This window comes from Strix aluco, chromosome 9, assembly GCF_031877795.1.
Source record: "Strix aluco isolate bStrAlu1 chromosome 9, bStrAlu1.hap1, whole genome shotgun sequence".
In the NCBI taxonomy this organism is placed as follows: Eukaryota; Metazoa; Chordata; class Aves; order Strigiformes; family Strigidae; genus Strix; species Strix aluco.
The window spans coordinates 17,789,197-18,077,554 of record NC_133939.1 but is presented as its reverse complement, the minus strand read 5'-3'; the positions used below and the strand labels follow the sequence as shown (position 1 = coordinate 18,077,554).

At 44.4% G+C, this 288,358-nt stretch overlaps 1 protein-coding gene across 4 annotated transcripts; it reads right to left on the bottom strand.

The window, feature by feature from the left end:
• Positions 1–55,385: 55,385 nt before the first annotated feature.
• Positions 55,386–287,369, bottom strand: FGF12 (fibroblast growth factor 12). 4 transcript variants are annotated; one of them, XM_074833957.1, is made up of 6 exons: positions 287,255–287,369; positions 286,975–287,129; positions 136,564–136,674; positions 127,849–127,952; positions 64,606–64,804; positions 55,386–56,155 (listed from the first exon to the last, which is right to left on the bottom strand). In XM_074833957.1, the coding sequence occupies exons 2-6, from the start codon at positions 286,985–286,987 to the stop codon at positions 56,037–56,039; spliced, it is 546 nt and encodes a 181-aa protein (XP_074690058.1). In that variant the 5' UTR covers positions 286,988–287,129; positions 287,255–287,369; the 3' UTR covers positions 55,386–56,036. The 4 variants fall into 4 exon arrangements, with proteins under 4 accessions (XP_074690058.1, XP_074690057.1, XP_074690059.1 ...); XM_074833956.1 differs by lacking the exons at positions 286,975–287,129; positions 287,255–287,369 and adding an exon at positions 201,504–201,751; XM_074833958.1 differs by lacking the exons at positions 286,975–287,129; positions 287,255–287,369 and adding an exon at positions 159,601–159,815.
• Between the last annotated feature and the right edge of the window lie 989 nt (positions 287,370–288,358).

Sequence of the window (288,358 nt, the reverse complement as noted above, 5' to 3'; positions counted from 1 at the left end):
AGGTTACACCTGAGCTGTCAAAGAGGTATTCTGCAGGGATAAGGTACTGGCTTTCTGTCAATCCAAATCAGGTACCTGGCCAGGTCTGTGTAGTACTGACTGTAGGCTCTGGTTCCCTTCCATAAAACACCACATCTGACACAGGGAACAATGTGTGCTTGCCATAAGGTGGAATATAACGAAGCAGAAAGCAGTCCTGTGTCCCAAATTTTAGGTGTGTTTGTTGGGTCTCAGCAGGCTATGTGGTATGAGCTTCCTCAGGAATCTGCCAAGCGGAGCAGCCAAAGAGCCCCAACAACTAAAAGAATACCTAAACTTTTGTCAGTGTCTGCTCACTAAATCAGAAATTTGTGAAAATTGCCTTTTGGAAGAAAAATTTTTTAAAAATATTGTTTTTAAAGAGGTTTTTGCTTCATTTGAAAACCTAAGATGTTCTTGAAGAAAATGGGGGGCTGCTTATTCAAATAAATTCTGTGACTAATGTCAACAAAAAAACCCTAGAAAATACATCTCTATCTCATTCAAATATGAACTTTGCTATAATATGAGAGTTAAAAGTAAATAAATAATAACAATAATACTGATTCCTCCACCAGCTCTGGCATGAATTAGATATTCAGCCTAGATGGCTAGAGTAACAAGAAATACAGCCACGGATGCCTTTGTTTCTAATATTAGTTAGTTTGTTTATTTTGACTTGTCTGATTATCCATAGCTATTCATATGTGTCACGTGGCTTGAAATTGCCTTGCAAGCCTCAGTTTTCATCAAAGAGCTCCAAAGACAGCAGCACAAAGGATATCTCTTTGTGTTTTAGTCTTCTGCCAAACCTTGATTCCAAAGTACCAGGGTACTTGAGCAATTCCTGATGGAGTTTCTGTTTGTAGCTGGGTTGTTTGGCTGATACACAGCTGTAAATGAGGCTATGAGAAATACTTCAAGATGGCTTGGTTCAAAGCCATCTTCTCAATAGAGGATGATTGTTATACTTGGGCCCAGTGCCCAGAGGAAACAATCTTACATAAGTAAATAAATTTTGTATCTGCTTTTTATCAGGGCAGAATGGACATTGGATGCAAAACTTTCATGAGGACTTAATTTATTTAGAGCATGAGTAAAACTTGGGAGTTAGGAATGTCCTGGGTCATTTGGAGGCTTTGTATTAATGTCCTGCAAAATGGTAAGAAATTGGCTCTCCCTAAACCTCTGAAATCCAGAGGCACTGGTAACAGTGCTCACCAAGGTGAAACTCTTTGGTTCCTCTTTCTCCCCGGAGAGAGGAGAGAAAGACTTGAGGGCCTTGTCTTTGATGGATTTACAGATGGAAGAGTCTGAATTTCTCGCTTTCAGTGTCTTGGTTTAGAAGGACATTCCCTTGTCATTTCCTTGACATCTAGAGAAAGCTTCACACTTGTGTGCAGTGTTAGGTAACCAGAAGGGCAGGATTTTATGCATAACATTAGCACAGGTGAAAATGTCAAACAAGGTTTGATGTGGTGGTAAATCCAGGCCTTTGTGTCCTCAGGTGTCCTTGATCTGTAGCAGTACCTGTTCTGGATGTGCTTGGAGGCAGTGGTAGATAGCATATGCTTGCTGGATGCTGCTGTCTTTGCAGCCTTTAATACCACTGAGCACAAAGTCCTACCAGGCCCCTGGTGTGCGCTGGCTCACACTGAGCATTGGGAGCACGGGCAGGTTCTCCCCTCTATTGCCGAGGCTTTTGCAGCAGGGCTGCAGGTGTGTGATCTGCAGCCTCCCATCCAGCTCTGAGATGGGCAGAGCCACAGGTGAGGCAGAGGTCACATCCTCTGAGATGCCTCTAACACATTAATGATGCATGACTTCTCTAGCATTTTATCCCAACCACGGATATCATTGTTATCAAAGAAATCAAAGGTCAGACTAGGTGGTTAAAATGGTTCCTCTCATTGATATCAAAGAAAGGAACAACCATTTTTACCATGTAATCTGATGTGTAAAACAGAGGCAGGAGAAACCTTATAATTGTTTCTACCTTCCTTGAGCTCATAACTTCTTTTTCAACCAAACTTTTGTTTGAACTAGCTTGTGTTTTTTATAAAGCTATGCAGTTCCCACTCCCAGGCTCCTCAGATGCTCTATTCCCATAGTTATTTACCTGAACTCTTAAACATCTGCATCTCATTTCAGCCTGAATTTTTCTTTCTTCAATGACAGCAACTGGATCTTATTATTTCTTTGACTTCTGCTCATGCAGTTGGGTGTCTCACCCCAAATCTAGCTTACCTGACTATTCAGCAAAATTAAATAGCCCATGGTCACATGTTCCTACTTGCTAATACATATGCTGTATAGGTGACTCTTTTATGAGATACTCCTTAGTAAGTGATCCTGATGAGCACCTTCTCCTTCGTAGAACATTCACAGCTGAGACATTGATCAGTGGTCCTCTAATCTCAGCATAAAAGTAGCCACCTGTAGAAATATTAAGAAACACTGTAGAGTAAAGGGGGGTAAAATCTAAAGTGTAGGCTTGTTTTGCAGTAGAAGGATGCTGGCACTGCAGTTTTTAATGTCATCAGTCCTCATTGTAGCTCTTATCCCCCCCGGTTACTACTGCCCTTTTCCTCTGCCTTCAGATCAAGGAGTGAGTACCTTGGTGTTTTTTAGCCAAATAAACCCATGTGCCTCTGTGATTTAAAGAGAGTATCTTAATTTACTTCCCTTTTAAAACAGATAGATGGGGATTACCCTCTCAACATCTGAACTATTTCCTTTGATTGCTTTTTGCATCAAAACCCTCCTTAGTCATAATCTGGGAAGAAATCATTCTTCCAGAGATGCCTTTGAGAGGAAGAGAGGCAGGGATGCTTGCTGGTGCCTCATGATGGGAGTCCCAGCCGGGTGTTTGCTGTTAGTGTGGCTGCTGATGAGTTGCTGGGACCAGGAGAGTGTCTGTACCTCTGCTCTGCCTTCCCGAGGCTGTCAGCTATATCAGCTTGTTATAGGGACTGTCTGCCACAAAGGGTCTGCCCCGTTTCTGGTTCCTCTGTATTGCAACAAACATTAAAAAATAACTGCAGGCAATTATTTGACCAGTGTTTGCTGCGGTAAAAACTTTAAGAGGAGACTTGCAGAAAAGCCTTTTTGGGCTCTTGAGAATCCAAACTGCAATCCTAGCTCTAAGGATTACTTTAATTTATTGAAAGACAAGAAATAGCTGCTCCAACTGTTGTTTTCTGTTCAAAGGTCAGATTTCAAATACCAAGTCCTTGCTACAGACTTCTCACTAACAAGCTTCAAGGCTGTCATTATTCTTAAAAATAAGTCCACAAATAATTTCGTATAGCATGTCTGAGAGGACAGTATTATGTACACAGGCACTTTCTTAACTGGAAAAGGGTACGTTTTGCCGTCCAAATTATTTCTGATTTATTCAGTTGCCTCTATGTGTAATAAATAATCCCATAAATAGAATGATTCTAAAGGAAGTAGTAGCATTAAAACTGTTTTGAGTAACATTTGTAATCAAAAAGAAAAATCCTCACTGTGTAGGAGCAACCAGAAGAGGCACTAGCAAATGAACCACATAAATTGCTCGGAAAATACTAATTGCAGCCTGCTGAAGTTTGCTGCATCTCACTGATGTTTCTGTGGTATGATGACAAGCCACCTACTCGATTTAGAGCAGCTCACTTGGAGAAAGCAATTGACTGTCAGAGAAGGATCATTATTTAAATGAGTTCATTTTTAAAGCTTAAGTCAAGACAGGAAATTGCTAGAAAGTGTGCATGAAAAGCAGAGAAGTTCAGGTAATCTGCATCACCAGACAGACATGGTGATCTGCATCTCTTAAGTGCTTATCTCCCCATGGTGTGGACTGTGATGGACCAGAACTGCTCAGGAGCAGATGCAACAAGAACACAAGACCTTCCACAAACACAAAAAAGAAAGCAAGCCCATTAAACATATGATGGCTAATCAGAGGAATGATCTCCTGGTTTAAGAAGTATCTTTACAAAACTATCCTATTCACTGGTTGTATCTCATTCTGCACTGTTTCGGAAGTGCTCTGTTCATATATGTGATTATCTATTCTACTATGGTATTTGGCTCCTTTTGAGGTATGGTCTTAAACCACGATTAAAGCAATGCTCTGGATTAAATTATTAAACCTTCTAAGAAAACTGGACTAAATTATTTCTTCTGTAAGTCATAAACTGACCTTTAATTCTTGTTGTTTGGGAAAGATTTAAGCTCCAGCTATTCACACACTTACAATACGGAATTCCTTTTTTTTTTTTTTTTTTTTAAAAAAAAGCTAATAATTTGATTTCCTTAGCTAATATAAAAAAAAGTAGCCCAACAACTTCTGTTGTTCTTCTAAGCACTGCCATGTAAGCTTCTTTAAGTGTAACCCATCTGAGTCACATCAAATGAGAATAATTTAGAGATAATGTCAGTGAAAACACACTCTTGTCAAAGGGTAATGGTCTCCTGCTGCTACATTAATAGAGAGTATTTATCAGAAATAAGTATCAAAGGGAAGGAGCTACATAATGCAGGGATATTGAAAAAAGGATCAGTGCTCTTGTGCAATTGCTGCCTTGTGTTTGCAAGGGGGCACACAAGAGCAACGCGAGATGCTCTGGTGTCTGTGGTGTTTGTGAGCATGAAGGAACTGTGCATCTAATTGCATATCCAACAAAATGACCGTATTTCATAGTGAATGTTCCCAGCTGTTGATGGTAGGAGAGCAGATATGGGTCTCTTGCATGATAATGTGGTGCCAGTGTGGAATGTCACCAACCACATTATTCATATTTTTAAATTATCTTAGGACAAATAAAGACAAGTGGAACTCCTGCTAGAATGTGGGCACAAGGAGGAATAAGATACAGCTTCAGCCAATGGACTCTTTGTTGAATTGGTCTTTCTTGTCACTGATAGTCTTTTACAGAGGTGCACCGTATCTGTTAAGTGGACCAGCAAGGATCCCAAGCAGAAGGATGTTGTTACTTGCCCCTTTATCAGACAGTCAGCAACAGAGTAGTTGCTAACACTGATGGGACCAGGGATCAGTGCTTTGGGGGGTTTATTGACACAGCTCAGCATGGCACATCTAGCTTTGAACATGTCCACTCAGGAGAGAAATAAAGGAGCCTGGGTTTCCTCCAGTGACTCCAGGCAGAGTAGCTGACCCTGCACTAGTGCAGAAGCATTAGCTACCGTTGTTGTTTTGGAAGCTGCATTTCATATTTCTTGCCAAACACCTGTCATTTTTTGAGCGTTAATAACTGTAATAACAAGCAGAAATGAAACTGAGAGGTCCTAGATTGGCAGACTTTTAAAGATAATTCAATACTATATAGAGATTTTTAAAATTAATTTATAAATATTTAAAGCTATGAATATTTCAGTCCTTTCAATTCATTTTGTTAATTATTTAGCTATAAAGCACATATCACACTCTTTCTCCTGTTCAAATTATACTTTTATTGCATTTTGAAAGCCTCATTCTGCAGACTGCAGCTGTAGCAGCTCAAGATCAAAAGCTGTGTTTTGCGGGTGGCTCCTTGGGCCTGCCTTTCCAGGGAAGAAGCGGGGACTGTTAGAAGCATTGATTTTGCATGCTGAGTTTCTTGCATCTGCAACCTGGGTACCGATTCCAGTCACACAGGCACTTGCTGCCCTCATGTGCTTCTGCAAACCAAGGCTCGACATAGGTACATCTAGTGGCTTAAAAAAATGCATATTCAGGAAAAAAAAATTTCAGCCTTCTTGCTAGAGACCACACCTTATACTCATGGTCAGAAACAGTGACAGCCCTCCTTTGTAAATAGCCAGATCATCAAAGATTTAACAAAATTTAATTAACATCTTTGTGATAAATGGACAGTATGACAGACCACTCCTTCTGTGATTATCTTCATCAGTCTTTTATTAGGAGGATAAGCAGGTCCTTCATAATTATTAATCTGTTGGAGCACAGACTGGCATTTGACTGTAGGCTTGAGCAGTATCAAAAGCAAAGGTATACAAGTGCACCACAATAATAACGGGGACTGCTGCATTGCAGCCAGTCCATTTAGAAGCACTGTTGACTCTGTAAGAACAACAAGGTAGCATTGAGCTAAAGGAAGTGGAACCACAAAATCTGTTGGAAATATGCTCATTATTACATTTGAGGAAACACATGCCACACCCAGGAAGAAGATACAGGGAGAGAGAATACCTAGGGTAGTTATTGCACAGGCATGTGGACACAAGTTCCTTTATTTCTCTTCAGAGACTACAGAGGAAGGTTAGAAAAAATAAAGGCCTAATTTAGCTTCTCCTAGGTGCCTGAGGTTGGATAGGATGAGGATAAATCACATCCTCCTCTTCTGTATTCCAATGTTTCATGTTCATGTCTTTTAACAGAATTCTCTGGGAGCTGCTTTCAGGGCATAAATATATCAGGCACCCTAGAAACCCACAAGGCTCACACATCTCACACTGGGCATCCAAAATCACTCTGTAGTGTAGACTGCATCTTTAGTGCTTTCTGATATCACAGAGCTGCTGGCAGAGTTAATTCATTCATTTTTATGAAGCATCCAAATCCTTGTGTTGGGAGAGTCCTGCAGGAAAACTAATGAGAAAATTTAAGATGGCTTTGGGGCCAAGCTGATGGTTGGGGAAACAAAACCTTTGGTCACAGACCAATTCTCTCTTAAAAGGAGAAGATAAAGATTATGTTAAATAATTACTTTCTTGCTCATGAAAATTGCCCTTGTGTACCTGAAGCAAACACTGCTGTCAGGATTCTCCTTCTGCAACTTGCTTTGCTGTAGACTCTCTGGTGAAAATCGCCTCCTGTGCCTTGGATCCCTGCTCTACAGAAAGGGGATCACCTTTCGTGCTGGCTGGAATTGCCCTGCACTGTGCTTCCAACCAGAAAATGCTGCTGTCTTGAAATCAGACATTTTCCAGGAATCTTGTAATTACAGCGACCTTTCATCAAAAGCAGTCAAGTCTTGGCACTCCTTGTACAGCAGATCCTCTGCAGGGCAGATGACCTGAGAGCTAGTTGCTTTGCTTATAATGTGAAATAATTAAAAGCAATTGTAGCATTAATGATAAAATCTTCAGCTGCTTCCACCCCCCAGTGTATACTTGGGTACTTGTGTGGATGGACAGGGGCCTTGCAGTCAGTTCAGTGCAATCGGAGCTGGGGACTTGAAGTGTCACAGCGCTTCAGTGAGGAGAGAGAGGAGGAGGGTTTACATGGCTGTGGCACATTCCTCCCTCTTGTACTGCTGCTCTCTAACAGAGGTCTGCATGGGCATCATCCATGTGCTTCTGCCAGCCCAACGTGGTGCTTTGTGCAGCATTTCAAGTCTCAGCAGCAGGGAAATTCTTGCTCTGCTTAAAAGTGACCTTGGGAACTCAACCCAGAGCCAGATGCTGCTATTCGTGCCTCTGCAGGGATTCCCTTCTCCCACGAGAAATGCTGGTAGCTGCAGGGCACTGTATTCTGCAGAGTGATGGAAATTTTGCTCATTCATGTTGCACTCACTTGTGGTATCAAGATGATTATGTTTTATTTTAAGTGTTTGCAGAATTTTTATGATCTTTCCATTTGCTCTTAGTTCTTTCCAAATGCGTTTCTCTGTCAGATGTCTTAATACTGCAATTATCTATGCTCCGATTTGTCTGACTACTCTGAGATGATGCGTGTCTTTTCTCAGCTATCTCTTAAATTGCTCACCCTGTCCTCCCAGGTTCACTTGTCACTGTTTCAGAAGCCCCACTGTCCAGCAGACTTACCCAACTGGATTTGACATATGCTGATCCCATTTTCCTTTTTACCAAACAAGTTTTGCTTGGCTTGACCAGCTCTGTTTCACTTCTTATTTTAATTGAGCTCTGAAGTTTCTGGGAGATTTTCACACCACCAGCTGTGGTGACTTCCCTGAGACCAAACGAAAACCTGAACGAGTAATGGGCACTTCCCAAATCCAATCCCTACTTTATCCCTATAACTGAGCTGGAGGACAGCAAACCAGGCAATCCTCCTTAGGTCTACAGGTGGTGACTCCTGGGAATACAGCTCACAGACTTCCAGCTGAGATGAAGTTAATGTAGCAGGAGGTAAAACAACAAATGTGAGAAGAAAGAGCTTTTGAGGGAGGAAGAAGGATGTATTTGTCCTTCCATCAGGATGATCCTTAGTTCATGGACACAGTCTTCAAAGTTGAGGCTGTATTTCATCCCAAATCCTTTAAAGGCCCTACATGCTTCCAAGCTGCCTTTAGCAGAGATTGAGACAGCCAAAGTCCCCTTTTCTCTTTCCCTTTATTTTATTTTAATAGTTTTGTGGTCTTTCCTATGTCATCTGAGTGCATGTCTCATTGCTGAAGCACTCTGTGAAGAACTTGTCCTGGTAAGTCAGGTATTCAGCAAGGGAAAGCAATGATCATGAAGAAAAATAAGAGTAAGCAAGTTTGCCACCTCCCTGCTGATGTTTCACCTGACTCAGCACTGTATGAAGGGTTTCTGACAGGAGTAAGTCCTTAGCACCAAGGTTATAGAGGCCTTGGAGATATGTGATGCAGCTGTCCATGAAGCCTGTGAAGTCTCTGGATTTTAAGTGAGTGCCTCAAACCAACTACTTTTCAAGTCTTTCTTTTGGGATGTAAATCTTAACCCCAGGGGCCATGAATTGCACACAAGTCAGATGGCTGAGCAAAGGAAAAAAGACATCAAAGGCTTGTTGTCCTTCTTCAGGGGAATCCAAGCTTCTTGTGCTGCTCCCTTTCCAGATCTCAGCAATTTTAACTGGCTGCTTGAACTTCACTTTCTAATCTCAAATCCCACATGAACTAGGGCAGAGTATAACACTTCAGAGTAAATAAAAACAGCTATCTGCCACAGGCAAAAGAAGGATATTGTATTTTGAACCGTGTTATGGACATCACAGTGCAACTCTTCGTGTGGCAAGCACCTTCCAGAAAGGAGGAAAAGGGGAGCAAAAACTACGTGGCTGGTAGGATCTTCCTTCCCCAACAACACACCCAGCTGCATGGAGGTGGCGGTGTGAAATCACTGCCACCTCCCTGTGCTTGAGGACTGGTGATGGGAGGCACAGCAGAGCCGGGTCCCTTCCCTGTGGTCGCAATGATCCTGCACAGCACAGCTCTGCAGCATCTGCTCGAAGGCAGCTGTGGGAGTGGAGGGTAACCCAGGCAGCTGACCACTTTGCTTTCCTTGGACCACGCATGCATGCCTGCACAGAGCCAGAGTTTCTTCTGTTTTGCCAAGGGGTGCTTGATGACACCACGACCCTCGCGAGGTTCTTCCCTACCCATGGAAGCAGGTTTTTCTCCATCAACTTTCCCCATCGGTGCTCATTCCTCCCTTAGCCTGCACACCCCAAACTTCATATGCTCAGCAGAGTTATTTGCTGTTTGTAAGCCTGTGTGTTGTGATGTTGAAAGGACTGAATCTCCAACACCAGACAGTGCACACCTATTGCTTAGGGAAGATGAGAAAACAGGCAAGAGAAAACTGGGAGAGCTGAGAGGCTGACAATTACAGACTCTCAGCTTTATTTGAAATGGTCTCTTTAGCAACTTCTGCTCAAGGGGCTGGCACTGGGACCACTGAAATACCTGCTTTGTCCCAGCCATGAGAGCATTACTGAATGTAATGGGAACAAAGAAGGATAAGGTCTGATTCACACACACCTTGCTAGTTTTTAAGGGTGACTGCTGTCCTGAGGAGAAAAAGAGAAAGTCTGGCACAGCTAAACTTTTTTCCCCAGTTTTGTTCCACTGCTTTCTATTCACTACCCAGGCTGCTGGAAGATGATAATAAAAAAATACCTTCTGTTCCAGCTACTTGTTTTTTATCAATTGCCTGTGGTATTGAATGTCTCACCCACACTTTTGGGCATCAGGCAGGTTGTGATACCTAGCTGCATATGCATATTCCGTTGGCACCATTGCAAGTTTGTTTAATGCCAGAAGTATTCCTAAATATAACACAGGAAATCATGTTTGTGTTTTCAATAAGCAGTTATTTTTTTCTTGGTAACATAACAGGATCAGGTTTTAAATAAAAGAAAACTGATTATTTGTGGACAAAGACGATGTTCTTCAGAACTGTTTGTCCACTGGGTGTTTGTTATCATAATTAAATTTATTGTTCCAGTTAAACAAAAGCAGGCTTTTCCCCCAAATTAATTAGTCTTCATAATTAGAAATTGTTTTTCAAGAATACATTTAATTTATCTGCTAGAAATTACCTAGATTATGTTTTGCTGACAGCTATCAGAGTTGGCCATGCATACCTAATGTTTAGAGATATATTAATTACCTTGCTTAACTAGCATGCTGAAATACATTAATAACTCCTTGCTTTGGAGAACTACTGCTTGCTGAAAGCTTTTTATTGAGGTGCAGTTTCTCATGATGTGAAGTTCCTGCTCAGATGATGTTCATGCATAGACAGAGTTACTGAAAACAATCTGAAGGAAAACTAATAAAGTTGGAAGCCCTTTCACCTAAACCTGGTATAGATGGAGAACTGGAGACTAGTGGAAAGCAATGACTTTCTAAGATTAAGCTGAAGTACACTAGAAACAAATGTTCCTTCTTAAAAATGCGCAGGAAAATGCCATGTCTTGTCATTTTTCCAGTTTTCCCCTACTCCTGGCAGCTCTTGCCCTCCACTTGTTTTTTCTCCTTTCGATCAGATAAAGTAACTGCAGCTTTTCTTATTCTCTACCTTTCTTTGGGATGGCTGGAGCCCGACTCCAGCTCCAGTATGGACCCATATTCCAAGCAGAAGGGCTTGTCCAGGGGAGGCTGTGGCAACCCCGGCTCCAGCACCTGTGGACAGACCTGCTCCAGCAGCTGCTCACTCTGTAGGTGTGGGCAGGCAACCTGGGGGAAAATTCGTGTTTAAAACTCAGCACGTCTGTTCCCAGTGCTGCCTCTTTGCTTTCATCAGCTACATGGTGAAATAAACTTAATTCCCCCATAATGTACATCATCATCACTGTATGGAAAGGCAGCCATGGGACAGTAGGATTACACTGAAGAACAGAGAAAAAGGTCACATGAAACATACAAAAAAACCTGGGGGACAGACTGGTGGTTTGACCCCTTGCACTGAAAATCAATGGCTGAGCTCAAGTCTTACTTGGGCTCTCCTGAGTCCGAGTACGGTGCTTTAGCCTCATTTTTCTAGATTGGAAAAATATGCTGGGTCTTAGACATGAAAGTATTATTCAGATCTTGAAGAAGTTCTTCTGCAAAGATTCTACTATTCCTAATGTAAACAAGAAAGGAAGGGCTTCTATCTGCTTTCAAGCCATGAGAGACACTGTGCGCCTGATTTCCTGTTCCAAGATTTTTTTCTCTTGCTGCTATATTTTTTTCTGGATCCCTTCTTCATGCTGATATCTGCTTTCATATCTAGGCTTATGTCTCATCAGAAGAATTTCTCTTTATGCAAGGTATATTCGACAACGTTTCTCCTTTAGTTTTAGTCCTAGTTTAGGAAGAAAACAGCAGATTTGGTGAGCCAAAAATCTTCAGTTAAGCTTGTTCATCCCTATTCAGTTAAGTACTTAGACTGCAATTTTCAACAGAGAGGTTAAATTCCCCAAATCTCACTGAAAGTCATTCAGCCCTGTGAATAGTCTAACCTTAAATACCTGGTTTACTGGGTCAAAATAAACTTAAGCATGGGCTTATATACCTGGAGAGCTGGTACGGCAATTCTATCTGGCTGTAAAAGAAAAGAGACCACTAAAGATTCATTGACAGTGTACTGGCACACGCTGTGTTTTTTAAAAACAATCTTTCTACCTTAAAAAAAAAAAGTACATTTTAGTTGACTCAATAACCATGGTATTCAGCTGTATATAACTCTGAGTCAAGGCACTATGAATATACATGCGGTATGTACTGAAGCCAAGGTAGACACAGCTGAGTGTTGAATTCCCTGATGAAGCAACTTGTTCTTAAAGTCCTTATTCCTACCCATTTATTTTAATTGATCCCAGTCTGTGTTAAGTTATTTTAATGGTCTCATTATTCTGAACTTCTAATGACTGACTTTTAAAAGGAACATATTTCACAAAGACAACTTCAATAAATAAGATCAAAGCTATTCTGGGCTGACTGGTTTGGGTTTTGTCCTCTGCAAACAGAGACATATGCGTGATGCATTTTTCAAGAGTGGGGATTAAGGGAAGTCAGTATTAACATTAAAGGTAGGGAAGGCAGGGCCATTCAGTAGTTTGCTTTGCAGATGTCAAAAATACTGCTCATCTTCATTTGGGGGGCAGAGGTTTATCAAAAGCACAGATGGAGTCTTAGGTGTTTAATTCCCATTCTGAAGACCTCAGACTATAGTACAGTGTCCCCTTTGCCTGCTTTGAAAGTCTCACCTTTATTAGGAATACAGCAATTTGAAAATGCCAGGCAGTGATAATGTTGGCTCCCAGAGCTATTTTGGTAGCACCTGTGAAGAGTAAGGAATGCCACAGAGGCTGGAGGGAATGGCCTCTGCAGTCAGCAGCGTGCAGTAGTGACAGCTGGAAGGACAAGGCGAAGGAGAAATTACCTCGTTATTTTTTTAGGTAATACAAACAGCACTTGTATTGGTGTGTGGGAGCTCCCAGGAGCACAACACAGCTTTGCAATCAGGCGTTGGAGAGGAACACTTACAAACAGCCTTGCAGTGCTGCCAGTGTTCTGATAGCCTACAAGGGAGAACTCATTTTTCGTTTTTCTGCATAGAACGAGTCACTGGGCAGTCAAGGGAGGTTAGGCTTTGCCAGGATGCTTGTTTTTAATCTATTCTCAAAATAGGCTTGCTACTTACAAACATGATACTGATAGGGAGGTTTCTGGAGGAAGGGATTGTCTCACATGGTTTGCTGTGAAGTTCTGGGACTGAAACAAAAATTACAAAAAAGGTGAACTTTAAATAACACCCAGATACTGCATTGCTTGTATTTTTTATTCCTATTGGGAAGCTGACTGAATTGCTGTGACATCTGATACTAATAAGCAGGGGTCAACGGGACATCAGAAATGAGATTTGGGTTATGGTACGAGGTGAAACCTCAACAATTCACAATTCCTCCTTTGTTCCTAATATAGAGAAATGGTATCAAATTTGTAAAAAGGGCATATATCCATATTCCTTTGGAAGAGAACAGAATTTAACGTAGTTTGTGACCAATATGTTAATTGTAGCCCAGTGTTTATGTTTCAGGTGCACTTTTCTTTTTATTCTTACAGTGTTCAGCCAGATCTGTGGGTACACAGCCAGTGCTGGGAATGAGTTCATGAGGTATTAAAATTTCCCCTTCTGTAAGACAAAAGTAATGTTAGTTATGCGGACTACCCACCACGGAAACTGGAGGAGATCTGCTGGTTAATTTTTGTAAATAGCTCCAAGGCTATAAAGCACCCTGTAAGTGATAAATACTAGTATTTTTAACATGGCATTTCGATGGCCCAGGCAGTTTCTCCACCGAGAGGTCCAGCAATGTCAGCCATCAATTTAACAACATGAATCTATCAGGACAGTAATACATTAGCTTCTAGCGATGCTATGTCCTCCCGTTGCAGTTACCTTGACAAATCACTCAGTTCAGAGGCACTGCATCAAACATTATTTCTCTGACAGGTAAACCAGGATGCTTCATAAATGTTGTGTATGGAGGTGGAAAGCTCAGTTCAAGGAAAGACAAGGCACCCCAGGGTGATATGGAGAGGGACTGTCCCCTAAAGTGACCGAATGGTGGTCGAAAACATTGCCCCTTCTGTCTTCAGAGGGACATATGCCAGAGGATATGCTAAGTCCAAGTCAAGAGTGGGCTTTGTGATGCTGGGAGCTGAAGGAGGTGAGAAGGACCCCGAAGCTGCTTGTTTACTTCAGTAGGTTAGAAGGGAAGGATGCAATTTTTGGTTTAGGGAAACTTGGGTTTTTAGAGTTTGAGGGGGACAGGCTTTGTTGGCCTGGGGCTGGGAGGTGGCTGTTCTGTGCTCCCACATGGAGGGCATAATCTGTTTGCTAAACCTGTGCTGTATTTCCCTACTCTGGTGGGCCATTCATTGCCATGGGATGCATGGTCACACTGAATGATGGGCCACTCTAACTGTTCATGGCATAAGCAGAGGAAGGTCAGGTAGGAAGTAATCCTCTGAGACTTAAAATAGAGAAAGACTCAAATCCTGTGTCCTCATATTTCCAAGCTTCATGTACAGCCATGCTGCAAAATCTGAACTGAGAATGCCTTCATTTGTGGAGAAAGTCTGGGTGGGAATTAGCTTTGCGGCACAGCTAATCTGCCATCTTGGCTAACTCTTGCAGTCTGTTGCAGCTGAAATAGTTCAGCCAGCGTGGGACCCAAACACTTGTAGCAGCTTGACCAACATCAGCCAAAAAGCCTGTCAGCAAATCTCTTTCAGTAATCTATGTCACATACTGAGGTTTGCTGTGTCACAGCCTCAGTTTTGATGTGGCGATGGCAGGTTAACAAGTAGTTTAGATGGTGGCTCAGCAGGTGGTCAAGGACCACAAATAAATTTTCCTCTAAGCATATGCTCAGTCCAAAAATCTAAGAGAACCTGTTTTTCTGCACAAATCCCAATACAGTTCAGACAGGATTTTTTCTGGAAGAAAGGTGTAAATATATATGGCAGCTGTGAACTCCTGTGCTCCTTCTTTCCTTCTCTCATGAAAAGATGTTTCGGATAGGATGAAATAGAGCTATGTGTGTGCATATGCATTTGTGATTTATAGTTACCTGCTTTAAAAAAAGAGAACCATGGTCTAGGTTATGTCCATGAAATGCTAGACCATGTCAGTCAACTTAGTGTTGTGGGCTAAAAAGCCAGTTCCACCTCCAGTGCTAGAAAAAGTAATTAGGGTTGGTTTGATTTGCAAGTAGTTCTCTTCGTGTTCAAGATAATATTTCAGTGTTCACTTTCCAAATAATTTTTCTCTTTCCTAAATGTTGTCTCTCATGTCTTCACATCAGAGCTTGATACCCATCCTTTTGGTCCAGGTTCCCATCCTAGGAGACTGCAAAACTTGAGTTATGTGTGAAGATTTAAGTCCTTGCTGCTTGTGTTTTGACCAGCATGATGGTAGTAAAAGTTTCTCCTTCAGCCTGGAGAAGCTTTACCTTTTCTGCACATGAAGGACTGACTTAAAAATAGACCTCTTAAGTTATGAATTTAAACTGTGCAGCAGTATAACTTCCTTTCCACAACTCACATTAGTGTGGACATTTACACCATAAATACTGCAACAGTGTTTTTCCTGGCAAAGGTATATTCCTGTTGAAAGGGAAATAAACTGTGGTGAAAAATATTTTATGCTAGATTAAAACACACATATGGGATTTGTTCCTGGTTTGGTGATAGGTTTCCTGACTTGGACAATGTGTGTCAGACAATGGAGAAACAAGCCGTTCCTCCAAGATGGGTTGTGACTATCCCCTGCTTTTATAGTTTCCTCTGTAAATACCACTGGACTTGACAAAAGCGCAGGAGCACTACCTGGCGCAGCAGACAGCACTGACAACCTCTGTCTGCTCTTTGCTGGCACACAGGAGTTTACTCTGTCAGCCTGGAGCTGACCAGAGCTGTGGGGATGTGTTTACCAGTGTCAAGTCTGAGTCAGTGCACACTCACAGCTCCTCTGGTGCAGGCAGAGCCAATTCAGGTCAATCAACAAGCTGCATGGGCTTACAGGGGAGAAAAAGACTGTTGCACACCCAGCCAGTATGGGATTTGTGTTCCCAATGCAGAGAAGGAATGAGGCTGTTTCACCTCCCCTCCAGCCCTGTCAGCATCACAGCTGTGTCTGTCATCTCTCCAGAAATACAGAACAAAACACAGGCACTAAAAATCCCCAGAGAATTGGAGCCCATGTTAGGGTTGCTAACAGGGCAAAACCTGGGCTGCTCTTCTTGAGTGACTGCTGTTACCTGGGTTGGCCAAACTGAGTTGCTGCAGATGCTCTAACACATCCTACCAGCCCACCTACACCACTGGACCAAATACAGGTTGTCTTCTGGAAGTGGGGGGAGAAGGGAGGACAGCAGGCTGGGCAGTTTACATTCAGGAGCTTGTTTGTGGCCATATATTGCCTTGATGACAGAGTCGAGATTTGAATCCAAGCCCTTTGATCCAGTCCCACAATAAGCAGTGGCACTGCAAACCCTCCTGAGCTGCTTGATAGCCTAACAATAATAATTTTATTGGTAAGGCAGCCTCTGCCAGAATGCTAGCAACACTGCACCAGTTTTGTAAGCAATAGAAAACAGCACAAGTAATAAAAGTGCAGTGCAGCATTACACTGATTTAGTGGCTCCCAGAGACAAACCATGGCCCTGATCCTGCAAAACTTGAAAACTTGTTTAACTTGAGCCTCCCAAATAGTCTCCCTGACTTGGGCAGGACTGTTCCCTTGTACGAAGCTGCAGAGGGTGCATTAACGCTTGCAGAGATGAGCCATTAATGCTAAAGTCCAGCAAAGCTGTATCCAGCTGAATCTGTACAAGATCCTGGTCAGTAAGGGTATGCAATTTTGTGTATGATACTCTTTCGCCTTTGTTTAATTACCAAACCCAGTTCTTACAGGGAGAAAACCTCTTGAGAACAAGAACAAAGTTTATTTTGCAGCCATTGTCAGTTAAATATATTGGTCAAAATTAGATGTGTGCTACATTCAAGTTGCGCACAGAAGCATTTTTTGGGGAAAAACCCAATACGGATTTTTCTTCCAGTTTTCCTTAATCTCTCAGAGTAACAGAGAGATTAACATTCTGAGTGATAAAAACCCCGAGTTAAAATTATAATAATTAACTCCGACACTGAATGTAATATCAAGAGAAAACTTTCTTATTATGTATGTTGTCTTTAATTATAATTTAAAGGTTTGAAAAGGAGAAATTAATTATAGTTTTTACCCTGAGATTGGCAAAACTCAAAACATAAAGCTGATAGAGGATGCTCTGGAGAACATCCTACCCACCATTCAATTTAAACGTCATTTAAGAACCCAGCCTCCTGATGAGTTGCTTAGATTTCCAAATCATGATATTCCCTTGTCATTAAAAGCACAGCGTGAGACCAATTTCCAGACCTCGTGCAAATTATAATATCCTTCAGTAACCTGAAATGGAAATGCTCAGGTCATCATACCTGGCATTTTGGAGTAACTGTCTTCTGAGGGCCTACAAACATTAATTTATCTCTCCAGGATGTAGGTGTTATGGTGGTACAGGTCTGAAAATAGCACTTTTGGACATGATCTTAAGCTAATTTGTCATCTGTGCTTGTATGAGCAGCCCATAATCTTTGCAGAAACACTGTGTTTACCCTTAATGCCATGCTGTAGACCTTTCAAAGCACTACAGCAGAATAGAAGAGAGCAAAAATGACAATACTCATTCTAAACAGAGACTAGCAGATCTAACACTGTGTTTATAATGTATCTGCTACCACTCCTTTAGTAATCAGAAGCCACTTTTAGTAATTATTCCTTATCAATAAGCTTAGATATGTTTTACAAGTCATAATATCCATCACATGCCTAATTAAATGAATTGGGTTTTTTTTGTTGCTGTTGCCAATTACAAGTGATCTTCAGAACATTCCTGAAGTCGCTAATTATAACTTATCTCGGTCTATTTGTATAATGGCTAAGTGTTGTGGCACTGAAGAGCAAACTAATATAATCAAATAAAGATGGTATAATCACATATCCTTTAGCACTGTGGAATTAATAAGGGTTGTACACATCCAGGTTTACAATTAAATGAATCCTGGAGAAGATTTCTTGAGCCCAGGAGAATTTTGTTTCAGATTTGAAGAAAACAGTATTTATCTTGTGGGTCTCCCTTTATAAAATATATGTTTTTAAAATAGAAAATAAATGTTCTGTGTTCTGCAGCAGTGTAAGGTGAAAGACAGGGATAGCACCATTGGAGAAGTGATCTGTAGATCTTGGAGAGATGAATATTTATTCTCAATTTAAGGGAGGATTATAACGCTATACCATTTCAAGTGTTATAATTTAACACAGGTAATTAGTTATTTTAAGTGAACTTCAGAGATTAATTTGCGGGTCTGCATGAGATTTTCTCAGTCTTAGCATGATTTCTAGGAGAGAAGCAGACGTATCACAAGAGCTCACCTTGCCACTGGCAGCCCTTTGTGATACTGAGCAGGTTTATGTGGCCCTTCAATGTATGATGGGTGCCTCTGGAACTCCATTTCACAAGTATGTCTTTACCAGGGTGCATGTGTCTTGCTGTAATCACAGGCATCCCAATATTTGTCCAAGAAGGCGGGGATTTTGTTAATATATTGGGAAAAAAAAGAAAAAAAATAAGAGGTATGCAGCATCTCCAGCCTTTAAAAAACAAGAGGGTCGGCAAAGTTGTTCTGAAGAAGTGGTGGTCTGAGCTCCAAGTATCGTGTCAAATTTCAGCTGCATTTAATGGCTTTTGGGGATTCTTTCAGCAATGGTATTATGTGTAGCTTTATGCATTTCTTCTATCTAAATGGACAGGCTTTTTGATAGAGAGAAATGCCTGTCACCTTCTGCGATGCACTCTATCGTCTGAACATACATCTTTCAAGCCTGTGCTTCCTTCCTTTGATTATTATTTTTCGGGTTATAGTTCAGGTTCAAAAAGTTAACATTAGTATCAAGTGGCACCACTGTATCATCTACTGTGGCTGAGCTGCCTCACAGCCAGGACCAGTTTTTTCCTAATAACCAAAGCAAAAACATTTTAGCCTGGTTTCTATTAGTTGTTTGACAGAATCTGTTTGTGCTGTCACCAGATAATTTTGTTTCTATTATATTTAAATCCATAAATTGAACCTTAAGGGGTTCATTCTAAACTCCAGATGCAATAGACTGAGTTGAGCATCACCTGTTGGTGTTGAAGCACGAGCATATGTCCAGTGTGGAGGTGAGATTATGCCTCTGGCACCAACTGTATCCAGAGCAATCCTTTCACAGGGGATAAAAGCCAGACCTTGTTCCAAGAGGTGCAATGTTAAGTATGTTGCCAAAATCAGCTCTCAGACTGTCAGCCCCGGCTGTTGTCAAGCTGCAGATCAACTATTAGCAGGGTCAGTTTAATGTTTACCCGTGCCAGGCAGACAGCGTAACTCCAGGGGAAGGGCTCAGTGGGATGCACACGTCCACAGGTTGCCAGGGACCAGCTGCCTCTGCCTGATAATGGTGAGGGCAAGAGCAGTCTGCCTGAAGAGGGGGCAGGAGATGGGCAGGGGTTAGCTCAGGACACTCTTTGCAAAGAAAACCATGTAACCAGCCCCAAGTAACATTTCCCATCGGTTTGGCCATAGCATTTCCATGAAGGGCATCCTTTCCTGATGGGGGACATGACTCCAGACTTGGGCAATGCCGCCACCTCTGCTCTCACATGGTTCACGCAGACCCTGAAGCACCTGATAAAGAAGCTTTCCCTGAGTGCAGACGATAAAGGATACCTCTAGCATTAAAGCCTCTGGAGAGTACAGACTTCCAGTATTTCACCCCAGGTAGTGTGTTGTCAGCACAAGTTAATCTCTTTCAACACAGCCAGCACTAAACACTTCGCAGCCCTGAGCAGGAGCATCAGGAAATGATACAGCCATCTAGTGCTGCCAGATCTCCTCTGCTTTCTAGCCCCTGAACTGCAATGCAATTGGCTTAAGGGGAAATGTAGATTTTGTGGTTCGATCCTTAGCATTATTATACACGGCAATTTGTAATAAAACAAGGAAATGGTTCAGTGAATATTGTAAGCCCTGGGAAAAACTGTTCAGTATGTACTTGATTCAAACAATTAGTCTCCAGTGAGCTTGAGGAACACCTTGCTTTCCCCCCCCCCCCCATCTATGTTGGATGTTTATATTCTGTGAGTGGGTGGGTTTGTTCCTAGAAGATATATTATTTCTGATTAAGGATGGAAAAGCTAGCTTGGACCAAGTTCTTCCTGTATCCAAGCAGTGGTAGTGCTAGGCTACATCAGTGTGCATTATCATGCTAGTGCACAGTCACCATCCTACTGCATCTGCTGCAGAACTGCTCCCATGTTGCATGACAAAAAAGTTGTTATCCATGGAAAAATCTGTTTTCATTAACTTTTCTGATATGTAAGCATTTGGGAGTACCACCCATTGCCTGTTGTATGTGTTGTGTTTCCTGCAGCCCTATCCACATGCTTTTTATAGGCAGCTTTTCAAAATGAGAAAGAGCAGGATGTGCTCCGTCATCACTTGTGCCAGCCACTGCAGGTCAGGCAGAGGGGAAGAGCAGGTCCCAGGGCTGCTGAGATGTGCTCCAAAAAAGGCAGCGTAACAACAGCAGGTCTCGGGCTTTTCACAAGTTGGAAGTAAAGGGACTATATCAGATTATTTTGATTTCACCTATGGTGAGATTTGAAAACAATTCTGTTAAAATAATAGAAATATAATTTGAAGAGTTGCTCTTCTAGAAGTAAATATTGGTCCTTTTTCTTTTTTCCTAAATCTATCTCTACAAATGCTATGAGAAAATAAGTAAGAGTGAATCATGAAATACAGAAAAAGCTCTTGGATGGGCTGGCCAACATGAACATGGACACCTCAGATCAGCAACTTACACCAGTGAAAGGGAACAAGAGAGTGGAGAATCATCCCTTCCCTATATCTAGCAATCAGACAAATACAAAGTCTGACATTGCACAAAGCTGGAAAATATTGTAAAAAGCAGAGGAGCCTGTAAAGGTTTTGCAGAGACCTGTGAGAGGAGATGTGACTCTAGAGTGGTGCTCATTAAACTTTGGTCCACAGGTCCTAGGGATCCCTCAAGTGACTGATTAGTCCTAGGGGATGCACAAAGGGGACTATTTTTCCTGCTGTCAGTCTTGTGTTTCCCATCATATTCCTCACCTCCACTGGGGAATGACTGGAGATCAGCAGATCTCAGAAGCTGAAGATCACTGGCAAATATTCAGGAGCTGGCAAGGCATGTATTACTTTTTTTTCCCCCCTATGACCTTGTTCAGCCCAGAAGCAGTCAAGAAGAGCCTACATGAAAAGGCAGTGAGAAGAGAAAAACAAAAGGCATCTGGCTTGGCTGCTGGCCAATGAGCATGTGTGCCCTGGACCACCAGGACTGATGATCCTCGCTATATGTATCTTATCCCCCTTGGGGCAGTGGCTGCTTTCCCTGTTTGCTTCATCCTGTTGGAGCTGAACTCTTGACTTGTTAAGTATTTTGTCAAGCCCTCATAGGCAGAAAAGCCCACAGAGGAGGGATGGAGCCTGGAATGCCACTCCAAGCCTCCTCATAGGATAAAGAAAGCTGAGCTTAAACAGCTGGGCTACACTGAAATTCAGCGCCAGTGTATAACATATATACAGCTTGTTTTCCACTCTCTCAGTAACACCACATCTGTAGGAAAGCACAACGACCAAACTCCATTAATTCCCTTGTAATGCAGCTCCTGATTTACAATCCAGGAGCCTGATTCTCACTTGCCAGGACTGTGCAGGCACTTGTCCTGTTTTCTGATGGAAATGACTAGGCAAACTGCCTCTGCTATCCTTGTTATTAATTTTTCCCACCGCATCCAGCTCCCTCCCTGTTGCTTAGCCACGGTCCCTGGTTGGTGCTTCATTCAAGCTGAGAGGAGCAGCTTGTACAGGTTTAAGCATATACATGTACGTGTATAAAACATCACTACTGATGACACCAGCCAGGTTACTTGTTAGTAAAGGAGGCCAACTGTGTCTTGAGCTAGGAAACGGCTGACTCATATGCCAGCTTGAATGGAGCCAAGTTCAATAGCTCCCTCAGAAAAGAGCAACTAAACATTAGGAGACAGTGCAAGAGACTCAGATAAATCCTTTGAGGACTTTTCTTGTGAGGTAAGGGGGTTTTGTTCGTTTTCTTAAAACACTGGGTGAGATTTATTGGTATAAGAGTCAGTGGCTTATTTAAACTAAGAACCAAATCATTACTGGGAAGTTTGTCATTTGAATGGTCATTTAATATTTATGAACAAGAATTGCCTGTAAATTAAGAGCTTAATCATCCAAGAAACATCAGCAGCAAATTTCTCCCCAATACAAATAAAGGAGATTCCTGAGCTATTACCCCAGCATTGGCTTTTGCCCATCTTGTTATAAAAAGAATATTTGCAGACTTTCTCATAAAGTGATAAATTACAAATTAATTACAAAACACCCAAAAAGAACAGAGATGAAAACCCAAAGGAAATGCCTAGACAGAAAATGGTAGGACTGGCTACCTTCCAGAACACTAAAAGATCCCAGGACTCAGGGTCACACCGCAGCAGTCCGCTCTCAGACAAACCTCAAAAATCCTCAAAAAGACATCAAAATCTGCAGAAATGTTGCTGTGAAATAGATTCAGTAAAATGTGCAGTATGCAAACTTTAATGTACTTTGGTGTGGACAGCAAGAACAGGGAATTCTGCAATAAATATTACATGACTGTTATGTAAAGAGGAATATATATATGTATGTTGACCTATTTTTTTCCCATAATTTTATCCAGAATTATAGATTTATGAATATAAGGGTGTGGATATTTTTCAAGACTTCCTGTATGATTGTTTTATCTCCTCCCAGGCCTCCTCACTTCATTTGCCTGATCCGAAGCAAGGAGCATGCTCATAGTGATGTGTGGAACCAGCTCCCTGGTTTAAAGCTCCTCAGTTGAGGGTAGCTGTTTGCATAGCTCCTTTTTCTGTGGGTCTTGGATCAAGCTGCCTTGATCCCAGACAGGCAATCTAGGCTATTAACCAGTGCTTGGCTGGAGGTCAGAAACTGTATCTGTGGTCTTCAAGCAAGCCAAAGGCTAGAACCAAGCCAGGCACGTTGGGATGCCAGGGGTCTTCTAGCAGATCCAGGAGTTGCAGTCAAGTCACAGCTACCAACTGTTGGCCAAGGCAGTTTGAGCTCTGGTTTGCTGGATTTATCCTTCTCTTGGAGCACAGTTGGGGTTGCGTTGACGTGGTAGGGCAGCAGGTTCCTTATTAACCTACACAAGCTCATACATCAGCTAAACAAATAACAAGGTAATATTGAGTGCCTTGAAGTTGCCTCAATCACTTGGAGAATCTCTGATGATCTTCTATGTCATCGCAAGAGCAGGATACATTTCAAGTGTCCTCTTCAGGTCCTCTGACTATCCAAGGGGATGATGCTCAGGTGCTTATAATTGGGATAGTTGAGATAAGTAATTACTGCAACTACACTTACACCTATATGTTGCAATGCTAATGAACCATATTGTATATACTGTAACTGAGAAACCCACTGGACATAAAGGCCAACTACAAATAGGAGCTCACAGGGCTGCTCCTTGAGCTGGTGTAGTCTATTCCTCTAGTTTGAATATTCAGGTAAATTTTCCTTCTGGCAGCCCCATCTGACAATCGGTGTATTACCCTGCTGCTTTCTCTTTCTAAGCTGTGGATTAGCAGAGTCTTGCAGGCACAGGTGAGGGGAAGTTCCCTGATCTTTCACGCCCCTTGACAGGACCAGGCACATGAGCATGCAGCTTCACTTCTTAGAGTGAAAGTCCAAATTTGCATTCTGCAAAGGAAAGGATTAAAATGTCATCAAAGGTGAAAGAAGAAATTTTCAGGGTGAAAACTCCAATTTCAGTGAAATTATAGCAGTAGCCCTAGATAAATGTGAGGGTGGGTTGGCAGCAAGTTTGGAGGCAGCCCATTTACTGATTAAATTTGATTTTATACGTATAGCCATGCTAAACCCCAATTATCATTATTCAAGAAAAGCACCTGGATTAATCAGACCTGCCACATCCATCTTTTTCTAATGCTTATTCCACATTTATCTGACTGGCTGAGACTCCTACAGAGGAAAATTTCACCAACTGATTTAAAACACTGATTAGTTTTACAGCTCTTATATTTCTAAGCTGCAGGTAGGAAGAGTCAAAATCAGACCTCCCCACTTTCTTCCCTTCCCTCCCAAACAGGGCTGGAAGAGCGAGCTGTGTGGCACCAGAGGGACTTGGGGAACGTGCCTTGCAGCAGAGCTCCTGGGAGCACAAGGCCAGCTCTGGTGGCATGCCCGAGGTGCAGATCAGTGCTGGAGTTTCTCCCTTGTTCCATAAGTAATGTCACAAAAAGTGAGATGCCCCAATATCACCAATCTTTATGTGGGTGACAAAGTCTAATTGCAGGGGACCACAGTGGGATCCAGTGTGGGGATGACGGCAGGAGTCTGTCTTGAGATGTAGGAGTATTCAGAACACCAAGTGCAACAAGTGACAGGCAAGAGACTGAGTGTTGCAGACAGACACAGGTGGCACTGGAGCTCCTCTGGTCAAGGGGTGCCCCTCACTGGGGAAGTTATTGGACTTCCCCACGGACGGCAGGTAAGATGCGATGAGAGGAGAAGGTGTTTGGCACAAGGCTGTGTCTGATCTGGCTGGCTGTATGTTATAGGCAGTGGTGCAGCAGCTGGAGACTGGCTTATTTGACTGATCTGGACTTTATTAGTGCTCCCATGCCCTCCATATCGCTAGGTCTGGCATGTCATCTCTCTCACATCCAGTGATAACCTTGTGTCAGGGGAAGAGAGGGTGCTTTTTAATAACGTATCTCGGAGAGAGGCAATTCTCGCTCTTAACGCCAGCGATAGCCAGGCTGTCTGAGCAAGGCAGGTTAAAGAAACACCCAGCCGAGCTCTCTAATTGTTTCTGGCCACTGATTGAATATAACAACCCGTAGATTCTCAGGCTATTCCCTGCTGGCTGAAATGCCTGCGGAAGGACAGACTTTGTCACTACTCAGATGTCTCTCTTGAGCCAAAGGAAATCTCTCCTTTATAGTTTCCTTCAGCAAGTGAGATGACATCATCTCTGTGGGTGGACAAACGTATTGAAAACCTGTCAAAATTCACAGTATTTTCAGAGATACAGAGATGTTCAAGCTAGAAATGCTGTTATAATCAGCTAGTCTCAACTCTTTCCTATTGCAAAAGTTGGAGAATCTCACCCAGGCACTTCTACAATTTCCAAGTGTTGTGGTTTAACCCCAACTAGCAACTAAGCACCATACAGATGCTCGCTCACTCCCTCCTGCCCAGTGGGACGGGGAGGAGAATCGGAAAGAAAAAAAGTAAAACTCATGGAGTGAGATAAGAGCAGTTTAATAATTGAAATAAAATATAATAATAATAGAAATGAAAAGGAAGATAACAAAAAGAGTAATAAAACCCAAGAAAGACAAATGATGCACAGTGCAATTGCTCACTACCTGCTGAGCAATGCCCAGCCAGTCCCTGAGCAGTGATCAGCCTCCCCCACCCAACCCCACCAGCTTATATACTGACCATGATGTCCTATGGTATGGAATGTCCCTTTGGCTAGTTCAGGTCAGCTGTTCTGGTCTTGCTTCCTCCCAGCTTCTTGTGCACCTGCTTGCTGGCAGAGCACAGGAAACTGAAAAACCCTTAACTTAGAAAAAGTGCTACTTAGCAACAACTAAAACATCAGTGTGTTATCAACATTATCATCATACTAAATCCAAAATGCAGTACTGTATCAGCTACTAGGAAGGAAATTAACTCTGTCTCAGCCAGAAACAGGACACAAAGCTAGAAAAATTGAATCCAAAGGCAGAGTTCAAATGTTCAGCAAGAAGGGAATTAATACTGGAACAGACAGACAAGAGACAGAGTAGATTCTCCATTGCTTATTATTTTTTTCTTACAACTGGATGACTTTCCTTATGCTAAACTGGAACTAATCAGAATTATTTTACTGATCTAAAATGTGCCAACTGGTATCCTTTGGTCTGTATTGCGCAGGGAATGTGACTGCTTTGTTCTACCTTTGGCATCCACAAATCTTTGAAACCTGGGATGGCTGGGAGATAGGTGTGGGCTGCATTTTGTGATGTGTGATAAATGTGCTCACCAAGAACCTAGCAACATACTGAGAAAAGTCTGGATGCTTGTATGCGTTTGTTTGGCTGCAGATTAAATATTGGCTGTGAAACAACATGTCCTGAGACCATGCATGAATGGGTCTCACAATAGCCAGTCTGCAGTATGAAGAATGATTCAGAGGAGGCCACAAGTTGGTTTCTTCTTCCTTTTTGATCTTTGGCTTCACTGTATCTTCCTTCCATGAGTAAAGAACACAAGGCTGTATGCTTGCCTTATCAAACAATTCCAACTTTATTTTCTTCATATGCAGAATGATTATAGCCCTCCTGCCCTCTTCTGTTTCCCAGAACATTTTCTTCCTTCAGTTCCAATGGACTGGTTTCCAGCATTTAGACTCTATGCTCTGAAGCGTCCCTCGAATTTAACAGTCATGCAGTAAGATTTTGAAAGTTAATAACACATTTTTATGGAGAGGAAAAGCACTTGAAGAAAAGCATGGGGAATTACACACAGATCAGAATTTCTGAAAGATTTTGCAAGTTCATAAAGCCTTATAAATACAAAATGGGCTTCTCAGAGGGACAGCCTGAACACTTCCTGAAGCCAGGAAAATCACCATGTAAATAGTCTGAGCACAGTGCAATGCTTTCTGCATACTTCCTGGCAATGCAAATGCTAGCATCCCTCTTCTATAGAGGTCCTATCTTTATAAGCAACCACCAGCACAGCTTGTATCTTTGCTGGATTTCCCAATCTGTTTTTGAAGAGCTGCCTGACTTCTATTCTGTGCACAGTTTTGCAGTTCCCTGAGTGTCAAATCTGGGATGGGATTTCCACCCCCACCTTTACTTCATCACTGCCAGCTCCACATGGTTTCTGATCTCTCCCCAAGCCAGCCTTGCTCACTCCACAACTTTTTCCCTTGCAGTTCGATCTGGATTCCCAGTGCAATCTCAGTCTATTATTTCCTAGAGGGCAGAGAGCCCAGCAAGGAGAAATATTTTAGGACTTATTCCTCCTTGTTCCCTTCCTTTACTTCAATCTGTTATCAAAACCTCTTTTCAAAGCATCCCTCCTGCTATTGGCAAATATTCAGAATAAGTTGAATCTCCCCCTCTAACGATTTTTTTGTTTCTCTCTGTCAGTCAAGCATAGGCAAAGATCTAACATTATACCTGCTGAACAGCTCTTGACTTCTATGATGACTCTGCAAAGGAATCAGAGAAAATATAGCCATAGGACTAAGGACTTTGTGATGGTGGTGAGTTTGGCCAGAATTTTGGTGCTATGTGCCATTATGTCATGTGTATATACAGAGATGTGACTTCATGGCTGAATAATACATAGTCTGTGACAAAAGTACATGGTCAAGAGATGAGACAATCTTGACTTATTGAGGACACAGGTAGCCAAAGGTCCTTGTGAGCTAATGGGAATGTGATGCAAAATATCCAGGGCCAGAAGAAAAGATGAGGGTCTGGATCCTCCTGGTGAACAGCCTGTGAATGCTAATGCTGCTAATTAGTTAAGGGAGATGCTGTTATAAATAGAAGAGCCGACTCAATCTTTTTGTGGCAGATAAGCTGTACAATGAATTTAGTCATTTCCTGTTTAAGAGCACAGTGATATTTATAAAGCTATTTTTAATTGTTCATTACTGATAATTACTTGGTGTAAAAAAAAGGAGACAGCATTATGGAAGAATTGAACTATATGTTTGTCAGGAATTAACATCAACCAAAATGCCCCCTTCAAGTTGGCTACCAGGAAAGATTGCCTAAGTAGCAGACACATGGACTTTTAACCAGTGCAGCAGTGATTTTCTGGATGACATGAATTTTGAGCACTCATATTTCTCCTCTCATCATGTTTTTTTTACTGTAAAATAACCTTCTTCCCCTCTGTCCATGGGACAGAGGACAGTAGGACTTTGCCTTAGACAGGGAAAAGAGATTCTCTGCAAAGTCCAGATTTTGTTTGAATTGCTGTTCTCACCAGAAGAGTGACCCATGATACATGAAATAAATTCCTATGTCAGAAAATCTCCCGATCTTTAACACGTGGGGAATTGCAGCAGGCTAACAGCTGGTGCTTCATCTCTTGTGTCCAAATGTTGTTGCTCACATGCTTGACAGTGAATTAGCTGCTAATAATGGATAGCCAGACTCCTCTGGAGTGAAACATTTACAAGAACCGATGTGCTGCCAAGTTTAAAGCCTGGGAACACAAGGCAATTTCAAACCTGTCATTTCCTCACAGAAAGGGGATTATTGCTTTGTTATCAGCGAAGATACTATGCTATGTAGCTTTCCTGCCCTTGAATTAACTAGGTCATATGGGATGGCTGTGGGTTATATTGAAAACTACATCTTTTGGGTCCATGTGTTTATGTAATGTCTATGTAAACCTCTAGCATGGAATTCAGTGGTTATGTGTATACGCAGTGCCATTGCACAAACCACGTGCATATAAGCATCAGTACTTAAGAACTTGCCAATTGCCTTAGCCTCTGTAACAAAGATTTATTGTTAGCTCAGCTCCCGCTGTTTTCAGCATTCAAGGTGCTTCCTGTGATAGGTATAAGGAATTAGTGCAGCACCTGAGGCACTGATTGAAAGTAAATTTGGCAGATACCCTTGCTTTATTCTTTGTGCCATAAGCCTTTGGCTTGTATAGTTGAACTTCACTGCTTTATCCAGTGAAAGGTGTTCTGAGAGCCATCTCTTGATCAAACATTTCTATAGCTGTGCTTGTTTCTGTTCATCAATACATAAAGGATCTGGTAGATGATAAAGTTGTCAGTTCACATGGAGTGTAGCTAGTGCTGTTGCATCAAGAAAGAAGTTGATCCCACTTTTACTGTGGGCAAGGCATCTCGTGCTGGTTGCTGCGTTTTGCAAGGCATTTCTGTGGTTCCTGATGCTCAGAACGTACGTGCTGAAAAATAATGCATTCGTATGCCCATACTGCAGAAAAGTGAGAGATGCAGCTGGGTTGGACCGAGCTTTTGGAAACACTTGGAATTCTAAATCAGAAAAGGTGTCGTCTCACCATGCTCTGGCTTTTCAGTAAAGCCATGCTTCTGCTGCTGAGTGTCCTTTTTACTAGTTAAAGAGCAAGAACCACAGTGGGCAAATTCACAGTAAGCCACTGGTTTGTAGAAGAAACCTGCAGTCATAAGACTTGTTTCATTTTTGATACAGCATTGAAGCATACACTGATAATAAAATACACTAATATTTTGTTTCTATCTGGTAATTAACAATATAAATATTCTCAGGGTTCTCTCCAGTCTTTCCTTTTGCACATTTATTTCTTCTGCTTTACATTCTTTAGTTATGCTGGCCTGAAAAATCACATTATTCAGAATATGCATATTTTTGAGGAACAGTTTTAACTTGAATATAAGTTGCTCTCTTGCAGCTCCTCAAAAAGCTGAGAATGTATTCTTAAAAAGCTGAGTATCCAAGGCTAATATTCTGTAGTTTCCAACAGAAGTTGCCATCATGATCTACAGAAAACAGCATCCAGCCTTACATGAGATAGAGCAATGATTCCATCATATCGTGTAGTGAAATAAATATATATGTCATACATCTACACATCTATAGTATATGCCTATATACATACATGTTTTTCACACCTCGCTTATATAAGATATGTCAGTTAAAACAATGTGTTTGAATAGTTAGACTATAAACAAGACATTGGGAGGTTATGAACTTCGAATAAATTCTTATAGTTAATATGTATATGCATTTACCTTTGCAGGGCAGTACCTGCTTAATAAAATGGTGGTGTACTGCAGAATTGCCTTTGATTTACAGCAGCAACAATGTGCTGATTGACTCAAAGAAATTGAGACAGAAGGTCTAGCTCTGTCATGAGATTTAACGTATTTCTTTTAACTGTTTCTTTCTAAGTGCAAGGCAGCTGCATCAGTCAGTAGGCATTGGCATGTTTTAAAAGGCCATTTGCCTCACAAAAGCAGGTATAAATCATGGAAATTTTAAATTTCTTGCTGCATGAAAACCAGAGGGTGAAGAGAAGCTGTTTGGAGCGCTCATTGTTTAAGAATTTCTTTTAGGAAGTATTTCATCAGTAAATCTGTAGACTTCAGTGCTTCTTATTCTAAGACAAATAGGAAAAAATAAATTTTTTCCTGTCAACACCTTGGATTAAAAATGATGAAGCAAGCATTTGTGGCAGGTTAATTGTTCCTTGGGTATTTGCAACCCCTGCACAGAGTGAGTGTGAATATTAACTCCAGCAAGTAGCAGGCTTACCACATGGGGAGGCCGTATTAGCCAGATGTATGCAGGCCCCACTAGGCTCCCGGCTCAGACAGTGTGTGCACAGCAAGGTCAGCTCGACCTTCCTTAACTGTCAGCTGAATCAGTAAATATGGCATTACAGAGCTCACAAAGCAGCAACGCAGCCTGCAATGGAGGGAGGGAAGGAAGATGGGTTTGAAGTAAAATTATTATACTTTAAGAAGCCCATGGCTGTAAAACCATGATGCAAAAATGTTTAGTAGGTGTTTCCATCTCCCATGTAAATATCTAACTCACTTGTCTATCACACAGGCACGCAAACACCACTTCTCTTTCTCCCAAAGACCTATGGTCATGTTAAAGCAAGTAGCTGGTGTGTTAACATTTGGATTCACCAAAGATTAGCTGGAGTAGCATGTTTTTACATGTGGAAATTGTCAGAAAATTATACCATCAAAGCAAGAACTGTAATTTTATGACTGTATCTAAATATGGGCTTTGTTTTCTCTTGATATTTCATTCTGCTCAGATCTCCAGCTCACAGAGTATGTGCACACCTGGAAATGTGGGAAAGCGCTGTAAGTGAAGTGACAGCAGAACCAAAGAGTGGCCAGAGCTGGTCTTTCAACTCGGGTCCTGAGAAGAGTATTCAGGGGGGGCTGAATCGTCTGCCTCTGTGCTGGAGCTCTTTGACTCTACAGAGGCTGTCAGCATGAGCAGCACTTTATCAAAGTCAGGTTACTCAGTCTGATCTAGGAGGTAAAGTTAGAAATCAAATGTGCAGTAATCTTTCATATTCATCCAATCTCTCATTACTCATGTGCCTAATACAACTGTTAATGCATTTATTCTTGCAGTGCTGTCTTGGGGAAAAGTGGTTCTATAATCCTGATTTTGCAGAGAGGAAGCTGAACTGCAGAGTCACCTGCTGAAGGTCAGCCAGGAAAGCCAGAGGCAGAAAAGAGGCCATGACAGCTTTCTTAAACCCTTGGAGACATTCCTGCCCATCAGACTGATCCTGTGGGGATGGGGATTGAACAGAGCAGTCACATAGATGTGGAGCTGTGACTCACTTTTACACTTTCAGTGCCTGACGCTAACGGATGTCTCCGTGTCAGCCAGAGGTAACAGCAGTACCAGCTGCATTCCTGGGATACGTACAGGTGGTACTTGCTTTTGAGTTTGGGCACCCAGGATGAGGACAAAGCCAAAGCATCCCCTCATGTTTCATTTCAAAGCTGCTTCTGAGGGAAGGGATGGTGGTGAGAAATGACAGCAGGGAGGGCAGGAGGGAGAGTGTGTAAAGAGGACGTTCTTGAAGGAAAGCACAAGGTTTTGGAAAGAGACATCCAGCCTCACTCGGTGCTGGGAGGAGAGGCTCCCAGGGGTGAAAATGCTTTTCCTCTTTGGCACTGAACTTGCTTTGGGTTTATGCTGGTATGTGCTGGGGAGCAGAAGTGAGACCCTCTTCTGTTCTTCATCTCTCTCTGGAGTCAAAGGAAAGAGTCACCTTGGGTCTTCCTCCCAGCCCACTCTTTGGCTGCTGCCCCACGTTGCCTGCCCTGAGGCTGCTGTGCTCCCACCCATTGTGACCCCAGTGGCAGGTGCTGACAGGTCTGGATGATGACACCTCTTCTCTTGGGACACACTTTCATCAGAGAATGCCAAGACATTTTGGGCATCACCAACAGCCATTACCCCTGTCTCTCATTAGCAGCCTGGCTGATTTCAGCACTCCTCTTTGGGAAGGGACTAGGGAGACAAACCCAAGATGTGTCTAATCAGCTGTGATTTTTGAAGTGATGTGTTATCATTGCTTTGCTCCCTGTGTCATATGGTTCATTCTTACACATAAATTCCTGCTTTGCTTTGCTTTCTTTGCTGTCCCCAGGGATTAGTGAAGCTTGTTGTGAATCCAGCTAGACATGGGGCAGAGCTGGGAGGTCATGTCCCAAGATTAAGTGTTGATCATGGTCTCATTCATAGCTTTAATTTTGTGACCAGGATGGAAATCAAATATAAATACATGGACTTTGAGTCTGTCTTAACTTTCTGAGACTTCTTTTATTTTTTTAACTTTCTGAGATGCTCCTGCTTGACACTGCTATGTGAATAATTCTGCACCTATTAGTTGTGTATGTGGATTTAACTTTTACTTTTAGCTGGATTTAGCTCCAGTGGCCCAGACTCCATCTTCTTCTGTGGATGAGGGGAGATTCAGGAGTCTCAAAAAGTAGCTTGAAGACCCTATTTTCTTAAGTCTTTTTTGTGGTGACTGTTCAAATACTTGATGCAAATAACTAAGTGCAGTGACCCAGCATCAGTCCCCAAGTTTGTTATCTCATTTGGTCCGCCAGAAGAGCATGGGGGCTCAGCAGAGTGGGCTACAGCCAGGGCTGTTCCCTGGGACACGGTCTGCCCTGCAGTTAATTTCAGGGTGCTCTCCCCTGCAAGGCTGGCAGAGCAGATGTGTGAGTGTGATAGCACCTCCTGAAAGATATCACTTGTGTTCCTTTGCAGGTGTTCTCTTCTTCCTTTTCCTCCTGTGCTATTTTTACTCTAGTTTGAACCAGTATTTAATTTGCCTCTTTTCACTTCTTGCCTCTAATAACAACTCTCTCTCATCTCACTGCTTTGCCTGATCATTTTTCCTCCTTCTTTGTTAGCTGTCTGGTTTCTCATGTTCCCCTTTCTTCTCCCCCTGTGTATTCAGTCTTGCACACTCCTCCTCACATACATTTTCATGTATTGTTTATCTGCACAGCTTCCCATGTATGCTTGGTGGGTGTCTTACAAGGTAGGGGAGAAGGTCCCGATCCTGCCAGCTGCTTGGACATGCACACACACAGCCATTTCCATGAGTGAGGAAGATCAAGAGACTAATCTCTGCTAAAGAAAGCCAGCTTAGATAGGCCAGTAATGCTGAGCAGGCAGTGAATGGGGACTGCTGCCTCTGAGGCAAAATGTGCCCCTGTCTGGTTTCAGCTGAGATAGAGTTAATTTTCTTTTAGTAGCTGGTACAGTGTGACTTGGATGCTGTTAACACACTGATGTTTTAGTTGTTGCTAAGTAGTGCTTATCCCAAGTTAAGGATTTTTCAGTTTCCTGTGCTCTGCTATCGAGCAGGTGCACAAGCTGGGAGGGAGCGTGGCCAGGACAGCTGACCTGAACTAGCCAAAGGGATATTCCATACCATAGAACTTCATGCTCAGTATATAAACTGGTGGATTTGGCTGGGAGGGGCCAATCACTGCTCAGGCATTGGTCAGCAGGTGGTGAGCAATTGCATTGTGCATTACTTGTCTTTCCTTGGGTTTTCTTTCTCTCTCTTTTTGTTATCTTTCTTTTCATTACAATATTAATGTTACTATTATATTTTAGTTTAGTTTTTAAACTGTTCTTATCTCAACCCACAAGTTTTACTTCTTCTCTGATTCTCTTCCTCACCCCAGTGAGAGGCAGGAGGAGTGAGTGAGCAGCTGCATGGTGCTTAGTTGCTGGGTAGGCTTAAACAACAGCCCCTTTAACCACTACCTTGTCCCCCTGTCTCCCCTGTTGTTTTTTCTCCATTGCAGCAGCTTTTTGATAGCATCTCCTAAGAGGAGTCTCTTGTGCAAGGCACTGTGAGAGCAGGTAGCAAACTGCATGCCTGTCAGTTAAGAGCTAATGATCTGAACTTGTAGACTGGAGAAGGAGGGTCTGGATCTGGGTCACTGGACCACTGCTTTCCTTTTGATCAAGCTGTTGTGATGGTCCCATGCCTTATTCTTGAGCTTCAGCCTACCTTCTCACCCACTGAACCTGCTCTCTTGCTGGGGTGTCTCAGTCCTATTGTAAAGTGTAACACGTTAGGAGTCCCTGCATGAGAGTTGGAATTAATGAAGTCTAGTTTCCCATGGGCTTGTTTGCCATGGCTGGCTGAGGTCTCTAAGGAAAAAAAGATCCAACTCTGTCTTTTTGATTGTTGGCTCTCCCAGTGTCCCATTTCTGACACTTCTGTGGTCTGTTCACTGTTTGAAGGGATTTTGTGGTCTCTTGTACCCAGACACTTATTTTCAGAAAAACAATAGGAACTCTCTTATCCTCCCTATACTCTACCACTCCAGCAGACTCAGTTGAAGCAAGGCACTGGCTTCAGCACAAGGGTACAAGATTGCAACAGAATGCCAAAGCCGCGTTTTCCTCAGAATGAGGGCAGCTAGGCTTGCCACAAAACTGTTTTTCTGTCCCTCTGCCTTTAAGCCATCCAGCAACAAGCAGCTGAGCAAATTCTCCCCACCCATTTTCAATTTAATACTCAGGGGACCTTCAGCTACATGTTTGTCTTCATCTGCAACACCTCCCAGGCTTAGCTTCTGAAACCTGATGACAGCAGGTTCCTTCAGACAAGTGTGTGGCTGTGAGTCTGCAGGACCATCCCCAGTCAGTTCCCTGACCAAGGGCTCCCCCTTTTCTCTGGGGCTCTTATTGACCTGCTGCAAGGCTCCAAATTAACAGAATTAGATAGAGGGAAGAAGAAAGGGTACAAATAAGGATATTGCTGAGTGACTCTAGTGACATCTGTGATTTAAGCTCCCATCTAGCCAGCTCACTCATACCCATGTGTATTTTGGGTTTTCAAAGAGTGGGAGCAGTCTGGTCAAATTTTCCATTTGCATTTCCAATTTCCTTCTCTTCACCCCCACCAAATGTCTCTCTCTAGCAGAAAAAGGAGAGTAGTGTGCCTGGCAAAGACCTGACAGATAAGTGACCCCCTGCAGATTTAAAAAAAAAAGTCCTGTTTAGTTATTCTTGTATTGTTCAAAAGTGATGAGAGTCTGTCCCAGAATCAGCTATTTAAATGCTCACCCAACCCCAAATCCTTCCTGACCCACCCTGAAGGAACTTTCCATGCTATTCCTGGTGGTGTTGGGTCAACCTTCAGTGACATTGTGTCCTGTGGTGCAGGCAAGTCACATGGCACCACAGCCATGTGGGAACTGGACCTCCCACTGAAGATCCCATCACCTGCAGGATGGAGCTGGCTCCTGCCCTCACCACTGAGGAGGCTTGGGTTTGATTCCCAACAGTCATGAGCTGGAGCAGACACAGTATTTGTCCAGATGGTTAAGTGGGAATGTTTTTCCCATTTCCGTGGGAGTTTTGAAGAATTTGTAAATTATTTTCTTGCTTGCTGTTTTGGAACAGAAATTAAAATCTCAAATGGTTGATGGCAGATTTGTAAAAGAAACAAGAAGTCAGGACAACCTCAATATTTCATCTTTGATTTTGACTTTTTAACATTTTGTTTACTTCTTCAGAATCCAAGAAATCAGTTAACATGCAGAATAAAAGTGTTTCTTATGAACAGAAAGGAAGAAAATTTTCTTCCATCTTCTCATTTCCCACCAAAGGCTTAAACTTACAGCAAAGAAACATTTAGAAAAAAAGAAACAAACTGACAGGTTAGAGGAATGACTGATGACTGATGGGGTATTGGGAATGTGCTGTTTGTGTATCTACTGTATCATGAGCCAGAGCTAAGAGTCAAACTGAAAGACATCCAATTAATTAACAACCTTTGCATTTAAGTACATTTTAAAAAGCCAAATAATAGCAGGAAGAAGCTGAGCTCGCTGCCACCTCTAGAATCATAGAAGCGTTTGGGTTGGAAGAGACCTTTAAGATCATCCAGTCCAACCATTAACCTAGCACTGCCAAGTCCAGCACTAAACCATGTCCCTAAGCGCCACATCTACACATCTTTTAAATACCTCCAGGGATGGTGACTCAGCCACTTCCCTCAGCAGCCTGTTCCAACACTTGACAACCCTTTCAGTGAAGAAATTTTTCCTAATATCCAATCTAAACCTCCCCTGGTGCAACTTGAGGACATTTCCTCTCGTCCTGTCTCTTGTTACTTGGGAGAAGAGACCGACACTCACCTTGCTACAGCCTCCTTTCAGGTAGTTGTAGAGAGCAATAAGGTGTCCTCTCAGCCTCCTTTTCTCCAGGCTAAACAACCCCAGTTCCCTCAATCACTCTTCATAGGACTTGTCCTTTAGACCCTTCATCAGATTCCTTGCTCTTTGGACACACTCGAGCACCTCAATGTCTTTCTTGTAGTGAGAGGCCCAAAACTGAACATGGTATTTGAGGTGTGGCCTCACCAGTGCCAAGTACAGGGGTACAATCACTTCCCTGTCCCTGCTGGCCACACTATTTCTGATACAAACCAGGATGCTATTGGCCTTGGCCACCTGGGCACATTGCCAGATCATAGTCAGCGGCCTGTCGACCAACACCCCCAGGTCCTTTTCTGCTGGGCTGCTTTCCAGCCACTCTTCCCCAAGTCTGTAGCGTTGCCTGGGGTTGTTGTGACCCAAGTGCAGGACACTCTGCTCCAGAATATCATTGTTCATTCTCATAGCCTGGCCAGAGGCCAGCCGCTTTCAGGCTTTTAGCCACAGGGTGCATTTAAAAACCATTCTGTTCTCCTGTTTTCTTGTCAATACGAGTGAAATAATTGTAAATAATTATTTTCAAGTGCGCCCATGTCCAAACAGAGTGTGTTGTTGGGTTCTCTGGCATTGGCAGGAGCAGGGAGCAAAGAGGATAAGTAGCTCCAGAGCAGACTACTCAAGGCTCTCCAGGGTCTTCTCCTGCAAACATCTGCTCAAGCCTGAGGGTGGTTTTCCTGCCAGGATCAGGTTCTTCAGGAAATATGGCGGGCTTGTTTGAGGTCTGCACATACACTGATTGGCATCTGGTCAGGGTAATCCCCTGATGGTGTCAGTTCACCACAACTTTCTATGAGTTGGATGAAACCCCAAGGAAAAGACAAAGCCAGTGCACAGAGCTGTGGAAATACCTAAGTGAGGAAGGCAAATCTTCAAGGAAATCTTCTACCTGAGAGTGTTTGGCCATTGTTTTTCCTGTAGACCTAGGGATGGCTTTTGTGAGCACCCCAGCTGACCTGACTGCTGTACGACAACATATGCCCAGTTAAGTCCTTTTTTATTTATTTTAAAATAGCTCTGCAAGAAAATGAATTTAAAAAAAAAAACCAAACACTTTTTTTTCTATTTCAATCATACAGAGGGAGCGGAGCAGGGAATAGGGTTTTTTTAAAAACATATATTTTGTATAGACATGGACATTTTCCTTTGAAAATAAGAAAGCAAGCAAGCAATAGAAAGCCAGCTATGATTAAATTCCAAGCCTCTCAGCTGTTGCATTCATTTTCTTTGCCTTGTTTGCCTTCCCTACTGTCTGAAAAAGCTTCTCCACTGTGCAGGACCCTTTTGCTGGGGGGGTGGGATGGAAGTAGTGGTGGTGATTGCTAAATCATTGCGATTATTGAAGCTGCTGCACTGCTCCACTCTAGTGCTTGCTCCTACTTGCCATCATTTCTGTGGCACCTCTGGGGAGCTGGCACTGCCAGATCCACTGGTGTATTTGATCAGTGAGGAAAAGAGATACCAGATCCCTTTTCTGTGCTTGTGACACTTTTTCTGAGCTAGGGACTGAGGACCACTCACAAAGTCTATGAGATGCAGTCAGAACGACCCTATTTCATTCCCTGCAAGGCTTGTGCTCCTGTAAAGTCTGCGTGCTCAACACCTGATTTCACCTGTAGGCAGAGGACCTGCTCCCCAGAAGAGCAGAAGCACCTCTAGGCTTATTTCTATCCTCTCATACGTGAGCTACGGGCTGGTTTGATCATGTCTCTGTACTCATATATATATATCACACACACACATTTATAGCATGTCTCAATCTCTGCCTATGAGTGTGTGTGCTCATACACATGCACTCACACAAACTGTAGGTGGCACTTGGAGAATTAGCAAAGATGCTGCTGTGGCCTGTGTCAGGGCATGGCTCTATGCACACTAAGCCAGGGGGAAGGAGGAATGAAAAAATGAATCAGTTGCTAGTGAGCAAGGCAGAGAGAGAGAAAAGAAGCTCTCTGGAAAAAATAGCCCCTCTCCTTCCTCACATTCACAGGGACTGTGGCACTCAGCTGCTGACAGCCCCTTTGGGAGAAGACATGCCAATACCCTGTACTTTTCTTTACAGTATGTTTTATTTATCTGCCTCAGAGGAGGAGGTCTGCTGTACTTACCACCCCAGGAGTTCAGCTGGATATAAATGTTAACCAACTGGAGGAGAAACAGTTTTCTCCAAAGGTTTTATCATTGTTTAGTACGTAGTGAGCGAGTGCCAGGTGCAGATTATGCATTTACAGAGCTCCTGGACCTCGCCTGCCTGAACTGTCAGGAGAGAAGTTCAAACCACACTGTGATCAATTTGCTGCCTGTCAGCAACTGAGAACTGAAAGGCAACCCTGGATCGATCAATTCTTGGAGCACTGTCCTCGTTTCAGAGATTACCTCCTTTCTGCTCTACTGTATTAACACTTCAGGTACTGGGTGTTAGAGAGCTCTACGTGTATCTAAAGGTATCCCCTTTGCATGATGTCTTAGAGAGGGGTATATGAATTTTCCACCAAACTTGCTCTGTATATGTTTAATTCTGCTCTGTATGAGATGGAGATTAGCCTCGTTAGTTGTGTGCCATAACTCTACAACACACAGGGGGTCTCTTCTTTTATTCTCGGCACCATAAGCCTAGATTTTGGGAGATTGTTCCATGCTTGGCATGAAGCTCTGAATGCCCCTGAAATGTACATCCCTGGGTGCAATACTAGAGGATGATAATGGAGAAGAGTTTGCTGTGGTTCACATAAATTGAGAAGCCAAGAAATGCTTGTCAGCCTGCTGAAATGGCATCACTTGAAAACTTGTAAAGTTTCTGGCCTTTCCAGCATCTGGAAGAGGATCTGGGAATGTCACCATTAATTTTTTTAAAAGGACTAAATAGCTTAGAAGTCTATAAGAGTGGCACCATGATGTGAAGAGTTTTGATAATTTGTGTTTTGAAATTTGTTGCTCTCTTACTCCTTGGAGATGGCCTTAGGGTCCCCATGGTGCCAGCCTTTTAGAGTGTCTCACTTAGAGAGCTTCTCTCAGCTGGTGTGAAGTGGATCCTAATAGCACCTGAAAAAACAACCCTGGGAGAGGAGTGCCATTTCATGGGCATGTGGGGTATTCTCAGTTTTTTGCAAGGAGACTTGACAGCCAAAAAGGCAGAAGTGGACTGGGAACACACAACTGTTGACCCACTGGGAGAGGCTCTCAGGGGTATGCCCAGTTAGATCAGCAGAGCCAGGGCAAGTCCCAGCACAGTGAACATCTTCAGCTGCTTCTCCTGTTTAACCGGTGCTTATTCTCACCATTTGGTCACTGGATTAAGGATCCAGTATCAGGCTGCTACCTACCAACCGCTGGACAAATTATTTCCATTCCTCTTTCCCACGGGGAATACCTTTGTGCACTGACTGCTGCAAGCTTGGGGCAGAGCAGGGTGAGCAGATTGACTTTTTTTTTGCCTAAAGCTGTAGCCCTTATTTATCATCCACCCTGGTGGTGATGAGTCTGAAGTTCTTCCCTTACTGAAATGAGCTGCAAGTATGTATAGTGCGGGATTTACTTTAGTCTTTTCTTTCCTTTTAATTTTGTTTCAGATTGTCCCTGTGTTAATCATGGTGTTTAAAGTGGAAAGCTGCATCTTGCCTGTATCAGCATAAGTGAATGAATTTGCAGGGTTATCCAGGACCTCGTATGAGCACAGTCCCATGTAAATTTGCATTCATAATCCGAGGTATTCCTGGGGATATTTGTCTAAGAAGGCTGCATTTCAAAAAAATATTAATGCTGATACACCCCCAGAATCACAGCTTAGTCCCGTCCTATCAATACTTCTCTGAAGTTTTCTGATGATAGTAAAAAATCCAGCTGTGTTAAATCCACAGCTTTATTTCTTCTTTCTTCCCTCCCTTTCCCCTGCTGAACTCCCTCAAGTATGACATCAACTTAAGCACTGTTCATTTGGGATCTTCAGCTTTCAGTGCCAGATGACAATGGAGCCAGCAAAGCGCGCTTTGTTAGCTTTGATTATGTTCAGTGTAGTGTAGCACAACAGCTGGAATAATTGAGATAATCTCTCAGCTCATGCATGTGTGGGGGAAAATGATGCTGAAGTGGGGGAAAAAGTGACAAGGAAGGAGAATTGGCAGCACAGGAGCGAGAGTGCTGTAGTACAGGGGCGTTTCGGCAGTCAGCAGCTTTCAGCAGCTCTTTGGAGTACTTGTAGCAGGTGGATCTGGTCCAGTTGTTACTGAAGTGCAGTGGAAGGTGCATTGTTACAGGCTGTGTGTGTCTGAGACTCATTTCCCCATACATAAGATGGGACCAATATTTTTGGCTGTTTGTGAAGCCCAATTCACTGCAGTGCAAATGCGCTGATGACTTTCACACTGAAGATTCAAGAGGTGCTTTGAACAAATTCTGTCCCAAGTCTTGATCATAAAGTCAATGGATGGTCACAGTGGTGACAGCTCTGAGCCACCTCTTCTTGAAGCTGGCACTTCTCTGTGAGACCTGCCCATGTACACAGGGACCTGCTACCCCAGGAGCAGTCTGCAGGAGCAGCCTTTCTTAAGTGTTAGTACTGCTTTATCTTAATCAGAAACATTTATCTGAGTTTGGAGGAGGTTGAAGCCTTACTCCGCTTTGGATGCAAAGGCTGTTTGTGAAGCCAGCCAAGAAACAGTGGATCCTTCTCTTAGCTTAGGCTTGTAGTGCATGCAGTTGTCACTCCATCCTTCCAAAACCAAACATCTGTGAGACTATTTTGAGATTTACAGAGGAGAAAGCGGTAATTTATAACCTCATAACCATAGTGGTTGCAGGGTCCTGGAAATTAGTAGAGATGCATATACTTAGGGCCTCTCAGCAAAGTGTTGTTCCAGCATTCAGTTCCATCTAACCAGGCAGTTAGGTTCTTCTGAATGGTAACTAGCCTACTTGCCTTCTGTTTCCAGCATTTGTCACCAGCCCCTTAAGCAAATATAGAATTTGCCTTTTTGATCTTTAAAGGTGTCTTCCAATCCAAACCATTCTGTGATTCTGCTTTTCCTTTCCATAACTCTTCTGTCTTTCCTTTCTCTACCAAAAGTGATACATGTATTTCTGCAGATGTCTACAGCTCCAAACCAGTCTTTGGGTCTCAGGTAACTCTTGAGAGACAGTCACATATGTGACATGAAATAACAGTCTGAAAAGTAAGCTAGGGAGCCTGTTTTGGATGCTACATGTATATAACTATGTATTACAAAAACCCTAACATGCCATGGTAAACTTTACTTAACAGACTGCTTAATCTCTACAAATGTTAACCTCCAGGTTTTTATTTACTGAGATGGTATTTTATGATGCTATTGTCTAATTGAAATGTGTTCATTCCTTCTCCAAGTGCCACTGCTAAGCATTTTACTGATATATAGCAAGAGAACTGGATGGAATTTACTTTCTTTCAGAGTAAACTTGGGAGACAGATGGTGTTCAGACAGTACAGATGTGACAGCTTCTATTTCCTTCTTTATGAAGTGTTTCTTGCCAGCTAAGCACTTTTGTTTTCAAATGACAAAATTGTAGTTTTCACAGACACCATACAAGAACAGGCAGGAGTGCAGGGGGAAGGGGATTTAGATTTATGCATCTTCAGCAATGAGGGTGTTTGCTTCCAAAGCCAGAGCTGGAGGTAGCTGGAGCCCAGTTCTCGTCGTTTCTTGAGCTCAGGCCATTGCATATAGAGCAGCAGTTCGGATAGCCCCGATCCTTCAGTCTCTCTACTGTTGCATTGCTTACATGGAGCTTTCAAAAAAGATACCAATGGCTCACTCTTTTGTTACAGATGGGAAGTTTGAGGCTCAGAGAAGGGATCTGAGCTGCACAGCATCGAGAAGCAGAGGGAGGTCTGGGAATAGAGCCCAGCTTGCCTTGGTCTGGAGCCAACGCAGCAGGCACTAGACCCAATCACTCCACTAAGGGTGGGTGGGGAGCAGAGGATGAGGACAGCCAGACCTGGCGCTACTGGTAGAAGCAGAGTCCCAGAGCCAGGTGGCATTTATTCCAGTATTCAAATCCTTGAAGGTTGGGGAGATTCAAAACAACAGATTTGTTAGGAACTTTTTTTTTCCTTGTACAGCTCAGGTGCTTGAAACAACAGAAGAACTGCTATTTCATTTGATGTCATTAATATGCTGCTATTTACCATGGGGAGAGACGGCAATGCTATTTTGCATGGAGGATAACTAGTTCTTTGAAACTCACTATGTTGGATTATCATAAAGGTGAAGAGCTCAGTAGAAGAGGTATGGGTCAACTACTTCCCTATAAAGCACCTTATGGGTAGTCTTACTGTGATGTTGTTGTGTACCTCAACCAGGGCTGTCCTAGGGGATAGGTTGGAGCTTTTGCCTCAAATGGTCCTTGGGACTCTGCTGTTACTGTGGATGCTTTTCACCACTAGCTAGCTGCCTGCCACTAGCACTAAAACCCCTGGGAAACAGTGATAAGGAAGGCCAGGTCTGGCTCTAGACCATTTCTTAGAAGCTGTTCACCTTTCATAAGCCAGTGCTTTCGGCAGTGTAAGTTAGAGAATGAAATCAGAGCTGCCCTGAAACCCATGGGACTTGTGCCAGCAGGGCTGGAGTTTCACTCTGGAACAAAGACTACAGCTCTCTGAAATATTGCAAAATGGGAAATTTTGGCCACAAGTCTCTCTCGCTTTTGGGTAAAGAGATGTATGTATTTATTTATTTATTTTTGCAAGGGGCTCTAGAAGCCAATTTTCTTCCCTGGAAAGGCAGCTGAGTCTGTGCTGCCTGCATTGGATACTCAGGGCCATTCTCCAAACCCAACTTGCTCCCTGCTCTGACACCCAACTGACAGGATGGGCATGGTTGGAACAGGATCCCTGGTGCACCCAGAAGAGAGCTGAGCACAGCTGGCAGCTTGGCACAATGCTGCTACAAAGTTTAGGCAGTTTATTCACTGCCGTGAAGACCAGGAAGGCTGTCAGCAGGCTGCTGTCATGCATTTCTCTGTTCAGACTACCTGTGGACAAATGGTTGGGGCATCTTGGGGTCTGCCATGATCCCGGCTGTCTTTGGTAGGGTTAGTTAACAGCAGTGCTAGAAATACTCAGAGAAGCCATATGTGGTGAGATGACCCTGTCTCTGCGTATTCATAGCAGCTGCATAATTTTAATGGGCTTGTGTTCATGGGTTGTTGTTAATTTTCATTTCTGATACCAGTCAACAGAGAAAGGAAAGTCCCTGGTTCAGAACAAAAGCCAGCCTAGGACTGTGAGTCTCTTGTTAACCTGACGGTGGTTAGAAATCTTCCACAGTCTCCTGACCTTACTGTTCAGATGCAGTGAGGACAGCAGGCACTGTGGACATGGCTTGACACTATGCATAAGGTCACGGAAGGGCTGTCTGCTCCCCACAGTGGCAGACCGCTGCCTGCTGTTGTCTTCATGTTTGCCACATGGTCCCACCCTGTCCCTTGTGCCAGTGCTGGCTCTTGGCTGCCCCTGGGATGAATCCATTCAGGGGTTAAACCAGCAAATCATTTCCTTTTGGTCCAGTGCTTTGGACTAGCTCTGAGCTGGGGTCAGATGAGAGACAGCATGGGCATCAGGATCAGCTCCAGCCCTGTTTTGGCAACAGCTAATTGCCACACCATTTTAGCTGAATCTAAGACATGGAGACAAACTGTTTTCTGGTTTTGGACCAAACCTGACTTCAAACCCATGGGTGTCTGATGCAAAGATATGGCATGAATATGCTCTTTAGTTTCAAAGGGTATTTTGCTTATGACTCTTCCTGACAGTACAGTCTCTCTTGCAAATCGTTCTGCTGTTAGGTGGCTATGGTTTCAATTCATCCAGCTTCTAACGTATTTTACTGTTTATCAGTTTAATTGCAAGGCACCTATTGCCATGCTATCTGACTACAGAGTGTCTACGTCCCTGACAGTGCAGTGCCCGTAGTCCCAGGCCCAAATCCTTCTGCCTCATGCAGGCATACTGTGTCAAACTAGATAAATGGGTAAATGCTAAAAATTTAGCAATTTAGCACATGTGCAAAGCTGCCAATTGGCAATAATCCTCAGAGCAGTAAGATGAAACATTCTGAGTTACAGAACAAAATGTCTGTGCTGGGCTACTGAAATACATGTATTTCATGTACTGTTACTGAGGTCTAGTGGCAAACCAAAATGAAAGCTATTTAAACAAATCCTCACTTCATGTAATGTTGCTGTAGTCCAAGTTGTTGCTCAGCATATCATGAAAGACATTATCCAGCTTTTGTTCAATACCAATTACTTTTCTGCTTCAAATAATAAGGGGCATTTTTCAAAAACATGGGTTTTGCTTAGACATTAGGGGAAATAAAGTTAACAGACATCAGAACTTTGTCTTGGGAAATTCACTGTGAGGCAGGCACAAGTATAACAAAAGTAATTATAAGTGAATGCTGATAATTTATTTACTGGGATAGTAGCATTGTTAGAGATGTCAAAATCCCATTTTATCTGCATCTGCACAAGCAGGCTTTTTGAATGAGTTTCCATGTTTCCAGTAGCAAGACTCTTAAGTTTCTAATGAGGCTCTAAGAAGCACAAGGACTTCTCCATTGCAGTGGGAAAGAAGGCTTACACTGGGGTTTGGAGATGAGTGGTCCCCATTTGAGGAGTTCAGCCAGAAGGTCCATGTCGGACTGGGCTCCTGTGTGAACATCAATCCACTGTCTGGGTTGCATCACGCATGGATGGCTGTGAGAAGCTGTGTTCATTAAATGACTTTTGTAGAGAAAATAACTCTTGTAGAGGAGACAAGGCAAGGTGTAACAGAGCTGATGTTCAGTCTGTCTTCCTTTGACAGGTTAATGAGGAAGGTGGGAGAAATGCTTCAAAGAGACTGGCTTCATCGCAGGCCTTGAGCCTGCAGGGAACAACCTGCAGCAAGAAGCCTATGACTGGACACCAACTAATGCTTCAGTTTGACGAAGGGTGAGTGCAAAATGTGACTTCTCGGCAGCTGGTGGGGCCCACATGCTGTACGAATGTCAGGGAGGGAGAGAACAAAGCAATCTACTGGGACGTTGCATCTGGTGAACGCATTTAGAGCACGTGATGCTGTGCTGCTGCATTCACTGTGTCAGGCAGCCAGGGCACCAAGGGCCATATGCTTTAGTCACAGCCTGTCACCTCATCAGGTGCCCTGAGATGCTGTGTGTGAGCTGTAGGGCCAATTCTCTCACTCCCACACCTTTCACAAAGGGTGTGTGGAGCTGTTCCTCAAAGACAAGCCATACCAACCCAGCTATGACTGGGTCTGCTCCAAAGCCTAGGGAAGCTGAAGGACAGGTCCCTTGCTGAGGGTATTGTCATGGAGCTCACTATGGAGTTCCTGCTACTTACAAAATCTTATTCTAGCAGGGAGTTGCATTGCATCCCAAAGCAACAAAGTATATATGCACTTAACAAACTCAAGCTCAGCTCCTTTCACAAACCAAAATAAATTGTTTCCATGCCTGCCCGGATTCTAAATTAGCAGAACAAACAGTCATTTAAAATGTATGATTTCAAGTCAGAAGAATACAAATCAGAGACTGTATTTCTTGTCATTGGAAGAATACTGTTACACCAAAATATACTACCTAGATTTTCAATCTTCTATAGCCTGGGCAAGGATCTTCATTATAAAGTGGTCAACAGACAACATGACCAGTTCTGACTCCACATCTGACATGTCCAAACATTGACAGGTCATTCTCTTTAGTGCTTTTACACATAGCAAGGGTTGCCAGCTCCGTGGCTCACATCTTTATTTGGCCTGTATGGAGCTGGACCCAGAAAGTTTTTACCCCAGAATTCACCAATACAAGCTGTTTCTCTGATCTGCTGTGCACTGCAGGGACCCCAGCAGCTGCAGCAAAAGAAAGCATTTAGGCATTGCCAGAGGGGAATGGGGTGCATGAGAAAGGGAGGAAGAAGTTCCTGTGGTGTCCTGTCTTGAAGGGAAAACAGAAGAGAGGGACCAGGCAACATTAGCTGAAACTTCACACAAAGCTATTTGGAGATCTTTCTACAGCTCTGCCTCAGCTGCTCCCAACTTTCTTGAGCTGCAACTCCATCTTTTCTGCCATCCTCGCCAGCTATACTTTCCTTCACCTAGGCCAAGAAACCATTTTTGCATGGAAGGAGATTGGTAGATGATCCTGGTTCATAGCTCTTCTGAGGAAGTGTCAATCCAGGCAGGACAGCTATTTTGAACAGGTTACAAGAGGTTACCCTCAGGCAGGTATAGATGTGTGATGAACACATTACTCTAAAGGGAGCTCATAATTTGATACAGACCTTTGGAAGCATTGCTACCAAAGTGCAAATTAAAACTCTGAATGCTTCAGGTCTGATTCAGACTGCGGCAAAGTCAACAGCAGTCTCTCACTGCCTCCAGTGGTTTTTTTTTATGTGATTCTTATTGAATAAATAATGAAGGAGTAAACCTATATAGAATCTGATTACCTGGTCTCCAGCCTCTGGGTGAACTCTCTGCTGCATCATGGAAATACAACATTGGCACATGAAATTCCAGCAAACTGGAGCAGCATTTCCATTGCCCAGCCAGGTACCCCTGGTCAAGCTCATCTATGACTTCTGGTCCTAACTCACTAGTCTCTGTTACACAAAGGGTAAGACTCTGATTTATAACTGTCCTTTCTGCTTTTAATAGTCTGCGATGAGATCTTTTTCACATGAACTCTAAGCAGTTGCAAGTGCTTGCACCAGCTGGCAAATCTGCCCCACAACCACTCACCCTTTCCACAAGTCACCATGGCTCCAAGACTGCCAAGATGCTGCCCTGAGATGATCCAAAGGATCTCTTTTATTTTTAACAGCACAGCTGTTTGTTATTCTGTCCAGGAGCAGTAAAGCTATCAATTGAGCAGAAGGAGAACACTTAAAAGCACACTAAACATCAAATAAGCCTCTGCTCAGGATATTAAAATATCACAAACCATGAATTTCCCAGTATTATTACTACTTTGTAGCTGGCATCTGTGTGTTTCAGCACCCCAGTCTATAGACTGAGGAGGTGACAAGCTCATACTAAGCCTAGGGTAAAAGGGGATGCACTGGTAGCCTTGTGCACTCTACTTCCAGGCAGGAAGTGCTTTTGCAGACCCTTTCTCGCCAATATATTGACTTAAAGTTACTGCCATGTTTGAATGACATGTCTTCTTCACCATAATGAGTCTGGATGTATTGGGTGGACCCTTGGCCATCATGTCTGACACAAACCACCTTGTGATGGAGAGGGTGTCTGCAGCCAATCCTTGCTGCATTTTTTGACTCATCTAATTTTTTGGTCCTTGGAATAATTGCCCTAATTGCATGCTCACACCAGGTCTTTACCCTCAACTACTCAAAAGCAGCTTTTAGGGTGCTGACCAATTCAAGATGCTCTGTTGCCATCAGAGGTGCCCGCAGGGTCAGATGCATCCATCACATGTATTGGTATAAGGGGTATTACTGAGGAGGTAAGAAGGGAACAATGCTATAGGCATAGACAGACAGACAGAAATGCTCTCCCTCCAAAAAGAAAAAGTTGTGCTTGCCGTTTGTCCTTCTCAGTCCTTCAACCAGCAGAAAAATTCTGGTCACACTGTCAGATAAAATCCTACAGATGTGGAAAAGAGGAACTTCCCTTAAGCTAAGACAGAGGATGAGTGGTGTCATCTAGCATTAAGGGAGAGATTTTGGAGACAAAGGAGGACAAAGTCCTGCACTGCCCTGTGGAAAGATATTGTATATGGCTTTGGGGGACACAGGAAAAGTGGCACATAGCAAATATGAGATCTGGATTTTAACACCAAGAGTCTTTATGTTATTTGCTGTGATCCTCTGACACTGTGCAATCATTTTCTAGTCCTGAAAATGATGGTCAAGGTTTGATAAAAGGTACAACTCATCAGTATGTGCAGAAGCATCTGAAAAATCCAGATGGGAAAATGACCTTGGCTCCTGCAGTTAAAGAGAAAATGAGTCTTGGGCCAGATTAATTCCCAGGGTTGCATGTTGATTTCACTGGAGTTGCCCTGAGGGTGAGTTTGATTCTCATCAAACAAAGTTTCTAGAACAAAGCAAAATCCAGGTGGGCGGCAGTATGGAACTGATGGGGCTTTTTTGTTTGTTTTTTTCCCAGTTGTTTTAGTACAAGCTATCGTGACTTAAAATTTATTTCTGCAGATCTGTAGGAACAGGCAGCTGTTTTACAAAGAAAAGGTAAAGCCTTTACCTGGAACCAGCTCATGCTGCTTTTGGAAAGATTTCACTTCATTGATGAGGTTGTCTTTCTATTTAAAGTACCCCCAGCTTTGGCTCTCAGGAGTCCATCCATTCAGTCTCTCCGAAGCCACCACCTGCTAATGTATTTGCAGAAGCTTCTCCCAAGGTACGTATCTCTGAACAGAAAAATGGTTTTACTGAATTAATAATAGATGGGCTCAAGCTGAAACAGTCAAAGTTAAATTTCTGCATGGATATGGACTCCAAGGTTTGGGCATGTCTAGAGCTAGGTTATTGTGCTCCTTGGAAATCAGATACATCCAATACTTAACTTTTTTCTTGTTGTAAATGCTATCACTTTATAAAAGGCCTAGTCAATCCTATAGACAGAATAAAATTCTGAAATAGTGCTGTGTTTGTATTCGCCTCTCAAGAAAAGAGAGACAAGCATAGAATTTAGAAGTTGGCTTTGGTTTTATAGGGAAAATTATGGGAGTGGAATCCAAAGATGGTGAATTTGAACTAGACCCTCTTCTATGGCAAATGTAGGTCTCTGAGTCCGCATGGGGAACCTTCCCTGGGAAGCTGTGGTTCTACACACTGCACAGTTTGAATTCAGATTTAGGTCCTACATTGCAGCCCACAGGCCCTGTTAGGAGAATCACTTGAACTTGCTGGTGAAGGGCAAGACTTGCAGTACCCTAAATGTGATCTTGTGAGAGTTCATTACATACTCAGGTGAAAACTACCTGCCCAGAGGAACTTTTGTGGATATATGACTGAGATGGGAATCACCATTTGTGAGATATGTGTATCCATTTGTGAGATAATGTTTCCTGCTTCCACACCAGAAGTCAATGTTTTCCCAGTGTGTTGGTCCTTATTAGTTCTGCTTTCCATTCTGTTGATAGCAGGAAGCGCAGAACATAGTGGAAATTAAAAATGAAGATAATGCAAAGTTAAACACGCCTCTTTTTGATCTTCAAATTGAGTTAATGTCAAGCAAAGCTTTTGCTCTGTGCACATGCTTGCCTCTTTGTTTAGCAGTAAATTGAGTGAAACTATTTCACTTGCCAGCTTGTGCAGTTAGTTGGAAAATAAAATTAATAAGAGGCAGTGTTACAGTCACAGCGTGTAAGTGACCCCTCCAAGGCACAGTTGAATCAGAAGCTCTTTGCCTTTGCAGGGTCCCGTTATCATATGATCAGACCACTTCATAAGCCGAAATGTTGTGATCCTCATAACACCCCCGCAGCAGGGCTGCTTGCTGGCAGGTGGAGACTTGTGGCACTAGGAACAGCATAACAGGAGGGCTGACATCTCTGTGTCTCAGATTTTGAGGTTCTCACTATGAGATCTGCACAAACCAGGGTCCTTGGAAGCAGAATTGCCTAGGACATTGAGCCTTGTTTTCTCGTCTTTCCTGGCGTGTCTGGAATAGGTGCGTGGTGCTGTGGGGAGGGCTCTGTGAGGAGCCCCTCTGGCTCGGGCCACCAGCTGAAAGCCTGAGCAGGGTACTTGGTTTGGGATCCCACTGCTGCCCAAGCAGGAACTGCTCTGCCTTGTTTGGTCCGGAATGCCCTGAGGACTCAGCAAGTATGATTTCCCAGAGAAATTCAGACCCCTGAGAAAGTAAAGCATCACCGCATGTAGGAGACAAGCCAGGAGCTGCATATAGAGACTTAAATGTCACTGAAGTTCTAGTTTAGGGACTGGGACTAAGATGGAGCCACTGATTGCTTTTCTCCCTGCTATTTTTCTCAGAGCTCAAGGAATTAAAATTCACCAAAGCCTTAATGTCTTTCAGAAATTAAGTCTGATGTGCTTTGACCTTCACAATGTCATTTAGCTTGACTGTCTGACCAACATTTTCTTCCTCCCCTGTACTGTCCCTTCATTTTTGTATCAAGCAATGAGAAAGAAGGGTAATAACCAGCTACCTAAAATGCAGATTACACATAAGGTTAGCACAGCAGAAGCATACTGCTTTCTTCTACCAGCTTTGCTCAGTATTTAAACTGAGATATTTAGTTCCCATGAGGAAAATTGTACTAGAATAGAAAAAGGCACAGCATGCAGCTATTATTGGGGCAGTGATTGTAATGAGCATGGAAAATGGAACAATATATAACCCATTCTTAATAGACTCTAGGGAGGGTGATCGTCTGCTTCTCCTCAGATCCCATACCCAGACACTTTTTAAAAAATAACTGGTAATGCCTTTTTTGGGGGGGGGGGGCAGGGGGGGGAGACAGGGCACAGCAGATCCATTTGTATTGCTTAGTAAACCTTAATGGCATTTCCCAAAGATAAATTATCCCCATGCCTACACCAGAGTGTGGTTTGAGTGAAACGCCCCCCCTTCTCTCTTTTCAAGCAGTTTGACCAGAGATCCTGTCCTTTCCAGAAGGCCATCAAAGGTCCAATCTTTCTGTACTGATCCTACAGTTGCCTCAGGTTGGGGATGCTCTGGAGCCTGTGCGAGCTCCTTGCACACTCACAGTGATCCCTAGTGTTTGCACTGGTGAGATGAGCTCTGGAGCCATGCTGACCTAGACCTCCTTTGCCAAAGAGAAGGTGCCTGAAGTCCAACAAGGAGGCAGGCTGGGAAGATGTCCAACTTTCTGTGCATGCAGCATTTCGTTATGCAAGTATCATGAAAAGAAATGCTCTGTCCTGAAATGGTAGTTACTTAGCTTTAACTTTGTGGCCACAAATGTTTGAGCAGTTTTGAGATGTTGGGATGCTTAAATGTGATGCTAAAAATGTATCAATCAGCCTGGCTATGGGATTTTTTATGGTCCTTAATCAAGGTGTCTAAGAAGAACATGGGGAAATCGGTTGATGCCATGATTGTTGCTCAGCAGCTGAAGCAGAGCAGTCAAGGTTTACTCCGTGCTGGTGAGGAGGATGTAATCCTTGCTGCCTTTTACTCCATGGAAACAGCTTTCAATCACCCTGAAGACTGAAGCATTGGCAGTGGGAGAGAGAAGACATGAATGCCATGGAAACCCCTCTGCTTTACCAAGGAAGTGCAGTGGTGTTTCTCTTGATCTTACTACTAGGTGTGTGCAGTGGGTCATCCCTTAGCAGCGACTAAAAATTTTGTTCCAGTTCTGGGAGGGGAATCTGTCCCTCAAGACACTCACTGTTTTTTTTCTTGTTGTTGGGTGGGGTTTTTTTTCCCTCTTGATGCAAAATGACAGACAAACTGAGCTCTGCCATCTAGGACCAGGGCTAAGCTATGCCACATTTAATAGAGGTCTAGTGTTGGACATGTTTTGGGGCCAACATCCCCTGCATGTTAAAAGTAGTGTTTTTTAGTGTAAGCCCATTAGCAAAGGTTGGTTTTGTTTGCTGTAACTAGTGAGAATTCTGCGCGTTCTTTTTTTAGGAACTGTAGTCCTCAAAAAGACAGTTTTTTCGTGTCTACCATACGTATATGCTGCAGCTTTGCTGGCATGAAACCCGGAAACTTTGTTTCCTGCTATCTCTAATCAGCCTGGGGAGCTTACACCACCTCTTGCTTCAGCTTTGCTCAGAGAGTGTGATGTCTTTTGGGGGCAGTAACCCCCATGGTGCACAACCAGTGCAGTTTAAGATGTAAAGGTGTAACGTGAGGCCCATGACAGTTTGAAGGATTGCGTGGAGCTCTATCAGCCAGACCCTATCTGAGCGCAAACAAAAAAAATGTTGTTGACAGACAACTTTCATAAATTGCTTTCTTGAGTGTCAACTTCACTTTATAGCACATTGTCACATGCCAGTGCTGACACTTGTGGCATAACTTGCTGGTGCAGTATGGCATGCTTGTCATGCTGCTTTTTCTGTATTGTTTTTCCTAGTAGATTCCTGATGGTCCAAACTGGAGCTGTGTTATCAGGTTTTGCCCTTGATGCATAGATGAGAGGAGCTGTGTTGCATAGCATGTACTGCCAGAACAGTGCTGACATAACAATTAAAAAACAAAGGTGAAACAAAATGAATGCTTTAAATGTATCCGTATTCCTGTGAAGTGTTTTCTGCTGCTGAACTTCTTAACATCCAAGTTCTTCTATAGCAGCATCTGTTATTCAGAGGGCAAAGGTTTGCTGCAGATTTAGCTGAGTTAACAATTACCATAGGCCAGGTGAGATGAAAACATCCTTTTTCATTGTTTACTTTTCTTGGCCTTTTTCTGTGCTAGATGTTTGCCCAATGCCATGTCAACATAGCTGGGAAGGAAATTTGTCCTGCTGGTATCACATGTAGGCTAGACAAGGATTGTAGTCACTATAATGTTAAACTGAGTCACAAAACTCCCTAAAGAAGCACACAGTATTTCCTAAGATGTGTGTGGGAGGGTTTTATCACGGTTTATGCCACCATATGTGGCTCATGGTTTGCCAGGGCTAAGCAGGCAGCAAGGAAAACCAGCACTTACACCACATGGCAGAAGGCCTGCTCTGAGGTAGCGCAGACCTTGGGTGTGAGCAGGATTAATTAGCTCTCATTATGGGCCAGCTCAGTCATGTGCCACATGAAGGTGATTAGCTCAAACACAATGGACTAAAGGAGGAGATTGACATTTAGGCCTGAATGTGGCATTTCTAGGGACTCTTGCAATGATTTGGCTGAAGAAAATTATCAAGGCAAAAGCCCAGTGTGGGAAGTGATCAGTGACACACAGTGGAAAAATAAGTACATGGCAGGACTGAATCTGCTGTTGCCCATGACCTTATGGGGCCTTAGGCAAGGGGTGTCCTGCACACAAGGTCACAGCAATTTTTGGTCTCTCATGCTGGATCTGCTCTAGACATCAGTGACCCTGGCAAGTTGCCCATGACTGGGGCCAGAAGAGGCTTGTGGTACCAAGGTGTGCCATGGATACTCTCTTCTCCAGTAGGTGTTGGGCTTTCCCTCCAGGAGGGCAGCTGAGAAAGGCTGTGACTCAGTACTTAAACCATGGCCTGGGTGTTTGGCGGCTTGGTTAGTTCAGAGACCTGCTAGCTCAACATGTTGGCCTTGAGGCTCTATTTCTTTGAATGTACATCTCTCCCACCCCTTAATTTGGGGTGCTCTCTAGTTTGTGAGGGAGCTGAAATGAAGGCAAGGGGTTGTATCAGATGGGGCTGGGGGTGTGCTCCCAAGCTGAACATGTATTAGTGACCTTGCCGCAGTGTTGTGGGACTGGGGGCTCCGAGGAGGGTAGGAGTAAGTCACCCTGACATGAATGGCAGCCCCAGATAAACCTCGTTGGTGCTTGCTGTTGGCATGAAGGCACTGGTGCCCTCTTTGTCCCTATAGCACGGCAGGGCTGCCCGTAGGTGCAGCATTAGGCAGCAGAGCCATGGTAAGAGGCTCTTTTATTTCAAGGTTTCAGCTTTTCAAAACACAAAAGGACATGCTTGAAATTCATTCCTTCATGCTGATCCTGGGAGTCTTCCATAACCTTGAAATTTGGCTCTCTCCTTAGCTTTCCCCGCTTGCTCTGCACCTGTACGGAGCTGCTCACAGAGCCCTGCCGCGCACCGGCGCTGGCACGTGCTGCGGGGCTGGAGGTGCCCAGGTCAGCAGTCGCTTTGCAGGGAGCATCACGCCAGGCCAGACACTCCCTGTCTCCTGCAGCCACAGCAGTTTCGCAGCGTGTAGCCGCCGGCCAGCTAAGCCATTGGCTGTGATAGCAACGAAGCCCCAAGAATTAAGGTGGTATTTGGTATTTCACGTATGCCCATTAATTTATGAATGACAGAAAATTTATGAATAGCTCACCTGGCTCATAACAGCTTTAGGCTGTTTCCCCTCATATAAAGAGCTGTTTTGACCTGTTTCCCCTCTCCAGGCCCTTGGGATTTGCTTATTCATTTTGCTCTTCATCTCTCACAGGTGCTGTAACCACAGCCTGAGCAGCAAAAACTTCCCAGGCACCTCAGCCAGGGCAGTGCCTGCTTTTGGAACAGCAACTATATCACTCCTGCATGCAGGCCCTGGTTGCCTAAAGAGGTCAGAGGCCAAAGTAAACGTGTGTGAGCAGAGAAAGGGCATCTGCCTGTACTGTCCTGTTTCACTACCACCCACAGGAGCAAGGGTGTGTGGTTCACCACTGACCTCCAAACTACAAGGAAAGAACCAGACAGGAAGACTTGTATCCCCACGAATGCCCTAGTTGCTGAAGGTGGGCTCAGTGCTGAGCATCCCTCACCCTCATCCTTGCCTTTCCCCATCTGTGAACTCATTACCTCTGAAGTGCTTCTCCAACATCTGCAGCCCCAGCACTCATGAGACATGTACCCTCAGCCATACCCAGGTTGCTGCAGCATCTCAGGGATTCTTATCCCGTAACAGGTTTGGTGGTGGCTTTGGATTAGAGGGGTTTGTGGTCTTGGCTTTGAATGTGTGTAAAACAGTATGTGTGTGGCGCTTTAACATTTAGGGAGAGCCCAGCTGCTAGAAGGAAATGGCAGCATCTCCTCACCCTGGCACAGCTGGACATGCACAACCACCCACACTCCCCTGTAGCTGCCCCCTCCTGTGCACACCCCACCTACTCCCTCCCCACACCCCTCTTCCTGTTGCTGAAATCCCTGCCACCCCCTCACATAGCACATGCCTCGTTTCCATCTGACAGCAAGGATTTCAGTAGCATTTCTTGCTCTGTTTTGTATTTTAAAGCAAGCAGCCATCCCTCCTTCCCTTTATCTTCTAACTTTCCCCTAATAAATATGATCACTTCATCCTGCGAGACCTGAAAACCCATTTCCAAAATTCCCCTGCCAACTAATACAGTAAAACAAGCCTATAAATATAAATAATTATGATAAAAAGGCAAAAAATGCCAGACTTGGGTCAAACATACTCACACAGTGACACCAGCAACAAATAACTACACAGTGTTTGAATGTAGATGGAAAAAGCTGAATACAGAGTAGCTAGTTTGTTGCCCGTAACTGTCAAGACTCCTAATTCGGACAGGCCATATTTTATTGATAGCAGAGCAAACACAGTCATAATCCATCCCTACCTTTCCTGCTTTGTGAAAAAATCCCATCCATCCCCGGGGAAGCAGGGATGGAAAAAACAGTGGTGTGAACGTGAGGTGAAAGTATAAGACAGAAAGCACGGTCCCAGGCTGCATTTCCCTTGTGTTTCTCGCACATCATATGCTAAGTTCAATTTTCCAAAAGCTTTGTTTTATTTTTAAAGGTAACATCTTTATTATTATTATTATTATATTTATTAGTTGTTATTATTATTATTATGCAGAGATGAGATTTTTTTTTTCCCCCTTTGATCACAGAGCAAACAGTTTGCTTTTGAAAATGTTAATGGAGTCCTGATTTAAAACATTTTTTCTTCACTTTTTTTTGTTGTTTTTGTTTTTTAAAACGTTGCAATAGGCAGGATCTGGGATTCGATTTCCTCGTCCTACACAAAGAAAGATTCTGGAGTTCAGACTCCTAGCCACTACCGGTAGGTCCTGCCTTGCTCAGTTGTTGTCGTCTCAGTGTGGTTTCTCCAGGTGGGGTGGGTAGGTGGGTGGGAGGGGAGGAGTTGGAAGAAGGGAGGGTATTTGTCAGCTATGTCGAGTCTTGGTTAACAACTTTGCCTCCATTCATGGTTGGTGTCCCTGAACTTTTTCTTGAGCGTCCTTGTTTTTCTCCAATTTCATGCAGCGATGGCTCTCTGTACATGCACACTGCAAACAGAAAAGACACCCATTAAGTAACAGACATTAGTGACCATAATTAATTATTTCTTTGTATATGAGGCTGAAATCCCAGCCCCAATACAAACACACAGAGAAACCTCAGTGACCCAGCAGCAGATCCTGTTACCAAGTATGATGTTACCGGCCCTCGCTGCCAGTCAGATCCTCCTTCTGTCTCTGGATTCTTCCAAAGACACAGATAGAAACAGGGGATTTCTCACAGATAAATCTTTCTAGGTTTTATGTGCTTTACTGTTTTTTCATATATATGAAATATATAAATATATAAAATAAACATTCTAGTTCACAGCACCATGTATTGTCTCAAGATGCTGATTATCATGTAATAATAGGTCCAAGAATTACCCGGTCTCCAGCCCTTAACCTCCAACAAGAAGTCCTTGAGAGTCTTGAGTCAAAACTACACTTGTACCTGAGCCACCCAAGCCTTTTCGGTGTTATGCTCTGGATCTGGAAGTGGTGACTCAAGCCCATTTGGCTCCTTTGGCCAAGAGCTGAGGTATGCTCTCAGCACTTCTTATTTTTTCCCCTGTAAATCAAGACAGCCAGCCAAGGCCAAAGCTGTGTGCAGACACACTGGGGATGAGTTCAGTGTCAGCAAGCCAGGAGCCATCCCAGCTCTGCATGGTCACCTGGCAGCACCTGATGACAGGGTGGATGGAGGGCACCTTCTCTCCAGACCCTGGCTAAGCAATGTGTTCCTATAAAAATCTACTTGCTGGAGCCTAGACAGCCTGAGAAGGCAATGTCTGCCCAAGGCATGGCACATTCTCATGTCCTGTGCAGCATAAAGCATTTATCCAACTCACCATGTGGACTAAGTCCTCATGGCTGTCCTCGTGCTGTGTGAGGTGTGCCAGAGCAGGGGCACATGCTCAGCGTCTCACACCACAAGGAGCATCTCTGATGAGCTCATTGCAAATGTGGTGGGGTGCAGATGTGATTGAAATAGTGAGGCGTCGCAAGGGCAGGCACACCAGAGTTGAGAAATTAGGGTAGGTCCAGACTGCAAATGTCATGCCTGGATATTTGCAAAAATTAGGATAGAAAGAAATGGTTGTGTACTGCTTCATTTTGTAAAGCTGTCACATCACAAACAACGGCACAGAGCTCAAACACAGGGGAGAGAGCCCATCAGGTTTTGGTTCCGGGTAATCAACAAGAACAAAATTTCAAAAATTATCGGAAGAAATGAAAAAAATAGCCCATGTATAAAAAGGCGATGTAAGCGCTTATATTTATAGCCTCCCCTGATTTGCAAATAAATCCTGGCAATTAGAGGCAGGCTGCAAATGACATGACTGCTCTGCATTTTACTCCTAGCTAGATAAACAGTTGTAGCAGTGTGCAACAATACAGGACAGAGATAAAATGCAGCCAACTGTGTTTTAATAGGAGGGATATTGCGTTGAATATATGAACAGTGAAAAAAGAATACTTTTCCCATAGAGCATTTTTCATGCAAGGTTTTCAAAGCAGTTTAAACGCACACACTAGCTGGGCCTCCCAGCATGGCAGATACTGCTCTGCAAACTGTTATTGCTACTGGAGCCATTTTCTTATGAAAATGAGAAAAAAGAGAAAATGAATGACTTGTCCCATGGGTCTGGGTTGGCAGGATGAGCAATGCCAGGAGTGCCCGTCATCTGCCCAGGCTATCGATGCTGTCTGCACACTGCAAGAAAAGTGTGTAGCACAGCAGCAACAGAAGGAAAAGGGCTCTCACAGCCCCTTTCAGGTGCTGAGCTGCCCCTCATACCTTGGTGTCACTCAACAACCCGGTCATGGTGAATTTGCCCGTTGTGGCAAAGTACCTAATAAAATCTTAAAGAACAGTATGAAAAGGTTAACGACTGAGGAAAACCTGTGCATTTGTGGTTTCTTAGCCTGAGTTGCATACACCTTTTGCTGATGCTGAGGATGCACATCACTTCTGTGACCGACCTTCTCTGACATGATGTTTGCCCAGCAGGGTTGGGTATTTGTGCCAGCGTTGCCCCAGTGCCGCTGACATTCCATACACAAAGTTCTGCCTCAAGTGAAGTGTTGTCTTCACCCTGACCTCTCTGGTCCCAAGCTGGAGGGACCTCCATGAGCTCCTCCCCCAGGCAGCTGCATGTACTAAGCTCATCTCACCCTACTAAGCTCATCTCACCCATATCTGTCCTCAATACCCCTTCAGGCTGGGCCAGATGCTTAACCACAAGGGCCAAGCCTCAGCAAAGCCTGCAGCAGCAGCACCACAGAATGTTGCCTTTCCTCAGCTCCCTGCCTCTCACCACAGCCTTTGGGCAAAAATGTTGAGCTGCTAACAAGACCCACAGAGTAATGAATATAAATCAGGCCACAGACATTTGCAACTAAATAAACAACATTTGCAGCTAAAAATTAAGGAAACCCTGTACATATAGCAAGCAAATAGGGCAGGAATTGTAAGTTTATCTTCCAGTGTAGTGCACGATACAAGTGCTGACATGGGGCATGGCTGGAGGCTCCTCACATTGCGCTTTTCAGACAGAGCTGTCAAAGCCTCTGTACCAGACAGGCTGTACCAACAGACCATGTCAGAAATTCTGGCAGCACAGGATGAGCATATTTTTGGTATTTAGATATACCTACAGTATCAGTGCATGTGGTATTTATAGGGCATCATGCACAAGCTAGTGCCTGGATACTTTCCTACACAAGAGGCTGGTGCATGTCTGCTGAGCTATGGCCATCACTCAGCAGCGGCTGCAAACCCGTGTGCACACAGACACACGGGTGTGTATGCACACAGCTGCACATGCGTGGGATTTTAAGGACAATGTGACATGTTGTGCAACACAGGCTCTTGGATTGCTGTTTGTTACTCCTTGTACTGAGGAAGCTTGAGTGTGACTCACGCAGAGATGTTAGTCAGGGCCCGGGGAGGGGGGTTGTTTGCAAATGGATTGTTGTGAGTGCCCAGATCTACTGAGCTTTAAAGTACGTCTTTGTGGTTGAGGACTAGTGGCACTCACTGACAGGTCTGTCTGGGGTCCCTGTGCATGTGTGTGAGAAGACACGCTGCCCCTGTCACCTGCATCAAGGTAAACTAGCAGCAGCGTGACAGTCTGCATAGCCAGATGCTTGGGAGGTCTGCTGGTGCACCCAGCACAAGGCAGCTTTGGAAGGATGAGCAATTTGGCTCAAACAAGAGTCCCCTCCCTGCTTTGCCTTGCTTCTCCCACCCACCCACACCCACACACCAAGCCAAATACAGCCCTTAATGTCTGGAAATCAAGCTAATGCTTTGGAGCTTCAATCAGACAATCAGCTCCCATGTCCCACATTCTAATCAACACATCCATATTCACACTTTAATTGGAAAGTGCCCTTAGCCTGATCTGCTGAAGAGCCACAGGCGTAAATGGAAGGGGGTGAGCGGCAGTGGAGCTGTGCCTGTGTCTGGTTCTTGTGGCTTTTGACTCCTTTCTTCCCTGCTAACCAGCAGTGCCTGCCATTCACATGCACAAGGAAACAATTTTGCACAAAAAACCAACTCGCAAATTAGGCAGGAAGGAGACTGGGGATACAAGCAAGGGGGAAGGGGGCGGCAGGGAGCATCCTTCCTGAAGGCAACTGCATGGAGGAGGCTGCCTGTCACCCAGGAACAGCTCAATCTCTCGTCTATGTGCTGGCACAGGATCCCAGTCTCATTTCTGCTTCCCAGGCATGGCACTGGTACACCACCCACACAGTGAAACCGAAATTACCCTGTGCTGCTTCCCTGGGCGTCAGGGACTGCCTGAGTTTGGAAAGCACGCACCATTTTGTGTCCTGATCCTACTATTTCTCACTTGGCATTGCTGGAAGTTGAGGAGGTTCAGGGGATGCGACAAATTCCATTTCCTTTCTCTGGAATACGGGGAAAAGCTTATTAAAGGACCTTCAATGTATCCCATCCACCCAGCTTCACTCCTGGCTTTCCCTGCCCCAGACCCTAGCGAGTTAGGAGGAACCAAATTTTTTCAAGTTGCTGTTCAGCAGGTAGGCAGGTCGTTAGCCCTGCGGGATCGCCACATGTCCTGACGGCAGCTGGGACCAGTGTCTGGGCAGGGCTGGGCACACATCCTCTTGCAGGTAGCCCAGGAGATGGGCTCTTTCGCATGATGGATGCCACAGCTCTGGGTGTCAGTATCTGCAGTAGCGGCTGCATTAGCTAATGCTTCAGTGGAGAGAATTAATTGTCTAAGCAGCAGCTAGGAGAAGGAAGGAGCAAGTGATTATGCACCCTTGTTTTCTGCCTCTAATTACTGTGTTCTAAACCCAGTCCCAGCTGATGCATTTCGGAGGCATTTGAGCTTGCTGTCTATCTGGCGGGTAAATGTGCAGGATGCTGCCAGATGGAATCAGTTTGTTCAGGTAAGAAACACAGCACAGGATGACAAAAAGCCAAACAAAAGCATGGTTAAAATACATTGTATTTGCCATCTACTAAGATGATTAGGAGTCTGATAGATGAACAAGTGAGTTAGTGTGGAATAGAAAACATACCAAAGCCTGCCCACTTGAAAGACATACCCAAAAGAGGAGCTGTGTTAACAAAGACTGATAAAGAGTGTGGGGTTTTGTTGGGTTTTTTTAAAGAACAATTTTTAGGCCATTTTATGAATTAGGGTTCACAAAACATGCTTTGGTTCACAAAAAATGCTTTGAAGCATTTTCACTAGGCCTACCACATACATCTTGCTATATACAACAGTGTCTTGTACTTCTTTGCAACATCTGAGGACTCTGCTTTAACAAAACTGAGATGTTGCATCCCTGGAAAAACACACTGGGAAAGATCTGTCTGCTGTTTCTTGCACATGGATATTCATCAGTGGTAATAAATGGATCAGACTAGTCATTAACAGGTCACCTTCATATCTGAGATGGGTTCACGTCATGAGGGCTGAAGCACCATGAGTTTGGAGTTAGGCTCCATCTGCTGACTCAGATGAAGAAAGAATTGTCTTCTGCTTTCTGTGGCCAGATTTGCCACCCCAAATGCATTCTTGTTTGGGCCAGGTGAGAGATAAAATGTAGCTCTTTTGGGAGAGCAATCTGGAAATGATGTCTTCACAGAGAGGAAACATAAATAACAGCACATCCACAATAAGCGTCTGATAAAATTCTCACTTAAGTGACTGGAAAAGTCTCCCATTGTTTGGGATGGGTTTGGATATTTAAAAGAAGAGGCACTGCAGAGAGTAGTGTTTGTCCAGTATTAATCACTACAGACACTTAAAGAGACTGAAATTGCTTTAAAAGATTGCTTGGTGTCCAAGTAACAATTATATGCAAGATAATTTCTTGTGCAGTGTGGTTCAATCTATATGTCTGCACTTTAAGAGCTCATTTAACTCAAATGATCAGTGATCAGAAATAAAAATACCAAAAGAAATGTGTTGTGTATGTATGCTTTTAACCAAAACTGGCACCACATAGTACATTAACTGCTGCCTGCCAGGCTGTTTGCCTTGGCTTTGCCTGTGTACAGATGGGAGAGGAACTTAACGTTTCCCCTGTTATTACTTAATAAGTTTTTTGTGCTTTCATATTGATTAAGCTTAATGTTACTTCCAAAAACAAACAAGTCCTACCTACACTAAACCAAAAAACCCCTCCTACCAACCAAACCCCAAACCGTTTCCAGTTGGTATCTAGTGACTTTTGCACAGAACACCTCCAGCATCCTGACAATCTACAGCAGTCAAAACACTTTGTGGGATTAGCACAGCACAAAGCTGTAGCTGCTAAAAGCCATAGATAACACACATACATACACAGATACCGCTGTGTATGTGTATATATATATGTATATATGCACATGTACACATATGTAGTCCTTAGAAACTGTCTGGGAGGGTATTTCATATTTATTTATTAGTTTACTGCTCATTTGCAACTTCAAGGAGAGGATATCTGAATTGAGAAAGCAGTATGAAGCAACAGGAATGAAATGAGCTCTGGGAGCAATCTGAGGTTTTTTGTATTTCCTTTCCATGCAAACACTTTCTTCTCTTAAGATGCTGCATAATTTTTCTGCACATGGCAAACAACTGGGAAGTTTCATGTCAGAGATAATTGCCACTGAAGTGGTGGGTGAAGTGATTCCTAGCAATGTATGTAACACCTCTCCTTGCCAGGGGACCAGATTTCTCCTTGCATACATTACTGTGTCAGCCATTGTGGCAGGGCTAATGCGGGTGGTGGTACCTGAGCAAAAGGGAAACTGGGTGCGTTACTGCAGACAGAAGCTGCAAAGTACTGGCTGGAATAAGCAGCAAAGCCCACGCTGGTGCATGCCACAGCATTTAACAGAAGGGACATGCAAATATAGCAGGGGAGCGCTCTGAATACTTCCTTAGAGTCAAAGAGAAAGAGCTGTTAAAACAGGGTAGGAATTGCCCCTTTTCTGTAACATCTCTGCTTGTAAGCTCTGCTTGTGGAGGCTTTGATGGATGCAGCACAGAGAAGTCACGTGGAGCTGAGCGCGTTTTACTCCAACCCTCCCCACAAGCCTCTGCTACCTACAATGAATCTTAGGCTTGGGAACAGAGTCCTCCGTCTGGAGTCACAGTCCCAGACAGCTGAATGCTTTGGGAAGCTGACACGTGCCTCGGCTTGGGAGACTGCCAGCTCTTTGATGCAGCAGCGCTCACAGAGGCTGACTGCAAAGCATGTGGAGGAGGGAAGGGGTGGAGGAGCCCTTAATTTGGCTGCCAACTTCCAAAGCGCTCACTCGTTCGGGAGGTTATGTGACAGCTGTGATTGAAGCAAGCGTGGGAGGATGCATCTGCAGGAAAGGGAAGCTCTCGGGCTGGGCTGGGTTTTTCAAAATGAAAGTCAGAGCGGCATTTGCTTGCAAGGAGAACTCGTGGGTCAGGCACTTCTATTAAGACAAGGTTTTCCACAAGAAGAGCCACAGGAATGGCCTAGTTTAAAGCATGCAGAATACAACTATTGAGCCATTCAGCAGATGCCATACATGTTACGTCAGAAAAGAAGCCTGGATTCAAAGGAACCCACTGATCAGTGCTAACACTCAGCCAGGCAGCAAAGAAATACCAGAAGGAGCTGGAAACCCAGCTGTGAAAGCTAGCACTTGCAAGACTCTCCTCCCAAGGCAGGGGAGGAGGAGACAGAAGAGAAGCTGGTGACCAACCCCATGCCTGAAGCAGGCCCTGTTCCTTAGCAAAACTCAATGAGGGCTTAGGGCACCAATCCTACTAATGCTTCAGATAAACAAGAAAAGTCTCCTGGTTGCAGAAAAGCTGTTGAAAACAAGCACGGGATGAGAGGCTCCAGGCGGTTCTCTGCTCTTCCAACATCTCCATCTCCTATGCAAAGGCCACAGATACTCTGGGAATGCTGAGTTAAATCTCTCTCATTGTGCTTTGCTTCAGTGGTCCAACAGATGATTTCAGCCTGCCTTCCTGAACTGGCCTTTCATTCACACATGCACACTCATTGCTCCTGCACCTCAGCTGGGAAGCTGTTAAAACAGCTACTAGTGCATTGACTTAGCTGTGGCTGCTCCAAGATGTGGTCAGAAAGGCGTACCTAGGTTTGGAGATCAAAAAGTAGCACCTTCTCCAAGCAACAGAAAAAAAGAGAGGTCTCCTTATTTCCAGAATCAAGTCAGTCCCTTTTAAGTACTAGGCTCATCACTACATCTCTCCATTTACCAGGGGCCAGCCCATTAAAAGCAAAATGCCTTGGCATGAGCCTGTGGCACACTTCAGTAGTGTACAGTCAGCAGCAGAAGGGCAAGACTTTCACTGAAGCCTCACACTCTGATGAAGACATATGGCGTGACAGCATCTCATCTAACTTTGGATATTTATAAGGTTTCTCTACCCCCCAGTGACTAACTAGGATGGCTTTACATATGAGAAAAAACAGATTTAAGTTATCTTAGGGTAGACATATACAGTAGGTCCACAGCTGTGCCATTTCTCTTCTGTTACTATAAACAGAGTGTCAAAGTCTGAAATCAGGTGACATAAATTCTATCTCTACTGATGATACATGGGACTGGAAACCCACTGAATGATGCTGGAAAAATCCTCACAGAGAACCCAATGTTATGGTCACTGCTGGATCAGATTCATTTTGAACTGCTGGCTGCTCGAGGGCTGCTTTCCTTTCCCAGTAACCTTTCATGTTGCTGGGCTTTTAAATTCATCCTTTAGCACCCAAAAGCTGAGAAACACCTTCGGGACAATGTGCAAAGTTTACTACATGGGAAGGAAAGCAGAAGAAATGCTGACAGTGCAGTCCAGCACCTTTCTGAAATGTTACATATATTGTCCTTGCAGTCCAACACCCCCATCCAGGAAGCCCCAAATCTGTAGCTGCAAACCCCTGCCCATACCCCACTGATGGAGAGCTGGCAGATTCCATACCTTCAATGGGTTTGGGTACAAAATGTGATGAGGGTTTGGTTTTTTTCACTCGGTTTCCCTTCATAATTTGACCTTCTTTATTGAGTCCCAGGAACCACGCTCGTCCGGATTCTTGCTGCCGGTACAGCGTGGAAGAATAAATAACGTAGTAGTTTTCAAAGACAGATTCCTTAAATTTGCACTCTGGTGTGAAAACATCCTGCAGTGAGAAAGAGAGAGAGCAGAAAAAGCAATGGAAGGAATTAATCACTGATCTCCTAAATTAGGCATCACTGAGTGATACATGACGGTCACGCATTGCAGTTAGTTTAACAATAGAAAACAACAAGCATCAGCAATACCAGCTCCCAGCAATAACACACATCTAGAAAACCCCCCACTGAAAGGGAAGGCTCTCCTTCCCCCGCAGAGCTGCGGTTTGTAAAACAGCCTACAGTGAACAGGCATGAAAAATGTGCAGGAAAAGTCAGGAATTTGCCAGGATTTAGACTGAAATACTAAGCAAAATAAAAAAAAGAGAGCCGAGAAGCAGAGACACAGCCTTGCTGCTCATCTGCTGCTCCCAGTGCCTTCCTGGCTTTGGTCTTACACCTTCCCTGTGATAGGCAAGAAATGTGCAACGGTTGTTGCCTAAAATATTGAGGATTCTTCAAATTCTTATAGGCAAGGGCAGTTTATCAGGGGCATTTAAGTAGATTTGGAGAAACAGGAGTGCAAAGGTAAGTAAACTATTTTCAGAAGTGATGGGAGGAAATGCTGGCACAAAGCCTAGAAATCTTTCAATAAAGAGAAAGAAGTAATTTTAAAGATTTCTGTCACCAGCGTTTCTTCAAATACTGAGATCTGGTCCTACACCTGCCGAGGAACAGAGGACACACGGGTCTGTCCAAAACAACCCCCTAGCCTGTGCCAGCTGTGTCTTTGATGCTTGGAGTGGCTTTGCATAAAGTCTCAAGGAGGAAACTGCATTCAGCTATGGACTTGTGATGCCACAGTAACTTTTCAAGATTTTAACAACAGGAAAATATTAAACCTCATTTAAAAAAGCTGGCTGGCTGGTCAGGGGACTCTGTGGCAGTGGGCTCCCAAACCTTCACTGAATCTGATGTAGTTCTCCCACTGGGCTCCTTAAAACTGTAACATTCTTTCACAAAAAGCTCAAGCCACAACGAATATGCATTTTCTGAAGAAAAACTGTTTTAACAACAAAATCCCTTCTTGTAGGGCCCAGACGAGGTAACTCAGAGCCCTCGACTGAAGGCAGGTGCTGCTACGGGTGAGCAATGCTCTTTCCCAAGCCCTTGCCACTCAGAAGTCTTTGGGAGCTACTCCAACCCTGCTAATGGAAAACCCATGACCAACATCTGAGCAAAGCATCTGGAGTAATGCCACATACTTACTGCAGACCTCATTTAAGAGTAAACTTTTTGAACATTCAGCAACACTCAGGTACGTGTTCCCAAGTGCTTTGGGGGTTATATAAAGTGTTGCTGGTCTGACAATAAATCCAGCATGCAAGAGACCTACGGAGCCAGGCAGGCTTGAAGCCACAGAAGATAAAGCAGAGCAGAAAGCGTGGAGCTGTGTTGCACATGTGAAGTTTGCATCAATCGTTAGTGCCACACAGATAAAAAAAAGGTCAGTCCAACAGGTCATTCTGCCCTGAGGGAGACTTCCTTGTTGGAGAAATAAATATTTTAAGAAGAGAGTGAAACAAGTTAAGAGAGATCTAGATGACTTAGAGCACTGTAAAACAGTGTTTGAAGTAGCTTCCCAAAAGATCAGTGCTTAAGCGCTCCTTAAATCTGCTCTTTAGCTCCAGGCTTTGTCTTGCCTGGGAAGATGCAGCTCACCCAGGAGCCGGGCACTTTGCAGTGGCTGCCTCCAACCGGCTGGCTTGGGGGCTCTCCTTGGCATCAGGCCCAGCCAGGCAGCAAGCCCCACAATGGAGAGCATCTCTAAAACCAAATTGGACAACTCAATCCCCTTCCCCATGCCTTTGTTACCCCATCAATAAAAACTAATCAAGAAAATTCCCTTTAGGGGGACTGAAAAGTTGGTAGGCTGTGAAGGATAGCTACTAACTTGACCAAAACATGGAATTTATTGTGCATGCAGTATTTGGATTTTCAACATCTGTTTTAGTTTCAGCACGGAACAAAGACTCTTTTTTATTTTCAATGAAGAAGAAATATAAAAGCTAATGCATTTGAAAGTGGTGTTTCAGAAAGAAAAAAATTACTGACTTTATTTAAAAGTTACCGAAAATCAAGTTTTCAGATAAATACCTATTTTAAAATTACCGCAGTATAGTATTTTACAACATGCAGCAGTAGTTCACAGAAGCAGATGCCATATTGTATATCCACTTACACCAATAACGCAGCAGAATTATATTATCTTAAAGCAAATATATTTAAAGACATCAACCTAATGAAGATTTAAGAAAAATAAAGAAAAAATAGTGATTTCCTTTAAATGTTTAAGCTCCCCCACAAGCAAAGAAAGCTGTCCCATTGTTTTTGTGAGTTGGCTGGTTGATTCCTCATCCCCCACAATTCAGTTGAAATAGCACTTCAGGACACTAACCATGGCAACACCACCAAGAAACATCCCAGCTCTGTCCATTCGGCAGTTTAGAAAACCCACAGATTTGACAGCTAAGTTCTAGTTAAATAATGCCATTTTTATTCATCATTATTATCCTTCTTATGTATATCACCTCATCAGCAACAGCTAGTGTCCCACTGTGACATGTAGGGACAAGCACACTCCGAGATGCAATTCATCCTACCACCAAACTGATATGCCACAGGGTCTCCACAGGTTTGAGCACCAGAAATCTTTGGTGTGGGCACTACCACCTGCAGACATGACACAATGAGCAAGAGAATGCAGAAGGAAAAAACAGCTGACCAGAAGGGAGATGGGACAGATGAGCAGGACACAGGCCACTCTTCCAAGCACCCCCTGGGGATATTTAGTGTCTTCTAAATCTATTTAACATGCAAACCCTAATGTTTTTCTTCATTGATATCTTCTTGGTGGCTAACATCAAGCCTTCTGCTACATTGTGTCCCTTAATTTCTGTACGTGCCTTTTACTGATGGCTTTGGGGCAACCAATAACAAAAGGCTACTGGGATATTAATGGCAGAACCTCTCTACAAGCTTTACTGTCAAAATTATTTGTGGCAATTGTGACGAATCAGGTGGGAACTGCTGTTTCAGTTGTCTTGGGCTGAGAAGAGCTGGGAAGAAAGAGGAAAGTGCAGGTGAGCATAATATGCTTCAGACTAATAAAGCAGTTTGTAGTAGCCACTGCTGCACAGGCTGAAATCTGAGATAACTGAAGGCATTTTTGGAAAATCACTGAACTATTGGCCAGACCTCTGGGGCATGCAAGCTTTTTTTGTTTGTTTTTTAAGATTAATTCAGTGCTGATGAAATGTGCTAGATGGGCAGATCTGGAGTCCAATACTTTATCTTCATCCCACAGATACAGAGTGGGAAAAACCAGCAAAGAGATCCTCAGGCTGTGTCCCCCATATGCTTCTGACAGGACGTAAGGACATCCTCCTCCAGAGGTAATGGTATGGTAAGCCCTGGGGTCAAGGAGCACCCACTTCACTCTCTCACTTGGTGCAGGGACCTTTTGAAATAGGCTTATAACAAACCCCACCCAATTATTTTTCTAACTCTCTCCTTGATAGAAATAGCATGACCGGGTACAAGACAGTGAGAGGACAGATGGCTTCATCTTTTAATCACCGCTCTTTTTTCAGTCTTTAAACAAAGAAATAAATCGTGACTCTATTTTCTGCACAAACTCCACAGAGCTCTTGGTCCCCTGTCAGCACTGTCATGAACTTGGTTCACTCAGAAAACCCACCACTTGTCCTCATTAACGAGTATGCTTGTGATTTGGAGAAAAAAAAGGAAATTTGTCTGGTTTTATCTTCACATGAAATATGTGTCTTTGACTAAATTATTTTTGAATACAAAGTAAATAAATACATTTATTTGTTTACTATTTGAAGATTTAGAGCCTGAGGTATTTTGTTAAATGTCTATAGATATTACTGAAAGCAGTTTGAAAAAGCAGATATTCTTTTAATTGTTAAACTAAAAACCTGCATGAAATATTTGTAAAAGAAATGTTAGTAATTTACATGCAAAATGATGAGCATCTGCCTGCAACTTGTTTTCTGTATTTCAATCCAATTCCTTGAACAAAAGGCAATTCCAGTACGAAAAGTAATTAGATTTGCTTTGAAAAACAAACATAGGTCTGGTTTGTGCTAACTCTAGTTTTCCTGGAAATTGCACAGTCTAGAAAAAAATAAAATAGTAGCTATCACACAGAAAATTAGGGAGACCACATTCAATGACACTTGGAATCAAAGGGAGATAACGGATGCAATGGCCATATAGGAAGGATTCATTGTGTTAGATCTGCTCAGGGCGGGTATAAGGTACCATGGATTACCCCAAAAGTATTTCTGGTTTACAAAAAAAAGATGTTTCATTTATTCTTGATCCCAGTAGTGCCTCCTGCCATCTATAGATGCAAATGTGGATGGGACTTCCAGGCACAAAGCAAACTCCGTATCACTTGGGTCAGTCTGGTCCTTCAGGGAGGTGTTGGCAATGTCTGGCCCCATCTGCCCCCCACCATAGCACAGGCTGGGGGCAACTTGTAAGAGGACAGATTTTCTTTTCTGATCTACCTCGGCTTTCACCTGCCCTGGTCAGGTAAATCTAACCCAGCCTCTTGGCCTTGAACATTGATTGGACTCTCTTTTGCACTTCTGTAAAGCTGGACAAGCTACTCAGATGCTAGTGGACAAGCACTGCTGTCAAACCTGTGGATGTGAGGCTGCAGGGTATTCCAGGAATGCACTGCCACCCTTGGAGGTTTGGCTCCTTCAAAAAAATGCTGATCCAATGGTGTCATCCCCGGTGCAGTCATAGCACTGCCAGGGCAGTGGACAGCCCTGGTGCTGCTCTGAGCAAGGAAGAGCAGTGCCAGCCCCTGCCTGTACCAGGCTGGAAGCACCACTGCCACCAGCACCCTGAGCATCCTCAGCCGGGAGGTGCAAAGAAGGGGTCCCCAGTAAGCAACAGCATGGTGCTCCTGGATTCTGATCACAAAAGCGAGCAATTCGCTCCCTTGTTTGTTTAGTCCAAGCTCTAACTGGCACAGAAGTCCCTGATGTCTCCAGACCATGTCAGAAATGGTGACAGTTTTCCATGTGCAATGCTCAGGGACAGCCAGGAAGCCAGGAGAAGACTGTCACTACTCAGCTGCTCACTCAGTCTCCTCCCGGACTGGGCGACTTGTTTGCATTGCTTGCCATTTCCCTACAAACATTCTCAAAATTGCCAGATAAATAAAGACTTTTTTTTTCCTCAAGATCTCATTTTATTATAACCCAAAGGAGAATAGCAAATATACACATCCACATACAAACCTAATGACTTAATAAATTTAGTCACTGAAACTAGCAGCAATAAAAGAAAAAGCCCATTCTGCAAGTAGTTTGTGCCACAGTTTAGGAAAGGGATGTTAATTATGAGTGTTGAAATATCTAACTAACACACTCCCAGAGTAACAGTTTTCCTTTGTTTACAGCACTTACGGGTTTCTCTTTTATGCTCTGCACAATTACTGAGCCAGATCTTCAGATGGGATAAAAGCACTAAACTGCACGAAAGTCTATGGCATGGCAAGGCTTCTCTCCCAGAGAATCTGGCTCAGGATATTTACTGATGTTAGTGTTAATACTTAGAGCTCATCAAGTCATTTAAAACATATTAAGTAGGAATCATAAATATCAGCACAGCTATCAGCAGTGGCATTTCACTGTGGTTGCAGAAGCAGACCATGGAACGACTGGATCATGTTCACTATGTCTCTATAAGCACTGCTCCATCCCAAGGGAGAGGATGGCATTGCAGAAGAGCATCTGCTTTAGGGTGCTCTTTACCCAGTAAAGCCCATTCTACAATCCTCACTGACCTCAGCCAGAGCAGGGTTTAATCAACACCCCTCTTATGACAACAGCACCGAGAAGTTCAGCATTGATATCAATGCACATAGACCTGTGTGGATAAACAAAGGATTCTCGAAGACATTTGGGCTCCCAGATGAAATGCAAATGCCCAACTCCCATTTAAACCTGTGAAAGTTCAGAGACTAAACACGTCTTTGAGTATCTGAGAACCTGTGACCACAAGTCTCATACCCTAGCACTTGATCCTGGCATACTCTTATTCCCAGGACAGGTCTTTAACCATGTAGGTCCCATTCACAGAATAAGCCCTATACAGACCACGGCAGCACTCCCACAGGCAATGATGCCTTGCATACAGCCTGATGGGAGTTTAGTGTCCTCCTGCCACAGTGTAGCTTCCCCCATGACCTAGGGTTGCATCTATCTGGAAACGGTTTAAAATAATTGTAGCTGAGCTCTCTCTTGGCGTATGATCAAGAAGCGCAAATGTACATCCAAAGTTTACATCTCATCACATCTTTGTCCAGATGGCAGGTGATATTCTACTGTTCACACTCCACTTTTCCTCCCCCTTCTAGCTCCATAAGAGATTGGTGACAAGTCTTCTTGGTGGCCTTTTATAAGTAGGAGAGAGCATATATGTTTTAAAATAACAAGCTGCTACATGGGAGTGTACAGCCCTGCTGCAGAGCAGAGATTCAGTTGATGAGACAATATGGTATCTGCAAGTATTCTGACTCTGCCTGGACCATCTGTGGGCTGGAGGGAGCACATTTTCAAATAAATCACCATCCAAACAGGTCTGGTCCCCAGCTCTGGGAGCTGAGAAGCAGCATTAGCAAGCAATCTAACTTACTGTTTCTGAAAAATCTAACTGGAGGGCTATCTGCCCTCACTTTTGTGGGAACTACTTGTGCTCGAGGTACGTATTTGTTCAGTTGGCTTCACTTTAAAACACCCAAGCAAGAGGTGGAATGCAGGTCTGCTAAGTCTTGCAAGCTGACCCAATATTCCTAGACGAGCAAAAAAATCAAGTGCTGGATGTGCCTCTGTAATTAAGCTGCAGATCTTTATATGTGGACACAAGCTTTACTAAAGCACCTTTTTGTGTTCAAGGACTGATTAAATAATCCATATCATCACAGAGAAAGTTTGTCAATGCTGAAGACAAAGGTGTTATTGCTGTGTGGACGTGCCCAACGTAACCCTGCAGCAGCAAGGACATCTGCCCGGGCATGCAGCAGAGTACTGCCAAAACTCGTGGCAGGTTCTGCAAGACACGCTGAGCTCCATTCTGTCTCGGCTAACTGGTCACCTAGATCAAAGTGAGCTTGTATAGATCCACAGAAGCTACAGTCTCATATTTGGGTACAAAGCAGATGAACCTAATGAGTTTTGGGGAATCCAAATTCAGACCAGCCCATCCCACCACACCTCAGTATTGTGTTCTTCTGCTTCCAGCTCTTGGCCTGTCCACCGTGCAGGCACATTTTTACCAAATACTTCATAAAGATAAAAATGCCCAAATTCACTGCATTGGCCCTGGGTGAGCTGGTCTGCAGTCCTGATGGGAACACAGCTTTCAACTTAATGAGTGCTGACAAGAACGTAACTTGGGATGACTCTTCAAGCCAGGCTGCTCGCTTCCCACAGCTCCCTGGAGAGCACGGGTGAGAGAACAGGCTCTGGGAGTAACATCTGGGTACCGATGACTGCACAGCTCTGTGTACAGTGTTATCCAGGGAAGCTTGCACGTCCAGCAACTCAACCAACGGGGCACACAGAACAAGTGATGCATTTTGTCCTTTGCTTCACTTTTTCTTAATGATGAACCCCAAATTCAAATTCATGGTTGGATGGAATAAATTTTTATCCTTTTTTAAAATATATTTGGATTTTAGTTGATTGATTTGTTTTTTTAATTTCGGATCTTATTTCAAGCTGGAATTTTAAAGCCTTTTAAAGTTTGGAGCTGATATGAACTGGAGTAGTGATCACAGCATAGCTCATTCTCATGGCACTTGGCCCATCCAGTTCAGCATAACTCCTCTAGGAAAGCAACTGCTTCCTACGAAGGGGTGTGGGGGGGTTCTGACAGCATTGTCTCTGGTACCGCATTCCTTGGCAGCCTGGGGATCTGGAGAAACCCCAGAATAATTTCTAACCTGGGAATCCCAGCTCATCCATTGTTTTCTCCACATTCTGTTTTTCTGACAAAGTGTCTGAAATTGGTAACAATGTTATCAACTCTGCTTACTCCAAAACAGTATCCAGAAATACATCTTTGGATTCAGAGGTAATGATCATGAGACAAGATGGGACAAGATGAAGATATGTTAGTTGCATACAAGAAAAACAGATTTCCTAAATTAGCATCGTACTGCCTCATCTGCTAAAGCCTGAAATAACTATGAAGAAAAATAATAATGTAAGAGCCCTAGAAACACAGACAGATGGGATGCCTCAAACCTGTGAGCTCTCTATGGGGTCAGAGAGAGTTTCTTGGCATCAATTTGAGTCTGAGCACAGGGCAAAATAAATTGATTTGTGGCATTTGGTTACTTTTGCGATATTGTTATTTTTATTATGCATTTATAAATATGACACTATTTTCTTCTGATAGTCAGAAAAAACCTCTTAGTGGAAAATTAGCAGTCAATATTAGATTTATCATGCTATTATTTGTATTAAAACTATCCTCAAAGGCTCAAACTGGGGCACGAGTGCTTTGGGCACAAAAATGCCCTCACCATGACAGGAGTACAGGGCAGACCTCTTATTTCTACATTTTTGTGCTGAGATCCTGAGCACTGGAAGATCAACCAGTTTGCTGGGTGCTCTGTAAAACAAGAGGTGTGAGAGCTTGTAGAGAAACTTATTTCCCCCAGGTTCCAGTTCAGTGTTTTAGGCAAATGCCTTCTCTTTCTGACATAAATGAAATAATGCAGTTATAACGATGTCAGGGAGAAGGGGACTGTGAGTAAGTCCTCATAAGTCAGAGTTTCCAGCAGACAGTGCTTTAGCACACAGACAAAACTGTGCTTGTTCTTATCCGAGGGTACAGCCCTGCATGGAGTGCAGCTCCGAAGAAAGAAAATGGCCTTAGCCTAATTTTCTGTGTAGTTCATTTTTTGAAGTAACACATCACGTGGGCAGAAAATAAGAGCACTTGCCAAGGAGCTCACAAGGCCTATTACAACCATAAGCTGCTGATGTACTGAGATAGCTCTTTGCTTTGACTCTTAAATTCAAACCGCGAGACTCGGTGGAAACACACCATCTCTGACACTCTCCCTATCTTTCCTAATGCTAGGAAGATCTCTCCTGCATTAAACCAATTTCAAAGCTGTCATGACCAGTGCTGGAAATTCAATTTCTTTGCTGTTAAAACTTCCATCCTGAAAATGAGCGGTGCTAGACTATTAATATTTTGACAGCTTACTGACAGGTTGGCTACAACTGGCCAATTAACAACAAGCCCTGTAGTCTAAAGCACCAACTGAGGCCGGGGTGAGCTGGTGTTGGACAAGCAGGATCTTACAACCAATATGAAATGTTATGAAGCCTGACAATTTATGTGGCTTTTCCCTCCCCCTTGCACCACCTGCTGCGGCGCCTACACAGAGAAAAGGAAAGGTTCGTGGCATATTCTTGGGTAGAGGATGGCTCTGCTGCCCACGGGGAGAGCCAAAGGAAACCCACCAAGATCCGTGACTCAAAGCCTGGGTCCCAGCAACGTTTCTGCTGACAAAGCCAGCAAAAAAGGTCAATGGTAGTTCCTTAAAATCTGCCAGGGTGACCCTGAGGTGTTTGCCCAATCTCTGCTGGGGGCTGCTTTACTGCAGCCAAGCAAACCACATGCCCAGCACTTCAAACCCCTCTGCTTATCATCTCAACCACCAGTGAAGGTGGTTACATGCTATAAAGGAAGACTGTGAAGAGGGGTTGCAGGCACATTTCTGTTGATCCTGAGCATCATTTACTGCCAGTGAAGGCAGCTTGTTGGTGAACACCTGCCACATAACTAAGGCACTGGATTTTAATTCCTGAGAGCAGGCTCCTCTGCTGGTCCTGACTCCTCCAGGCTCCGTGTCCTTAAGCCAGACACTTTGGGCTACTGTCCCATCTAATACTTTTTAAATTGCTCTTTGTGTTTGAAGAGCCTGTGTTTGGTTGTATACAATAGAAGGATATTCAGCCTGAGGAATGAATGCGCCTCCAGCTCCTCAGAACATATGTAGGAGAGAAGACAGAAGGAAGAAAGTCTTTGGCATGAAGTGCAGACAGTCCTTTGTTCATTTATTTTCTGGAAATTCAGAACATCAGCCAACTCTGCTGTGACAGAAGTCCCATCCACATATTGACCACAGTCTCTCTGCATAGCTGGAAAAGAGCTGACAAATCTCACAGGCCAAAACAACTTCACAGAGAAGACTGGGCTTATTTATACCTTGAATGGATTTCCATGATGTGCTGACAGCCTGACTTGTTCTTTTTCTGATAGTTTCCTTTGGATGTGAAATAACCCGTGGACAGCGCACAAACATTTTGAATGGACCCGCATTATGCCACAGCTTAGATCTGATTGTTCCAGCTTATGCAGCCAAGTGACCCATCGTAGCTGATGCTGTGCTTCCCAGGAATCAGACAGATGGAAGTATATCACCAGGGATTTTGCAGTAGTGGCTATAGTGAAATTTTTCACTCTGTTGCACACTTTGCTAGAGAACTCAGATTAGCTTTGGCATCTGATCCTGTTCAGAAGCCAACTAATGACTGCAACTTCCAATCTAAGATAATATAGTCACTCTAGAGAGAGTAATATAATATACTAACTCTATTTGGCACAATGCACAGTAAAGCAGGAGACCATTTTATTGTGTTACTAGTATACAGAAGACTGTGCAACTGTCTTTAAATTATATGACCCAAAATATATCAACAAAGCAACTCAGAGTTAAAAATTGCTATTTCCTATTTGTAGCTACTTTTGCAGCATGCAGTCTCAGTGAGATCCAGGGTTTACAATCAGATCCACAGACATATGATTTTGTTTTACAGAGGCTGTGTCTACAATGCAGGACTGAATGAGTGAAACTGTTGGTGGCAAGGGCTGGACACTCGCACTGTACAAATTTCAGGATGGGTTCAGTCTGGTCTAGCTGCCACCTGGTCCCATGGTCTGAATATCTGTCACTTTAGGGGCACTCCTGGAGGGCACACTTCAGTTTAGCTTTATCCAAAAGGAATCTAGTTTGCGCAACCTAAGACCACCCTGTGGTGCAAACTGAAGAGCTGTATGTGAGGGTGACTAGATGGATTGCTCCAAAAGTGCAGTCCTGGTCTGAACTAAAACACTAATCCCAGAGACGGCTGAGATAGTTGGCTTACTGCAGTGGGGTATAATAAAGGAGGCATATGATGGATGTGAAATGTCAGTGACCTACTGCACATTGGTGATCCTTAAAAGGAGCCAAGGGCCCTGTGTGCACTCCAATTTAAACACACACTGGAAAACAGGGATGTGAGCAGCATGCTGTAACCAGGGTGGTGGCTTCTCTTCTCCTGCCATGTGGAGTTTGCACTTCAAATTGTTCCTTTATGATCTGAAATGCCTCACAGCCACACTGGATATAGGAACAAGAAGCCTTCCAAAAAGCACCTACCACCAACATCCACAAAAAGAAACAGCTACATTAGCAATAATAACAAAAAGGTCAGTTGTTAAGCCTGCCTATTTGAATCTCACTACCTTGCCTGCAGAAAGCCTGTAGTTTACTATGTGTCACAGCGGGATCCTTCAGAGGTCTGAAAATTTTTCTCTTAGCATGATAAATTTTGAAGAAATCTTGTTCATCTGTTCTAGCAAACACATTGAGAGAGGGAAGGAAACCTCAGAGCTGTCCTAACTATATCACTGAAGAAGGAACGTGTCATTACTGCTTTCTTCTGTACTACTCCTGAACAGGGGGAGTTAAAAAAAAAAAAAAGAGAAACAAAAAACCCCACAAAAGAGAAACCATTTGCTCATGGGCATAACAATCCTTTCTTATTATCCACAATATTTCATAGTTTTCATATGTTTTCATCAGTGCTAAGTCCTGAATCATTAGTGCAGCAACAAGAGCAGAATTGGATCCTCTAAGAATCACTAAAGCTGGACTACACATTCTGCTCAAGGAATAAACACTGATTCATGAATGTTTCAATTAAAATGGATATGATCACTTTTATAACAAGGGAAACAAAGGAGAAGATTAGAAGTCCTGTGGGAACATCACTTCTGGTGCTAGGAGAACAAGACACAAAGATAACCTGTCCCAAAGTGCCTGATGTGACTCAACCAAAGGCAAGGACTTCATGCAAGCAGAATTATTTAGCAAATGATGATGTATTCATACTAAAGGACCGGAACAGTCACTTCTGCCCCTATAGTCTATGGTGTTGGGGTCAGCAATAGGCACACAGTGTCCCACACTGTCCAAATCTGTCAGGGCAATGAACAGTGCAGTCATGAACAACTGTCAGTGTATTTCACAACATAAAAACATTTGGAAGGTGAAAACCTGTGAAGCAGAAATTCAATCAGGCAAGCGGCAGAATGCTTATAAAATCATTGGACTTTATTTACTAGTTTTATACTACTGCATCGCTACTGGCCTGGACAAAGCATATTAGCAAACTGCTAATACACACAGAAATACATGCAACAAGCCTGTGCCCAGAAAGTAAGAGCACCATAGGCATCATTTTACTTAGAACAGGGCAGTAAAAAGACATGAGGCATGTGAGGTACAAAAGAAAAATAATGAGAACTGTGAGATTTTGCTTTTTAAGCTGGTCATAAAAAAAATAAAGTTTTCAAGTGACAAGGATACTTTAAAAAGTCTGCTTTCTAAATTTAACTTTGATATTGAAAAGTCTTGGGGTTTGTTTTGGTTTTTTTGTTAGTGTAAATTTGATAAAAAATGAGGTGTGATAATCCTGGCACTACATATTTTCAAAAGCCATTTTGTAGCTCTAGCCTCTTCAGAGGGTGCAGATAACATTTGCATGGATACAAAGGCCTTGCAGAAAGAATGTTCCTTAAGGGTGGAACTGGCTGTAGGCTTTAATACAGTAGGAACCAAGATTCAAAATCAGCAGCATTCACATTAATAGCCATTAAATTATTTATTCATATCAGACTCTGGAGGCCTGTAGAAAGACTAGGTTGTTCTGAAGGGCTCAACTCTCATAAACTGTTGCATGATTTACTTTCAGTTACTGTTCTGAGGGATGTACATTCATTTTTACAAGCCTTGACATACACTGTCCATATCCAGGAAGCAGCTGCTGTGCTGCAGCTCAGCCCATGCCCCAACGCAGAACAGTACGTGTGCAGTGTGGAAGAGGCTCCCTGAGTTATTTGATCCAGTCCTTGCTACGGCACACCACCAGTTCTCAACAAAGCTCCATTTATAACCCTCTGATTTCTTTCCCCCACAGCTCATACTACAATGCTCTTCTGGAAACCAGCTGCTCCAACAGCTACAGATCTTCTGCTTTCCAGCCGAAATCTAGCCCAAAGCCCCCAATGACACAGGCGTCAGGTTCAGGGGTCTCAAGGGACTCCTGTGGAAAGGCTCTCCAAAGAAGGCAAGTGGGCTCTTCAAATGAACTGACCACCTGCACCCCATCAGCCAGCCAACCATGGTGCTGCTGCTGGCCACCTCATGATCATGCGAAAAGCATCACACCTTGCCTGTGACGCCAGAGGGACAAGCAGCAGGGCCACAAAAAACTACCCTAAACTGCAAAAGATGCCAACAAGGTGGTCTTCTGCACTAAAAAGTCTTCAGCCTTTTTAGCCCCCACTTGTGTCCTGAGCCCTACTGGTGACCTTGATCCATTTAATTATCTCCATAACCAAATTACACTGTAGCAGAACATAATTATGCAACCAAGTAATGAGCTATGGTTTTGCTCTTGGTCTTGTACGCAAAGCCACCTTTGAAGAGGGTGATGAAAGCAGTGATTATTATAAAAGGACAGCACAGCCCCATGTACCAATTACTGGCCATGATGCAGGGGACAATGTCCGCTGGCAACCCTGACTCATCAGCTGTTTTTTGCAGGCAGCTGGCAACCTTCTCCATGCCGCAGCCTCACAGCCAGCACTGTGGGTTTCATCCCAACGCCAGACATACACTCACGACAGGCATGCTGTGCGGCGGGGCAGCGTTCCTGAGGATACCAACTTCTCCACCGAATCATCTCTGTTTCAAACACGCTTATTAAAACTGACTTAGGAACAGCTGTACTGAGCCAGACCAGCAGTCTGGCAGCAGCCAGCAACAGCGCCGAGGGAAAGGTGTAAAACCAGGGCAAACTTGTAGTGAGAGCTTCTTGCTCCCAGGAGTGGGGAACTTGTGCCTTCTGGATCTGGTGACGGTGTCCTGGTGCTTAGGGAAAGCGACCAGCTTCCCGTGGGAGTGCACAAGCGTAGCAGGCATTGTGTGTTCAGAGCAGGGTGTGGGAGCTGATGTTGCTCCCCAAGGAGAGGCAAGAAGGGTCTGAGCTAGGAGAGGCTTCAGGGAAATGTTTACAGGAGGGAGGTTTCCTGATGGGGCCCAGCCTGGAAGAGCAGCTCCAGGATTGCACTTCACTGCCCAGCTCGGGGTAGGCTGTACCTCTGTCAGGTCTCGGCCCATGGAGAATTCACCTGTGTCGAGATTTCAAGGTGGGTGGAATGAAGTGGCAAAAGAAAATGTGGTATTTTAGGGAGAAAAGAAATTGTCAAACATAATTTTGACCATCATACTTGCCTGTGTGGTGCTAGACTCACCTACACAGGCAGCTTGGTGTAACAGAAGCAGGATCAACCCCATAATGCCACAAGTAAGTGTGGTGGTTCATCCTTTTAGGGAAACAAATGGTGCCTGCCAGCAGAGCAACTGAGTATTTTAATTTATCTCACTCACGCAAGGGTCCTATGAGGGATGGAGTCCCACCGCACTGAGGAGATAAAGGACACAGAGAAACAAGGTCAGTTGAATAAGATCCTTGGAAAGAGTCAGAATCTGGATTTTCTGAATCTCAGCCCAATGCTTTCAGTGTAAAAGCTTTTCTCTGCCCCATTCAGGAAGCCACTGGCATGCCAGACAGAGAAGGATCCACTGCAGCCACAAAACACTGCCCTTTATGTGAAGTCTGCAGAAAAGCTCCACTCTACATCACCTTCTGAGCCCAAGAGCCCTGGCACTGAGGCATAACATCACTGTGGCCCATCTCCTTTTATTCACTAGCAATCAACTGACTAGTAGCATCAATGTTTGGGAAACATAAAGTCATTCAAAAAGCCCCAAAAGGTCCATGGAAATGAATTTCCTATCGTCAGCAGCAGCTTCTCCCTTTGCAAAGATAAATAGCTTTTTATGTATGCAGTGTATGTGCTAGCATGTACTCTACAGCTGACAATGTTCAGCCTCCAGTGTAACTTGTCAAAGCCTGATATGCCTTCCCTTAATCAATGTGGCAAGCTCCTGAACACCATGTGCTTCAAGCAGTGGGCTGTTGTCCCTGTAGGCAAAAGAATGAAGCACACTGTCATTCTTGTTGCTGCACTTCAACACATGCATGTCCCAGTGAGCAAAAGCCAAAACAGAGCTGGATGCATCTCACAGCTTCACCAGCACAATCCCTCCACACTGTGGCTCCTCAAAAGGCCCCGAGATGAGGTTCTGTGACATCCTTCAGCTCCATGTGAAAACACAAACCAGAGAAAGCGATGACAGGCAATGCGGGATGGCCACAGTTCTTCAAGGGCCTCTTCTTGTCCCAGTTCTCATTGTGCCATTTTTTGCTGTTCATTTTGAACCGAACAGGATGAGGGTCATCCAGGAAGAATCATTCATAAAGCAAATTCCTCCTGTATTAGCTGCTCCACATCCCTATGCAATGCTGGGACAAAGGATAAATCTGTGCAGACAGTGACTAGAATATTGCGACGTTAGGAAAATTTGTGGTCAGGTACTCAGGAGTGTTTATAAAGGGAATTGCTAAAACCAGACAATTTATGAAAATCTGATGACCACAGAGCAGCCGGGGATACCTGAGGTGTGGCAGGCAATCCCACAGCTCCAGAAGCCATTTGAAAGCTAAAGGTGTGCGCTCAGGGACAGGGCACCAGGGAGATGTGTCGGCATTCATGGGTTGTGCAGAACAACTGCACTGACTGCACTTTCAGAAGAAATGTGCTGGGGACAGCAGTTAAGCACAGCGATTTCATCTTCATCATATCCAACAACAGCCCTTTCAGGGATGACCCTGCACGGTGTTTATTCTTATGGCTGTCTGGACTGGGAAAGGGATGCGCTCTCTCCCATGCTTTTCAGGATACCAGTTTGCTCTAAAATCCCCAAACAAGTTCTCTTCAGTCTCACAGTAGGGGCAGTGCCACATCATACCAACCTCTTCCCCTTCCTTCAGTTCGTAACTTACATTATCTTTTACCCACTTCTGATTCCTCCTCCTTTATTCCCTGGTGCTTTATTTCACCACAGTAAGCTTCTGTTCCTGAGACACAGTTTTAGACAAATGACATCACCCAGAAATTCAGCTGCTCTGACCAGTCCTTCAGGCACAGGTCACACACACTACGCCATAGTCTATAAACATTTAGACACAACCCTGCTCTGTTTCAACTCCAATCGACTGTAAGAAGCAACTTATCTTTGACAACTTCCCCATCATACAGAAATGTGAGGCAGGAAAAGGGCTTTTTAAGCATAATGAGAAAGGGGACACATTGTTCTCCCGTGGGAAACTTCGCTGGCATGATGCAGCAAGAAAGTAACAGGACCAAGGTCACTGTCAACATCTCGTCCCAAATCAGGAGCCTCAGCCCCACCAGTCAGCAAGAAATCTCCAAGTGCTGCACATGTGAAATAAGTTTCATGCAACTGATTTCAGCACATATGTTACCCTCTCTCTGCTGCAATCCTGCATCACGGCACAGAGCAGTGACAGACAAAGGCCCCTGGGGCTGGCAGCCTAACCACATGGGACAGCACCGGAGCCAGGAGCTGTGAACTGGTCCAGCCTGGGCTAACAGGGCACACTGTGCCCACCATGGGATGGTACAGGGGTACCCCAGCCCCCCCTTGCTCTCACACGTGCAGTCTGTGGTACATAAGCAGCCCTCATTACCTCTCCTTGGGGCTAATGGTAGGAATTTGGGAAAGAGTCTCTGCAGAAACAGATATTCAGGCTCTGCACTTCTCAAACCACCCTGAGAGGCAGCAGGGATCCTCCTGGGGGATCCCCCACAGCCCTGACCCACTCGCAGGCGAGCAGGGCAGCCCCACAGCTACGCCACCCAGACCGCCTCATGGGACGTGGGAGTGCTTGCTGCACTGTGATAAGGCTTATCCATTCCCGTCACTCCCCTGCGGGAAATAGGAATGCACACAGCAGACATATATATTCAGCATGTCCTAGTGCATCAGTACCATACAGGTGCTGCATAAAAAGGCTGGATGAGTTCAACACATGCTGCATTTTAGATACACCAGGCTGACTTGTATACATTGTGCTGCCTACACATGTGCCGCGGCTGCTGGCATGGGATTTCTGCTACCCTGGATGAAACCTTAGCAATGGCCAAACCTCTCTGCTCTGGGGAAAATTTTGGTGTGAAAAAGGAGTGTCCTGTCGGGCTGCCGCACTTCTGCAGTCAGGAACCTCTGGGTCTACCCTCAACTCCTCCGTACCACATGCAACCCTCACAACAGCTGGTAAGTGGTGCAGAGAGGTGGCTCCTGCCCAAACACATGACAGTTTATTGCTGTTGCTGTCAACTCACTCTGTTGAAAATAATCCAAACTGCAACAGCAAGAATCTTTGGCCAAACAGGTTAATTTCCATAAAAAAGCTGTTTCTAAGGAAGGAAAGAGTTAGAAGCAGCATGCAGCCATCGATGGTCAGGAGCAACTGTACTCAGCAATTTAGACCCTGAGAGGCATCTCCTCTCTTCTGTTTCCCCTGTATTTAAGAGCAGGTCACCAGAGAGAATTTCAGTAACTCTTGCTCATTGATTCTCACCTTATCCAAACAACAGTCTTCCCAGGACAACCACACTGAGACTAGACTTTGGCCTCAGCAAAGTCAACATCACCACTGCTGAGAGAAGGCAAGAGAAAGCAAACTCCTAACCCCCAGCTCAGAGTCCAGCAGATGCATTCAGATCCTTGCTTCCCATCTGTCCTCTCTTTATTAAAACTGATACAGCCATGTGCCAAAAAAAAAAGAAAAAAGAAATCTTAAAAAATAATCTGGGCAGGGCCTGGTATGGATGGAAAAGATGACAGAGGAAGGAGTGTGGCTGGCAGAGCCGCAGCCTCCATGTCCCGTCACACCAGGGTGGCTCTGTGACAAAGCAGGGGACCTGACAGCTCCAGGAGAAAGGCACATTTTTAGTAGAGGCTCTCTGCATGGATAGCAAGTTTGGTGCCAGCAGGTTACACAGTTTGTGCTTTTTAGGTTTGATTTTGTCCAAATTCATATACTTGTTGAGAGAACAAAAGTGGTGTTGCAGCTTGGTCTGTCTGCAAGACTTTCGTTGCAGTGTGTATGTCTCCTCATCATCTGGGGGCACAGAAACCAGGGACCAGACTCTCCAGGTAATTTATGATGTCAGGGTCATCCCTCCTGTAAGTAAGGGAGTATTTAGGGCAATGATTCCCAAAGTCTGAATATTTTATTGATGTTGTGGAGACTGGAAAAAACACTGACAGGCATTGTCTCCATCTTGAAAGGAAGCATCAAGGACCTCATCATATTCTGAACATTCACCTTGGTCTGATGGTGCCTATGCAAAGTTACAACCACTCTGGTGCTAGGTGAAGACACCAGAGGTAGTTCTTGGAAGGTTTCTACGTCTGCCAGGGAGGGGATAGGCTGTGGCTGGCTGTAGCTGACAGCAGGATTTCCCTGCTGTTCTGTCAATACAGGTATAATATTAATTGCGATTTTCTATGTCTTCCAAGAAGACAAATACACTACCCACAGATGGGTAGAACTTTCCTGATCTCCCCTGACCTTGAAGATCCCTTGACAAAACTTTCCTCTGTATTTTAAATGCTGTTTCTATATTATTGATGAACCCTTCAGTCACGCCTAGTGAAAATCCTTCAGACATTCAGAATATCGGAGATTGGCTATTTGGACAGGTGACAAGTCCATTTCTGCTAAGCCAATATTTTTCAAATTGAGAGTCACCAAGCAGTGGCAATAAGAGTGAAACAAGATGAGAGCTGGAGATATCACCTCAGCTCCCAGCTGATTTCCCGAGTGTCCTGCCAGCCATAGCGCTCCTGTGGTTGATTAATTTAAATTGGGAGTTTCTGAAAACAAAAAGTGTCACACTCAGCTTCTAATCAGAGCGTAAAGGTCCCGCAACTGATCAGCAGGCAGTGAACGCTCAACTGCACTGCAAGATACTCATTCTTCCAGGATCTTTTGCCAATAATGACATTTTCACTGTGCAGCTCTTTAAACCGAGACAAATAACCTCAACAGCAGGGCAAATAACCTCTCACAGCCGTGACTCCCAAGTAATTACTCCAGAGACCTCTGTGCCATGACAGACCCACTCCAGGCACAGCCCCTGCCTCTGTTTTCCTGCGGGACAGAGCTGTAATGGAGCCTGGTGCTGCCTGTCTGAGCATCCCGCTGGTCCTTCCAAGCCACTTTCCAGGGTCCCTCTACCTGTTCAAGTTTCCATACAAATTTGGGAAGATGAACTTTCTTTATCCTGCATGTTGCTGGCCCCAGGCTATCCAGCTACCATGAAAATACAAACCAGCGGCTAACAGAAATGGCTATTATTAAAAGGCTACTTGCTACATTACTTTTTATACAGTCTCTCATTTTACGTCAAAACAGCCACCTTTTTCTAACGCATGCGTGCACACTCAGTAAGCTGTGAAAGTACAACTTTATTCCCATGGATTTACCTCAAAGGGCAAAAGTGAGCCAAAAATCAATTCAGGTTTGCTGACAAAAAGCAAAATGCTAATAGTGGTGTTCTGGAATCAAAATGTCACTCCTTAGCACCTGCATGAATATTAATCATCTCATTTTTTACATAACATTTTTCTTTCCTTTGCTTTGCAGCTACTTTGCAGAGCAGCTGATACCTTTCTAAGGTTGGCCTGGAACCCATCCATGCCATTTTCTGTGCCAGATGTGGTTTTGGGTTTGAGGGTCAGTGGCCCTTGGCATTAAAATGAATTGATTTTGAGTGGTACACGGAATTTTGTCAGCGGTTCAGTAATGAGCCCCAGGTTTAATGGTTTCAGATCTGTATATGTTATATCACAGTAGATGGCCACAAGTGGAAATCTGGCCCTGGATTTTTAGATCTAAAAGCATCAGTCTTTCCTACTTTAAGTACTGTCATAGACAGACTGTACCAGAGTACTGTACATGCTTGGATGCCCATCTCCCAAGGCAGATATTTAGCAGTTTTGACATGTAGTTCGTTTACTTACTAAGGCTATGAAACAGCTTTAGCACCTAGCTCCCACTGAGTGTCAAAGGGAATTGGGCACCTAAGTCATTTAAGCACATCTGTAAATCCCACAAAGCTTCCGTAAGCATCTTTCTACATCCAAATACTATTGGAAATATGTGTTGTAATGTAGATGAAGTAGAAGACGCATAAATATCTACAAGTTACCTGTTAGTGCTATTAAAGACTTCTAAGTGGCCACGATATGTTATGTACACAGCGCTCATTAATAATAACATGATGTGGGACAAGGCTTGAATTCCAATGCAACAAAAATCATACAATAAGCAAATTTCTGTGTGCAAAACTGGATCATAATTATTACCCTGGTCCAAAACCATCCAAAAATTTTCAGCCTCATCTGAGCAACCAAACAGACTACAGGAGAGCCAACTTGCAGAGGCGCTAAGCATTCGCAGCTCTTTTTTGCCTGGTCCTGACAGCCCTGCAGCAAAGCCCAGCAGCCAGGGCTGGGAGCACATCATCTCTGCAGTGAAGGCATTAAACTTGGCTGTGCTTGCTCTCACTGTTTGAACTCTTTCAAGGGGAAATGTGCTTCTGTGATTAACTGGGGTTATTAACAGTGCTCAATGACTTGTAATGCCATTGGTAATCAAACAGGTCTCAAAAAGTGGAAGAAGAGGAATTGAACAGAATTAAAATACACACTGTCTACAGCCCGCCATCTCAGGTCAGCGACGTGCCTGTACCTACAGCCTGCTATGCATATACAGAAATTAATTCAGTGACTGCAGAGGTACCGATGAGGACAGAATATGATTCCAAACATCTTTGCTTAGAAGACACTCAAGCAGTCAAGCATCATTTTAATGTGAAAATAGTGCTGTCATATAAATCACTGACTTCAGGGCTAGGAATTATATCTAGCGACCTCAAATCTGTCTATCTTCTCTTGAGGCAGGAGTAAATATACCAAAACCAATCCTTACAGGTATTTGCCTAACATGGTCTTAAATGTGCACAATATCCCTGACTACTTAGTCCAGTGCTCCACTAGCTAGTGAAGTTCTTCCTTTGTTGCTGAGAGTTAAACCTGTTGTTTTTTGCCATTCCCACAATGGTCACACAGAACAATCGGTCACAACCATCCTAAGAACAATTCCTGTGTCTGTGAATACTGCTTTCATGCCTGTCTGTCATCCTTCAAGCCTCTGTGCCATACTTGACCTTCTCTCTTCTAAGAAAGAACAGTGTAAATGCACACCATCCTTCCTATATCTTATATTTTCCCTTCTAAAGCTTATTGTTTTCATCTGGATGTCTTTTTTCCTCCTTGCCTTCTTTTTTTCCAGTTTTCCTTTGGTTTTCTTAAGCACAGTACCCAGAACTGGCTCTAGTCCTCCACCTGAGAAGCAGAATAACAACCTTCTCCCCAGTGGCATCCATTCAGAGCCAGAATGAAAGATGCCTTTTTTATAAGCTTCCCATGCAATCTTGACTCATGTTCAATTTGTGGTCCGCTGTAAATTCCTGTTTCTTTACAGCAGCGTTGCTGCCTTCAATACTTTTCATTCTCTATCTGTGCACTTTTTTCTTTCTAGAGTGTAACTCATGAGAAACTCACTAATACTCCAATGTATCAAGGTGATACTTGAATTCTGACTATATTCAAAGTGAATCCCAATTTGGCACAATCCACCCATTTTTCTAGGAGTACGGTCTCCTATCACATGCACTGATAATGAAAACATTGGGTTGAACCAGACTCAAGACAAACCGCTCAAGACTCCTTAGAATCTGTTCCCTATTTAACTGCAACACACTGCTATGCAGAAGATGATTTTTTTAAGTACGTGTCCTCCCATTTTACATTAATTTAATCCAGCCCCCTTTTGCCCAGATAGGAGTTCCCTGTGAAGAGTTCTCAAAAGGCTTACTAATATCATAGTGCATTACATCCCCAGTTCTTCCCCCCTGTCTGTTAGATCAGTTAGCTGCTCTGCTAAAGGCAGCAGTTGCATTGGTTTGAAATGATCTGCTGTAGCATCTCATTTGCTTTATACTAATGCAAGACCACAGTCCTGGAAGAAGCAAGCAGAGCTTGTCACCCTGCATCCTGACTGCAGTCACTGTGTAGATGCAATGGGACTGAGAGCAGAGTAAGGCCTGGGTTTCTCAAACTTATATGCTTTTTAGATACATAAATCTTTTCTGTTCAGGAATATGGGTTCAGGCAGTTAATAATGGTACTGGAGTGTGAAAAAAATCAAGGTAAGTCTATAAAAAGTGGGTAGACTTTCATGAAGCTAATTCTTTGTACAGAGCATGCTTTGCTGTATTCTCCAGCTGCTTAATAACTATTTCCCCTTGGAACAGCCCCTCTGTGTCCTTGCTATCTCTTTTTTTTTTTCGAACCCATCTTCAGTTAAATCTTTCCAACTCAGCTCTCCTTTGAGAGAGGGTTTGAAAGCTGCCTAGCTAAGTGATTTTCCCAAAGTGCTCCGTTTGACAGAGGTGGGCTATGAGAGCCGGGAGGAAGGGCAAGCCCTAAGGGGAAGCAGCAAGCAGGTCTCTGGAACTGGTTCAGATTTTGTTAATGAGCCTGGCAGGTGAATGGAAGAAGCCAAGCATCTATTTGGCTTATCAGCAAGAACCCTCTTTAACCTCTAGTTAATTGGCTTTTATTGATTTTTGGGATAAGAGAAATTTCTGTGAGATTCTGAGCAATTTTAGGGAACATGCTGGGCTGTTGATCAGTTTGGATTTTCCTCATCCATCACCTAAGATTCCTCTATTTACATTTTTCTCTCTCCTGGGCTCAAGTTTCACTTTTTTCCAGGGCTGAAGACACACATGTGTCAAGGAGAAGGACTGGAGACATGAGAGAGATGTCATGTTCTTGAGAGCTGTGTAAAAGAAATCTGGGTTAGCATTCAAGCCCAGGCAACAGGCAGGATGCTACATGCACCCAGTCCACCCAGACCTTTAGAGATGGGCTCGTGTCCAAATTGCTGTGCCAACCCCCTGCAAAGGCATGCTGCTGTGTCTGCGCAGCCTCTGACTCACACGTCTGGGCTGTACAAGGTGCTCCTGTGGCTCTGTCACACCATCATTATTTGATGCATGTTTCTTCAGGTCACAGTCCTTGAAATAACGAGAAGCCCAGTGGTGATGTCTTTAAAGCATGGGACTAAGCGTTGCCTGCCCTGGGTTATAACTTGGAGGGATGTAAGAGGATATAAGACCTGCCAGGAAAATTTTGGAGGACAGCATAAGGATTGGAAGACACCACACCTATCCTGCACATTCTCTCCTCCATACTGCCTCCTGGGGAACGGTCGCTATCTCGACAGCCCTGGGGGAATCAGATTGTTCACTCCAAAAAAGACCTTGGGAGCAAGCTGCCATCCATTCAGTATGAATAACTGGGAAAACTGGGCCAGGGAGCACAATGGAGAGCTAAATGACCTGACAGCACACAAATGTGGTAGGGTTGGCAGATTATCTCAGTCCTATCTGCTGCAGAATACTTTTTTGTCTACTCTGAATGGGCAAGCTGCAGAATGAGATGGGAGTACAGGGTTGACCCAATCTGGCAGTAGTTATGGTTTGTTTTTTTATTATCACAAGAAAGCCGATTCTTGCTGTGTTTGCCATACTAATGATGCGAGAGGCACCACAAATGGCTGAGTTTTGTGAACTCCGATGCAAGGGTTGACATACAATAACAAAAAATAAAAAGGCAAAGGAGGAAGCTGACAAGACACACTCTGTTCATTTACTTGACATGAGTAGTTTGGTTTTTAATTATGCATGCCACTGCTTCACAGGGTGCTGGTGACTGTTCCACCACAGATTATTCTGAAAAGTAATTTAATTCTCAGTAACAGGAATCCTTACTGCTGCTCTGCCATGGCTGCTAAATCCATGTTTGAGATTGAAATGGGAACTATCACCGGCATATGAGTGGACAGGCTCCGTGTAAGCCAGGGAAACATATATGGATACACACATGTGCTACACAGGTACCCACACAGTGACAGTTATCTACTAGTTGTGAGGGCTGTAAATCAAATGGAATTATTATGCCAACTTCAACCACTAAAAATTTAATCTGTAATTGCATGAAAATGGGTATTTGCAGAGCCAAATACTTACTACAATGCCTCCATTCAGCATAACTCTTGCAGACTTAAATAGTAGATAAATTATATTATTAAACATAAGACTGCAGAGCTGCAATCTGAGGGTTTTGCAATCAGAGGAGAGCAGAGATCCTGTTTCTCATCCTCTAGCAGTCTCAGCCTTTAGCTGGGACAACAGTGCCTAATGCCAGACACCAAGTGTCAGGGCAGAACAGAGTGAAAAGCATGTCCTTTGAGCTTTTAATGATTTTTACAATTATCTGCAACTAATATTTGAGCTCTGCTAAGACCGAGAGGATATTGGTTACTGAACCAAGGGCAGGGGAGGAAGGAGAAAATACTTGCAGAAATCTAGTGACATGGTAATTTCAAATCACTGCCTCTGGGTGCTGTGCTAATGAACGATGGTGTGACCAGGTGTGCAGAGCTCACTCAATATTGATCCTGACAGACTAGAAAATCTTTTTCACGTCTGAAAGGGCACAAACTGTCAAAACCATCAAGGACTTCTTCAGACTGTATTTTCCTATTTTTATTTGCCATCAGCAAGTCCCAGTTAATATCTGTATTGGATGCAGACAACTCCAACAACAGATTTTATTTTTTGCATGCAAGTTCTCTTACTATACGTAGGAGTTGCCACATCAGATAAGACCAGGGGGTATCTAATAAAACATCCCCTCTCTGAGCATCACAAGCTGCTTCAGAGAGCATGCAAGTGCTCCCACCATGGCAGTAATGGCATAACTTGCCTCAAGGAAAATTTCCTCTGTAGCCTCAAAATTTAAAGGTTGGTTTAAATAAAAAGTCATTGCATCAATTCAGCTCCTGGGGAAGCCAAATCCACAGCCGCAGCATTTTTGAACTTTCGTGTCCTACCACAAAGCAGTTCACTGCAGAAAAGGAGATTGAACTGATGCATAAAAAGGTAATAGATTTTTAAGTAATAGAAGGGAAGATAATGTGGCCTATAAAGGGCCATCATAAAAAATGTCACACACTGACCAAGGACAGAAAATGACACTGGCAGGTCTGTCCTGACACATCACAGCTACAAGGATAAAAAAAAATAAATAAGCAAAGAAATGTTACCACCCCATCAGACCTGACATTTGTGTCCACAGGACTGTTACTTCCGTGGATCCATGTGGACATCCCCACTGCAGGGTGGCCCTGATCCCACAAAACACGAGGCTCTGCCTGAGGAGTTTTTCCCATCCCTCCCAAGCGGGATGGCTGGATTAACCTCAAGCAGCATGTTTGATGTGCATGGAAACCCTGCCAAGGCAGCCTGTCACTTATTAAGAACATTTGTCAAGGTTGTTTAACAACCTTGACAACAAACCCACAGGCAGCAGCAGCAGAAGGGGACCTGCGATGCTCCCTGGATTTGTTTCATTGAATGTAGCCTCATTTGATTCAAACATCAAATGAACTGGCTGTGATCTCTGCTGTCTGAGGACTGATAGGAAAGGTTTGATAACTGTGGCCTGCACAGGTGGCTGATTGTTACCTACGGAAAACCTCAGATCCTCCCAGGAGAACACCTACATGTGCTGGCAGGGCACCTTATTCTTTCCCAGTGCCTCAAACCCTCTCCTTTGCCCCTGCTCTGGAGTTGCACAGGGGCTTTGCAAGGAGGATCCTCCCACCCTTTTCAGTCTTTCCATCTGCTGGTGAGGACAGGCCAAGGGGAAGCTCCCCAAATGTGCTCACGAGTTTGGAGACAGAAGGGCCGGATTAACTTGTCAAGGAGGGAGGTCACATCTGGCAAGCCTCCGCAGTGCACACTACACACCCATGCACCCACCCTCCCATCTCCAGAGTACATACACATCTCATTTTCTCATGCTCTTTTTTGGTGAAGGTAATGAATGACAAATAAGCAAAGCATAGCATTGCCTAAAAAACCCCCCAAAGCTTAAACGAAACTTCTTCCATTGAAAAGTGATTCATCAGAATCAAAATGCCTGCGCCTTGAGTTCCAGCGGGATGTCTGAGGTGTGGGTCTGCGCCTCGTGCCCTCTAGGCAAAGACTTAACCTGACCTACCCGCCTGGAAGATGAGGCAAGAAAAACAGAGACAAAAACAGTCCTGACCACGAGAGTAACCACTGAACATCAGTTAGTCCCAAGGACTGCCCCATGTACCACGCAGCTCCTCTTCAACACAAACTGTTAGTTAAGAAGGTATTTTTGGTTACTCTTCCTTATTCTTTTTTCCACCTAGCAAACAGCTGCTGGAAATACCTATTAAGAGGCTTTCCCAGTACAAAACATAGCAGTTTCACTTATGCTTCATGTTCTATTCATAAACCTGTTGGCAATAGGTAATGAATGGAGTCCTGTCCACTGAGAGTGCAGAGGACCAGGACTCAGAACATGGATGATATAGAACAGATGAAGCGATAATTTCCCTCTAGCTATATAGGGTGGGTTGAGAGTTAATTAATTCACAATTCATAAAGTTGTTTGCAGCGTCTGAATATATTCAGCTATTTTAGTATTAGGGATTAATACGTATTATAAGAACAGGAGGCTGGCAATGCCTTTATTAACTAAAATATTAGCATCATTTTGGTTCACATATACGTAGTTTAGCTGTATTACTAGAAAATTCTGGGCATTAGCATGGTTTATGGTTCACTATATGAGCTTGACTCTGTTCCCCCAGCACATGCCTGTCCTTGTTTCTCCTCTCAAATTTAGCCTGAATGGAACCATTTTCATCAACTACTGACAAGGAAATCAATGTAATAGTATGTGTATGGATGATGACTGAGGAATTACATATTTTATGAACAGAAGAGGTGGGAAGTGGATTCTCTGATGGATATATTCTTCTAGACAAAGGATCTGTCTGTGTTTGGAACATCCTGTTTGGGAGAGAACATGAGCCACTAAATAATATTCGGTCAAAATGTCCTGAGCTTTGGTTTGCATTTATATAAAAATATCATTTCTTTACGCAAAGTTTGAACATGATGTCTCATTTCTATCCTCTGCAGTCATAAAATTAACACTGTTATTGTGGCCTTTGGCATTTCCTATTACATCCTTTAAGGGTGATCTTTTTAAAGAAGCATTTTGTGGGAGTCAGGGCAGATATTCTGTGAATCTGTATCTAATAAAAGTCAATGACATAGGTATTTGTAATTGTAGAAGAGCAGACACAAAGAACATGGTGTATACCCCTCCCCACCATTTGTCCCTAGGACTTTGATGCATGATCAAAGGTGATACTGTAGAACCTTATGTCTGTATTCCCAACTTTGAGATAAGCCACACTCCTGTTTCTAGATGTCTTACTCATTTATGCTCAGCTAAACCACTATGGTGGTTAGTGAGTAATCCATAGCCTCCATCAACCATAGGAGTTGTAGGCCAGGTCAGGAGATCACAAGGGAAACCAGCTGACTCTTGTGGTTATCATTCTTGATGACTTTACATATGCCATGGAACACCAACACTTGTGTGCGGATACGTGTAGATCCACCACAGAGTAGGAGAATGTCTAGAAGAAGTGGGACAGAAATCAAAACCTTTGATCAAGCATAACAGGCAGCTTGATATAGAAAAACCTGCAGGAACCTTCCCTCAATGCAGATAAAGTTAAAATAAGAGAGATTATGGACTTCTGAGGGCTCTTCCATCCCCAGTCACTCTGAAGATCAAAGACCGAGCTATATTCTCCCTTGGCAGAAAGAGGAACAATGTTCATGTCAGTGATGAATCAGCCTCAGCGCATATGAAAAGAGATACTGTTTTGTTTTGTTGAGCTTTATTATGTATGTATCAGGAGAAATCTTAATGCAGAATGAAAAACTATTCTTGTTGATGTACAACTAAATAATGAGCTTTGGGTTTAAGACACTTTTTGTTTAGGTCTTTAAGATTGGATAATTTAAAACTAACCCAGAGCGTATCATGACTGGAAAAGATTCTTGAAATGCATGATGAATCTAAATCAACAATGTCCATCTCAAATTGACAGAACTTCACTGGTGGCTGTAAGAGGGACCTGCAAAAACAGATGCTGCACAGGGCCAACATACTGCAGAAATCTGAGGGTTCAGGATCTGGGTCCATGTTCACATTCTACAAGTGAGGGCTATACAAGTTCTGTATAGCAACATCTCCCTCAGTTTCGACTAGATCAATATCATAATGGAAGGGCAACTCTTTAAATGGTCTTTACATTCTCCAAAATCTCAGGTTTCCTTTCTCCTCCTCCCATATATTTCAAATCCAGAAGCATGAACTGAGTACAAATGGATGCATGCAAGTCAGATGCTTGAGTTCTGGAAGGTGTTGAAGGGTGTCCCAGTGAAATGCGATTTCCCATGTCTCAGACGTGCAGATGAAGCTCATGTTGTAGAGAGAAGCTGGAGGGCTCTTCCCATCTGAAGCACTGTGCCAAAGACACAGTAGTCCCATGGGAGGCCCCCACACCACCATGCTGGGGGACAGAGATGGTGTGAAGTGCGAGTGGAGTCAGTTCCAGCATGGAGCAGAGACAGCAGGAGGACAGATATTGTGCGTCTTTAGTAAGTCTGTTTGGGGTGCCTGGTATGATTTTTTCCATATATCACCTAAACTAAAACAAGCTCCTTGCACCTCTTCATCCAAAAGTCCATAATAGTGTGATCCACTCCCTGTGCTCTGAATGTCTCCTCAGACAAGAGACTCTAAATACAGATGCTGTATCAAGCGTCAGGAATAAAATCAAATCACTGATCATCCAGAGTTACTTCTTTTACCTACTCGAGGTCACCAAGGCTTTTTCCCCTCCATTTTGTCTATTCGATTTAATATTTTACATAAAATAACTCCTAATGTCACTGCAACTGACCAAGTGGGAGTTCTAGGCTCTTTATTACTTCTTTTTTAATTTTGTATTTTAAATAGGAAAGACGTTTTAATGGAGAATTCTCATCTAGCAGGGGATGAGAAGGAATGGAGCAACTGGAAGGGCTGATAAGATGGCAAATGGGGGAGCAAACATACGTCCCATCCCAGAAGCTCAGTCACTGGTACCAAGTACGGGTACTCCAGCGGCCCCTTCCAGGAGCAGTAAAAAGTCTCCTGAGACCTCTACGGAAATTGTAGGAATTTATTGTTATTTAGGCAGTGGCATTAGCATGTACAGCATTTTACACATGGTACAAAGAAACACAGGACTCGAACTAGAGTTTATCCTGCACCAAGGCAGGGAGGGGAGCTGGCTGCCCTCCAGGCTCAGAAAGATGGACTGATGGGGTGGTGTAGGACCTCGCCAACACTTGCTGCATGCAAAAGGAATGGCCAGCTCACCATGTCAGGACATGGGAAGTGTCCTGCAGCTGGGACAGCACTTCAGTCTACCACTTGGTTTTACCCTGGAGGGGGACAGAGCCCCATGCTGATGAGAGAAAAGTCTACTGCAACAGCTTTTGCAATAAAGAAAGATAATTTAAAATAATGTGTAACTTTTGCAAACCAGTGGGTCACTTCACTGGTGCTCTGCTTGAAAACTTAATCCAGGTACTGCTCACAGGCTGATGAAACATCAACTGCTACAGTTCTATTGAGGCCAGTCTTTAGGATGTGTCTATCTGCCTCTCTAGGCACCAGCAATGGCCACATCTAGGGAAGACAACCTTGTTCCTTCAGAACAGTCAACATACTTGTCAGTGTTTCCTTCTCAGCCTTGACTTTAGGCTCTCAGTACACAAGCACTATCCCTTCCTCACACCATCTGACAACCGGATCTGCAGCTTTTTGCCACAAGTACAAAGAAAACATTCAAAGTTCTCTTTCTACTTGAATTTTCATAGGAAAAAAAAAATGTCTTGAAATGGGTAAGGATGAGCTGTTAGGGAAGGAAGAGGAAAGTAATCCCAAAGAGTATTCCAAACTGCATTGCTTAAACTTACATTTCCTTGACACGAAAACCCAGAAAAAACATTCAGCTAATTCTCCTTTCTGACAGCCTAATATTGATTTTAGACTAATCCTCTATATGTAAATGAAGTCATTAAAATCCCCCATCCTTTGCAATTAGTCTTTTATTGTATTTTTCTAATAAGCCAAGCCTTTGAGATGGGGAAGAGTAAGAGGAGATGGATAGGAAAGATGAAGGGGTTTCACGCATCTCCTCAATGTTTCACTAAAGTATCTCAAACAAACTGAGATATAAATGAGATCCAACTATAAATCCTCAGCCATGTCTCAAAGGAATCTGATCTGAATTAGTTTAACAGCTCTTTTTCCATCCAGCAATTTTGCTTTTACTTTTTTTTTCACTTTACTCTTTAGCCTTAAGAAATATAAAATACTGCACAAGATGTAGTTGCAATAACACTTTGGTTCCAGGGTTGTGGTGGGGCCAAATTTTGCCACTCTTTTGCTCTCCAAAAGAAACAAAATGGTGAGATATGTAACCACCATAATATAACACAGGACAGGGATGCAAGGGCCTCACATCTCAGGCTGAACAACTCCATACATGACAGTGGGAGTGAACTACCAGCCTTGCTAGGAAAAGTTTCTTTTGCTAGGAATATCTGGAATGTTCTTGGTTCAAAGCAGAACAAGATATTGATGTATTAACCAGTCCAAAAAAAAAAAAAACCAGGAAAGGGAGAAATGAAAGTAGAATCAGTCACAGCAGAAAGGAAATTTTCCATCAAATCATAATGTTATGACATAACAATGCCAAAATGAACTTTTTGTTTCAATTCATCTAATTGAAAAATTGTAACATCTTGTCAATTTGTCATTCTCCCTTTGAAAAAGTCAAGTTGTATGAAACTCAGATTTGCCAACTAGAAAATGTATGAGGTGGAAGAGTGGAAGTAGCTGCCTGCATCACCTACTCTGACCTGTTGATTACGCGTAGCACAGCTTCACATGGTATTGGTGCCTGTAACCTTCAGATAGTTCCAGTTCTCATGGACTTGCTTAAACTGGGAGTTTAAAACAAGGTTTTGTGCTTTTGCAGCATCTTTCATTCCGACATGCCTCATGAATTATATACCTTTTAATGAAATGCATCCGTGCTGGACGAAACATGACAGTAACACATACTATCATCTATGCTCTGGTTCCTCGTACCTTCTCAGGTCATTTATATTTGAAGGCAAAGTGCCAGCTAATCAGAAACATGTTGAACATTTATACAAGATGGGACAAAAGGGCCCCTCTGGTTTTAATCATACCCAGGACAGTACGACTATATTCTGTGAATATGCTATATTCTATTTGTGTCCCTTACTAGGCTTCCTGAAAAATGGCTGCCTAAAAAATGAATGGAACTTGTGTTAAAATTGTATGACACAGTACATTAACGACAGACAGAGAACAATTTCAGTGTATCCTGTACAGACTGATTCGGAGATGAAGTTCTCAAAAGCCAGCCTGGCAAATACAACATCCTTTTAGTGTGTATTGTAAAAGGGCAATAAATTACAAATGTCAATATGGATAGTAGAAATCGGAGCCTGTGGGGCAATCTTGTGGTGAATTAAAACAAATATCTCCTTGACTACAGCTGAGGGAAATGGCACTGGCATCATATTTCATTTTAATAGACTGCAGAGAGGTTTGCCTGGGGAGAAATCAAAGTGACTTGATTATCCCATCGTGTTAACTAACATCTTATCACATTCAGGCTCTGTCCGTAAACCAATTTAAAACCCTACTGTAAGAGGCTTTCAAAAGGGAGAACCGGGTTAAAAAGAATTCAGAATAACCCCTCTACTTTTACCCTTTATCTCATGGTGTTACAAGCAAATGTCCAGGTAGTTTTAGGCTTTGTAGCAGAAAGAGGACAGAGGAAAAGCACTAGCGTAAGGCATGATAGTGCAGGACCCAATGTCGGCAGCCTAAATTCAACCAAAATTCTTGTTGTTTGGGATCCTGTGAGGATCTGGATGCAGAGTTCAGCCAAGTCTCTCTCCAAAACCCTGCACCACATTTGACTAAAGCTCTCCACCACCACCTCCCAGTGCCTTTGCCTTCCACCTTCTGACTTCCCTTGCCCTCCAGGTGCAACTGGAAACCCAAGGAGAAGATGGATTTATGCAACCTCTCAGCTGCTTACCTACCTGCCTGCTGCAAAGACGAACCACTCTGCCCAGTAGTTCCCAGGGGCTTGTGACTGAGATTCACAGCCTGCAGTGGTTTATGCATGATTCACAAAGTGGTGCAGCTGCCCAAGCTGGGTTGGTTTCTCCAGGGGCTTGAGAGACCTTTGCAGCAGGAGCCAAGGAGGTTCTCTGCTTCCCCTCTGCACTCAGCTGGCCACCTGAAGCAGCCATCCACTGAGGAGCAGCTCACTGTATCTTCAGTGGAACTCCCCATGCCTTTGAGTTTTGATACGTTTGTGTAGAAAAGCCCAAGGAAGTGTTTTGTGATTATGAGAAACAGTAAAGAAGATATTACTAAAAAAATATAGCATTTGACAATCAGTTTGAGAGAAGGAAAGGCAGTGTTATGTCTTGATATTCCCTCCAAGAGGGAGAAGAGAAATAATTGAAGGAAAGAGAAAGTTTGACACTCTCAGACACTGGTATTTTTCATTCCCTACAATCTAAAACTCAAGCAATGTGTTTTTTCTAACAAATTAACAACTTCACTTGTCTATCTTCTCCCCAAAAATCTTCGCTGAGATGACTTCTCCTTTTTCAGACAGCTCAGATTCTTTTGCCGTCTGCAGCAGTCAAGGCCAAACACATGGCTAGTCCTGTCTTTGAGGGAGCAGGAGGGAGCCAGGACACAGGTGGTTCCTCCATGCTATACCCTGTCAGCTCATGTACAGAAAAGACAGCATCTGTGCCAACCTCTATCAGTGTCTTTCTATACATCTATTTTGGTTCTTATGCAGCACCCATAACCATGACAACTGCCTGCCTGCCCAAACTATCAGACATACGCAGAAGCTGTCTGGTTGTCTAGGCAGCAATGTTTCTAAAGAGGAGACCAGCTGAAGGAGAGCCTGGGCTGAACTGCCCAAAACACGCTGCACAATTCAGCCCACTTAACGAGGAGAGTGAGTGGAAACAACTCTGCATTTCCTTCTAATGTTATACCACTGCAACGCTGGTTCCCTGCGGCAAGAAGAAAGTCAGAAGCTAATGTCACAGCAAAGAGCTTCCAACAGTTTCATGCGGGCTTGGCTCAGCTTATCACCATGACCAGGATGACTCATGGAATCTCCTTGTAGAACATTTTGGAAAATATGGGAGCTGCCCAGGTCCAAGACCTCTGACAGTGATTGGAAAGGGAAGTACCCTATACTTGATCTCATCCTGACCTCTATCAGTAAGAGAATGCCTTAAAGCTCCAAGCACTTTCATGGTATCTTGATACACATCACTGAGTAGTCCACAGGTCTTTATTAGTTCAGGTCGTAAGTAGAAACTGGACTTGACAAATCTGCAGAAGAGTCTCAAACAACCTCCCTACAGCCCTGGGCAGCTCCCCAGCTGGTGAAAACTCACAGAAGTCCCTTTTCTTTGCTAGAGTCACCCTCACTCTTCTACTTTCACATTTTTTGATACATCTTGTTGGAACATAGAAACCAAACTCATATTAAGTCAATGTTATCTGTAACAGGGCAGTGCAAAGGCAACGAAATAAACTGTCAAGAAACCAAGCAAGAGAGGGGGCATATACTCCATTTGTCCCACACTTTTTCTCTTCCATCTATTCAGCAAAGATAGGCTAAACTGACACATGGGTTCCAGGATTAATCTGTTCATTACACCTGAGCAGAGGAGAGAGGTACACAAAGAGGAAATCTGCTGGGGATGGATATCTTGTACTCCTGGTACTGACACTGGGAGAATTTAGAAACTGTACCTAGCAAGCCTCAAACTGAATTGATAAATGGCCTGGAGTTGCTATCCTGGACTCTTGGTTAGATTTGTTGGCGCAGTCCGTGGTGTCAGGCAGGGCACTTTAGAAAATGGGATGGCGATCCATCAGTTTGGCACTGCCACAAATCTCGCCCAAATCCAAGTCGCGAAGGGGAAACATGGGACAGGCGACGAGGCTAAGGTGTGGCACAGCGCTGGGGACTACCCGCAGCATGGGTTTTGCTATGCTCCCATCTTAGGAGTAACAAGCTGTTTTCCATTTTGTTATCATGCTCATATAATCCTTACAAATATAGAAGTAGAACCACAGGCTTAAGTGCCAGGGTACTAGTGTTTTGCACTCTCTTAGGTCCCATTTATCTAATGGTGTTCATCCGTGCAGTGCTGATGCCTCAGAATTACATTGCATTACTGAATTTTGCTGTTGTAGGTGAAACTATTATTAAGGTTGTCTGACAAATCCCATGACAACCCCCTGTTTTCAGATGCTTATAACTTTGCCAAGTTTTAACCATTTGACTGATAATTTCAACTACTTCAAGAGGAATTCACCTGGAAACTTTCAGCCATGACAGCTGCTACATATCCAGGAAAAAAAGTAAGAAAAAATGTTAATTCTGGTGAAGTTTTCTTGCAGAAACATTCTTCATCCTCATCCTTTGGAGTAAAGAATATTCACCCAAGCTTTAGCTAAGCTGATGATCTGTGAAAATGAGCAGTTCACACATGAGTACAGGGGAGACGTGCTATAGTTCAAGAGCTGTTATTTCCTACTGATTCTGTCCAAACTGAATGCATTCCAGTGAACAAATTCCTGGCAATTTCAACTCTGGATGGTTACAGGCTGTGCCAGGACTGCTCTGAATTGACAGCAGAGAGATTTCTTTTCATATATCTTCTCTGCTGGATCCTGACAAAATGGAGGAGTTGGCCAATTTGAATACAAATGAGAGAAAGTTGGATCAGCAACCAGAAAGAGAGACAAAGGGAAACGTGGGAAAAGGAGGAAGGCAAGAGGTAAACTGGGACTGACTGGGCAGGGATCAATAAAAGGAGGTACTGAGATGATCCCATTTCAGGGGATAAGATGAAGGAAGAATTAGTACAGAGACTGGTAGGAAGAAAGAAACCAGACCAGGAAGAAAGCAGGGCTGGGTTGGAAGGGAAGACTACTCTCTCTCTTTGTCCAACCACTGATGCCTTCTATGAACTGGAACACTTCCCCAGGAGACACCAAAACAGCCCAGCCTCAGTAGCTGCCCAGTGGCTACACCCCTCCACAGCAAGTCCTGAGGCTGTTGTTCCTGATGTCCCTGATCCACTGCATATTTATTGACACAAAGTGGAAGTGTGCAACCCAAGTACTGGGTCCAGCACACCCAGCTGCTGCTGTTTCACAAGGTCTGCTTGGAGATGCAAGTCTCAATGAGATGAGGGCTTTCAGTAGATGTGTGCCTACCTTACCCTGATAATGAGTTACCCACCAAGAAGCGAACACTGTCACATACTTCTCCTCCAGCATTTTAGTTTTAATTTAGTCATATAAAATCTTTTTGCATGTCAGGTAAACCAAGGAACACTGCCTGAATTCCCATCAATTCACAGAACAGCAATAGATATTAAGGAAGAGAAGGACAAATTTTTTAAATTAATATCTATTCACCTTCAAGAATGACACCCAGCCCTTATACAAGCTTTTGGGGAGGAAGACCACAATCCACGCATGGCTTGCCCTTCCCTGCAGTCAAACCATGGCAGGTCATGACTAAATCTATCACTCCTGCTCATAATTCAGGATTGTACCAAGGGAACATGACCAGAAACAGCTTCCTCTGGCACAGCAAACTTTGCCATCCAGCCTCTTGCACACTGCCTTCTCTAACGCACGTAGGTCTGAACTGCAGAATACTCCCAGCTGAGCTTGATGTCATGTTTTCTGCACTTTCTGTCTTCACTGGCTGCTTTCCTACACAATTAACTCACCAGGTGGATATTAGCAAGAGGAAGAAAAACAAACCAGGCTGACTTAAGTACATTAAGTAGAGCAGGAAATCGCTGGTATCCATAAGCTCAGCAACTTGCAGAATATTAATCACCAAGCCACAAGTGAGATGAAAACATCTGTATCTCTCAGCAAAGTGCAAGGGAACCACAGAAGATGTACAGAGATGAGCAGGTGATTAACTTCATTTAGCTATAGGAAAAATTAACAGTTTTCTAAAATAGTGTTCAGGTGGAATCGCCAGCACAGCTCCCAGCTGAGAACATCTCCCCTTATAAGTCCCTGAAGCTATATGAATAAGAGACCTGGCACATGTATGAGGTCTCTTGCTGAGGAGGTTTCTTGCTGAGGAGCTCTAACAAATAGGTTGGGTTCAGGAACCAGAGAGCAGCCCAGCAGGCCAAGGGACTCCACTCTGCCTTCACCTAACAAGAAAGCTCTCCCACATGGCAGACTGAGGAAGGATTTACAAGCCCTTTCCCATAGCTGTGTACATGGCTGATGGACCGAGACTGCCGGCCACTGCTCTTGGCAAAGGCTGTGCCATGGGCACAACAGGCACTTGCTGGGCACCCAGGTGTGTCCTGCACACCAGAGACAGCTGGGGCATGGCTGGGAAAAATCCCTCAATGACACATATGTTTAACAACAGGAAGACAACTTCAGCCATTTACAGCGGCTAAATTGCAATGTCCTTTGGTAGCACCATGACCCATGTTTTATAATTTCCTTCCTTCTACCTGTTCCAATTCACAGGCAGCATCCCACAAAGGTGCATTTATATGCACTTTTGCAGTTTTCCAAGGGAATACTTACAGGGCTTTCGCCGTTTATAATTTGCTCCTCAATGTCATATATAAATTACTTCCATTTAAAATAACAATCTCACCATAATTGGACTTTTAGCTATAAAAAATGGCTGTTCCAAGACAGAGGAAAATTACTAGAGAGGAAGTACCCTCCTGGTTCACACTGTCGAGTTCCTGGCAATATCACATCACCCCTTTCATAAGACCATCAATTTTCACTTTTAAATGAGTTATTGGGCTGGATTCACTGCCAGGCAGTGACCATTTGTTCTTGTGCCAGCTTTGGCCTTCAGCATAAACATTGCTGGTATTTACCCCCTGGTGTTAATTTATACAGTAATTATAATGCATTTTCATCTTCCATTTTGCTGGGGACTAAATAAATCAGTTGAATGCAGATCATATGAAAAGACCTTCTCTGAACTTGTTCCGCTCAATCTTTTTTAATACAGAACCTTTTTTAATCAGAAATGCATGCACAAGTTAGACTGGGTCTCCATGATGATTTCCTTCAGCATTTCAGTACGCCCCTTAGCTCTCTGTGGGTAATCTGCACCTATTACATCTTGCATGGTCATATGGCATTTTCCAAGTTGCATTTCAGTAACGGTTCACAGTTCCCTGATATAAATAATACAGGCAAGGTTTCAGCTGTTGTTTCCAACAAAGTTAATATCTGAGAGTGCAAATTCTTATTATTAGGCCAAAATCTCTAATATCCATTTAATACTACAAGTTTTTGTGTAACTGATGCTTCTGTAACTCCAGTGCCCCAAAATTACCCTGTTCTTCCTATGTGCTATTCTGCCCGTTGCAGTGACAGCACCTCCCAGATCTGGCTTCACCGTGTGCTTCCCTCACCCAAACTTCAGCAGCTTTGCAGCCAGGCCAGACTCACCCTTGCAGCACAACCTGTTGTCATCTCCACTGCAAGGATCCTCACTCCCTTTGCAATCCTCTCCTGCTAATCTTGCACTTCCCAACTGGACTAGTAACATGCATGACATGATAGCAAACGCTCCACCGAAATCCAGATAAATCAGATTTACTGCATCCCCCCTATCTAGAAACACTTTACGAAGTCCAGTAATAGAGTAATCTGCACAATCTACCTTTATTAAACTCAGGTTACATTTTCTCTCATTATCTCCATTGTTTTAAATGATTCTTTCCTTTTTAGATAACGCTGAATAACATCCTGAACATAATACAGGATGAGCCTATATATGCCCATAATGCTTATTTTGCTGATTTTGAAATAAAATTCCTGCACTCCCCGGTGTGAAGTACATTTCCACATAGCCTTCATAAAACTGTATGTCAACAGATTCGCAATTTGGTATGTCAGATCCTTCAGCAGCCTGGGGCACTACTTCCTCCTTAGATGCAGTTGCTTCATTCTTCTCCCTAGATACTCGCTTTCTCCATCCCCTCTGGCAACACGCTCCCTTCTAAGCAACTGAAGAGCGCTATTCTTTCTGTTCACATATTTGGGGATCCCTTTAAATCACCTTCAATCTCTGCTGGCTCCTCACCGCAAATCAGGTCTACTTCTTCCTTCTTGCTTTGGTTTTAATGGCTAAACAGTGGTTTACTATTTGCTTCCTTTTTTTTCTTTCTCCACTCACTCTCTTTTTGTGTGTGTGTGGTCTAATTCCTCTTCATATTTGTAATTCTCATTTCTCGCCTATGCTTTCTGACCAGAGAGCAATAGCTTTATTTGCTGAATCACATTTTGTGTTTTTGTAGACTTCCTGCCTGCATAAAGTATCTCCTTGTTTTGCTTTCTTGGTGTTCTTTTCTTTGTTTTAATCTGTTAGACTAAGTGTCTTTCCCCACCAGATTTTCCTTTGTCTAGTATATTAATTCTACAGGTTTTTTCCTCTCACGGAGAAAAAAAAAATCCAAGGCCCTTTTGCATTCAAGTCCAGAGCTCTACAGCCCAGTTTGCCTCTATTAACTAGCTTCTTTCACATTTATGAAATAATAACTCTTAGCTACAGTTGAATGTTTAGCTTTCCATTTAATTTAAATTGAAACAACTCATGATCTCTCAGCTGACGGTTGCTTTCTATGTCTAAGTCTTCTATAATAATCTCAGTATTTTGCAAATCTGCATTGCTTTTTTTTAGTTTAACAACAATTCAGAAAAGAAATCCATGAATTATCAACATCCTGGTATAACTGGCCCCAGCATTAGGAGCAGTATTTGTTCTCCAATGCCTATCTGGAGAATGAAAATCTCTCAAAATGACATAATTTCTGATAGTTTTTATCTCATCAATAATATGAATGAGATTTTTGAGTCTCAAATATGCCTTAATACAATGAAACACATTTCTTTTGTGATTGAGTTTAACCTAGAGTAATTTCAGCCAAATCTCATTAAAGCAGGCTGACTACATATCTCTGCACCTCTGCCTTCAGCAGAGCTCGTCTGAAAAAATTCTGACAGTCCATATCTTGCTTATTCCTGCTGGAAGAGGGAATTATTTTCCCTGTTAATTCCAATTAAAATAATTAATCTGTGCAAGCCATTGTTACCTAGCAAAGTTCTGTATGCAGTAGTAGTATTGGTGCCTTTGGCTGCTAACACTGGGAACCAAAGAGTCCTGCTAGGAGCAGAGAAAGAGGTATCCATGCCGTGCCAGAAATCCCTGTCTGCTCCTGCTGCTGATGGAAATCCGCTTTGAGGCTCAGGGCAAGGATGCCCGCTCCACGGCACAGCCACCCTATGCTGGAAGCAAAGAAATTTGGACTCCCCTTCTCCTAGTTATTATGAGCCCACTTCAATCACGCCGATATAAATCCAGACTGACTCGCACAGTGCTGTGGTGAGTAATTCTCACTTTCCCCCGCTGAAAATAGAGCTGGGGTTGTCCTTTCTGCTTTCCTAGGGAGATGAAGAAAGGAGGTGCTGAGGCATCAGACTGAAACACATCTGTTTTGATGGGTAGCTGACAAGCTGGGACAAATCCTTGCCTGCATCCCTGCTGCGTTTTTCAGGTTCCCATGTGCCCTAAACAGAGAAGCCCTGTCCCCCAAAAGAGAAGCAGGGGGTGTTCACAGAGCGGTCCCCACTGCCTCAGTCACGACGACGCTTTCACAAGAAAAGAAGTGGCACAGGAGGTAAATAGCAGGCAGTAACTGGAGAGAAGAGTTAAAAATCCTAACGCAAAGTCATGAATGAAGGCCACAGAGCCAGCACCCAGAGCAGGCACAAGGAAATGCTCGTGACCTTCAGCCACAAATAGAGCAAAAAGAAAACAGCCACATTCCCCTCCCTGCCACGCTGGAGCCCAACGGTCAACAGTCAGGATGATGGCACATGCTGTTACCCCAATAAGCTGGGAAAACATCAACGTCACCTCAGAGCCAGAAGTCTAGAAACTCCTTTAATTAGTAGTTTTTAAGATCAGATGCACCTATATTAGACGTGCACAATGAACCCAAAAACCACTAGCCTAGAATATATGCAGTGCAAACCAGAGAAGGTGCTTCCAGGAAAACCTAACAGGTATAAAAGGTGGGTTTAAAGATTACTGCCATCACTGAAATTAAAAGCTGCCAGAAGATCTAACAAAGCTAAGATGGAAATGTTGCCAGCACCCTTCTTGCAGGGGGATTGCTGCAGGCTCTCCTCAGTTCTGTGACTGGGTTTCAGAGCAGATCCCAACACCTTTTTCCAGAGAAGGTGGTTAAGAAGTGGCAGCTTCAGGGCATTTTACTTAAGCAACTTCCACTAGTAGTTCATTTGTGAGACAGACAGTTAATTAACACACACTCATTGGAAAAGAAAAGCTTTATTCAGCTCCCAAATTACTTGTTATCCTTTGCAAATGAGAGGGATTCTTCTGTTGGAACAAAAATGTCCTTGTACACAGGTACCAGAAGGGAGGGTACTAGTAACCACTGCCCTTCCCACCCTTGGTTATGGGCCATGTCAAAGGACACATTCCTAGCAGTGCAAGGACAGTGATTTAAATCACATACCTGTATCTACGTTCACTTAGAAACCTCCATTTTGCAGAGCTAAAATCACTGGCCTAGTGCACTCCCATCACCAGGCTGGAACTTCCTATGCAACTCTTGCAATGTTTCATGTTCATTGCTTTTTTCCTGAAAACATCCCCAATTCTTAGTCAGTACAGCACATTACATGCTCAATTTTCTCCCTTACCAAATGCCGATACCTTTCCCTCTCTTAATACATCCCCTCTAACCCAACCCTCAGCCCTGTAACTTTCTGTTGCCCTTCTCTGAATTCCTTCCAATCTCTGACTCATAAAGGATTTATTGGACTAAAGATCCGCTTTTAATAATGCCTTCTGCTGTATAATTTCACTGCTGAAGTTAACTCGGGCACCTTCTGTTCTGTTGGATTGTGGCTTGAAACAATCCACGACAGCATGTCTGGAGGAATTTTGCTGAATAAACTCACAGTTGCAGAAATATCAGATACATAGTGGCAGGAAACATGCTTACAGGGAGAACCTGGGTGACTGGGGGAAAATGCTGTAGAGGGAAAACAGCGAGATAGCACTACTGACCTTAATAACTTCTGCTGTGAATGTGCCCACAGTGATCAATACACAAACGTGGAAGCAATTACACGCCATCAGCGCGTAACCCCTGCTCTCGCCCTACTGCAGAATCAGTGGGAACAAATCTCAAATTTTAATAAAAACTCACAGACGGTTTCTGGACACCTTTTAATTAACACTGCAGCTTCCAAGCCGAACAAAATAATCTCCCTGGATTCTCCCTGAGTAACAGCAATAAATGAGCACCCTTTAAAGGCAGATCATTGGGAACATTATCTCTTCATTCTGAAATGAAAGTGCAAATTAAGTGGCAACATTTTTATTACCTATGATTGCAGGATCATCTCAGAACCTCTGGAGTGTCTGGGAGGAGGGCTGGTGCACACTAGGGGAAGTAATGCACATATGAACACACTATTCATTAAAACTTGGTAACACAAGAGCAGCAAGTATTGTCCAAGACATGAGAATGCAAAATGGAAAGCACTGGGCAACAGTCAGCTGTACCAACTCCTACACCACACACTGCTGGCAGCAAACATTTCTTAGCACAGAGAGACTGGTTTCTCTCTGGTCCCAGCCAGTCTGTTCAAACTGAATTTCTATACTGGCAATAATGACTAATAGTAATTGTCACCAGTGACTAATGATATGGCCTGGATGTGGACACTAGCCAAGAGGTGGAGATTTATTAGGGTGGTATTGAGTTGAACAGAGAGGAATCTGGACATGGAGGCAATAGGTTTTGCATCACATAACAAATCTCCTCCACTGTCCCTTACCCAAGTCTTCTCTACCATTCCTGTCAAAGTGTCCTTCCTGTCACTGTTTTCATACCTCTTGGAAAAAAAGGCATGTTACGGAGAAGAAAAAGGAAACTATTAGCACAAATGCAAACATGCAAAAGTTTTGGGCAGGGAGATTTTTTTATTGTTGCTTTTTTTACTGGTAACCAGATTGCTCCTTCAAAACAACCAAGACTTTAAGCAAGTTAATAGCTTCAGTCTATATCTGAGCTCTCTATTAAAATTGCTGTTCCTCCCTCTTTTTTTATCACCTAAAGGCTGATACTGCAATACAAAAGACATTCATGTAGCATAATGCGGAAAGAGGCCCGTATGCTTCTGAGACATTGAAGACTGATTATTACCTCTCTCTTTGATTTCTGGCTTCCCCAGTAAGTTTTAGTGGTCTTTGCAAATGGCTCTGAACCTTTCTGCTGGGATATTTATGCACTAGCTTATTGCAGCAGGTTGCTCTGCTGCTGCGTTTGTTTCACTGGCTCTAATCTTGGCAACATCTTTGTATTTGCACTTTAAAGCCATCTAAAGACATCCCATAGCTTTTTTCTATTCTGTGGTCCTTGGTTAGTTTCCATAACCAGGAAGCCACTTCAGCTGAATCTTACAAACCATCTCCAGAGCTATCTGCAAAGACTACTAAAGCCTACTGGGGAAGCCAGAAATCAAAGATGGAGGTAACGCCTCCAAGGAGAGAAACTCTACAACCTCCCTGGGCAACCTGTTCCTGGGCCCAGTCACCCTCACAGTAAAAAAGTGTTTCCTGATCTTCATACAGAACTTCCCACGTTCCCGTTTATACCCATTGCCTCCAGCCCTGCAGCCAGCTGAAAAATCCAGCTCTGCTAAGAAGTCTACTCCATTGTACTCCAGGCCTGCAGGCTAACGCCCTCAGCATACATGATGTTGAGAGAAAAGACTGTATGAAACATGATGAGCTAGAGAGGAAGAAGACTCCAACAGTTAAGGCAGGAGACTGATGAATTTTCATCATGATTCTAAGCAAATGCTCAGTTCTTCCAGACATCCCATGTGCCATTGGTGGACTTAAATGAAATTCCTCTAATTTTGCTGTCCTGCTTTCCAATGGGCCTAGTCATCAGCCCTTTTGTCAGAGACAGCTTTGCTGATATTTCATCCCTGTTTTAGAGTGGGTACCTGGAGGTTATAGAAAGGTAAAGGTTCATTCAGAGCATTCTTTTCTATTTCTGTGCTCCTAGACCCTCTTGAACACAGATTCCCTTCTCCCAGAGGTCCATCTAGATGAGTATTTTGTGGCTGGCAGGGATCACTACTGGATGCACTGGTGAAGAATGTAGGAACACAGCTTACAGCCCTGAACCTCCAGCAATCTGTGGTATCCTTGTCTTTAACAGCCATCACATACTATGTGAAAAGTATTTTTTTTCTCTGTTTTAAACTTCCTAATGTTCTCCTGGAAAATGTTGGCAGGGATGCTCAGAGAATGAGGCTTACCCTCCTCTGAAACTCTCAGTGAGGCTGTGTTTCCAAGGACTCACCTCTAGGCTTACACTTCCACTGATTCTAGGACCTTCTTTGCCCCACTGTGTGCCTACATCTAACTAGTCTCCTATTTGCTCTGCTCTGTCACATCACACGAAACTTTCCAGGCAGCTTCCAAACTGCTGTGAGAGTACAAGCAGTCTCTCAGCATACACCATCCTCCTTAAAGGATAGATGAAAACCTTCCAGTCCTGGCTCAGGCACTTCATTAAAATATTGCTCCAGGCAAAAATGATTCAACCAAGTCTGACAGAAGCTTCACAGCTTGCTTTCCACAGAAAGCCAAACTGGCCAGATCAATCACTTTCTATCTTACAACTGCTTTCCCAAAGAAATCTACAGGTATTCCAACACCAAAGGTGATGGGATGTCCTAAGCAAAAAAGGGACATAATGACAAAGTTACCGAGATGCCACTGTTCTGGGCAATGAAGATCTAAAAACCCAAACATGAAAACAATTGAATGGCAGAATTTCCTTAGGAGTGTGTATTTCAGTCAGTTGAGGTTGAAAAGGGCATGGCTATTGAATTGCTGAATCCAGGAACACGTTTCTCCTCATTTATTCACCATAATCTAAAGACCAGGTTAAATAAGTTCTCCTTTGCAGTCTGGACAGTTATTTTTCTGCTGATTCCACAGTTGCACACTCAAGAATTATTGCATGGCTTTTATTACCTAGAAAACAGAAAAGGCTCAAAAAAAAAAAAAAGAAAATGGCTGATAGGGAATTCTAGAAAGGTCTCTAATCAGGAAATAGCATCATTTCAGATGCTTTCAAGACAGAAAATACTGTAACAGGGGAAATAAAAACTGCATATTTTTATTGGATTTGTGGATAATCCCCCTATTTACTGAGACAATTGTTTCTAAATCTTTATTTTTCTCTGAATATATATTTGAGGAGTCAGACTATTGTCTCTGCCATGTATTAGGCTAATACATTAGCTGATTTATCTAAATGAACAAGAATCATATGTAAGCCCACTTTTTCAAATACGTAAATGCTGTTTGTCCCCTCAACATTATTGTTACAACAGCCTCAGAGTATTATAATTTACCTACCTAGCATGCAGTGTTCTTCGTTATGCAATTACCCATTCCGAGTATGTAAATTCATCTTTGTCCTAGTGAATGTGGATTTAGCTTTGTATAGCTGACAATGTAGTTCCACTGAGGCATTCCTCCTTCCTTCCTCCACAAATTTTTCAAAGGAAAAGTGGTCAATATTTGCATTTTAATCACAAGATTACGGGCAATTGGGATGTTCATTTTAAAAATTACACTGCAGATTTGAGTGGTGAAAGCAAACAAGCAAGCAGCTGTAGGAAGCCTGCACAGTGCTCACCATGCACTAGCAATCGCTGCATCGTTGGCTTCATCATTAGAGGACTCTATTTGGATGGTCAAACTCTTAAGCACAGCCATCCGTTAGTGCTTGGGAAGATTAGACAGACAGATGGCTCCTACAGAGAGATGAGTTAGAAAGATGCAGGGAGGGATATTTTCACCAGATGGATGCTGCCAAGTTTTGCAGGGCACAAGAGGTGCCCTGAGGTCTAGATCAAAAGCTAGTCCCCCAGGATCTTCTGGAGGAAAACAGTTCCTCAGTTCAGCCAAGTACTTGATCAGAGGAGTAACTGGAGACAGAAGAGTTTTCTTATTGAATTAAGGATGTGCTTGTGTCCTTGATGACTTAGTTACTGCGTAAGGCCACTGAACCAGGCAGAGAAATATCCAGCAAGAACTGGGTGGACATGAAGGGCTCCTGACTCCAACTGCTAGCAGCGTATAGGAGGAATTGCAGCAATGGCTGCTGTGGCCTTCTCTTGAGTGTTTTCAGTAAAATCCCAAGGGATAAAAGAATAGAGAACCCATGCAATGGCAGTGAATTACAAATGCACTCAGAAGGCCTCTGCTGGCTTTTGCTCACTTTCTGGATGTTTCAATGACTAGAGATTCAAGAGTTGTGGGAGGGGAAGTACATTGTTGATAATTACATCAGTGCATTGTTCACAGAAACCGAGAAACTGTTAACCACAAAGGATTTTACAATCTGAAGTGACACTACTGAGAGCAGATTATACCCAAGTATTTGAACATATGATTGATGACTACAGGCGCAGAGAAAGGGGATACTGTGAAAGTGGAAATAAATAAAAGGACATAATGACCCAAAAAGTGCACGCTGCAGTCACACTTACAGAGTCTTTGGGAAAATGTACATGGTTACTCAGTTTCTTGTCTAACATTTGTGTGGCTAAAGCTTGTGCTGCACAGCACGGGGGTCTTCACAGCTTCCTCTGGCTGCCCTCAATGCACCCACCACTCCCACCATGTGTGGAAGTCCTCTGCTGCAGAAAATATCGGTTTGATTTTTTTCAGGGGAGACCTGAGGAGAGAGATGACCTAATATCCTGCCCTAGATTTCAATGGGGTACTATCTAAAATGCCTATGCTAGTTTGGTCTCTTATGTCCCAGAGACTTACAGTATTCAGTTTCCTCAGAGAAAACTTTGCAATAATCTCTTGGTTATAGAAAATTTCTTTCGGATAGTCTCCAAATGGATGTCAGGAAACAGAGTCCTAAATGATGAGCATAAAACTGAGCTTTTGAAGTCTGTAAATAAAAGGGGAAAGAACTGCAGGAATGGTGATTACTTTGAAATCCCGCTGAAACCACAGGGAGCTGCAAGTATTTACAGCTCCACTGGCAATGAAGTAACTAGGTGCCAGAACAGTGATTTAGCGGAAAAATAAGATAGCTAGGTTCTGTGTTTATTCTCTTAGGTGGTGCCAGGTCAATTTATTCCATTTTGAAGTCAAACAGTGATTCCCCTACTTTGCTGCACCATTCCAACTTGGCAGACCTGAAAACCAAAAGCCTCCTTTTGCCTTGTCTTTTTTTTTGATGAGTAATAGTGATATCCCAAATTGAAGCTGCCTCCAAATGCTGCCGAGGCATATGCACACTTCTGTGGTTGAGTAACGTGGGGCAAATAAGTCAAACAGGGCCAGGATGGCTGGACTCAGAAAGAAACACAGCTAGATCTGGAGCAATGTCAACCTGGGAAGGCTTCAGGTGCGAGAAGCTCATGTGAGCTCATCTCTGTTTCACAGCACTAACATCCTGATAGGAAAAGGACATGTGAAGGAGAAAATCTTTTGAGGTAAAAAACAAAGCAAAAACCCCTCATGCTGTCATGTAGTCACTCTGTTATCTATTCAAGCTCTTACACAGTGCCCTCAACATAGAATCCGTGTGTCTGTCAATCACCAATGCACTTATCTCCACACTGTCTCTGTAGGAGTAGGAAAGAAATCTTATCTCCACCATATAGATGAGCAGTTGAGGCACAGAAATTAAGGGCTTGATCTAGTTACCTAAACGTAAGTTTCTAGTGCCATCTAGGATGTCCTGGGGCATGCAAGACATGCACAGGGCTGGCAGGTAGGACACAGGACCTAAGGGAGATCCATGGTCTTCTGGAGGCCAGGCAGGATATGCTGGCACACTGCAGAGGGAGATGAATGTCTAGGTTTAGGCAACTGAATTGAATCCTGCGGTCAAGGCAAGACATCTGTGGCAGAGGAAGGAGCTGTACCCTACGAACTGCCCTGCTAGCACTCTAAATACAAGAATTCCCTTCCATCTGCAAAGAGGGACACAACTTTTTTTCCATGTTTTGACTGCAGGCCTGTTTTATTACTAAGGCCAAGTTTCACATGTCTGGGACCTGAAAAATAACTGCTGCTGTCAGGAGCCTGTGTATTGTCTTTTTCCTGGCTGAGTATGAACACACATCCATATTGTCTTTCAGCTGCTATCAAGAAGATCCCACCTATGGAATACGGAGCTATTTTCTATCAAACTCAATAAAAACACTTAGATTGTAGTACAAGGAGCCAGAATCAATATCGGTGTGGCCTTCCTCCACCATGTCCACAAGCCCCAGATCTCACGCTGAAAGGCGAATCTACCTCCTTATGGCAGTATTTACAGAAAGACACTTTCATTTTAGCTCATGGCAAAGCCCTGATGATGATTTAGAAGCTTGTAATGAGCTTACTGAGGAAGAATGAAAGGATGGTCAAGGTCATAGCCCCAACAGGAGCGCTATCAGTCTTGACATGTACAGCAAATAAGGTTCTCAAACAGCTGCCAAATCAGAAATAAGCTGTATGCAGAGAAGCTGTGCTGGCCTTGCTGCAGGCTGTTATTTTGGTGCATTAGGCTGAGGACAGATTTGCAAAACCGCTCGGGCAGTTCGGACATTTGGTTCCCCTTTGAAACAGCTCAATGAAAGAGGTGGTGGCAAAGCACCAGCCTGGCACGTCTGGTTGCTAGAGCAGCTTCCTGCAGTGCAACCTGCAGCCACACAAGCATCTCTTCTCTGCCATTTGCCCCGTTGGTCTGGGCTGTGTCCATATGCCTTGCAGGCCTACATCCCAGCTGCTACCCAGACACACAGGTTTAACCAAACAACCCCCAGGGATGAGACTAGTTGCAATCCTCCCTTCTGGCCTCTCTCGGAGGATAAAAGACACACTTCAGACACAGTCCTTTCCCCAGCCACCCCAGGTACCCTCCATTGTATTCACAGCTGCAACAGTGAGCAGAATCTGATCAATGTCTTAATTTACTTAAGCCTCCCAAATACTTGAAAGAGGAGAATTATTTTTATGTTATTATTTTTTTATATGTGAAATCTGATTAGAATAATCCTGGCAAGGCAGAGTGATAAGCAAATAGAGTAGGTGAAAAAAGGTAGCTTTGAAGGAGGAAATTGATTTCCTTCTGTCCCTCCAAATTTGAATAATAAACTTTCACAAAGAACTTATTTGAAAGAATCTCCTGGAGATGCAAGAAACTGTAATACTTCAATAAATCATCTCTCAGAGCTCCTTACAAAAACAGAGGTTGTTGCAGAGTGAAAAGTTTAAGACGTTCACACTTCCAGTGGCCAACACTTTCATGGGGGTACAGAAAAATTTGAGAAACCACTTGAAATTAGTCAGTGTCATGCAAGAAACTGAGGCTATGGGAATCTGGGTGTTCTATCTGCTTTTGCGACTAAGGAGTTACAAACTGAAGAGAAGTGTGACCAACAGCCATCTTTCCCTTCTCTACACCTGTGTTTTCTTGTGTAAGAAGGTGGATAATTCTCTCCTTTTTCTGGAAACCACTTTGAGCTTTCTAGAAGAAAAGCAGGTCTTGCTATGTCTTCACAGAAAGATATGATGATATCCAATTTCCAAAACAGGCACTACTTCTAATAATTATCGTTTATTCACTAAAATCCTAGAACACTATTAACAAAGAAAATTCATTGAGAATTCTTATTCCAAGGCTTCAGAAAGGAATTGGTTTCCTATATACGTAGTAGTATGAGCATGCACACGTTCACTGGACATTACCCAAATGCCTGAACAGACCACGGTCTCAGATATGCTGGGGTAAATACACTCATCTCAGTTTTCTGACTACATGAACATCAGTTGGTTTGCTCTAGATATAACTCAGTGGCAGAGACATCAGATACTGAAATATCCCTCAATACCACACAAATTGTACTAGTCCTTCCACCATTACTTTGCTACATGATGCTTTATGGTCACGTTTCCACCACTAAAAAATCCTATGGAACATTTCCTGTTGAGTCACACGCAGTCCACCTCCAAGCAAAACCTCCAGTGCAGAGTTTGGTCCCCAGCTATCATTAAGTCCTTGGTCACGCCTGGATGGCACGAGATGCCCTGGAGAGAGGAAGACACCATGCATGGCACCATCCCAGGGCTGTAAAGCACTACTGAAGCACCATGAATGCTGGACAGACTGCCTAGCAATCCACCCAGACGTTTCTGGTACCCAGCCTAGCTCTGAAAAAACAGGCATTTCTGCACAGTCTAAGGAGATGTTTTCTCAGTGGTTAGATCAGTTACTGTCTCTGTTACTATGAGTGGCACCTACTGGAACTGGACACTGAATTAAATGGACCCACAAGGGCCACCCTTACATTCATCTCAGTGAGAGCAAGGGGATGTACTGGGTGCCCAACACCTCTGAAAGCAGGGCTTTAAATTGCCTGAAAATCCATGCCTGATTTTGTTAGTGCAAATGGTTTTCTTGCAAGACCTGGCTGTTCAGCTCCTGGGGGCATCAGCACATTACAAGTGCTTCTTTCCAGAGCACTCCTGCAATCCTGAGCTTCTCAGAGGAGCTGTTTCCAATTCTCCACCTGCCATTTTATGAAGCTGATGCTGTAAACAGGCCCAGCTCCTTGGGTGGCTGAAAAAGAGATATCTGTGGAGCCCTGAGCAACTGCACTTGACATATGGTATTAAGATGTGCAAGGGAAGATGGCTGGCAGAGTATGACTCTCCTGTGGTTCTTTTGCCGGCTCCCATTATCCTCAATGAAGATTGCTAGGGACATAAATGCTGAGGAGCCAGAAAAGAAGTGAAATGGGAAGAAAGAGAAGGAGAAGCGAGCCCTGCCTACACAGCACACAGCTTTCAAAGCAAACTGATTTGCTCAGACACAAGATACTACACGTACAAGTTGTGCTACTGCTGATGCACCAGTTCCCTGAATAATCACAGTGATACAAAAGAAAGCTTGTGATCAAGGCAAAGAATTAGGATCAGGAAGAACAGAAGGCCTAATCCAGTCTCTACACATGACCTTGGGCATGTCACATCACTCCTCTACACTCGGTTTCCTTAACTATGTGATGAAGCTTCCCAGCATGAATGGAAAATTATCTGAGCGCGTGGGAGAGCTCAGGAGCAACTCACAGGTAAGTGATAACAGATTCTTTTCAGGGCCCACATTATTGGCCTCTGCAGCCCCAGCTAAGTTAATTCCTCCCACTGCCAATGATCCAGATGACCCAGACACCCTCAGACCAGCACACACTTGAAGGCCAATCATGGGATGTAGCTTTAGGTGAAAGAACTGCATTTTAACAGCTATCTACCAGACATGCAAGAGCCACAGCACATCTCGGACCCAGCCTCCCATCAGAAACTGGTATTCAGCATGAGCTCTCACTCCTTCTCCTACTCCAACACTGGTAGCTATCACCAGACTACCCTGCTTCTGGTTTCATTTCAAGTATGCTCCATTCCCTTCCTGCTCACCACAGTGTATGGTGGGATTCCCCAGCATCCACAGGGAAATTCTGCTACAGGCAGTAAACATAAATCATAAACCACGACAGAGGGTTTAAACTGGAAACAATCTTGAGTGCAACAGGACCATGAGCATCATGACAGGCCAAGCTGTGGTCTGCTCTTAGAGGTGCTTTATATTTTTTTTCCCCCTAAAGAAAAGTTCATAGATGTGACTCCTGCGGTGATCCTCCACCTTCTCCAGCTGGAGACATGATGTCTGCCTTTGGGTTCAATACTTCCAGACTGCTTGCTAGGGCAGAGCACTGGGAAAACAAGGAGGAAGGGAAATCCCTACACAAGGTCTTCAAGTTTTTTCCATGCTAAGCCAGAAAAAGAGCATGTCAGATTCCAGACAGGTCTACAAGTTGAGAAGCATTGGATGGCAGTGGTATTTTAGATGCCTACCTATCACACCAGGTGTCTACAGGACATCCACAGACATTTGCTGTGGACAAGATCCTGCTAAACCTCTGTGCAGATGCAGATAGGCAGGCAGGAGCTAAGAAAGACACAGAGCAACACTCAAGACAGCACAACCAGTGCTGTTCAGCTACAGCTCCCAGAGCATGCCAGGAGAGACTAGGAGGAAAATGCCCAGCCAAAGTGTCCACAGCAGCAGTTAAGAGGTGCAAGAAGATGGAAGTTGCTTTGGACAAGCCAGTGTAACAGTTGTGAGCCTTCTTCCTCTAAGAACTAAGAAGGCATTTAGGACAGGATCCATAGGATCCAACATTATGGATCCCAGCTGGAGTTGGTTGGTTGCACACCTGCACAGCACTCTTGTCCTGAGCTGGTTGGATCCCTGTCAAAGGTCCTTCCTCCAGCCAGAGTCTGCTCTGCCCCACTAGAAAGCAAGGGGCCTCTCTGCAGCCATCTACCTGACACGGGAACAGGCACAGTACAGAAAAGAGGGGGCTGCAGAAAATAGATGGTATCCCCCAACTGCAGATGGTGATGGTTCTTCTTGGTGTTGAGCACAGTCCAAAATTCAAAACCCATTAGCTGCCCCAGCTCCACCAACAGTAGTTGTCCAATGTCAGGAGGAAGGGGGGAACTTCTTTGCAGTGCACATGTATCAAGTTAGAGCAATATGAGACAACGTGGTGACTCCTCAACCTAGCAGAAGTGGTAAACAAGTCACCTTAAAAGGCACGCAATGTCTGGCACAAGTGCACAGGCTTTGAACACTGCAGTGGGGATACCAAGAACTGCTTTTTCTCAACCCCTGCTGCTTTGGAGAGATTCCTACTGGGGGAAGCAATAGCCCAGAATGGCCACTGTGCTTGTGGGAATGTCAGAATCAGGCTAAATCTTGCTCCTCATCTCACTTTGCATGTGCCTAGAAAGTTGGACATTATCTTTCTGGTGCCTCCTCATCTAACAGCCTTGTTCAAAATCCCTGAGGTTCTACTTTCCTCTTCTATTTCATGCTTACAGTGATTTAGTGGTGGAAGAGAAAAGGCTATGCAGGAAATTCATGCTGATTTGTATCTCAGAGGCTTTAGAGATAGAAGCAGACAATCTTTGTTCCAGCTGCTGTAACTCCTCTGCAGTGTTCCAAACAGTATCTGGGAGTCTGTAACATCTGCATGTGTGCATGCAAATCCCCAGAGCTGTTATCAATAATGCATCTGATGCACAGCCTTCAGAGGAGCTGACCAAGGGAAGCTTCTTATAAAGAGAAATCAATCCTTCAGTCTTATCAGAAGGAAAGTGGTGAGAAGACAGGAAGACTTACCATCATTGTGCCATGTCTTATTTATGTCAAGAGGGTGTTCACATTTCAGAAAGCTTTTAGCGTGGGGCTGGTACTGAGGTATGTATTTGGGGGATTAGAGAGCACGTTATGAATATTAAAATACTTTCAACTTTCTGGGATTCAACTAACTTATAGAAGAGAGCTGCATGAAAGGCTACCATTGCTCCCAAAGCACAGCTTCTCTGCACCTTGGATGTCACTGGTGTGTCAGAGGTGGCAAGACACCCTCATAGTCTCTTTATGCCTTGTTAATGGCTGAGATGTCAAACTACCAAATTAACCTGGGACTCATGTGTGTGCGAGCGATTTATTGATTTCAGAGAGGGACAATTAATTTAACGTCGTTTAAAAGTTTCGGGGCTTGTCAGGCTTTTCCACAGAAGAGTAAACACCTCCACACAACAAAGGATGCAATCTATTGTTCATCAGCAAGGAAGATGGTCCCCTTTCTAGTCAAGCAAAAGCTGTAGAGAAGGCCACAGGCATAAGTCTACATAGCATCCACCCACCAATAGGAATTTTTTGGTCTGGATATGTTGTCCGAAACACACTGATGTGAGATTAATAAAGAGTGGTTAAGGAAAAGGAAAATGCTGACAGCAACAAGGTGAGTAGCAGAAGCTGTTGGAAGGTGTAACTAAAGCACAGCAAAACTGCAAGCAAGTGAAATTAGTCACAAGAGTAAAAGATCAAGCGTGTAACCTAATTGCAGGCAGAAAGGCAATGATACACCATAAAGGGACTAACGGGTACCACTACAACCATCATTGCTTGGTTTTCTAGTCCTATGAGAGTTCTACAGACAACTGCTGCTGCAGCAGAGATAGTTTAATTTAAGCTTGGAAAATAAGGGCCAGGCCGCAAGTCCAAACTCTGCTCTGAACCATCCCGTCTGGGCTCAGCCTCCAGCAAAGTGAAGATTTCCTCCTCTTCACGACACAGAAGAGGCCATGACTTTACTACTACAATTCTCAACATCTCTCATTTTCTCATAATCCCACATCCATGACTGTGTCCTCTACTCCCACCCCCGCTGCTCCCTCTCGTGGGGCAGGTAGCCATTAGCCGTGGGCGGGTTGGTCATGTACCCACTTCTCCTTTATAAAGGGGTCCCAGGTACCTGCATCAATCAGAATCACCGACATCGTGAGCGGGGAGGTGTAAGCACACGCAATGCCCTGCTCGTAACAGCACGTGCTTGCGACTCCTGGGGCGGGATGGGGAGTGGGGCACTGGTGACTGCTCCGAGGCTGGGCCCTGAGTCCCGGGCCAGGGCTCCCCGCCACCAACCACAGACCCTGAGCACTGAGGGAGCTCTGTGTGCACATCTCAGCTCAAGTTGTGGTAGATGTGTAAAACAACCCGCTCTGCAGAGGGTCTAGGATGTTGGTTAAACCAACCTGCTCTACAGAGGGTCTAGGTTAAAATAAGGTTTTTATTGTAGTGACAATGCTGTCATGTCATTGTTCAGCTGAGGATCCCTAACGAACCTGCCTGTCCCCATGGTGTCGGGTGGCAGCACCTCAAAACTCTGTGGGTCCCATCCTAGAGTCTCCATTTTAGAGAAAAAAATAACAAGAAAAAAAAAAAAGTCTTTCAGCACATATTCATTCATTCAAAATTTACAAGTTGGATAATACAATTAAATACTCCAGTAATAAACAACCAGCAGAGCTAAAACACTCAGTCATTTCCCCTTGGGGCTGATGTTTTCAGCCTTCCAGGAGGACCAGTCGTATTTTTAAAACAAAGTCAGCCCCTGTGGTAGCAGACGCAATGGGTGGGGAAGAATGGGCTCTGCCTTTGATGCACATTGCTTTCTGGCTGCCCTCTAACCCACTGCAATGGGGCCAGAACTGGGCTCAGCCTCGGCCAGTATGTACAGACGACAGACCTTGCAGGGCCTCTTTGGTGAACCTTGTATACCATGAAGCCAGACATAAGACCCAGGCATGGTTCAGGAGGCCCTGGAGTGGGTCCAAAGCCGTGTCCTGCCTGCCTGCCTGCTCTGCTGCCAGGATGCCTCTGGGCAATGCTGCTGGCAAGGTGCCCCTCTGCTCCTCCCTGCTCGCGCACAGATTTCAGGCTCCTTGGCACAAGCATGCTGGCCATCCCACGCACTCTGCAGAGCTGAGCACGCTGTCAGCATGCAACACATCACAGCAGTGACTGGCTGCCAGTAGTATGAACAAGATCCCTTCCACTCCGCTCTCGGTTTCACAGATTAATTCACAGCAAGAGAAGTTGGGTAGATTTGGAGTTTTCCTTGCAGTAAGGATTGTCTCTTTCAGAAAAGATGCCAGAAGAGGCAACTGAAAGTGGCACCAGGAGACCGGTGAGCACAGATTCAGCAAAGCATCAAGGTGCAATTTCAGAGCTTTGCTGAACTAGATCTTGTATAAACACATTTCAAGCCAGGTTCATAACTCCTGCCAATCATGTTTACTCCACAATTTCAGGAGGCTCCTGTGAGGCACCATGCCATGTAACTGTAGGTGCCAGAAACCAGCCCTATATCTTGGGATTCATGGTAACAAAAAGCTATGGGACCTGAACTCAGTTCCCGTGATTCAGAGACTTCAAGAAAATAACTTGCTTTGCAAGTGCCTAGTCAGGATAGTATCCTGTCACAGCAAAGCAGGGATGGTTCAGGCTCCTATCCAGGCCTTTCCACTATAGCACACTACATTCCCCACTGATTCAGCCAGTCTGGCTTGAAATAGCCCAAGTATTTTGAACCTCTCTTCTTTTCCCCCAGGAAAACTGCATTACAGTTGAACAGTGTTTCCCATTTTTAAAGTCTTCTATCACTTGGCTCCCAGTTATAATCACATGCACACAGTCAGTAGGGTTTTTTCTTGGTTTTCTTAGCCTATGACTGTTGTATCTCCTGCTTTCGCCTCCAGAGCCATTAGTCACTGTTTGGCAAAGGCACACCATTCACTAGTTTATCCATTCTATATTTGAGTTTGGTGTTATCAGAAAGGAGATCTGAATCGCTTCATTAACACGCACCTGACCTCAGCCAAACATGTCCTCACTCAAAACTTTTCTTGTTTCTTTTCATATCAACCCCCCCATATTCCTGGATCCAGAGTCTTGGACCCAGGAAGGCAAATATTTGTCCTCCTTCTACTATAAAGTAAGATGTTAATAACAGTTCCACCATCACCCTTGATGTCCTGGAGTTTTTTTCTAGGTTTCACTTGTGGAAAACAGACAATGGCTCTATTTATGAACAAACCAGACACTGGATAAATGATATTAAAAACAAGCAAAGCAGGCTGGAGAGTTTGAGGAAAAGCAAAGTATTAGCCCAGGGAGAGGAGCTTGGAGCTTGGTTACTGGCCAGTCCTGCGTCCCCTGTAGCAGGATGCAAAGGGAAGGTAACGAAAGGGACTTCTACTGTGATTGCCTCTCCAGAGCGACACCATGACAGTCAGCTTTTGGTTCTTGTTTGCCAGGATGAGTGCTCCACTTGCACATCATTTCTGTTAACTAAGGGCTTTCCCTGCACACTGTCCCCTCCTCAACCTAGACATTTTCTAGAGTTTCCTTCCAAAATCCAACTCAAATATTGTATTGCCATCGACTGCTCTGCTTTAACCTCATCATTTCCCCTGCAGTGGTTAACTGATCACACACAACACACAGGACAAAAATGGGCAAGCTCTATGCAATGCTACAGCTGCTTAGTACCTGCTCCAAAGACCTTGCCTACCCACTTACCTAAGGTTAGACCTGTACATTTGACCTCAAGGAAACCAGCAGAAGAACACTGTGCAGAAGACAGCAGCTACAATCGATTAATCTCTGTGATTTCTACTCTTGCTTTCCTTACAATTTAGAGCAACCCCTCTCTACTGGTGTTTTACCTCCTCCTCCTTCCACACTTCAAGGAAATCATGTGGGATCAAAATGCTCAACCAAAATCTAAACATTTTGTTCTGATTTTATTAGGAACAATAAAGCAATATAAAACACTCTGAAGTTCTTTCAAAATGGGAATCTGTAACGTTTCTTTGGGGAAGTGTCAAAATGAGATGAGTCAGCAGCACTGGAGCATTTTTCCCCTATTTTCTTCCACAATGAAATTTCAGCAAAAGATTATAGTGCATCCCAACACTGACAGACCACTGCTCACAAAGGGGAATGTCCTGTCCCTGCTCCTCCAGCTGTCATTAGGTGGAACATAGCACATTCCTAAATATTCTATGCAACCAAGGCTAAGAGAAGGCACTTCTTACTGAAGCATACTTATTCTTTATAATTTGCACTGCTATCACACAAGACAAGGAACAGCTAGCTAGGAAAACAGGATTAGGTCCTGTTGTTACTGATTTTGTCCTCTGACCATCTCCTGCCTGAATAGGCAAAAGCTAAGTCTGACCTAACTCATTCCAGACGTTGATACAAGGTGCAGAGCAGCACCCTTCCCACGGGAGCCCTGCTGTAGTGCCTGTGCCAGGAAAGTTCAGGGAATACAGGTCCCTCGACAGAATGCCAGATGGGAAACCTGCCCAAAAAAAGCCACAGTATTGCACTGTCCCAGCTCTTGTCTGATGAGCAGTCCAGAGGGTCCTGCCAAGTGAGGCCGTACCCATTTCTAGCTCTTACAACATCCTGAGTAACCCCTGAGCTGATGTGGGCCAGCACTGGTCCTCCCCGACTTGCACCAGTCACACACAGGATGGGGAAGCTCACTCTGCTGGAGTGAAAGGAAAGCTGGATCACTGAATTGCTCCTGAGAGCCAAGCAGAGCAACGTGGGTGGCAGCTCCTCACCAAGGGAAAAGGGACCAATTTGCTATTGATAGCCGTATTTACAAGTTTCCATGCTACAAGGGTGGCATGCCAGGGTGCCCGCCAGGAGCTGTATTTTAAGAACATTCGATGCAAGGCAGGAATCTGCTCCCAGGGGCTGGCTCTTCTCAGCACAGCTGCTTCCCTGAGCAGCCATTTTGTTCCCTCCATATTTATGAATAAGCCAGGGGACAGGAGGAGTTTTACATCTCCCAGTCAATGTCTTCATTCAGCGAGCCCCTTTAAACAGTCAGTAAAGAAGAGTTAGATACTCTGGAGGGAAATTAAAAGCACATTACACTGGGCTCCTGCTGTGCTTTGCCTTTGGAGACATTTCTCTCTCTTTCCACTGACCTGGCTCCCTAATGAGGCATGTAAACTAGGGAATCCCCCCAGCAAGTGTGCTTGATTGCAAAATTTGCAAAAGGGAGATGTCCAGGATACCTGCCTGGCCTATCTGTACTTCTGATCAAATCAACTAGCACCACTGGAGGTCAAATAGGAATTAAAGAAATAACATTGGCAGGAGCAGGTTTAACACCCCAAGCCCATTAGGGGAGAGAACGCAGCATTATTGATTCCAGACCCTGACCTTGAAATGACGTAAATAAAGAGTGCAGCAACCCTAGAGGAGTTGTAGCAAAATAGTTATAGCATTGCAAGCAAATTAAAAAATACAGTTAATATACATACTTCCCCAGATGCTTGTTTATTATTATGCAAGACATGTTTATTATGCAAAATGATAGAGCAAGAAAAAAAAAGCAGAGAAAAAGAAAATGCAAAGACACACTGACAAACATGATGGGTTTTTTCAGTGCTGTTTAGATTTTTTTTTTTTATTGTGCATAATCATTCCCTTATTAGCAGGAATCTTTGAAGTGATTCAAGCTCTAATTTCAGCATTTCAAACTCGCAGGTTTATACTGTAAAACCATACAGAGCTCTTGTCAGCGACCCATTTTTTCCCTCTGTATTCTGTATCTCTGCTAGGGTTTTCTCAGTCTTTCCAATAAATTATGTATCATGATTTGCCATTTCAAAAATAATTAGAACTCTGAGTTAAACAACAAGGAATATCTGAGAGCAGTACATTTTAGAAGTGCTTTGCACTTGGGGCAAAACCAATCCCAGCTGTAACGCCACTGAATTATACATATCATCATATTGAGAGCTGCAATTTCAGTGTACTCGGAGTGATTTGGTAGGCCTGCGGAGGCTCTACAGCCCCGTGATGAGCATCTGCTCCATGAGAAACAGGTTTGCCTCTCAGGTAAAACACTTTGCAGGGACTCCCTTCCCCATGCCTCTGTGAGTTGTTGCAGCAGGGGCAATGGAGAGGAAGCTGGGCACTGAGGAGATACTTCAGAAAGGTTATACAGGAGTAGGAATTAATTTGGTGGTGGAACTATTAACTCCAGACAGAGACAGGAGAGCATGTTCTGTGTCTTCTCCCATTATGATTAGGCTGTAAACTCACTGGAGCAGGACGTACCTCTTTATTCTGTGTTTTCCTCTCCTCTGCAACAACCAGCCTTTAGTCTAAGCTTCCCAAGTGCTAAGACAGTACAAGTAATACCCATTGCCCTTCATTCATTCTGTATATTTCTACTTTGGCATAAAATGCTACAACTGGATCCTCAGGAGAGTCATGTCACTCCCCAAAACAGGTGCTCATAAAGACCATCATGCACCATGAGGGAATTTACAGCTGCTCTACATTACAAGGAATCAAATGGGAACACACCAATGACTCTACAAGCTTGCTATGAAGACGGTATTTTGCATCTTACTGTCTGCCAAGCCAGGTGTCTCAGACCAAGACCTGATTGTCTTGCCTACTAAGCACCTAATTCCTCAGCAGGCCTCAGAGGTAGCAATAAGCTAGTCTGGAAAAAAAAAAAAAAAAATCAGATATCTAGTGTAAGTAAACAATGCACAGAAGTCACAAACAGCTGCTTCCCAAGCAAAGAGGCTTTGGCATTCAGGCCTCCAAAGCTGGATAGAGATCTACAGTTGGCTTCAACCCAGCAACCCAACCCCATACTGTCCCTACCCATCCCTAACTGAACAGAAGAGATGAGGAGACTCATTGTTAAAGGCATCAATGTGGCCAAGCACATAGGAGGGTCTTGTCTGTTTCTGTAAAGAGTCTTCTCACCAAATCTGGCTTTAGAGGACACTACTCAACCCTGCTTTTCTGCTGATCGGTACCAGGAAGATATTTTCCAAGGGTTGGCTATTCTAAACCCATTCACTCGGCCAAAACTCAGAAGGAGTTGGCACAAACCATCTGAGAGTCCAGGCTGATAATAGCCTCTGGTTTGATCCAGGGCAGAGAATGTCAGCCAAGGTCTCAGCTGACGCACACAGATTAAATATCACTGAAAAAACCCCACCAAACAAAAACAAAACAAATCCACAGTGATGATGTGTTCAGTTACAGCCACAATCTGGGCTCAAGAGGAAGAAAGAAAACCACCAAAAAACCCTACACTTCCCTGGAGAACTGCATTTTATCTGAAAGCGGTCCTGGGCTTGAGGGTGTTATAAGACGTCCTAGCAGGGCTAGGCCTGGGACAGACAGCAGGGGAGGCAGCCAAGCAGCAGAAAAAGTTCATTGATCAATGGATCTGTGTGACCAAACAATATCTATGGGGAATACTGACCCATTTTTTTCAGAAATCCCTCAGAAAAGGCTAGTGAAAAAAATAGGTATGTGCACAACACCAAAGAAAACTGGCCTGAGACAAGCAAAGCTGTAGTTTAGGGTCTGCTAAGCAAAGGAACAGAGACGATGCGTCCTTTGGTGTGGGCAGCAATCAGGTCCAGGCAGCATGGCCAGGGGCCCTGCTCGCCCCAAGAGAGGAACAGACTGTCAAGTCCTCCCAAAGCAATTCCCCAGCACAGTGTTCGAGACTGACACAGCCATGCCAAATGTTGGCTTGGAGTGGGATCCTGGTCCTACAAGGAAAGCTGAAACATCCAGAAGAGACTGCTTGAACAGGCTGAGCTCTTCTCAGCCATATCCAATCCTCTTATGGAACCCTGGCCTCATTCCTTGTCTTTGATGCTATGAGTGGCTTGACCCACACTCCTTTCTCCTAACAGGCTTTATCCACAAATTTTCTTTTTTCTTGCCTTGGCGTCTGCTCCAAAGCACAGTGAATTCATTGATTTACTGCTGTAAGACAGAGACAGCCACCAGTCAATACAAGAAGAAAATAGTGTCCATCTCCCTGGAGTAGAGATAGGCCAGTAGCATTCATTTATTGCAAGTAGAAAACTTGGATCATGTTGATGAAATGAACAGTTTAACTCTTATTAGTTCAGACAGAGTTGAATACCATCAAGCTGTGGCATGTAATGAGGTGTACTTCATTATCCACTGGCCATCACGGTGCATCCTTAGCCTTCCCTGATTAATTTTCCTACTTAAGACAGGCGCACTTGTTGGGAATAAGTAGGCCCCATTAAACCACCCTCATCTGAATACATGTATGACCTGCTTCCTTTTAGGACACTTTATATGACTAGCAGATGTGTTTCCTGGATACACAGTCCTCCTGCTCCCCACCATCTCTTCGTATGTCCCTCCTACCCTTTGTATCGTCTCACTACTACACTTATATATATACTTTATATACATAGATATACCTTTCCTTTGCACCATCTCTAATCTCTCAGCTGCCAACATGATGTTTCCAACTCTCCATTTCTTCTTTTGCCTGAGTCCCACACCTTTCCCTCCCTTGCACTATTTGTTCAGAAAATGCATACCCTTCATTGCTCCTAAAAGACCCCCCCAGGCTGGATGTGGCTCTGTGTCACACACTGCTTTCCTGCAGTCCTCATTTACAGGGCATCAGCAGCACAAGGAGCCTTAGCACCAGGCCACCACCCTTTATGCGAGCACTGCACAAACACGGGGCAAAATGTCAGTCCTGGCCCCCCCTGACTATGTGCCTGGAGGGAAGCACAAACGATAACGCAGTACCACATTATGCTTGGTACTACCTTTAGGACTCTGATAGCTTTACAAAAAGAGGAAGTTTTCATTGTTAGTAAACCGATGTAATTTATTTAGAAGCAGTCATTTATGTTTACTGGGCTATGAAAGAACAGGAAGCGTCTGGCATCCACAGAGATCCAGATTGATCTCTCTGTCTCTTCTTGACAAGCAGCCAACTTTGAGACCTATCTCGCCAGGCATACTAACACATCCATTTGCTGTTTTCTACCCTGAGCCGCTGGGGAGACAGAGCTTTGTTACCTCCCAAGGGAAAGAAAGAAATCCCAACCATGTGAGCAGTTTAAAACTGACCAGGAACAAAGATGGATGGTAAAAGTTAGGAAAAATTGTGTAGGAGCAACTCAAGCTGTTGTCCTTTCTGTGGTCCTATCTCCATTCTCACATATACTTTTAAAGCAAAGTAAATGCTAGACAAGAGCAGAATTGCTGTACTGTAAATTTACACAAAGGCAGATGAGATTAGAATCTTGGCCATACACTTTAAAGATATCATAACTACAGAAATGAGAAGTGCATTATTAACTACCACTTTTTACTATGCAGAACTAGAGCAAAGTTATTTGAAGCATAAAGAATTCTGGCAAAGGGCTGCCATATTTAATAAATCACTGAATCAATTATTCACTGTGAAAATCAATTACTTACTTCAAATTAGAATCTTATGAATAACCTCATGCCCTTTCATGCCATCTAAGAAAGTTATAGGGGAATTAGTCAGTAAAAAATGCCTCACTTATCTTTTATATGCATTAAAAAGACCACACAAATACAGGGAAATTCTGCTCTGCTCAAGTGCTCTGCCAACAGAATAGTCCAGAAGCATTTTAATGAAGCCAGGGTGTTGCTGTGGATTTACACTGCAGTCAAAAGTGGAGTATGACCCATTGGGGCATCACCTATGATCAGTTAACCGGGCACAATTCAGAAGCAATTCTATTCAGTTCATGCCATTTCACAAACGTGAAACTAGAATATAACCAGCCAACCACACAACCTCCTCTACAACGTGACCTACATTAAGTAACCACTCAAAGGAACACAAAGTGTATCTTCACAGGTCAGGAAATACTGCCATGAATCCCCGTGGAGACACTTTAAAGTGAATATTGCATGGCCTTGCAGCAGCTCCCCCTGCTTCTGCTTTTAAAGGTTTGCTGTTACGTGACCATTTTCAGAAAAACCTGCAAGTCCCAATGCAGTCTCTCCCCTTCCATCTACAAAACCAAACCACCCCAGGAATCCAACAGTGCAAAGTACTTACTGAGCTGTAGAGATATCCCTCAGCGTTCATGGCAACGTACAGACCTGCCTTCACCCCTTGAATTGCCACCACACGAAGACCCACAGGAATTAGATTAAAAAGGGCTGCGGAAGGAAAAGAAAAGCAAAGGTTATGGAGACATCACCCTGCATGGCCACTGCTGCTTTTTGCCCCAGGGCCAGCCCACCCCACTCCTGATGCTTAACAAAAGATACGGAACTAGAATCAAAAGTCCTGCTTCCAGCTCCAGGAAAGGCCTGCAGCTGTGGGGCCCATGCTGAAAGGAAATTTTTAAAAGTACTGAATCTGGCTGCCTCCTAGAGGCCTTAACACCATCAGTCTGTCTGATCACTGCCTTTGCAATGCCAAGGGCTCATACGTGCACTCAAGCTAATGCATCTCAACAGCTTTCTGTGGGCCAGCTGAGCTGTGGTAACGGCACATGTTCACGTCTTTGCCTGTGGCAAACATAACAACACAACTTAGTCTAGTTCACCCTGAAGCAGATTTAAGCCTAGTCACACTTTCTTGCATTTGCAATATGCTAAAAGAGTATACAGACAGGACCACAGCCAGAAGGTTGCAAATTAACTTGACTGTGTGTCTGCCCGTGATCCCTGCTGTCAAGGGAATGAAGAAACTCGGGAAGAGATAGTGCTCCACTCCAGGACCTGAGCACTGCTCCTCATTCAGAAGCAGCACTACATAGGACAGAAGAGGACAAGACCTTTCAATACTCAATTTTACTGCAATCTTATTGATTAAAGCATTGCAACCACTTCCAATTAATTACTTTACTGCTTGATTCCAAGTAGACCTTGTATCTCATTGAAAGACCTTTCCCATGAGCATATACATTAATGTACCGTCAGTCTTTTGCTACATTTCTAACAGAATGGGCTGAAAGACGAAAGGACTATCAGCACTGACAGACTGAGCACTGAGGCATTAGCACGGCTTTTTTTCCACTGAGATTTATAGGACAAGAGTATCCAGATGTTGTAGGACCTCTTGTGCTTCAGCTTACAAAGAGCTAATTAGACCTTATCCCAGGGAGCTCAGGATATGGAAAGATAGGCACAGGGTCAGGCAGAAATGTGAGCACAAACACAATGGAAATACTTCACTCAAGGTCTCTTCCTGCACAACTGCCCTCAAACAAGAATATTTTTTCTGGTTCCACAGTCATGAGGTCAGACTGCCCCTTCCACATTCATGAAGCATTTCTCATGGCTTTTAACACATTCACTTATTTGCAAAAACCTGCTTGAAACTTCTCAGGAGCTTTGGGGTGTTCAACTTAACCTGTGGGAGGCCTGTGAATAGGCAGAGTACAGAGGAAACACTGAGTGACAGAGCACACAGTGAAGCATTCCTATTTTCCAGCTGTTAAGTACACCATCCTCTAGCTGATTCAATGTATATATCATTTATGACGTTTTATGCCTGACATCACATCGGAGCAAGCACAGCACAACGGAGTCTTCACATAATGGTTGTAGGAGAAACAGTCCTCCTCTTCACTGTGCCATCTCTCAGCCTCTCCTTCCCTGGGAGATTCTCCTGGTTTCAACTGGGCTAAAGCTAATTTTTTTTCTTCTTGGTAGCTAGAATAGTGCTGCGTTTTGGATTCAGTATGGAATTTGGCATGAAAAGAATGTTGATAATATACTGATGTTTTTAGCTGTTGCTAAGAAGTAAGTACTTTTCAACTTCCCATGTCCTACTAGTGTGCAGGTACACAAGAAGCTGTGAGGGAGCACAGCCAAAGCAACAGACCCAAAGTGGCCAGTGGAATATTCCATATCATACAACGTCACACTCAGTATATATAAATGAGGGCTGACTGGGAAGCAGCTCTTCCAGGACTGCTGTTTCAGGATTCTCACTTCTCTGGGATCGCTACCCAGGAATGGGCTGGGCATCAGTCAGCAGGTGGTGAGCAACTGCATTGTACTCATTTGTATATTCTATTATTACTATTATTATAATTATTATTTTAATTTAATTTTAATTATTAAATTGTTTTTATCTCAACCTGTGGGTGTCCTTACCTTTACCCCTCCAATTCTCTCTCCTATTCCCCAGGGTGGAGGAGGGTGAGCGAGCAGCTGTGTGGTGTTTGGCTCTCAGCCGGGTTTAAACCACAACAGAGATGGATCACTGATTATTTAACATCAGCCCTGAAGCATACAGCAGCTTTTGCCAAAATGGCCTATTCAGAATGCTATACCTCCTCAGGCCAGGCTAGTGTTAATCCTCGTATGACAGGAGAGTACTGAGTCCAGCTCAACATCAAGTCCCCGCCTTGAAGAGACTGGTTAGATGTGCATGTGCCAGGTAATGGATGGATTTAACTCAACCACAAGGTACTTCCCAAGAACCTCCCTCCTGTACAGCCTGTGATTACTGCAGAGGGGAGGAGACAAAAGTGTGCTTGGATTCCTTTCCAAAGGAAAAAAACCCCAAACATTTATAGTGAACATGGAGAGAAGGATGGGGTGGGGAAGAACTGAAACTGTGGCTTGATTTTTTTCCTTGCAGCCAGTGGTTCAGGCTTTGTAGTCCCAGGATTTGTACAATTTCTAAGAGAAAGAGCAGAGCCCAAAGGGTGTGTGAAATGTAATGGTAAACTGGTTACATTCGACCAGAACTCAAGGTGGATCTGCTTAAAGGTCAGAAGTAAAACCTGAAAAAAGCACAGGAGACAGAAAGCCACTTTGCTCAAGATATCTAACAGGTGCCTTGGCTGAGCTGTTTTCAGGATTGTCTCCAAAAAGGGATTCATGGGCCCCAGTTTCAGATGAATGCACTTTTTTCTCACTCAATTCCCCAGGAAGACTGGATGACTCTCCTCAGTGAGCTGCCTAAAAGGGAGGCACCTCGAGTCTGGTGAAAATAAACCTAGTCTCAGCTTCTTTTCATGCTTTTAAGCACCATATTCAGTAAAATATCAAAGTGTGTGCTGAAGTTTTACCAAAGCCAGTGCCTATATTTGTGCTTTCGTGGGAGGATGTCAGATGTATATGCCAAATTAAGTCCAGCCTGGGTATTGGTCTGTGAACAACTGGAGTCAAGGTCAGTGCTACTCTGATACTGTCCCCAGACGAGACAAACACACCCCAGTGTAGCTACTGAGCATTAAAAAGCTGCATTATAACACTGTTCTACCACTGAAAAGCTCACTAACCAAAGCAAGCTTATATTTCTAACACTTTCTCACTACCATGAAGGTCTAAAACCCTCTGCAATTAACAAGTCTATTTATAAGCAATTCCCCTTCCCTAATCTTTCCTCCCACTGAAAAATTGAGAGTATTACTGCTAGTAATGAAACAAAATGGGCATCATCATTCAGTCCCTACAGCCAATTTGTTTTGCATAGAAAACTTGTGACAGACCATTCAAAGCATTCATTAGGCAGCGAGGTGATAATACCCAGAATTAGTGGGTGAGAAGTTCCACTTGGAAGCACCCACATGTCTCTAAATCTCTCCACCTATACACGCTAAGGGATCACAGGAAAAATCCTGTGTGCTCTGTGTTAGAGTAGCAAGACCACTGTCAATTCCCAAGCTCCCTGGAACCCTATGCTGCAGACCACCAACACCCACAGTCACAGCCTCTAGGCATGGCAGAGCATCTCCTGCAGCACACTGCAGAGACAGGGAGCAACTGGGCAGGCAAGCAGGAGGACATGCATCTGACATAGGTAACTGATAGCCAGAGAAGTTTTAGGAAGAAATGTCTTCCATTAAAAAAAAGTGGTTTGGGTCAATCAAGACTTTGTAAATTCTCAGAGCTGTTTCTGCACTCAAATCTAGAAATATTGTTGAAGTTGAAACTTTTTGTTATCATGCTTCCTAAAGAATATTCCATCTTATTTTAGAACAGATTTAAAGAGTTTATAAACTTTATTATAAAAACATAAAAATGTGGGGGGGAAAAACCCTCAACCAACCTTAAAAGCAAGCTGTCTCATTTTTTGTCATTAAAAATTTCTGGTTAACATGAAACAGCACATTTAGAGATGGGGAAGGGGACTAGTTGTGGTAGAGTGGGACTGGACACCAGGTGTGCTGATGTGAAAGAGCGAACATTTAACATGCTTTTAAAACTCTTTCCTGCATATGGTACATTTTCAATACCATCTGCAACTACATGGAATGGACATGCTCTTTGACTTCATGGGCAGAAGGGAAAAAAATTAAGACATGAAATACTTCTGCCTGTTTTCCTACATTACATCTTACCATTTTCAACCATCAGTAGATTTACACCTGACCCTGCTTATTGATAATACTACTTTGAGCACGTTCCAGTCCTAATCCCTTTGGTCATGAGTATGTTATTCACTGTTATGTTATGGCAGTTTATCAGCTGCATAACATGTTTTTAAAATCTGAACATACACTTAGCTATGGGTCTGGGCTAACTTATTTACAGAAATGGAAGAGGAAGGCAAGACGTGGCATATATAAGATGTGGTCCATATGCTCAGCTGATTTAAGCAGTACTAAGTCAGAAGAGCTAAACTAATTTACACAAGGTGATTTGTTCTGGAGAAAGACATTCATGCTGCAGATCAAAAAAGGAAGAACTAATGGAGGATGCAATAGGCAACAGCAGCCCTGGTACACCAGGAGATGGGGTGGTTTAAGATCCTGAGGGGAGTAAGGAAGGCTGCTAAGATGATCTATATGGTGGTGCAACATGTATGAGAGAAGAAACTGAGAGAACTGGGTTTGCTTAGCGCAAAGAAGGGAAAGCCAGAGACAGACTTTTCTCAGAGAAACACAATGAAAGGACAAGAAGCACTATGCAAAAGCCTCAGAAAGAAATTATGACTAGATATAAAGAAAATTGTCTACAACAAGAATAGTGCAGGTACTGGAACCAGATAGGTTATGAAGCTATGAAACAGTTCACTCCTGGAGACATCTGAAACAACTAGACAAGGCTCTGTGCAGCTGAAGATAATCCAGCTCCAAGTAGGATGTTGGACCAGAGACCTCCAGAGGTACCTCCAGTCTTAATATTTTGTGTTTCTAGCTGGAAAGCCCTAAACAACATCCTAGATATGCTAGGCTGTTTCCATCTGGTCAGTACAGTTGACCTATCCTTTATATATTGTACATTTGCTGAGGTTTTCCAGACGTTCAGCAGGATTATGCTGGCAAACAAAGAAGTCCAGTTGCTTTCATGAAGGGGTGTTACCCTGCTCAGCCCAGGAAAGAGCAATAATGATGCAAGCACTAACAGCAACACTCAGCCCTGAAAGACCATTTGAGATCACTGGAGTTGGAAGGAAAAGATACGGCCCCAAATTCAGGTTCATATATAACATTACCAAGAACACAAACAAGGCCCTCGTACACCATGAAACTGTGCTCCAATCAAAGAAAATTCTTCATATATCCCAATGCAAGTAGGCAGAGAATCTATCTTCTTGCTTACATTAAGATGGCGTGCCTTTTAACTGCATGGTATAAGGAACAGATGTCCCAAGCGCTGTTTCGCGGGAAGCTGGCTTGATGCCCATTCAAATGCCATTAGAACTTGGCTTCTAAGTTGTTTTTTTTCTTTTTCTTTAAGTGAGAGGAGGTGGAAAATAAATGCCATCAGCCTCTCAAGAACACACATAAAATGGGCACCAGATAATTAAAAATTGCTTAAATATTAGCAGTTCCTCTTATATAAATAACTGGATTTTTATTAGAACTTTTAATTGCATCAGACATATCCAAGGGACATGTTGTGTCTCATTTTAAATGTTTATTTTGCCAGAGTAAACCAACCTAACATATTCCATGAAAATTAAGTTTCCTTTCATAATGCTAACTTGAATAATCAGAGTGTGGCTACAGAACACAGAGCGATCTATGGAACAAGGTGTTCACCACATATTCAACTGTGCTAAGATGGCTTCTGCATGGAGAATAGGTGGTCATCCAGGGTGGGAAGGATCCTGGTGTGGCCATCAAGATTGTCCTTCTCTGCCAATGGATGCAAGTCAGCCAACCCCTCTCCAGGGATAGTGAAATACTATTTATCTAGTCTTGGATGGGTTTTGCCTTTGCACAAAAATACTGACAGAACTCTGACTGGCTGGTCAGGAATCTTCTGGAGAAATATTTTAAAACAGAAAATATCAATGAAGTAAATCTGTAAGCTGTTCATTTAGACAAATGAGATTTGACCTTTTTCTGGTCAAAAAATTGAGATGTTTGGAGGAATAGAAAAGGAAAAAAAATAGTCTGTATGCTTTATTTTGGCATTTCCAAAGTAAAAAATGTGATTTTGTTTTGAAGGTATAACTGGAAGCTTCATATAATATCAAATGTTGACTCAAACTGAAGATTTGTGAAGGAGAACATGTGGTTAAAAGTTTGACAAAACTGAGTAAAGCACATTCTTCATTTCACTTTCAGGAGCCAAATATTATCAGGTTGGATTTTTCCCTCTTTTGATATCCCCTGAGATCAGGGGATGGGGAATTCTTTGGCTTCAATCTTCTCCCAAAAACTTCACTAAATTTTTCAACATAGCCCCTGACTTCCAGCAAGTGGCTTGGCACACTTCAGCTAGATGCCTCCTGTCCCACCAAGCTGCCAAGGCAGGGCTGCCATCTCACCAGATAAATTCACACTCTAGAAGTGCCCTTCAGCCCATCTATTTCCAATTAAGAAAACTGTGTGGAAGTGGCTCACAAGTACTCAGTACCTTGCCAAACTGATCTCTAACATTTCTAATGGGATATATAAATAAGAGCTGTTCAGGTGATTGGGGTCCAACCTCAGTCATGGGGACTCAGGAGGTTTCCCTGCACCCACTGAGGTGCAGCAGCTTCCCTCGTGTCCCCTGCCAGCCTGAAATATTGCAGAATTGTTCTTACATTTTATTAGTCTCTGCTGTTTATCTAAATTCATCCCTGCTGCCATTTAAGCCCATTACATTGTTGTTCAGTCCTCACTGATAGATGAAGGTAATGAATCCCTGTCATCTCTAGCAACTCTTCCCATGTCGTTGACAAATAGGCCTCCAATGGGATTTTCTGTACATTGAGAACACCCTATGTCTTCTTTCTGTAAAAAAAAAAAGCAGCTAATACAACCCAACACTGGGTCATTACTCACCCACTAAAGCCCACTGAATTTATCCCATGTGTTGGTGAAAAATCACACCAGACTCTTGTATGGAGAGACCTGCTCAGTCTCTCAGAGTAAAAGTGTGTGTGTGGAGGTCCACAGATTCTCCTGCTCCAACATAAATTAGAAGCTATGTCATTGCAATTTGTGGTATTTCATTTGCTCAACACCAGCATGCGAAAAAGGGGATTAAAACCCAACACTCACAATCTGCTACAGGCCAAGTTTCTGTTGAATGCAGCCTCTTGGGTTATTTCACAAGGCCTTTGCTAGCCTCCCGCAATTTCAGTTGCCATCTTCCCCAAGCTCCTCTCTCACACATGGATCCCAGCCCTGAGCTGGCTGCAGCAGAGCAGCCCCACCATGCACAGCCCTCCTGCCACAACACTCTGCCAGCTTCTTGGGGATGGGGCAAACACTATGGATATGGGGCTGCAGCCACCTTGCACCCCTGTCCAAATGCACCTTCCCAGGACAACATCAATGCCCCGTTACATGTGCTGCACCACTGCCAGACACTCCTTACCCGCAGCCCAGGCCCTGCCTTCCTGAAGGAACGATGCCTTGCATCCAGATAGGAGCTTCTTTGAGTTAGAACAATATTTGTCTCTAAATTAAGTAGATTCCTCCTTTCAAAGTATATGAAGTTTGTTTCCATCAATCCTACCACACAGATGAACTTCTGTTCTTACCAGTCATTACTAGAGATGACACCTTCCATGCTGGACAGGCTAGATATGATGTCCCTTCAGCAGTGGCACAGGGAGCTTCAAACCAACATAGGATGGCACAAATCAAGACCTAAGTTCTACTTTGTTGATGCAGTTTGTAGCACCAATAATCTGACCTTATTACTGATGCTTCTGAGCAGGCAATCTGACACCTATGAAATAAAGAGATGCTGTAGAAAATATTCCGCACCTTTTTTAACCTTTTGAGGAGCTTTGGTATTAACAAAACTACTTATTTTGCAAAAGGAAGATAGGTTACTACTTTGCATTTGTTTACACCAACATGGCTCCTGCACATGAGCATAATTTTTAAATGTGCATGGCTCTGCTGCACTTTGCTGTTCTTTGTTGGACAGCATGATCCCAACCCCTTTGAGCAGGATTTTGGAAGATGACCTCCTTTGGAAAGGTCATTCAATACTCTCAACCTTTACACTAGCCTCAAAGCACTAGACTTTAGTGAACAGCTGGTTTTCTCCAGCCTGGAAATTCCTGATGCCTGCTGAATTTTTCAGGATTAAATAGAGAAAACAATTTTCTCCTCTTCTCCTTGGCGAGAGAATTCCCCGTATCCTTTACCCACGTGGCATGTGTATAAATATAATCTCCTTTCTCTTCTGGCAGCAATTCAAATCATGGGTTTTATTCTCCACCCCACCCAGATGGCAGTTACAGAATCGGGGCAGGAGGGAAGAAGATTGGAGAGGAAACATATGAAATTATACAGGCAAGATTTAAAGGGGAAGGATAGATAGAAAAACTGTGCTGAAAACAGGAGACCCACTAGATGATGCATTTGATTGTAACTGGGTTGCAAAACAGGCTAATTTTTCTTACTGTAGTCGCTGTTTTCGTCCTTGGTCCCATCAATTGTACCATCTGGGTGCATCTGCAGGAAGTATTCCTGCTGGCTGAATAACCTTGTCACAATTCCTTTCAGCTGGGGTTCTGAAAAAAAAAAAAAATTATTAGATATACCAAGTAGCAAGAGACCCAATTTGCTTGGCCCCCATTAAGCCCTGAGTGCTTGGCAGATAAGACAGCTTTCTGTGATTCCTTTCAAGAGTTGTTGTAAAATATTCATATATACATAGATGTACAGGCAAATAAAATTGAGATCAGATGAGCAGGTAAAATGCAATGCATAGTTGGTGCAGCAGAAAGTAACAGATTTATGGAACATCACTTCACTGAAAGTTACCTACCAAATGAAAGTCTTTAGACAGCTTATGTATTCTGAATATGCCACTCGTTCAGAGTATTTGCTAGCAGTGTTGCAAAGAATATGCTTATTGTTTCTTATTCTGCCTGAAGCCAACTACCTTGCTTTCTGTATGGTTGGTTCACTGTCATGTAGTTCCAGTTTTATGCCAATGAAAACCTATTTACATCACTGGTATCACAGTGGTGTAAAACCAAGTAACTGAGTGCTGAATCAGGCTGCATAAGTCCAACTGTGTGGGACTTGGGGAGCAAAATCCTGAAAGGAACAGATGCAAGACACCTCCAAAAATGACCTCTGAAGCATTTATAGGCACCTTAAAACACCTCTGTTTTAAAATCCCGCATGTTCCTTCCTTCCTCCCAAAACACATGCCAACATACTCTGGTAGATGAGAATCACTGCCTCTAGCAGGGTCCTTTCCCAGCCCCTGTACATCATGAGCCAGCCACAGACTGTCTAGGGGCTTCCCTACTGCCTCTGCAACATTTTATACCCGTGCCAAAGAAGAAAAGGAAAACATGAAAAAAGCAGAAACAATTTGAACCTCACATGACAGAGGTCTGCAGCATTGCTGCCTGTCTTCTTGCCATCCAACTGATCAAACACAAATTAAGTGGTCAAAAATAAATTCAATTTTAATCATGCAAGTCTTACAATTGTCACAGGCATTACTTCTGGAAAGCAAGCTAGCTGGCTACATGTGAACAGACACACTAGCTGGATGGCAGAGATCTTCCTTGTGTTACAAAAGTTTGTAGTTTTACGTGACCACCCACCAAAAGTAAATAAATAAAACCTAGTTATTGCTGGCTCAACAGACAGGAAAAAATCCAGTGTAGCATACTAAAAATCTCATCAGCCTCACGTCTTTCATGCCTCTAGTGAGGCTGTTTAATAAGCCATAGTCGTTATGTAACTCCGGTCACGTTGTGTGTTAAGTGTTTCCATTAGGAGCCCCCGTCTCCAACGATTTTGCACTGCACTGTATAACTTCCATTTGAGGATGGCACTCTCAGCCTGCGCTTCTGCACAGGCAAACCCCCCCGCAGTAAGCGGGGACCCTGGATGCAGACAGGCTGCAGGTGCAAAGGATTTCAGCTTCAGCAACCTCTCCACCAGCCAGGCAGAGTCAGGTACTATTCTGTAGCTACAAAAGCCGCTGAATAAATCAGTATCAGATGGTTTCTATGCTGCTTTAAAAAGTGATTTCATAGCCATGAGAGTGTTGTAGACTGCAGGCAGGCTTTCTCCCAGCAAGACTCAACTCTGGGACAGTAAATAAGTACCATTGTACTGGCCATCTACTCAGAGCTAAGGTTGGTCAAGCCAATATATGTTAAATTAAGACTTAGCTTGAGCCAAGTGTTTGCTTTCTTCTTACCAAAATGAACTATTTTGTTGAATGCAGAAGCATGATTTAACTTGCTTTTCTAACAAGTATATCAAAGCTAGAGAAAATGAAAAGCTGTATTCTCAGGCATAGATGACTGCACCACCCTCCTCGAGCCTGTCCTCTTCCTCCCTTTTATCTAATACCAGAATAGTAAAGGCACTAATAGGCACTCTCTGATATGAGACCTATGTTTGAGTCCCTGAACGAGTCTTAGCTTCATTTTTACTCTCTGGTTAATTTTAAAGTTTAAGTACTTTGCACAAAATGGAAGAGCTCCAAGCAGGAGCGATTTAGAAGATGCTTCTGCAGCCTGAGGCTGTGTGCTGGGAAAGGGGGGAGATCTTGTCTTAAAGCCCCTCAAGGATGAGGAGTGGAGATACAAAACAGCCCTGACCTTTTCGCCTTTCTTGGGAAGATGATTTAGCTACAGGATGAAAGGCCCCTTCCTTCTTCTTTGGGGTGCAAACTATACTTCAATCACGTAAATCATTTTGAAACAACATGAAAACATCTCCCACTTTTACTGAATAGCCTACCAAGTAAAATACAGAACAGATCTGCTCACCATTAGCAGTTTCATGTCATTTTCAGAGTTTATCAGAACAGCACCCAAGATCCCCCAAGGTTCCCCTGCATCTCTGCTATAGATGCAAACACTGTTGCACCAGAAGGCCAAGTGTCACCATAGTAAAACACAGGTTAAAGCCCCAGGGTCCCTTTTCGTTACTGATCTGACATAGACACACAGTCAGGTCTGATTTAAGCTTTAACAACTGTCCTCTTCATAATCCCAGGCTTTTCTGAGTCAATGCCTGCCTAGGGACAGGTTGGAGGAGAAATCTTATCTTACATGTGTTTTTTTTCCTGACCTGGTTTTGCTGAAGTTTGAGGCTCATGCCCAAACTTGAAGTAAAACTCAAAGTGAGTGAAGTTGAGAGCTCTTAGCCATACACAAAACCATCACATTTTTCCTGGCCCTAACAGAGTCTGACAGCAGCAGCGTGTCTGTCTCCTTGCCGCACAGATCCTCTTCTGCAGGAGCATCCCTGCTCCCTAGACTCACTTAGGATGCCCTGCAGCGCCAGAAAAAGAATACCTTTTCCAGCCACCAAAGCATCAGAAAGAACTTTGGAGACATACAGATCTCTCCTTCCCTGGTTTCAGCATTTCCTTGGGTCTCTTCAGGACAGAAGAGCTGGTGAGCAGCTGCACCTTTGGGTACCTACCTGAACTAAATACAAAAGCAGCATAAAGACATGCACAGCCAGCACTGAGCTCTCCCCTCTAACGCAGAGCACAGCCCAGGAGGGTTAGGGAGTTGCCTGGGCAATGGGTGATTTGTCTCACCTACTACAGTCATCTCCGCACCTGAACTGGACTCCCTTTGCATCCCAAAAATCAACAGGCAAGCCAGGCCAGGTCCATACAGTCCTGAAACCACCTGAATCTTTCTATTGATTGCAAAGCAACCAGCTCAAACACAAACAGCTAGGTAGTGATGACAGCTGGCAGAGTAGCTGCTTCCCACCAGGGAACCTCCTGTCTCATGTCTGGGCATAAAGTAGGATACTGGGATTTATCACTCATACAGCAAGCAGCGTGGCTGGGAGGCCTACAGACAAAGTTTTAGGTGAAGGCAGCTTTTAACAAGGAACACGGATTTACCCAGCTTTCTCCCCAAAGCTCACTACAGAGTTACTACCTGAAGAGAGAACTGTATAATCACAGGACAGGATTTTTCCTGCTAGCCCAGAGGCAAAACTCTACACATGACTTAAGAGACTCCCTACTTCTGTCGTATCGTATTTTAACTTCACTCCTTTCCATCTACGGAGCAATTTTATCACAGTCTTCCAGTATTGCTATCTCTTATGCTGCAGCAATCATGCTGAAAACCTCAGTTTGTAGAAAAATCTCAAAACCAGGTAGGTGTCCTTGTCAATTAAGGATGGTGGGACACCCTGATAAACCAGAAGGCAGAAAACCAGTGAAATAGACTGAGAACTTTTCACAGTTTTGCAATAAAAAAAAAGGAGAACCCTTCTCAGCAGGCAATATTTCCAGTGCTTGTTGGAGCACTGGAAGGAAAAAAATTTGAAATAAAACCCCACAATCTTGCTACTTTTGTCTAAAGTTCCCTCAGTGATACTGCTCCAGGCTACAATCAGTAAGAGAAAAAAAGCAAACCATAAAAAAGAAAAAAAAATGAAGCACAGATAAGCACAAACCCTACCATGAGCATTTTCTTTCTATAATTCACAGAATTTACCAGGAATCAAACTCAAACCTACTCTCTAACCTCATCCTTGTGTAGCAAGGGGGACCCAGAGCCTCTTGCTTTTATAGGAGCAATACTGCGTAACATACTTGGAATAAAATTCCTCCCACTTACGCTCCTCTGTACGCTTATATTTTGCTGTAGGAGCGGCTTTCCCTGCAGAAATACAACTGAACTAATGTGGACAAGACTTCAGCACCAACTTAGCATCTCCCTAAACACAAAGTCAAGTACATCAGAGTGGATTTAAGTAAACTTATGACTGCCTTGATCCCAAAGTACTGACTAAACACAAGAGATTTCCACACAGTATGTATTCCCAGTGCAGCCCCCATGCTATTACAATTCCCATGCGATATGCAAAGGGATTACCCTTATTTTATAAGCAATACTGTTATATTTTAGGATGCTTACTTTCAAGATCCTTTTCTGGTTGCTCATACACAGCTGTTCAGGGCTGAGGGATGATGGAGAAAGCTCAGTAGACCCTCTCCTTACACAGATGCAGTGAGCTCAAATCCTTCAAATGTGGTGTTCCCACAGGATGCAGAAGATCATGCCCAGGAAGCAGCCCCAACAGGCACAGTCACAGTGCGGAACAGACCAATAAGAGTAACAGGGAGCAAAAGCTAAGCCATGGCTCTGTTCCTCGTCTTCAACATCTGCCAGGTGGAGGGTTTTCCCTCAGGTGAAGATGCAGTTCTCAGATGATCACCCTTCTTAGACCCAGTGACCAACTCACGGCACATCCTGTGAAGAGCATCCTGCTTGCTTCCCTTTCCACAGGCCAAACTCCCCAACTCTGCCTGCTTTTAACTTTATGAGCCCTTTGACACAACTGAGGCTAACTAAATCATGACCTGATTGCTAATCTCCTTGTCTCTACTTAAATGATAATGTGATGCTGCCATGATTTATTTCAGCTGTCCTGCTGCTGAGCCTTAAAGTCATCTCAGTTCACCATCAGCTGTTGTGCTTTCTGCCTTATTGTACAGCTGTACACTCTCCTGGGGCTTGCCAAGGACATGATAGTTGCAGGGTGCTCACACATACTATAATCTCCAGGGACATGCTCACAGAAGACCAGAGGATCATGTCCCAATCAGCTACTCCAGAGTCATCACAGAATGGTTTGGGTTGGAAGGGACCTTAAAGATCATCTAGTTCCAACTCCTCTGCCATGGACACCTTCCACTAGACCAGGTTGCTCAAAGTCCCGTCCAACCTGGCCTTGAACGCTTCCAGAGAGGCAGCCACAACTTCTCTGGGCAACCTGTGCCAGTGTCTCACCACCCTCACAGTAAAGAATTTCTTCCTTACATCTAATCTAAATCCACCCTTTTGCAGTTTAAAACCATTACCCCTCATCCCTGCACTCCCTGATCAAGAGTCCCTCCCCATCTTTCCCACAGCCCCCTTTAAGTACTGGAAGGCCGCTATAAGGTCTCCCTGGAGCTTTCTCTTCTCCAGGCTGAACACCCCCAACTCTCTCAGCCTGTCCTCATAAGGGAGGTGCTCCAGCCCCCTGATCATCTTCGTGGCAAGTCCATGTCTTTATGTTGGGGGCCCCAGAGCTGGACACAGCACTGCAGTGGGGGTCTCACGAGAGTGGAGTAGAGGGGAGGAATCACCAACCTTTACCTGCTGGCCACACTTCTCCTGATGCAGCCCAGGATACGGTTGGCATATCCCTCACCCTCAAACCACAGGCATTGCTGAAGGTAGTTGCTGTGTGCTATGAGGAAAAGAGAAAGAGTTCTGGCAGGGACACTGCCAGAAATGCTTCTTATTGTAAATATCACTGGCTCTTTAATGACCTTTTCTTTTAGTTCTGCTATTTAAGGTGAAAATGGAACTCACCCCATTAACTGAAAATGAAGAACACACAAGCAGAATAGAGCTATGAGGTTCTGCACCAATGCTGCATTTAGCAAAGACCACTGAGGGCACTAACTCTTGCTTATTCCCAACAGCAAAGCAGCAGCAGAAACACAGCCTGGCCACGTGCAGCAGCATAAACACCTGGGTGAGGAACTCTACACTCTATCAAACACTGTAGGGCATTCCAATTTAATCCTAACCCTGAGCTCTGGAGGACCAAGGAATAGGGCACAACACTGATTTCCAGCTGAGACTCCATCGTGGAAGGCAGTCTGCCATGGCCTCATTTCTTGCAATTCACAGAACACCTCTTATTATAGCAGTATGATGAACTGAGGCTGCAGCAAGCCAGACCCCACTTTGCCCTTGGGCTAGGAAACCTAAAGGGACTCAAGAAGACCCCACTCACAAAAATCACCTTAATCTGAACTCTCCAAGTTGGTGGTAGGGTTTTCACAGGGGCTGATTTTCAACGATCTCCTAAAAAGACAAAGGGCTTAGTGACCTTTCAGGGATTTGAGCCACTGGCTCCAAGGGTTCTCGCAACTCATAGTGATGCTCTAGTTGGCAGGCAGGCCTCCACTTGAAGTTGCTGGTGCACAACTGCTTTTAAATCCACTCCAGAAGTTACTGTGCTGGGTGCCAGCAGTACTCTGTGTTGGTTATGGCATAAACTCTGAAGCTCTAGGGGTTACTGTTCTCCACACAACAAGCTGTCAAACAACAAAGGACTCTGCTAGCTCAGACAGCAAGCAGCCATTTTATATTCAGCAACCTGCAACAAGGTAGAAGAAAGGTACCTACTGTGTGATTTTGACAGGAGACTTGCCCGTTTGTTTGTTCTCTTTTTCTGCAGTAGGATGCCCTCTGACTCAGTGCCTCTGCCTGGTCTTAGCACAGCAAGGCTGTCAGAGAAGCCAGAAGAAGGCTCCCAAAACAGTCCCTCTGGTACTGCTAAGGACATTGACCTGGCAAAGGGAGAAAGCATCTCCAGCCCTGATCTGAACCATGGCTGGGCATACTGCTGACTCTCTTCTGTGCCTGTGGAATAGTTTTGCTGAGGATGTGACTGCATACACAGGAACTATAATACATCTCAGGAGCATATTTCACCTAAATGTTCTTTAAACATTTGTTTATTGCAATTAAACATTTTAGCCTGGAATTTACACATTCCATTATTCTTATTTTCCCCCATTCCGGCTGCAGCTGTCATAATGGGAGGTTGATTTATGACTCACCCAACCAGCACTCAAATCCTTAACACACCAAAACCAGAATTCAAGTCAGAGCATAAACTGCTCCTAATTTACTTAGATTAACTCCACGTTTAAAGTGCCACCACAGAAACTGCTGTTCCCCTCCCCTGAAAAATATGGTTTCCAGAATACTCGATAAACCAAATACTGTAAACACATGCAGACAGAGAAGGGCACCGAAATCCCTCCTTTGGAAGTATACTGTTAATGAAGACTTGTATTAACTCAGCACAAAAATGCATCAGTGAGCTCCATGCAGATTATTATGGTGACAAGCATCAGCGCAGGACTCGGAGAAAGAAAAGATGAAAAGCTGAGGGAGAAAAATGTTGGGTTTTTCTCTCAGTTAGGAGCTGGTAAGTTTTCCAGGGTGTTTGGAGTTAAGATGAAGTAAGTGGCTGTCTCCAATTAAATGCATCACTGTCGGCATAAGCTTAATAGCTCAACTCACTACAACGATTCACACTGAATCCACCCAAACTGGAAGCTCAGGAATAACAGCACGTCCAGCTGCACGAGGAGCTGCTGCCCTTGAAGACCAGGGGTGTGTTTTCCCTGGCCAAACACCTTGCCCAACTCTTCCAAGCTGTGACCACAGCAGAGCGTGAGCCTTTAGCAGACGCTGCGCATGGGTGTCTGTGACTGCACCTGCAGTGAGCCATGCACGAAGCAGGTCAAAGCCTCCTGAGCCACACGCGGGGATCCTGGAGGACACTCCAACCGTGTCACTCAGGTGCGGAGGTAGGAAATCCTACTGCAAAGTGCTGAGCACTTTCAGCTCCCATGGGAATCACTGAGTGCAGAAAAGCACACAGGCGGAGGCAAGGAGGACATTTCCCAGCCCTACAAATGTTTTCCACAGTTTCTGTGGCTAACCTCAGCAAAATTGTTCGGAGCAGAAGGACACACTCTGCCTCAAGGAAGCCTACAAGCAGGTGGACTGGGCAATGCAGCCTGTAGTCCAGAGTAACAGGCAGGGAGAGGGAAAATGAACTGCAGAGCTGAGGGAGGTGAGCAGCACCAGTGGGCATTTGGATGCCTCCTCACGGGCAACAGTGGCTGCCCAAGCCTTAGGAGGGGCTCCGTAGCAAAGTCGGACACCTAGCCCCACCTTGCAAAGCTGCCACAAACTCCTTCAGTTCAGATACAGCCATTCAGCTTAACACACAGGCACATCACCCAGCCTGTGAGTAGGATGGAGAGATGTAAACAGACTGACTGATGCTAAGATTTATTCCCGAGGTCTGTGACTCCGGGGGCACCAAACAGTTGATCCTAGCTCCTTTCCCGATGATGCAGAATGAAGGCCATGCCCAGCTCCAGTTCAACATGATTATAGGTTAGTTTCACCCTCCAATTACAGGGAATTTATTTTGAGAAGAAAATTACTCTGGGACAATAGGGTTGCATGGCACACTTGTGTATTTACTCGCCTCAAGTGTGAATCTCCACCCAGGACTAATGACTACAGAGAGACAACTGGTGTTTCCAGGATGCATTACATGAAATAACAGGCTGTGCTGACAGGGATGGCCTCTGCGTTTGAAGGACAAGCTTCCGAAAATGACATTTTCCTAACTCACAGGGATGATGGGCTCAAGCTGATGACAGCACCCATGAAAGCAATCGCCTCCTGTCACTGTCAGTGAGTCACAAGAGCAGAATGGCACCTTGCAGGCAAAAAGAGCATCCAGAGAAGTGATTTCCTTTCCTGTGCTGATGCCTGCAAGGAGGAATAGTAATTAGTCCTCCAGCACTGAGCACAGCTGCCTGCCTGCAGCCTTCTACCACAGAGCAGACATGTGCAAAGCTCTGCACTACGCCTGCTTTGCTCTTACAAAGATGAGTCCCTCCAGGGAAGTCTTATATCTCCCTTGTAGAGTAGGTGCAAAGGATGTGGTTGCACAGCACTGGCATTTATGCAGGCCCTCCCATATCCAGGGAATCAGCTTTACACAGATGTTAATACAAGTCCAAGGTAAGTGGCAGGGAAAGGAATCATAGAAAGCACCGAAAATGGGAGGCACAACATGGGACCACTGCTACATGTCTCTCCCAGACCATCCTTCTCCTAGGAGCCTATGGATGTTAGGACTTAGAGAAGTCACCTTGCAGCTCACCCACTCTCCAAGCCCCAGATCCCATGTGACAGCCACCTAAGGTCCAAAGCTCAAGGATAAAGAGATCAAAAGTCTTGGATGAGTTTTCCTAGAATGCAAATGCCAAACTAATGTACATGACACATGAGCAACCACCCCGCAAACAAGCTAAGGACAAGACAGCCATCTCCAGAACTACAGGGCCAAAAGAGGTCCCCAAAGATCATCACAGGTGAAAACAATGGGGTGGCAAGTGGAAGAAGACTGATGGCCTAACTACCACCAGTTATTTTGGCACAGAATTGCTGACTACCTCTGGGTGAAATTGTCTAGCTGAATATTTTGCTAAAAAATTCAGAGTAAAAGAAGCTGAAGCTATACACAAACTCCATCTCATTAACAGGGGAAAAAAAAAAAGAGAGATCTGAAAAGAGTACAAGTTTTGATTTTTTTCTTTTGAGACAATGTTTTGTTTGGAAATTTAATGAAAAAAAATGTTAAAAGAGTTGGACATGAAAGCCAAGGTTTCATTTTAAGTAGAATGAAATACTGCATTGGATCTGAATCCCCTCCTCCTCCGAAACTTCTTTTATTTGACCAGAGAACTAAAAAAAGCAATTCTTCATACAGCTACACTCCTGGGTTTGTCTTTGCCTCCCCCGGGACATGGTTTGTGTTGCTCTGTTGATCCAGTATGTTTTACCAGCAGTCAAAATTTCAAAACATTTCCCTTTAAAGAGCAATCTTCTACACCTGTATTGACTTGAGCTCCAATGAGGAGAAAACCAAAGCCTGCCAAGAATGGAAAGCATAAAGGAGAGATGTAGGGCTATTCCAGAACTTATGCAGGATGAGCTTTTTCAGGTAAGGGAATTAAAAAAAAAAAAGAGATAAGTTTAATGGAAAAGAAGTTGTAGCTACCGCTCCCAAGCTGTCATTTTCCAGCACAGTCAATGCCTTGGCTACTGAAGGTTAAAGCATACTCATAAGTATGGATAGCAGAGCATACAAGATATATTATTTATTTTGAGGAACACCCTGTAATTATTCCTGACATATTGTATAATTAGCCAAAATTACAGCACATTCACCCAGAGTGAAACAGAGGATAGCATAAATATTATGTGTGAGCCTACAATCACAGAACGCGTTTCATTTGGGTGCAAACGTGACTCCATGAATCAACCAAGCGTGTGCCCCTTCATGGGGACTTCTCCCTGGCCCCCACAGGCTGTGCCAGCTCCTGAGCAGGCACCCGCGAAGGGGAAACATCAGGAGTAAGTTCCAGACCTTATCCACATCAGCAATGAGAGCTCAAGCGCTACATGAAAATTGAGCAAACGTGTATCCCCACCCTGCAGAACTTTTAGGTTGAGGGATGATTGAGCCCAAAGCTCATACCAGCAAAGAAGGGGCCACAGCTATGCTGTCCCCAAGGGAGGTGAAAAGGCAGGCTTGGAGGATGATTCCTGGAGATGCCACTCACTGGGCTTTGCTGCCTGGAGCTGGCAGGAGGGAGAAATAGAACAACAGCTCTGCCCTCTCCCCATGCTTGCAGCACCTCTCACCCTACAAACGGGGATGGAGGGGGAGAGGGTTTCCTGCAAGGCCACGCATCACCCAGACACATCCTAAGGACTTGTTTGATGGGTCAGAAATCCTGGGCAATCCTGCGGCAGTGCTTTGCTGCTTGCACAGTTAGAAAGGCTGTTTTGTTTTGTTGACTCCAGTGTGCAACATAAAACTTCTTCACTGTCAATTAAGCAGATTTCTTTCTGGTTTCCTACACAGATTTGGTTTGGATATTAGGAAATTCTTTCTACCTAGAATTTGCTCCATGCAAGGACATAAAAAACAGGTTAAAAACCATCTGTCTGGGGAATGTACATCTGGTGTCAGTGCAGGGCTGCGCTTGGACTAGCCTACCTTGGGGGTCCCTTCAGCCTTGCTGCCAGGTGATCACGACTTGGTGACATTATCGCACCCCGAGTTTTTGAAGGGCTGCACGACAAAGTCCCTGGCTCCCCTCACCTTGAAGCGCTCCGCACAAGGCACCAGATCACTAATAGTCCTCACGCAAGCAGAGCAGACACCATCCCTGCTGTTCACGCCTGCCACGGCGCTGTGATTTGTGCTATTCTCAGATGCTAAATCTCTCCGCTTCCCCCATCAATCCAACAAGGCCTGCAATACTGCAGAAACGCCGAGAAGTCCCTCACACAAACAAAACACTCTACAGAAGCGACTACATCAATCTTCCATCCTGCTCTGCATGCCTAGAAAAGTAAATTCATTAAAATAGCAAACGGACAGAACATGCTATCAACAAGCACTGAGCAGAAATGAATCACTTAAGATGCTATTGGTGTTGGGGAGGGTATCTGGTCCTACCAACATCAGCTCACAGAATAGCTCTGGGTAATCACTGGATGGCAACTCAGGATAAAATTTGGGGCCCAGTGTCATTCTACAAGCATATATTATAACACTAGGGAATAACGTCCCCTTTTGCTACAGTATTCTTCATGCACTCCTGCAGCATTTTCCAAAAGGATGAGAGGTGTGAGACTATTTAACAGATAATGATTCTGTGATGTGAAAAAATTAAAGCTTGAATCAGACTGCTTGTATTGTAAGAATTTTTGTGCTCACTGCACTAATGCAGCTTAAGCATTCCTGTAGCAGTTTGCAAGCATCTTTTGACCCAAAATTATGATGTTACTAAATTTCAACAAATCCTACACAACACCCAAATGCATAAAGAAAATGTGCTGCTTGTGCCACTCTGGTTTGAAAACAACATTACACTTCAAAGAGCAAGATCACACTAAAAATGGCCAAAACCCACCATGTGATTCAAAGTTCTTTCTTCACTCCTTTTGTTTTGTGAAAATCCACCTTTTTTTACTTGCAGAATGATTTTAATTTTCCATCTAAGCCAGAGGTTTACTTCAACCTAATGAAAACACTCATGGTGTGAGAAAGCCATCATCCGCCTCATTCCATCTAAAGCTCTGTTTTGAAGAAGGACGTTTTATGGTTCGTATCTCACTACAAACATCTAATTCCCGATGTCGGGCAGCCCTGAGGACTCCAGCGAGACAGGCAGGTTCACCAGCCACCCCACTGCCGTCTCAGGAGAGAGCTGTAAAAAACAAGCTCCCTCCCCAGGGATGCATGTGCTGAGGATGACACAGTGCAGATGGAGTGAAAACAGAAAACCTGCCTCTCCAACAGGTTTATGAACACAGCTTCTGCTCCTCCAGCTGCCCAGGAGCCACTTGTGGCCTGAGGGCTCATGGCGAAGGAGCTCTCGAACTTCACCTGGTGGCTTCTAATCATTCAGGAGTCGCTATCGGGCTCTAGCTCTAAAATCTAGAATTTATTTAATGGAAAGTAGAGCTGTGTTTGTGAAGAAATGGAAAGAAAAATAGTAGAATAAATGTTTAAGGAAAGGAAAAGGTAGGAGTGGCATGGAGGGAAATGAAATAAAAGCCAAAACAAGTGTTTATAAATTTTTAAATAACAATTCTCTTGTTTGCCAGCAGGCAGACCCCATACGGGAGAGCATAAAACCAAACTATAAAAAGCCAGCAGAGAACTGGTAGTTATACCAGATGCTCTGCCAGCCCTTTTAGCCACCGTCACAGAAATTCCCCACCAGAGCATGATGTCGGTCATCAGAGGATTCCCGCACAAACGGCTGCAGATTGATAACTGAGGCAGAGGGTGCAGGCGGCCAGCAGTTCAGACCCAGATCCAGTTACAGGAGCTGTGCCAGGGAAAGGACGGGCTTGAGAGCAGGTGGACAGTCCAAGCCTCTTGCCTGCCAATGTGTGATCCCTGCATCTGCTTGCAGCCCTGTGCCTCCCAAGTCCCCAGGGAGCATCCTTCAGCCACAGCCGTGTGCTTCCCAACCCCGAGTCGGTCCCTGGAAGCCCAAACCACTATGCCTTTTTGGTAGTTTCTACTGCTTTTCAATTTTCTGGAAGATGTAGATGTTCTTTTTACAGGCTGGCTTCACTTGCAGCAGTCCCATACTGCTTGACCTTTTCCAAACAGTTTTGCTTTGGGGAATGAAGGAAACGTATTTATTTGGCAGTTCGGGCAATATAGGTGGCAACTGCTAAGCAAAGAAACTGTGCAGCCAGCAAGAGGAGGGGACTATAAACTATTCTGTTTTAGATAAATATCAATTAAGTGAGCATATTCTATTAACCCCAAGACCTGGTTCTTTTCTTCCTTCATTTCAATCTAAAGTGCTTAAATATTTCAAGAAAGAAATGTTTCAGGGGTTTTTTTCTTTGTCATGACAGCAATCAGCTTTCAGCTCAGAAAGAGGAACAAGTACTGAATTATATTGCCTCTCTGAGGATATTTTGCCAGTTCACAGCATGTAGCTGTCCACTGGATGTAACACATCCCCTTAACAGAGCACACAGCTGGAAGGAAGGTGAGACAGGAGTGCCACAGGGAGAGAGCTCCATGGATGCTGCTGTGGAATGGGGAGAAGCTCTGTGCTCTCCATCACCGTAGCAGTTGTATCTAGCCCTGGATCTTCACCCTCAAACCCAGCCTCCATCACTGTAGGCAACCAGCCATTTCACATCTCCCCTTTTCTGACATCTGTCAACGGAGCCAAGCACTGCAAACATGAACTATCACACCGAAAAGGCCTCAGAAAGAAAGACAGGGAGCACAGGCAGGCGGCAGCATAAGCGCTCCCCTCCTTTCACCATGGCTGCCCACCTTCTGGCCAGAGAAGTGCCACAGGTCCCATTTCTCTTTGGGAAGATGACGGTGCCAAGGACTATCCAAAATAGAATTCATCCTTGTACTCAGTAACAGTGAAGAAGGGGACACTGACGCAAGTTAGATTCTGAAGGAGGTGTACCTTGGACAAAATTCCCCCTTCCTCCTGCATACAACTTCAGGTACAACAGATGCACGTGCTGCTGAGAAGACAGAGTAGCTCCTGTTGCCCCCTCACCCTGACCCAAGACAGGATCTGCACAAGAGCTCCACACTCCTCCAAACTTAGAGCTCTGCCAGAAGCGGCACAACCCTGTACAGCATCTCCTTAGCGGGACCCCAGGCACAGAAGTGCCATGATCTCCCCACGATATCAGGGGAAAGAGACAAACCCAAAGCCACAGAGCAGATGCAGGAACAGAGCTGCGAAGCCCCAACCAGTGATGATGCTGTTTCCAGCATTAACCCCATCTCGCAGCCCAGCCCACTCCATAGGGAAAAGGCAGAGAGCGGAAATAGCCAGAGCTGCTGCATGGAGCCAGCCTTCCCCACCATGCCAGGAACCAGCCAGCAGCTCATCCCAGAGGACACGAAGGGCAAAGGGCTCAGGACACCACCCTACCTCCAAGCCTGTGGCTTTGTCCCTCTGTCACCTTTAGCCAGGACATCCTGGAATGAGCATGGGACAGCAGAGGTGTCTGACAGGTGTCAGGATGCATCCAGATGAATTTTCTCAGCAGCCACGTAAGCTCCATCAGGGTTTCAGAGAGCCCCAATTCAATGCTTGGAACAAGCACACAGTTATTTATCTATGCTGCAGCGTGGGGGCTGGAAAAGCCAGAGCGGTCTGCCTGAACAGTGAATACCACAGTCATGTTCCACAGCTCTCTAGAAAGCTGCCTTCTGGTTTACCGTTTTAAAAATGTGTCGTAGCTGCTATTTTCAGAGACAGTACTGTCAGGAAGCTGTAGCCCTACAGCCCTGCTACCATGCTGCAAAAATTCAGTGTCCACACTGACTCCCCTCAAAGCACAAATCCCCCTTTAAAAATAAGTTACTCCAGGAGTCCCTTCTAGTGGCGTTTGCTGGGTGAGGGGCACGAAGTGTGTCCATGGTTCTACTGCAGCTTTTAACAGAGATGCAAAGTAAAACGAGCCTCTGGAAAGGCAGAGTTATTTCAGCATTCAGCTACATGTCAGAACAGGGCAAAGGTAAAACAATAGATGTAGTAGTTTGCTTTGTGCTCAGAAAGGGTAACATATTAATATAAAGAATATCACGTTAGCTAGGGAATAGAGACAAACCGCGTATTAAACAGGAGAACAGAGTATAAAGGTACCATTCCCTGACAGACTGCAGTGTGTACAGCTCAGGTACAGAGTAGATGATTTTGGTACAGGTCACTTCACAAGAGACTTCCACGATTAAGTCACAACAATAATGCAGCCATGACAATGATGCTACAACTGCACACGGAGCGTGTGGAAATGTATGTGTATTCAAAGGTTAGCTCTTTGGAGGTGCTTTCCCTGACCTGCTCTCTTCTGTCCTCTTGGTCACTTTCTGCCAAGACATGAAGCTTGCAAATATGAATGGGATGTCAATCTCTTACATGTTTTGCTTGTTAAAATTCTTGCTTTAATAATAATAAATCACAGCTTGGCTTCAACTGTGCAGGAGTAGGAAACTCCCAGAAATAATGTACACATGACTGTTCAGCGGGATGGATCAAATGGAATGAATGCCAGAGGGATGGAACAAATGCCTACCTGGCCATCATGCTACCTGGCAGTTCACGGTGTGATCATTTGGGGAGAGGAAAGAAGGAAAGAAGATAAGCCCAAGTGAGTTGCACTTGCTCCTCAACATACCGAGTCTCATGATCATGTTTGTCTCTCACAGGAGTGAGATTCTTACAATCTCTTCAGCTCCCGTGGCAGCTCTGCTCTCTACACTGTCCGATTCAAGCTGTTGAATTTTTTTTGTAGTAGATTATCTTATCTGTTAAAATAGACAGTATCTAGTCTACTGAAATTATTCTAAATTCATGCTGAATTCAGCAAAGCAAGGAAGAAAGGAAGAAAATCTTGTCTTTAGAACTCAAGCTTTTGTGTTTTATTTCAAAGCAACATTTCATTTAGAAGTATACCTAAAAGTTAAAGAAAAATACACATATAAAAATCCTCCAAATTAAATTGCACCTTATTTTTCCCCAAAGAAACAGATATATCAGTCAATGATAAACTGATTTATACGGGCCTTTTATTTTGTGGGGAGGGAAAATAATCACTCATGAGCCTCTTTTCGCCTTGACTTTTCCATTTGGCTGGTGACGGAGGAATCAATCATTTGTATTGCTCTAATGGTGAACCTCCTCTGCTGGCTAACGATTTTCTCTGCTCCCACAAGCACAGCTACCCCTGAGGCCATGGGTAGAGAAGATATCCATCCCTCTAGGAGCTTGGATGACTTCCACGGATTTTCTTGGCATCAACTATATCCAGTCCAGAACTAGTACGAAGTGGCTTACTGACTGACATGCTCACCCGCAAGCTGTGTTGCAAAGCAGGCTGGCAGCTGAGTTTTCCATGCTCTGGAGTAAGGCAGGAGCCTGCAGTTCTTCCTCAGATTTTAGAGCCAGAGAGCTTGGGGTTGCTATCTGACCCCCACCAGTAACCAAGCACAGACACACACTGTGACAGTCACCACATCTGCAAGTCACGAACGTGTGCGATACCACCCCCGGGGATCAATTTGACAAAATGAAACCCATCTGCTGAGCTGTCATGAGCAGGAGGGAGCCTTTTCCCCCGTCCTGATTATTTTGGCATTCATCAGCACCGTCGGGTGCAGAAGGAGCTTGCAGCACCAACAGCGGTCCTCTCCAACAACAGACTGCCCCAAACAAGGAGGACAGATGCCCTCAAGGCTTTGCCCCTTCCCCTTGACATTATCTAGGTTCATGTTTGGCCGGCCACTTGGCATACATGCCCTCATCTCAGCTAGCACTTCTAACAGCTCTCGCTGGCAGGGCGATGCCAGGATTTCCAGGCGCTTCCATTCCCTCCAGCCACTCCTCAGAGATGGGGTACAGCACCTCCTGCAGAGGAGCAGGCAGAACAATGAGATGGACCCCCCTTGGCTGGGCGAACACCCAGACAGGCGTACACACACTATGCAAAAGTGCTGGGATCCAGCCTGAATCTTACTGCAGACAGCAGCTCTGCGCTGAGATAATATAGCTGGTATCAGGACACTGTGGCAACAGAGGGGCCAAATTGCACAAGTTAGGCAGATATCACAGCTGTTCTGAGATGAACCACTCCATAAAAGTAGGCAAGGACTACCACAAATTTAACGAGGAGCTAAAAAGGTGTTTTTTACCATGAGCTTCAATCATCATTTTCACCCTGCATGAAATCAGAAAGGACTTCAGGATTTAACTCAGGGAATTTAACAGCTTGCAGAGATGACAGACTTCTCAAACGTTTTAAATGAATCTCCAAATGAACAAAGTCCTTCTGTGTCCTTCAACTAAAGTTACTCTTATATTTTGCTTATGCTGCTGCAAAAATATTCTACATACGTATATTTTAAATTCCAAATTGCCATTTATTATTCAAAATGAGAAATACTGCAAAGGGAAAACATGTTTTAAGTTACTGAGTTTTATCCTGTGTGTGAGCATTTCCTTCACTTTGGAAGAAGCCTTTAGATCTCCTTAAGGAAAAGTATCCTCTCCCTAGAGGAGCACAAAATATATATCAGACAAGGAAAAAAAAAGGGAAGAAAAAACAATACAGATTTTTTTTCTTTTTCCCAGGATAAAAAACCTGTTTGAGACTGAGCTCCACATTCTGACTTGGAAATTCATCTACGGAAGCAACGCCTGAAGGGATGGAGATGATGCTACACAGTGCCTGGCACTGCCTGACCCAAAGCTGCCTGAATTCAAATATGATTTCTCCAAGTAATGACACCCTTTCAGTGGGCTTCACTCAGAAAAAATTTCCACCAACTCCCCCAGATATTGTGCCTGATGCTCCAGCCTGCTTTCCTTCATGCAAGGCCCTGAAACTCCTCAGCTTTGCTGTTCAGTGGCAATAGCATGATGGAAGGCCACCTCCACCACAACTCTCCAGAGTGAGCTCTGCCTGAGAAGATGGTCAGTGAAGCAACAGCCCCAACTTTCACAAACAAGCAGGACCCACCAGACCAGGGTTTCCACCCTGTTACAAAACAGCTGAAGAAGGGATGTGCCTGGATGCTTTAACTCAGCCACAAAGGGGATGAAACTACTTGGTTCAACCATTTGTTGGCAGAGAAGCCATGTAGAGAGCACTGCTTTGACTAGTCTTCTGCATTCAACTCTTGAATCTATCATTCTCTGACGAAAGATCCATCTCTTGAACCTGCACCAAAACCCCATGCCATACAGCAGTTACTTCTGAATCCCCTATCAAGTTACTATGGTCAGAGCAAAACCTATCATTTAATCTTTTCTAGCTATACCTTATACATACAAACGTACAGGTGCTGTTCAACATACACCTATTTTGTTTGGCACCTGCACAACTGCAGCCAATGACCTGTTTTAATTCATGATAACGCGATCAAGCCCATGTGCCCAAATTTTCAGCTTAGTCCACAGCACTCAGCATCCTTATTTAGCCTGTCTTAAACTGATAGTTATCTTACAGGCAAACACATGCAGGAGATATAAAAGAACCTAGAGCGAGCATGCAAGAGGGCTGCCTTTGCCCGTCGAAAAGTAAGACAAAACAAGTGCTCATGTTACAACATAGTGCTTATTGCAACCAACAGATGAGATGTTAATGCAGTCTGTTTTCCCTAGGAACTGAGAGCTTTGATTATACAAGATGTCCCTGCACAGTCCCCCATAGCTTGCCAAAACCTGTGACTACTCATGCCCACCACCAAGTGAGCCTGAACTGCTACCGGGTGTGAATTCTCCCTTCCCATACAAGAGCAGGAGTATTTCACTCTTGCTTTGCACAGGCTGAGAAGTGGAGCACAAGGTGCCAATCAGTGCAAAGTAACTCTGCTCACGCACATCTTTACCGAATATTTTAGTTACAGCACTGTTTGAGTCACATATTAAAAACACTTAAGTGATATAAGCTCACACGGTTACTTTTACAAAAGCAAAGAGCAAAGGGAACATGAACCACCATTTCTGTAACGGTGCAGGTTGCTACAGCTCCACCATTGCCGCATCGTAAGCTCACTGGCAGTGGGGAAACCAAAGCGTGGTGTGCTGGAACAAGCATCAGGAACTAGGTTTCTGTGTCAAGTAACTGCTCCATGCCTTGGTCTCACCTTCTGTAAAATGGGAAGAATCCTCTCCGTTTGGTAGAGCTTGTGGAATACCACAGATGAAAAATTACTCTGTAAACGTGATGTATTTTGACAGTTACTCCCCATAGTCATAAAACAAGGTCATGTTTGAAAAGGTAAAGGTAGTTTCCCTAGCACTGTACTAATTGCAAATGGGATTGTACCCCTTTTGAACATGGATGTTTCTTACGTTCCTTTCACTGACTTGCAAACTACAGAGCCAGCATATCATTAAGTACACATAATCACTAGGGTTGTGGGTCACTGCACAATGTATGCACATTTCTTTAAACCAGTTTCAATTCATTTGCATGTCATTTTCTATGCAGAAGAGCAACTCTGCAATGAATAAGTTATCTGGGCACAATACACTCCCTGAATAAACAATCCGAGCAGCAGCAAACCAGTGGCATGCTGCTTTCTGAGCAGCACACCTGAGTCTGGGAATAGGATGTACCAGTGAACCAAACCTCTATTTAAAAGATGAATGTAGGGAACTAAAGCAGACACAGTCCTTAGCCTAGGAAAGGATGCTTGAATTTTTTTTCAAAGCAAATTAATTCCTCTACTTCTTTAATTCTATAAAATGAATACAGTACTGGTTATGAGTGATTGACTGACAGCTCTAAAGACTTAACACCTCTATTTTTACAGCACTGAGTAGCACTGATCCTTCTTCTAAGTCAATAAAAAGTCTTACTTCAGTCACTCTGTTCTGTAAGTTACTGAACACCTTCCTCAGCATGAATGTTCATGCAAGTTGAGGGAATTCTTACAATTCATCCATTCTTCACAGGTATTCGGTGAGTCCAGAGAAAGCAGAATTGGACCTGTGCAGCTGGGAGCATTGTGGTAGGACCAACCACACCCTGCTGTACAAGTCACTCAAACTTTAATGAGATGAAACATCCTGAGATCTAGGTAACAAGTCTAGACTTCCCAGCCCTTTTAGTCCTTGAGGGACCTCATTCAATAGCAGATGGAGATGGGGAGGAAAGAGGAATGGGGAAAGATTTCATCAGTGAGACTCCCAGGTCTGACTCTTGATCCTACAAAGAGTGATTCCTGACACAAAATTACCATACTTTTTGGGCAAGAGCCATCTTTCAGTCAGGGCTCACAGGTTAACTAGTATATAGGATAGTCCAGCAAGCTACCACTCACCATAACTTGAGAAGGCAAAAAAAAAAAAAAAAAAAAGGGCAACTTTTTTCCCTTTTAATATTTCAAGTCATGCTATGTTTCAAATAATTTGCATCCTCTGTCTGGTTTTCACAGCCTAATCCATGCATTGCAAGTCTTGAAGCATTTTGCTAACTAAATACAGTCCCTGTCCACTGCCTGACAGGTGCTGACAGCAATCCAGAGTAATTACTCTTTCCCCTTCGTTGACAACAGTAAGTGGCCTTCTACGGTGAGAGGCTTTCCCCCTATTTCTTTTTGTTCCTCACTTGAGTACAGGTCACATACCTCAATCTACAGAGCAGAAGAGCAGCCCTCAGCTAGCTCTGACACATTGCCATAGAGTCATGACTGACAGACTTCAGAGGTGCAAAAGGGGCTTCATAAAGAGAGTAATCAACAAACAAGACACTACTGTATATGGAAAACACAGAAGGATTACACAGGTTGATGGTACATCCCAAAGAGCTGAGTAAATGAGTGTTACTCTTCCTTAACCAACCAATTTGTAACCGAGTGTTACTCTTCTTAACTAACCGACACCTGAGGAAAGTACACGTTCACAGCAGCTTCTCAAACCACTGTCTGTTTTCTTACCTTAGCGGTGATTTAGCAGTAAAAAAAATAAAGAAGTAAATAATAATCCCACTGAGAAATCACAGAGGGCCTACTCTTGCCAGGTACTGAGTTCTCACGCCTACCAAGGACAGATGACAGCACAAAGCACCGCTCAGAACTGAAACCGTGGGTGGTGGGACTTCATCGTGGAAATGCAAGCAACACGTACACTAGGGCTGAAGTTTTCCATAAGGAACCAAGACTGAGCGCACACACACGCACAAGAAGATAATGGAAGAAAAAAAAGACTACCCTAAAAAGCATTTCTGAGTCCTTGAAAGCTCAATATTAGGTGTTAACAGTCGTGCAGCTGCCATCTAGAAATTCCCTATGCAACTCTGCTCGTGAAGTAGCACTTGATAGATTTAGTTATCAAATAGCCACAATTCTAATTGATCCTTGGTTTATCGATTTCCTTGTCACTATGCAGAAAATAAGAGGAGACTGTTTAAAAAGTGTATCTACAGGGAGGGGGAAAAATACAATTCTGGGTTAAACTGGCACAAGTTAAGCCGGGGGGCCTCTCCCGCCGGAGGACCCTCTTTGCTCACGCTTCGGGCAGCGGTGGAGGGATGCTGGCGGCAGGTCGGTGCCCACCCATCCCACCAGTCCGGGGAAGGGGACCCGCCAGGACCCAGCCGAAAGTTAGGCGCGGAGCAAGCCTGTCCCCAGACGGTACCCGGCGGGACCGGGAGAGCCCCAGGGCCGGCCGCTCCCCCCGCCCCGGGGCAGCCATCCCGACGGGTCCGGGGCTGCCCCACACCCCGGCGCAGCGGGTCCCCACGGCCCCAGCCCGCCGTACTCACCCGGTCTCCTCCTCACCGGCCTTTTCCTGCCGCTGCAGAAGCGCACTTTGCTGAAGACCCCCAGGACGTGCCTCTCGCAGAGGGAGCGCCCGTCCTTGCTGGGGCTGGAGCGGCGCTTGGAGGCGGACACCCGGTCGCTGTTGGACTCCCTCGCCTGCCGCTTCTGCCGGATCAACGAGCTGGCGATAGCCGCTGCCATCGCCGCTCATGGGCCCCCCGCGCCGCTCCGCGCTGCTCCGGGGGGCGCCGCCCGGGCGCGCTGGGGCCGAGCCGCCGCCGCGCCCCGCGGGGACGGGGGACGGGGACGCCCCGCTTAACGCGCTGCGGCCCCGAGTCCCGGCGCCGGGGAGGGCTCAGCCGGCCAGGCGGAGCAGGACGCCCGGGCTAACAACCATGGCTGGCCGCTGGACCCCGCCGCCCATGGGTCTGTCCCCGGGGAGCGCAAATCCCGGCGCGGGCGGCCGTCGGCGAGACACCCCCCCCCCCCCCCCCCGCCCCGGAGCGGGCTGGCAGAGCCCCCCGCGCCTTGTAAATCCGGGAGGCGGCTGCCCCACTTGCAAAGGTCCAGCCGGCGGCAGCTGAGTCCACAGGGGGTGGGGGGTGGGCCGCGGAGGATCCGCGGGTCCCTGCGGCGCGGTGCCGCTCCGCTCCGCCCGGGCGCAGGCGCTTCCTCCCGCCGGCCGCCCTCCGGCGAGGGGCCGTGGGATGAGTCAGAGCCCCCCCGGCCCGCGGCCAGCCCCGGCCCCAGCGCGGTGGCTCCGAGGCGCGGCGCAGCAGTGCGCGCACATGGACGCGGCTCCGCTCCGCTCCCGCGGCCGGGCTCAGGGCGAGCCGCGCTGCATTTCTGTTTGCACTCCTCCTCTTCCTCTTTTCCCCCCCTCCCCACTCCGCTCTCAGAGAGGGCGGGAGGGGAAGGAAAAAGCAGCCACGGGAAAAAGCACCAGGCCAGCGAACAAATAAAAAAGAGGCGATACAATAATAAAATTAAATTTAAAAAAAAAAAAAAAAAAAAAAGAAGCGCACCGGCCGCGGGTGCGGGCTCACATCGCCGCAGCTCGGCGCCCCGGGCTCACAGCGCCATGGCTGGCGCAGCTCCCCCAGCCCTGCTCGCCGCCTCTGCCCCGGCAGCGGCTCTCCCCGACAGCAGCAACCCACATCGTCCGGCCCGGCGGGAGGCCGCGGAGCGCTCGGCACCGGGGCGGCCCCGGGCCCGGCTGCCGCGGCGGGGACGGCGGCGGGAGGAGCGATCCGAGGGGGAGGAGGTGGGGGAAGGAGGAGGAGGAGGAGGGCGGGGGGGGGTGCGGCTGCTACTGCTGCTGCTGCTGCTCCGTGCGGGGCTCAGGATGCTCCGCGGTGCCGCCCGACGGCGGCGGGGCGAGGAGGAGCCGAACCGCGCCCGCCGCCCGCCCGCATCCTCCGGCCCGGCCCGGGAGCCGGGAGCGGGGGGGGTGGGCTGAGGCGAGGCGGGGGGAGGAGAAGGGAGGGAGGGGCCGGGGAAGCCCCCCCGGACGCCCACGCCGAGCGGGGTTGCTGCCAAGGCGGCGGGGAGCCCCGTAGCCCCGCGGCGGCCGGGCGGGTCGGTGCCGGCCGGGAGCTGGGCTCCAGCCTCGGGGAGAATTGCAGCTGCTCCCGCTCGCCCTCCTCTACGCAATCCTACGTGATCGAGGTTTGGATGAGAAAAATCGTGCAGGCAGAGCGAGGCAACTGCAGCTCCGCGGCGGCGCTGCCCCCCCGGCCGGGCAGCCCCCGGGCCGGCCCGCTGTCCCCGCCGGGCTTCCCCGGAGCCGCAGCCCCGCCCGGCCCCTCCGAGGGAGCCGCCTGCCACTTCTGCAGCCACCCCGGCCCCCTCCTCGGCCACGGCTGGGGGTGCCCGAGCACCCAGCCTCAGCAGTCTCCATGGCTTTCCCTACTTTCTCCGTGCAAGCAGAGGGAAGGCGACAGCCCCCCAGGGGCTGCCCCGGGGTGGGGGGGGTCGGTGCCTGGTCTGGGGGGGGTGCAAGCCGGCCGCGGCGGTGGCACTGCCAGGCTGCCCCGGGCAGAACGGCCCCAAGGCAGAGCACCGGGTCACCAGCGGGTGCTCCGCTCGGGCCAACCCGCCCCCCTCCAGCCACGAAAACTGCACCCAACAAACCGTGAGGTGCAGAAATACATCTCTGGTTATCCAGATGAGGAACTGCTGTTGCTGCCGTGAGAGCGGTGCTCTCCAGATTTCAAGTTACAGCTAACGAGTGTACGTGCAGGAGGTGCTGAGCAAGATACTTGGGGGAGCGTACAGCGGTCAGGGCGGAGGGGGGGGGGGGTCTCGGCTGGGAAGAGGAGACCGACCCCAGCTATGCTTTGGCGAGTACCAGTGAAAAGACGAGACTAATCCACTCCTGCAGGTGCAGGGGTGAAGCATGTACCCCCTGAAGAGGGCACTTTAAACCAGTTGGTGACAGCCCCTGGGAATTATCAACTTCAGCAAAATAATCTTTGTAACTACTTCTTGCAAGAACTTCAGCTCTAAACTATTTTTATGTATTGGGAAAAAAGACAACTGAAACAACCACCCTTTACGTCCATAAAAATTAACTAAACTCTGGCATTACTACCTGATTTTCACTCTTAATCCCTGTGCACGCCAAACCGAGGTGAAATCAGGTTCTCCAGGAGAGAACAGGGGAGAAAGATAGTCAAAACCATTTGGGAGATATAAATATTTGGCTGTTGATCTCTTTTTAACTGCTGCCAACTTTTCTGAGCAGATTTCACTGTCCCAATCAATAAAGATTTTTCTTCCCTTTCCTGTAACTAAAATGCTTCATATTTTAATTTTCTCTGCCAGATTATTTCACTTGACATCAAAGAATCTTGCAGTACAAGGTACAGGCATGGCCTAAAGAAAGCTGTTTGCAATCAGAGAATCACTGTCTGAACTGCCAGTGAATTATCCAAAGCTTCACCTTCAAAGGATATGAGCAAATCTGATATCTTCCCAAGAAAGAGGTTTGCCATCTCTATATAAAGACACTTTTTTTGCCTGTAGTCTTCAAATCTCTGGTGAAAGAATGCTGCTTTATCCCCCCCCTTAGATAAGTTTCAGTTATTTTGACATGCGACTAATTTGTTTTCTTGTGTAGCTGTAAACTAGGAACAGCAGCTCTGCACTTAAAAATGATCCTAATCAGTAATAAAGCTGGTCACAGAATTTTTTTTCTGGTGATTTGTGGATCTGAAAAGAGAGCTCCTGCAACTCTAAGACATGCTTCTCCCAGGTCTCTCTGCTTCTGCAGCGATAGAACTAAATTAAAGCAGAGCTTATGAAACTGAACGTAATGTTGCATTTGCTAACACACAGGTCTGTATTTATAGATGGCCAGAGTCCACGGGGTTTGGTTCTGAACGTGAGCACAGTGCCATGAACTCCTGGTGACGTTACTGGCATGTGCATCTCCTCTGCACCACCCTGGATCATGCCCCAACTTCACAAAATTTTCTGAAGACCCCATGCTTTTACAACCACCAAGCAAGCCCAGAGCAGTCTTGAGCTGAAGAACTAAAGGCCAACCTCATCATGCTCCTGCACTGTCCTTCTTGCAGGTGAAACGTTACCTTTGGTGGGCTGCCAAGTAAAACAGAAAAACCTCCATGTGCTTTGGTCTCTAGCAGTGGAAGTTCTCTCCTTCGACTTCCATTTGGGTAAACAAGGCTCAAAATACCTCCCATTTTCACCCATATCAGCTACCTCTCTTTGAGCGTAGCACAGCCTATGCTGTTCAATACCAACTAGCCCCTGTTGAATCGGGAGCTGTATTCCTCGTCACCAATGGAAGCCAAATTGTTTGACTGAACTAGGCAATATGGCATTTTTCCTTAAGGCACATCATTTTTTTTAACATTTATTGATATTTAATAGAATAATCCCTATATTATATAATTATTAAGGCAATTTTTCTCCCCAGCCTCTTTTCCCCTGGGCTCCCTCCTCGCCTCCAGTCCCAGTCTGGAAAGCTGCAGAGTGTGCGCTAGGGAGAGGGAAGGAGAGAACAGCACTGATTCATAAAACGAACAAGCAAGACAGTTTTTTGATCACGCCGGAGAGATATGCCAATGCTCCTCTGGCAATTTGTGGAGAAAGGCCCCATCCTGCACACAGGAGCAGGCAGAGGGTCAGACTCCCCATGGCTGTTAGAGAATCAGCCTCACAATGCTTATTCAATATCCCCACCCCACCCTACAGGAGAGCCTGTGCATTAGGTACTCACTATGGAAGGAGGCCAATATAAACACTTCAAGACACTGTCATTTCTGAGGTTTTGTTCACTTGATAAACAAACTCTTCTGTCCTCAGTGCTGAGGTTTAAAATTAAGGCCTGGCTGAATTTCAGGGCTTTGGTGACTTGAACAGAGAAGAGATCTAGAATTGCATTCCCTTACCTTCCTAAACAGAACCATCTATCTAGGTCAAAACGGAGGTTATTGGCATCTTTCCTTAGCGAAGTGCAATAATTCCCGCAGGGTTGCTAACAGAATATCCTGTTTATTTTTCACAGAGCCTTCAAAAGCCATGGGCTATGTTCTGTAAGTTCAGTCATTAGGCATATCTCTGCTTTACTAATTCTGTACACACAGAGCTAACTACAGATAGGAAATATGCAGGTTTTTTGCTGTTTTATCTGCATAGCTACTGAAAATGCATGCATGAAAGTTAAGGAAGAGATTTAAATTTAATACTACTTTAAAATGTATATGCGTATTGCTGTAGTTGAAGGGGGAAGAGAAAGACACCTGTCTCTGGCCAATAATCATGAATGGCCTAATTCACCATTTTACAGCAGCATAGCAACAAATCTCTTCCAATAGGAAGGCACTGTTGAGTTTGAAAGTCTGCATGCAGACACCTCTTAAGAATTGTACCCAATTTCCACGCTGTGTAAATTACATCTAAAATGTGCATTGCCAGGGCTGCTTATTAAGCAGAATTAAGCCCATATCCATGTTTTATTAACTTTATTCTTTACAAGATAGCCCCTTGTTGCATGTCTAGCATAATTAAAATTCATGCAGCTTTGGCATTCCCCAGTCTCTCTGCGTGGGTGGACTTTTTTTTAAAAAAAAACATGCCTGCGTAACCTGATAAAGAAAAGAAAAGACCTTACAGTATTTTGCTCATTTTATGTGCAGGGTAATTCTGTTTACAAAGCATGGGTTTATATCTATGTTTGGAATCCTAATAAGAATTCACATGGCTACTTAAAAATATGCAGTTCAGGGAGAGAGATCTGGCCCTAAAACAGCAGTGGAGTATGAAAACTGGCTGGCTTTCTGGGCTTTTCTTGCACAGCTGAGCTCTGAGCTGACTAGGCCTTTTAATAAACACAGAAAAGCCTGCATCATCTGATTGCTATATTAAAATAATTTATTTAATGGGCCCCTCACCCCCTTTTTTAGATTCAAAGATTCAATTAAAACAAAATTTGCAACTCATCATGAGGAATATTCCTTAGCCTACCCGGTGTCTTTAAAAACATCTCTAGCCTGGGGAGAAGCTGGGCTTGTCTTGTCTTAAGGCAAGTGGCAGGTAAGCAGTTACACAGATTGCAGAATGAAACCACTGCTGGTTTAAAGTGGTTATTTCAAAATAAAGTGGTTATTTCAAAATAACCACAGCAGCACCAAGACAACAAAACCAGATGGAACCCATGAAAAATTCTACCCAGGTTTTATATGTTCATATATATTTTTTCCTTTTTAAGAGAGGATTTCTACTTAACAGAAGGTTTTATTTCTCCTCAGTGACTTGTTGCCTATACCAGGTGGAGGCAGGGGAACAGAAGAAAGCTTTGCTTCACTGAAGGCAACTGTGGCTGTCTAGGAACGAAAATTTCTCTTCAAGAAGCCTCATGTATGGCTGAATAGGCTTTGTTTCCTGGTTTCTGGAAGCACCTCCTGGGAACAGCAGGAAGGTACACTGTCTAGGGTTGATTCTGCTGCCTACACCTTTCTGCAAAAATCATCTCCCCAAAACGAAGTCTGAAAAGGAGTAGTAGCACAGGGCATCTGAAACTGTTCCCACCTATGAAGAGAGACCTCCCTGCAGACAGGTCAGTGACTGTCCCACATGCCAGAGCAAGACCTGGGGCTTGTTCAAGATGGGCTCATCTCAAAGCTGTTGTTACCATCCCATCTCATCCCACCCCACCCATCCTGTTCATCAGCCACTCTGCCATTACCTTCCCCAATGGGATCAGGGCATGAAACTTGCCTGAGAAACCCCTGTCCTTGCAGTGATGTGCTTCAGTTGTGGCTTCATTAGTGGCAGGAGTCCAAGGGAAAGGGCCTGCAACCACCCACCCATTGACAGCTCCCACACGACACTTCAGTGGTTGAGGCAATGCAGGGAGGAGGCCTCACTGAAGGAAGGGTCTCCAGTCAAGGAGCAATTGGTACTCTACTTGCTGATAATCTTGTGCAAGGCAGAGTGAAGAGCCCTGTCTTCCTGAGCAAGGGACAGCCAACCAGCCGCTCCAGGCCTAGAAGCACCCACCGAAGCATATGGAAAGAAAACTGAAGTGTCTTCTTGCCTGTACTATAGCTGCTGAATCTAAAAGACAGGACAGACAGCTGCCTCCCTTCCTTCCTCCTCTTCCTCAATAGGCTTCTACCAACATCTGGCAACTCCCTCTATCCTCACCCTGAAGGACTTTTTCACCTGTGGCTGCTGATCTAATAGCCCTAAACCACGAAGGGGAGGGAAAGCATGGACTTGAGATTTCATCCCAGGTCTTACGTTTGCATTCACATAATGCAAGGAGGAGGAAAAGACCACATCCATTGTGCTTTTAATGCAGAGCAGAAGCTTGAGGCTGAAATAGCCACCATAGAACAACCCCAGTTGTGAGCCTGAGACTGAATACACACACATCATGCCCTTCTCTGAAGCAGAGACCTAGTCCTCAGACCTCAGGGCAGCGGCACCTTCATGAACAAGACAACTCCTACAATCTTCCCCTCCTTAGGAGAGGTCAGCCATCCCCATTGTTCTCTTTGAATCCTATTTGATGACAGCCTGTAGCCCATCCTGGCCTACAGTATCAATATTGCAAGAGGTGCCCAGTTCCCATGGACATTGAACCTGGTTGTGTCTGGTTTTGCATCTCACCTGCTTTAAAGTGCTGTGGTCTGGGTGGAGAGGGGAGTGACAACCCACCATGCAGTTTCAGGCCCAGGGCCTCCAAACCCCTGGGCTTGGGAGGTCTAAGGGGCTGCCCATGCTTCTCCCCCCTCCCTGGGAGGAAGGAAAGTTGCTCAAGCTGTGAAGCCTCTTCACATTTAACCATGCAGCCAGACACTGATTCCAACCAAAACTGTTTTCAAGCGTGTCAGGAAAAGCCTTTCAATTTAAAGTTTCCATCAAGCTGACTTTGCTGAAAGTCAGACAGATCCTTCCTGATTAGATCTTGACTGAGGCAAAACAGCCCGATTACATGCCTGAGAATGATGAAAAGAGGGAGGGAGAATGAAACCCCTATCGCGTTCCTCCAGCAGGGCTGCGGGACCATCCGCTCCACAGCAAGTCAAGGCTTGGAGATTGGAGACATCAGACTCCTTAATGCACGTGTTACACTGGCATAGGCCAAGGGGGGAGAAGGGGAGAGAAGCTGTCAAGGAGAAATAACAAACACCCTCCAGACCCATACTGCACATAATGGATTCTGCCAGACTTAAAAAGGCCTTAGAAAGTTCCCTGACCACAAACTTCACTTGTCCCTTCATTCAGCCTCCAAATCCATAAGAAGGCCAGCATTTGCAGCCTGAGCCAGGTCATATCTCAAATCCTGCTGGGTCCAAAGAGCAATGCTTCAAAGGGGGAGCCCATTGCTCTGTCACTCAGCAAAGGCTCCTTGCAGTTCAGAGAGCTCACAGGAAATGCAGTGACGCTGACAAAACCTGGTACTCCCACTGTCATCAAGCTCTGCAGAACAGGAGTGCTGGGACATTAATCCTGCCCTCAGGATGCCTCTGAAGTTATACACATCCAGATTGCATCTTATTTAACCAAACCTGTTTATTTCTCCTGCATACTGCAAGGGCATACTCAACACTAAACGTAAATATGAGATTACAGCTGTCATACAGCTAGGACAAGGTTTGAAGACTGCCTCATCCCCTGCTGACCTAAAGTGCTGGGTAAAAAGGATCTGGGTGAACACATCACTTTCCCCACATACCTCTGGCCTCCAAAGACACCTCTTGCTATTTGCATTGTAATTTATTTCCCTCCTCAGCGATAAATCAACTTTTCTATCTCCCCAGTAAAATGAAACCAGATGTCCTCTCTCCTCAGACTCTCACAGCTACTGCAATACAGACACCAATAAAGATATCAGTGGCCTAGAAGCAAATCTAAGTTTACCGAGGATACAAAGACTAATGTAGTAGTAATTAATGATTGCAGCAGGTCTGGTGAAGAGACTAAACTGAACTGATGTGGAAACTGAGTTCATAGAAACAAGTTTCATTTTAGCCCAGCCAGATCAAACCTCTGGGGATAAATTGTGCTGTCTGTATTACTTCAGGACTGGGCACGTTTTTTTTTCCCCAGAAAGCTGTGACTCCGGGAATTGGAAACTATGAGAGAGACACAGCTGAACAGGAGCTTTCTCCACAGAACTGCAGCTAGAAGAGCCCAAGCCCATGGGTGCACGTGTGGAACAATAGGGAGCAGAAGCAGAAATGCTCTATCACATTTGTACCCAGTGCAACAAACACCGGTGTCACAAAAGTCACAAAGTCTGGTTGCCACACTTCAGAAGTGGTAGGGATCAGAACATAGCTCCCAGGGTCTGAGCTCTACAAAGAATATGGGTATAGTGAGAGACTTGAGCAATTCAGTCTCTTTGTTGCAGTAATAAGCACATCTACAGGGGATTCACATGGGGCCACCCTGTGAAAACATTTTTGGTACTCAGCTGTACTTAGCCTGTTAATACTGTGCCCACTGATAGTTTGCTATTGCTGAAAATCTGTCTACAGAAGAAAAAATGGTTGAGATCCTCTGTATCCAAGAGAATGACAGAGAAGACTTAGCCCTGACTGATAAATCTCTCACCTTTCAGTAAGAACGTTTCTGAAAGGGGAGGCTCTTTCAATCCAGCAAAGTCAGAATGAGATCTGGAGACTATGATTCAAGGCAAGGCTCATGTTTATTGTTAATAGCAAAGGTAATTCATCAAGAGAACGATATGGCAAGAACTGTGATGGATTCACTATCATTTCACCCTAAGAGCCAACCTCTTTCAAAAATAGATGAGCTGATATCATAGCACGCAGGGTACAAAGGACCCTGGAGAGGTCACCCCTGTACTGTGCCAGTGGTACCTTCATCATCGCTGACAAGGTTGGTCCGATCCCTGCTTAGGGACATGCAGCAGTGGAAATCCCACAGTCCCCTAGGGAATGTAGCTCTGCACCACCCTCAGCTGACAAAGGCTCTAACATCTAGTCCAAATCCCACTTACCTAGAAGTTTCTTGCCCTATTGACATGCCTGCCACAGAGGACTTATTGAGCTTGCTCTGTGCAGTCCTGACTTGAGTGAAGCAGGAGACCAGACGGCGCAATCGCAAATCGTCCCTTCCATCTGACTTCTGAGACTCACCCAGCGTCAGCTGGTATTAGAGCTAATATGAATGGAAATCCACTTTGCAGAAAACCTTGGATTCAAAGTTGTTTCTTCCCCACGAGGAATGAAAATGAGACCTTTTGGACTCACTATGAAATGCCAGAAGAGCAAGAAAGCACACTGCTGTGGTAGAACTGGTGGCTTCACCACTTTCAAGACCAAGACTTAAGTCTCTGCTTTTGCACTAGGCAGAGCAGCAGCATGAAACCGGGTCTCCAAATCCCAGTGCAACAGGCTCTTCTAAAATGACTATTTCCTTTCTCTCTCCTGCAGCTTTGATCAAGTGGCATTTTTCAAGGCAAAAAAGCACCACTACCGATTGTTCAGCTGCTCCTTCTGCAGGCATCCATCACAGCCTCCCAACCTGTATCACTCATACATGTCTCTCTGACACAAATCACAGTTTTGGCCTTCTCTGCCCTTAGACTGCTGAACTCCAGAAGTGCTTAAAGCAGAAGCTGCAGTAGTGTCTCTAACCACTTTGTAGGGCTCTTCTGGGGCTTTTCGAGGATAGCTTTTGGACATGGGCAACCCTGTTTCCTTACATTCTTTATTCATGACATCTCCACCGCACCTGTCTTGGAAAAGGAATTCCTGTACAGTGTGATGTCTTTCCTCCTCTCTGGCCATGCTTGCCTGTCCTCCTTCCCCTTCACATACATGTTTCTTTTCCCACTTCAGGGAAAGAGTTACTGTCTTTTTGGTCTTATTCCATCACATAACACAGAAAACATTATTCAGTTAAAGGGCTGTTAGAACCTACTATAAACAAGTCATTGATTGAATCTGGTGTCCAGAGACTACCCCAGTAAAACAGTAAAAATAAGCAGAGAGCTCAATGCCTTCTATCAGGCATGGAGAAACAGGCAACAGACCCTGCTTACCCATCAAAGTCATGTCCTAAAGCCTTCCCTTTTGAATGCAGCTGGGTCCTTCAGGATGAGAGGACAGGATCCCCTGAGTTTCCCTTTCTACCCCCACAAAGAAGGCTGCAAAGTTGGGAATGCTCCCTCCTCACCACCCCAGGGACAGTGTCAGCTGCCCCTCCAGTGGCACCCAGGATGTTAGCTATGGCTCATCCTTGCCATCTACCCCACAGCATTTACAGAAGCCCATGGGCCCTCCTGGGGCGGCTATCTGCTGTGTGATACTCCTGCCCTGGCGCAAGGGCAAGGGGCAGTCTCCGGTAACAAGACGAGCTGGCAAGGCAGCCAGCAGCACTCCAGCAAAAGGTGCTGTACCAACAAAAGGTGCTGTAGTGTTGCCAAGTGTTGTTGGATGTAGGGAAACTCACAATAAGAGCTTTCATCTTTCATTATGATTGAATGCTCCTGCTCTAACCTGTTGGAAATACCATCTTCTGAGGTCCTATGGGCTCACAGAAGTTCATGCAAGGTAGTATAAACCAGGGGGCAAGTTATTTGCATTTTATTTTGGCAGAAGGTTATACATAAGACTAGCTATGCTTGGCAATTGGAAAATGTACAAGTGTGGGGGTGGGGAGCCTAAATTAAAAGCTACTTAAGTGGGTACTTGAGTAATTATTGGGAGGCTTCTGAAGAGACATTTTTGTCAGTAATTAAGGAGAACGTGGCTTTGTGCTGGGTACAGGTGGCAATATGGCAACAGATATCATCAGCACTCCACACAGAGATGACCGGCTATCCATTAGCTGCAGAAGCGTGTTGGGATTTTCTGCCCAAAGAACATCCTTCAGAGTTGAAGGAGGGCCAGGGCAACAGAGAGGCTGAAATCCTGATACTCTCATGTCTCAGATCCTCTGCACCAGGGAAAAGGATAAACAAAATTATTTTTATGGAGGCACCTAGCTCCCGAGGTCCCTGTTCCTCAGCAGAGGTGGGTCCCACTGGTGCCTCTTGTCTTCACCAGCCACAGAAGCCCTGAATTCCTGGAAAACCTCCCCACCCAAAGGAAGTGACGCAAAACATGCTGGGCAGTTCCAGCCTGGAAGAGGGATGGCTTATGCCTCAGTGGCATGGGAAGGTTAGTTGTGACCTGGCTTCAAGGATCCTCTCTCTCTCTTCCCTGACTTATTTTCATAAGCCTCATGCAAGCTTTGTCTTCCATTTGCTTGGCTTTGGGGATCTTTATGTCTCTTAAAGAATGCCAATAATACATGCTCCCTTCTCACTGTTAAGAGACAAATATATTATTTCATCAGTCCATTATAGCAGATACTTCTAGAAACTTGTGCCTCTAATACCCACTCCAGCCCAGCTCAAATGCTGTAAAATGTGGGGTGCAAGAAGGTACCCTCACATGAAAAGACTGATTTGACAATGAAGTGACTGGAAATAGAGCTGCTTTTAAGTCTGAAGCAACTTCCTCATGACAAACTCGGGCACTTAGGAAATTAAGTGTGAGGATCCGTAGCTACCAGGGCAATGTCTGCCTCCTCATTAAAGATGCAGGTAAAGAAGCTTGAAGACAGTAGCAGTAAAAGGAGCATATGCAACACAAACATGTCCTTGTGAAGGAGCATATTTCATAGACACTTCATTACCTTCAACAACTTTCAGGTCCTTGCTTATTCATCAGCAAGTCTTAACTGTCATGAGCCAAAAAACGTGGGCTGGGATTATCAAAACGGACATAAATGAACCAGACTTCCAGAACTCACTGATGCTCCAGGGATCACCCCCACAAGCTCCAGCCTCAGCCCCTTGCACTACCAGTGCTCTGTGCTGAACGTGGAGCGTGCAAGATCTCCCAGTGCAGCACGCACCAGCTCTCGCCCCAATTAAACATGTCAGACTGACTCCTGCAAATTTCCCCTTCGAAAAAAAATAGCTGACATAAGGAGGCAGGCACCAGGCATTTATTCTAGAAAAGGCTACAGGCTACTCCCAGCCTTATTATTTGCACTTGGATGGCTCCAGCAACTAATGCAATCCTCTCACTTTTCTTTCTTGACCCCTGGCACAATGTAGGGTTTGAAAAGTCTTCTTTCTGTTGTTATTTATTTAACCATTTCACATGGACTCTGTCACTTTGAATTTGGCCTGGCTTCTCAATTTTGTGGAAAAAAAACCCCAACAACCCAACCCTGGAGCACTCATAAACCTTCAATCAAACAGAAAATACGCCCACAACATTGTACAGCTTGAATGGAAGTTTTTCTTTCTAAAACAAAGGATGCTCCCTTGTGTTGCTTGAAATGCTGGCACTGGAGCAATTAAGAAAGTGAAACTGGCTACAGACTAAAGCAGAATGGACATGTTTCATAGATCTTCATTGCCCAGGCAGAAAGAAATGTAAACAGGGCATAAATTACAGCAGCCAGAGGACAGATAAGCTGAAGGACAATGCTGGCACAAGAGCAAACGGATAGAAACTGGCCAAGAATAAATTTAGACTAGAAATTATACATGGTTTCTAGCGATCAGAAGAGTAAGACACTTCCAATAGGACCAGTGGGCACATCTCTTCTCCCATCCTGCTCCCTCCTTTCCAAGGAGGATTTTTGCACACATTTGTGAAAAGTGTGCCAAATGCACGCATTTGTGAAAAGACGGAACCTGCAATAACATCAACCAAGAGACCCCTTCTCTCATCTGTAGCACAAACACTTTTGGTCTTTAAAAAAATCCCTTTTTAATGCTCTAAGAATGGGAAGACATTTGATGCGCACAGTAGGTTTAATGAGCACTGTCCCTTTAACCTTTACTAATTGTTCTATCTTAAAATATATCTATCCTAATAGACTTACTCATTTAATTGATGAATTAAAGTAAGCAACAGCAATTATTGAGTGTTTTTATTTAGCTGTGTCATTAAATAAAGAGAAAGAAAATAAGATCTCATAAAATACAAATGGTCTTATGTAAGTGTTGTTAAGGATGCAATGACAGGAGGGCGTTTAGTCAAGTGTTTATATTGTTACTATCGTTCAGACATCAGCTCCAAAGCTTATCTAATTTGAAAGCCACTCCTGCAGATCTTTGCTATTGATTGGTGCAGTCTGCAGAGACACCACTTCCCACAAACTCCCTCCAGAACAGGGAAGCTGTCAGCTCCCACGTGTGGGGTCCCCTAGCCAGCTGGTACCCACATCTGTGTGCCTGTGTCTTTTCTGCCTGATGGATACTTTGGGGATACCCAATATCATCTGGCGGGGGGGTATTTTGTTGGCAGGGTGAGTTAGGGGGAGAGGTACCCTCAGCTCTTCATCACTGAAGATCTCCCCTGACCAGGATTGCAGGTCTCTCAACTTAGCTACTACTCATCCTAAGTAAAACTTATGTTTATGCCTGTAATTTCTGCACTGAACTGCTATATTGCTAGTTAATGTTGTTTAGAAATGAATTGCTGCTGCATAATGTACAGCAGAACAACAAATACACATTAGCTACATATCACAAATCAGATAATTACCAACCAAGATATTCTTACGCGTGTTCAACCTCTTATACGATGTAATAGCACACTATCAAAATAGAGCTCACATTACAATGACAGTTTTGGCTTCTAGCACTTTGGCTTTTATTGTAATAAATTCTAATTTTCTGATTTTTATCTGCTCTTCCCCCCTGCTCCTGGTGGCATAGGAATTATGATTATGCCAGCTCTAAAACTAGACTGTCTGTTTTTAAAGCAGTCTTTCTCTCTGACTCACAGCACTGAAGCATTTGGGACACAAACATTGCAGATCATCCTCAATGGCAAGAGCAAAGCACCGAGTTGACAGGCTTCACATTGACTTCTACATCCACCACCAACCCGCAGAGTGACCACAGGTGCAGACCCCCCTCCCCACACTTCAAATCCCTAAAATGAGGGCAATGATACTGCTTTTGTGAACCTTCACCATAAGAAATACTGCAAAAATACTTTCCGGGGGGGTCAGATAGATTTCAGGGTGGGATTTTTCAAGAAATGCAGGCAAGTGGTGCTGACAGAGAAGTCCCCACTTTCCCCATGCTCGCACAGATGGAGCTGTGAGGAAGGGCCCCCCCTCTCTGAAAGGACTGACACACTCTTCAGCTGACACCTTTCATAGCATCCCCTCGGCATCCAGCCCAACTCCTCTCTACCACAAGCTGAGGCCCTGTCATATCTTACCTCCCCCTGTGAGGCCATAAGGAGAGGGCTTGGCACCGCTGCTGCAGAGGACCCTGGGCCCCACCAGCCACACTCTCCACCCTCACCAGCACTTCTGGCTTGCAGGATTTCTGTGGCACTGCTATAAATGACAAGGTTGCCACCTTGCTTCACGAGGACTTCATTTTTCAGCCCCACAGTCCCTCTGCACACAGTACCATGATACATGAGCTTGGCAGCCCAGAAGCAGGGAAGAAGATGGAGGTGTCAAGCCCCAACAGCCATCAGGCAAGTAGCAGGGCCCCGATAATCCCACCCAAACCCCCATGGGCCTCAGGGTTGCACCAACAAAATCATCCTGACTACTAAGAGACACTGCTCATGAATGTCAGGGAAACCCTGTCCTTCCAGCATGCTGAACAGGGGTCAGTCCTGCAGCCTCCATCCAGCTCCTGGGAAGCAACAGGGCTTCACAGAGATGTTTCCCACTTAGAAAGATCCTTTTGCATCCTGTATAAACAACTGAGGAACCCAACCACAGCAGCACGGCAAGAGTAACTGCACCCCACAGAGTTGTAGGATTAAAGCTCTCAGCATAGGCAACTTCAGAAATTTTTCAAGGGTTTTTTTGTGCATGTGAGGAGAATGAAAAATACATAGCGTTGCACTGAGTCGTCTTGTTTTCCGACAACAAATTAAAAAAATGGAAAACAATATTGGATTCACAGAATTATTTTAGTTTAGTTGAAATTAGTCTTGTTTCTTTTCCACATTATTTAACCCTTAAAATGTTAATTTTGAGGAAAACCCTAAACTTTTTAAACTTTCCCATGTCTTTGGGGGAGGGGGTTGCAAAATATCTTGGAATATGTCTCTTGTGGAAAAATTTGAAGTGGAATTAGATAATGATTTGGAACAAAGTAAAGCTCCCCAAGTTGTGATTTTATGTATTTTTTATAAAACTGGGAAAAGACCTCATTTTACCTCTAAATACAACATTGGTTTTGGTTTGGGGGCATCCTGGTCACCACTGCACCTAAGCCAAAGCTTTCCCAGTTTTGCTTCCAATGGTCTGTGGGTCAGAGAAAGCCTATTTTTTTTTTCCACATGGAATAGGCCAAACCAGGTATTTATAATTGAGATTGAAGGGGGCTCAATTAATCCCTTTTATTATGAAGGTGGACAGTCCCAGGGCACGAGGATCCACAGACTTGACATGCAACAGAAGGGGACGGCAGCCAGTATGGGAGGTGGAAAGGGAGAGAGCCTGCCATGCAAGGAGAACCAACCACACCGGTGTTGCTGCTGAAACTGAGCAAAACCACAAGAATCACTAACGAAATGAGGAAAAAACAAGTTTGAGTTTGTTTTCACCGAGCTACAATGCTGTCCCCCTGGGGCTGACCAGGTACCATGTACCTCCACTGCACCAAGAGACACAACAAGCCTGCTACCGCTGTGTGCACTCTTTATGCTGCAAGAGACATAGAGGGTCCACAATCAAATCCACATGGATTTAAGAAAATTGGGATAAAAATCACTATTTACATCAGTCCAGGCAGGTGCATGCACCCCTGAATTTACACGGGAAAGACACCACTAATGATTTTTATGTTAAACTATGCCCTTTTTGAAGCATCCCTCTCCCATTCTTTGTTTAGTTCCAGTCTGTAAGTGCTTGCAAAAAATGCACCGATTATCAAACAGCATGTCTAAACAGTATATAAAAAAGCTACCAAGCACATAGGCGGGGGGGGCTGCGGAGCGGCAGCGCCGCCCAGCGGTGGCTGAGCCGCCATCCTCGCCACTGCCGCTCCGCAGCCGCGCAAGCATCGCGGGCCGAAGACCAGCATTCCAGCCTGCGTGTCCCCCCAAGACTCAAGGGAAAAGAGGGGAAAAAGAAAGAAAAAGGGGAGAAAAAAAAAAAAAGGAGAAAAGAAAACAAAGATAAAAAAGGAAGAAAAGGGGGGAAGGGGGAAAAAGGGGGAAAAGGAAAAATAGAAAAAAAGTAAAAAGAAAAGGAAAAAATAAAAAGGGGGGGAAAGAAAAAATAAAAGAGGGAAAAAGAAAAAATAAAGGAGAAAAAAGAGAAAAATAATAATAATAAAAAAAGTCTGGAAAAACCCCCTAGAGTGCAAATGGAAAAGCAGGGTTTTTACAGCTGTCTAGAAGGCCGTTATTCCTTTAACCTGGGACTTCTGCACACCAACACCCCCAGAAGCCACTCCGGGAGCCTGACAGCGTTCACCTTTGGAGCCATGTCCTAGCGTAGCTGCTGCGCCTGGACCCCGCTGCTGGCTCTGCTGCAAGGAGCTGGGACTCTGGCAGCAAAGCTGCCCCGGGAGATTTCACCAGGGGCCAGGACTTGCTGTCGGGTCAACTGGAGGGAAATGGGGCTGCTGGCAGCCAGGAAATCCTCCTTTCAAGGGCTGTGTGGCAGAGGAGGAGGGCAGTGAGGGATCGGCTCCAGTCCCGCGGGGCTAGCCGGGGCAGAGGCAGCTCGCCACCCCGCTTGCCGCCTGGCAGCGCCTGCAGACCCGCTTCGCTGCGTGGGGCCCGTCAGCACCCCCGCCGCCCCTCGGGGCAAGCCCTCGGACTCGAGCCCCGCAAGCGGGGAGCTTCCCCTTGAACAGGAACTGGAAATGAGACAGTTTCAGCTCAAGCTCGGGAAATACGCGGGAGTCATGGAGAGGAGGGCGCGATGCTCAGCACCTCGGGAAGGGGGGTGCGGAGGGGCCTCACGGGGGGCAGCGGGGCCGCTCCCGAGCAGGGCGTTCTCCGGCGGCCCCCTCCGGCAGCGCGCTGGGGGGTGGCCGCGGCTCCTCTCCCCGCGACAGCACTGCCACCTGGTGCCCACGGCCACCGCTCGCCCACGGCCACCTGCGGCCCTGCAGCCCCTGCCCGGAGCGACCCCTCTGTCCTAGACCCTTTTCTAAGGGAAGAGTTCCTCCAGCAGTACCATGGCTCTGCCGCGTGCCCGGGGCCACCACTTGCCCCGGTTCGAGTGCTGCAGCTTTGTGTCGTTCTTAGCAGGGCTTTTCCCTTCACCCAACAAGCGGCTCTTCAGCCTGTGCGCCCTTGGCAGCTCTGTGACAGAAGCGTGGGTGCCCTGCACTGCAGGTGACAGGTCAATGAAGTGATCTGCCTCATCGTCTCCACGTTTAAAAAAAAACCCCACATCTGCATCTGGTTTGACCGGAATATTTGGTGAATTTGTGCCATTTTACAGTGCTAGTTTGAAAAAAACTTGGAAGAACTGAAAGGAAGGAAAATGTTTTTCTCCACAAGTCAAACACTTGCCTATTCCTTTATTCAGATGCTTTATTCTAAGTATTTTTAACAAGCTAGAACATGCTTTTTTTTTTCTGTTGGAGTTTTGGACTGTTTCAAATCTCACTTTTTCTCTCCAAACTTTTTGGCACTGCACAAAACCCCCGATCTGTTGTTCTCCCACCACTAAGTTAAAACTGCCTCTCCCCTTCACAGCACACAACCCTTGTGCTCCATAACTTGCAAATCTGAGTGCAAATTCTAAGCTAGAATTGCTTGGTGCTAAATGCAAAGGTCTATAACTGACAGTGGAAACGCCTACTCGCCTCCACAGATCTTGCTCTGCTTTATAGACTCCAGCAAACTTGGGTATGTACCAAGGTCACCTTCACTCCCCACTGAAAATGCAACCAGCAACAGGGTGGAACAAATCACTGGTTTAACAGTGCAGAGCAACACCCTGCAATGTCCCTGCCAGACCGGCCAGGGGACAGCACAGCAAAGGAGACTGGGATTTTCGAGCAAGCCATAGGCAGCCAAGTCAGAAGCTGACAGAGCCTTAGAGCGGGCATCATTAAACCACCTTGGCCTTGTTTTACAGCTAATCAGAGAAACCATATGGGTTTCAGTGCTTTTTTTCTACCCCATAAGGGGTGTGCAACAGTTTCTTTCTGCCTGGTTCTGCTCACTGCAATCCAGAACTCGCTCAGAAGCGGGAGGCAGCTGCCCAAGTCTGGACTCGCGGTTGTTTCATAAATACAATTTACAAGGGAGGCAGCTTTTGCCCCTTTACCATCCGTTTTAGTATAGTTATTCTACACAAATGGTGAGAGCTGGGAAGCTTAGATTCTGCACTTTAGCTGTCTGAATATACGTCCAGCAAAATCTGGTTCCTCTGGGTACACCGCCAAGCAACAAGGGACACCCACCCACACAGATGTACTACCGCGTCAGCTCCAGATATTACAACCTGCAGGGTAATGTAGGTCCCCAGATTACAAAGAAAAACGTTTGCTAACTAGCTTGGCCTTAGCTGTATTGCTTGTTCATTTGTCTGCAAGCAAGTTGTGAAAGTCCCTGCTTGCTCTGTTATTCCTAGCTATTTGTTTACGTTGCCTTGAGCGGTTCTTGCTCTGCCAGTCATGCAAGCCCAACATTTGTAATTTGTCCTATAAAACAGGAAATTAATGTAGGAAATAGGCTGCATACAGCTTTCCACTGCTGCATTAATGTCAAGCACTATATTCCATTTTAACAGAATAAAATGGGTTTGTGCTGTACTAGCTAGTTGCTTGCCTGGGAAAAGGAAATTTCCATGGTCCGCTTGGTCCCACATCCTGACTCCACAGCAAGAACTGAGAATAGATCACAGGGGCAAATCTTCTTTTTTCTCAGGAAACATCTATTCAATATTTGTTCTCTAGGAGATGTTCAAAATTTGCAGAAAATGAACAGAAAAAAGCCACAGATGCAGCTATTCCTGTCTGAATACCCATTTCTCCTACACAGAGAAAGGTGTTGGGTATTGCCTTAGCTCACCACAGAACAAGTACTGCAGAGCCATGGTTTAAATGAACTTATGCTGTAAAAAGCAGTGGCTTTACTGCTAGCTGCTCGCTGACTGGCAAACGTATTACAAAGTGGGACTGTAGCAGTCACATCTCTGGCCTATTTAAATAAATCTTTGAGGTTACCTTGCCCAACAAAATTACACTGATAGAGCCCATTCTTTCTAATGCACCACTGCTTTCTCTCTTGGGTACTATTTTCCTTCCCAGTATAGCCTGTTTATACAATTAGGCACTCCCTACCCTGGGACGCAGCCTTTGCAGTGTCATTGATCACAGCAAATAATAAGTACATGCAGGATGCTGCAAAGTCTCGGTGGGCCAACACTGAGCTCTCCTCTTAGCAATTTTTCCATTAGATTTTGTTTTGAACAAGGTGTAAGAACAGCCACCTGTGTACCTGCAGCACAGCCCTGGGCGCAGCACAGGTAGAAGATTAACTCCAGTTGGAATAAAATGACCCAAAGACCCCCACAGCTAGTGCTCTACCTTGTTAGCTTTATGCTAGGGAAAGTAATTAGGGTTTCTATGAGATATTTTCATTTTATAAGATTCTTCCAGTTTCCTTGGTGTCAAGTAATCACAAACACTTCACAGCCAATGGCTGTTACACCCAGTGTGAATAGCAGTAAGCGCAGCCACTGTTGCTTGAGCAAGCCACCAGCTCAGGTACGTGATGCCCCATCAAAAGCAAGAGAGGCATAAATGCTGCTTCTACTTACGCTGAAATCTGGGGAGTCACCCTGGACTTACAGAGGGGCTGCCAGGAGCAAGCTGAGCTCCGCTCACATTTCTCACACTGTTGAGTCTGGTGCAGGCAGGCACAGTGCTGTGAGCTACTGCGTGCTCGCCGGGGTGCCGGCGACAACCCCGACATGCAGCCTGCGGCTCAGTGTAGCCTCACGGGCCGGCATCACCCTCAGCAGCTGGACTGCAGACAGTACACAAACCAGCCTGCCTAAAACTCCTTCAGGTATGAACCAGAACGGTATCTTTATCACATCCTTTAACACAAGCTGACTGTGGCCTTCCCTCTCCTCCTCTCACCTTACAGTACTGGAGCTAGTGCTTTCTGCCTCACAGCAGGGAAGAATGTGTCCTGCAATGCAATAAGCCCCTGGTTCCTCTGTGTGTCTGTCCAGCTGGAAAAACATGGGGCTGGGACAGCTTGGCTTTTTGCAACACAGCACAGCAACCCAAGTAGGCTCCTGGGATCTCTGGAGGGCTCATGTGGTGCTGTTACTGCCTCTGCAAGCTCATGGCAGGCTGGCACGGTGCTTCAGCCCCCCCAGTGCCCTGCCTGCCTGCCCCTTGGGGAGTGGGGTACTGGCCTGGCAGGAGCTGCAAGGCTGGCAGGCTCTCAGGGGGCTCTGACCCAGTGTGCCAGCACAGAGCAAGCCCATGTCTTGCTGCCATGCTTGTTTTCTTGTAGTCCCACAGGCACATTCTTGAAGGCAATGAAAATTCAAAATTATTCTTAATGAATAATTAATTGTTCTCATCCTGGATCATCTTTAATGAATGAAAAGGCTGGAAACCTGCCGGGCACAAGAACATGGCTCCATGGTTGAGGCACAGATGTGCATTTCTGCAGGTGTTCCTTGAACTCCCTAGTGAGAGATCCTGGGGCTGCGGGTTGAAATCCCTGTTCGTTATCTCCTCTAGGGACCTGGAAACCTGGAAATGCTGCAGGAGAAGTGTTCGTTTTCACTAAAGATTTCACATGCATCACAAACTGGGCACAGAAAACACACTTCCCTGTGGAAAAGGGTGCAGAGAGAACAGTGGAGAGAAAGAAAAGAGGCCGGGCTTGGCAGATATGTTAAGCAACTTCTGTTTAAGCACGGGTATTTGGAGCTTGCTGAGCCACGCGCCCATTTTCAGGCTGTCCTCCCCCAGGGAGAGGGGGCTCTCAGCTGCCTGCCAGCTGCCACTGCTGCACTGGTTCTGCAAAAGAGGGTTAATCTGTCCCTGCCGCCATGCCACCAACACGCTGCAGAGTGCATGGCCCATTTATCCCAGCCGGGGCTGCCGCAGCTGGGATTTGGCCGCTGATTGAGAGACCGAGGCTTAGAGAAGGGCTGACGAGGGGTTCCAAACCTGTGCAGCTTTTTAATAGGGGTGAGTGTTCAAAAGGGAGCAACGAATTTCTTTGCATCTTTAGAAGCCAAGATACTTGTTTAATCTACAAAATGTGCTCTTCAAAGCTCACCTTGCCTTTCCCAGTGTTGGGCTTTGTAGGTGATGGCAGCAGCTCCCTGTAGCCATGCGGCCGAGCAGCCACAGGGAGGCATCAAGGGGATGCTCTGGCTCCTCATTAAACCAGGAGAAGGAAGGAAAGGCCTTGGGCACAATTACCTTAATGAAGCTGGCAGCTCTGCATGCTAACAGCACCTGACACGTGGGGTTTGAAGTGCAGCTGCACAAACACAACCACCAACGCTTTCAGACCCCTTAAAAAGCATAAGTGCCCAGCAAAGCAAATACCTGTCTTGAGAGGAGCCTAGGTACCCAGGCTGCAGAGCAGGCAGAGAGTTCACCTCTTAATTAAGTATATGTTTGTGGAAAGCAGCTGTGTGATGAGGAGCCTCAGCCCTTGCCTGCTTCCACAGAGAGAGGCTGCCTCTGCCAGCAACAGCCTCCCGGCTGGGTGACAATGTGGGTGACATTGGCCTTAATGCCCATGGGAGGCCTGCGTGGTGCCGGCAGCCACAGCACACACAGCAATCAGAAGGTGGTTGGTGTTTTTTTTTCTTTCCAGAATTTAGAAAACACCAGTGACTTGCAGGTGATGAAAAACTGGAAACTACGGAGACAAAAAGCACGGCGAGTGTTTTGGAAAACAGACAGAAAAGGATCCCACGTTCTGCCCAGCATACATCTTCTGGCCTCGGATTTTGTTTGTGTCACGCACAGCCGCAGGTTAGGCTGGTGAGCACAGGTAGCACTGTAACATATGGTAAAGGACCTTTTAAAGCCACAGCTGCTCCCACCCTGATCAGACCCAGCTTGCAGACGGGAGGTGCGGAGGCTGCTGCTGCGCGGGCTGGGTGAGCCATCGGCAGCGTTCAATCAGCCTGCCTCGCTGCGGGATTTTTTCTTCGTTATGGAAATGTACCAGGACACATTCAAGTTCAGTCCAGCTCTGACAGGACATTCTTCAAAACCAGCTTGATGGGCTCCTCTTTCTTGACCATCACAGGAATTCACAGCAGATACTCCCCATCTGCATCTCTGCTTCCCCATATTGTACTTAACTTTGGTTCCCTCTGCCAGTTACGTACATATTTGCACAGTGTCAGAAAACGCAGAAAGAGCACAGACTCACAACTGAGTCATTCAGATAAGCATGGAAAGCACTTTAACAGGTATCTCAAATTACATAAAAATGCTCTTTTCAATTCCTTATTTTGCTTCACTCTATGAATATTACAATACAGACAAAAAAACCCCAACAATTAAATAAAAGGCAGAAAGATGGGCTGATATTTTAAGGCTACAGATGCCTCCAGGAGTAGCTATCAGTCCATATCACTAATTTTCAAGCTTGCTGAGGGTTATCATTAAAATAAAAGGCACATACATGCACCTAAACTAGGTTATAGTTTGAAAAGCTATCTAGCAGATTTGGATATGTATCTCTTGCTAGTTTCAAGACTAAGTAAAAACTTAAATCCAGTACAGAAGAAACAGTAACCACAAAGTTAAGAATATTTTTTTAGAAAATAATTTGGCCATGCTTTTCTGTCAAAGCAGTGAAAATATCTGACATTCCCTTCAAGTGGTATAAACTGGGCACGTCAGGGGCTTAGCTGAAAATAACTGGTTGATCAAAATTTTTCTGTTCTGGGGAGGATGACATTAACTGGAAGAATACTAACTGGTCCAAGACAAGAGTAATTCTGGTGCTTTTTATGGGATATAACTTTAACTGTAAAGTCCCATGCAGGATGGGTCAGAGGTGGAGTGTTACTGAACTGAAGGTGTATTTGAGCTATTGGTAGGCACACATAACTATAATCTATTTATCCTGGGTAATAAAAACATCAGAAAAATTAAAATGCCTGAGCTGCAGCATAACTTATACCAGCACACTGGCTGCTCTGGGTATGTGCTTATGTGATGAACACATCAACACTGCTATTGCTGCTGGACCTAGCTAGATTAAAGCAAATTATGTGAATCTCTGCTCTGCACATGCCCAAATTCAGTGCAAACATCCCAAAGGTAAAGAAAAAAGGACTATTACTACAAGAAAGATGGGGAGAGGAACAAGTCCAGTGACTGCTAATGGACACTCCAGGAGACAGCATAATCGTGAGACCTTTCTCACAAAGGTGATTCATCCAAGCAGGGGACAGAGGTGATGCAGAGTCCTAGGCTGGAGGTCCCAGCTCTGTACCATGAGGGGCTGGTTAGGTCTCACCGACAGAGCCTCCAAGGCAGCTGTCACTGCTGACCTCAGATCACCCAAAGCAGAATAACACAAAAACCCTTCAACAGAGAGAGGTACGACCACCACAGCTGCCTCCACCCCTCTGGCAGAGGGGAACAGCAAGGACTTTTTTGCAACCAAGAGGCACAATTACTCCCAGGTAGCCCTTAGGTCCCTGATGACAAACGTGCCCTGCTCTCCTAACGGGCCCTACCCCACCACAGTGCCATCCCAAGTCTCGATCCCTCTCCCATTATCAGCTTCTTGTCAGTGGTTTAAAGGAGTCCAGGCAGTTGCCAAGAACTGTAGGTCTGACAAACTTCTCCTTGGCCCTATACGCTGTTCAAAGGACATGGCTGTCCTGCTGCAGTGTAGTTTTCCTGCAAGGCTGCCTGTAAATATCCTTCTAGGCCCTGCAAAAGGCAGAAATCTCTGTTGAACTGCCGTGTAGGACGGGCTCCCACGACCACCTGAGATGTCTGTAGAGAGACCAAGGACTTGTCACCTGCTGCTGGATCACGCACTGCGAGCCCCATCTGACTTCCCAGAAACAAGGAGGAAACTGATCACCAGAGCCAAAGCAACAGCGTTATTGCAGCTCCATATCACACGAGCCACAGTGACAGATCACCTGCATGCCATTAACCTGGACTGGACAATGGATACCCTGGGCTTCTGCCCTTCCAAAACATCCCGCCACCTGAGCTGCGGAGGCATTTCTGCTAATGCTACTGGGCTTACGGCACAGCTGGTGAGAGCTCACCCCAGGCACTACAGGCAGTGGGAACACATGCACAAATACATACATGCTCACCTGCCGTTTCATGACAGAGTGTGATTTGTAAAGCACCACTGCTTCCACATCCTTGAACATTTAGGGAAAGACTTTTTCCACCAGTAAAAATGCACCCACATTTTGTCAGAGAAGAATTAGATGTAGGAAGTATCCCGTGGCAAGATCCTTCTTTCTACAAGAAATGTCAACTTTTTCCCAACAGACAAAAAAAAAAAAAACACACCAAAGCAAGAGTTGTTTTTGGCTTTTTTTTTTTTTTTTTTTACTTAGCAAGTTACGTTATCATGGGAAAAAACAAAACCCCAAATCCAGATGTCATCTTCTACTGGCTCTCCCCTGTTTTCTTCACTTGGGCAGCAATTTCTAGAGAACTTTTTCAATCTTTGGGAGCAAAGCCAGAAAGCATCCCCTATGCCCTGCAGGCTGCTGGGCTCAAATTACTTAGTGGATTATCTCTTTATGATTAAAGGATTTTGGCTCATGTTCAGAGATGTTACAGTCCTTCCCATGAGAGATTCTGTTTACTCAGCTACATCAGCATTTGATGCAAGTGTAAATGTTTGGGAGAAAGAGGGACTAGCCACCAATTTGGCTTCAGTTCAGTATATTCCTGTGAAAAGCTGCCAGGAGATGCTGGGTTTGGGCACAGGTTGGGCCCAAGATGGAGGAGAAGCAGGTATGGACTTGGGTTTTTGCCTCATGGATACATTTGTTTCCTGAATTACATGAAAACATAAAAAAGTCTCATGTCCAGAAGGGGTATATGAATGAATTGAATCCAAAGTCATAGAATCATAGGACATTTTGAGTCAGAAGGGACCCATAAGTCAAGTCCTCAGGGACCCTCAGGTAGAAGCAAGGACGAAAACGTGCATTTGTACATCTGCTGCATCTTAACCTAGCACCTGTTCTATATAAATATTTATCCTATAACTCTGACTGCTCTAGAGGCATACAATAAAATACCATTTAATTAATTAATTCTAAACCAAAACCAAACAACATGCTGTACCTACCCAGTTTACCAGGAGGACTTTCAAGTCCTCCCTCACAAAGTCTGGCAGAGATAGGGCATGGCTGCTTCAGTTGCTGCCCCTGTTACCCTTTCAGGCTTGTCACACCCCAGGGACTTCCTTTGCATGGCACAGGGCATGTGGGCAGGAGGAAGAGGGGACTCATCCAGAGAGCCCATCTTTCTGGCTGACACTCCTCCAGCCCTAATGGGATGGGATTCATAGCACTGCCTGCCCTGAGCTTAAAAATAACTCACCTGAAGCTGGTTAGAAAGATTTATACCTTTCAGCAAGTACCTTGCTTCCAGCCTGTATACCAGCCATCTCCTGACACAGCACAGAAACATCTTTATTTTAGGAACAGGGTGCATCACCCTGTTCACAAGGGTCATCCTAAACCTGATCAGGTGTCTTTGCTCAACTGTTTGTCTCAAACAGGCTGAACCTGCAGCCCCAGTGGCCAGAGAGCTCCTCCTCGTTGCCAGGCTGGCCTGGGTCAATACTCTCATTCGTTCCTGTGTGTTTAACCTGATTGCAAATGCATCAAAAGGTCACACAGCTGCATGTAAGCAGTCCTATATGAAGCCCCACAGGCTGTATGCATGTTTGGCTTAAGTAGATCTTCCAGAAGCCTGGATAAAGCTCTCTGCTGGGACAAGCCAGGAATTTCCTTGTCCAAGACTTCTCCTTCCTGCTCTTCTGCTTTATGTGGCATCTTTCTTTGAAGCATGGCATTGCAGTGTTAGGACTCCCACTGCCCAGAAGTCACCCAAGAGTACACTCTTCAGTGTACATTCAAGAGGAGTATGCTCTTCAGACCTCCCATGCCTCGGGCTGGGCTCCCTCCTGCCAAGGCAATGGTACTGCACAAGTGCTGTCTAGTGGGTACAGCGAGGGGCTGCAAGTATCAACTTCTGCTGTGTTTCACTGCACACACCGAGTTGCTTTGCTCTCTTGTGTAGCTGCCAGAATATAGATCCCCTTAGCAGGGGTCTGCCTGGCAAAGCCCACTGCAGGCTGTCTGCTGTCGAGGGCAGAATATTTATCCTGACTATCAGCAATAGATAAATGTATGAAGATAAAATCTCCACAGTCCACTACTAGGTGCGGGTCAGGGTCTTGCTGAGATAACTATATTGCAAGGGTAAGTGCAGAGGCAGGTAAGTGATCTTGGTTTGCTTCATCATATGGCCAAATGCAATCACTTATTAAAGCCTCCATGGGGCCTTTTGCATTTGTAACCATTTTGCCTTTCCAGTGGGCAAACACACCTCCTTTTAAGATTCAGACAGCATGCTAGTGAGCACTCTGAATGCGCAAGAACTTGCATTTTCAATGCAAAATGAAAATGCCTGAGTCACTATTTTATCAGGTGCTGAATACGAACAAGTTTATTTTTTCATGTCTATAATTATACATTTGGAAGGGACTGGAGCAGCTCTCAGAGTGAGGAGGGAAGATGCTGGAGAGTGAGCTGTGCTGATGGAGAGGGCCCTTGGTTGGACAGGACAGGGGGAAGAGCAGTGCAGGGGCCAGCAGAAACATGCTCCCTGGCAAACCATGCTCCGCTTGTTTCTTTCCAAAGTTCTTCCTCACAGCACAATAAATGTTTGTCCTTTGGGAAGGATCAGGACTGGGCAGGAAGAAAACAAGGTTTTGTTTGACTTGGGGGACTTTTTGGCAATGGTACTACATTTCTATAATTAAATCAGTCACAGCCCAGGCCAGGAATGAACAAAGACAAACAAGAATCAGCTTCCCCACTTAAAGTACATTCACATCCCAGCATTTCCTAGCAAGGAGACAGGCCAGAATTGGCATCCCTGGAAGTTGTTTCTTCTCAACAAGGAGAGTGAGCACAGGAGAGAAGGAAATACACTGCTGGTATCATTCTTGACATATGGCTATTATCTGGGTGTTTGCTTTCAGCAGTTCAGTGCCTGCCACATAGCATGGCCCCTCCATCAGGCAGCTGTCGATACTGGGAAAATTGAGTTTACTCTTAACGAAAGAGCACAGCCAATAAGCAATCAGCCAGTGTGCTCTCCATCCTGTCATTAACGATCCAGAGGATATTTGTCTTCTGCAGCACTGCCATGGCCCTCTCACCTCTGCAACTATAGGTCTGAGTCACATCCCAAAACAGGAGGGGCACCTAATCTTTAGATTTGACTTAGTTGTATCTCAGGGTGGAGAAAATTTCAGGAGCACTGAACATGACGTGAATGTCACCAGGAGGGGGGCAGTACCCCATTCACTTCAAACCCAGATAAGCGTGGGTATCTGCTAAAAGGGACAATTCCACCCATTCCTCTCCCTGCCTCCCACTACACCTTCCATGCTGCTTTTCTGCCAACAGCAGCAGTGCTTCTATGACCACATGATGACTCAGGTAAGGCTCATTTGAATGAAAGTTAACCTTATCAAAAATAATTTAAAAAAAAAAAAAAACACGTTAGTTTAATTTCCTGCTCTGGCTTACCCCCCCAGCACCAGCATAGAGAGGGAATAAGAGTATGTGCCCACAGATGATGGGAGGACAGGCTCATCCCCTTCTCCTACAGGGCAGTGAAGCCACTGAGGAGCTGCAGCCTTGGTACCATGCTCCTACAAGAACCACCTCTAAGTCAGCTCAAAGATTGAATGTGCCCTGCAAATCCCTAACCTGAACCAGGTTTTTCAGCTTCCCTGAAGAGAATACTCCAGAGACTCATCTGTTTAATTCATCACATATCTAAGACAAAAGAAAACAAAAAAATCCCACCTTGTCACCAACAAACGTCCCTTGCATGCACAGGTCTCCTCAGGAGGCAGTAAGAGACTTGACAGATAAGAGCCTTAATCCTTTATGCATGCCTGGAAACTGCTTAAATATTACTATGGCCATTTAAGAATCTCTAGACACCCCAGTGGGATCTGACTCTCTAAATTTCAAGATCAACCACTTAGATGAAAGAACCTCTCTTACATTGCATCAAGTGGACTTGAGAAGGAAGCGGAAGGGAATAATCACCCTCAGCCTTTTAACAAACATCTGAAAGTGGAGAGGTAAGAGATGAAAGGAGATCAATAAACATATTACCAAATTAAACTTCCATGGGTAATACTTAGACATCATAGAAGCTGGCACCTTAAGAAGAAGAGAGAAAAAACAGATCAGAAAAAGAGAAATCTCCAAAAGTCTGTTCTCAGATGCCCATTTCCAGTGGCAATCATGCTAATTGCACACAAAAATTAGGCAAACAATCATGAATGCGTTTTTCAAATCAAGCCCCATTTGTGTCACTCTCACAAGAGTTTCCAATCAACAGTTTTCAATTGCAAATACAGAACAGTTTAGTCATCAGAAAGCGAAAGGATGAAGAATATACTGAACACGAAAGGAAAAGTCTCTTCCCTATCTTTCCCATGCTTCTGTAACCAATTCCTTCTGAACATTTAAAAGAACATTTTCTATTGACACAAGCCATAAAAAGACTTTGGTTCAATGAGCTCCTCTCATCTTAAAAATACAGAGATAAAAATGTAAATGCACAATACAGTGTTTCAAGTAACTTTGAAGGGGCTATTATCAAAGTATAAACATGACTATCTACCATCTGACATCCTGACTGCTACTAATATTCATAATGCAAAATTAAATAATTGTTTCAAAGTGTAATTTACCCTTTCATCATTAAAATTGCTTACATGTTATAATTCACCTAGCTTGAGCAATGAATATACAGTCTGCTTTCCTTCTCTGAATAAGCACAGTTTTAGCAAATCACTTAAGCATAGGCTTAAAATTAACTAGCTGATTGAGGTCACAGCCCACTTTGCCTATGTGTTAGCACACTGCTGCAGGTGATGTAGAGAGGATAAGCAAGCCCCAAACAACAGAGAAAACCCTGTTTTCTCTGAAACCTACGTCCTGAAACATCTCCATTAACATTTAGTGTGCAGAAGCCCTAATTCTGAGCACTTTAAAATCAGTACTGTTGCTGATTCAGTATTAGAAACCTTCACTGGACAAGGCCCTCCTTGGAGGGACGGAAGGACAGGGCACTTATTATCCACATGTCCATTGCTGCGCTATTCCAGCTGCTGGCTGGCCACTGGCTAACCCTGCAGGTCTTGGCTTACAGGTCGCACTTAACCTGTAGAAAGCAATTGCCTTCATCTCTTTTTCTTAACAGGCAGCCAACATACTCTCCCTGGCAAGCTGCAGTCATACTGAACCTTAAATACTTTTACATGAGAAATTTGTAATGCATGGGCTTTTAATGGGAGCTTACTGAATAGTTGGGGAGTCTCAAATGCCTCTTAAAGCACAAATGAGGAATCTCAGCTGTACTCTAAAATTCTCATGGTGCATTTTCTGCTAAATACCTAAAATCCTAACCCATTCCCACAGTTCCAGTGGGCAGACAGAGTAATATTAAAGTGCTTTGAAACTTACAGTTTTTCAGTGGTCCGTACAGGTCCTGGGTTAGTCCCACAGCTACCTTGCAAAGAAGGCAGTATCGTCTCCATCATACAGACAGGGCAATAAAGCAGAAGAAGGTGTGGTGGCAACCCAGGGTGGAGTCACATGCAGACACCCACAGCCTAAATGTCAGACTGAGCAAGTCTCCCCGGCTTCCCCTACACTCAATGAAGATCTTGTCAGTACAATCAATGGGGTTTAAGCTGCAGCTCCTCTCACCATGCAGGAGATGTGTACAACAAAGGAACTCAGTTGTAACCCAAATATTCTGGTTCCTCTCCTCTGGCTGCAGAGATCAACTGCAGAGATCTGCACAGGAGGGGCAGCATCTCACCCCACCACCTCACATCAGCATGGAACCAGTTCCCCCTCTCTTATGCTGGTCCAGGGGTAGCAGCTGCCACTGCAGGTCGTCAGGCAGAATGGAGTTCAAAGCATCCAAAAGATGAAACTGTGCCTCAAGGTGATCTCCCACGCTTCATCACACACAGCTTTCAGCATGGCCATCCTCATTTCCTGATGTGGCTAAACGGCTGACTAAGGCTGTGTCCACACACAGCTTAAGATACCAGTTTAATCACAGGCTTGTAGGGACTGACAGCTACAGAAACTCGTCATTTGGCCATAACAGCCTACTCACCAGCCTGCTCTCCTTTCTGCACCCCACATGACAACTACCATCTCTCCAGCTGTCTGTGAGCCCCTCGGGATGGGAGCTGGGTCCCATCCTGTCCATCACAAATGAAAGAAAAGCAAATAAATACCATGCCTTGTTTTTCTTGGTGCTTGGGGCAAGAGAAGGAATGAAGGAGTGAGAAGCCTGCCTATGGCCCCAGGAAACGAACCGAAGAGCTGCTTTTGTCAGCAGGCACTGCCAGGTGAGGATGGGGAGTGCCACTGCACATGGCATGCCATGAAGATCAGTCTGGCTCAGGTCCTCCTGCTCTTCAAAAAGAGATTTGTCATTCTGGAGGGCACACTGAACTTTGACAATCACGGGGACTTGGATTTATCTAGGATTCAGTTCTCCTCCATGGCAAACTGGTTTGTGTGAGACATGTACTCAAGTTTTTTGATGGAATTGTAATTCAGAGATGGGATGTTTGACAGTGCAACCACTTTCCCCTTCAGTTCTAGTTCAGCCTCTGTTGGAGAGCTTGGCATGCAACTGACGGCCACAGAGAGAGAAGTCATGGGGAAGAACATGAAGAGCAAGCAAACCTGAGCTACCAGTAAACCCAGGAATGAATATTTCTGTTCCATGCACAAGAATCAGAAAAGCATTTAAGGGCAAAAAAATTAGAAAGAAGCACAAGAGGAGGTTTCAATTAATTTTTTCCATTTACCCTGAAATGTTCAAGCTATAGTTTTGTGCATGCCATTGTGCTCGTCTCATTGCAACAAGCACTTACTAGAACTGGGAATGGTTTAAAGAAAGGCAACAAAGAAGATCAAAGACTCTTCAGACTGTAAGAGAGACAGTTTAGCAGGGGTATGCTTGAGGTCCATGAAATCACAAGCAGCATGAGAGGAGGACAGGATCTGTTATTCACTAGCTCATTCAATACTAGGTCTCGGGAAAGCATCAACCCAAGCTAGCAGGAATCAAGTTCAAAACAAAGGAAAGGTGGGGCTTCTTTGTACAACAGGTCTGGGGAAATCCTTTCCACAGGACACTATGATGCTAAAAATGTACGTGAACTCAAGTACATGGAAGAGAAACCCACTGAGAACTTCTAAGTACATTGAACCATGTCTGACTCCAAAAATTTTCTAAGCTGAAAATAGCTAGCAGCTGGGAGAGCATTTGGGGGACACATCATATTACTGTTCTCTTTTTTTTATCCGTTTAATGTGGATGGAGAAAGACTTCTGGGCTAGATGGACACTTTATTCTGGCCCAGTGCACTCATATTTTTCTGTTAATTGATGCTGCCTCCATGTCTTTTTTTCGGTGACTTTTTTCAGAGACGTTTCTTTTTTGCTAAATAATGCTCTCCAATCTATATGAAAACCAGTGAAGATCTGGTTCTATAACACAGCAGTGCTGTGGATAAAGTGAAGCTGAAATAGGCAGTAAGACACACTGGCTCCTGGTCTCAAGGCTTAAACAGAGATTATCAGAGTGCTAAAACAGAAGACTGTCTCTTGGCAGTTAGTGGGGCAACATGTGCTCTCTGAGTAGGAAGGACATTTTTCCTCTCTAATGTTTAATCCCAGCAGTGTTTGACCAGCCAAATGAACATTCTCATAAATAATAGAGACACAATGCCTTTCTCTGGTCCCCAGCACTGTGCTGTCTTCCCCTTCTACAGCCTGGGAACAATGAAACAGTGGGGAAAGGCTAGTGAGTTTGAGACTTGCACTGAGTTTGGAGCTCACCCGAGTAAGCAGGGGGACAGGGGAGAGAGGCGATGCCTCCAGGCTGAGCAAGGGGGATGCACCCAGCCCTTCCTCCCTGCTCAGGGTGGGAGTCAGACCCACACCTGCCTTCCAGCATACTTCAGGGCTCTGCATTTCTCTCTCTGCACCCTGCCAGGCCCTTGTCAAAACAGGATTTTCTTATTAAAACCCTTTTTCCTCAGTGAACATGTACATAGGCAATGAGCTTTCCCCACAGTGCAGGGGCCACCTTGTGCCAGTACAGCCCCTAGCACAGTCCCCAAGAGGCACCCTTGGCTATTCCACAAAGCAGTGTGCCTGCCTGGATCTTTCTTCCAGTTTTTTTTTTTTTTTTTTTTTCCCCACTACTAACAAAGAAAAGCCTCTGCTTTGAGTATTTTTATATTTAGTTTCTATATGGTAGTCTGCTGTTTCCTGACCTTCTCTGGCAGGTTGGAGCATCCCTTGCTGAGGGGAAAGCTTGCCTTGCCAGTCAGCATGTTAGACAGAGAAGTATTGACCCAAAGGGCACGGGCTGTGGATGGGCAGGAGAGAAGCTTTCACAGGAGCACTGTCAGCAAGACCCACCACTTGCCAGGAACGCCAAACAAGTATAAAATTCATTCACTTAAGTGTTTCCTCAGAAAAGGACATGCTCCCACTTAACTGTGGTTCTTATTCATGCTTCACATACCATCTGAAGAAATTTGATTGTTCTAATTCACCTGTTCTAACGTCAAAAAAAGCTCCAAATCTGAAAAACAAAGTCACATTACCTTCTTGGCCAAGGTGCTGTGAACAAGCTGCAGGGCAGTAACAGATCTCCAGCAAGATGTAAGATGAGTGTCAGCCATTTACCAGGTGAGGTGGGGGCAGGGAGGGTGCATTTTACTTGCTGAGCAGCCTGTAAGTGGCTGGGAGACATGAATTATATCCTCAGAACTGCCTCTTGAGGTTAAGGGTGAGAACAGTAAAGGATTCATCATGGCAACTCCAGCAAACACAGAAACATAGGAAAAGCAAACCTAGTTTCTTTGTCTTACCCATAAAAGGTAAATCCCAGTTATTAGAGAGGAATACCCGAGCACAGCCACAGGATATTAAGCCATACATGAATATTTATACACATATTTGTCTGATCAACCAACCGAATATTTACAAAGATTATACCCTGCTTGCACAGAACATAAATACCTGGGGAAATCAGCCTTTCAAAAGCAACACTTAAAAGAGTCCCTCCAGAGTCACCAATACACCACCCAGAATACCCCTAAGCTACTGCTAAACTCTAGAATCAGGTAAGTAAAGGGCCTGGGCACACAGAGCTGGCAGCAAGGGGAGCACTGTACGCCAGGACATAGGAAGGTGTCCCCAGAGTGTCAGGGTCTGCGCTTGAATTTCACTGCTACGAGTCCACATAAGGTCACAGATACACTAAAAGATGATCTGGCTGTTACTTATTTTGTTTATAAAAGCCCATGGTATGCATGCTCCTGGAAGAGACCAGAGCTTATTGTGTTAGAGCTATCCACACATAAAATGAAAAGCTGCTTTCTCCACCAGCAAAAAACCACCATGAAAGAGGAGAAGCAATGGCAACAGTAAGTCACAGGAACTCAGAAAAGCAGTGGCAGCATGTTGGCTGCCCAGTCCCACCAGCAGTATAATCATTATTATTTTGTTTGGTTTGGTTTCCATTTCACATTGTTAGAAAAGAGGAAATACAGAACTTGAGAAGGAATTTGCAGCATGGAGAATTTGGCAACACCTTTCCAGTGGTCGTTTGTAGACACACCAACATCAGAGAGATGCTTGAGTATTGTCACTGTGGGAGTGTCATGGATGCTTTTGATCCTTGTGCTTTTCCAGTTTGAATGCTCTGTTTAAGTATGTCTAGACACAACCCAAGCCCCATAAGGAAGATTGCTATGGCCTGTCCCTCCCTCCTAGCATACCTTGGGTCCTCCCAGCAGACCTCTCCACCCTGAAAAGTCACTAGACTAGGGCAGAGCAGGGAGTGCTGTGTTGGGTACTTTTATCCACAAAGAAAGCACCACACGTCTAGCTACATTTCTTTAAGCCGGTTTCATTAAAAGTCCCCCCTTCTCCACTCCTCTCCTCAGTGCTCTCAGCTCCTTTTCCACTCCCACGCTCATGTGGCCCTCCCACACTGTCCACGTCTTTTCCACCCACTCTGTGTCCAAGTTTTGCATTTAGAAAACTCCTCTATGCTTCTGTATGTCCACACGCATGCATTTTCCTACCCCTGGACCTTTCCCCTGAAGGACCCAGCATTTTCTCTGCATCCTGCCCACGGTTCCTGCAGGTACATTTGCATGGTCAGTAGCACAGCAAAGAAGTCCATTTGAGAAGACACCCTGGAAAGAAGGGCTAAAAACTGGAACCAAATTGACTATGTTTGTCACAATCTCAGTGCAGGGCAGGGGATTTTCTTTTTCTCTCAGCCCCTTGTCCTATCTTCAGGAGGACTAGCAACCTCAGCAAGCGGGTACCACGCCTATGACTCTGATAAGGCCAGTGCATTTCTCAACAAATGGATGTCTCATCTGGTCCTGTGGTTTTATAAAAAGACTCACTGAAAAACTAGCAGGACACATACAAGGACAGCGAGCAGAAACTTCCCATCTCAGCTCTGTCAGAGCCAAGGCAATGACTTCAGTCAAGTCACTTCATCTCACTGTACTTACTGTTTGCCACCCATCCCCTCAGTGGCACAAAGCAAGCTGATTAGGACGAAGCAGTGCCATTGCTGGGCTGTGCACAAGTGAGTTTTCAAGTGAACAAATGGCTGTGAATGCACATTAAAGCAGGAAGAGGACACTAATAAGGAAACAGTTAATTATTTCATGTTTTTTAGAACATATTTTTTCCTATTCTTTCCTCTTATCTGAAACAAACAAAGCTATGAGGGAATAAATACAATTCCAGAGATAATCCACACTTTGGATCCTAGAAGCATTTGGTGCCAACTTCTGGAAAACAAAACAATGATAATGACTCACGCTGGGCCTGTGGGTGGCTCATCACAAAATTAGCAGCAGCTTCCATGCTCCCAGCTGAGATTGGCTTTGCTGGGTTGTTTTCACGGATCCCCAGGACTGCAATTTAGCACATGCAAATAGGCCCAGCAGCCAATCGCAGCCACAATACTAGAAAGGCATAAACATGCCATTTAGAAAAATGCTTTTCCATACAAAACATGATTACCTCCTTCCATGCCATTTCAGGCTATGGGAAGAAATGCTATTTTTATTATTAAACGTTACACATCTCTTTTCCTCCAAGGGGAAGAAGCTATTTAAAGGCCTTTTAAGTAAGCATCTATTCATACAATTGAAAGCTTTGTGCACTACCACTGCATTTAGGGAAGTGATCATCCCCCTGTACTCGGCACTGGTGAGGCCACACCTCAAATACTGTGTTTGGCTTTGGGTCCCTCATTACAAGAAAGACATTGAGATGCTGGTGTGTGTCCAAAGATGGGCAATGAAGCTGGTGAAGGGTCTAAAGGACAAGTCCTATGAGGAGCAGCTGAGAGAACTGGGGGTTTTTAGCCTGAAGAAAAGAAGGCTGAGAGGACACCTTATTGCTCTCTACAACTACCTGAAAGGAGGTTGTAGCGAGGTGGGTGTCAGTCTCTTCACCCAAGTAACAAGAGACAGGATGAGAAGAAACAGCCTCAAGTTGTGCCAGGGAAGATTTAGATTGGATATTAGGGAAAATTTCTTCACCAAAATGGTTGTCAAGCATTGGAACAGGCTGCCCAGGGAAATCGGTTTAGTCACCATCCCTGGAGGTATTTAAAAGACATGTAGATGTGGGGCTTAGGGACATAGTTTAGTGGTGGACTTGGCAGTGCTAAGTTAACAGTTGGACTGGATGATCTTAATGGTCTTTTCCAACCTAAACAACTCTATAAGCAATCTCATCTAGATTTCAGAGCATGCTGAACTTTTGATGATATCTGTACCACCTGGTTTAAAATGTTTACAACTAACATCAGTTTGGTAAAAAAAGGAACAGGTTACTTCTGGAAAGCAGCAGAAAGGACTGTGGCAAGAGAAATGGACTGGTTTGGAGACAAAGTTCAGTAAGGCAGAAGTAGATCATTCTCACAAATAAAGCAGTAGGATTTGAGTTTCTTTAATGAACAGGGCTTTTCAACTGGGAGCTGATGGTTGTGAACACCTCCAGAGGGATCCTCTAGAAACAGAAAACACGCCTACCATCAATGATCTGCTGGACAGGGAAAACAGGCAGAATATTGGGGATGATACATGTTAAAAAAGGTTGAAAGCCACTCATCTAAAACAATGATTCTGGTAAGTATTCAAGCACATGATCATCTTAAAATGGGACTAGGTGCATGCGTAGAGTTAAATATGCACTTAGACGGTTCACTGAACTGAGACCTACCTCCGGAAATACTCCTTGGTCTTTGAGTGGACATGACCTAACGATCTTCACACAGCTCAAGCTGAAAGCATTTGCTCTGAAAGTCATCAGCTTTAAATATCTGCTTATGAACCTAGATTCTTTAGTTACTCTTCAATTGGAAAAACAATAACATAGAAGACAATATTTTATGTGTACAATTATTTAGGAAAACCCATGGAAAGGCTCGAAAAATCTTTCATTAAATTCTTGGTTAACGTTTCCTGCTCGGACTTACAGTTTATAAAGTGTCACAATTGCACATAGTGTTTAAACTGAGACAAACTTCTTCCTCTTTCCTTGGTTTAGGTGGGGAAGTGAAGGAAGTTAAACTTTATTCCTTTGCAAAACCATGTAAACCTCCAGGTGAGAAGTGCCATAAACCAGCCAACCTCTGCTTCAGAGTACTGTTTATCATCCTTATCACAGCTACTTAAGAAAATACAGATGAAGCTTATTTTGCCTGGATTTGCTCATTCAGTGGAAGTAAAGCATTTCACAAAAATGATTCAGTACCAGTGATGCTCCAGTAGGACTCACACAAGTTTCAAGGCTCAGAAGACTGGGTGAAGATCCGTGAATTTCAGACGCCCAGCTCTGTAAGCCCAGGCATCTGGCTGACAACTATATGTACTGCCAAACCACCTTATACCCAAGGAGTGCCTGGACCCACATTTGCTTTTGAAGATTTATGAAATATTTTATTGCAAACTGAACAATAAAATCCTACATAATATCAAAGACTTTCCTTTGCATAACTACGCAGAACTGGTTGTGAGCACTTAGAAAAGTTATATACGTATAACTAAGATCATTATAATCTATATCTCTGAACTTCCATATGATAGAATTCAAGCAATTTCACCAAATAAAAACTTTATCAAATCCATCATTTATAGTTCAGTGGAATAGATTTTTTTTTATGAAGATGCACAAGCACTATGGGCTTCCAGGAGAGATGCTTAGCATATGTCTACATGAGAGGGTTACTTCAGAATAAAGGAAAGTGTGGATTTAAAATGCTATAGCTATTCTTGAGTAATACCCTAGAGAAGTGCTCCTATTACAATAAAAAAGATTTTTCAGAGTTTTGCTTAATTCATTTCCCAGGTGATTTCAACTAAATCAGATAAAGGTATTCTTTCCACTAGCATGTGAGTGTCAACAATAGGCATTACCCCGGAACAGCACAGGTCCTTAATTTCCACTGGTCAGCAAGTGTTACTTTTCTGAAGACACATAACAGGAAAAGGAAGCCTGAGCAAAATGTGCACAGGAACCCTGACACATTCTGAACAATGGCAGAGAATGGCAAGGCAAGGGACCTGGTGCAGGAAGGGAAGAGTACTGGTGACCCCCAGTGCAACTCCACTGCTCCTCAGCCTTGCGACTCACTCCCATCTCCAGTTCACTGGCATTAAGCCACCTTTCCCATCTCCCACCAGCAATGCACATACCACACTCCAAACTGCCACAGACAAGAAGGGCTCTCCGTGCTCCCTAAACTCAGCAAGGAATTGCAAGTTTTACTATCTGTCACTTACGTACACAGAGCTATTGCTTCCATTAACTTGAAGCTGGCTGTACAGTATTTGCTATACACTATAACCCACTCTCTGCTTGAATAAACAGTAGTGGGAAAATTTTCTAGAACTAGTGTAAAGCGTACATGAATGCATAGATCATGGCACAAGCAAAACAAGGAATGCCTGTTCTGCTCATAAGCCAAATGCTAATTTTGAATATGCAATTGTACCTCTTATGTGTGTGACTTCATTTGCAGACACTGCAGACACGTTATGACACTGCCCCAGATAGTCTCAGGACAAATGGAAAGATGTGTATTGGCAGTAAGAGACAGGCTAATAGCAGAGTCACAATCTGACCCTGCCTACCTAGACAGAAGGCTAGTTCCTATTGCCCCAAATATCAAACTTAAGTGTTGTGATGCCTAGAGGAACATGAAGACCTACTGTGCCAAGCATCATTTTAATCTGCCATAAAGCTGGCATCAATCAGCATATTTTCAGGAGCATTTCCAAGTTTTACCAGTGTGAGAGTCCCAGGGAAGCCCAGTTCAGGGTTTATTTTCAATATGAGCTTAATTTCTACTGAAGTTACCAATTTGCAGAATAGGGATTTAAACTGAGAAGTACTTGTATCCGTTTGGGAATAGATCAGTCTCTGGATACAACCAGGCCTCTGCTACTGAAAACAAAGCTGAAAATCCATTGATGCTGAACGTTGTTGCTAGTTGATGTGATGATGTGAGAAATACCTGTTGTTTTAGCAGCAATGCATCCCACAGGAGAATCTGTACAGGAGCCAAGGGCAGAACAGACATCAGACACAACCACTCACAATACAGCCAAAAGCCCTTACAGAGGAAAACTGAAACACTCACTCCCAGAAATCTTCATATTGCTGTTAACTTAGTCTTCGGGTACAGGACCTTTTGCCTCAAAGTGGCTCCAAACCAGGTAAAGTCACCTGAAATGTTTTTTCACAACTCCATTCACAGTTATATCAACAATATGATCATTATCTGATGTTTACTTTGAACTTAACAGTGTAGTAGCTATTTCATAATGTTGACTAGGAAGCCAAAAGCAAAAAAGATTCTGGACTGGCAAACCACACCTCCCAAGCAAAGGGGGAAAAGGTGTTAGCAGAGAAAATAAACTAACTAAAAAATAAACTAACAAAATTAACTGCGATTAATCAAGAAGGGAAATATCTCTGCACATGCAATAGAATCAGTCAGCTTACAAATTCTGAAACTAAAATAACAAGTGAAGTACCTGGAAGATGATACAGGGCGCTACTGTGCTAAAATACTTGCAAAGAAATACACAAAGGACTAGGAATAAATCTCTTGCTCTGTATTGCTATGAATTACTTGCACTTTTGTGGTGCCTTGAAGACCCATTAAGCCCCATTTTGCAAGGTGCTGCTGAAACAACCAAAGAAGCCTGCTGGTACACAGACTAAGATAAGTGTCTGCAGACCTCAGAAGTGGAGCATAAGAAAACAACAAGCTAGAGTTAGTTGAGTAAAAAAGTGGGAGATCTTAGCATAACAATAACAAAAATCTTGCTAATATTTTTGCTAGCATCACAACAGAGCTGTAGAGTACCCTACAACTATCTTCAATATTTCACTGTTTTTCTTTGAAGTATCGTGCATTAGCTTCTGCCAGAATCAGGAGTGGTCTAAGGCTCTGAGCACAACACATGAGTAGGAATCTGACTTTAAACACGTGCTTACGTGCTTATGACTTGTTTGTGTTAAAGAAAACATATATAGGAGGAGGGCAAAGGGCTTGGTCAATCAACTCAATTCAACTCAAATTCAAATCACTCAAATTCAACTCAAGTGCACAAAGTGCAGAATAGTTTGGCATAAATCACCTACTATCAGGATAACACTTCAGACTGGAGGATCAAGGGCACGCAAGTAGCTCAGAGCACTCTATGCCACAACTGCTGTCGTCCATGTTTCCGTGATCCTTCCTCTCCTGTAACTTATAACCCTTTTGCTGGTTTACACCTCTGACTGGCATAGCCCCCACAGTACCATGCTGGGCACAGTACTATACCTTTAGGGCTCTTGAAGGAGTATACACCCATCTCCTGAAGCATCTTACCTTTCAAAGAAATACCAAGGAGATCTCTCCTCTAGCAGGCCTAGCCCACAGTGACCCTTTTATAGGTGGAAGCTTTTATTTTTATGGCATGTTTTTCAAGAACATAAAGCCCAACCTTAATGGAAAAGGAACAAATGCAGCCAGGAAGTGGGAACTTATTTTATCAGCCTGATTCAAAGCAACAGACCACATCTGGAGTGCTCAGGCTCATGGTGGCATGGGGCTAGTACCTGGAGAACAAGGTCAGTTGGAGATAGGACATAATTCCCAAGGATTGCCTCCTTTCAGCACAACATCATGAACTACAAAGACTACACAATGTTCAATATCACTCTGTCATAGCAGGAGGAATAAGGAAAGATTCAGTCACCACATACACATCAAGCATACTTCGGCACAGGATCCAGCAGTAAAGCCAACCAGCTCAGCAACACAACTACCAGGACACTATCATCAGCTTCTGGTTTGCTGAAGTTACAGCCCAGCATGCCCTATATCCTAAGCACCACCTCATTTTTACCCATAGGTCATTGTACTCTATGCTCTCCCAGGTTTCTAAACAACACAAAACATTCACACGTAGCGTTACAGAGAAAACTCCAGTTTTTCACCGAAAAGAGAACAATGTGTGTAATGCTTCCAAGAACAGCCACAATTTGTTCTGTTTATCATATTGTTCTTCAAAGCACGGCAGAAAATACTTTCAAGGGAACCAAGCCCACTCTCAAATATTTCCAGCATATCCCCTATTGCCGTGAGCCAGTCACAGACAACTTGCACACAGGAGTCTCATAGGGAGGAAGGGGATATGGAGGCATAAACAGGTGGCTATAACCATTAACAAATGTTTCTTAGCAAGGCCAAAAGGGAATCCAGGCTACCTCAGCAACAGTGTTCCCCCAAGTACAGCCTTTCTCTTCAACGGACAACACCAAGTATTTACGCAGGAGGCGTAGAAAGTTTTCCCCTCTATGATCAAGATCACAGGTTAGGAAACAGCAGGAGCGTTAACAAGCAGTACTCTAAAAGACATCCTTGTAAGCATCCAGCGCCCAGCGATTACAATGGTCAGGGTTCGATAAGCAGACCTACTCAAAAGCCAAATAGGAACTGAAACCCAATGAAGCTCAAAGCAATAGAGTTAGTGCTGTAACTTCTCCAGATCTTAATAACAACAACATGGGGTTTCTTTCCACAGGCGTTTACACAGTGTTGTAGAAAGGGGAAGTCAGACTCACAAAACATGTGCAGCACAAAAGAAATTGCAGAGACGTCACCTTAAGAACTTCAACAAGATCACCCTAAAACTCATGGCCAGTACCACACCAAGACAAGGCGCTTGTACAGTTACGCCCCTCTTCAAAAAGTGCTCAGGTACACTTAAGATGAAGGATATCCTTCAGCCCTTCACCCCACTGCACTGTAATGCTCCCTCCCCAAGAGAGGTGCTGGGAGTCTCCCAGCCCCCCATCAGGAGTAGCTGGGGATTTCCCTTTGCTTCTAGGGGCATCCCCACTCAAAAACACATTTAACACCCTCCACTAGAAAAACGTTGCAACGTTGCTACTACAAACACAAGGTACAGGGAGCTCTTACAGTGGGCCAAGCCCTAGAGGTGCACAGGGCCACAGGCAGTCTGGGGGAGGTTATCCCTCTCCTGACCAGGTCATATAGTGGACATGGTTGGGGGTCCCATGAGATGGGAGATACACGGGTGCCACGTGGAGAAGAGGGACCTGTGTGGGTGTGGGCTGCAGGTGGGATGGGGGACACTAGTGAGGGTCATCTCTGAGGCAGGGAGTTGTGTGGGGGTTCTGTTTGGGTGGGAGCTGCAGGTGGGGTGTGGAACCTGCTTAAGCATAGGGGACACAGGTGTGGTGGAGGCCTCGGGTGGATGGGGGTCTGGGTTGGGGGTGGTGCCACGAGTGGGGAACCTGGGGGCGGATGGGAGGCGGGTTTGGGGGATCCGGGGCTGATGAGCGGCCGCGATCGGGGGGTGCCCGGTGGGGTCAGCACCGCGGACAGCGCCCGGCCCATCCCGGCCAGCGAGGCGGAGGGGAGGGAGGAGGAGGAGGCGGAGAGGAAGGCGAGGAAACGGGGCCAGCCCGGGCCGAGCGGCGCCCGGGCGGAGAGGCGAGGGTGGCGGGGACAAGGACGCGCGCTCCCCACCTGGGCTGTGGCTGGATCTCAGGCGCCTTCCACAGAGACACTGCAGCATATGCGAGCCTTTCTCCAGGAGAAGCCCGAGAATCCTCATGGATTTCACTTTGTGGCGCCCTCCCGCTCTTCGGAAAAGGGACCGGCCCCGGAGCGGCCGGCTCTCAGCGGCGGGGCGCCGGCCCCCCTCGCCGCCAAACTTCCCGGCCCATCGCCGCGGCCCCGCCGCGCCCGGGGGATGGTGGGGGACCCCGCCGCCACTTCTCGGGACTTCTCCGCTGGGAGAGGGCAGGCTTTGCCGGGAAGAGGGGCGGGCTAGCTGGAAGGACGTCAAGCCCTAGAAACACGAGCGGCCGGCTCCCGGCCCTGCCCCCTGCCGGCACAGCCCCCGCCGGGACCCCCCCGGCTGCCAGCGGGCTCGGCCGCGCCGCTCCGCCGGCGGGGAGGCGGGCGGAGGCTCTCGCCGCTTCCCCCCCCCGCCCCGCCGCCCCGCACGGCTCCGCCGCGCTGAAGTTGTCCGAGTCCCGGCGGGGAGGGAGGGAGGGGGTGGCCCCGCGTCCCTGCCGCCCGCCCCCCGCAGGCGCCGGGGCTGCTCCCCTCGGGGGCACGGCCGGGTCCCTGCGCCGCGAGTCCCTCCAGCGAGAGAAGGCACCACGTGCAGGGGACATAAACCCAGGGGCCTTTCGGGGCTCCCTGCCTGGCAGAAACCACGGGACCTGCAGCGTGGCTGGGAAGAAGACACACCTCTCGTCTTAAATCACCAGTAGGAGCGGGTGCCTGGAAGCAGGGGTGTTCCTATAAGCACACGCTTTAAACGAGCAAGGTTCCTCATTTACACCTACAGACCCTAAGGCGACAAGCTGCTTGCAAAGGTCACTCCACTGGAACTGAAGGTTCAATTCTTTTCTACGCATGTTTAAACGATCGCGGTTACAGGGTTGCAGACTTAAGTCCAGGCTCAGTCTCCACGCTGCACGAGGAGAGGTAGGGCCCGTATTTCATATGTAAGGAAGGCTGGGGAAAGATGCTCTGCTTAAAGCTGTCTTCAATTCACGAAATCGCACAGTGCAAAACCCACAACACACGGCTGGAAAGCACCAGAGCACTGAAAGTTCCTCAGAGGAAATAGTACATACAAACACCTCTCAAATGAACTCTTTCACCTGAGTAGACTCCAAAGCCCTCTGGGACAAATCAACCTTGAACCAGCATGAGTTTGTACCTGTATTACCTTGTGCTCGAACAGGGTCACCGAATCCTGCACCACCTTTCAACACCTTCCTTGCTTTCACTTCTCCTGACATCTGGCAGAAGTGACCAGGCTTCTCTGACCAGCACATGAGATAGAAGTTTTTCTAGAGTGCACTCTAGGATGTAACAGGCTTTTGGCCAACACTCTGCAGGGATGCAAGAGTGTGGATACAGACTTTTTTATTAACACTTGCTAGGATGTCTCTCAAGTCCAAACAAAAAGAATGAGGCACAGTCAGCATGATACAAGGTGCAACACTGGTTTGCTCACTGGGAATCCCATTAGGGTGGAACAGTAAAAGCTGTAAAACACATGCAGATCAGAGTACAAAGACACATAAACCAGGCATAGCAAAAGAAATGCTGTTCTAGTGTGAGTCTGTTGAGGACTTGTGGCAAAACCAGTATTTGAGAGAGCACTTGGAGTAACACCTAGTAAACACCCTACAGTTTGAGTTTTCATCTAGGACAGGGGAAAAAAGAAGAAAAACAGTTAAAATGCTAAATGTTTCATGAAACAGAAACTCTTTGTTTTCTAGTCAGCCCTACTTCATACACTGAAAACAGTACCTAGAAGTAAAGCCAGTAGCATACAGTTCAGGACTGTTAAAAGGATGCAAGGTATTAATAACTAATCCCTGGGATCCATGCTAAACTCAGTTTTTGTTGTCTTCTGTGACTTGTGCTGAAAATCATCACTCTGTAGGTCTTAATTCATAAGCTATTTTACACGGGACCTTGCACATGCACCAAGTCAGAACAAAAAGCTAAATGCAACTGCCCTTCTATCTCCTCTCTACATGTCCCCGCTTACCCAAGATCATTGTTCCAGCTACATTCCTTAGCAATACCGGCTCTACAGCAATCACAGAAGACTACTGTGCTGTGCTAGGGTAGACACCAAACTGAGACTACAGCTGTTACCTCTCCCCCCCTTCACCCATAGTCTTCCTTTGTTCTCTGCTATACCAGATCAGTGAGCCAGCCTGTAGCCCCTCTGGAACAAGCCCAGAAGTAGTTTGCACACTGAAGCCCTAAAACATAACCAGTGGTTCTTGGGTACTTCTGTAATAGGACAAAAAAAAATAATAGTCCTCTTTCTGCAAATGCATCAGCAGCGTGTTTGAGATGAGAACAATTCTGGGTCTGGCAGATCAAGGACAGTACAGTGAGATCTGAAGTCAAGGTGCCCTCCTTGCTTAGCAGCCAACACGGAGCTGTAAATGAGGGGGCTCTTATTTAGAGATACTAGTACCGAAGTGCAGGTCCAGGTGCCAGGAGAGAGGTGCACTTAGATGTTATACTTATTAAGCTAGCATGTGAACAGGCAAGCATTATTACTTGGATATGTGAGGACAAGTGTACTGAACACAAATACAGATACTTGGAAGAAGAAAAATGAGAATGCAACAGGTAGGTGAATTTTGAGACCTCTGTTCATTAAACTAATAAGTTGTTCTTGGAAAATCTACTCAGAATAACCCACAAAACCACTAATAAAACAATCCCTGTTTCTTTGAGGGGTTTCCATCACCTTGCAGCAAGGCTGGTGATCCAGGCTTAACCTGCCAGGACTTCTGCCTTTGTGGGGCAGGCTCCAAGGGGTCAGATCCTGATTCACTTCAGAGTAAAGGAGAGCAGAACCAAACCAGTGAAAAGAATGAATGAGTGTTACTTGACATTTCCAAGAAGGGCCATGAAGACTGCAACAAGCACATGTGCTTCTTTCAAACTGAGTGGGTTTAAGTAACTTTAAACAGCAAAATGGAAGCATAAAAATGGCAAAGGATGATTCTTTGGGAACTGTGATTCATATGACTCAAGTGTTTACGTGCCACAAAATACTCAGTAATATCATGTACTCAATTAGGTAAACCTTAACCCAGTAAACAAAGCTTATGGAACTTAGAAAGATAAATGGAGCTGACATAAATCAAGATATTGCTAGATGAGTTAACTCATTTCATTCCAAAAAAACCAAGCTAAACCAAAATAAAACTTATTTCTCTGCAAAGGGACAGCATGTACCCAAACAGTATTTCAATGGGACATAAGTGGTACATAAATCTTGCTAAATTACTAAATAATAATGCAAACAGCATCTCAAAAGTTACTCTGAAAATGCTAGATATTTAGATTTTTGCCCACCAGTAGAACATGGGTATTAGAAATGATAGTGTTCTTGAATAAAAGCAGAGATTGCATTTGCTGAAACACAAAGCAAGCTGTGAAAGACTCACTGAGGTCAGAAGACAGAGGGAACACAGTGTCATGTGTGTTTCTCCCTTATTAAATTAAAATGCCATTGGCCTTCTGAACCACAGAACAGAAATGAGAATATGTTTGGGATTATGGAATTTAAATTAATACCTCCTACTAAAAAGAGGAATGCACTGATCAGAGAAAAATAAGGTGATTTAGCAGACAAGGCTCTTTGCTAGGTATTAAAATAGCATAAAGTGCATGAGTTCATCAGTTACAAAAGCCAAAGAAGAAAGAAAATCTACAAAAGCTCAAAGTAGAGACTAGTCAGGAAAGGTAATTTCCTTGTGTTCATACAAAAGCAAGTAATAATCTTTTAAGGTACTGGGTCCGTACTGTTTCTGTTTTCACCTGTATTGACTACCGATAGTTCTTAGAACATTGCAACTGGTACACAGATAAACAGCCTGTGCAGGTGGGGTTTTGGGGGTTGGGTTGTTTTTGTTTTTTTGTTTTTGTTTTTTTGGTTTTTTTTTTGTTTGTTTTTTTGTTTTTTTGTTTTTTTTTGTGGTGGGTGGTTTTTTTTTGGGGGGGGTGGGGGGGGGTGGGTGGTGTTTGGTTTTGGGGTTTTTTTGTTTTGTTTTTTTTCTGGCAAGTCTTTGTCTTGTATTTTCTGGCCAAATGCAGGTGGACATGGTGAGAAATGGCCCATTAACCTCAACAGTTTTGTTTAAGCTGGTGCTGGTGCAGATCTCAGACCTTGTCCCTCTCTGTAAATTTACAAAACTCCTATAGGAGCACTTAGCCCTCACTCCATGGATCCATTTGTGATCGGTATTGGTATATTTCTCAGTGATGGCAGATAGCCACTTCTCAGCACCTTTCTTTGCAGAAGCCATCTGAGCAAAATCTACCCTGGAAGGAGCTAACAAGTACAGCCCTTTTCACTACAAACAAGTATTTACCCCACTGTCATCACTGGGCTCTCTGGGTATTTCTGCTTACCCTTTGCCCCTTCTTTGTGAAGCAGAGGGCTGCTGACAAGGAGGGATGTCAGGGTCTGCCTCAGAGACTTACTAACCATGTACAGCTTCTACTGCATCCAGCTCCACCAAAGCACAGAGCACTCACACCAGAGCCAGTGGGAGCTGCGGTACAAGGTTCAGGAGTTTGCTGAAGGTCACACAATAAATTTGTGGCCAAGTAGGGAATCATCTGTCAGTCCTCATTCTGGTGATTTAATGAGAGGATTAGCCTCTTCCTAATCAGTATAAAATCGCACTCACAAGGCAAGGATTCTGCTGAAAACTCCATGGAAAAAGTATACCATACACGTCCTGACAGCAAATAGAAGATGAGACAGAAAAAAAGACATAGCTTGATTTTGTACATCAGAAAGACTAATTTCTTGGTCGCTTTTCTGTGGTTAAAAAGCAGTGCTATCATATGAACAAGAGGGAATAGGAACCACTTACTCCAGCTCCTGGTGGAGAGACTGACTTGGTAAAACCTCAGCCTCCTCTCAGCACACCAAAGCAGACTCAGAAGAAAAAGAAAAGATGTCCTATTTAATAGGTTTATCCTCAGACACATAAAAGCTCATAGTAATGAGTACTTAGTAGCTGCATTTCCAGACATTAAGAAGAAATCTAATATTATGTGTAAAGAGGCTTTGTGTATCAAATCTGAATTAGTGAGAAGTGGTTGTTCTGGATATTTTTCAGCACAGTGACATTTCCTCAGAAGTTGGAATTTCTAGGATTCTCCAAACATAATTTAGTAGTAGTACCAGCAGCTCAGAACAGATGCCCTGGAGAAAGGGGCACCATACATTGCTCCTTCCACCCGCTTCCAGTGCCCTGCAGCTTTGCGATTTCCTCATCCACAGGTTGTCTTACAATGTGTTTAAGAACCCTTGATGGGTTTCTCTGCAACAAATTTTTATAACTGTTTTTTTAAGCCAGTAATACCATTGGTCTCCTCACTATCTCTTGGCAAGAAATTCTACAGGTTAATCATGTGCCAGGAAAAAGCTTTTATTAGTTTAAAACTGCTTCTCGGTAGTTCCATTTAATGCTCACCTTAGCTGTTATATTGTGAGATGGTAATTTTATGTTCTCCATGATAGTCATGGTTTTATACACCTCTGTCATATTTCCCTCCTCAATTGTTTCATTTCTGAAGACACCTGAAAATGTCTAATCTGTTCCATTGCTCCCTGGGCAGCAACTATTCTGCACACTCCACTGACCTTGTCACTGTTTCCTGTGCCTTTCTAGTTCTTTTTGAGACAGGATAACTAGAGCTGCACGCAGTACTCAAGGTGCAAGTGCACCAGGGATTTCTAGCATGGCAGGATGATAGCTCCTATTTGGTCTGTGTACCTTTCCCAATAATTTCTGCTTGCATCTGCTGAGCTAGCACTTTCAGAGAGATCCACACTGTCTCTGAGGTCTTTTTCCAGAGAGAAAATGGCCCCAATAGCACCCCTTACCATGACTGAGCATAAATATATATTTTTGGGGGTTTTATTCATGGGTGCATTACCCTGCACTCCTCACTTTATATTGCTGTTAGTCAACCAGAAGGTCTGTATCAGGAGATCCTCCTGCAACTCTTTAGCATCCACTTCTGTTTTTCTTACTACAAATGATTTGTTTGTCTTCCCTCTATCCCCTTGCCCTTCAAGATCATTTAGGAGCATGCTGGGCTGCAGAGTCCTCTCCCTCTTCACTGGCAATTTCCCCACTGATGAGACCTGACCCATTTTCTTTAAAGGAAACACCCAGCGAGGGAAGCATTTTAGAAGTCCAAGTGCATGACTTCTGCATCACCTTTACCCAAATGCTCAGGGGGGGCACGTTCCTCCCCTTGCAAGAGCTGTGCAGCCCCTTCCCCTGATGACCAAACCTGACTGCCAGGCCCCCTCAGGGTGGGGGGCTGTGATTTTTTGCAGATGACTTAATTTTAGGACAGACCCCCACATGTTGCCACATTTGTCCTTTGCACCTGGAAGTGGTGGAAGCATCTTCTAGATGCGCCTCCTTGGTGGGTACAGTTCCCCTGCCAGCTCTGCTTGCTGTTTCACATCCCATCAGTCTCTGCAGCCCCTCACAAGGGAAAACATGCAGGAAGGCAGATCTCCCCCCATCTGCTGATCCCTCCAGGCTCAGAGGCATATACATAAGAGAGGAAAGCAGATTAAAAGGGCTGTAATGCAGCCAGCGCAGGGAAGATCTGACCCACAGGGCCCCAGTAATTGAGGTTATTAATTCACAGTAGGCAACAATGGCTTTGACCCAAGTTTAAAGGGCAACAGATCGAAGCTGGGGCAAGCTTTTGAGATGGGCAGGCAAGCGAGCTTGGAGGCCAGCAGAAGTGCCGGGGTCTGCCCACTGGAGGGCCCCTTGGCTCCTTTGCTTTCAGCAGGCAGCCACCGGGGCAAAGCCTGCACTAAAAGAGGTGCATCTTCGAAATTCAACCCAGGTGTGCTCTTCACATTCCCCCCAATTCACCAGTGAAACACGAACAACTGGCAGGGCACTTCCCTCATCTAAGAGCACAACTAATCCATCCATCTCACAAGGAAAAGTTGGGAAGCTTAGTAAAGATTTTCTGAGGGCAAGTACAACAGACCACCTCTTCCAGCAAACTCACTCCTAATGTTCAGGAGTACATCTGAGGTCAGAAGCAGCATCTGTGGAAGTGTGAACCTCCCCATCTGCCTACTTCCAGTGACACTCACAGAGCCTTTTACTGTCATCCAGATCTGAAGTGTATTTATTCTGGCATGTGAATACAACACGTGTGGCACAGTCTCATCGAGACAAGCAAGTACTTGCCTGCCTAACTCCCTGCCTTGGGAACGATGATACAAGAAACACTTTCTGCTCCAATTCACAGCTTCTCCGATCACAGTAAAGCCACTACTGGGACACCATGGTTCAGACCCTCACTCATTAACTGGCCACTGTGGCTGAAGAGCACGTGAAGGCACATTTTAAACACAGATTGCACTGGCAAGACTGCTATTCTGGAACATGTAGCTCCCAGCTCCTCCAGTGTAGCATTGCTAAGACAGCAGGGTCTTTTCCACACCCACACACAGGTTTGTCCCTGCTGGTTCTGAAGGCAAAAAAATGACAAAAGCTAGACATTAAATAATAATATTACAGCATAGTTACAATGTGGCTATATATGTAAAGGAAAATTCATCTTTCAAGAGAACTGAAGACTGGATTTACATGACCTTTGTAAGAGCCAGCCTTGAAATCCTGGCTTCTCAGGACAGGACTTCCTACTGGGTACATTTTTTCCAGATTAACTTAGTTAAGAGGACTTTTTGTCTGGGAAAATTCCTTTTCTGAGACTGTCTCATGCAGTGTAGTCCTCACCAGAATGCAAGAAAGCAAAGAAATAAAAAGATATTCACATTTTCTTTCTCAGGGAACACTTTTGCTTTTTGGGCAGATGCTCGTGTCATGTTTAAACCCACCGGCAGCCAAACACCATGCAGCCACTTGCTCACCCTCCCTCACTTGGGGGTGGGGGATTAAATTTGAGGGGTAAAGGGAAATTCATAGGTTGAGATACAAACAGTTTAATAATTGAAATAAAATAAAACAATAACAATACTAGAAAGCACAAATGGGTAACGCACAATGCAATTGCCCACCACCCACCGACTGACACCCAGCCTGTTCCTGGCTAGTGATCCTGAAATACCAAGACCCTACAATTGCAATCCTGGAAGTGAGAGAGAACCCACTCCTTCCCAGCGGACCCTCCTTTATATACTGAGCATGATGTTACACGATATGGAATATTTCTCTGGCCAATTTGTGTCCAGTGCTCTGGCTGTGCTCCCTCCCAGCTTCTTGTACACCCATGCATGGGCAGGACATGGGGAGCTGAAAAGTCCTTGAGCTCTTAGCAACAACTGAAAACATCAGTGTATTATCAACATTCTTCTCATACCAAATCCCATACTGAATCCAAAACACAGCACTATTCTAGCTACTAAAAAGAAAAAATAACTATCCCAGCCAAAACCAGGACAACACCGAAGTAGTAAAAAAAAAAAATAATAATCAACACACTCATCATTTTTGCTTCAAATGACATTTTCTAAAGTATTTCAACTTTGCTGAAATATTTAGACAATATTATGAAAATAAAGTTGCAAGGAAAGGTTTTGACCTTATCAAACGAAACATTTATGTTAAGTTTCTCAAAATTTGCCAGTTAATGCATACCAGGAATGTTTGGCTGACACTGGTGTGAACAGGGAAGAACTTTACTTCCACCCCATTGGGCCGTAACTTCCACACTGCTGCTGCAGCCCCAGCCCTATGCACAGTGGTATGTATGTACCACAGACAGGCTTCAGAGGACAGAGGAGATTTTTTGCTGTTCATAGTCACAGAACAAACCGTTAAGGTAGTCAATATTACTAGGCTCAGACACTGCCAGCTACAAGGCAGACCCACTGCCTCCATCCTCTGCTATAAGAGTAAAACCAAACTTAAGTAACACACTTGGGATTCGTTCTTGCATTTGACTCATGGTTTAGGGTCTTCTAAGGTTTCTGTTGTTAGCTTTTCTCTGCAGCCATTAGAACCAGAAAATATCTAAATATGCCAAGTTGTCATTGTTACATAATGGCTTGGGGATTTAAGAAAGGCCCCAAATCTTCTAAGAGTTAGAAACACCAGTTTGCAACAATCACACCAGTGACAGGTAACATGGCTGGCTCCCAGAGGCAGGAATCATTGCTGACTTGTGACACACTCGGTAACAGCCTTACTCTGTTTCTACTGAAAACAGAGCAGTGCCAGCCCAGATTACACCTTTGATTATCAGCCCCTGAAAAGTTCTGCTCCCCTATGAGAAGGTAAAAAGCCTTCTTTCTTCAGCAGCTGAAGATACTGCACTTATGCTGGAAGAAAAATTCCAGCCAGTCCCATTCCAAAACATGCATAATCTGGCAAAATTGATGAGGAATGAAAAATGTTCAAGTGAAAGATGAAGACCCTTCTATAAAGATTGCTGCAGAGCACAGCAAGAAAGAGGAAATTACAAAAGATGAATGACCAATGGGTGGAATTTCAAGAGGAAAATAAAATACGGGAGGCAAATACTTCTGTGTGTGAGCAGATAAATCAGCAAGACATTACTTTATCAGCAGGGAAACATGCACAAGGCATTACCAAAGGCCTTGAAGGTCAATCAGTGCGGTGGTTGTCTGCTTCCTGCAAGAAAAGTTCAAAACCTGGACCATACGCAAGGCACATGTGATGGACCTGGCACAGCACAAAATGCAGCTCAGCACAAGCTAAAGCTGTAACTACTGCAGCAGCAGAACAGACCAAGGGAGGGTTAGAGGAGAGAGAGGTGGCTGCAGAGAATTTACCAATAATGTTAGAGAGCTGGCGCCAGATTCAGACACTATAAACTGACACTGCTCCATGAGGTCTGAATTTAGCCCATACATTTCAGGCACTTTTTTTTTGTTTGTTTTATTTTTACACTTTAGGCATTCAAAGCTGGAATGATAAAGCTGAGCTGCTGCCCCATCAGCATGTGCTAAGCTATTTATGAGTCACTAAAATACACCTTTTCAAATTCTCACCTTGACTTGTGAATGGCATGTGGCCAAAGTACCTTCTCCGGCTACTTGAGAAAAGTCACCACAGCATGTTACCTGCTAAGGCTATTGTCAGAGCCACGGCATCGACTCTACTGCAGGACATGTTTGACCTCCAGTCAGTCCTGCATGAGCCTTCTGCCTGTTTACATCAGGACAGCCACAGACATTGTCCAAACAAGCACCACACAATGGCAGCACTAAATTTTAGGAAATCTATCCAGTGCTTTGCAACCCTCAGACAAGGAAGACCCTGCAGAATTAAAAAACATGAGTGACAATTGAGTCATCCCAAGTCCTCAGTGCTGCCTGGCCCCACGCACCATTTCTGTCCCTGCCCAACCGTCCTACCAGGTATACTGGGCTCATGAGTGAGTGGAACCACAGCCATTGCTTTCCATTCCCAAAGAGCTATGTCCTACAATTCAGCAGAAAAACAGTAGTTATGATGGGAAAAAATATCCGGTTAAAGCAAAACTGTTCTGAGCAAGCTCTCACATGTCACATATCCATCCCCAGACCTCTGTCAAAATTATTCCCTTCCAGCTGGCATTTGTTTAAACCCCCAACACAGAGGCAACCTCAACTATGCAGTACTGGGGTTCACATAAACCCTCCTTAGATGTTACATTCCCCCCTGGGAGCAGTGAAAGGAGCTCTACCTAGTTATTTGGAAGGCCAGCCCCACGTTCAAATCCCATCACTCAGAGGCTTGACTCAGCCTTTCTCCTCCACTTTGGTTCCTTCACTGTTATCCTGATCACACAGGGGATTCTCCATCCCCCACTCCCCTTCTCACTCAGCTGCTATTCACAGATTTAGCAGGATGACTGACCTACAGAATGCCATCAAAATGTTCTCCTGCTATAGAACAATCACTGCCTGTCTCCAGAAGGTCCTCATGGATCTGGATTGGGGCTGCTGTGCCAGGGAAAAGGGAGCAATGGTTGCTTTGTAAGGAAAAACAGACCCACAGCAGGGGACCTTCTGCCCAAACCACAGCTCCTTCTGCTTCCCTCTGTCACAGTCTCAGCTCGTCCTTACTTAAGTCTCACAGGAGCAGCTTGTTGTAAAACACAAGTTTAGCTATTTGTTTTCCATGATGGCAGAGCCACAAACTCCTGAGGCAGCACATGGCATTTGAGGGTGCAAGGAATGGAAAGGCAGGTTCCCAGGGGAGTGTCTTTCCCTTTCGCCTGCTGAGTTACTGCAAGCGTCATGGCCACATCATCTATTTTTCATTCCACTTGTGCTCAGTGTCAAGCCATAATGAAACTATAAAGAATATGACATAGCGCTTAGGGATAGGGTGTAGCTGAGAACGGTCAGTGTTAGGTTAATGGTTGGACTGGATGGTCTTCAAGGTCTTTTCCTACCTAGATGATTCGGTGAATCCAGCATCACTCAGCAGCGTACAAAAGCACTCTGGTCCAGCTTGGCAGAGCTGGATTGGTAGTGTGCAGTGTTGCAGGAAGGAGAAGAGTCTGATACAAAGAACTTGGCTCCCCATTTTTATTTGCTACACTCCCTGAACTGCAGTGATGGCAAATGAGAGCAAGGCATGGCAGAGAAAAGCTTTGCTCCTCACCCTGCTCACTCTCCTGGTTACAGTGAGAGGCATCAGGCAGACCACAAATGTCTAAGATGGTTAATGCCAACAGCAAATTACATGAAGCAAAGCAGGTGAAAACAGAAGGATCACTCTCAGGATGATGCTTTCAGGGGACAGATTGCCCAAGATAACTTCTGAAAGAGTAAGTGGGACTTGTGAGCCTCTACCCAGCTGCAGTAATTCAGCTGCCTTTCCCCAGACCTAAGCCATCACTAACTTGGGCAACAGGGGAGAAGGGCATTTGCTGCCAGAGGCCACAGATGTATGCTGGATGCAGTATGGCCATGAGTCGGGCTGTCCATGCAGAGGAGCAGGCACCACTCACAGGAAGACCCGGGCATGCCTCCTGGTGCTTGGCCACCTCCATGCTCACCACCCTGCCCTTTGGCAGAGCACCTCTGTGGTCAGGCAGGGCAGCACCGAAGCTGCCTCTTTGCCCATTTATCCAGACCAAAAGAAGTGGAGACGTTTCTCAGCAAGCACAGAAAGCGTGACAGTCCCCAGTCTCCAGGTAAAACACGTGGCTGCCTTTGATGAGAGGCAGAACAGACACCAGCTTTACTTGCACACCGTTGGGGGAAGCATCTGGTAACGGGCCTACATTAAGACAGAGTAAATTAATAATCAGGAACAATCTCTGAGCTGACGTCTGCTCCAGCCTGTGGGATGGTCTCTGCGCAGCTAAAACTGGAACAGAACAATTCCTGGGGAACAAGTCATATGGAAAAGCTTGAACTGGTCTGTCAGGGATGCAGGCAGCAGTGCCTGGATAATCTCATTTTAGAGTTTCTTCCTTCTGCTCCTCCCCAGTTCGCTTTCCCAGTTAAGTCCTCATCTTGGAGAAACCATTGGGTCATGTGTCTGGTACCTCATGATTTCTTCCTTAGTGCATTCTCACCAAGGGAAGTTTAATGCAGGATGCCTGCCAAGGCCAGTTATCGTTTCTCTCAGGGGTGTTTACACCAACTAGGATTGATGGAGATGGGCACGTGGTGGCTTGGCCAGCCTGCCACACAGCAGCTGTGTTTTCACTGCACTTCACCAAGACCCTGCTATTTATATTTAATATTCCAACTCTTTCAACTTCCTTTTATTCCACATCGCACATTTCATATTCCTTCACGATCTCTTTGTAATTCCATGTCCCTGTTAAGAACTCACCCACCAGAAAAATCATACTGAAAAGAGTGGGATTAAATAAGCAGGTGATGGTTCAGACCAGGGTCAGGGTGATTAACACAGACACAAAATGATACATGTAGACCAGTATAAGGCTCTTCCCTTAAAGCATCACAAAAAGTTACAGAAGATAGAGCAGCTGCCATCCACTTTCGCAAGGGCAGTAGCCTTGAATGCCCTTTCATGCTACTGCTGTCAGGATCTTCCCACCCTACAGCTGTTCTTGAAAAATGGGAGAGGGCCTTGGTGGCTGGGACCAAGCAGGAGCAGCAAGGATGCTGTTCCTGCATGTGGCACAGTACAGCAGTTTTATAGTGTGGGAGGTCCAACTGGGTCAGCATGCCCTCTCCAGTCTTACATGGAAAAGGGAGAAAAGGTTTATTGTGAAGGTTTTGCCTAATTCTTATTCTTTACACAAACACTATGACCACAGTTTAAGCATCACAGGGTTTACAGAAGCTTTCCCCTTTGATGATATAGGGTTGAGCAGACTTTCTGCATAGTTAAGGGTTATAAATGATTCTATCTGTTTATAAGACTACAGGCAATACTTTCCCACAGTTTAATAATTGCACTGAGATGGGCCCTTGACTGCTGGCAGCAGTAGGGGTCACTGTAGTGTGTGTTAAGTGGGAGGATTGAACTAAAAATAAAAACCTAAGGGAAAAAAACCTCAACAACCTGAAGCATCTTGTGACAACTCACCCCAGAAGCCCTGTCAGTCTGCCAGGACTGCACTACCCAGGAGTTGGGAGTGAAGCAAAACCATCCACCGCCTAATGCTCAAGAGCTCTTTAACCCACTCCATCTTCAGCTGCTTTCCGTTGCTGGCTGCTTTTAACCTAGTTTTCAACCTCCAGAACTCTTATTTCTGGTTGCAGCTTTCATTAGCAGAGACATGCTTCCCATTCAGTTCCCTCCAGAGATGTAGGCTACATCCCCAAAGTGCCTCTTTAGGAAAGTTGTCTGATGTACTCGCAGGACTGAGGGTGCAGCTCCCCCCTGGAAAACAGGGAGGAGCATAGTTTCAGGAGTGCATTTTTCCCCTCAGTACTAAGGAGCCAAACCTCACTGGTGAAGCTTTTAGATGGGATTGTTCTTTCCTAACCACTGTCAGTTATATTTCCAAATCTGATGGGAAAGACTGATTTTTAAGGACATAGAGACCTCTTTTCCCTTTATTTGCCTTTTCCCCCCTCTCCTTTTGAAGCAGTAAATGATGCAATTGCACAAAAAGGGTCTCTATGCATGGCAATGCAACAGCTTCCAGGAACTCCCAGTGATCACAGATAGACCCCTCATCCCAGCTGGCAAAGTGCTTTCCTGCTGATCCTGCAGGAATCCTGATTTCATGAAACTGTCCTGATTTCCTACAGGAAAATCTGTCACTACACAGACAGGCTCTATAAGGGGGAGTGCAGCAGTCTGGGGTCCTCGCTACAGAGGTATTCACACACATCCCTAGCATCTCCCTTACTGTCTTACCTTGATGCTGTCAGTCTGCATCTTGTCTTCCTCCAGAACTAGCTGTGGTCTGACAGGATCAAGGTGGAGGTTGGAAGTAAAAAGTAATTTTAAAGTGTAAAGAGCCAGAGTTGAAGTCTTCTCAGTTTTACACTCTGCCATCCATTTGGTCACTGAACCCAGGGTGAGCGTCCAGGGATTTCAAAGGCTGATGCATATGCTCTCTTTTCAGAAGGGTCTACGTTCTCTTTTCTTGGCGTGTGAGAAGTTTCCCTGAGAGGGATGGATGTAAACCATCTCCAGTCCCAAAGCCTTCTAACCATATCAGCCAAGCACTACACTTAGCTATGTAGGTCTGCTGGGAGACTGGGTTTATCAGCTCAGACACCCAGGCAATTACACAGCCTGCAGTCTTGAACCAGACTGAGTCCAGCTAGCCCAAAACACAGCCCAAAGTTTGCATCTGGCTGCAAAAGATCATGTAAGACATACCCATGACTACTGGCATCAGCTCAAAACACTTCTTTGGTTTAGGAAACATCAATGCCAGAAGATGGATTGGGGATGCTGAACATCAAGAGCAGAGCTGTTCTCACAACAGCTGCGTACATTAACAAATCCTTACAGTATGTCTTGGCAGGGACACTGAGGTTGGCATTTCTGTCCCCTCTTCACAAGCAGGGATATTGCAGTAGGACTGAAATAAGCAGCTCCCGGTGCCTGATGCATGCAGCCTGCAAGGCCATGAAAGGAACTATATTACAAGTAGCTTTGCACTCAGGACTGCTGGCCCCACGTGCCAGGCTGAGACACCCTGCCAAGAACAGAAAAGAATTTGAAACCTAAATGCATGTCCCCACGCTGCTTTCCATCATCTCCTGCAAGGTTTCAAGTGGCTTTAAAAACAGCAAGTTTGGCGTGATGGAGGTCAAACCACAGAAAGAGTTGGGTTATCTGCTGTCACAGCATATTCTGTGGTTGAGCTAACCCAAATTTACTGCATCCCTTTCCCCTGCCTGAACTGCAAAAATATGGTTTTTCCTTTAAGATGGCCTTCTAGCTGTGCTTACTACCCCACCAGACTTGTGATCTTACTCTCTTCTCAGGGCTTTTGTAGGCTAATCCAGCACAAAAGATGCTGGCTGCTCTCCACTCCAAACCTTTGCCAGGTTATAAAATGGATAGAGCTGGTTTTAAAACATATTGTGAATTGGAACAGCGTAAGAAGCTAACAACAATAATTTTGCTGAATGTAGCAGCCTACATCCCAAAGGATCTCAGCACAGCTGATTTACAAAAAAAACCAACACCCAAAACAAATGCTTTTATGTTTCAAGTCATCTCTTGTGAAAGAACTTCTGCAGGACTTTTGCAATTAAATCTCATTTGAAAACCTGTAAAAATCTCCCTTACTAACTGTTTGTTTTAAGTTTGTGAACCCTAGAAATATCCAGTGCAGATATGCACTAGGGAAAAGTGCACACGGCCTCCAGCAGTACCCTTGTATGGTGTTTTTTTGTGCCTTCTGTGCAATGAGTTTATGATTTCACATCACACCCCACAACTCAGTCAATAATATTAACAACTTTTCATTTCTTAGAACCAAGGTGCTTCTCAGAGCTCCACCTGGTTGTCAACTTGATCAAGCCCATGAGTCCCTACACAGGACACAGTTTCAGCAACACACAGCTTCTCAAACTCATAAAGTAACAAGAAAACCCAAGGCTGGAAGCTGAAACTAAAAGTGCAGAAGTATTTAACGTTGAAGGTGATAAAGCACTGGAGCAATTTAACAAGGTGAATCTTCCATCACTGGAAAATTCTAAACCAAGAGGGGATGTTTTCTATATTCAATGCTGCACTTCAAGCAGGAGTCAATTGAGGGCAGTCCTGTGACTTGCTCTCTGCAGGAGATCAGACTGAGAAGATCACAAGAGCCTCTCTGACCCCATAACCCAAGAATTAATGCCTGGGAGGAGTTTCTTGTAAAATCTGTCAAACCACTGCCCTTTAAATCCCTACCTACAGCTCTTCTGCTATGAAACCACAATGTAGAATCAATTAAAGAGCAGGAAAGATGGAAAAGGGAAAACCCAAGAAATTACTGAATAATGGAGACCAAGGCACAGTGAAAGGATGACAGAGGTTTGAGCATTGCTCCTGCACCAGGTTGAATAGGACCTATTCTGGGCTCCTGGAGATCATGTTTGTTTTGCTATTATTGACTTTGCTGGTACTTGCTTTGTGTCCTCTGCAGATAAGTAGAGGACACAGGTTTGCATTCTGCAGGGTTGCAAAGCCTGTGTCATTCCCAAACACTGAACGGTCCCACTACACAGCCAGCCTAGGAACAAAGTTACTATTCTTTCATTTTAACCTCTCAACGAAGCTGCCTTTGTGATGATAACTCTAGACCAAAAGAGACTTCCTATGAACAAAAGGAAACAGAAAAAAATAAAAAGAAAAAAACACCTAAAGCTGCCTTTCCATTATTATTGTACTGCTGCTTTGGAATCAGAGAAAATAAAAACCTTCATCGGCAGATCTGGGTTTCTCAATACATCTCAAAAAGTTGGCAGGGTATTGTATAAGGAATGGAAACTAGACTGCACAAATCCTCAGAAAGCCACCAGAGGGTAGCAAAACATTTTAGAGAGCAGCTAACAGAAGCCAAGGCAAACCAGCATACCTGTGTTGCCTCCTACTTTCTAGTTGCTATGTCAGTTCTTCAGGAAAGTCACATTTTTATTAATCCCTATCCATTCCTTTTTCAAAATGCTGCCTTGATTTCTTTGCAGATAAGAAGGAAAATTTATATTTCATGTTATTCCTGCCCTGCTCCTTGGGAAGAAGTTTGTTTCTCCCTAATTTTCTTCATAGCGTCTGCATCACCCCCAGGCTAACTCACCCCCTGCAGCAGTGGGCAGCATGCAGTATGGTACCAGGATGCCACCACGGTACAATGATATGGTACCACACGATGGGGAGGTGTGAGGAGGGAAAGAGGGTCAAGGAAGGCAAATAGCTGTTTCCAGTGGTTTGGGGAGACCAGCCACGACAGTAACTCCCTACATTAGGAGTCAGGATTACCCCAACAGTCTTGCTTATGCAACATTCAAATAACACTCAGCCTGAACTGTTGATGGTCAGTCCTGAGGTTTTGATTTTCTCAAAGCTGTGAAAAGTACAGAAGAGGGAGAGATGTGTAACATTTTTGTAATACTTCCCTCACCTCTACAAAAGTCTCCATTCCCCACCTTGCAGATTCCCACCCCAGTTATATGGACAGCCCTCAGCTCTGCAAGCACCTCAAGAAGCCAACAAACCAACTCCGTCCTGATCCCTCTCGCATGCTTTCTACTGAGTATTAGGATAGGAAGACTTGCAATAACTTTTTTTTCTTTCTAATTATTTTATTGTAAGGTTCCTGTTTGTCAGATTTGCAAGCCAGGATGTAAGGAGCCATGTTGTCCTGTTTGGAGAGCCTTGTAGAGAGCAAGGAGACCAGCCAGGAGCTCAGGGGGAAGAAAAAAAAAAAGGAGAAGTCTGGCTTTTAAATAGCTAACTTTTTCATGCACAGTCTGCAGGAACCAAAAATAGTTCCTGAATATTTCAGCAGATCATTCCCAATAATTAAAATTGTGATGTGTTTGCTGTCAATCCCAAATGCGGCGAAAGCCATCAGATATATTATTCACTAGAAATTATTCATCCAGCTGCACTTGAAGAGTTGAAAATTTCCGTTCTCTTAGACCTAAGTTCAAAGAAACCCTCAAGTCCCTAAATCAGAAGTTTTCATATCTGCCCGTTGCTAAAAATCAAGACAAACTAAACTTCCCTTGTCTATCCTATTTAATACAGGTATGTCTCGCCCAGTAGGTTAACACTGTAGTGCAGCTGACACTGCACTGATTGTCAATTTATATCTGTTCAGTGCAGCTGCTTTCAGTGACTATTACAGATGGAAGTCATTAAATACATTTTCCACAAACTGTACCCCAAATTGGAGTATCCTACTTGCCCTACCCAGATGTTGTGCCACACCTGAGGATCAGCCCTTTGCCACATTGTCAGGAAGCAATGGGAGGTAGAGGAAAGGCTCTTGCAGACTTTCAGTTCTAGGGAAAAGCTTCTGCCCCTGTAGAGAACTTGATTATCAGCCCTGTCCCATCAATAATAGACACACACATATTCGCTCACAGGCTCCCTGAAGCAGACACCAAAGCTAAAGACATCAGAAGCACCACCTTGTACCACTGTGAAAAATCTCTAGTGTCATCTAAATCCAGTCCAGTGGCTCACTCCTCCATTACATCTTCTGCATGAATTACAAAGAGCACATTCTGTGCAAGATCCATTTACATTTTTAAAGAAAGTATCCAATATATAAGTGTGTTTTCATTTTCTTGTAGCTGAGGTCAGGACACCTCAAGGGGACAACATATTTTGGAAGCACTGAGCATCCCTGATGGGACAGTCAGAGCATGGGCATCTCAGTTTAAGATTCCCCACTGCCCATCCAACATGTCTGGATATTTAATATAAACACATCTGTTATTACAAATCACTCAACCAAGTTCTAACCTGCAGCCTGAGACATTCTGGGACAAGACAGTGAGCTAAAACAGACCCTTCCTCAATCTAACTGTTTGATGTGCATGGTTCCAGCTACAAAGTCACTCCTTTTCTTCATCTTTGCCCCAGTAATCCTTGTGTGTTTCATAACACACAAGAAAGCTGTTAACAGTCCAAAACATAACAAATACTGGGGAAAACAAGCTGCAGAACCTGTTTAAAAAAGGAGGGCTGCATTTCATTGCTATACATTTGCATGACAGTCACACTGCATTGATCTCACTGCCAGCATTCTTGTCATAGGCACTGCCCCTTTGGTGGGAAGCTACAACCTGTTTAATTCTTGCTACAGCAAATTAAGTACACCTACACAAAGTAACTCTCTCCCTTTTCTAACCTGCAAAAAGCACAAACAATTTTTTTTTTCTCTGAAAGATGGGCGAAGGATATGATTGGGCAGCCCTCAAAGTCCTCTCCTGGCTACTGTCTTGTCACAACACCATCTGTAGTACTCCTGCCAGTATGTCTTAATTTGAGGGGTTCAACCCATGTCTTAAGTTTCTAGTTTCCAAACCACCGGGAACCCCATTACAGTTATTGTGTGAATATAGACATGCAGCTCTGTGCAACTTCTGGGAAGAATGTCCGGACTTAGAAGACCTGAGAGACTGGGCAGTTCAAGATAGGGGAATTGCAGACACTACTTTGCATCTCCAGTTGATGTGATTTGGACCTCTGTTTGGTGAGGGGAGAGAGAAGAGAGACAGCTACTACCAGCTAACCAAAGCACAAGGCTCCACATGCCATTCTCAGCCCCTCGTCCATCCTATTTGCAATTCAGGTGTTTAGTGATGCAGTTTCCCTGCACTCTGGGAGCCCTAGATTGCTAACGCACCTGCAACAAGGAAGCCGCACATCACTAATTTTTGTGGCTGCTCACAGAGTGGCTTAGGAGGATACAACTTTTCTTTATGATCAAGAGGATTATTATTGGGAATGATGCCACAGAAAAATGGGAGGATCACTAATATCCCTTTGGAAAAGACTGTGGTGATATGAGGAAACATCACATCGAAGTTACAGTTCCCTGTCAAGCACTTCTCCTCCTCCTCCTCACTGATGTGTTGCACTGTCATTCCTGAATGTCACCTTGATGGAGAGAATGACTTCTCAGAAGGAATCATCAGCTTGTAGCAACAAAAGCCACCTCCTTCAGAAATACACCCACAGAAGTGTGCAAGGCCAGGACAATAACATCACATCAGGCCATAATTAAAACTTCTGAGTAGTTACAGCCCCTCATTGACAGTCTTTTATGTAACAATTGAAAGCAGTTAAAGTAACAACCTTCCCCACACTGACATGTCCACACAAACATAGAATTACAACAGTGACAGAAAGCAGCCTGACAAACCTTTAGCTCAGGGAACAAGAAACCTAGTCAGGAGGTCCAGAGCTACTGACTTCTGCAGGACATTGTGTCAAGCCCTGAAGGCAGGGACAGAGGCTAGAAGGAGCTTGTACATTACTAAGTCCTTCTTGCCCAGCAGATGCCCTCTCATGGCAAAACACTCCCTTTCTATTGAGGATCAAGGGTGGGTCGTTGTGCAACTGACTGGCAATTTTATGGCTCAAGCTTGGACGTACTGGCTTTCTAGGGGCACCAAGAGATGAGACTACCGCTTGCCTGGGATATTCACGATGTCCTAAGAGACACAGTTAGCTGTGGCTTCTCACTCTACAAACCTATTGTTTCCTAAACTCCTTTTAGCTCTTGCAGAGTCAAAGTGGAAAATCTATAGTAGGCTAATATAGATAAGGCAGTGCAGGGAAAGATGATCAAGTCAACAGAAAGAGAGGAGTTAAACCCAAGTCTACATAGACAGAAGATGCACAGAAGTGCTGTGGGAAGACAAAGGCATTCATTTTCAGATCTGAATAAGTGATAACTATATGAAACCTGGGCCAAAGGCTAATAAAAGCAAAAGCTTGCTAACAGTGGTTAGATCACACACGTTCACGTGGAGCCTGAGTGGCTTAGTCTGCAAGATTACAGAGAAAGAAGGTTTAGAAGAAGCCTTAGTATAGAAAATGATGACTGTGATAAAACACACAGCACTGACTATACAACATTGTATCCTTCCTGTTCAATCCTTAGACCCCGTCCTGGAAACAGTGACACGCAGAGCTAAAGCCTGCAATGAAGTAGCTCAGCCCACGGGGGCTAGGAGGTATAGACAAGTCCTGAGGGCTAGAGCCTTACACTGTAAGGTCTTTAGGAAGCTATGAGTCCTCTCCTGTAAAACTTCTGAGATTCCATTATAATGGAAGTTATCCTACCAGAAAAATCCCAAAACAACACACACCAAGAAGACAGCCCATTCAATTCTTTTGGTCTTTGCACCTTTGCATCCCTATACTAATAAAGATTCTCCAGGTAAAATTCTTACCACTGACTTCGTCCAGTTCTAGATTCAGTTTTGACTCATGTTTTTGCAGACTGAGTTCAACAGAGTCTGAAATACTGGTTCAGACTCAGTTATGGTTCAAGGAAAAACAAAACAAAGCTATGTGGTTTCAATGAGTTTTCAGCTCATTAGATATTCAGACCCAGAGAGTTATCTAGGAAAAACAGGATTTGTTTCTCACCTACTGACCAGAGTTGTGGTGTAGCTATTAGCTGGGAGTTGAGGCTGGGCAAGTGCCATCCTCTCCTGAGAGGTATTTTCCATTGCTAGTGTTCACAGACACACACCCACCTGCTTTGGAGACCAAGTAAGGTAACTTTGTGAGCACATCAAGAGAACTCATTGGGCTGACAGTGCTTAGGGATATGGTGTAGTTGGGAACTGTCAGTGCTAGGTTAATGGTTCGACTAGGTGATCTTCAAGGTCTTTTCCAACCTAGATGATTCTGTGATTCTGTGAACTGGCAAGTGCCATACATGGCTTACAGACCTTTTGGGGGAGAGGTTGGTACATAAGCACAAAGCGCTGTGCTTACATGGCTTGGTAGGGTTTTACCCATTTGCTCCTGCCATGCCACGGCAGATGAATCACGACCATCACCATTCCTGCTTCTCCACTCAGTTTGGTCCTTCTGGCTCCTGTCTGTGTAGATGTTGCTGGTGGGCTTCCAGAGTCACAAAAAATATGCTCCTGTCTACCCAAAGCTTGGAGATTTCTGCTTCATTCATTCAGTACCTCAGCTCCGTTTCCTCTTGTAGCTGAGTGCCTTGTCACGCATCACAAGTTACTCCCTAAATCCCAGAGCAGACCACATTAGGAAGCAAATTCAGATGTACCCAGATGCACAGTGGCACACACACAGAAGGGGAATCAATCACCTATATCCCCTAACGTATGTATTCAGTGCTACTTAAGGAGTCATAGGGTGTCCTGCCTGGCCTCCAGGCTGTACCAGAGCTGCCTGCACCAACACGGATATCTTGGGGAGACTCAAATGGCATTAGACACCAGTGCTCAGCAACTGAACCTCATCCATAAAGTCTGGACAGGCCTGTTTTCACCTTAAGTCAGACAACAGGCAATTTAAGCAGTTTTGCCAGCATTGTCAGCAAATGCTTCTGCTCCTGATAAAAGTCTTGTGTCAGGCTGAACAGTAAATTGCTGTATCAGTTCTTAGTCCAGTCCCAAACATCTTTAAGAGCATCACCTCAGAAATCTATCTTCCATTCTCTGCCCCATCCATTCCAACACCTTCCCTGAAACAAGACAGACATATGCCAGGGGAGATGATGTGGGATAATGACTGTCAGGTATTCCTTGAGACTCAGCACTTGCCCTAAAACACTGCAGTTTTCTCTTAATTGTTTTGTATGCACAAAAATAGCAACACTGATAGGGACCTCGTAATGCCTGAAATACAGTTTTTCAGAGAGGGAGCTCCCTTCTGTAATCATTAATAGTCCGGCATAGCCTGGCTGGTATCCACAAAGAGAACACAGCTCATGTCCCAGTGCTGGAGCTCCAGGATGCTTGTCTGGGGGCTACACAAGCTGAGGAATAAGGACATGTGCCTAGTCTGCACTCTGCCATGCCTGTGGGCAAGAGCAGGTTGAATATTTTGTCCCTCTGCACATAACTTTTTTCATTATGACATTATCTAGAAAAAATACCATTGGGCCTGATGTTTTTTTCCCAGTTTTGAAGTAGTTTGTCTGACTGGGGAAAAGAGTTCACATTTCCCACTAAGAAAAACTGTGTGGGAAAAGAGCATTTGCAAAGCATGTGGCATAACAGGAAAGGATTGTCAGATTACCTGGAGAACTGATACTTGCCTCCACTAAAACTCTATTTTTATTCAAAGCCCTACTTGCAAATTCTCAGAGAGGAGATAATACATATTTTCTTATGGTATTTCAGATTAACTGCTGCATAAGAAATGGAGTATCCTCAAAATGTGGTATCTATAAGCTTCTGATTCACACATTTGCCATTTGGGAATATTAGGTATGTATGTATTTTTAATGAAGATATAGAACATCATAAGGAAAACAATCCAATTCACAATTCTATCTACATACCGACTTTAGCGTGCAATCACTCTAGGTTCCACAACAACACCATACTGTGAAGATGCTTTCAACACCAGGCCTCAGTGCATTCACATCACGCAGTGGAGAAGCCACAGGCTGAGGCAAAACACACCCAAAGAATTCTTCTAATGCATTAAAACTTTTTTGTCTCTAAATTGATCTGCATCCCTAGCATATCCCATCTCAGATGTGCTGAGAGTTCACAGTCTCTTCTTTTTCTAGCTGATTTTAATATAACTTTCCAACTGGTATAACTGTTATATGAAGCTTCATAAATGAAGAATTTAAAGAGAAAGTGGGACAGAAAAAGACCCAAATCCAAAATTTGAGGATGAAACACACTGGCTACATCCATACAACTTAACATAGTCTCAAACACAGGCAAAATGCTCTGCATCACTTAAAATGTGAGTTACAGTTTAACCTCTGACCACCCAGGAATGCTGAGCCAGTCTGGCATACCACATGGTGGGCATAAAACTGACCTAGAGCATCCATGGAAAAGCACCTCCTGTTTGCACTGCATTCACAGGGAAGTTGGTCCCAGACCCCACATCTACATGAATAAACCGTGCCAGAAGTCCCTCCACACCTTCCACTGCCCCTTCTCCCCAGGTCCCAGTTTTAATTCATGAGGTTTTCCAGAACATTATCTGTTCCAGTATCTGCTGGTACAAACAACAACTTTTGTATGTTTTCTTATTCAAGGGTGAACTTAAAAGAACAAAGGCTACTCTTTCCTTTGGTAACACATCATCTTCATGAACAGATCCAACAAGGTCTCAAACTTTTATTCATACCCATCAACCTACCAATAAATGCACAGAGAATAACCACAGAAATAAGGAGCTTGCCACCCTTGAAACCTTCCTGAGTACCTTCTGGAAATGTAGCACACTCCCTTACACCCATACACCATCCATGGTCTTCAAAATGCTGTATAAGTTATCTGGCACGTGAGACAACGAGGGTGGCATCTTCAAAAACACATGGTCAAAGTGATTAGGAAAGATGACAGAACGACAGCCATGGAGATTTTATTTCTATATCTCAGTGGAGACAGAATCAATTGACTTGTCTTGGTATAGTATCACAGTCAGTCCAACATATTACACCTAGAAATGTTTTTTATGCTGCATGCTTTGCATATAGAAAAAGAATGTAGAAATAAGACTATGAAAAAAACTAATAATTTTATGGCCCCAACTCAAACTTTTTTTTCCTCCAGCAGACATAAGCATGCAAAGTGGGATCCCAATTTAACCAAGATCCAACCTTGGCATCAAACTAGTGCTGATACAGCCATATGGTTAGAAAGATTTTTCTCTCCCTCTGCTAGCTACCACCTAACATCTTGTAAACGGTGTGTCCTATGACCATTATCAGCACCAATTATAAAAGGCATCTGCCTTCAATGATGGAGAGCTAGAACTGGTATGAGGAGGTGCAAGGAAGGTGCCAGGCTGCCGTGCTTACTGCAGCTCCCACTGCTCACCAATGAGAGGGCACCAGCACATTTTAAAGGAGCTACTTATGCAACTCCGCTGCCGGCAATGAGGTGCGGGGTAGAGAGGTGTGACTGATCTGCAAGAGAAGGGGGGGAAGGGAAGGGATGGAGTATTTGGGAGCAGCAGGGGGAAAGAGAGAGGGGATTCAGGTACAGGGAAAATATGAGATTGGGGATGCAGAGACACCCCAGACAATTTCCTGGCCTGCTTCAGCAGCTGCCCCACCAGTCCTGCCTGCCCCACAGAGCCAGGGAGGGGCTCCTTGAAGTCAAACCTGCCCACGTGTCTACAGCACAAAGGTAACCATCAGTGCAGGCCCATGGAGCTTAGTGCCTCTTACACAAACCTCACTGGGATGCTTCCACATACAAAAGCATCTCCAAAGCCGAACGGCCATGTCTGCACAGCACCGTGCCAGGCTCTAGCCCTGCTGCTCTGCACCAGAGCCATCCCAGTGACTGAACCTGAGGCAGGGTCACTCTGCGAGCTGAATAAAGTGATCACAGATAATCCATATTACTGAAATTTACTTTCAGAAAGAGGAAGTAAGTGAAGCCATTGCAAATATGATGGTGAATGAGGTCCACAGACAACTGCTACAGCCCCAAAACATAAAGTGCCCTGTCCCACACACCCACTAGCATAGATCATCACTTCATATGGGCTCACCATAAATGCTTAAAAGCCATCTGAAAAAAAACAAGCAGCTTACTACTCCCATGGGAAGTTTTTCCAGAACGTTGCCCTTCTCCTCATCACAAACTGTTTTCTAACTTCAAGCCTAAATTCATTAATGTAATCCCAATACTGCCACAATACGAGGCCCTATACCTCCTGCACATAAGCATCAAGACTTGTAAATAATTTACAAGAGACATGAATACACTGCCATCTGCACACAAAGGAACCGCTCGCTCTACAACACCTGTATGTGCTGCCACCTCTGGGGAAGGAAGAGGTGAGGTGGGGGCAGCTGTTAAGGTCACTTTGGGAAGCTGTTGCTACGTGATGGCTCTTTGGTGACTTAGGTAACATAAACTTGATATATTTGATTTAATCTACTGCAGCAATGGGTGCTAACAGGAATCCCCGCTGGCAGGCTCAGCAGAAAGGACAAGCATCAGCAAACAGGCAGATTAAATAAAGGTCTCATCCCAATAGATAGCCCAGACACAGGCTGCATGTTACCTGCTGTCAGTCCAGTGTCACAATGGTGGGACATGAAGCATCAGGTCTGTCAATCCACACCTCTTTGCAGCCAAGCCTAGCCTGGGATGGAGAAAGTGAGGCTGTTCTTTCTTTGAATTTTGGGCTCCACCAAGCCTGAAGGTTCACGGAAAGTGAAAGAGAAACCATGGTACCAGTAACTCCTTCCCGCATTGTTGAATCTCATTCTCATCTCCACTTTCAAAAACTTAAAATCAAATTACAGTCTGGGGAGCATCTGCCATGAGTTTCAAACACAGGGCAGAGAACTACCACCAAGCTAGATAAAAAGCAATGGTCTTTTGAGTAGATGCCACAGGCTAAATTAACAGAGCTGCAGATTACACAGATGAGTACACAAGGCTAGATCTCATACCAGTAGATTGCACCATTTGAACGGCAATCTCAGAGTCTGAAGGGTGCGTGAATACAGCTCTGCAATAATAACCCTGTGCAGAACTCAGCACGTCAAGGCCATTAGGGACTTTGGCGCTGGAGATCCAGGCAAGTTGTTGTTCTTCTGACATCTCCAACACAAAGTTACATTGCTCACAAGGTAAACTTTGTAAAGTTTATGAATCTTGCAGAATGACAGAAATCTACTGCTGCAGTAACAACTCCTCAGTTTTTGTATTTGCAGAGATAGGCCTTTTCATCAATGGGAATTTTAACTGAAATTTTGATTTAGGCAAGTCTTGGCCAAATACTTCTGCACGCAAAGCAAATAAGTACAAATCATAACTACTTCCACATCCTAAATGTGACAACAGCATCACATAGTCACATGGGCCACTTTTTAAAGGAACACCGTATTTTTGTCTTGTATATTTACAGAATTGGTTGAAGGTTTCCATCTGAAGTTTTTGTGCAGGCACTTTTTTCCATCCAGCTCCAATAATTTAAATTATTTTTGAAAATTATTTTTATATTACTTGTTACTCTGACAGGGAGCAGGAGTTACCAAAGTGCATCATCCTTTGGAGACTTTCCCTCCAAACGGGTTTCAACAGGGACAAGGAAAATGGTGACTAAAGGCTGCAAGGCTACCTTTCCGTGGGTACTGCCCAGCAAGCAGCCCTTACACCGTGTCACTCTCAGGCACGCTAGGATTACAGGATCAACAGCAAGTAGAAGATTTAAGGCAGCACAAGTTTTGAGGCGTATACCAGGAGGCTCAGAAATTGCTTTGCCATTTCACAATGCTAAGCAGAGCACGGACAGAGGAATGAAGAAATGACAGACCGAAACAAACTTTGGTGCAAAGCGAGACAGACCAATAACTGCCATCACTAACTGCCTTTCCCCAGGTAGGAGCTTGGGCAGCCCTTAGAAACATCACAAGTGGCTTGAATTGCTTTATTGATATTTACTCTTTCTTCACGCTTAGTGATTTATACAAATAAGATATTAGAAGAAGGAAGGAAAGCAAGCAATAGCAAGAGGGAAGAGAAGAAGGGACAGGCTGTCATCATTGAGAAGATCAGTAGGGTCCAAATGACAAGGTAAAAGATGAGAGGAAAGAAAGGGACTGACAGGCATTTAGTATTTCAAGCACAGAAAGGTTCTTGCAGCTAGGGACGCCAAAGTGAGACTTGCTTATTATTATGACTATGACAAAGCAGAAAAAAACAGAACACACATTGATTAAAGCAGCAGGCATCTCCCTTGGATGTCGAGACTCAGCAAGGGGCCACAGCTTCCCAAGGAGGCAAGCATTTAGATTTCAGCTATTCCAAGACACGGACCATATGTTGGGGCCATCTGGAGGCTGCTTTATTTGATGGATGTCAGATGCCTCCAAAAGCACCAGGGAAGGGAGCTGAAATATTGGTAACTGATTGATGCTGAGGGCACTTAACTAAAGATGACCCCACTTCTTTAAAATTCACACCTGCTCTACAGAAGAAGCTCAGAAATAGTCTTCCCAGTGGAGATGATAGCTTCTATGGCTTTCAAAAAGCAGCAGCTTCCAATGAAGCATGCAGTCATCATTTAACTGACACAGCTGGTGAATTCAGTGGGGTGGCCTTAGCTGTGCTCTCAGCTAGCAGTCAACAGCTGACCCATGGCACCAAATGGAGCATCCCATTCAACACCAGACCTGAATTCTCACCACATCATCAAAAAAGACATGTTGTGTCAATGGGTAAAGTCTACGACACAAAGGGCCCTCCTTGCCTTCAGAAAATTCCCTTTCTTTCAGCACCTCTGGAGAAGCCTTGCCAGGAAAAGAAGCCCCACTGGGGCACCACCACAGTCCAATGCAAAGAAGTGGAGGAGAGGACACACATGCAGCAACTACTGGCTGACAGCTCTGCAGCACAGCTCATGAGGGATATTATTCTTTCATCCCCAGAAGACAGGATGCCAGGGCCCTGACATGGACAGGTCTGATAGCAAAGGACAAGTCATACCCCCGTCCAAGCCATAGCAAATCCCTATTTTGAAGTTTAAATAAAAAACAACAAAAAAACCACCAAACAAAAAACCCCGCTCTTGAAGGCAGGTAGTGTTTCTCTGTGTCTGAATATGCTTCATGTCTAGCAGACATTAGCTGTATCTAAGTTATAAAGACTACCAGGTAGGAACCCACCTGTCCAACCATAACAAGGCCTTTTGCTGGGACCTGTGCAGAGAATCATGTTTTGTCTCACACTGACAGCAGGTGGAAGAAAGCACAGAAAGCTCTGACTGTTTCTGTGCAAGCAGAGAACAAGCAAAAGAGCCCAATAAACATATCTCTAAGAGCAGCTTTCAGAAGCAGCTTGAGACCACCCTGCACTTTGTCCCTGCCTATAAAAACAACAGTAAACACTTTTTCTTCCCCAGCATTCAACAGCAGAGCTTGGGAAATTATCTGAATTCAAATGCTAGTTACTCTCAGCATACAGAGATCTCCATGACTCACATCCAAGGACAGAGTGTAAAACATGCTGCCGTTTTACAGCTCTTCCCAACAGCCTCTCCCCCAGCTTGCTGCACTGTCTTAATAGTCCCCAGGATTATAGTGCATGGTGCACTGAATTGCTGAATTATAACCCCCAGGGCTTGGCAATGCGATACCATCCTGCTTTGTGCCCAGCTTCTCAGGGAAAGGAGGGACCCTTTCGGAGGAGACCAGCTGTGAGGCTGTCAGCACCCTCACTGCCATGGCTGGAGCCTTGGAGATTGCGTGCAGGCTTTGCACACTGCTTGCACTGAGGTGCAAGATCTCTGATGCCTGATTTTCCTGGAGTGTCTCCGGAGACTGGGAGCTGTCTGACATATCCCTGTTCCTCTCGTTTATTGCTGAACAGCAAGGCACAAGTCGTTTGTGAGGGCAAACTGAATCAGGTGATGAAGGGGTGACAACACTGACTAAAAGTTGGCCCCTGCTTTGCCTTTGTCATAAGGATATGTATCTGGAAAGGATCTGGGGGCAGGAGGACTCTGTTTAGGGATTTTGCCACTTACTGCTTGCCCACAGAAGATCTCAGCTAGCTGTGCAGTGGAAGTTAGCCAGGTGTCTTAGAGTTGGAGGGATTTGACTAAGCACAGGTCACATCCCATAGCAGGCAGAGAAATTATGCCCCCTTACACATCTGGAGCTCAAGGTAGAACAGAGTAAAGGCAAAGCAAGAGAGTCCTTCCAGTCCTCATCCCCACTGAGGCTGCAGCTCGTGCTTTATATCGTCAACTCAGACAAGGACTGTGATTTGGTAAAGTCAAGTGACAAGAAAGTACAGAGGAAGGGTTATAAATATGCATCAGTCTCAGGCTGGAGATCAAGGGCAGTTTTATGAGAAAATAATTTTTGAAACAAAAAAGTGGTGGTAAGGGTGTATGCAAATGTGTAAAGCTTCATATTGGCAAGCAAACAATCCTGTCCTTCCTCCTGGATAGGAGGAATGGGGAACATTATGACTGTGACCTGACACAGTAAAACTTTGGAGACTTAAATCTCCCTTTGCCTTCTCTAAGTTATAAACTTTTGGGGATGGAGGCTGTCTTTTGCATGCAATTGTTCACCTGGTAAAATCTCAAAGGAGCCTATTGCAGTAACTGACAAACGGGAGCAATAGTGCAGGTTTGGATGTAGCTGCATGTCTCCATCAGGCAGCCACAGTCCCATGCTGAGTGTGGAAACCAAGTATTCATCAATACCTGATCACTCCAGGGATCCCCAGTGTTAGTACTGAGGAAATAGTAACACACTGAAACCTGACCAACCCAGATACTTCAAAATAGGAACTTCTTAATCAGGCTCTGAAAAACTTCAAAGTAAAAGGCACAGAAAGAGTATTTGTGGGGTAATTTACTTGAACAGACTTTTGGTTGGTGAGCAGATCAAATGGTGGTTTATTTCCCCTTGGCCTAGGAAACAAAGAATCAGCACAAAAGGTGTAAACTGTTAGCGCTACTATCTACTAGATGCTACTACTAGCATCTACTAAGAGAAGATCAGAGAAACATCATTCCACCTGCCAGAAATATTCCACTTAGTGACACCAGTTACCAGGAAACACATCAGATACACTTTGCAACATTAGGTTAGTTTTTTGGAAGAGCCACCCAGACCATTGCAATGTACAGGAGGGAATACAGAGCAACAAGTGATACTGAACTAACTTGCATGGTGCTGGGACTGTTAGCTTTTCTAGCTCAGCATTATGAACCATGGTGAGTCAGTGTCAGCTTTATTTTGCAAGTAGTTGTCCCATTTCTGTACACTTGAAAAACAACTAGCTCGGATGAATGTACGGACTGATATTCCTAATGAGAAAAATAAGGCACAAGGCAGAACCCTGCTCAACCAGGAACTCTCCACACACTGCATTTGTTCACTACAGCCACGCATTAGCATCAAGGTGTAGCGTTCACCTGGCTCACTGAACTATTGACAGATTTGGATCTTGGATTTCTTTAAAATCCCCCCCTAAGCCTCCCAGTGCTGCAGCACCACCCGGGCCAGGTGAGATCACACATGCACACAGCAGCAGCACAAGGAGGGTCGAGGCAGCTGTTGTTCTCAAGACTGCATTGTTATCCCTTACTATCCATGTGAGCAATCAACACTCAAGCATATGTAGCTATTATCTGGGCCCATATGTTAAAACAAATAATATCTGTCTCACTTCTGCAACATCCTTTCATCCAGACAAATAGTGCATCTGGTCTTCTTCCCATTGCAAGGAGAGCCATTAACTTCAGTAGGTGCAGAAACAGAGTCCATTAAAGCTTACTGCATACTAGTACAATTATCTCCATTAGTGGGGAGGTAAACTGAGACACAGAAGGACACATTTTCCTCCAAGGTCATACAGTAAATCTACTGCAGAGCAGAAACAGAAATCAGTGCTTCTCATTTCCAGCCCAGGCTTTGACCATAATTACCAGTGAGAGATGAAATTTGGCTCCCATTCTAGAGGTTGGGGAAGTTCAGGACCCTGAATCTATTCTTGGCTTTTGCTTCCTGCTTCAATGTGTGACTTTGCATAGGTCAAATTTTGATGCCGGTTCATTTGGAGTGACTGGCCATGCTTAGATTCCCCATATACGCAAGATGCATCAATTAGTAATAGGTTAGGCAGTTTGTATGTGAATTAAGCATTTTATGCACAGGGGGTCTCGTGTTGATACTGTGTGATCTTCTGGTGACAACTAGTGCTTTGTCTGCTGCACCCCACCAGAGCAGTAACAGCAATATCCCTCACTTAGCAGATATCCCAATGACAGAGATAAGTTCAGGCAAACCATGGAAACTTCAAGAACATAAATCCCCTTTATCCTCTCACTATGCACTGGGGAACATGCACACTAATGTAAGAACAATCTTTCCATCCCTGCCCAGCTGAGCTGCCTCAAACCATCTTCACCTCTGGGAGAGGCAGCATACCTCAAAGAGTCCTGCTTGGCCAGGGACCATTCTGCTGTTACCAAGAACTGCTTAGGTAAAAATACCACTGTTGGAAAACACCAACTCTCAAAGTAAACTGTTTCAATAGAATTGATGTTTAAAAAAAAAAATTGAGCTTACAGTTTAAACAAACAAAAAACACCAAACAAAAAACCCACAACCAAAAACTCAACAAAAACCAGGAAGAGGTGATGCTCAAGTTCCCTCCTGCAGCACTGCCTGTTCAGAGTCCTGCTTTGCCCAGCTTGGAGCATCGCTCAGATGCATCACCTGCACAGCCTCTCCTCAGGGTTTTACACAAGAGAAGGTTTGAAAAGTTCCAGATGCAGGCAACATGCACCAAATCCTGACTTTTTTTTTTTTTCCCTCCTTCAAGACAGATCTCGTGTTTTCTGGCCAGACAGTAGGTCAGCTCAGCCACTCTGCAACAGGCAGTACAGTGAGCATCAATCAACAGCACCAGGGGGGAGAGGTTTAACTGCACACACCTTTCTGCAAGACACATTACAAATGTTCATTAGGTCACATACACATCCTTGGGAGATAATGGTTAGTATTAACTCCTGTTTCGCAGGAAACTAACCTCATCCTCACAGGAAGGATAAGGCAAAATTTGAAAACATGGCTCTTCTTGCCCCCAAAGTTCTGGAGACACTAATTTTCCCAGCTGACTGCTGTATTTTCACAGCTGTTGAGCAAACTCCAGTTGAAATAAATAGACATTGGAGTGTTCAATGCTCTTAAAAGTCAGCACATGAGAAGCCTTAGCCCCAGCAAATTCAGTGGTAGTTTTGCCTTTGAATATCCCTTGAGGTACAACGTCACTGATAGTACTTAAAACTGCAACGTCCCCGTTAAACCTGCCCAAAGCCACACAATGACTGAATAAATAAAGGCCACTATCATTATCTGTTTGGGTATTCTACGTAACACAGACCAAGACATAGTCCTGAATCAATTTCTATGAAAGCTGAAGCGGAAAAGCATTCAATTTTGATTTTAAAGTTTCTAGTAATGGAGAGCTCACCATAATCCTCACTATCAGATACTGTTCCCATGGCTAATTAGCTTCACAGTTAAACTTCCATTTATTTTTGGTCAGAATGTGCCTACCTTTCATTTCCAACCACTGGATCTTGCTGTACATTAAAAAGCTGTTCTCCATCTAGATACCAGACAGAACAAATCACTCTGATTAATCAAATTCCTGTAGCCTCATTATAAAAAAAATCGTGTTTTCTGATTATTCTCCTGCTATTCTGACTTATCTCTGATATGTTTTCCTCCCCAACATAGTTTTTTTTATTACAGGTATCAGAAACTGCCTCAGGCATTTTATAAGAGATTGCACCAGTGCTAATTTCAGAGAAAATATAATCACTTTACTACATCTCCAAATTTCTGTGTCTGCCCTCCCACAGACAACATTTGCCTGTGTTCAGTTACCAGCAAGGAGCTACCCTGGACTGGATCTTCACTGCTGGGGAAGCAGTTTCACCCCTACTACACCCATAAGTGCAGACACAATGGATGGCAACAGGGAGTGCTCAGATTAAATCCCAAGAGCTCTGGTTCAGCTGACTAGCCAGTGGTGCTCCACCTCAATTCTCTGTACCCAAATGCCTGCTTTTAGAAGTAACACTTTACATACCATTTGCTTGTGCCAATTCATCAAGCAACTTGATGGCTCTCCATGAATGATCTGTTCTCATCTTCCTTACCCTTCTTCCAGGTCACTTATCACTGAGCAGCAAACAGCTATGAGCTGATCTCAGACAGACTCCCACTAAAAAGCCCCAAGAGCTGAACCCAGTGTCCCAAACTGCAGTTTGTTACTCTAGCAGCCACATCACGGTCCCACTTGTAATTCTCAAGAATAGACATGTAATTTCATAGATTAAGTTATTACTTTTCAAGACTGCCATAATAATGATACTTAACATTCCTGGAGTAATTTACATTTTCAAAGCGCTGCAAAAATGTTAATTAACAGCATGCTTACACCAGCTTCAGGAACCAGTCACCTCAAAACTGCTGCTCTGCTGCTTCATTCACATCCACACTCATTCCAAAAAAATACCAGAAATCATTTAACTCCCATGTTCCTGGTAATCTTTTATTCTACCAATTATTTGAGCTTAATTCAGGGTTCAGTAACAAAGTGGAACTAAGGATATTAATACAAGCCTTAATAAATTCATGTAATTTCTACTGTCTATTAGAAGACCAGAAAAAAACTTGTATTACAAAAGTCAGACTTCACTGAATGTGTTGCATAGGGTTATGTTTTCCATGCAATTCATAAATACAAAGAAGTCCAACTTATAACTGGATCCCAGCATTTCCAAAATTCACCATATTTTCCTCCTTGCACAATTCAGCTATAACAACCACTGTAACGATGCCTTATATTGGAAGAGACTGGCACAAATCTGCAAAGGATCATCTATTTATAAGAAAAAAAAAAAACATCCACAGGTACTGGCTGACACATTTTATGAGAAATATAACACTCCTGCTTTAGGGAATAAGCCAAATACTGGAGGTTGAGAAGACTCTTTTCCTACAGAAGCATTGATCTGTTGCTGCTTCGTGAGAGGTCCCTGTGAAGCATTGGCCCTTGGACATGGTCAGAGAGATAATGGACAAAACCAACCATAAATCTTAGCTAGTGTGATAGATTCCATTAGTTGGCACTTGCCAGGCTCATAGCTGGATCTGAACTTCATAAACCCTTCAAGGTATTTGGATCCAAATGTTTCTAAATTCCTCAGGCTCTCTGGAGGTTGGCAGAGCTAAACAGGCACTTTAAGAAGTGCTGGCACAAGAGCTGAAAATGAAATCACCAAAAAATGTCCCCTGCCATAGATCTGGACACACAACATCCAGAAGAAAGGTTGCCAGTGACTCTTGAAGCCTAATTTCATCCATCACCAAGAGCAATACACAACAGAAAGCAGCTTATACAGTGCCCTGCTGAGCATCATCTGTTTAGTGTGTATACTGCATTTTTTTAAAAATGTGTGAAAAATGAAAAACTACTTAAGTCCAAATGCTGAATTCGCAGACTTCAGCCTTATGCCAGACAAGATGTTGATCTTTAAGCTTGTCAACCTGGAAGACTTTTACATTTAAATAAAGTGGCTTGCTTGCGTTACAGTGTTCACGCGAGATGAAGTCCATCTGGAACAGGTACAGAGCAGGGTCAGCAGGATCGGCCGACGAACGGAGCTGTGCGTGACAAAGACTAAAGCAGCTTGGCCCATTTAAACCTAGCAAAACCAAATGCAAGAGGGAATATGAACATCCCTGAGGTATTTATAGGATAGCATTGGAGCCCAGTGCAGATAAATATGGCCAAGAATACACATAACCTAGAAATTGGAAAGGTTTGATGGGCACAGGGAGGCTCTGAAACAGTTTCCCAGCAGAAATACAGCTTTTAAGAGGGCACTTGAAGTTCATGAATGTGATATACAATGAGGTTTTCAGCAATGGGAGGAAGCCAGGCCAGCTGGCCAGGGAGGTCTTTGCCCCTCCTTGTCTGGTATAATAGCAGGTTAAGGCAGAGGGGCATTTTAATCAGTCCCCTCTCTCCAAACATGTTTCAGTTTCCCACCTATGGGCCAGCCACTGTCTAAACATTTTCTGTTCTGAAACACAAATACCTTGAGGGAAAATTCACATTGATGTTTCTCTCAGGATAATAACAGCCGTTCTCTATTAGGGTGTCTTACAGATTTACTCTTGCTAAATGCCCACTCAGCTCAGTGAATGTTTGACAGGAAAAATAACAAACTAGGAACTCAGGAATTTGATTAACAGAGGGCTAGAGCCAAAACCTGCCAGCTTCAAGTAAGAGCCAGCACTGGGGCTTGCATGCATGCATGTAGGAGTAAACTTTACTTACGTAAGAGCTCAGCTGTCCTCAATCCTGTGCAGGAAAAAAACATGCCACTGCATCAGTTCGCAGTATTTCATAGAATCACAGAATGGTTTGTTTGGGTTGGAAAGAACCTTAAAGATCATCTAGTTCCAGCCCCCCTGTCATGGGGCAGGGACACCTTCCACTAGACCAGGTTGCTCAAAGCCCCGTCCAACCTGGCCTTGAACCCTTCCAGGGAGGGGGCAGCCACAGCTTCTCTGGGCAACCTGTGCCAGTGTCTCACCACCCTCACAGTAAAGAATTTCTTCCTTATATCTAAGCCAAATCTGCCCTCTTGCAGTTTAAAACCATTACCCCTCATCCCTGCATTCCCTGATCAAGAGTCCCTCCCCAGCTTTCCTGTAGCCCCCTTTAAGTACTGGGAGGCCACTATAAGGTCTCCCTGGAGCTTTCTCTTCTCCAGACTGAACACCCCCAAGTCTCTCAGCCTGTCCTCATAAAGGAGGTGCTCCAGCCCCCTGATCATTTTCATGGCCTCCTCTGGACCCGCTTGAGCAAGTCCATCTTTACGTTGGGGGCCCCAGAGCTGGACACAGCACTGCAGGGGGGGTCTCACGAGAGCAAAGGAGGAGAATCACCTCCCCCGACCTGCTGGCAGGCTCTGGACAAAATACAGGCAGCCAGCAGCAAAGGCTAAGGAAGTAATCTGTATCAAGAAGAGCTGCTTTTGCTGCATGAATTAAGCAAAGACCCAGCTATGACACTATCCTTGCCCATGGAGCACTTCACCTTTAACTCAGGTCAGATGCTAAAGCACCACTTCAGTCTACCAAGAACTCCCAAAGAGAGAGAGGATACCAGCTGCATGGTACATGACAGTCATCTGGGCATGCAGGAGGTCATATTTTCTAATTAAGTGCTTATGAGATAAGGAATCTTCCACTCGGAGACACTCTTTCAGACTACATTTATTCTCTGCACTTCCTCAGGAAACTATTCCAAACACCCGGATCTCAAAATCCCAAATATCCATTGCCATTGATCTCGCTGCACAACAGGCTGCACTTGAGGAGAACCTTTAAACCATCAGACAGCTCTGTTGCCATTCTCCTTAAAAGAAGCCAGACTGGGACAAAAACAGGTTAACTGTGGACAGAGTGAACGGAGAAAGAAGTTTATTTGACCACTGGCATAGCCTGTGGGACTTGTGCTGAGAAACTAAAGTATTGCCCATTAAGTCCAGAGAGAAATTTCTCTGAAAAATATTGTCAGGACAACATTATCTGACTACTTTCTTTACAACTAGCAACTTGCTGGTCCTCCTTCCCACCACAGTCTGCCCCGCTTTCCCAGTCAAGTTACAGTATAGACACAAAGCTGACTTTTCTCTGTCATATTTACGATGACCTAAAGAAAGTGTGCTTGACCTCAGGCAGCCTAACTTATTCATAAGATAGTCTCACAACGCATCACAACTATGATTTATTTATAAAGCATAGTTGATCTTACATGTTTCCAAAATATGTTCCACTTGGCTCTGAAATGTCTGTTTATTGGAAATCAATACACATAATAATTGCCCTGTAAAAACCTATGGAAGTCTTGTTATTACACTCATTGAGAGGTTTGCAGTTTTATGTTAACACCTGCACCATGGCCTAAGGAGGGAAAGAGATTCAACCACAGGCATTACAAGCCTGTTGGGTTAGTACCAGCAGCAGCTGGATTCTCCCACTTGAGGGACATGATGTTTTTCTTCAATAGGAGACCTGGGATGAGCTCACAACATGGATGACTGGAAGCGATGGGCTGGGCCATGCACTGAGACACTGTAGATGCACTACTGGATCAGACCAGTGCTTAACTGGGCCAATGGTCTAAAAAATTATATAAATTATATTACTTTCACAAAACAAGTCTTTATACAATTGGCTTCACTGACCCTTTGCTTTTCCCCATTCTCCTGTGTATACACCATAGCTCTTGATACTCCAGAAACAAGTAGGTCAGGGAAGATTGATATACAATGAGAAAAAACATCTGATTTTACATCCCCCTTGGGTAAATCCTCCATTAAACCAGTGACATTGCCTAGGACACCCACCATGATAACTCAAGGGCAGTATCTGACCCTGACAAGCCTCTGTGGGCACGCTAAGCACACCCGTCTGCCTCACACCCCTTCCTCGTGCTCAGGCTCGCCAGCAGCGCTGGTGCTTGCTGCTCCCTGCACTTCCTGACAGAAAAGGATTGCCCCATGAGCAGTCCCCAACAGCTGACTGCACAACCTCTGGTGACTATGGGGTTATGTGGAACAAAGCTTGAGAAACTTTGAAATGCTTTCATGGATTTCATGGGCCTGTAAAAGGGATAACAGAAACTATGCAATAATTAAACAGGAAAATAGATGCCTTCTAGCATCCTGCTGGAGAGATAGAGCCACCAGAGTTTTAGGAGAGTTTTCTATCCGTTTCTCCTTTTAGCTCTTGCAACACAAATGTCTCATTGGCTGCATCAGGAATGAACTCTTGCTTCTCTTCCTCCCAGCCAACTTTTCCAAACTGCCCTAGCCTCCAGCAGCCACTCTGAACTAAAGGCACCAGGCTCCAGGGAGAAAGCTGCACTCACTAACACTGAAAACATGAAATCACTCAGCACTGCCTGACCTTCACCCGAGTGCAGTCAGTAGAGAAGCAATGGCAAGTATATTCAGAAACCCCTAGTAGATATTTGCAAGAGCAATGGGGAAAGCTTCCACAGACTTCAATACCATCAGGATCCGGGCAGGTGGTCCTGAGCTCAGAGAGGAAAACCCTGAAGCTGTGTGCCCTCTGCTCTGCCAACATGGTCTAGAAGTGTCAGATGTGATATTTAGAAGGATTGTCAAGGCTCAGAACTACCATCAGATTATCATGAGTGAGTCACCACAAACCTGCATCAAGCTTGCACCAGCAGTACCAGTAGAAAGATGCTTTTGCCAAGATCAAACATCCATTCAGAGGTGATGTGGGGAAGGGGGCAGGGTCTCTGAAGGTTAGCGGTTTGTTCCATCAAACCTATGGCATGGCTGAGAGTCCTGGGAAAAGAACCACTCAACTACCTTGTTCTCATAAAGGTGGGGATAAACATCAAGGCAATGAGGCCTGCCAAGACCACAGAGAGAACACAGCTGAACTTGGGGAAAAGTGGTTCATATCAAGCTCCATTTTTACCATGTCATTAGGAGGCTGGCTCTGCAATGCACTGAGCATCTAGCAATCAGTATAAAATGGGATGACGGGTAGGAGAGCAGCAGCTAATATCAGACAGGTTTAAGCACTCTCAGATCTTTCAGTCCAGAGCCAATCACACCCACAGCAAAGGATATTCAGCCAACTTCAGCTGCTGTCACACATCCTCCTAAGATGGGCTCATGGCACAGGCCCGGCAGAGAAGAAAGCCAGGAGGCACAAGGCCCTTTCATCCTTGACTGCCCACACAGCACAGCAGGAACAAGTCATTCATATGGTTTTGAGCCCCTCTGGCTCTTGCCACAGGCTGAGCTTTCTCCACAGTCACCTGAAATCAGGAACCACTAGTGAACAAACTCGTCAGAAACTGCCCATACCAATTGAATTATGGTTTCACCCATCCAGGACAGGACCAAGGAACCCAAACACCACCAAAACCACTCTGAATCACCAAGGTTCAGGACAACAAATAACTATTATATTGAAGATATCAGTGACTTGGCTTGGCCTCACATGGAGCCAGCTAGAGACTTATCTTGTATTTGTCCCTGTCCTTCTCAAGAAACAAATTCTTTAAAATGATTAATTGTCCTCAACGGTAATTAATTATCCCCAAGTAGTGAACTGATACAACAGACTGATATTGCTACTTGAATCCTCAGGGGAAAATCAGGTTGTCTTGCTATGCTCTCTAAACCTGACATAGTTAAAAATAGGAAGTTTAATATGCAGTCTGTAGGACTTTTTCTGCCTGTAAGGCAATCCCAAGGGATGTCTCAGTTCAACTGCAAGCTCACAAAGTCCCGCTGTCCTAGAGAAGGCAGTGACATTTATTTGCTTCTCATGCTGTCCAGGCTCAGTGAAACACTAGCAAGTACCAAAAAGCTTTGTCAATTAATACAACTGAAGATAAGTTACAGTAAAACCTTTCAAAAATGTAAGTCACCAGTGAAACCTGCTTAGAGCCACGTGGTAGAAACAACATGAGGAAAACCAGAGATTTTAGCTTACAGCAGCTGGCTGGGAGCAGATATCATACCTTCAGAGAAAAGGCAACTAGGTGGGCAAGTATAAACACATATTCATGTTTTTGCTATTAATTAGCCTTTGTGAGTTGGAAGCTATAGCTTGGGGAACAATCAGTTTTGTCTTAAAGGTGATATTCCAACTCAGGTTTCTGGTCTTGAGGTAGGTCCATATTTGTTCCCTTTCCCACACAGATCAAAAATCAAGACTATTGAACAAATATTTTGGTTAATTCATATCAGTTCTTCATTCAAAGTAAAAGTTGTTACAAGCTCATTTTATCAGCATTTTTGTAAAAAATTCTGAAATCCCATCTTCTTCTGTTTCATTAATAAAGCAGTATCTTCAAGTAAAAGTGGGAAAAATCCTAAAGGATTAGTCTAATTTCTCTCCCTGCTGAACTGACAGTGCATTTCCCTAGCACAATTCTAATGAGAAAACAACTACTGAAAGTGAACCAAGCTTTCACTCAGCATTAAATCCAGTGTGCTGTAAAAGCCAGGCTCCTTGTCAGGTGTTCTTTAAAGTACCGAGAGTTTGTTTAGGGAACATCTACTTCCAGAAAAGAGGAAAAAAAGCCTCTTTTTCTAGATCATTTTCAGTAACAGCATCTCTGTCTCCTCAGTGTTTGCATAGCTATGCTAGAGAAACACAACCACTGCCATGGGCAGGCTCCCCAGGCTGCAGATCAACACCACCAGCACCTCCACTTCCTCCTGAGAGGCTAGTTCAGGTTTGGCAGGGTTTGTCACAACTGTCATGACTTTTGGCCTGAGATAACAGGTCCAGGAAGATCTCACCTGTCTGCCAGACCTCCTGCAGCACTGTGCTGTTTAATAAGCCCTCTCAGAACACAGAGCAACAAGAAACAGTGCAACGACACCCAACTGAGGTTTGGAAGGAGAAATCCTTTTACTAGCCAGGTTATGGTTTTGGGTTTTTTTTCCTATTATTCACATTATCCTAAATTCCCATTACTTTCAAGCACAGCATAGCAGTTCTTTAGGGTAATGATACAAATTGTTTCCATAAATGTGTAAGTTCATACCTGTAGTCATTTCAGGTAAAATTCACCCCTGACTCCTTTAAGCAAAAGGGCTCTCAGCACAGGCACGAAGATCTTTCTCCCACCCAGCTTTTCACAGCCCACTTCTAGCTGTAGCAAGGGGGTTGCTGCAAGCTGTTCAACACTGATCTTATCTGTGGCATCTGCAACAGTCCCGCTTTGTCAGAGTGAAGAAGTATTGCCACATTTTTTGCTCCTGCCACAGGGCTTGGATTTGCTTGCTTGAGAAACGTGGCTGGCTCTCAGCACCGTCACACATGCCCCTGCACAGTCTGGTTAAAAGCTTGAATACAACAGCAAACACAGGCTCTGAGCAGGCTCAGTTTAAGCCGCAGCACGCAGTTTGCAATGTTTACTTCCCTGGGAGGATGGGACCCCAGCCCAGCCGCAGCACCCCATGTGAGAGCATCCAACAACATGCTGTCCCATATGCCATTTCCCATGGGTGTGCTGGAGCTGCTCCAACGCCACGGCAGAGCTGCCTGCCCATGGCCAGCCCAACACGTGCCTCAGTCATGCTGCGAGTGCAAAAACACAATTATGCAATGGCAAAACTGACCGCGATGGAGCTGCTGCATAGCACGGACCCCCACGGCACATCCAGCACAGCCCCCTCCCTTTTCCCTCACCCTGCTCAGCTTCCAGCCCCACTGCTCTGGAGCCCAAATGTGCTTCCCCAGATGCACCAGCTGGGAAGCCTGCAAGGCCAACGTGGCTGCAGCCTCTCTAAGCAGAAGGTCACCCCTCCTGCGTGCTTGAACCAGCCCTTGTGCTGCCCCTATGCTCTGTGTTAACCCCTTTCCAGAAACATGAAGTTACAGACTTTACCTGTGCTTTCAGGGTTGGGGTTTTTTTTGTTTGTTGGTTTGGTTGGTTTTGGTTTTGTTTTCTGTCTCCTAAAACAAAAGCAGCACTAGGAGGCACAAGCCTTCTGGTGAAGTTTACAGACTGCCGACTATGTGATAAATTAATTGTCTGTGCATCCCCTGACCTCGTTTCATTTCAAAACAGCACTATGCTTGCTAGCAAACTTTGTTGGCTTTCTTTAAACTGATGAGTTGATGTGTAACAAAACTTTCCTGCCCACAGGCAAGAAACGTCTTTTACTAATCGAAAAGCGTACAACTCCCCCAAATTTTTACTACATGTGCCTTTCCAGGGGCATCATACTGCTACTACCAAAACCCTTGCAAGTAACAACTAAGTTTCAGTTATGTGTTATGACAGAAAACATAAGAGCAAAAGAGATGAAAGAGAATCTTGCAAAAGAAAGTGTCATTTGTTGTGCTTAAATAGCTCTGCTAGTGGTACAAACACCCGGCTACTGCAAAAGCTGTGTCTTGGTGCAAATGGCATTTTGCTCTTCCATCCAAACAATTTAAGCTACACAGCACACATGCAAATCAATATGCAGGGACACCTTTTGGTAGGTGGTATCCTGTAGCAGAGACAGAGAAGAGATCTGTATTCCAGCTATAGATAACTCGGCACCTTGACTACATTCAGCCTGGAAGCCTCAAAGAAATAATCAAATTCCAGCCCAGGTTTCAAACCCACTGAGCCTCCAGAGCCCTTGCATCTGGTGCTGGAGGTGCGTTGCATTCAGAGCCTTTTGCAGAGAGATTTGCAAACTTCTAACACAGCTCAAGTCAGTGGCTACTTTTGAAAACCTGGCTGCAAGACACTCACTGCAGGTCACTGCCCACACAACTGCTGGAGCTCAGTAGAATTAAATTCTTGAACCAGCCCAAAGCTGCTGTTAGCCCTCATACGCACAGCAGCAGCCCTGCATCATTTACTACGTATCTCCTGCAGCCACTGCCAAATATGGCACTTTGGGGGCATTTATTTTAAGTGTCATTGTTTTCTGTGCATTAGCATATGCTCCAGTCAAACCCTTTATTCATCATTGCCAGATATGATGAGCCTTGTTACAGCCCAAATTAAAGAGTCTTGAAAACACTGCCTTAATTTATAACCAGGAGAAGAAAACAGATTTTAATAAGTTAAAGGAACTTAAAACCAGCCAAAATACCTTTTCTGATAAGCATAGCTGATACAGCTTTTAGGTCTCTAAGAAACACTGCCTCCCTTGGGGGACTGAGCTAAGCAGCTGAGATGGGACATGGACAGCTCCCCACTGCTGCTCTGCCAGGAAGGGACACAAGGTCCCCTTCAATTCACAGGTCACCCTCACCATTCCTCAGGTCTGCAAGGGAAAGCTTTATCAAGCCAGCTTTTCTTGGTGGGAGGTGAGCTTGCTGATCTTTGTACGGTAGGAAATCCTCAACAGAGGATTTGTTGAAGTTTAACAATTTTAAATCACTATGACTAGCCTGAAGCATCAAAACCTCCAGATGACTGAGGTGATTTTATCAGCTGGACTAAAATTACTGGAGGAAACTGAGGCACAGGACATCCACCGTTTCTCAGAGCAGTCTTTTTCAACATTGTTAAGTTCAACAACATGAAGTCTTTTTGCAGAAATCAGATCTGAAGGATCCAAGTGCCTTGCCTCAGATCAACTGACAAAGTTCACTGAAGGCCCTGGGAATTATCACCCCGAGTGACAGACCAAGTTCCTCACACAGTTATATTTGCATGCACATGACAAGCCCCACGAACCACCACAGCTAATGTCAACCTAAAAGAAGGAAATCTAGTTAATAGCACGTTAAGAAGTTAAATTGTGTTATTAATGACAATGTTTCCAGCAGAGCAATTATGCAGCACCCTTAGAGAAAGTTGCCAGGAGATAGAGCATTAGCAGGAGCAGAGCTAGTGATATATTTGTATATGGACTGGCTGAATTGCTGCCGTCCTGCAGCTACCATAACCTCCACAGGTAGAAAATATGATTGCAAACATCACCTGTGTAGCTAATTAGTGATCTACAGCAGCAGGCTAATAAAAGGCTGTATGTAGGGGAAGGAAAGAGACATTTGGTCCTCATAGAGTTAAAATTCTCGACTCTGGGGGGATGTGGGATAAATAAACCAACTCCATGCAGAAGTCTAAGTGCTGAGAAAGAGAAATTCCACAGTGGAGGCTGCAAAACAATTTGGGGTTAATTAACATCCATGAGTCAAAGCCTGCCTGACAGTGTGAGCAGGGAGAGATGAAGCAGCCTCCCCGAGGTAAGTCAGAGCACTGCGCAGCAGCTCTCCTCCCCGGCTCTCCACTATCTGTGGGCTTGTGCAGTTTGCTAAAAAACAGCTAGAAGCAGCATACGCATTGAATTCCTAAGTAATTCTTTATTCAATATTCCTCTTTCAGGGACAAAAGGGAGATAAGCGGGCATATCTAGATGAACATTTAGACACTACTTTGTGTGTTCATTTCACAATTAAATGTTTTCAGAATTATCACTGTTCTTGAGCAGGAACAAATACTTCCCCACTGGTGACACCATGTGTTGCCCCTTTTCTTCCATCTTTCTTGGGTGTCCAGGCAAAGCCAAAGTCTACATCATCATGTGCTAAAAGCACAAGTTCCCATTATCAGACTACAAAGCCATTATTTTTCATGTGGGACAATTACATGCAGAGATATAACTGGCATTAAGTAGTTGTAGCAAAACCACTGTCTATGAGTGAGGTATAGCAAAAGCTGGCTTTGCAGTTGTTTGATTTTCACACTAATGAACAAGTTAAACTTTATTTCTATCATCTTTATCATTCATAGTGGCAGGCAGCTGAGGAAGCACTTGAGTTTTCCATGCATCAGCTTATAGGCATGTATACAGTTTTTATGGCTAAGCGTTATGTCCCTTACTGTTACTTGTGATCTAGACCAGCTTCATGTTTTTCCCCCTCAACGTCAAGACTCTAACTTTAAAGAGCTTTTGTCAAGCAGCTTGTGAACAAAATTGAAATAACCACAGCAAATTAATTGGCAGAGACAAAGAAGCTCCCTGGTGTGCTACAAAATGATGTAAAGACTACAAAACTTCCTAGAGGACGAGAAATATGTACACACATATACATGACCAGGTATTCCTCAGCCCTGTATCCTGTAAAGGTGGTTGAGAAAGGTGCAGTCCTGCAGGTTTTCAGACTGACCTTAGTGCAAGTGCAAAATAAAAGATGAGATGTGCATGGAGAAACCTGCCAGTCAGAAGGAGAACCACCACCACCCTGCTTTGGATCATGACTCCCATTGCGCACAGCAGCCCTTGCAGTCACCTGGCACTCGCTTTGCTGAAGCACAAACACTGGTCTCTGACCCAGCAATGCTTCCCTGCAGTGGCAACAGCAGCGGGAAGGCAGGACCAGGGGGGGTTCAGGTCTCTGCTTCTTTCAAGATGACCCCTGAAATGCTGAGCTCGTGATGTTATTAGCATCAGCAAGCAAGGAATCCAGCCAAGAGCAAAAAGTGTTTTATCTTTCCATCAGTAATTGAAGCGGGCCAGCATTCAACAGCACCTTGTGCCAATATTTCTTCGAATGCCAAATGGGTATGCATCTTTCAAACTCGGGCTGCAGAGTGAATGGCCTGAACACTGGAGCTTCTAAACTTTGACTTCAAGCACTGCTCAAGATCATAACCAGTTATTGACTTTACAATACATGCACAAAGTTTTCCCACTCTGGACCAATTTTCACCATTGAGGTGATCAGAACAGGCTACTTGAGTCAAATTCAAACAGACCAAGAAGAAGCCTGAACCTGCCCAAGTCTCTCCACAATGGTTTAACCCAGACAAACCATGAACACATCACAACAGCCCCAGCTACATGCAGGGTTTGCAATGCAGAGAGACAAAAGCACAAACTCACTGCTTCATAAACTGCTTTTCAGGTCAAGATGTCCAAAAAAGAAATAAGTAATCTTCATATAAATAGATAAGATTAGGATTTTTGGGTTCTCTTCCAACCCATGGGATGGCACAGAACACAGAAAGGACTCCTTTAGGTATATGGGTGCACCAGCAAGATCATCACTGACTTTCACAGAGAAATAGGTTGATCAGGACGGTGCTTCTGCCGAGCAATTCAGTGCACAGACCCCAACCCCATCCATGCTCCTTGCTCATATCTGGTCCCTGGGCCACTGTGCAAGTGAGGCGAAGATGTCTTCAGGGTCTGCAACTTAGTTTGAAGGCTTGACAACTATGGCAGATAAATGATTGGCAGCCTGTAAATACAGCTCTACAACAACTGGCATTACTTCTACTGACAACACACGCCTCACAAAAGCTCTTACATGTTTGCTGGCCTCGAGCAAAGCAGATCCAGCAGCACTGAGCAGCACTCCAGCACCTGAAGCAGGAGTTATTCACACCACAGCCATCAAGGACACAGATATCCTCTGCCTGGCAGCTTGCATCAGCCTAAGCAGAGTGGCAACATTCTGCACGCACAAAGGAAAAGCAGGACAGTCCCTCATAGGCTACATGCCCCAAGAAGTCCATCAAGGCAGCCTTCAGGCACTGCAAGCTTCAGCCACAATTAGCTTTAAACACTCATCAGAAGTGCTAGTGCTCAGAGGCTACAGGCCATGTAGCATGCACTAAATGTCTAGCACCAGTTGTCTCAACAGAACTGTCACCTCATGTTCTAAGAACAAAAGTATTTTTGAGTGCTTGTAGTCTGCAATAAAGATCCCTGTTTATGAACCCAAGATCCTCAACATTATTAAACCTAGCATAATTGCCCTGTCCGTTCCTGAAGAAAAACAAGGTGACTTTCATTTCTGCAAAAACAACTGAAAGCTGTTCATTTGGGAGGGTTATTTTGTTTAGAAGAGCTGGTTTTAGGTTTTTTTGGACTTCTCAGCTATAGCACATTTTTCTTTAATTAGTTTAGCTCAACCAGGAAAGAGCAGGAGTTGAGCAACAATGGTCCACACATAAAAGCATTTGGAATTGCTGGCTGGCTAATACAGTCTAAATAGACACTGCAATCTGCCTGTCAGACTTATTAGAAGGTAGTATTGTGTTCTGTATATTACATTACTATTATTGTATTTTCCAGGAGAATGAATTATCCCCTGGTAATGGTTTCATATGGGTAAATGAGGCTGCTAGGTTCGCTTCATTAGCATCTTCTCTGCAGCCACCAGCATTTAAACTAGAGATTTTCCTGGACCATACACAAAGGAGCAAGTGTTTACTCAAGTGTTTTACCAGCCTGCCAACACAAGCACCTCTATGTCCAGCAGTTCCTACCTCCGCTGGGGCTTGCGGAAGCTACAGAAACAGAGGTGTGTAACACAGACCTAAGAACTGAGCAGCTCCTGACAAAGATGGGATTCTATCCCCATGTGTAGTGTTATCTCCTGACTGCATACAATAAGGATCCTCTCACCAGTTTTTTTACATGTTCATCTCTTCAATAAGAAGCAACCTTTGAAGCAGATCAAAGCAAATACCAAGTATTTTTCAGATGCAGGTAGCTGTGCTAACAGCCTTGTGAGCACTTCTGGGATTTCCTACCCAAATCTCATGCCCAAGCTCACTTCTGCCCTCAGACCCAATCAAGGGGCAGGCAGAGCTCCTGCTGCCTGTACCTAGGGCCCATTTTGGATGAGCAAGGTGGACAGTGAAGGACAATGGGGAATCCTCCCAGGCTGTGAGGAGCACAGTGCTGTGATGCTCAGGGCTGACAGTATCTTTCTATCCTCCTGAACCATCAGCCTTCCACAAGTGATGCACAGTCCCTGTGCCTCCCTCCAGCAAAGCTCGGTCATTTCCACAGCCCCAAAACCCTGCACGGCCAACAGCACAAAGCAAGATGCAGTCAGGACAGGGCTGTGTGCTCAGCACAGGGATTAGCTGCACTGAAGTAGTGCAGGCAAACCCAGGGCAAATAGAGGGGCAAAGAAAAATGTTTGTATCTCCTCTAATGGCTTGGCTGGCAGTAGCTGAGGAGAGGTGGCATCCTTCTGTTCAGGCTTTGTCCCCACCTCCAAGACTTCTCTTCCATGTTGAGCCATTCACATTTGTATGAATAAGCAACATTGAAGTCAATGATAGGACTGGGTAGAGGGAAGGGTCATATGTTGTGACAGTATATGATGTGATGCATAACCACATCTATGTGAGATCCAACAGGCTGCTGGTAGGAACAGGAACATGGGCATATGGCAAAATCCAGCTCCTGGAATGACTATCAGACAAAAATAATTTTGAAGGCTATTTTAAATTCACTGCGTTAACTCCCTTCTGCTCTATTAGTGAGGTGGTTAGTTGGCTATATCACCAGATTAGAAAATGGAAATCCTTTCACATACAGAACATGTAAAATAGTGCTAGTTGTGACTGAGTAAGCCCCTTTTATGATGTCTTTTAAAAGGCAGTATGTGTTTGGGTAAATAGCTGGTCTATTTCCAAGTAAAGTTTATTTTACCAGCACTCACCATGTCATCAGCTAATTATAGAAGCACTGCAGCTATCTGTGGTGTAGTGTTAATTGTAGCTGGTGTGCACAAAGAAGCAATGGCCATATAACTGCTTTTCACTACCACTTCACAGAAAAGGTCCTCAAAGAGCACTGCAGTTATTTGCACCTACACCTTCACAGCTCCACAGTTTATCAGTCATTTCAGAGTCATGGAAATCCAGGGAGAGACAAAGTGAGGCAGGTGTGAAAGACTCAGGAGAACTCCCCTTACTCAGAGAGGGTTTCACTCCTGGTTGAATAGAGCACAAAGTCAGCTCCTCAAACTCCACTAGACTTGAACAGAGAGCTGGGCTGCAAATTGCACAGGCAAATCAGTTGATCTTTAATTCTAAAAAATGCCTTAAGTAGCCAGAGGACCCCTATATTTAAAGGTCTGAGCTTTAGAAACAACTTTGGGGGCAGGGGATGGAGGCTCTGTACAGCAGGTTCATTTATCTAAGGAGGCAATAATTAAACATCTAATTTCCCAATCATGCTTTTGATCTGGTGAGCAGTGCTCTGGGTTAAAAGCATCCTCAAACCTACAGATGCAAAATAAAAGCAGCTTAGCATAGAGAACAGCTCTTGAATTTCTGTCAGCAATGGTGAGGACAGGTGTGTCTTCTATATTCACCCTTTTAGCTCAAGGATCTACTTTCTCCAACAGATTTAGGTCTTCTCCAAGAACACTTGGCTTCAGCTCCAAACCGGATCCCGAGTTTTCAGAAAATTACAGCACTGATTAGATTTATGAGATGATTAAGAGCCTTTCAAAGTCCAAAATTCAGGTAGTTATGCTGTAACAAGCTGTTCCACTACAAAACCCTAAAGGCAAAGCCAGTTTCAGGTCTAGTTTCCAAGAACAGCATGTACCCTGGAAACATGCTGCACACTGCAAGGGCTATCTGCAACGGCACCTTCAAGAAGTGACGCCTACAGTCACATGCAATCAGCTGTTACGTGTCTGAGACTTGACCTTTATAGCTTTTACACGGCCTCAATAACTGCAATACCTCTGGACTTCAATCTCTAAACGTTATCTGTGCAGTACCCAAAGCATAGTTCATCCACAGCATGCCAGCACCTGCAACAGTCACTCTTATTCATACAAACTGGACCATCTTATAGTCAGTGTTCCTGAATCAAGCAGATACAAGAATATTTGCCAAACTTAGCCCGGGGAGCGGGGGGAATGAGTCAAGAGCTCGATGACCACAAAGCACATGCCTCTGAGGCTGGAGAAGGCTTGGTGCCACTGGTACTGTCACAGCATACTGTATCACAGCCACAGCAAGGACGAGCGCTCACACAGCACAGAAAGACTGACTGCGATGTATCAGAGCAAGACAAGCTACCTTCAAAGCACCGAGCTAGGGACAGACAGCAGGTTATCAAGGACTGAGTAAAATTCAGCATAGACTGCAAAACCAGCCTGAAAAACCCCATGTAGCCCTAAGCGGACCTCTGTGCTGCTTGGGCTGGGATGCTGCTGACACCCGAGGCAGCTCTGATAAAATAAACTGGGGCCTGACATCACAATGATGCAGTGTAAACATACCCTGCAGACCTCAGCTACATCAGATAATGGAAAACCCTCTTTTGGCAGCAAACAGCCCTAAAAAAGTAATTAGTTTTCCCTGAGTTATTAGGAAAGTGAGTAATCATGTGTAGTTATGACAGTGCTGTAGACGCTGCACTCCGACTGAGGGAAAGGCAAAGCAGAAGAGGGATTTGTTTGCAGTTCGTAATTGTTCTCTGCCCTGACTTTGCTCAAGCAGCTACAATTATTAATCTGTAAATTTCAACATCAAAAGCAGAGACAACTAAATAGAGGCAGGGTCAGATGGAAAAAATAATCTAATTTTTTACATTACATTAATTTTTTCCAGCTGAGAGAGCTTTCTTTCTGAGCTGATATTAAGAGCATACATATTTTAAATAAGTCCCACTGGCCACATACGCCATCAGCAGAGTGCAGCATAGCAAAAAATAATTAAAGTAATTGTTTCTAAGGACAAATTATATGCATTTCTATTTTGCTAAGCTGAAAAGAAATCAGACAAAACTCCACATTGATTTCCCTACTACAAGTAATTCTTTGGATTCTTCTCTGTGAAGAGAGAAGCTCCAATTTGTAAGGGAGGTGAGCCCTAGACGTCTACGTGTGTGTGTGTATCAAAGCAGCACTATAAGAGAAGGCCCTATTAATGCTAAAGTCTGCCCATAGGGAAAAAGCTGAAAAACAGATACAGACTCCAGGACTTATGTTCATCTACAGCGATGAGGGCAGGAGAATATTCTTCACCTGGAGATAAAAATATATTAATGTAATTACTCCAAACAACAAGAAAAAGTCTATTACAAAATTGAGGAGATTTGCCTCTTTGTCAGTTAAAGCAAAACTATTTCTTCTACAGTCTAGTTCAAGTAAAAAAAGAAATGAAAGGGGAACCTAGGTGAAAAAAAAGTCACCACCTCTTCCCAAATTCTAAAACTAGAAACTGTTTCAAAATACTAAAATATTTTTATGGAGCACAGTGTCTGGGACCATTTCACACTCAAATCACATTCATAGTGAAGCCAGGCTGGTTCTTATGTCTTTAATAGCTGAGCTGTAAAACCCTTTTCTATCCACCAAATAAGCAGGTTTGCACTGTTACAGAAATACCACACTTCAGGGACAAATCTGCCTTGTGATTAACTCCGTAGCAGCAGAATCCCACCAGGGATGAATTAGCCAACATCATTTTTCCACCTTTTCCAAAATGAGGACTCAGGTATTTTCAAAATCCTTTTTCCATTCATCTCTGCTCACAGCATGTGTAGCTTGCAAAAAAGTTCCCTTTACCATTCTCTGTAATTAATTTTCACTGAGCTGGACAGCAGAAAACAATACACCCAGGAGGGACTTGTGCTCGGTCCATAGTGAACCACAGCATCATATATCCAAGAAGTGGCCTCAGTGTATTCAGTGTGTTGCTGCACTGATTCATTGTCCTGTCACTGAACATAACTGGATGTTTATTAACAATAAGAACAAACACATTTTTTCTTTTACCCCAAGAACAGTCTTTGAACAAAAGAGGAGAGGCACTAAGAAGGAACTGAGATATTGGTATACTTAAAAATACAGAGCTGGCATCATGGTGTTTGATTTAATGATTACCACATGAGGAACATGAAGTTTAACAAAGTGTGAACTGTCACAAACATCTCCAGTTTGTTTAGATTTCTCCATTCTCAACATGAAGATGGGCTGCATAGACCAGTATCCCATCTCCTACAGGGTATTAGCAGAGAGCCAGGGAAAGGTATCTAGGGATGCACCATAAATATTAGCTACTTGCCCCTAATATTCTCATATTCACTGACCATTTTCCACTTTTCAGGGTTTCCTGAACCAATGATTTCTGTCTAACACTCAGGGAATTCAGTGTTCATTAACCCCAACCACATCTCCCTTGACAAGTGCAGTGCCCTGGGACAGAAGCAGCCACCCCCACATCACCTCCCACAGCTGAGCCCCCATCCCTCTGTGGAGCTCAGGGGTACACCTGAATTGCCTTCCTGAGCCTGTTCCCAGAACAATCTCAGACCAGGATCTCAGCTCCAGCATCACCCTTTAGTATCAATAGAAGCACAGGGGAGATGGGGGATACAGGAGTAAAGTTTCCTGGACATAGTCAGCACAGGTCTGCAGCAAGAGCCCTTGTGATGCTCAGAGACACCTGCTCTATCCAGGGGATTACTATCCTGCTTCACCCCCCAAGTCAGCTGCTCTGCTGACAGGACATATGTCCTTGGACCCAGTAGTTGCTTCAGTGACAGAGTCCTCTGAACCTCACTGTTGGGCATCTTTGTGACACCAAGCACACAGCAACTTTGAGACTGAACCCCAGGAACAAATGTTCCTGCTCCCTGCTGAAGGCAGAGGGCAGTCCCATGCCAGCTGGGGCTGACTGGTCCCTGGGCACGTCCTGTACACAACACTCCGCCTCCACCCTGCTCATAGGGGCAGCTCTCAGGTCCAGCAGGAAACATCCTAAAAATCTGATCTCAAATATAGCATTAAGCATGGCAAAAATACAGCTCTTGAAGGTGATCTTGAGTCAAGATCATTTACCAGAAGTCATTTATGAGATGATTCAAATAATATCCACCCTGCAATGAATTTATACCCCACTGCTAACAGGGTGTCAGGGAGACTTGCTCACGGGCGCAGGGTACTTTCTCCAAAGCAGAGAGTAGCCATTTCTCAGAAATCATCACACAGCAGGGGCAGCATCTGCAATAACAAATGAGACCTCCAAGGAATCTTTAAAGTCCTGGGTTTGCTATATTAAGTTTAAAGCTTGTAGCTCTATCTTTGGTAGAATATTCCAATGGCATACTACTGTGCACGCCACTATTCACAGAAAGAAAAGATCCTGCTACACTGCTCTAATTAAAGACGTGGTACCTCCAAGCCCATGGCCAGGAAACAGAACAGTTGTAGCTACCCTCTCCACTGCTGCTTTGGAGGTTTAGGGTACATTCAGATGAAGCAGAGTTACAGCACAGAAAAAACATTAAAAAGCAAAAGGAGAGAGAAAATGCCGTTTGTGACTCCCATCTGCACTTGACTACAATTTAAAGAATCAGTTCTTCACCACCCATAATCTGAGACTGTGTTTTCCAGAGGACGTCTTCCCTTCTGCAGGTGCAGCATGTGCTTGGTGACACCTGCAGTTACTCTCAAGGGTTCCAACTTGCAAGTGCACCTTACTAGCAGCATTGACAAGGGCCGTATTTTATTCCATATATATTTACTAATTAAAAGATACAGTACAGCAGAGTGCATGTTGGAACCATATATACCAGTAATACAGAACTAACCACCCCACAGAGACCTGCCAGTTGTCACAAGCAAGTGCTTCAATTTCCAAGCCTGGGACATTCAGACTTACAGCTAACCTTCTGCAACATCAAGCAGGTTAAAATCAGGTAGGTCTAATTACGAGTTCATCTCATCTCATTTCTGCCCAATTCAGGTGGGAGGGTCAAAACGATAGGGAAAAAACCCATGTGACTTTGAACGCTTGTTTCATCTGGCCACAACACGGTTCCACATTAACAGTCCTTGCACAGTTATCTGGTGTAACACCACACATCTTCATTCCCACTGCATCACGGCATAGGGAGAGAATTAAAGATGTCACATTCACCAACTGCCCATACTGAAATCACATGGCTGCTGTATAAACTTTCAATTATGAAGGGGAGAGGCCAAGGGTGAAGGAGATAATCCTTAAAAGAACTACTTCAAATGCAGAGTATGGATGAGATTTCAGAAAGGCTGACTTAGAAGCTGTGTGATGTATCTGTTGTTTTGATATCAAGGTCATTCATAACACTTAAACACTGTTTTCTCAAAGGAAACCTTTAAAAAAATATTTTCTCTATTTGTTTCTACAAATCACCTGATTCTAGTTATAAAAATCCCATTAATTGAGTGCCACACAAACCATCAAAGAATTCCTTCTATTCTCAAAGAATAAGACCAAGATAAATAAGGCACAGCAAGGCAGCAAGATAATCAAGGAACTCTATTTACACAGAACTGAGGAAACCCTAAGCTCAAACCAACTTGAATGAGTTCAGCTTTCAGTGAAAGAAAGCTGAGCATGCCTGAGTTGCTTTGCATTTGCCTCTCTGCCCCCAAAGGCTGTGCACTAAGTAGATGCTGATATTTGCACCATACACCACACTAACATGCATACAGGTAAGATCAAGCTACACGTTTTGGGAAGAATGCACTATTCTGTCCTTTTGAAAGTGTTAAAAATTCTGGTTTTAGTTAATAACTATGAATGGTGCTTTCATAATGCATGCATTTGGGAGGGATTTTCATCCCTACAAGCCCCCTACAGTGACAGCTTTGAACTCTGGATGGAAGTGTTCTTCAGGGAGGCAAGAGAACAACAGGGCGGCCTGGTGGCCTCCCAGATCCAAGACAAGATGCACACTTCAGGGCTTTTGAAGTTGGCTGGCAAATATCCTGAGGGACTAAGAGCAGCGCTTCACCGCATACAGGCACATCTGAGTGATTCACTGGCAGAGAACTCCTCACTGTTCTTCAGAAGTACCCTTCTCAGCTCACAACTGCTCAATCATGGAACCCTGTGGGGCACAGAGGACCTTGACTTCATGCAGTAATGCCCCACCAACTGTTAGAAGTGGGATGTATGTCTTGGCAAAAGAAAGATCTTCTGGGTTGGGCCAGACAAGTGAGAAAAGAACAGCAAAACTTTGATACATGAGGTAAAAAAAAAAATGAAACAAGTAAACTTCAGGATTTGTTTCCTCTCTGCATGTCTCCTATTAGGTTAATTTGTTTTATCTGTCTACACAGCAGAAGTAGGACTACAACACATCAGAGGAGCCAGGATTGCCCATTTCTGAAAACTCCACTACTCAACAGTGCTGCATCCTGGCAGACAGTCACACAACATGAAGAAATCAGTGGCTTTAACCTGTTTGGGAAATGGTAACTAGAGAAGAAATGGAACAACCCTCAGTCCTTGAGTCAATGATAGCTCAGAAAAAAGACGAAGTTGAGATTTTACTCTTGTTCTTTAACCATCATCAAGAATGGATAAGAATAAAAACTGAGATATGGCAGTGGATTTCAGCATGGAAAAACTGGAGGTCCCATATGTCTGTTACCAAAATGCCCTCCAAACATTACCACCACCATCCAGATGACAACGTACTAACTCAAAAGTGCTGTGTCCAACACTAATTCATTTAGAAGCACGAGATTAAACACATATCACCCTGGAGAAAGGTAAAGGTGATTACAAGGAGCCAAAAACTAGGAACTGTAAGTTTATAAAGGCAGGCACAGGGGTGAATCTAGCTAGTAAAATTAGGAACCACATAGATGGGTTTTGAGGCAATTAAAGATTACTCTAGTGCTATTTCAATCATTTCCACATGGCAGGGGTCAAAAAAATTTCTTTTCATTGCATGGGGACAGTAGTTAGGTGGAACATGCACACGTTATATCATCAGTTCTGAACTCCTTATTCTACTACCAACTAAGCAGAACCTGAAAGTGCAGCTAATTAAGCAGAACCTAAATTCAGCAGGTTTGAATGACTTGCACCACAGTTTTAAAGAACATCCTGAAACACTATTATTGATATCAATTTTAAACGTATCTTGGGCGCATGGAAGTTGCAGTGCCTGGAACAAAACCTGCTGATGTGCCAAGTATTTTAAGAAGTAAATAGAAAATCCTAACAATGATCTCCAGTAAGCTAGAAGAGTGATAAAATTAATCTGTATGAACTGGAAATTCTCCAGAACAGGCAGTATCTAGTACTACTTTTAAAGAAGTATAAAATAATTAAACTTTTACTTAACATGATTTTACTCATTAAAATGACATTGTTGATTTTCCATACAGAATTTAGCTTCACACTACATGATGATTTGATTAAGAAGTAATATGACATGTATGAATGGATTAAAATCATCTCATGCAGTGGTGACCAAATAGTCACAGGTATACACGTATGTTCCTACTGAGGACTTGGCAAAGGCTGATCCTTGGCCCTATGGTGTAAACACATATGTTAATGAATGGAAGAGAGCCTAAAATTATTACTTATCAAGCCTGAAGATGACAAACAGTGTGGGACTGCTAAATAACTAAGAAGAGACCAACAGCTCTGCATGGCTAAACAAGCTGCACCAAAGAATACAGTATAGACTTGAGTATTGCCACACAGAGCAACACAAATGATGGGAACAACATCCTGTGAAGCCATTAATTTTTGGCAGGAACTTCCTGGCCAACATGGAAAAATAGCTGAGGACATGGTGCTGGAATAGTCTTGTGGTCAAGAGAGCTGAAAGGCTTTGGATGGGGGATGCTCAAGTGAAAAAAAAATAATCAGTGTGTGGCATTTGACATTAATACTTTCAAAATTATAGTAAGTTTTAACACTTGCAATTCAAGAGTGATGTTGAAAAACTGGATCCAGTGCAAAGAACCACCAAGAGGATGATTAAAGGACCAAAAGCTCAGCTTAGAGAAGGGCTCCAGAAGCACCATCTGTTCTCCTTAATGAAGGGAGAAGGTTAATAGGACGATCTGATCACAGTTTGCAAGTACCTACGTAAGGAACGGAAATTCGATCAAAGAGCTCTGTCCTTTAGCAAATCCAGTCTAACAAGAGGCAATACAAAACCAAACTGGGGCCCAAAACAATACATGTTTATAATGGCTAACCTTATCAGTTAATGCTGATGTTGACAGTGTTACCAGTACTGATTGATGCCTGTCAGTAAGGCTGAATGCAGGACAGTAAAAGCTGTCATGGATTCTCCATCACACATTAAAAACATGATGGGATGATTTTATTTTTCCTACTCAGACACAACTTTCTAGCTAAAAAGGGAATTAATTCAGAGCAGCTAGGGAATTATTTTCATAGCACAGGCTTTTCATGAGCAGTTCTTTGTGTCCCATGAGGCCCCTACAGCAGTAGCATTGCTCCAAGGTGGGGACTGTGGTGTGCCGCTGGGGACAGGCTCTGTCACTCTAGCAGCTATCAGGAATGAAAGGATAGGACCGAAGCATCTCTGCTGTACCATGGGCTGGCCAGCATTCCCCTGCCAAACCAGTACTTATCGCAGTGCCTCATCCTTCAGCATCTCCCACAAAACATGACTATTGGGGGTAAAACATGCACATTCACATGGAACCCAAACCCCATGGAGCTTCAGCTCAGCCCACATCCTGCAGGACCCTGGACCATGCAGCGGGGCAACAGCTATAACCAGGCTTAAAGTGAAGAACCCAATCCTTAAAAGAAACCCCATTTTAAGATCAAGTATTCATTGGTTATTGTGTATTATTCAATTTTGTTTTAGAAGGACTGGGGAGATGGCTTTCCTTAAATGCTGTTTGGCTCTGGAAGCTGAGGAAGCAGAGCATCATCTGCAGGACCCCCACTAGTTCTCAATGTGGACCAGTTGTTTCCGGCTCAATAGGTTGTGCTGAGAACAACCCCCTAGGATAAACACACCCCAGTCACAGGCCTGGGCCACCTATTTAACAGTCACCTTGTCAATAACCCAGCAGGGTAATTTAACCTCTTCAGCCTGTTTTCTTAACAAGCTCTTTGACTCCTATGTGCCACAGGTTTGTGGCAGGACATTTCCTCAGGGCCAGGAATAAGAGCAGATAAGCAAGTGGAGTTTGTTTTGCATGTGGTATACTTTGAGGGAGCCCAAAGGATGCATGAGGTGTCTTGGGACTCCCCACCTCAAGTCCCAGTTCTCTCACCACATGCAGTGAAAGCATTTGTGGCTCCAACCTTTCAGTACAGACCTACTCCTCTTCTGTCCCTTACACTTATTGCAAATCAATGCTTCCTGCCCTACACCCTGCATATAGACGCTGCTTTTAAGGGAAATGCAACTACGGAGCAGAAGCTGTTACCTCAAATCAGATCTGCAAGAAGCTGCTGGTGGATTTGTAGAGATGTGGATCTGGAGGAGAAGGGGAGAAAGAATTTGGCTAGAGGCAGAAGCAACCTATAGAGCGGCCAGCAGCAAACTGGCTATCTGTAACTATTTATTAATTCAGTTCATAGGAGCCAGATCCCAGGAACAGCAGGGGGGAGTTGAACCCCACACTGTGTGTGGGTGCCTCATGCAGCAGCCTTCACAGGAAAGGCTCTGCTGAAAAATTCCCAGCCCCATCCCTCTGCCGAGCCTGCTGCTCCACTCCTGCCGTTCCTGCACAGAGCCAGTGATGTTTTGGAGGGGGAGGGAGCCCATCCCTTTCTGGCAATGAAGGTACCTCATGTAAATTCATTGAATAAATGCAGTCATTTCTCTCAGCTGATCCATCCCCACGTGCCTATGCTGAAGCTGTGCCAGACCCTCAATGCAGCCAACTCTCCCACAGTTCATCACTCCTGAAGGTGAAACTGTTCGTCACCCTTATCAGCATTTCCCCCTTCTCTGCCCCAAACTGCCTTCCCTGAATTTCCTAGTCCTCCTTCCTCACAGGAGCTTTGCTCTGCACAAGTCAAAATGCAACCCAGGCAGAGCCTTGAAAGAGACCTTGGAGAGTAAAGGACATTATAAATAAAGTTATTTTAAGCTGAGGAAAACTGCATTTCCTTTAGAGGTTGACTTCAGTCTCTAGAGCCCTTGAATTTTTAGACTTAAATCTGTCTCCTTGATAAGGCACCATAGTAGCTGAGACCCACAAAGATGTTTTGAAAGCACCAGCAGACATAAATAACTAGAAACAAAACTGGAGCATCCTCACATGAGCTTCAGCTTCTGCAGTCGCTCCATATGAGCCTGTTAGTCATCTGAAACAGCACAACCCTCAGCTCTTCATGGAAGAGAAAGGCTGTGCTGGATCAGCTAGAGCTGGTCCTTTCCCCTCTATTTTCGATTAACCACCAACTCCTAGTCCCAACCTGGCCTGAAGAAATTACTCCAATTAAACACATGACGGTCTGAGTCAGCAGGGCTGCAGTCTGGACCCCGCTCTACTCTCTACCAACTACGAGATCCATGTAGGTCTGAAACACCTTGTCACATCCCACAAAGCTGGACAGAACACGAAACAGATCTCCTTCCTGCAAGGGATGCTTGTCACCTCTAGGTACTGGTCTCAGCAGAAGTCTCCACAGTAACCATGGAAATCCAGGACTTTCAGGTTCTGTTTCACTTTGTGCAACATAACTATTAGAAGCTCAAAACACATGGAAAAATTATACTTCAAAATTCATGGACCATAAGCTTTTATCCAGCTGTGGAAGCTCTATGGGCTTAGGTTGCCATCCTCTTCACTTTTATTAACTTCAGATGCTGTAGAAGCCTTCTCAAAGAGGAAAATGGGGTTTTGGTTCTCCAATATTAAACATCATAGAGAGTAAAGCAAGGGAAGTACTGAGAGCATGTAGTGAGAGATCTGTCACAGAAAGAGATGGGAAGGATCTATTAAAGAACACACAAGCAGCCATCCAGCTGAGGAACCTTTTAATTAGAGACATTTTTCTGTTTATTTTTTTTATTTGGGGAGGTAGCAATACAGACATTTATCAGGCCCTTTTCCAGACTCAGTTATATAGCTCTAGCTCTCTATGCACTGCTAATGAGATGAAATATTACTTACTTTCCAGAAGTGACTGGTGATTGAGGATGCCTTAAATTGAGATTCTTCATATGGCTTTTAATTGCATTTAAAATAGTGTGCAATCATTTATCAAATCTGTTACCTTTCAAAGCATCTTCAACTCCATTTCTAAAAAGAGGCACTACAGTCCCCAACCACTAGAAAATTCCTGCCCATACCTTGCCACCTTTTCATTGTACATTTTCACACCCAGGTCACACAGAGCAGCAATGACAGAAGTAATCCTATGGAGGCATGCATGGTAGCTTTAAAAACAGCATAGTTCAGACTTTTCAGACTTGCTTCTTAAAAAAAAAAAAAGCATCTCTACATTTGGAACCAAACCCAAAACTCAAACTTCAGAACAGCCACAAGTTTGGCATTATAACTCGGATCCATTTGGTTCACTCCCTGACCTCCTCTGCTCAGAGAAGCAGCTTTTTGAATCTGCTCAGCACAGGCCCTGTGACACACGCAACCTTACCATGCTGCAGGGACCCATGCACCCCTGCCAGTGGCAACCAGCCCATTGGTGGCATGTCACTACTGGGAGAGGGGAAGCTTCAGACCCAGTGAGCTCCAAACTCTCAAGTAACTGATAGACAAGAGCAAAAGTAGAGAAGCTCTCACATTTTTCTCCTTGCCTTGTGTGTTATACAAGATAAGCTGTTTGTTGCCAGATCTTCTGAAATCAAGACTGGATTATCACTTGAAAAGCAAGATCATGAATCCAGCTAAAGGTCTCCTGGCAACTCAAGGATGCTTCTTTAACATATCATGCTGACATAGCAAGTACCTGCACATATCCTCCTCTAGCAGGAAAGCCTATAACACACCAAAACCCAACCCATAGTCACTTCCAAGTTTGAGAATCCAAAAGAAGCCACCGCAGTAATCTGGTTTAACCTGCACTACAGAGCATAGTGCAGCATCTCTGGATCATACATATTTAAGAAAAGCTGTGTTTTGATACCATTAGCCTAAGATCAGAGCTAACTTTTGCACAAGTAAAGCTACATAGCTGCTTAGCTCTCTGCAGTCCTCACACTCTAATGTGGACAGTATCAGGTTTACACCCTTCTGCATGTGGCTCCGTCTGCATGCTTTATGCTCAGATGCAACACACCTGCTTTAACATCTGTAACTACACCATAATTTCTTAGTATTACTTAAGAGTATTATTCAAGATTGCAAATAATATTTGACCAGTGAATTCAGGCTGCCACAGTGTAATTGTGTGCTGCAGCACTAAAGACAACGAAGGGAGGCAGCACATGGGCAATGAGGAGCTGAACTCTGTACAGAGCTTTACAAACCGCTACTGCTTAGAGCTGCTTTGAACTCACTACAGTCACCCCTAACTGGCCTCAGGCTACTGGAGTGAAAAGGTCTGAGCCTTGCACCAGTTCTAGAAGCTAAAAGGTGTCCAGCTTTGCCCAGTTCCTCATTGTTTTCCACGCTCCCTTCTTTCATGCATTAGTAAGATCAATCCACTGCCTCCAGATTTCCCTCAGCTTTAGAAAGCTAGACATTACAGAAACACGTAAACTATTAACAGAGTCTCTCAAGACATGCCCCCTGAAGGGGGGAATACCTTCCCTAGATGGTCACTCAGCTCCTTTATATATCATAACTGCTACTAGATAATTTCTAGCTCAGTAACACCCTGAAGGAACGATTGGAATCTGGACTGAATGCACTATCACATACAGACACAAGAAGGGATAGTGCCTGTCAAGCATTTACAGTCTCAACAGGTAAATAAAAAAACCTGACTGCACATCAAAAGCACTGTAGAGGGCCAAGGCTTGACTAAAGTCACAGAGCAAATAAGTACAGAGGCAAGATTATTACCAGGGTGTCCAGAACCAGTTTGTTCTCCTTTCCTGCTCAGTTGCCAGCCTGCTGAACTTGACCCTTAACTGTAACTTCTTTGCAGACCTATCTTATTGATGCAAAAATATTAACAGTAAGTGGAACCTGCACCAGAGCTGCAGTCATCAGATAATTCTCCTCAGCAGCTACAGGATGATTTGTCACTTCTGCATTCACATTCATTTGGGGTCCTCAACATAGCCCAGTCAGTAGTCACTCATTCACCATTTAATCCATAGACTTAGGTTGGCAAGAAACAGGTCACCAGGAAAATGCAGTTCAGCAGACAGAACCAGCACCTATCACTAGCCCCAGCAAACCAAAGTCACCCCTCACAACTTCAAATCAATGGATCTACAAGAATCACCTGCCCAGTTCCTGATGCTGACTTGTTCATCATGAATGCACTCCCACTCATTATTTCATCTCCATTGTCAAGACCCAACTCAAAGTCATTGTACAAATCTTGACTTAAGTACAGACAGAAAAATAGATATTTTCTAGCACAACTCAGAAGGTTCAACTTCGTGTCTACTTCCAGGTGGGGTTATTTCACACACACGCCCCCTGCAATGCCTATGCTAGATCAACTGAATATTGTTAGAGCTGCAATCTCAACTCTGAAGTGTTGATACAGAGGTTAGCTTTGAACTTACTCGTGTTACTTTAAATGCCAGAGTGAGCTTAGAGAAAAAAAAGGCACTATTTGCAGTATTGCTCTAAGTTAATTTACTACCAGAGATAGTTCAGGTAACATTTGCCATTCACTACATCCCATTGGTTGCATTGACGGTGGGGTAAATGGCTACTGTTGTAGCCAAGTTAGTAAGCACGCGCATTTTTTTATACTTACATGTTTGAATGCATAAAAATGCACAGAGTATGTATACTCTGATCCATGTGCATATTTTTTATACATATGTGTATATACACACATATGTATAAAAAATGCATAGACTATGCATATTTTAGTCCATAGTCACTGGACAAACAGAGCTGTTGCTTGGTACTACCAGGGAAATCCCTATTACAAGACGACAAAACTACAAACCTGGAGCAGTTCCGGGTACCTTCTAACAGTGGTGTTGAGCACTGAAACAGTTCAGTGTACTTCTGACATATGACACAGCCAACAGCTGGAACTGCTGGATCTCAGAAGCACGTACAGGGAAAAACTGTTCCCAGCTGGCTCTTGTATTAAAAAAAAAGGTTTTTTGGTCATAAATGCCTTTTAATTGAAGCTTAATTAGAAGGAATAATCTTGATTAAATTTACTTGAAGAAGAGGTTCCTCAGGTCCAGGCTGGAAATAGAGACTGGTACTCTGAACAGACAGGGATCCAGGTATCCTGATCAAAGATCATTTCAGTCTGTGTAAACAAGGAGTGGGAAAGCATCTATAATACCAAAAAAGCTGTGGGGGGAAAAAACATTGATTTCTAACTGCCAGTAAAATAACCTACAGCAGTTGCTGTGTATGTGGATGCACACAGGCTGTAGCAGTTCCCAAGACCTTTACTTGGATTTTGCAGACAAGAGGCAGGCATTTGTTTCTCTGCTCACTAAACACTCAAGGAGCCAGAAAACCAAAAACTGTTTCTGTGAAGCATATTGTATTACGAGGCTACATCTTATGCAGCTATACTGGCCAGTTTTCCTACTGAGAGGGTGAGTTTGGAGTACTTGCTCCTTGATTTGGTCTAATCTTCTAACACTGCAGCAAATTGCATGAAAACCCTCCTACCAGGCTGCCATGGAGAAAGCAGAGATTTATGCCTGTCATGTCCACAAAGAAATGTGGACCCATCACACAGACCGGTGGCTCTGTGCTCAGATGTAGAACATCAACAGCTATATTAAGCAGAGGTACAAAGCATTTCCCAAACAGCTTTTATTGTTCAGGCACTAACCTCAACCCTGGATTTTACCTGCTACTATTTTCCTTTTCTTCATGCTCACAACACCTCCAGGTGATAGCTGTCAGGTTAATATTATAGGTTTGTTTCAGAAATACCTGATTTTAACTTGTGAACAAGTCCAGCATCGCTGTATACTGTACACTAGGAAGATGCCAGTGTTTTCATGTGCCTGCTGCATCAACAAAGACATTTGGGGACCATTCTAAGTGCCCTCTACAGTGGTACCCTCCCAAAGTTCAGAACATTCCATAAACACTAACTAAGCCTTAAATCATCCACAGTGAAATACTATCACCTCCATTTCAGATGGACACATTGAGGCTGTGATTTGTCAGTGGATAAGGCTGCTTCTATTTCTGCTTCTGCCTCCAGTTTAGAGAGTGCCCTGGCACAGGTCACTGCACCAAACACCTCCCTGGTGCAGGAAGGCACTTCACACATTTCCAAAAGCTTGCACCAGGCCTGCTCCTGCATTTAACAGAGACACAGGACTCAGCCCATCAGGAAAGGAGCACAGCTTCGTGAGCTCCCACGATGCCCGAGAGGCTTGCAGTCTGCAGGACTTGCTGCTGGAAGCCTGGAGTCCAGGGCTACAACTGTGCTTAGTTTTTATTTGACACATCTAGCTTTCAAAGTCGAAAAGGAAAGTTTAAATTGCAGCCCATAGGAGATGCATGCATGTTTATGAAGAAATGCAGCTGAAAGAGACCTTTTGAATTAGTTTTTAGTCTTGTTTTAGAACACTTCTCCCCACTTTTCCCCATGTTAACCAGTCTGGCAACACTGCGAGCACCAAATTAGAGCCATGAGACACATTTATCAGCAAACATTCTTCCAGTAACTGAGGGGCTGTATGGAGACAAGCAGCTACCAAAGAGAGGCACTTACCACATCTCAAATCTTATTTTATGCTCACCAGCTTATACCCAGATTTCCCTCTCTGCTACAAGCTGTTTAAAGGGTTGCTAACTTAAAATGGAAAATGGCTTTTTTTAAAGCATAAAGTCACAACAGAAAGCTCCATACGCCCAGCATGTCAAGCCAACACACACAGAGCAAGACAACCAAAATGCAGCATTTTCTCATTCAGCTTCATAACACTTTCCTGCCTCAGGAGAACCTTCCTTCACTCCCTACTTTCCCCTCTTGTCCGGCATATCTTTTATAAGCCCCTCAACCATTATCTCAACATTTCTTCTTTGTTCCGGTGGGCCAGGAGCCTGCTGGAGGTACTCAAGGGATTTAGCATCCCCATAGGTGCATACAACTAACCTGTAGCTTGCAGCCTTCCTTCTCCCAGGGAGACAGATGTTGAGTACAGCTGAAGCTATTAGGGAAGACAAACCAGGTTTCCATGGTTATGGGAGCCTGAGCTTCCCATCTCAGGAAAAATGCAATGCACGAACTACTGTTAGGAAGAAGCAGAAACAAGGCCAGTCTTATGGGCAGCTGTGTACTACGGCTCCTTGATGTTTTACATGCAGGCACCAGCAAAAAAAAAAAGCTTTTCTTGACAGCTTGGAGATCCGTGGGCTTAGGCAGCAGCAGTGCTTTATACATGTTCTATTGCACTTGTGCTGTGACAGTATCTGCAGCATGGATGAGCAGTGCTGTGTTTCTGGCCCTTGCTCACCTGAGCAAGCCCTCACTACCCCCTAAAGGGGGTCAGTGCTGCAGGATGAGCCATTTATTACCAGAGAGAGTAAACTGTCAATTGCTCTGAGCTGCCTGTCTCACAGGCGAGATGAAGCAGGTGCAGGCTGCTCTCTGGGGCATGAATAAAGAGCTTGCGCACAAAAACCCTGGGAAGGCAGAATTTGCAGGTGTGAATTTGCAAATCTGTCCCATTAACTTAGAAGGTTTGGGCTCAGTGTGCTGCAAAAATACACATGCAGAAAGCCACGGTCCTCTCCCTCCCGTCCTCCAAGCAAAGCATAACGCACTTTCCTTCATGTTGTCCTGAAAGTAAAATGGTTTAGGATCAAAAGCCCATGCTGCTTCAAACTGAACCACTGATGAGGCTGAGGATGCTGATACAATGTGGAAGTGACAACTGCAGAGCCCCAGCAGATTTCTGAGGCAGTGACTCTCCAGGGCACAGAACATAACAGCCTCAATCCCACTTAAGGTGCTGGAATAGCATCACAGCCATGTTAATTCCCAGTCAAGGAGAATATTATTTCAGAGCAGAATAAAACAGATTTCAGGCTTATTTGGGGAGTTTAAAGCAGGGCATCAGTTGATCACCTTTCCCCAGTCCCCCTCCTACATTCCTCTCTACAACTACGCAGTGACCACCTGTCCTGACATCAGCTGTTTAAATCAGAGCTGCACAGGCTTAGCCACACCTATCCCTGGTAATCAAGCTCCTCTAAACAACACCTTGGAAACGTGTGAATCCTGTGCTGGCAAAGCCTGTCTAAGCAGCAGCCACCCGAGACTGAAGTCCATCCCCTCTCAGCAGGGCAGGTACCATGTACTCCATCAGCAATAGGCGCTGTCCACACACGCCTCCCAGCTTGTTTTGTTCCTCAAAGCCAGTCTCACTGCTAATGAATGCTGCAACAGAGATGCTTGCCCAATATGGAATCAGATCAAGATAAGCCAATTACTTTTCCACAGACAGTGTCTGACTCTGATCTGCAATTAACAAATCAATTAAAATATTATTTTCCCTTCTTCTGAAGAGAGCCAAGCTGGCACCATCAATAATGCTGTACCCTGGTCCCTGAGACTTTCCAAAAGAGCAAAAAACAAGGTTTGAGGGGAAGAAACTCAGAAGCATCCAGGAACAATGAGGGCAGATTTCTCCTATTTCAGGGCATCTTTGACTGGTTTTGACCACTCAGGGATGACTTCACTTTCTAAAGAGTCACCTGTGAGACACTAATTTATTTGGCAAATGAGAATCTGTGGGGTGCAAAAGCATAAGCACATATACAATGCCAAGACAGTGCTCAGATCCACATTAAAACGTCTCTGAAGTGCCTAGCTGGAAAATAGGCTTTCACAGATCCCTATTCTGTAGGACAAACAATGATTTTGTAATTTCTTTGACCTCACCCTACTGTGTATTGCAGCAGACCTAAGCAGTTTCATCATATCCACACAAAAGAGCTACTGAAGCTCATCACCTGCCCATCAGGGTGTCTCAGGCAAGCTGCTTGCGAAGGCAGACATTTGAGACTACATGTACCTTAGCAAGGGTTGTTCCTAAACAATTAGCACCACTCTCCTCAAGGGTGTACATTATTCATTTAACTCCTCTAAGGCACCTGAGAAAGATCCAAGATGCATGCATAAAAGACTTATAGGCAATAACAACTCAGGGTAAGGATTTGACCCTGTTCTTTCTCTAGTTACCTCAAAAATGGTTAGAAAGTCATTGCTAAAAGTCTGCTGGCCAAATGCATCTGAGAGCAACTCATGAGCTGCTCAAGCTGCACAGCATCAAACATGGGTTTTTTAAATTTGTCTAGCCTACCATTAACTGCAATGACTTGTGTGCCATTAAATCTCATCATCTTGACCTTCTCACCCTCAAATGCCTGCAATAAAAAAAGAATGCAGTAATTCCCACCCCTTGCAACCAAACCTTGACCCCTACTTCTCTGTGTATTCAGACCCAAGTACATTAACAGCAGCTCACTGGAAATGCATTCAGATGGATCTGCTGGGGTTTCTTTTCTTAGGCAGAGATAGAGAAGGAAAGCCACATGCACAGAGACCTGCTCTGAGAGGGCTTCAGGTTCTCATTAAAGTAAATGTCCCTTCTCCTACCGCTTAGAACCCTCAAGTCAGCTTGGTTTTGGTCAGTAACTTTTAGGTCCCTCAGAACATCCAAAGGGCTCTGACTCTCCCCAAACAATCCAAGCTGTTCCCACACCTTGATAAAGCCTGAGTTGAAAAGAAACTATCTTGGACTGGACAGATAGGGATACTAAACATCTGTGTCCCCATCCCACTGGGCATCCCTGCTATTGCCTGGCACACTAGCAAGTAGGATGGCCTACGGATGAGTAAAGGTTGGGGTTGTTATGCTTCTTTCCTCAAATGGATATGCAATGACTGAAAGGAGAGAACCTCTATAGATCTATCAGGTACTTCTCAATATAATCCTTCCATGTAATATGCTAATAAACAGTGGTTCAAAATAAATTAATAAACCTAAGTAACCAACAGAGGAAGGGATTTCTCGATGACAGAAACATCCATTAATGTCTTGTTGGTTGAGCTTCAGAAAAGGCCTGGCAAATCTATAAATATCTATAAGTAGTGTTTCATATTCAAAAATAAGCACAAGGATGAAGTGCAAAGGCAAACTAATCTGTAATGCTGGCACTCAGTGGTTGGGAGTGCTGGCACCATCTTTTCTGTTGTCCACATAAGGCAAGAGATTAAGTCAATCCCTACATGGTTAAATAGCTTTCCAGAAGTAGTTCTGGCACAGGGCAAGACAGCAATGGGAGCAAGACTCTACTGTACTACAGCACATATCGGAGCTAACACTTTTGATATATTTTCTCCCACTACTCTGCAGAGCAACCATGGTTTGGCTTACCAGGACTGCACATCTGGGAGGAGGAAAGCCCTCCACAGAACAGCCCTGAATCCAGCACTCTCACCGAACCAAGAGCTAGACAACTCTAAACCCCAGCCAGCATCCTAGTCTCCATCTGCACAGCCCAATCTTTGCAGTAGAGGCTCCCAACCAGGTACTCCCACAAGCAATAGGGGCTGCCACAGCACAATACACCTCCACAGCAGCTAAGTACAGACTGTTGCTTCTAGGCTGGGAAAGGCAGGCACAAGCCTGGAAAAAGTGAGATCACAGCAGCTTTGGGACCATGTCATATGTATGACTAGTTCTGTGGCAGCAGGAGCACCCTGGAGCTCTGCACTGACTCAGGTAGATCCATTTGTAGCCCAGGATAAACATGCTTGTTTTCATCTGTCCTATGGAGCAAGGACCACCACCCACACTCAGAATAGAGCCCTACCCTTTGGTTTTAAGATACCACCACAAAGAAAGCACCCAGGGCTTAAACTAATACTCCATGGTCCTGCCAACCTACCAAGCAACAGTTCACGCAGGGAATATACTACAATAACATTCTCATGTCCACCCAGAGCTTCTGACCAGTTTCCAAGTGGAATTTAACACTCAGACAGGTTTTTTGGACTTAAACAAGAAACAGCCTGCCACCTGGGTGCAATGCCTGAAGATAACCAGCCAGCAGGACAGATTTACACAAACTTAACAAATAATTTCTTGTGCCATATATTGCTTTTTGAAGAAAGTACACACTATAAACAGTCCCTGAGTCTTTCTTAAAGTGTTGAGAAGTGTCTTGCCATTTGTTTGTTGCTTTTCAATACTGTCTGAGCAGAGATTAGACAGCAGCTGATATTGTGAACACTATGCATAGATCTTTGAGAAATATCCATCCTCCATACAGAGCAATCAACCATGAGACACTGAACCACTGAGTGTGAACAGTTTGAATTTAGAGTAAAAGCAAAAACCAAAACTGCGCAGATGTATCATATTTTCTGAATAGAGGAAGCCTAGGCTTTCTAACAAATTACTAAATTGCTACACTTCATAAAAACTGGGGTCCAGGAAAGCTGTATTACCTTTTCACAAAGAATATCCTTTTATGTGTAGGCTACAGAAATAAACACTATATTTTGATATATCCTTTCCCATAACAGACAGCAGTGTCACCTACACATAGATACTTCTGTATGCTTCCATTTCTATTAATCTCTTGGGACCCCAGGTCCTACCTACTGAAAGACACATCCTAAAGAACATGCGCTCACCTCTAAATTGCTGAGCAGCTCATACCCATCTCTGGGAAAAATACACATTTAAGTCTGCATTATGTAACTGTTCCCCTGGACTCCCTGATTTTCCAGCAGGTAGCTTGTTTTTGAAGCTGCAATTCAAAGGCTGGCTTTGAAGGCTGGGTTATGCCTCTGAGAGCACAACCCCCACGTTTGCCACCCCGAACAAAGGCATCGCTCTGTTCTCAGCACACTCCTCTTCTGTGTCAGTGTTACTCCTTCGGGGAGGGTGATGCTTAGAGGCAGTCAAAAGCTTTGCAGGTAGGGCACTGAACTCTGGTTTATAAGGACCACAGTAGTCCTGCAAGGATGGTCACGATGCTGGCAGGTGAAGGAAGAAAGTGAACACCTTAGAGACCTAGCTTTCTCTTAACTCTGCAAAAATCTTCATTTAAGACTAAGAACTGCACCCTCTAATTTCGCTATATACACACCAAGATACATAAATATCTGGGTCAATAGCAGAAAACATCCCATTTCCTCAAAGTTCCTAAACTGCAGGTATCATAAGTGCTACAGAAGTGGACATGTCTTACTGCTGTTTTAAGCTGAGCTTCCTAATATTTCTTTATGCCAAAGGAGGGCAACAATATCCTCAGAAATCATCTGCTTATGAACCAGGTCCATAGATGCTTCCTCAACAAGCCCCCAGGCTTCCTTCATTACCACCATTAAGAATTGTCTTTTGGATTTTTTTTTTCCCTATTATGCAAGAAAAAACCTGCATTTTCAACACTGAGACAGTCTCCTCAGGGTAACTGCAGTGAAGTATCATACAGGGCCAAATAAGAATGTTGTGCCATGCTCAACTAACCCAAAAATAGTTGAAGAATATTTTTTAAGAACTTCAGCTGCCTTTTCCTACTAACACGCTGCTTCAAACCCATGGTTCATACCCCTATTCTCTTATTGAGGGCAAATCCCTGGAGAACTAACACCCTCCACATTGCAATAAGGAGTCTTCCTGTCTTTCACTAAGGATATGAGTTTTCTGATGTTCTAGCTCAGAGTATCATGGAAAAGGTGTTTTATTGCTAACTGTGCTGGAAAGTTATCCTAGCACTTTAGAGGGTGACCTTGAGCAAGTTGCTTCTACCCTATGCTTCATTTTCCTTTTTAACACTGATAAAGCTCTTGGCTTCCTTTTTGTAGCACTGATAACCATGAATGCAAAGAGCTATGCAACAACTTAGTATTGTATGTTACAAAGGCTGGTGTTTCACCAGGCATACTGACTTGAGGGAAGGAAAGTGGAGTCCAGCTCCAGAAACCATGTGTCATTGGGAGAAAATACTGAAGTCAATGCAAATGAAGCTTTTGGGCTCTTTCAGTAAAACATTAAATGTCACATGAACACGTGTCACCTGAACATCCTTGAGATGTTGAGCCGGTTTTGAACAGAAGTATCAAAACAAAGCAGTCAGTGTTGCTGTACTGAGTTCTTCCATGTCCCACAGTTTTACATTCTGTTTTTTCTTAGTCTGGGCAAAAGCAAATACTGAAACCCTTGAACTTTCCAGGAGACGGGTCTTCCAAGAGTTATTCAAGTCTACACCAGGCCTGAAAGGCTTTGCTTTTGCCAATATTTCTAATTGTCTGCTGAGATAGTTGCTGAATATACAAGGTGAGCTGCACCACCCCAAAAGCACTCTAACACCAGAAGGAGCTGACACTGCTTGTTCCTGGCTGGGCTTTGCAAAAGAACAACATGGAACACTTTCAGAAAAGGATTTTGATTTCCTGGGGCTGTACCCTGTATTGCTGAAATGGCTACGTTATTCAAACAGACAATATCAGCTATAGAGCATTACCAGGCATCTTTGCTTAAGCACCAGTAGCGTAAATACAAACGGATAAGAGCCCGAGACGTTGATTTGAGATATGCCAGTTCTACTGACTGGCACAGGTAGGTGTGCCAGGACAGGTATGATGACAGAAGTCAAAGGGAACATGACAAGGCAAATACAGGAAAAACACCCACTCATACAGATTCTTATTGACTTGTCCCTTGTTCCCCAACAGTGGATGCACACTTTTATGCAAGTATCGCTAACTAGTGGCGTGCCCTTGGCAGGGTTTGGTGAGATGGACTCACTGATCTCTCTGGAACAGCCCCAAATGCATCCACCACCCACAAAACCAAGCCAACTAGTACTTGAGAGACCTCAAGCATTAAGGCAGCATAGCTCTCCTAAACCCTGTCATTCAAAATTCCCAATCCCCTCCCCTCATCAAAGGAAGGGTGATTAAAGCTAGCTACCTGTTAGAGGCACACACATCCACACACAGCCCTGGGTATTCTCCTCCAGTGAAGATCCGTAAGGAGAAGAAAGGAAACAATTATACAAAGAATAATATTCTTTGACACTATTTCTCCATGTTGCCTTTTCTATTACTGCAAATATTTGTCTTTGAAGATCTTTTCTGCATGAAAAATGAGATTTACTGTGCATGGAAACTTTACAGATTATTACTCCAAACCAACTACACTATTTTAAACTTAATAAGTTTACCATAATAATTTTACAAGACATCTGTAGATTTTAAGAGTCAGATTATATGGGAGATTCATAACATTTTCATAGCTCTATAAAGATTCTCTGGTATTTAAAAGTATGAAATGTCTTATGTAAGTGAAATGCCTTTTACACCAAAGGATTTAGATCCCACCAGAAAGCGCATATCAATCAGGCCTTATCAGGAGGAAAAATATTGGTATTATCTTTTAGACAGGAGTCTAGCGTATCCTGCAAAAAGGTGCGAACAAATGAACAAGTCCTTCAGTTATAGCTAACAGAAACGTTACATATGCAGTATAAAAATGTGAAGAGGACAGTGACGCACACTGGCATTCAATCAAATGCACTTATAACTTCATTTACCATTCAAGGTAATTTCCATCCGCTGGGTCTTACAGCAAACCAACTATAAAGCAGTTATGGGATCCCAATCTTCTGCCATCCCAGTGAATGTGAGATTGTAAAGCTCAGGTACTAGAGTTGACAGCACAGGAAGAGAAAAAGATGCTATGAAATGCCAGGTGATTAGCAATTGTACCAAAAAAAGTGACAGTTACGTACACTGATACTTCAGTCCCTTCATCTATGTTTCTGTAAGGATAACCCTCTGGGATACAGGACACAGATCAGTCTATAGGATGTGGCACACTTACAGAAGCAGTTCTCAGACCTCTAGTTTTTCCAGTGTCTTCTGCATCATCATCTTTACTAAGGACAAGATTAGGACCTTTGTCTGAGGCACAGGAGGGACATCACCATATAACACTCACATCAGATTACTGCCTAAACATACAGGCCTGACAATAGCTAAGAGGAAAAAACACAGATTAAGACAACGTGTTACAATAACAATCACCTGGAAGAAAAACAAAAACAGAAGTTCTCTAATGTCCTTGTCTATCCTGCCAAACCAATCAGATGTGCTTTCATCCTTCTACAATCTTTCACCACCACTTAGGATGCTGCAGCACTAATGCATGCCTCCAGGTCTGACACTATGCTCTTACCTTCTGTTATTAAACACCGCTGCTCTATTTGTAGCTGAAGTGCTGAAAAACTATTAGGATCCATCATTCAAAAACTAACTGGTAAACTTTAACTTCACTAGTCATGATGGCAGCTGTCATGGGATGCATCTCTCCAGTTGAACTCATCTGAGATTTCAGAGAGCGTCTTTGAGCTATGAACTTCAGAAAAAGGAAGAAAGGGAATCTAACAGCACCCCACTAGGCTAGAGGTAAACAGATGCTTTAGTAGTAAAGTGGCTCAAAATCTTTTGTGTTAGCAGAAAACAAAACATCAGTGCCCTGGTTTCAGGGCTGCCATTACCTTGTCAATCTTCATAACATTCAGCAACATTGAGAAGGTTTAAAAGTGATCTTAACACATGAAAACTCAGAGACAGGATTTAACCCAGGAATCCTGCTGCTCTGTACTGCCCACTTCCTTATCACCAAGCAAGACCTCCTTCCAAAGCTCGCTAAGCTCTCTAGCCAACAATACATCAAGATCTGGATTCAACCACTCCCAAATTGCAAATGCTACCCAAGCAAGGCCTCAGAACAGCAGTGTAAGACACTAAGAAACCACTTTGGATTCCTAATACAACTCCTGCATAAAGTAATGAAGACATGCCTCAACCCCAGAGTGTACACATAAACACATGCTGTCCAGGCACCAGCCAACCTCCCATTTCACATAAGGTACAGAGCCATACTGACATAGAGTCCCCATGCACAGTAACTCCATTAACCAGAAGTTTCTCTAGATGTTCTCCCACTGTAGAATACAGACATAAGGGGCTGAACCCAGGTGATTTACAAGCTTGTGTCTTGGACTTGGCACAGCTGTGTCAATCTCTGGCTCTCCATCCCCACTCTTTTTTGCCAGCAGGGGCTGAGCTGAGAGCCAAGGGGTTTCTTTTCCAGAGGAGCAGGAGCTGATTTATTGCCTCATGTAGCTGTAACTAGCCCCTCCAGGAACAGAACCAACAGTCCAATAGGTCTTTCAGTGAAAAAGAAGGATCCAATACCAGACCCATCCAGGTTTGTCTTCTATCAAGGGAGTTCACTGCCCATGCTTTGCTATTTCTGGATTGTTCTATTATCATCTGGGGTCTTAATTAGAGACAATCCGATTGCATTTCCCCTCAAGGAGGTACATGAGCTTTTCATTTCATTAGACTCAGGGCATTCAGCAGCCATTGGCCGATATCCACCTTGGTCACTATTTCTGGTACTCTGCACCATTACTATAAATATGCGTAGTTCATAGCTATTGGTGCCAACTGGGGCTATTCTGGGACATGGGGTGAAAACCAAGACAACACAGTCTGGTTTGAGTGATGCTTTTTTGGTAAAGCTACAAGATAATCCATCCAGGTGAGGCCAGGTCAGCCATCTTCATGGAACTAAACAATTTCACATGGCCTTGCAAGGCATTTGAGCCAGTTACCATTGGCAAAATATGGGCAGAACATTTACAGCTGACATCTGCACAGAAATACTTGATATAGTAAATTTAACACTTGAAATTTCATGACCAGTACTGTTGAACTGCTTTAGGGAATTCCATAGAAAAAGATAAATTCTGAAGTTTTAAATGAAACATTACTCTTTGTTCTGTTTAAAATGGTTTTCGTTCTATAATTTTTTTCCCTCAAAAGAAATAATTTCAAAACAATTTCAAACTAAAACATGTTACTTAGAACTGAAATACAGTATTTTTGAAGAGAATAATATACAGGTTTTCCTGATTATGCGGCTCTCCTTTCTTGGCAAACAGCACTGTTTATCTTTTACAAAATAAGTTAAAATGGAAAGCTGTAAACAACTTTTTCCCCATCATCCTCCATAACTCCATACTTCAACAGATAGAAAAGCTATAAGGTTGATTAGGGAAATAACACAAGAACTAAAAACAATAATAAAGCTTTATGGTCCATATGTACCTCCACCTGGAAAGGCCTTAAAAGCATTCCATGAAATCCACAGTCCCTCAGAGATCAGTAAGTGTTGGCTATTTTGATACCTCCTTACAAAACCAGCACACAATAAAACTGTTTATCTGAAAAAACATGAGTCTCTAATCTCAGTTGTGTTGTTCATAATACCACAAGTGTTGACAAACTCTCATGGATTCAAGGCAGGACCCATCAATAAGTGTAGAGTCTAGGAAGCCCTTGACTGGCCTGAATGGTAAGAAAAATATTGGGTTCAATCCAATTCAGGAAATGCGATTTTCTGCAAAATAGGAGACCTGATTTTTAGGCAGCTCCTTTGCAAACAGGAAGGAGAAGGGGCAGATGCTTACTTCCGTGTTCCTGACAGGCAAAGGACAGCCCAGAAGTGTCATATATTATCCTCTGCTAGACTCCTGATTACCCCCTAAGGCTGAACAGAAGTCCCTGACACTAAGAGGAAGGATGGCCCACAAGCAGGGAAAAATGCAGAAGGCCAAGCCTTCACACATCTGAGGAGCCAGGTTGAAGAGCAAAGCACTAAACACAGCTCCTACATGCCCCAGCCAGGCTTCAAGCCGAAGACCAACTTACAGAATTGATATGAAGGTACAGAGGAGGGACAGAAGTGGGACATGTCCACCGAAATGGTCCTTCCTCATATTCAGCAAGCCAATAGCCCACCACAGCCACTTCCCAGATAAGATGGAAAGCTGCATTCAGGGCATGCTCTGTTTGGTTTGGATGACCAAATTGCTGTGCAGCTTCTGTGTAATAAAGATGACTTTACAGCAGTAAAGTAGCTGTACACCAGCCTTGCCTTTGAGATTACCAGGTATAAACTCATGCTCCACATGAGCATAAACTCATTTCAGTGGTGGTGATGCCAGCTTTAAGGGTGACGAGATTCACGAGACTCTTCTGGACTCCCTGTTCCCAAAAACCTTTAAATAAAAAAGGAATTGCCTGTGTTTTCATGTGTATAGCAATATGTCTATAACAGGCCATCAACCCAAAAGTTCCTACCAGTTGACCGACTTGCACAGCACAGAGCATTGCTCGCACTAGAAGATCCTTGTGCATGCAAAGCTCAGCATCAGCCTCAATACCTTGTTCTCAATTTCAGACAGCAGAACAGTTCTGCTGTCATCAACCTTAGGGTGGTGCCACAAAAGGGACCATTGAATTGAAACCAGTATTTTCTCACTATAAATAATTAAGATTTTAAACACATTCTGTTCTTTGTCTCTGTATACTGCCCACGGCTGCATGCTTACATTGCTTCGGTATGTCAGGCTTGTGCTCACTATTTCTGGGAACCTTCTAATCAAAGGAGGTGGAAAATTCAACCCTAACTTTTTTTTTTAAACAAAACAAAACAAAACCAAGTCTTACTGTTCCTGGATGTTGATTATTTGGGAGAGGAATGCACTATAAACACAGTTTAGGTAGGAAAGCCTGAAATGCACCTTACTGAGAGATGAATCACACAAATAAAACTGACAGGTAATTCTAGATGTCTGGTACTATGTTCAGTAGTAATGGCAGAGACATGGCTCAGCACAGAGCCACTTGTTATAAGTGTAATTAATAGTCATTCTTAAGATGGGGTGGATATTCTGACTTTTGAAGATACTATATAGCAATTTTAATAGCAGCTGCTAACACAAAAGCCTCAAAGCTATATAATTTGTACCAATAAAGTAAACTGCTTTCAAAGTGGCAGAAAGAAAGGTAACAAACAGTTATGGCTTATTTATTTTAACATCCCCTGGAACCAATATAACATGACTTCTTCAAACATCTACTACTTTTTAAGTAGTTAATAATTAAGGTCTAAAGGGATTTAAATAGGTCTTACACCATATAATCAGTATTATTTCCATCGTGTTTTCAGTTAGGTAAAGCATTAGAGACCTGGCCTTTGCCTACGTTCCAAATGATACATTTATCTACACAAGTGAAAATCCAGAGTAGCTCCACAGACTTTATTTAAAATCTTGACTGAAAGAGGAGACTCAGGACAGTAATTTTTAAACTTCTCTGCTCATTTCTCCCTCACTTCTCATATGGCAACAAAACTGCTACAATTTGCAGTATGTAATTTCTCTACTGGGACATACTGATATGAATAAAAAGTTTAAAAATTAACAGCTCACTTCGTCAATGCAATTATTTGATAATGTATGGCACTGGTTAACAGGCAACCTCAGAATACCAGGAGCACTGGTCAATACTAAAAGGGAATATGAATTTAAGGGTAGAAAGTATCTCAAAAGCTCAGATTCAGGCTTCAGAGAGATCAAATAAGCTAGTAGTATAGAAAGCAGGTTTTGCTGAGGAAGCTTATTCTACTGTCAACCAGTTATGCTGCAATGGCTTGTTAGTATCAAATAAGGAAATCCAAGTCTTCCTCTACATATTTTTTTTTTTCCTCCATATACTAGAAGGATTCTACGTTTTTCCTCATTTTGTTGACATTGTTGCTGTTTTCCTCTCTCTTACAGTATGTGTGAGCTACTAACATTTATAATACTGAATGTGGGGTTATTCTAAAGTGGCAGTGAAATGGATGCTTTTCCATCGTAGCAAACACAGCACGTGCAAGGATTCTCAAGGAAAGAATTAATTCATACTGTACATCTCTCCTAGACAAAGTTTCAGAAAACTAAGCTGAATCTCAAAATTGTATCACCTATGATGAAACAGTAATTCTGGACATCTGAAATATTTTGGGGTTTTGTGTTTGTTTCTTACCATTCTAAAGCCATTGCTGCAAGATATTCTTAACTGAAGGTCAGACAAGTGTTCTACTCACTAAAGCTCTCCCCTAAAATACACATTCAGGACCGCACATCAATAAAGGATGAAGTTCAGAGGGCTGTCCTTCAAGGCAGTTTATTCCATTGCTGAATTTCATAAAATTTGATCTTTCAAACTACACAGACACATGTAATTCCACACCCACCCCACCCCCCCCAAATCATAGCCAAATTCTAGCTACAACATCTGGATCCAGCTCTTCAATGCCCCAAGTAATGATAAACACTCAGATATGAGAAGAGGGTACAGACCAGAATGTGAATGGGAGAAAGAAGAGGCAGGATTCAGAACCAGATTTAGAGTTCAAGCTTCTCAGTAGGGTCATGTCAGAGACCAATGTCAGCTAGAAGAGACCACAAGGTCTCTAGACCAACATTTTACTTGAGTAGTGACTAACACAACACTTGAACATGCCCATCCTACCAATAACCCTTGGCTGGATGAACTTGGAGAGAAAACTAAAAATAAAAATCAATGATAGCACTTTATGTTGGAATAAGAATGGTATAAGAGACTCAGTGACTAGATAGGCTTCAAACTTCCTGAAGAGTCCTTCTTGCTTGTCAGCCTCTTTAGGACATAGCTTTAAATTCAAGGAAAGTGTTTTTGCATTAATAATACATTCTCAATGACTGAGAAGCAAGGCAACTTTCCCTCATTATACCAACAAAACATTCAGCACTTCTGGATTTTCTTCATAAATCCTCCAAGTTGCTACATTCAGTAAATTAACCTTACCGATTGAAGGCTGATGGTGGATAAAGCCAGTCTAAACCAGCTTCCAACGGAGGGGTGAAACAAGAGGAAGAAGCACAGCTCAAGAAAAACGTTTCTCCAAATTAGAAATGCTATTCCATACTTTCCTGATTTCTTGCTTTGCACATGCTATTAAAAATAGCAAGTAAAACGCCTTACTTCTTAAAGTACACATCCCAATGCATACACAGCCCTCCCTCAGCCACGTGGCTCAAGGCACGCCGCAGTATTGCTCCCGCACTCTATTGAGCAGCCATCATCTCAAGCCACAAGATCTCTACTGAAACATGACGACACCATAAATAGTTTAATTCAATCTGAAGAAAAAAGCCATAGCTTTCAATGTGTATCCTGCATAAGTATCAAATCATAAGGTTCATCCAAACCTGGGACCTGGGAGAAGAAACTCAATGAATTAGCGTGATGATTTGTACTGCTATTGACTATAAAGAACACTTTGAAAAAGCAGGGATATAGGAGCTATATAAAAGGAAACATCCTTGTATCACTGACAGGAAAACAGTAAACTCTTTCTTCAATCATTTTAGTATAACAGCATTATTAAAATCTTTATACTTTGAGTGAAAGCATTAATTATTATGCCCATCAGGAATCTTTTTCATTGTCAAATTGCCTTTTACCATGCTAATAAACACCAAACTTTGCATGTAAAAATTAATCATGTTATCTCATTTATAGGTCAAAAGACAGAGACTAAAATAGTTTCTGCAATTCTCCCTAAATAACTAGCTTTTGCATATCAAGTTTTATGGCACATTAGAAATGAATGCAATTCAGACAGGATTTGAATAGCTGAGTGGATAGAGGGGGAAAGATAAGAGCAGATAAGAAAAATCTTGTAGTAAGTTAAGCCTTTTGAAAAACCTGCTTTAAAAAAATCAAGGGTTTTTTTTAAATTTCTGGACTCTAAATGAACTAAGGATGGAACAGCTGTATGCAGGTCATTACTCAAAGTATTCACTGATTACACTTCCAGCCACTATACATATAAATGGTACGTCAGAACAATTTAATACATTAAAAATATTTTAAAGTACTCCAGTATTTCATTCAGGCTAAATGCAACTTCCACAGCTCCCATGTAACTTGTAGAAGTGGGGTGGAGAAATAGCCAGATGACTAAATTCTCCTCCCATTTTTATAACATTTAAGCCTATTACTAGGGTCCTCTTTCCCCCTTTGTTTTAGTAACATGGTGTGTTTGTAGGTATGAAGTAATACAAGCATGGCCACTTCCCCCTCCTCGTTATGAAGCCCATTAAAACACAGATGCTTTCTGGGGTACCATATCTACTTTCCCCAGCATCAGATAGGCTTGGGTCATCCTCTCATCCAGAAGTTGCAGCTGTCTGCCCACAGTACTTCAGCAGCTACCAACCAATGGTTAATAAAGGTATTAGACCGTTATCTGCTCTTCTAGGTGGCAGCACATAGCCAAGGTTTGCTCATTTGCTAGTCCCACAGAGCAACTTGAGTTCTTACCATCTTTGAACCCTCCCAGGACAGTCATGTATGTGTCGTGTTTAATGTGATTTCTAACATAAGAGGAACAGACATTTCACTTGTTTTCTGAAACACATTAAAGAAAAGCATGCATGCAGTGCTAGCTTAGTGCCTTATAATCCTGTCCCACACCTTTCAGCAGAGATTGAGTCTGAGACACCGGAACAAAGCAATCTTCACAAAACCCCACTCCGGCCTCAGGGATAAGGTCTTAAAGTCAGGCAAATAAAGTGTTCCCCTGCTATACAGAAAGCTGGCACCCATATGGAAATGCACAGCTTGTGGCATGGGGGAGATATTAAAAAAATCAGGCCATTTATTTACATCTGCTAACGTGCTTCCCTGTGACAAACTTCAAGCAGCCAGTTTGAGAACTGTTGGGCTCAGTAACACATCCTGGATCTCTCACAGCACATCACTGAAAAGCAGAGAGCATGCAGGTACCTCCTCTACGGAGAATGAGCTGCTCGGAGAAGGCTCTGACCATCTTCACATAGATGCAAGTGTTCCCCAAAAAAAGGGAACAGTTTCATAACAAAAGTAACTGTGCCAGTACTTGGTTTCCAGTACAAAGAAGTAAACAAGATGGCTTGTGTGACCTAGTCTTTACCAAAGCAATCTGCATTACTTCAACATGTGGTCAACAGTATGTGCTGCAGACTCACCTCTAACAAATATACGTGTCAGGAAGATGCATGATGAGGTAGGTTTTGACATGAGCATCCTAAACAGCTTCAGAACATGAACTACAGCTGGGATCACTAAGATCTTTTCTTTGATCGCTGAAGAAAGCCATGAAGGTGGGAACAGTGCACAGCAATCTCCAGAACTGCATGTTCTCATTTGACACCCTCTCTCACCTTGTCCACAAAGCCCATCTGCAATCCTAACATTCATCGGCTCTTGTTGGGTTTTGATCACAAGTTCTTCAAGGTGAAGAGGCTGCCCTTTACAGGCATAGCACACAGACAGCTGCACAGAGAAAGCTGGCCCACGATGCTGGGTCTGGTCAGGGAGGCTTCAGAGCATCTCTGATGGGGAGAGATGGATCAAACCACCCTGCCCATTCACATATCCACAAGACAGCAAACTGCAAAAGAGCTTGGACCCATTTTCTAGTCCCATGAAGGGCAAGTCTGTGCCCCAGGTAAACCAGATCATACTGCTGTTTTACAGGACCTCATTTAAAGGCCTGAACATTGCATGTCTATGGACAACAACATTGTGACTTTTCTGAAAAAGCAAAAAGCCTGCTCCCAGCTTTTGTGACTGGAAAGAAAGCATGACTCAGATAGCACTAGTGTGGCAGCATCTGCCTGGGACAGTCACTCTGCAGAGAGGTCATCTCCTCAAAGCCCTGCTGCTTTGGGACTCTCCAGCAGAAAAGAGCTGTAAGGCCAGATCCCCTGGTTTCTACCACACAGCCTTCTGAGCACAAGGATGGTGTTCCTGAGGGAAGACCCACTGCATAGAGGATGTCTCTCCAACCTGACACTACTATCCAACAGGGCAGCACCATGACTCAGAGGACTGACAAGAGCACCTCTAGATCTCAGTCAGGTAGCCAACAATGTGCTTTAGCTTTGCTGTCCCAGTAGACCAGCTGACAAGAACTAGTCCTGCTGTATTTCCCAGCTAACAGTACATACCTGTGCTGTCAGCAGCCTGCCCTGCACCCAGGCACTGAAACCTCACCAGGGCCACCAGTTCCCAGCACTGACCTCCAGGGAGAACAGAGAGCACCAAGAACTGGCTGGGCCCTTGCAGAAGGGCCCAGCAGGCAGTATGCCCCTGCCTCCCATGAAACATTGACATGTCGAGTCCCCAGTCTCCCCCTCAGACAAGACAATAGCAGTAATATGTCTTTTCTCCCTCACTGCCAGAAAGGGATTTCCCCGTGTCTTCAGGACTGCAGAAACCAGTATAGCACCTTCAGAGGAAGGGAGCCCTCCCTGCAGCAAGACTAGCCTGCAGTCCCGCTCCATCCAGAAGCCCAGGGATACATTCCACACTGTGCAGCTTGACTCTTGCTTGGCTGATTTCTTTCCCAGCCTCCAAGTCTGAACATCACTGTGTGACGTTCCTTCCCCTACTAAGCGTCTTTCTGACTGTGACTGAAGAATCTGGCAAATGACCAAGTATTCTTTAACCTCCACATTAACTATTGTTAGCTTTGGCAAAGCCCAGCTCCTGGGATGCCTGGCATGGTATCGCTTACTGCTGCAGCCTACAGGAACTGCTGTAGTGGCGAGATTCAGAGAACAGGGATCAGGTAGCAGATGCAAAACAGAGTCCTCACCCACAATGCCCTCCCTTCCCCCATTGCCTAACGAGCTTTAGGAGCAACTACAACTTTTAAGCTTCTCACTGCTGGAAAAGGTTTGGAAACAGTGAATGTGCAGAACAGAGTAAGTCGAAGAAGCTGTAAGTTGGATGAGGCCAAATGTTACTTTTAGACCACCAATGTTGGTAACATTGCAGATCCATAGAGTACTACAATTATTTATCTTTTAGGAGTCAGGAGATAGAGATCTTCATCTCTAGCACAGGCTGCACCACCACCACCTCCTAGCCCACACCAGGACCCCTCTTTCTTGCAGTCTTACTGCAACAGTCCTAACAACAGTAGGGTCCTTAGTCCTGCACCGCACTGCACAAGAACTAGGATATGTCCTCTTCCCCTCATTCTCATGAGTCCAACCAGTGCAATCAGTTATGGCTGCTCTGAGCAGCACCAGAGATGGGCCATTAGCCCTTTTTTTTTTTTTATACAGAGGACTGCAGGCTTTGCAAGCATCAGCACCAGCCACAGTCAGACAACCAAGTTGTCCTGGGGTGGCAAATCCTAGGCAGAAATGTCCACACCAGTCACCAGGGACAGCTGAATTCAGGGACCAGAAGGTAGGTTTTCTTAAACAGACTTTATGTTGCTTAATATAGCACACACTCTTCCCCAGTGTCTGCATAACGCTGAGTTTGAAATGTTCTAAAGATTTGCACTGAGGAAGACTGGAGGGGTGGGAGAAGGGCTGCCAGAGGAAGCATTTAAAAAGCAAGGGATGACTTCAGAGAAACACCGTATACAAGCAGCAGTCTCATAACACTTGCAATGCAGAGGCTTGGTTAGTAATAATAAAATGTAAACAAGTTCCTAGTAAGGCAATGCAGTTGCAAGTCCATCTAGGATTAGTCACAAAAGATGAAGATGTGAAGGGTTTAGGCTGGCTCATACCCTCCCCTCTGGGGAGGCATCCTGCACTGTGCCTCACTATACATGTACACAAAATTAGTCTGTTATATCTGTGCACCATAGGCCTTCTCATGCTACTCCAACACCAAGTGAGTCCCAAGAATTACTTCAGTGCCAACACAACTGGATCCCTGCTGTGAGCAGACTTCTCCTGCCTTCTCATTTTCTGACTGAGATGCCAAAGCTGCTTGTGTATTTCCTTTAAGGTCAAATCTACTTTGGACATGTCCCATTCTGGTGCCTTAACTTCTGCTGGCTTTGCTCTGAACATCCCTTTTTTGCCTGCATAGGTAGAGGAAACCCAGAGAGTATTTGTTCCCCACCTCTAACCCATCAAGGAAAATCTCTAGTAAGAGCAAACTGCTGAGAATTTTTTGCAAAAGATAACAGAATAGTGACTCTTGGGGTTGTCTCACCCCCGATAACTCTTCCACTAAAGCCAAGAGCCTGGGACTGCTGTGGACCCTGTCTTGCAACTAATAAACACAAGTACCAGTGACCCAAAATGCTGCCATGTTCAGCTGCTCATTGCCAATTCAGGCAGTGACTGCATCATAACAGTCGCTATCTCTGTTTGCACAAGATAGGAATTGGGTGACCCTCTCTCAGGTGCTGCTTTTGCCACCAGCTAGCTGGACCCTTTTTCTTTTATTTTGTTGCAGATGTTACCTTTCTGCCCCCTGTAGAACTCCTTCAGCTACACGAGTCCCATCAGAAGGTCCACGGAGAGCCTTTCGCCTGCTTGTGTAGTGCATGACAAGGCACGTAATGTATTATACTAAAGTCACAGTCTATTTGTTTTGCATCAAGACATGTACCAGTAGGACATGCAAAAAAGATAAAGGTTAACTGTGAAAACTGTGGATAGCCAAAAAAATATATCAAGACTAACGTGACTGCTGTGAGCTTTTAATCTAAGTCAAGCTTTACAGATTCACTTTTTTAAAAGAGGTACTTACCTGTCCTCAAGCCCCAGTAATTCTATTGATCACTGCCCACAAGAAACTGTGCTTTATAAGACATACTGCCTCCATATGATTGAAATAGCTTCCTTCCTTAATCAGCATATAATCAGATATTCCCACACAGGAGAACTATAGCCCTGATTGACAAGATAGTTACAAAAATAAACCTGAGGTTTAAATATAGCTTGCTCGGCTCCCAGAAAGGTATGTAGTATTGTGTTATACAAGTCTACCATCATTTTCCTTGAATTATTATAGTCCATATTCTCCCCCTGCCTTGATCTCTGTCAATTAAACAGCTACCTGATTTGTCTTATACAGGAGAGCTGGCAGCTAGGGTTAGGTGGGAATGGCAACTAGACTTCCCACTGCATGGACTGATATGCCATCAATATTTCATGGGCAATTAACATTTACAGATTTTGAGTTCATGTACCAGTTGAATGTGTGATGTCTGATGCAATTGTAGAGGTAGATAGGTAAATAAATGTGCAGGACTACGTAGCTATGTATGGAAACAAGATATATATGCCCAACACGAAGGGATATATTTGGATTAGATCTATGCCTCTTTGTATGCAGACACACAAGCTAGGCAGGCAATATTTAATGATTTCCTCTTTCTAGGGTGGATAGAGTTCAATAGCACAATACTCATTGCATTTCTCCCAATTTATCAGGATGTTCTGATGTGTTAAATATGCAACGTAATGAGGGCAGAGCTCTATAGCCCTGTTCTTCTCGTTTCGGAAAAAAAATTGAGATTTTTTTTTAAAAGCCATTCTAATTATGAAATGCTCTTCATCTCTTAAAAATCTCCCCATCGCCGACTGACTAAAAAACACGGGACAGACCTCCTATTTATTATGCAAATCCTCAGCATTAAGAAAACAAATCGCCAACTAACATCTGTCTCACCCTAAAGGAAAAAAATATGTATATTTTTTTTAAAAAAAAAAAACCTCGAAACCCACCCTTCCCCACACTCCACTACGCAACGGACCGCTCAGCCCCCGCTGGAGCGGGAAGGGAAGCGCCTCCCGAGCCCGCTTCCCGCCGCTGCTGCAATGTCCCCGCCACAGCGGCTGGGCTCGGCTGGGCGCTCCCGGCCCCGGGCCGCGCACCCGGCCCGGCCACTGCGGTCCTGCCGCCGCCGCCCCCCCTCACCTTTCCCTTCCATCGCGGAGCCTGGCGAGCGCCGGGAAGTTGCCGGGAAGTTGTCGCCGGAAGACGCGCTCCCTCCTCAGCCCGAGAGCCCGGCGGGCAGAGCCGGCCGCCGCTGCCTGCTCCGCGGTGGGGACGGCGCCGTCACAGCCTCGGAGCTGCAAGCAAGCAACCACCGGGGGTGGGGGGGGACACGCGTGAGCCGCCGAGCCCCCCCACGCCCCCGCCGCGGAGGGGGGGGAGCGGCGCGGAGCGGAGCGCGGCCGCGGGGGGAGCGCGTTACCTGGGCGCCGGCGGGAGCTGTCCCTGGCGGAGCGGTGCTGCGGGGGCGAGTGGCTCCGCGGCCCGCCGCGCTGCCTGGCACCGCCCGCATGCGCGCCCCGCCCGCGCCCCGCCTCCGCGGCCCGCACCGCGGCACCGCCGAGCCCCCCGGCTGCGGGCTCCGCGGGGCGCGGAGGCGGCGCGCCCGCTCGGCGAGGCTGGGCTGGCCCCGGCCCCGCTTCCCCCCTTCCACCCAACCCGCGGGGGGCTGCGCCCCGCCAGCGGCAGCGCTGGGTTACACAACACGGGCACAAACACCCGCGTATTGCCCGCGGGGGTCCTCCTCCCCCACCCCGGGCACGTCAATCGCCCCCCGGGCGCGGCGGGGGCACCGTGCGGCACGACACGAACCGCGCCCGGCTGCTGCATACGCACCGGCGGTTCTTGCGCAGGTGATGCGCACGCTGGACATCGGGCTGCGCCTCAGCCCACGCCGCTCGGTGGGTCAGGTCCGGGGGATCGCTCCACTCAGCCTGCACCCCCGTATCCCACGCGCCAGGCTGAGCCCACCCCACCGCAGACACCGCCAGGATCTCTTCGGAGATGCCCAGTCTCGGGTTCAGGCCTTCTCTGGATGCCTTGTCTCGAGATTAATTATGCTGTTTCATAAAATATTGGCCTCATGGCTAGTTTGGGCTTTTTTGCTTTTGCATCCGGCCACTGGATTTTGCTCTCCCTTTGCTTAATAAATTAAGCAGTTCCCTGCTAATGAGAAGTTGGTAAAACATTCATACCAGGATCAAGTCACTTTCAGAGAATGCAGATTGAGCTCCTTAAATTCGTCCCTGTAAGGAAGTTTTTCCACATTGAAATTATTCCTCTGTAGCTCTTAAATTTTCCCAGATTTTTCAACTTTGATACGATGGGGAAGGTAAAACCCAGTTCTGCGCTTATTTTTATGATTTGTGTTACTGAAAAAGCAGCTCGAGGCATCCACTGTGCTGGGAGCTGCACACATAGAGGATAGATGGCTCCAGCACTACATAAGTTTCTAAATACAGGAACAGTAATTCCTCTCTCCTACTGTTTCTTTATACATCCTGGTGTTTATATTCACCTTCTCACC

Excerpts from the sequence above, each read along its gene's own strand:
- FGF12 (XM_074833955.1), bottom strand. The coding sequence starts at position 158,776 with ATGGCAGCGGCTATCGCCAGCTCGTTGATCCGGCAGAAGCGGCAGGCG. Across the intron at positions 136,675-158,577 it reads GCCGGTGAGGAGGAGACCGG|AACCCCAGCTGAAAGGAATT; the intron begins GTGAGTACGGCG and ends TTTTTTTTTCAG. Across the intron at positions 127,953-136,563 it reads GGACGAAAACAGCGACTACA|CCCTTTTTAATCTAATTCCT; the intron begins GTAAGAAAAATT and ends TTCCTTCCGCAG.